Source organism: Triturus cristatus, chromosome 10 (assembly GCF_964204655.1).
Source record: "Triturus cristatus chromosome 10, aTriCri1.1, whole genome shotgun sequence".
In the NCBI taxonomy this organism is placed as follows: Eukaryota; Metazoa; Chordata; class Amphibia; order Caudata; family Salamandridae; genus Triturus; species Triturus cristatus.
In genome coordinates this window covers 874,421,918-874,710,275 of record NC_140593.1, presented here as the reverse complement: position 1 = coordinate 874,710,275, position 288,358 = coordinate 874,421,918, and the positions used below count along the sequence as shown (strand labels likewise).

The window sequence follows — 288,358 nt, the reverse complement described above, 5'->3', positions numbered from 1 at the left end:
CTAGATTGGCTGTGGGTGGGAATTGAACCCTCAATCAGGAGAAGCACCCTGACCGACACCGCCATTTTGTCTATACGGTGCGGTCTAGTTGTCAAATCTGGCGACTACAAAACGGGACGCTGCGCAAGCGCGCAGCGGTCGTGCCGCTGGCGTGCCGAAGGCGCCCCTAAGGCAAGTCCGTCTGCGCCCGTCAGCGTCCCGGAGGAGGCCGGAGCCGGAAATGCTGCCGGTTATTCTCGTTCACATAGGGATATTGTGTTTTACAGCAGGTCAGATCTCCAAGACATTGGGGAACGGGTGAGTTGCTTATAACAGCAAGCATAATGGAGGAAGTGTAATTAAGAATAGTAATGGTATAGCCTTGGACCTGGATTCCCGGGATAACGGCCTTTTGAAGGCCCTACTCCTGAACACCCGCTCTATTAAAAAGCATGAAGCTCAATTATATGACCTCCTACTCGAGTCCGACCCCAATTTAATGTTTGTGACTGAGACATGATTTAATGAGGGGTCACACCCCATGATTGTGGGTGCTATCCCGCCGGACTATCGGATTATAAGAAAGGACCGGCCAGTGGGTAGAGGGGGCGGAATTGGAATAATTAAAAAAAAAAACATTCTCATGCTCTATTCTATCCGCGCAGGACATTGAGGGTGCTGAAAGCCTGAGTTTCCTGTTCACCGCTTCTGACCACCAGTCAATTGTTGGTGTTCTTATGTACAGGCCACCTGGTCCTGGCTAGGCAAGTTTGCAGAGTCACTCAGTCAAGCCATCTCTCCAATTTTCACCAAATATAGGCATTACCTGTTATTAGGAGATTTTAATATTCATATGGACGATTCATCTGATTCGGAGGCAATAAGGTTCCTGGAATCTTTAGAGATTTTTTGTTTTTTTTGCAAATGTCTTTATTGGTTTTAATTACAGCCATACATACATAATTGGACGACATGTTAAATTTAGTCAACACAGTCTCTGAGCAAACATCAATTTAAATTGCATATCAAGCTCTCCTGTTCTGCATGTCTACGCATCTCGATTTCCACCGTAGGTGACATACAGGGATTTCCCCCGATACTTATTCCACAGCGACCATTTCCTATCCCATTTTTTGGGGCACCCCCGAGCAACAAAAACTTCGGTCTCTGCCAACATACATCTGTCCAGCTCTTTTGCCCACAGGGTGATGGACGGCGGGTTTGCTCCCCCCCCACCCTCTCTCCTCTTCCCGTTTAACTAACGTATACCCCAGTGTTGTGAATTGCTGTTCGACTTCCGTGAGATCAGTCGCCTCCCATATATTCAACAATCCCAATTGTGGCGACAACACTATCTCCTTTCTCAAGGCTACCTGCATGTGATCCGAAGCTCCCTCCCAAAGGGCACGTATCCTGGGGCAGCTCCTCAAAGTATAATAAAAGGTGGCCTGTTGTCCGCAACCCCTCATACAGAGGTTGTCAGGTCTAGACCCTATTCTCGCCAAAGTTTTCCCTGTCATGTATGAACGGTGAAGTATCCGCAGCTGTATCAGCCTGAATTTAAGTGTGATGGCCGCTTCCCGAGGGGACATAAGAGCCAGTTGCCAATCCTCGTCGCTTATTGGGCCTAAGTCATCTTGCCACCGCTCCCTTAACTTTGGAAAGGTGTCTGGCAGGTTATTACTTAACTTTTTATATGTGAGAGATATCGCCTTTGAACTTAGAGGTCCATCTAACAGCCTGTCCTCCAATGGTGACGACTCTGGTATATCATTAAGGGACGGAAAAGCCACCCGTATCACGTGTCTAATCTGTAAATATCTGTATATTTCTCCCTGAGCCAGATGATATTGACTCTGAGGGTCACCAAATGTAAGTATAGCTCCCTCCTTAACCAGGTCCTTCACTGCGGAGTCAGGGGGGTGATATAGCCAGTTATTAACAGTCACCAATTGCGCCGCCCAGTAGTAGAGTTGCAGGTCGGGCAGCGCTATGCCTCCATCATACCAGCCCTTTGTCAATTTCTTCAGTGCGACCCTGGGGGCCTTCCCATCCCACAGCAGCGTGCGGATTTCACCCTCGACTGCTCTAAAATACGAGTCTGGGACTCTGTGCGGACAATTATGGAGTATGTAGAGAAAACGAGGGAGGCCCAACATTTTAAAGAGTGCAGCACGCCCCAACAGCGTGAGAGGCAGGGATCTCCAGTGCTTCGCATCCGCGCGTAGTCTAGCCAGTGGGGAGGCCAGATTGGAGCTGTAAAAAAGAGCTGGATCTGATGTGATAAAGACCCCATAATATCGAAATCCCTCCTCCGCCACCGCTATGGTGCATTCAGCCTGAAGTCGGGGGCCCCTCAACATAAACAATACGGACTTGTGCCAATTGATCGCATACCCCGAATACTTGCCAAAATTCGTGAAGATGTCGAGCACCACCCTGATGGATTTGTGCGGGGAGGCTAGATATAACAGTATGTCATCCGCATACAAGGATATACGGTCTTCCACAGTGTCCGCCCAACTCAGCCCTCGTATCAACACATCTCGGCGCATCCATGCTGCAAGGAGCTCCAGCAGAAGGGAGAATATCAGCGGGTATAGCGGGCATGCCTGTCTAGTACCTCTTCTTAACCTGAATGTGCGGGACGTATAGCTGTTAACGCTCACCTGTCCCAACACGTCCGTATATAACAGCTTCCCCAAGCTATGAATTTAGGGCAAGGTATCACCCTTCCCAGGGCTTTGAACAAATACGGCCATTCTATGGAGTCGAATGCCATTGAGGCATCGAGAGATAACACCGCCACCTCCTCCTCAATATACTGCCTACGAGCCATCACATTGTGAAGGCGCCGTATATTAAGGGCCGTATTCCTCCCTGGCATAAATCCAGATTGGTCCGGATGGACCACTGATGCAATAACCGTCACTAGCCTATTTGGCAGGCGTTTCGCCAATACCTTTGCCTCCACATTAATCAGCGAGATTGGCCTATAGGAGCCACAACTGTCCGCTGGTTTACCTGGTGTGTGGATGACTACAATGGTGGCCAGCCGCTGATCCACTGGTAACCTACCCACCTCCAGGCTCTCTTCATACATGGCCCTTAAGTGTGGCACAGTCAGAGAGGCAGTGGCTTTTAAGAACTCAACCGGCATGCCGTTAGGCCCCATCGCTTTAACGGATTTAATCTGTCCTAGGGCCTTGCTAATTTCATCGTCCGAAAGATCTCCCTCCAGGGTGTCCCTCTCTACATCTGAGAGGCCCGGTACGTCACTATCCCGGAGGAGCTAACGCGAATCGTCAGCCGTGTAGTGGGTAGAGGGGGAGTATACCTTTTCCAGGTGGTCAGCGAATTCCTCCACTATTTCCCGTGGATGCGTCACTGTTACGCCCCCTGGTTTCGTCAGTTTGTGTACCCATCTCGTTCCCTGTTCTCGCCTCTCCAACCATGCTGGTGTCCTGCCAGCCCTATCACCCATTTCGTAGAGTCTGTGCTGGGTGGTGCGATACTTATCCATCATGTGTTCCCTGGTTTTTATTCTGTATTCGTCTTGCTTCAGTAGGAGCCTATGACTAGTGTCTGGTGAGGGATCTTGTGCATGATCCCGCTCCAATTCAAGGAGGTCCATCTCCACCTGGACCAAGAGCTCACGTTTCTTGACGATATATCCCTTCTTTAAAGATAAAGCTTGCCCTTTCAGAACCACCTTGTATGCTTCCCAAATTGTTTGAGCGGATTCAACTGAGCCGACATTCTCAGTAAAATAGTGCTCTGTTTGTGTGCGGAGTTCCTCCCAAATGTCTGGTATGTGTAGGAGCCATGAATTAAGAACAAGGGTGGTGCGTACCTGCCGTTCCCAGTGTGTATATTCTACCCAGACTGTAGAGTGGTCCGATATGTCTCTGGGCAGAACTCTAGACTGGGCGAAGTTACCTATCGAGGACAAATGCGTAAGGAAATAATCAATCCGCGATAGACTGTTGTGCACATTGGAGAAGTACGTGAATAATTTATCAGTTGGTTGGGATGCTCGACCTACATCTGTCAAACCCATTGACTTCGTAAAGTCGGCCATAAGGGCATTGGATTGCGCTATGGACTTCGGCGGGTGGCAATCAATTGTGTCATCCAAAGTCATATTAAAGTCCCCCCCCCCCATGATTAACGTGCCCTTTCGGAGGCCCTGCAGCTTACTTCCAAGGTCCTCCAATGCTGCCTTACCCAAAGCGGGCGGTAAATACACAGAGAGTATGTTTATATCTCTTCCATCCGATTGAGCCTCTGCCCCTGCAAATCGTCCCCTCGGGTCTGCCCATGTTTTATGAACTATAAGAGGAGTACTCTTCTTTACCAGGATTGCTGTCCCCCTCGATCCCATGGTATAATCTGCATGAACCAGGAGTTTATACCCCTACCTAGTGAGGGCCTTAGTCTTCTGTCCCACAAGGTGCGTTTCTTGCAACAAAACCACATCAGGTGAGTACCGCTTTAGATAATGCTGTACTATCCCTCTCTTAATCTTATCACCAACACCATTAACATTCCAAGTCATTATAGAAAGTATCCGATCTCTATCCCCCCCCATAGCTGTCCATTACACAATTCCCAAGTATACGGATCAATGCAGACGGAGAAAAAATTTGAACCAGCCCACTCCTCTTTGTTCGTCCAATCTTCAGCATGGCTACTTTGCGCATTAGGATCACAGAATCACTTTGCATACCAATAAAACAATGAACAATTAAACCCCCCTTCTTCCTGACCCCTCGGTTCCCTCCCCCCTCCCTGCCCCCCTGCCCGTGGATTTAGAACTACCCACTCCCAAACATGGCATAGTGCCTCTCTCCCCCCCTGAAATGCTGAAAATGCACGGTGTTAGTCAACTCCCATCCCCGCATGTACACATCACAGTTATTTTGAATTTAAGCCATCCACTAATTGTAATTAGTCTAACTTCGTTCAAATCACATCGTGTAAACCCATCAGTCTTGACCCGTTCACTAGGTCATACCCTCAATGTCTTGCACTGATAGATACCATTAATCTTGTCTCTCCCCCCCTATACTTGTGCTTTCAGCGAGGCGCCAGCTCTCCGCAACCGCCTCTGGAGGTTATCAGCCCCGCTCCGTCATCTGGCCGTCTTCCTCTGCTGGACCATTGTTCGTAGCTCCCGTACTGCTGCCTCGGTGTTTACCAGATCTGCCAGGGCGATCCCGTCTGTGGCCTCCCATACTGCTCCGACCTTCCAACGAGACCCAGACTGCCTCCGGTGACTCAAAACACCATGATTTACCGTCCGATTCCACTCTCAACTTTGCTGGGAAAAGCATTGCATATTTCACCTCACGGTCCCTCAGTTCTCTCTTCACTGCCTGAAAGCTGCGACGTTGGGCCTGGACCTTGGCTCTTTAGAGATTTTTGATTTGTCCCCTTATATACACCTACCCACCCATGAAAAGGGACATATCTTAGATCAGATATTCTCCAACGTTAGAGTTGAAACAGATACCCCACTTCCGTTGGTGTGGTCTGATCATTTTCTTCTGAGTTTTCATCATCATTTGATCTTTATTTCGACATTTTTTCAGTCATAAAAGATTACAGTTAAAAAAGTTAAAACATGTATAAAACCACGGGAAATAAATAAACATTTCATAAAATCAAATTATCAAGCAGGGTATGCAATCATGATATACAATCACCCCTGGATGCCGCTGTAATGAGAGAAAATCTCTTGGACCACATAGCTAGCAGGAACTTTGAGAGTGCGAAAACTATGTGCGGTGAAGTATCAGTTTTAAGGACTCTCATTGCAACAAGACATTTATCAAAGCCCATGTTCTTGCACAAGGGTACCAACCAGTACTTTCTGGCTTTACTGTAAGCAGGGGAAAAAAAGAGCATGTGTAGTTCATCCTCCTTGATCTCACCGTATCCAGGCCAACAGTTGCTCGTTGGTGTAGACCACTTGCTTGTGAATGCCCTTAGTGGTAGCGTTGCGAATCTCCATTGGATATATAACTTCCTAGCTCCAACTGGGTAAATGAAATTCAAAAACTCCTCAAAAACATATGAGTGTCTAAGTGTTAAAAAGGTTGTTGTCAAAGGGCCAGCTTTGGAGTCATGCAGCCATGTGTTTTGTTTGTAGTCCATGAAGGACTTTGCAAGCATTTTGCATGAAACCCCCCTGCATGCCTGTTCTGGCTCATACCAAAGGTCCGAAAATCCCATTTTCCCCAGTTCCTTTTTCACAAATGCAAGCCAGGGGATTTTCGCTGCACTACCATGATTCAGCACATCCTTTAATTCAAGCCTATAATTGGACAGTTCTGGAGTTATCCATAGCCTGCGCCAAAACCTAAGAGGTTTCAGAGCTAGCTCATCCTGGATAAAACTCAGTCCTAAATCCAATCTCAGCGGAAGGAGGGGTGTGCTTTGGGGGAGTACAAGTAGCTGCCTCATAAACTTATTTTCCACATTAAGAATTTCGGGCCTACAGGTATAACCCCAGAGTTCCCCACCATAAAGAGCCGATGCCCTCGCCTTCACTTTGTAAATCTCCAGTGCGGGGCTCACTGGCTTGATTGTAGATGTATTAGACATTTTGAGGATGCCGCCCACTAATTGGGAGAGTTTAAGTTGTGATTTCGCCTGTTGGGGGACCCAGGAAAGATTTTCATTGATCGTTACCCCTAGATATTGAAAAGTCTGTACCCTCTCCAGTCTAACCGAACCCATCGGTGATGGGCGGGTCGATGCCGGGGGGCTGAAAATCATAAATTTGGTCTTATCAGCATTGATTTCCAGTCCACGGCATCGGCAGAAGTCTGTAAAGCCGTCCAACACTCATTGGATCCCTAAGACTCTACCTTATCCTCAATCTCAGGGTAAACCGCGCCCTTACACCTTTAGACCCTTCAGCCAGATCATATCTGACACTATGAGGGCAGCTTTCGGTCAGTACCCGATTCCCTTCAGCGCCGATCCCGATATTGACGCTCTTAGTTTGGAGAATTGGCTTGGAGATCATGCCTCTGAGTTAGCTCCCCTCACTACTCGTAAAGCTAAATCCGTACACCCCTCTGCACCGTGGTTTACGGAAACCCTTAGGAAAAGCAGGAGTGCCTGCAGACGACTAGAGAGAGTATGGCGTAACAAGTTTAACTCTGAGGACAAAGCCATCTATAAACAAGCTCTGAAAGCCTATTACAATAATGTGCATACCGAAAAGAAAAACTTCACCTCCAAAATCAAGGGTGCGGCCCACCCTTTTCATCTCCAAGTGCAGTGAGCATGCCATTCATTCCCACTTCTGTTTGGGTTCATCAGATGGCTAGCTATTTCCATGATAAGATTTGTTTGATACAACAATCTTTTGTTTCTACGGACACACTTAAAATTGATGAGGCATGGGGTGCTGACCCCGCGCCGTCTGGGGTTGGTTAATCGATCATCCAATTTCCCCCCATTTCCTTAAAAAAATCCCTTGAGATCATGGCAACACTGAAGTCTGGCTCCCCTTCAGACCCATGTCCCGCAAAAATTCGGGGACGATAAATCATGCTGTTAATTTAGTTCTGAATACCTCGCTCCAAAAGGGGACGGTACCTAGCTGTTGGAAAAAGGCAAAAATTATTCCTCTGTTAAAGAAATCAACGGCTGATCCTGCAGTCTCTTCCAACTATAGGCCTATATCTCTGCTGCCTTTTTTCTCAAAAGTTCTTGAAAAGTATGTTAATTCAGTACTAGCGGAATATGTGGAAGTGAACCATGTTCTCCATGATAGTCAGTCGGGCTTCAGAGCCTCCCTCACTACTGAAACAGCGCGACTGGAAGTCCTAGAAATGATCCAAACACAGTTGGATAAAGGGGTAGCGCTGTGGTGATATTACTGGACTTATCTGCAGCCTTTGATACCATGCCCCATGACCGGCTCCAGCGAAGGTTAATGGAGTGTGGTATTGGGGACACGGTATACAAATGGTTTGCCTCCTTTCTAAGTGAGCGGCAGTAGGAAATCTGGTCCCCTCCCCTGTCAGCCGCAATTCCCTCTATGAAGGTGGGTGTCCCGCAGGGTGCAATTTTGAGCCCAACGCTCTTTAACATTTATATGGCCCCCCTTGCTCTTCTAGCAGAGTCACACGGCGCGAAGATTATTTCTTATGCCGATGATATGCAACGTCTGTTCACATGCGACAAAGGGACTAACTTCAGAGGGAGTGAGATTAACAGATGTTTGACGGAGGTCTTTTCTTGGATGTGACTTAACCAACTAAAGTGCAACACAGAAAAATCGGAAATTATCTTTTTTGGTTGCACCCCATGTGAGGACTGGAGCCAATGGTGGCCCCGTGACATGTCTCCTCCTTCTGCTCTAGTTAGTACGGTAAAAATTGGGAGTCAAATTGGATGCTAATTTAGCGATGAAGACTGAAATTCAAACCGTTGCTGGCACATGTGTTGGTAAAAAACTTTCTTCCTCTGCTACCGGTTGAATACCGTAAAACCATAGTGCAAGCCCTAATTTCATCCAGGTTGGACTGTGTTAATGTCCTATATCTGGGCTTACCAGAATATCTACTCAATCGGCTGCAGGTTGTTCAAAACGCCGCAGCCAGAGCTATTCTTATGGTGAATCCCAGAATGCATATGTCGCCCCACCTGAAGGCATTGCACTGGCTCCCGGTCAGAAAGAGGATCCAGTTTAAGGCTTTAGTGCTGGCCTATCGAGCATTCCATGGTACGGGTGCCGTTTATCTGAGAAGGAGGATCCAACACTATGAGCTCCAATGGGTTTTGAGGTCCTCAGGGCAGTCCCTCATGCTCATCCCCAAATTTGCCCGCTCTCGGGCAGGGGGCCGCTCCTTTCAGGTTTTAGCGGCCCGTCTGTGGAATGATCTGCTTTTGCATCTTAGACAGGTCCAGGACTTGCTGCTCTTTAGGAGACAACTAAAAACGTGGTTATTTCAGCAATAGTACTCTGGTTGGCAAGGTTGAGCTCATCTTGTTTGCGTTTTCTGGTGGTTTAGCGCCGGGACACTCTATGTGAGTAGCTGTGCGCTTTACAAATACCTATTTTAATTTTCATTTCATCTTGCTTGTGCAGGAAATAGTATTCCAGGCCATGTTTTAATTATAACACACTAATGCATAATGGGAATTGTAGTCAGCAAAACCACAAGGGAAGTCTGGTGGCTAGCAAACAAGATCAGTTCAAATCCATTGTGCCAGGGAAGTCAGTCTACACGAACAGTGTATTTCAAAATAACTTTATTGTACAAAACATTGTACAAAAACAAAAACATGTCCTAAATGCCAACTAATCATGCACTGTTCCACATCACAGATGCAGGTGACCAGGAGTCTGAGGACAGTGATGGACATGCACCACCAGAGAGTGAGCCTCAGTCAGAAGGGGACATAGCAGTCTCACCAGCACCTACAACACCAGCTCCTAAAAAACGCAGGACCACTGTGGCACCATTGCCAGCATTGGAAACAGGGGATGAGGGACAACCTGAGCCCACAATAGTACAACCAGTGAATACACCCACATCCAGACCACGTGGACAGCTGCAATGTGGAAACATGCGATTCAGGAGAAGCAGGCCAGCCGCACTGGTGAGATCTGGCAAAGGCGAGAGTTCCACATCGCATGATGGTCTGGAGAGTGCCATGTTAAGGGTGCAGCACCTGCAGGTGAAACACATGCGGTTAATGCAGGGAAACCTTTCCTCTCTTGTATGCAAATTGGGGGACATGAGTGACAGCATCAAGCATCTAACAGCAGCTGTGCAGGAAGGTCGCAGGGAAAGCAGAGAACAATTTGGAGAGATAACTGTAGCACTCAGGGACCTATGCAAAGTTCTGAAAGATGATCAGGTGTTCCATCGCAAAAGACACAACCAATTACTTTGACGCTTGGATGGGTACACTAGAGCCACCAACCGTCTTAGCAATGCAACTGTACAACTATCTCGACATGCAATAGCCATGCAGTTGGAAATGAGCCATTGCTGCGGAGATGTTGCCATGGGACTGATCCAAGTCACAAATGCTGTGGAGCAGATGCAGACCAATGCTATTGCTGGCAATAGTGTCATGGGTGGGGGGGAAAAGTGAGGATGCCTGCAGCCACAGTAGCAGCTTGGCGCCAGTGACGGAATGCAGGAGGCGCAGCACACGGAATACGGCAAGATCAGAGAGCTCACAAAGGGTTGTGTCTGACCACCCAGAACGGGCAATGGGAGTTAGAGCATGCAGAAATAGTGTGACCATGTCCACAGCAATTGTTTTTGGTGAAGCAACCAGAAACTACATTTGTCTGGACTGAATTAAAGTACCATGACATACCATTATGTGCAGACATTAATATTTTCAGGCTATGAAAGCATGTATTAACACTACAGTTTAGGTTGTTTTAAATATATCTCGTTGGCAAAGTAACAGTGTTGTGTTGGATTTGATTAATTTCTCACATCAAAAATAATTCTGTGTGATTTTTGCAGGCCACGTTCTCCCTTCAGCTGCACTCGCTGCACTTCCTGCTTGTTGTGGGTGTATGTTATCCTCGTCCTCATCGGGGTCACTATCTGATGTTTCTACTGGTACACCTTTGGCAGTTGCTATGTTGTGCAACGTGGCAAATATCTTACAACAGATGTCTGGCTTGTATTGCACAGTTTTATGGATGCAACAAAAGTGACTTTTCAGCAGCCCAAAGGTCCTCTCAACCACATTTCGCGTTGTCCTGTGTGCTGCATTGAACCAGTGTTCACTAGGTGTGCTTGGATGCAGATACGGTGTCAAGGCAAAAGGACACACAGCATATGCACTGCCACCTGTGGAGAAACAGCATATATATTGGTCACTGATATGTTTCACATTAAAATGTAGATATGCATGAAAAAGTGGAATGTGTTTACCAAGCAGGAATCCTTCTCCAAATTCACCCCCAAGAAGGGATCACTGACGAAATATCGAGAAGGAGAATATCGAATTGCCAAAATATCGAAGTAAAAATATAGAATGCCAAAATATCGAAGCCCTATCTCCAAACAGGTAAGTACAAAAATATAGAATCCAAAATATCGTTGTAAAAAATATAGTTAGTCAAAATATCGAATTTTTTAAATGTCTTAAAATTAATGTAAAATTAATGAAATAAAACATAGAATTAACTGAAACATACTTAAAAATACTTTAAAATTAATAAATAATTAATGTAAGTAAAAAAATAAAATATATACATATATATTAACGTAATATTAATTAAAAATATGCAATATCTTTTGCGTAGGATAGCGGGCGGGGGAAATTTACTATTACCACTCCAGTAAGTGCAATAGTAGGGAAAGCGTTGGATAGCGGGAGGGTAAAAATTAGTATTCCCACTCCAGACAGTGCAATAATAGGGAAATCATTGGATAGCGTAGGGATAAAAATTAATATTCACACTCCAGAGAGTGCAACAGTAGGGAAAGCGTTGGATAGCGGGAGGGTAAAATGTACTATTCCCACTCCAGTGAGTGCAACAGTAGGGAAAGCGTTGGATAACGTAGGGGTAAAAATTACTATTCCCACTCCAAAGAGTGCAACAGTAGGGAAAGCATTGGATAGAGTAGGGCTAAAAATTACTATTCCCACTCCAGAGAGTGCAACAGTAGGGAAAGCGTTGGATAGAGTAGGGGTAAAAATTACAATTCCCACTCCAGAGAGTGCAACAGTAGGGAAAGCGTTGGATAGCGTAGGGGTAAAAATTACTATTCCCACTCCAGAGAGTGCCACAGTAGGGAAAGCGTTGGATAGCGGGAGGGCAAAATTTACTATTCCCACTCCAGTGAGTGCAACAGTAGGGAAAATGTCAGATGGCGTAGGGGTAAAAATTACTATTCCCACTCCAAAGAGTGCAACAGTAGGGAAAGCGTTGAATAGCGTAGGGGTAAAACTACTATTCCCACTCCAGAGAGTGCAACAGTAGGGAAAGCGTTGGATAGCGGGAGGGTAACATTTACTATTCCCACTCCAGAGAGTGTAACTGTAGGGTAAGCATTGGATACCGTAGGGGTAAAAATTATTATTCCCACCCCAGTGAGTGCAATCGTAGGGAAAGCGTTGGATAGCGTAGGGGTAAAAATTACTATTCCCACTCCAGTGAGTGCAATAGTAGGGAAAATAATAATTTAATATTTTATTAAAAATAAATACATTATTAATACCCAAAAACGTATTAAAATCAATTACCAATCACACAATATTTAATAATTAATTAATTATAAATACCAATATTTTTTTATTAATTACCTATTAATAATTAATTAACAACCAATTAATACCAAAAAATAATAAATACAATTAATAGCAATTAATAATTAATTAAGAATAAATTAATTAGCAATATACAAAAATTATTTCAATAATTAATTATTTACAATTAAATTAATTCCCCCCATATTCCCCTATAAACCCACAACCCGCTACAAATAATAAATGAATACAATTAACATAATTATCAATTAAACAATTAATACAAATTAATTACCAATTAATACAAAATATTTACCAATTAATAATTAATCAACAACCAATTAATTTCCAATACCAATTAATAATTACCTAATAACAATTAAATTACTTCCCACCCTATTCCCCTATAAACCCACAACCCGCTACAGAAGTAAAACGCAAAATTAAATTAAAAATAATTAATAATTCCTAAAAATTTATATTTAATGTCCTATAATTAAATTACTTCCCACCCTAATCCCCTATAAACCCACAACCCGCTACGAAATTAAATTACACAAAAATTAAATAACATAAAATTCATTACTTTAAAAATATTCAAACATACATTCCAAAATTAATACATACTTTTAACACATATACTAACACTTAAAACACTATAAAAAAAATCGATATTTTTAACAACTATATTATGACTGTCGATATTACATGTATGTATGCCGCTATGCCTAAAGATATAGGAATCATGTGTACTACCTGGGTATCTTGCCACTATGTCCGTGATTATGTACTTCACATTGCATTTCACTTGTATGTTCAGTGAATGATATGACTTTCTATTCCTTAAGATATACTCATTCACTGCGGATGGACATATGGCTATATGTGTCCCATCTATGCAACCTATTACATCGGGGATGTTGGCTATCTGATGAAAGTCCATTTTAGTTTCAAACAATTCCTGTGGGGTAGTTGGGAATCTGATGTGTTGGCCCATCCGTAGCAACATAGCATCCAGGAACGGGTTGAAGAAACGCGAAAGTGAACTTTGTGACACTCCGCCAGCTGTAGCTATTACCCTCTGGAAGCTACCAGACGCTAGGAGTTGCAGGGAACACAGGACCTGCACATGGGTGGGGATTGCATGTGTCCTGCGAGATTGACGGTGTTGTAGTGGGTCTAATTCAGCCATTAGATCATATATCATTGCAACATTTATTCTATACTTCTCATACATTTCCTCCTCTGCCTGCCCCAACAGAGTAACGCACACTCTGAAAATGTGCTCCTGTATCCACCTTCTCCTCTGTGCTGCTGCTCTTAGCCTCATCCTCCTCGCCATAACGTAGAGCGCTGCCATTGTGAAACATTATGAGGCCTTCTGGCCCTGTTTAAATACTTTCCAATATCTTTCCCACCTGTTTTGAGTGTTTTCACCTAGTTACCACCTAGTTTGATTTGGTGGTATTTTGTGAATGCAAAATTGTGATCCCTTATGTTTTCACAATTTTCAATTTTTCATGCACTGTTTGCGATTGCAAAATAGCTTGATGCATCTTGCCCTAAGTGATGCGCCCAGAATCACAGGATGTTGACTATCATTGCAGAGACTCGAAACCCGGTTCCCCAGATTTGAGGTCCACCGCCCTAGCCGTTAGGTGCATCCTATCCCCATCCTCATGGTTTTTTACACTAAACACTATCTACTAACAGCAGAAGACAGGATTTAGCGCCAAAAATTAACGCTGCTGAAAAGCAGGCATTGAAAGGAGAAATGTTTTAATTTATCCTTGTTTTTATGATTTTGCATTTGTACTGTAGTGTACAGCACACATACAAAGTAGCAACAGGTTTTAAACTTGTCTAGGCAGAGTATTTTATACAGGAAGGGTATCCTTCCTGTACAAACCTATGGTATATTCAGGCACACACCCTAGCACTATGGCATTAAGGTATGTATCTGCCACACTGCAGCTGAAATCAGTGCAGGCACTAGGGAGAAAGGAGGAGAGAGCCATTTCTCTGTAGATATGGCGCTCTACAGCTCCCTCCCTGTCACGCAGCTCCGCACCTTTGCAGGTGCACCCGGTTAAGGTTCTTACCGGTGGAGTGGTGAGGGGGGAGCGGAAGTCGATGAAATAGGTCAAATAAAATAAAAAACATGAATAAACCCACTTACCTTACACTCGCCCCATCGCCGACTCTGCATTGTGGTGAGCGCAAGGTGAATGGTTTTATTTATTTTGTATTTTATTTTACCTAACAGGTAACGGTAACAGTTAACAGTCCACTACTGTTACCTGAACCAGCCGCGCCTACATTTTTGGCTGCTGCGTTGCTTTCCATTACTTGCTTGAGAATCTGGGCCCAAGGGATCAGTGGATTGCCCCACTGTGTCATCTCCTGGGGATGACAAATCATGTAAATACTCTCAGATTTTGTAAAAGCGATTCTACAAGTGTGATAGTGCCTGCAGTATTTAAACTTATCTTTGCTGCTTGCTCCATTAGACACAAAGTGACCATTAATAATTAGCTCTACTTAAGGGCTTGCATACGCACTGTTTGTAGACACATTGAACTAATTCACCAGTCTGTGAAAGTGGCGGGCAATGTGTGTTGTGGTGGGCGTTCCACCGCAACGCCCATTGATTTTGACGCTGCCCACTATTTACAAGAGCAGCGTAAATAGGAGGCAACACCAAAATTAAGACCAAGGGAAACCTGGCCTTAAACAGGCGAAATGAGGAGAAATACTTATTTCTCCTAGTTTTTCCTGTTTTCATGTATGCTACGTTGTGCAGCACACATAGAAACAGCAAAACGCTAATGATTGTTTATGTGCAGGAAGGTCCCCTTCTGCACATAAACAATCATTTAAAAAAAATACTGTTTTGCAACTTCTATGTGTGCTGCTTAATGCAGCACACATTGAGGTTACGAAACTCCATTTAAAGATTGTTTATGTGCAAGAAGGGGGACCTTCCTGCACATAAACGATTTTCTCCTCAACACAGGCACCCTTGCACTATTGTGCAAGGGTGCCCGCGTTGGCGCTAGGCAGCTAAATGTAGCGCCAGTGCAGGGGGAAATGCAGGGCTGCACCATATTCTTGTACATATGATGCAGCCCTGCATTTCTAAAGTGATGAAGCGTGTTGTTAGCGTTCTTGGCTTAACGACACGCTTCACCACCTTATTGTAAATATGCCCCTCGATCTGTTATTATTAAATTTGGATTTGGATGGTGCGCTGTTATATGTGACACTTTCCTGCCAGTGCCCAAATTCATTTACGAAGCTTTTTGATTTGACTTACTTTTGTATTTCTACTGGCTAACTCCTGAATTCCGGGAGTAAACCAGGAGTGCTCTTGGCTTACTCCTAAAGTTCAGTAGTAAGATAGCAGCACAACAACAGCAAGTCGCACATATTCATAGCAACATCTTTGTGACCTGGGCTAAAAAGTCAGCACGCCAGCAGACACAAGGGATGAGTCTGAAGTCCAGGAACAGAAATACATAGAGAGAAGTTTGCTTGGGGGGTACATACAGATTCATGGTGTTCTGCCAAACCGTTGAGATGGAGACAGAGTGATAAATAAAGCAAAAACCAGAGGCTACATTTTTCCAGAGCTATGCAAGATACTTTTGTGCAAAAAAACGAATTATATCACTTGTTATGTTATACTGCCCTTATTGACACTGGTTTGAACGCACTTTAAGATGTTGTTATGGTGCAGTTTGTGTGTTCTTAGCAGAGATTTGTTTCAATATTTTGTTTCAAAATGGTGTGGGCGAGTTACTGTCAAAGTAAAATGAGTTTCATCTCACAAGATATTTGCTGTTATTCTACATGGGTGTGTTTGCCATTGACATTTCCATATTTTCTTGATTGCAGTTGATTGCCCATTGCTCAGCAGGACAGTCTTTTCTATATAACTTTCACAATCCAAATTATTTTATGATGCGATGTTGCGAGCTTGAGGGTTTACATGCTTATACTGATTTTATCTGCATGTGTTTAGGGTGTATGTTGTTGTGCATTTCAATGGTGTTGATTTTGCCTCATTTTGCCAAAAGTGTTTGTTATGGTGGTATTGTTGGATTTAGAGTGCTATGCTATTGGCTGTACAATGAAAATCACAATATGGGTTAATGTAACTAGGTTGCTTGCGTGTTGTATGGGTTGTCTATAATGTAGTGAATGCAGGGTTGTGTAGTCAGTTATGGGCGCTGAGGATGGTGAGCAGAAATTAGTTATTCTTCAGTTCCAGAGTTGGGTTTGACGTTTGTATCATGTTGGGAAAGTCCTGCAGAGTGTGGTTAGGCAGTCCTATGTGAGAGAAGCAAGTTGTGTATGTTATTATGTTTGTATGTACTGGCACTTCTATAACACAAATCTACTTGGGAAGCAAAGCATCTCAGAACAGTAGTTGTGAGCCCAAGCTACGATTCAAGACTGTTTACAAAGAGGAGGGAAACATATAGCTGCTTATTGTGTAGGGTGCTACTGTCCTTTGAAGAGCTGGTGCTTAGCTAGAGTAGACAACCCTTTCAGAGAGAAGCATAGCAGATAGGCAGACAATACTCATAAAGGTCAGGCTGAATTGTGTTTCACAATGCATGAATACATGTCTGATTTATAGGCAATTCTGTATCCCTTTAGTATCAATATTTGGTGCAGACAAGCTAGTCAGGCGTGCATGCAGTATTCAATTAGTAATATTACCAATATAGTTACACAAAGAATGGTATGCAATTGTACTTTCTACTTTGCTATGTTCTGCCTGAGCCAGGTGAAGAAGAGAAGATGGAAACACTGTTTAGGGGCACCTGGAAAGACCCAGAAAAGATGATGTATGGGAATCTAGGTGAAAGAACCTAAACTATGGGCCATCTACTATGTTGACGTCCTACGCCGTCAATTTTACTGTTTCTAATGATATTGGACTTAGATTAGTAAAGGAGAAAGTGCTTTATGTGACCAATGATGACAACCTGAAGGACAATAATTGGTCTTGGCTCCCCACTGTGCTCACTAACAACCATTTTTCCTAGCTCTTCATGGAAATTATTTTGCTAGAATGTAGCAGGGCATCTGGCTTGTGGTCTGTGTCTAAATTTTGTTTTTACTTTGATGATGCATAAATTATCTGTCTTTGGGAAACATGGTTAACTAATTGTAGTATTTTCATCTTGTTCAAAATGTATTTATATATTTTGTGCATGTTACTTTAAGTATTACTTTGTAGTAGAACTGTAGTAGAACTGTTAGGGTGAATGCTTTTTTAGAATGTCTCTAGAATGTTATGCTTTGAAACAAGACTGTCTGCGGGTGAAGCTGTGGCTGGTGGAGGCAACGCCCTTCATGCGCTCCACAACCGTCGTAGCCTGAAGAATAAATGTTTCTTTAAAGACACTAAGCCTCTAGCGTCTTTGTAACAAATTTCTGGTGATGATCTGGCTACACGGTAGTATCTTCTGTGTGCAAGAGACAAGAGTAACTACAAATTTCTGGACATTGGTTATGGTCATCAGAAGCATCTCTACACTTCAGGACCGGGACCGTGTGCAGTCAAAAACTATTGGAGCCATGTGGTATATTATACACGTACTATTTGGATAAGTGTTAACCTGCCTACCTCACGGAATTGGGTGGCAGTTGTTGGTTGGCCCGACATTTGTGTCTGTGAGAGTTCAGAATGGGGAATCTCAACTATGCAGCGTCTCGTTGAGGACAGTCAGGAGCAAGGCAGTAGCAAGACTGCGCATGTGTGTCTTCAGCGTGGAAGTCATTCTACGTCCGGGAACTGGCGTCCGACGTCTAGAGGCAGGCTGTTCGTATGCATCAGGATCAAACCCATCATCCTCCAGAAATTCAAGCAAATGTGCGTTGGAGTGGCCATTTTGAGGCGTTGGGAGCATCTTTATTGCAGTATATTAATTTCACTGTATTCTCCATGGCGATAGGCATGTTCATGCCTGTCACGCTTATTGGATCGACAAGGCCAGTATTTGGTCCAGTGTTACCAGTGTGACCTGCGCAACCCCACATACCTTTTCACAGTCAGCTGTTTTGGGATCACTGTGGTGGTTTTAAGAACATTACACACTGTTCACATTGTAGGTGATCAGATCACAGTGAAACGCACACCTTGGCTGATTCTTTTCTTTTTTGCACCTGCATGAAGCTTCTGCAACACATCTTTATTAAAGAGGAAGCAGGTTGAAGCGGAGGATATTAGTGTTTATATCTCAGTTTTATGTAGATTGGCAGCTGATTGTCAATTCAAAGGTTTTGCTGATCAGTTGATCAGAGACCAGTTTGTATGCCATTGCAAGGATAAACAAATCAGACAAAAGTTATTGAGCATGGGAAATCCCACGCTAGAAGAAACCATCAAAGTGACTAAAAGTATTGAGATTTCTCAAGTTTCGTTATAGGAGTTGGATGACAAACCCCCTGAAAATTGGAGGCTTCAAACCCACCAAAGTAGAGAGTGTGTGTGCTAACAAAGGGAACATGTGTTTCATGGGGTAAATGACATGCAGCTAGCATAATCTGCAATTATTGCAAAAGAGTTGGGCATTTCGCCAAAGTGTGTTTGAAAAGCAAAGCTTACAAGAAACCTGTGGCATGTGAGTTAGATTCAGATGATGAGTCGGACACTGAGGTTATTTCGGCTGAAGGGGATGAATAAGTGTGTGCTCCCGCTGAGGGTAGTTCTTACTATGATCATGTGGTGGGTGATCCTTCGTGGTGTGTAAAACCCATAGTGGAGGTTGGTGTGGGAGGTAAAGTGTTCATACTTTTAGTTGACTGGTGCCAGGATCACCATGATAACTCAATGGTTATTTGAGAAGACATGGGGTAGGAGACAGCTATTCCCGCCTGACCGTCCTCCTGTATCTTATGAGGGTTGCAGGATAAAACAGTTTGGTTTTTTTAAAGAAGAAATGGTGTTTAAGGGAAGAAAAATCAAGGGGAGTATTTATGTAGCTGTCAAGGGCCTTAACATCCTGGGGTGTTTCAACAGGGGCTGTTTGACATAATTTTAAAGCCAGGTGCCAGAGAGCAAGTCTTGTTTGCTGACTGCGATGATGTAGGACAGAAGTGGAAGGCCAGTTTTCCTTCTGTTATTGGTGATGGACTGGGTAGGGTTTGTGGTTTCAAGCAAAAAATCATTGTTATGGAGGGGGCAGCCCCTATGAAGCATAAACTTAGAGGGGTGCCTTATAGTGTAAGAGAGCATTTAGAAAAAGAATTGAAGAGTCTATGAGTCAATGGCATCATAGAGCCTACTGAATCTTCTTGGTGTCTTTCTCCCTTGGTCGTGGCTACAAAAGGTGTGGGCAGCTGAGCATCTGTGTGGATCTGAGGGCACTCACAAGGAGATTTGGGTGGCCTCAAATCCATTGCCGAAAATAAATGATTTGTTTGCCTGCATTATGGGGCAAAGTTTTTTTCTAAACTTGACTTGGCTAGTGACTACCATCAGGTGGAACTGCATCCTGATTCATGACATTTCACTGCTTTCATTTCACCTCTTGGTGTAAACTGGAACTGTCCGCCATACATGCAGCGGTCCCGCACCACAAATCAGGATGCGACCATCACCATGGCGGTCGCATCTTGCATATTTAACATTGCGGCGGATACTGCTGACAGCAGCACCCGCCGCGATGTCAAAAATGCAGGATCTGCATTTCATTACACTACGTGGCAGGCACCATGTGGTGCACTGAAATGTAGGGGGAGAATGGGTAAATCGTGGGGTGACTACAATTGGAGAGTTTTATAGGGGAGAACAAATCGCTCAATTCTCTAGGCTCCAACACGATTTTGGAATATCAGCCAATCAGTATTTTACATTTGTACAGATCAGGAGTATCCTTACACTATACAGACCAGCTATTAAAATTGATAGTATACCTTTGATGGATCTCATTATTAAGAAATCATGCAGAATTAGAATCAATCAATCAATCAGTGACACTTATAGAGCGCGCTACATACCCGTAGGGTCTCAAGGCGCTGGGGGAGGGGGGGTGCCGCTACTGCTCGAACAGCCAGGTCTTCAGCTTCTTCCTGAAGGAGAGGTGGTCTTGGGTCAGGCGCAGGCCGGCCGGGAGGGAGTTCCAGGTCTTGGCGGCCAGGTAGGAGAAGGACCTTCCTCCTGTAGTCGCTCTTCGGATGCGGGGGACGGCGGCGAGGGCGTGGTTGGCTGATCGGAGGTGGCGTTTGGGAGTGTAGAAGTTGATCCGGCTGTTGAGGTAGCTCGGGCCTTGGTCGTGTAGGGCTTTGTGTGCGTGGGTGAGGAGGCGGAAGGTGATTCTTTTGTTGACGGGGAGCCAGTGAAGGTCTCTCAGATGTCCGGAGATGTGGCTGGTTCGTGGGATGTCGAGGATGAGTCTGGCTGAGGCGTTCTGGATCCGCTGGAGTCTCTTCTGGAGCTTGGCGGTGGTACCGGCGTAGAGGGCGTTGCCGTAGTCCAGTCGGCTGGTGACGAGGGCCTGGGTGACGGTCTTCCTGGTCTCGGTGGGGATCCACCAGAAGATCTTCCGTAGCATGCGTAGGATGTTGAAGCACGCCGAGGAGACGTTGTTGACTTGCCTGGTCATGGAGAGGGAGGAGTCCAGGATGAAGCCCAGGTTGCGTGCATGGTCTGTCGGTTTGGGTGCGGTGCCCAGGGCGGGAGGCCACCAGGAGTCGTCCCAGGCGGAGGGTGAAGAGCCCAGGATGAGGACCTCCGTCTTGTCAGAGTTCAGTTTCAGGCGGCTGGTCGTCATCCACTCGGCTACCTCTTTCATCCCTTCGTGTAGGTTGGCTCTGGCGGTGGCGGGGTCGTTGGTCAGGGAGAGGATCAGCTGGGTGTCGTCGGCGTAGGAGATTATGCTGAGGTTGTGTTGGCGTGCGAGGGCCGCGAGGGGGCTCATGTAGACGTTGAAGAGGGTGGGGCTCAGAGAGGATCCTTGAGGGACGCCGCAGATGACTTCGGAGGCCTCTGACTTGTACGGTGGTAGGCGGACTCTCTGAGTTCTTCCGTCAAGGAAGGAGATGATCCATTCCAACGCCTTGTCCTGGATTCCGATGTTCATATATAGTTTGTTATTAATAGAACTACCAGATGATATGGAAAGAATTGAGACATCCTGGGCAACGAAATTGGATAGTCCTGATGTAGACATTTATATGAGTTTATCTTTATCTGCTAAAAATTTTTTATCCTCAAATCTAAAAGCACAACTGTATAAAACTATATTTAATTTATATTTTACACCTTCTAAATTATTTAGCTGGGGAGAAAGGGCTGACGATAAATGTCCTAGATGTGGGACAGGTCCGGCCACATTGATTCATATGTTTTATGAGTGATAAATTGACTCTTCTAAAATCAGAGCTGCATGGTTTTTGGAAAGAATTGTTTGGCCTTAGATTTGAGCTGACCCCTACTTTACTGATCCTAGGATACGATAACTCTCTTGGCCTTAATGAAGAACAGGAATATTGCCTATTTATGGGCACAGCAATTTTTAGAATAATGCTAGCTGCCAGATGGAAAGATATAGAGCCCCGGACATTTCAGAGGTGGTTAGCCAGGCTCCTTGGAGTATGGAAACAAGAGGCGGCTCTGTATGCATGTAGGGGCAGGCAAGCCAGAACTCGGGGGCTAAAAATATGGGCACATCTCTGAATGGAGCAGAGATGCGAGGGGATTGGAATAGGTTGTCTTATACACTTTAAAAATTCTTTCTTTTTTGGTCGAAAGGCATTCCCTGTTGGCCCGGGGGCTATGTAGGGCTACCTGTATAAAGTAATGTATTATTTGCAAGTTTGCACAATTACTTTGGTTGGGGTTTTAACTCATAAAATGCTGCTAAAATTGTTATCTTATTGCTGTGGATTGTTTCAACTGCTTTATGAATTGATTAGGTGACATATCTGAGAGTTGTGTATTTTGATGGTCTATCCTCTGATAAGCTGCCATTTATCCTTGTGTACTGTATTTTAACTGCTAAATGTATAGAATATGTGATATCTATTTGTATGTATTCTAATAACTGCTTTTATGAACCGATTTGTTGATTTGTATTGCTGCAAATGGTCTTCTCTGGGTATGAATAAAAATAATAATAAAAAAAAAATGTAGGGGGGTACCATGGGTACCTCCTGTGCACATACACCCCCCAACACTGAGGGCCCCCAAATAGAACCTCCGCCAGCCTTTTCATGATGGCATCACTGTCATGGAAAGTCTGGCTCAAATGCTGCATCATGATATGGTGGACAGTGCCTGCTAGGCATTGTCACCATTTTATGCCTGTAGGCCCTTCCGCCAGGCAATCGGTCCGATTGCCTGTGCCGGGGCCGTGACGGACGGGCTTTCCATCTGCCACGGTCGCAGTGTGGATCCACCCTCCATCATAATCTGGCGGGTGGTCACTCCACGTTTGGTGATGTACGGATCGCCACCGCACGGCTGGCGGTGGTGCTCCATCCGTCATCATAATGACCCCCTTAGTGTTTCAGGATGATGTACTATTTTTTTGCCAAAGATGGCACATCTCATGATGAAATTCTCCAGAAAGTACTAAGTGTTTTTTAAAAGCAAGGTGTAGTCCTAAAATCTGAAAAATGCAAGTTCTTCTGCAGCAAGGTTGAGTACTTGGGTCACTTGATATCACAGGAAGGAATCAACCCCAGACCCGGTTTGGTGGAAAGCATTGCTAATGTGCCACCTCCCACGGACCAAATGAGTGTGGATGTCCGCATTTAAGAATGACTCTCTATTACAGAAAATATGTGAGCTGGTGAAGAAAGGATGGCCTAGAGGGGGTCTTGTCCCCTTTATTGCAACCTTACTGTAAGGTTGAGAGTGAGATCTCCATTGAAGATGTTATGCTTTTGCGTTCTGACAAGCTCATTCCACCCCATTCTGTCAGGATTAATATCATCAAGATGGTGCATGGTGGACACTTAGGGGCGACACTCACCAAACGTCATGTTTGGGAGACCCTTTAATGGCCAGGCATGGATGCAGAGATTGATGAGGAGGTGGCAAATTATTGTGTGTGTGGGGCAGGTAATAAAAGCCTCAAAGTGGTGGCACCTCCCCTCATGCCTATCAAATGCCCTGCGGGTCCATTGCTCAAACTCGGAAGAGATGTAAAGGGACCTTATGATTCTCTACCTGTGGTTCCAGGTCCAACTTGGTACTTATGGATTATACCTCTAAATGGCCGGAGATAAAGATGGTCAGAGAACCTAATGCTAAAGGGTGGTGGAGTTTCTAAGAGAGGTTTGCATGAGGTAAGGAGTGAGGTTTTTGTGTCAGATAATGGGACGCAATTTATAAGCAGTGAATTGCAAGTTTTCCTTGAACCTATGGTATACAACTCCTGAGAAGTTCTTTATACCACTCACAAACCAATGGACTTGTGGAGAGAATGCACTGTGTGGTGGGTGAGTGTGTCAAATAGGCTAAAATGAGGAAATATGATGTGGCTAAAGCTTTGAGCAGCATGATATGGTTCTTCAGGACGACACCCCATTCATCCACCTAGCTCCTGAAAGGCAAAAAAGGCAAACACCAGTTTCAGACCTGGGTGGATGTCCAAGTGGCTCAAATCAGACGCTGATGTCATACAATTGATGTTGATTGTAAAGGAGCACATGTCCCTGGCCCAAACTAAATAAAAAGTGTCGTTTGATACTAAAAGAGGTGCAAAAACGGTGTCGCTTGAGATTGGGAACATGATTAGAATGAAGGCTCTCTGTTCATGTCAAGAAGGGGAAGAGCAAGTTTGGGGAGCCGACCAGGGTGTTGAAGATTGTGGGCAATGCAGTGCAAGTTGAAGATAGGCATTGGTGGAATCTGCCTAAAATTGTCAAAGTTAGCCCTGGTCATGGGTATGATGGTGTGAAGGGCAAAGTAGGCAGAAAACCTGTGTCTACCATAAAGGGCGATTCGTTCATATTGCCCCAGCGCAAATGTCCAAGAAGAAGCTCTAAAGTAATTGTTACACTGAACAGGTTTAGAACATGATGTGTATTTTATTTACCCTTTGCGTTCTGGTAGCGATTTTTTTCGTTTCCTGTTTTTGTTTGTCTGGGAAGAAGGGAAGATTTGTAATATTTACATCTTGTTCAAATGTATTTATATATTTTGTGCCTGTTACTTTAAGTATTACTTTGTAGTAGAACTGTTAGGTTGAATGCTTTTTTTAGAATGTCTCTAGGTTGCTAGGTGTAAAAAGAATGTTATGCTTTGAAACAAGACTAACAGTGGTTGAAGCTGTGGCTGGTGGAGGCAACACTCCTTTTGGGCTCCACAACTAAGTAGTCTGAAGAATAAAGCTTTCTTTAAAGATGCTCGGCTTCTAGTGTCTTTACTACACACATGTTAGATGAGTACTTGGCTTTTTGTTGCCCTTCCATTCCTTCAATAGGAGGCCGTCCAAGTGGCAGATTAACTATATTGCTGCGATCATCTTCTGGCTGAAAATATTTTCATCTGCTAGCCACTTTCCGTTATGCTATGGCTGTCTATTGTTCTTATACCAGATCAGATGCTTTACTGCATGAAGCTCTAGTTGTCATTTTTATTTGGGGCCCCTCTATTAATTTTATTTTATCATTAGCCAGTCTTCAAAAGGCTCTGTTAGGTTCATTGGCATTGCACCCAAAATCAATCCTAATAATTTCTGGTGACTTTATTGAAAGATTAACAGCCTCCTTTGTCTCCATGTTTTCCAAACAAGAAGTGTTGTTTTTGCTCCTCTACTCTATTATCTTGGGCCCTGGAATTTAACCTGACTATGATAAAAGGTCGGTTTGACAGTTCACTTATTGATCATTTCACCTGGCAGAGAGATCTGCAAAATTTGTTGATTCAGTATATTTATGCTATCCTATTTTAGGTTTAAACCTATATTAACTGTTAGAATCCCACCAAAAGGGAAATAGCCCTCGCCAGTGTAAACATATAAACACTGAAAAAACACTGGCACAACCACAAACTAAATGCCATTGAAAGAAAGGAAAAGGAGAGTGAAAGTCATTTTTATTTCTTCCTGAAGGGGCCAAGACAATGTAACTTTGTTATACAAGGTAGCAGCAAGAAAGACTGAGCTAACCTTATTCTGCTTGAGTTTTGTTGTTTAGGAATCTCACTAGGATATTGTTTCTTCCTTTTGCTTTTTTCAGTTTTGTGGTCTTTAGTCTAAAGATGCAGTGTTTAGAAGCATGTTTTAGGTCTTATTTAATTATTTTATAAACTGTAGAGAAACAGGAAATATCAAAATCATATTTGATATTTTGGCAGGTTTGATTCTTTCACTGATAGGTAAAATGACTGGTTTCATAAGAATCTTTCCAAATACATGTACTATCACATTTACCCATAGAGAATGGGTGAAACCCTTTGATACATCAGCTCCCTTTTCTAGTGAGTCAGTATTGATAGTAGTTGAATTACCATACACCCCAGACTTTAAACATTCAAGGCAAGTTGTAGTGACAGGTATATGTGAAAACAGTGCTGTCAAGCAGCATCTGGGATAGTGGTGAAAACACAACACCATTTGTTTGAAAAACATGGAACGCAATATCACTTGGAATCATTCTGCAAAAACTTCATGCCAAGTTCAACAAAGATTGGAGTCATATTGTTTGTATTTTCAGTGCTTCAGCTATAAATATGAAAAAGTTGTGTGATGAACTGTCAAAAATCGATACCTGAGCTGAAGTGCCTCCATGTAAGAGATCATTGCCACTTACTAGATGGTATGCTGAAAGCATCTTGACAATCTTCAGAGGTAATGAAGAATGCTATTAACTTTGCAGTCCATTCTGGTCACCCCAATTGTGTCATTTAGCCGATGGTTGTCAGTCATAGAGGTCATGAATGCTATATTACCCATGTGGCGACCGTTTACAGACTTTTGCTTAGTGATGATGGCAAAGGCAGAAATGTAAGGATGTTCTAATGCATTTTGATAGTGATGTGGAAAAAAGTACACTCTACTGCATTCTTTGACTTTTACGGGAAACATGACTGCTGTAGTGGAAATAATAAAAATACTAGAGTCTGAAAACACTGCTGTCTACCAGGTGTTCAGTGTTCATTGGTCTAGAATTGAAACATCTCCTTGAGAGTAGGCTGGGCGGTACTTTAAGTGACTTTGGCACTGCAACATTTTCCATGTTACAATACCTGCCACTTAGTAAGCAAATAAATGTTGAGGAGCAATTCAGGAAATTTTATTTTACAATGCATGAGAAATGACTTGCAATGATGCATTGAAATGTCCCTTCACCAACAATGGCGTTTGAAGTCAATGAAGCCTCACTGTAGTACTCTGCACAAGTTCTAGATCCCTTCCGTAAAGGGGAATTTTTCACCGGACTTTGAAAAGTACTGCTTCATTTTTGACTGTTTCAATAACTCTGTGGGCATATGCGCCCAGTTCAACGCATATGTTGCTAAATCTGTCCCAGAGAATTGCAATATTCAGGTGCACCAGTATAGGCATGGAAAGCTATGTCGGTGGCCAGAGTTAGCAAATTGTGTACTGACTGTTTTGGTGTTGCCCATCTCAAGTGCCAATGCTGAGAGGGCCTTTTTGCAGATAAAAGTTTACATGGGAAGAAAAGAGAAAGTGTGCATGACCAAAGACTCACAGAAAAAGTATTGTATGGTATAGTACAATAAGGTTGAATTGTAAAAATGTATTTGGACCTCATATACACTGTATGTGCACTGTCTATATACCATGCACTACCAGTGCAGAAAGCACACAATAATAAAAGCAAAACGTTCCATACACTTCGGAAAAACACTGTTTTTGTTGTTTTTAATGGCACACAAATGTGTAAACAGTGTTTTTTCAAGGTATTGAAAACACTGAAAATAACCCACCAGAATTTACAAAGAATAGAAACTGAAAACAGGAAAGCTTAATTATATTTCTATAAAATATTGGGGCATCAATGTGGTTGCCAAGTTAGAAAAATGTCCTTAACCATGGACTGATCATTCCCAGCATTATGTTGCACTTCATTTTCATCCAACTACATGGTGGGTGGGGCTAAGGTTTCCAGTATAATATTTTGCTCAGATCGTATTTAGATTCGGAAGCATATGCTGAAACATACCCTTATAAACTAGTTGAAGGATGAATTAGAGGCTCTTCCTATGACACTGAATGGTACTGTTTTTGTAGTCATTTTACGCTCATTTTAGGACATCTTCACAACAACTCTAAAAGTCCCTAGAGTAGTTTTGATGCAGGTAGATAATTCCCATTTACCTCAAGTTTCTAAATACTCTTAGTTGGAACAGAAAATTATTAAAAATACTCAGTCTGCAGGTACCTCTCACATGCTGCATACATTTTACATTTTAGGTAGAGATAGCAACAAAACCCCTATTCCAGTAGACGAAGACACTTGACGTTCTTATTTTTGTGTGTTGCATGCATCTACTTCCTCTGACCTTCTTGATCTGAGACAAATACTTTCTAATAGAAGCTGTAGAACTCTTGAATTTATCGTGGATTAAATTAATTGTGTCAATTTGCAATTAAATAATAGTCGAGCGCCGGGAATGGATGGTATACGCCCTGTCTCATTAAGGCTGATCCTCATTTATGGGCAGGTATCCTGAAGCCGCTGTTTGATTATTGTTTAAAGGCAGACATAATCCTCAACTCATGGCAAGGTAGTAATATTATACCCTTTTATAAAGAAGGAGATCGCATTCTTCCAAAACATAATGGTTCAAATGTTTTCCAAATGTTTAAGAAATCTTTTTGTTTCTTAGGTGGAAACTGCTCAGCCTAGCTAACATTATACTTCTGGAAGACGTATTCCACAACTGGCAATATTGTGTGCCTACATATGATCAGTTAAAAGTATGAGAAGTCAGGTAAAATGAAGGTGTATGTGGCATTTGTTGATTTCTGCAGTACGTTCCATTACATTGAGCGTCCAACACTTGGCATAAACTTGTGAGATTGGGCATTCCGTATGATTTGTTAGTCCCTCGGATATTCCTTCATTCTGATAATTGGTTGAAAGTTCTCCTGGGCATTGGACATTAATCATCAGATGCAATTCTAATTGATAATGGCCTCAAACACAGATGTATTTGGCTCCTTTATCATTTTATCCTTATTTGTCTGATTTTCCTGTTGTTTTAAGTGAAAGTGTTACAGATCCTCCTAAATTAGGTTCAAGGGTGGTTTCCACCTTGCTGTATACAGAAGATTTAGTTGTAATGTCGATAATCTCTATTGGTTTGCAGAAGTTACTTGATATTCTGGCCTCTTCTGCACTTCCACGTAATCCTTCCGTAAATGAGAGGAAAACTAAAATTATGATAATGGAGGCCAGATGTTTAAGTCTCCCAGGTCTTGTTTTTTTGGGGGGGAAATAGAGGTGGTAAAAAAGTATATATACTTAGCAGTGAGAATTTCCAATAACTTGTCATAGGTACTTCAAGAGCCACTGCAGGTTTTTAAATCAAAGACTACAGGAATTGTCCTTTTGCAATACTTTAACACACAGGGGAGAAGAGATGTTCGGTTGCTTTTAAAGGTGTATATTGCTAGTGTTATGACTTTTGCATTGTATGGTCACAGGCAAATTTAAAACTATTTCCAACATTGAATCTGTCCTATGGAAATGATACCTTGGTGCAAGCTCCTTCAGTTCCATTGAAATGATTGGCCTCGAGCTGGGTTTGACTGCATAATATTTCAAGTTTATTGCCAGATTATTCATTATCTTTTTTCACTTGTTCCGTAGTCCTGAACATTGATTGAAAAAAGAGATTTGGCTGGAATTTTTGAGGGAAAACAAAAGGATTTATACATTTGGGACTGTGTACAATCATAGTTTACACCAGATGGCCTTAAATTCTAATGAGGTGCTTTCCTCCCTAACTAGCAGAGCTTTAAAGTGCATCTTAAAAGTAATGCTAAATTTAAAAGCTTTCCTCCTGCCTTGCAACATTGTTATTAAATAAAAATAGATTCACTTGAGCTGTGTAGTTGGACGATGTGGTGCGACGCAATGCTATTTAAAGGCCAATTTGTGAATCTCTTGTACAAAGATTTTTGAACGAAATTTAGGTTTAATCAGATTCCGTTTAGTGTCATCTGTGCTGTCAATATTGCAGAGCTGGGAAACTCTGTTTAAATCATGTTTTAATTTTTTGTCCAGGTCTCTTGTATCTGCAGCGTAAATGTATATATTCTGTGATTTCAAAGCACTTTATAGTAATGCATGAAGAAACACTTTATTTCTTGCTAAATCCCCCTACTGTTATCTTCTAATGAGTTTTTGGATCGTTTCATGTAGTAAATTGGCCTAATCTTATTGTACTAGAATGTATACTGAATGTTTTGTGCACCTTTTTTAAACAATATGTTTGCATTGTATTGTTATACTACTGTTTATCGTGGTTTTAAGTGTAATTTAAGGTGTGGCGGATGGTACTCTGACCATGAGGGTGGCAGAGAATATTACCTACGCCACCCTTACGGACTAACATCCACCAAATTTAGAAAACACACCAACCCATCATTCATGTCTGTACATTGAAAGGAACTGCTGTCATGGTGATTCCTTTCAATGTATCAACATTTTGGTGGATGGTCGACATCAGGTTTAATGGCTGTTCGCCAAACCTTTCAAACTTTTTTCTTTTGCATAACAAAGCTCACAAAGTAGAATCTTATTTTAAAACAAACCTCTAATGACCTCCACACCCTGGAAATTTTCTCACAGGGTTTGGGGGTCATTAGTGTTTTTTCTATGCCTCTCCGCCAGGATGACGGACAGAAAAAAACTGACATTACACTGACCACCCTTAATAGGGAAGGTGGTGTAAAGTCCTTCCTCTGATGGGCCTTACTCCATCAGGCCGACAGAGGAAGCTTTGCATTGAAGACGCCAACGGGGCTCAGTTGATGGAGCACTTAAGGTCTGCCCATCTCTAAATGAGGAGTGCAGAGGGAGGGTTTAGCAAGCAAGGTTCTCCGTCACATTTGCATTAAAGTATCTTGTTTGCCAAACTCTAAATCAGGCTCTAAGTCCTTGATTCTGAGTTTCAAGGAGAATTCCGACCCCAGCACAAAGAGATGTTTGCAGAGGGTTCATAATCCAAAATTTTGCAGTAAACACAGTATCTCTCTACTTTTCCTTTAGTAACTTTTATTACATCAGTTCTTGCGATAATAATTTGAGGGAAACGTCAGGAGAAATGGAAGAACATGGAGACTTCAATGTCTTTAAAAATCAATTCTACACGTCAGGTCTCACTTTCAAGTTGAAAACGCCAAATTGTTTTTTTTTTTTACTACACATGGTAAATACTTCACCCTAGGTTACAGGTATACACCAGGTGTGTTAAATGCCACAACTATTCTAACTCACAATTAGGGCCCAACTGAGAACTGGGCATAAATCATATCCTGTTTGAATGATTATATGAAAAACAAATCCTTAAGATTATTGAGATTGGAAATTCACTGATGCTCTTCTCCAAACTTTTGTGCGTGCAGTCTTAAGTCCAGATCCACACTTTATGCAAGGACCACCATAGACTTCAATGGAGTGTTTCTAATGCTTGGAATACAGGATGCTGAGGATGCTGAAAGATGCTCTGGGTGCTGTGCAGTTGACAGGGGTTTCCTTGGGTTTATTCTCCGGTCCACTGTTGAGGTGGGTTGACTCTAGCCACAGAGATCGATGTCCCTCATATTCCTCTTTGTCCAGCAGAAATATAGCTACAACTGTCTACTGGTCTATGCCCACAGGAGGTCCAACAGCTTCCTTTGGCGAGGGCTAATGTCCATCTTTGCAACCAATGTGCACTCTGATGACTCTCCCAGGTCCAACAGACTCAGATGCAACCTTTGAGTGCTGGGGAGTGTTCTGATTGGCTGCACATCGGCAGTCACCAGCGATTCAATGAAAGTGGCTACTGACTGGCCAGAGTGGGCTACTTTAGCTTTTATTGACCTTGTGCTGGAACAGGGAGTCAGCCAACTGACTCTTGGAGTTCACCTTTTCTGTGTTGTGTTCTGTAGCGATGAGCCAGGCACCACTGACACAGTCCTCTCTTTATTAGCTCAAGGAGCAGTAGGTGCAGTCCAGTGGTTGGTGCAGCCTCTTTTGCTAGATCCAGAGTTCAGCAGGGCAGACTTTCTTTGATCCTCTCTCGAGTTCAGATGTGATCTTAGGTTCTGGGTACCAGGCGTACCATACTTATGGCCAGGAAATTCCCTGGGGGCATGAAGCAGTCAGTAGCCAATGGTCTACCAGATGCCCTCCCGTCTTATGATGACTTCCTGCTATATGTGGCATCTACCTATCCCAGAGTGTACTATTCTGCGCACTCCCAAGATGTCTGAACCCTTCTCTCACGGTAGAGAACTTGGTAGCCCACCCTAGAGGTGTGGCTACCTGTGGGCTACGTGCCCACATAATAAACAGTACATGAATAAAGGAGTTGCCCCTCTCTAGTGTGGTTGCCATTTGCCCATCAAAGGCAGCTTTTCCCTTGAAGCTCATCTTTTGGGCTAACACCCTGTGTGGCTTCATATGTGGGGGTGGTAACATCTCTCTGTGTGGCAGGCCTCTATTGTTCCTGTACTTGAGAGTCATTTCGCTCCTCCCTAGGAAGGCAGAAGGCTTTCTGGTGGCCGGCATCTGTGAATGGGCAACAGAAAAATTGGGCAACAGAGTGACAACTTTCTTTAAATTCGGCTTGAGCATCAAGTCAGGTCTAATGCCATGACTAATTTCATAACTTGAAGTACCAACTTTAGCAGTCCCATTCAGACGTTGGCAGGGCTGAGATGCCAGCCTGTAACCTGCACTTGCCAATGGGGCTACTAGCCTTTCCAAGGTAAAAACAACAGTTTGCGGCTTTTACTGTTAGGGCATATTACAATACATGTCCTACTCAATGATATACAGCTTAGGGCTTGATAGACCTTCCTTAGAGGAGACTTATAGATATTATTGAGGGAAGTGTGGGCTTTGTCATTGGTTTAAACGGCAAAGGCAAACTAGCAATATAAACTGCTATTCCAGTCTGCAGTGGCAGGCCGGGAGCCACGTTTTAAATTGCTATACTCAATGTGGCACAACCAGTGCTGCAGCCCTGGGTAGTCACTTCAAAATACAGGCCCTAGGTACCTTTCTTACTATATAATGTGGATGTATGATTAATATAACTTATGCCACTTGGGGGTAGCCAACTCAACATACATTACATTTGTAAAGGGGTGGAGCACTGGCAATGAGGTTTGGTTAGAAGGCCTCATTGCACTATCAGATTCGGGGGGAAAACAGCAGCATCAGTCCAAAATTTTGGGTTAATCATGTAAAAAGAGACATTTCCTTACAATAGGTTAGTCTTCTGTAAAGCACATATTTATGACCATGGGCATCTCATTTTCACATTTGAATGTTGCAAAAGTGCGATATTTGATTTCTCCTTGCTGTGCCCTGGTGAAAATTTTTAGTTTGCAGCAAGCACAGTTTCTTCCGTTTCGCACTGCACAAATAGCTAAAAAAAAAGGCAAAATAATTGCTATTTGTACCAGTACAAAATAATTGTGATTATTCTCTCTGGGGCAGAGAGTAATTTATCCTCTGCTTCAAGAAATGCTTAACCTTTCCATACAAACTGGCATAGTGCCTAGTGCCATCTGTTTGGAAGCATGCAGTTGTAAAACCATTGTTCCAACAAAAAACAACTCTGGACTTCATATAAGGCATAATCTACAGGCCAATAACCCTTCTGTCTAACATGGAAAAGGTACTGGAAAAACATGTTATTTATTCAGCATCTTTCAGCATTTCTGGAACAAAAGAATATCCTTCATCCTATACAAATCAACTTTCGGTCTGGTCAAAGTACAGAGACGGCTCTGTTAGCAGTAGTGGAAGAACTTGAAATGAATCTGGATCAAGGAGGGGCAGCAGGAGAGATTTTGCTGGATCTAAGTACAGTCTTTGATACAGTCTCTCATGCACTGTTACGGAAATTATTACATAAGTCCGGAATAGCCGGGCTAGCGCTGAATTGGCTGACCTCATTAGTGGAGGATAGAACCTTTCAAGTGTATGACAATCCTTTCTATTTGGGGACCTTACCCGTGAAATGTGGAGTGCCCGAGGGATCTTTACAAGTCTCACTCTTTTTAATATGCGTGCAAGCCTTTTGGCTAAGATCGTTTGAAGGAAAGTGCCCTTTTTGTGCGGTCACTCCCACACTTTTTTCTTCAGTGCTGATGATTATGACTCTGAAAGGGCTTGTGGGGTCTGAATGAAAAGCAAAACAGCATGCTATGGCCAGATCTATAGCAGCTCTCCTTGGTTTTGCACAAAGGCTCGGGGAAAAGCCAATTGAAGCCATGCTTAATATTTACAGATCAAAATGTATTGCCATCGCTAAGTATGGTTCTGCTATTTGTTGCTATAAGCCGGTAGAGGATCTACAAATAGTGGCAAACAAATTTCTTAGGAATCTGTTGTCGGTTCCGCAATCCACTCCCTCGTACACTATTCACCAAGAAATAGGGTCCGGCTTTGTATCCGACCTGGTAGGTCTGGCTCCCCTTGTATGTTGGCTAACAATATGGACTAACCCTGAACTGTTGATGAACAGAGAGATCGCCTGGGATTGCCTATCCTTGGACAGAGCCAGTGCATCCCGTAGTTACAGTAGGTAAAGACGATCACAAAGAAATTAGGACATCTCGATCTCTTTGACTCTCCAGACAATGTCAGGAAAGAGGATCTATCATGGGTCAAAAAACACTTTTTAAACATGATGCATCTTAAGAGAGAGGTAAATGAGTTAATGAAACCCATGGTATGAGATTACCTTTTGTTAAAAACATCTCCATCGACAGAACCATACTTGAAAGATGTAACAAAGCTATACCATCGCTTTATTTTAACTAGATTCCGTTTTAATCTTTTGTATTGTAAATTGGCCGAACCGCAGGGTTGGAGCAAGGTGAAAGATTTAGGCCCTTGCACATGCAATTGCCCTTGCACATGCAATGATTTCTCCACACAAGACACCATGCACTTTATTATGTTTTGTGACCATTTCCATGAAATCCATAGAAAATTTTTATTGCCAATTTTAAAGGGAAAAGGTTTTACACAGGTACGGCCGGCATTGGTGTACCTTCAGACTTTGAAGGACACTTGGGAGATTTTTAATACTGCTAGTGTTTTAGTAGCCACCGTCAGGGAAAGGAAAAGAAGGCACATGATGCCCAGTAATGCTGTAGTTCTTTTAGAATCATGTTGAAAGATGTTTTAAATGTTTGCCCTCTTAACTGTGGTGTATCTTTTTAGGACATAAGTGAAGGAAAATTGCCATTTAGGTGTGATTGTTATTTTTGTTTTAGAGAATATATAAAGATACTTTTGCTTAGATTTTTACCAATCAATTTTAATTTTATGGTGCCTAAGACTATTTTTAATCATGATTCTTGTCTAATGGTGTTGTATATTGCTTATGTTGTGTACTTTTATTGTTTTTATTAACCGAATAAAGTGGATTTGACTGATTCTGAAAGTGCACTGGAGAGTGCTAACCAGGTCCCAGTGTCATTGCTCTCCCCCTAACATATGATGCATGTGAATTGGTAAGCCCAGTTGTCAAGGACTTTAACCACCTTATAAGTCCCAGGTATGTGGTACAGTGGTATCCAGGGCATGGGAGTTAAAGGGGCCACCAGGGCCTGAAGCATTGACTGTACCACCCACAACGACCACGGAACACAGATGCCTGCAGGCCTGCCATTGCAGACTGCATGAGCAGTGCAAACTGCTCGAACTCGACTTTGCCCCCTCCATGAGTGGCAAGGTCACAGCACTATTTTTAATGTATGTCAAACATGCCTAGGATAGGCCTCCTGAGCCTAGGAGCCAGGGTGTATTATATTAAAGGTTTTGGCATATAAGGGCAAGCTTATATATCCCTATAGTAGCCTCCTTTCATTAGGGACTACTATAAGTGTTCAAGTGGCCATAGAATAACATGGGCTGGCAACCGGACACACCCAGTTTGCCAGTTCCATTGTGGTCCCCCTGAAAAGTGTTATGTTTGGTATCAAACAACTTATCTCATCATACCCCACCTTTTCCCAAAGTCGGATTTAATGAGAAATGCACCCAGGTGGCTACCTTAGAGGTTGTCCACCTGGTTGCCCCAGCCTTTCCTGTGCCTGGCAGACAGCTTACAGCTGCGGCCACCAAGCGAGGACTCTGACTCCCCTGCCAGGAGTTGTGAACTCTCACGAGGCATAAATAAAGGTCTGCCTGGGTGTCACCTCCCTCACTTACAGGACGGGTAGTGAAGTGGCACATAAAGGAGGTGAGCTACAAAGCACCCACCGCCTCAGATAAACAAGCAGGATTCCTCTCGGAGGAGTAAAAAGTCAGTCCCCTGCCCCAGGCACATTTGTAACCCAGGAAGGTGGGAATATTATGTAGTGAAAAGGAATACACCTCAGAAGGCTAGCCACACCCCTAAGGTTGTCTACCTGATCTGTTTAGCCAAAGAAGGGTTCTGCATTTTTTAAACTGGCAGAATAGAGGCTTCTGAGTGGAAAAGGTGCCTCCCACCACGGAAGTGGTCATCTCAGGGGTGGATTAGCCGCTGGGGCTAATAGCCCCTTGACTACTAGCACCCAGGCCCCTAATGCCCCTAAATCAAGGATTTAAGGAGCTCACCTGACACCAGAAACTCAGATCTGATTGACTAGCAACAAAAGAGGTTCAAATCTGCGACTTCAGGACCTGCACAAAGTAAAGGCTCGAAAAAGTGCACCTGTGGCAACTACGACTCATCCTGGACCAGAGATTGGTTCTAAAGGAAAGTGGAACCCCTCTGAAAGCCAACGGCAACGCCAGAAGTCCCTTAGACTAGAGGTACTAGTCCCCTACAGCCTGCTGGCAAGAACCACTCATAGAACCATAGAATCATTGCCCATCAGGCCGTCCGAGGGAATTGCCCAAACGTAAATGGTCTAGTGCATTGGGAAACATAGTCCTGACCTCAAACAAGTTTCAGATGGCTACAGTTTTCCCCCGGACTCCGGAACATCTAAGTAGCTAAAGACTGAGCTTGCCACTGCCAAGGCTTATTGGTTGCCAGTCGGCTACCACTACCTCTGTTCGACACTGTGCCTCAAGGGAATCCCACAGCATCATCAACCCGATGCCTCTGTAGCCTCATTGTCAAGATTCTGCACCCCTTTCCTCACCAGTCTGTCTAAGGGTTCAAAGAAGCAAACCTGCGACTCACGCTTCAGCACCAGGGACATCCAGGACAACAGTGCACCCGGGCCTTATGAGCCATGTAAAATTCCACTAACTGTCGGAGCCTGGTCCTGGGACCTGCCTCACCTTACAACTGAGTGGTTTCCACTGAACTCGACCTGCAAGTGACCGATTGTCACTAGTGTGATTTCCCATTCCCCGCAACTTTATGGATCTGCTATAGTGAAATGCATAAATGTATTTTTCCTTTAAAAATTCAAAACTCCGGTAATACTCATCCAATTCTTTTCGTTTTATTGTCTGAATTTATATTAAAATCTGCTTTCTTTTTAAAAATTTGTGTCAGATTTCTTTTGAGTCGTGTCAATTACTTTCCATCCGTGTTGATACTCTGAAATGCTTAACACATGTTCCTCTAGTCAAGCCTGAGTGCCCTGTGCCAACCTACCAGCACTGAGCTAGGGATCTATTAGTGTGACTGCAAAGGACTTATTTGGGATATCGTTAGAGCATTGAATAGTGAAGCCTAACCAGTCTCACTGCATAATACTCCACTTTCCTACATCGTTCAAGCCTACGGTCTTTCAAATGTATCCTATGCAGATGACACACATCGTTACTTCCTCAACTCCCGTGAAAACTGAATGGCATCCTCCTGTCTGGAACTTAATGGAGACAAAACAGTGATGGTGGTCGGCAATAACATGAATTGCTGGTCCTCTACTGTCTGTCTGTTCTGTCTATTGCTGGCCTGAGTCCCTAGGCAGCCACCCTCAGCCAAAAGTCATGATTAGGAATCTTGGTATCTGGCTGGATCATAAACTAACTTTTGAGACCCAAGTTATGCTCTGCTACAGCATTTTGAGAATGCTTAGAAGGATGTTAGCCTTCTTACCTGCTCCAACACAGAGGATCGTGATTCAGGCATTGGTTCTCTGTCGCCGGGACTGCAGAAATTCTCTCTACTTAGGTTGTCCACAGTATGTCTTGAGAAGACTGCAGGGGGTTCTGAATGCGACAGTTCATTTGCTTTTGGAGATACCGAAATATCAAACCATTTCAAGGCCTTTGGCTTCTCTGAATTGGCTTCCAGTTAAACAAAGAATCCAATTTAAGATGCGTTGTTTTTTGAGATTATTACAAAAATGGCACTTGGCTGCTAGAACAAATGATACGACCGTACAGGCCTAATAGATTAGGCCTTTCTCCTATCTAGTGGCACAATTTGGAATGAATAGCCTGTTTAGTTAAGGAAGGTGAAAGATAAGAGTTGCTTTAGGAAGCAGATGAAAACCTGGTTCTTCGTGTAATTGGATTTAGTGGGCACTGAACTCAGTCTTAGTGCTGGGAGGCCCTCACGGTAGCCGTGAACTCTACAAGTTCCAGTAAATTTAATTGAATTTAATTGAACTGTCCTAATTATTTAAAGCTTTCTGACCCTTCATTACAGTTGATTTCCACCACTGTCGTCTCTCTCTCTCCTTATCGAATACTAGTCTAATTTTATAAACATGGGGGTCATAAAGAATTTGGCAGTGCTCCTGCCCTACCAAACTCATGGTTCTCCCACCCCTTGTAGAAGTGGGAGAACCGATGGGTATCCGACAACGGGCCTCAGCTAGCCACAGGACCATCAGCTCATAGCGATTGTTGCCCCGCCATATTTTGGCAACCAGATTTCCCTGCCCAGGACCATCATTCAAGGCATGGGTACCCTGGCAGGGAAACTGGCCTCTGGCCTTGTCACGCAGGGTAAAAAATCTCAATGATAGCCATGGCCCTTGATTTTTTGTTTTATCCAATTTATAACTGTTTGGGGTATCCTTTATATGTCAGATCAGATTAACCCATGTTTGAATATGATGCACAACGCCATGGGTGATTTGATTGGTCAGGTAAATGTCTCCTACTAACCATTCATTTCACTCATGTCCCAATTGGTAACAGACAAAAAGCAATGTATTTTGTACGAATTTGCTTACGTCATGTGACATGAGACTGTATCACAAATTGTCTCTATTGTCACAGTAGTACTCCCCCACACACACATTGAGGGGTTGAGTAAAATATGCCAAGTCTGAGTGTGTTCCTCCTCACAGCTTTGTTACCTCAGTGCCCCCTGATGACCACACTATGGCACACTAATTAGCCCACATCGTTGTTACAGAACGCGATGTCTTTGCATGCGTTGTAGCATGCTATATTCCATCCCATCAGAAGTTGTGCCGCCCACTCAGCCTTTCACCCTCCGAGGTCGTTAAAATGAGTACCATTAAGTTGGGTAGCAATAAACACCTGTTAAGCAGCGCCAGGATATACCTTGGGGGGGAAGGTGCGCTCACACATGTTATGTTTGGCATAGCAAGGTCAATACCATGTGTCCACCTTTCCTCCTTCTGCGGGAAGGACAGGAAACACACATGGAGGTTCTTTCTTTTCCGCTTCAGAGGGGACTTCGACTTGTAGTTTGGGCTGGACTAATCCAGATTTGAAATTTAAACGGATCTCCCCCCTTTCTGTCTTGAAATACGGGGACAGCTATTTTCAAGAAGGATTTAAGGGACTGTGGTTTAAACAGCTTCAGCAGCGAACAAACGCACGTCTCCGCCTACACACAGGAGAACTGGCATTACTGTCCTCTTTCACCAATGCTCCAAGCAAGTTAGAATGAAACTGTAACAAATCAAGCCATGTTCACATAGGCTAAGCACACAGAAGTAGCACATAGCCCCAAATGACAGTGGTCATGGCATTCCGACGACCAGTCTTGTTACACACGTTATGTTGCATTCTTGGACTTGCGGCTGCACTTAACAGGGTACGTATGGGCTCAAATTCCCGGCATGCATAGCATACACCCGGGGGCAGCGATCACATATGATTGTCTTCACAATATGAACAATGAGGGGCAAAGCCAATAGGTTTTTTATTTCGCACAGCTGCAGGACCTCATGTGGTTAGATGTTCTTTCAGAAGTAACTATAACTTGGCTTCAGGCCATCCTAAGGTTACTATAGGTTTTCTAGAGTCAGGTGCAACGTACTGGTATCCACACCAGGCAGCAGGACGTCAAGTGTTGCTAGGGTCTTTCATGAGTGACATACAACAAGTACGTTAAAGGGGATGATTAAGTACCTAGGGGGCATATTTACAACAACCGGCGATAATTATCGCAAAGCGCACTTAGCGCTAGGATAATTATCGCCGGCTAGCGCAGATTTTTATCGCTGAGATAGCGTGCTATTAGCAACGCTTATCTCCTCAGCGATAAAAATCCTGGCGCTAACTGGCTAACGTGAGATTATCGCTGGAAACCCAGCGATAATCTCACGTTAGCTTGTTGATAGGGACTCACAAACTTAGCCATGATATCCTCCTTCCATAGGATATCATGGCTAAGTCAGTCCTGAAGTAGGTGTTAGGAAAGTAGCGATAACAGGGGTTATCGTTACTTTTCCTGACGCTATGCTTCATAGCGTGGGGCTTGATAATAGGAGAAATGTCGCTTAGCGACATTTCTCCTATCATGTTAGGTCAAGAACGCCCACTTTGCATCTCATTAGAGATGCAAAGCTGGGCGTTAGAAATCCCCACGCTAAAGCAAGGTTTCACGCGTTAGCGTGACCTTGCTAATATAGCGATAAAATTATCGCCGCTTTTCGGCCAAAAACGGCCGCTAAAGCGGCGATACTTTATTATCGCCTCGTTGTAAATATGCCCCCATGTTACTTAAAGTGAGGCTGAGGGGTCCCCGCAGGACACACAATAAGGTGGGCTGCGTTAATACACAAACTGGGAATCTTCGATTCCGACGCTAATGTCATTGGACAACTCACATTGTTAACATTTTATAGCCTGGGAAGATTGTGAGCAGAACCGTCAGTAGTCACTGCTTGGGGAGTATTTTCTTGAGGGAACAAGGGTCACATGGAAACAAAACGTACACTCCCATTGCTCGAGGCCCCATGTTCCTAACCTCAGCGGAGCCTCTACAGGGTATAAAATGCTGAAAACAAGAACTTTGCTCGGAGCTATATAACAACACAGGCTTTACCAGCAGCTGTGCAGGACATATCGGCTGGGTCTGGTGGCTTAGTGGACGATTGCATCCACTGTGGTCCTGGGTTTGAATTGCTGGTTTAAGCAACAAGGGGACAGCTGGTTAGCACATAGTGTGGGGTCCCCCGCCCCAGGTGGGATCAAAGTGTGATGCAGGTGAATATTCTTACACAACCCAGCAAGGCCATGCTGTTGACAACATTGATTGACGACCAAGCACCAAGGATAGGGAGCATAGTAGTTATTGCAGATAGTAGAGGCGCATCACAAGATGGAACAGGATACACAGTTTTTGCAGAGGTCTTTGACGCTCGGTCATAGCAGTTCATACCACACAACAGAGGGTCGCTTCAGTTTAGCAATTGTGGTCGAAAAACATTTGTACATGGGGTTGCGCTCACTATTAGGAAGGGAATGTCTCTTCCTAATAGCGACTCGCAATTCCAAAATAGCATGTAGTAAAGAAATTGCGACTCGCTATTTTAGAATGGTACATACCCCTATTGGTTTTTGCATGCGCAAATGAATTTGCAAACCCGCTTGCGCATGCAAAAACCGTCGTACATCCGGCCCCAAGTTCTCCTCTTATTCTCACCCGCTTGATTGCTCCCTGTTATACATTAGCAGAAGTTTGGAACTGGACGACTACACCAGGGTAGGGACATCAGCATGGCGACACAGCACCTAAATATCGCAGTCAGAAGGTGAGGGGCTTGCTTGCAATAGGGACATGGAATAAGCGGAATACTGGGAGTGCAGGGTTCCCCTCCCTCACCTTATAGCATTAGATGGTAAGGCGGTGGGAGCCACTATGCTATAGGCGTAACATTTGTCCATATGTGGGCAGAAGGGTAAATTGGTAGGAACCTGCAATGGAGTGCGTTAAATAGGCATTCCTTTTGCCCATTTCCATAAAAGATGTGCACTCTGTAAACGTGAGAGTTTGAGTAACAGTATCCTGAAATTAAGCCTGGTGGGCTGCGTAGTTTGTAATTCAGCCTGGTGGGTTGGGTAAGTTGGTCATTCCAAAAAGTGCTTGCTGTGACTCCAATAGAGTGGCAAAATGAGGGTTTGGAGCACAAATGCTGACAAGTACCAGAACACTTTTGCATTCAAACTTAGACGGTGCAGATACATTTGCTCATAGGTGTACCTCATGTCCTCACAAATCCAAAAGCATTGGCAGTGGCATCTTTTCAGCACCCTGGTATAACTTTAGCAAATCTGGCAGGGGCTACATACACTAGGATGGGGACACCCGCATGGTGACACAGCATCTGAAGATCGCAGTCAGACTGATGGGTTCTGCAGGCAAGAAGGACTTGAAATGCAGCAGAATGTAGGAGCACCTTCAGGGGACCTCAGCTTCCCATCTTTAGATCTACCTTTGGCCTGGTTTAGAGGGGAGGCTCACCTGACATCCTCGATAGGACATGAATCAGCTTAAATTTGATACATGTCTTCTATGGGGAGAGGGCCATGCCTTAGATGCTAGCCCAGGCAAGGGGTGTGCCATTGGTCACAAGGCTCCGTCCTATGACACTCCCCAGGGGAGTCCATATTTCACTTGCTGGTGCGTCACACGGTTTCAGTTTTAACCCCCAATTTTGGGAATAACCTTTCAAGGGTGGTATATAGGGGCACAGTCAATCCCAAATGCAAATGCACATATTGCGTGCAGTGCACAAGTGAGTATAGCAGTAGTTTTTGCTTTCCCTACGGGATAAGAATTCTTGCTGGCGCGGTACTCCCATATAAGTGGAGGTCAGCATGTAGAGCTAAGGGTATGGTGTTGGCAACAAACAATAACTTGTTAACAAATATACTGATGGCTTTGGAGGTGAACTCCACTTGCTTAGCAGAGAATCCTGAGGTCAGGGACTGGGCGGGAGGGGTAAATACACGACCCAGAAACCCTAACCTGAAGGCTCTCATTGGCACAGAGGTCATCATACGGACATCACCCAGAACCGTGGTTTAAGTAGAGTACAGCGGTTCTCAAATTCCGGGGAGGCCAGTGAACATTCTTACGGATGGTTAAAGGAAGCTGTGGTAAACAGAGAACAGTTGTTCCGAACTTCAGTGGAGGCCATCGAAGTTTTACGGCAAGGTGAATAAGCCATGAACAAACCCCCCAAGCAAGAGGGCTTGGTTCTAGTCTAAGGTAAAAACAAATAGAACAAGAAGGGCTTGGTAATTGGGCATGGCATATTTGGTGCAAATACCACATGGTACCCTCAATAGGGTCGGGGCACACACACGTCAGAGGTAGAAATGAGTTGTCCAGTAGAAGGACTGGTAACCGCAGGTTGCAGGAGGTTAAGGAGCCTGGCATGGTGTGGGGGCCCCGGATAGGACGGTGGCCACATCCGATCCACCTTGTCAGGGTTAGGTGGGGAGGTCCACCTGGCGTCCTCCGAATGGTTATTATTTTCAACCCTCAAAGTTGGGACTCGCCAAGTTGGAGGGGGTCGAACAAGGGCTTAGTAAACCCCCAAATGCAAATGCATAACCTTGCACTCGGTGCACAATGGATTATATCACACAGAACTGTGGTTACGAAGAGAGCAGTAGTTTTAAACGCTCTTTGAGTCCTATTTGCTGTTGTTAGGGCACTCCCATACAATTGGAGGTCAGTGGGTAGAGATAAGGGTATTGGTTGGCCCCAAGCAATAACTGAAGGGTAAATAAAGCTGAGGTTAAAGAAGAGAACAGTAGTTCACACTTCCAGGGAGGTCATCGAACAGGTGCCATACAGAAGGGTAAATAAAGCCATGTACAAGCCCACTAAGGTTCAATTCAAATGCAAATCAAATAAGAAGGGCTTGGTATATGAGGCATGGCCTCTTCTGTGCAAACCTACTCGATACCCTGATGGGGACTGGGCACACCAATCAGAGGTGAATAGGGAAATGGTCCAACCAGAAGGACTGGTAACTGCAGGTTCAAAGAGGTAATGGAGCCTGCACTATCTTGAAGGATAAATTAAGCTGTGGTTAAAAAAGAGAACAGTAGATTCCCCTTCTGGGGAAGCCATCTCATTCCTAAAGAAAGGATATAAAGCCAAGCTGGAGGGCATGGTTAAACTCGAATTCAATATAAAATAAGAAGGGCTGGGTAAATTAGGCGTGGCCTCTTTAGTGGTTCTTTAGTGTAACACCACATGGTACCCCGAGGGACGGGACACACCTGTCAGAGGTAGATAAGGAAATTGTCTACCTAAAAGGACTAACGGCAAGTCGCGGGTGGTTATGGAGCATGCCATGGTGAGTGGGCCCCGGATATTATGGCAACCACATCCTGGGCATTGGCAGAGTTGCAGGGCGATCCAGAGGCTGATTGGTACAAAGGGGTACCCTTTCAGGATCACAGAGTGGTGCCTTATGCCAAACCCCAGGAGTCTTTACGGCAGGACCCTGGAGAAATATGTTGGCGCCCCGCTAGTCCTTCTGGTGGTTAAAAGGCTTAGCAACCGGGGTCTGGCCTTGTAATGGTCCGCCCTTAAAAGGTGTGAGTAAAGTTATGGGCTGGTGGTCCATGGTATGGAAAGGGGTATAATCCCCACATAAATGGTAGCACCAATTGGGTTGGCCACGGTGCAGTTTGGCTCATCAGGCAGGCAGGGAAGATTAGATTAGTCACCGCTGCCTGCCCTTGGATCGCCCAGAAGTTAACCCACCAAGTTGGCATACTTCTTGTATGAAATAAACCTGCAGCAAACTGTTTCCCAACAAAATTTGTGTGGACTGATTATTTTGTGCGGCATGTCCAATTACTGCTTTGCGGGGGTTGCTGATATCGGCACTATACGGCTGCCTGCGGCGCACTCAGTGGGCCCCTTCAAGAGGGCATTAGGCACATCCCCACGGACCAGCTACCGGGAGCCCTTCTCACGGGAGTCCCGCCTATGTTCGGCACCTCTGCGGTGTCATTTCCAGTGCGCAGTGGGCTGGGGACAGGTATTTATACCTGCACCCAGCCATTGCCCATCCTCTTTTCTCCCCGCTGGACACACTGTCGCCCTCCCAACCGCTTACCCTGAGTGCCGGCGGGCAAAGGAATTGAATGTATTAATGAATGACTTTGTGTTGTAGGCGGAGTTACAGGGCAATCCAGAGGCTGATTGGTACAAAGGGTACCCTTTCAGGAGCACAGAGTAGTGCCTTAACCAAAACCCCAGGAGTCTTTACGGCAGGACCCTGGAGGAAAACGTTGGCACCTCGCTAGTCCTTCTGGCGGTTGTAAGCCTGAGCAACCGTGGCTGGCCTAGCAACGCTCCGTCCCTAAAAGGCGTGAGTAAAGTTATGGACTGGTGGTCCATGGTATGGAAAGGGGGATAATCCCCACATAAATGGTAGCACTGATTGGGTTGGGCATGGTGCAGTTTGGCTCATTAGGCGGGCAGGGCAGATTAGGTCAGTCACTGATGCCTACCCATGGATCGCCCGTAAGTTAACCCACCACGTTGGCATACTTCTTGCATGAAATAAACCGGCAGCAATCTGATTTCCAACAAAATTTGTGTGGACTGAATATTTTGTGCAGCGTGACCAATTACTGCTAAGGGGGGGGAGGGGGGTTGCTGATATCGGCACTTTCAGCTGACTGCTCAAAATGCACAACCTTATCCAGATCCTACTGTAGCCCCGTTTTGCATAGCCATTTACTTGGAAAATCCTTCTATGAATGACCCCCATGAACAGTTCACAAACAATTCAGTTTTTACAGCACACAGCCCTTTTTGTATATTACACTATCCCAAAGAAGTAGACGCACTAACTGGCACATGCATCAACAAAGACTTTTGCGATTCCTTAATTGCGATTTTTAAGGAATCGCAATTAAGGAATTGCAAAAGCCTATGCATGTAGGAATCGCTATAAAAATAGCGATTCCTACAAATTCCTTAATTGCGACTCGCAAATTGCGAGTCGCAATTAAGGAATGCCGTCCCATTCATTCCTATGGGCCTCCAGGCCCATAGGAATGAATTGGAGATTGCATAAATGAATGAATTGGAGATTGCATGAGCAATTTGCGAGTACCAGTAGGTACTCGCAAATTGCTCATACAATTTCAAGGGTGCAAGGGTGTCAAAATGACACCCTATTGCACCCCTGAAATTGATCTGTGCACATATGTTGCACACACACATGCTCTAAGGGCATGTGTGTGCGCAACATGAAACTTTGAAAAATGCACAAAAAAATTCTTTAAACAAAGTTTTTGCAAATTACCATGAAGTTCAACTTCATGGTAATTTGCTCCCCCTATTAGCGAAATCGCTAATTTTTTCACTTTCATGCATTGCATTTAAGGAATCTCAATTTGGGATTCCTTAAATGCAATCGCAATTTAAGGAATCGCAATTTAGAGATTCATTAAATTGCGATTTTTGCATTTGGGATGATGCATCCCAAATGCAAAAATACCGGTCGCAAAGGGGCAGATTCTGAGAATCTGCCCGTTTGCGACCGGTTTTTGCTTTGATGCATGTGGGCCTTAATCTTTATTCCAATTGCTTTCACAAATAATGGTCTTTTACTTCTTGTTGATCGTCTTTTAATGAACAATAAGGAATGTGTGCTTTTATAGACTCGATATATCTGACACTTATGAAGTATGTACACTGTTTACGGTAGGGCCTTAATATTCAAACTTCCATTGACAGGTATAACCAAACAGGATGCACACAAAAAAAACTATACTAAAATAAAGGTGAAAATCTGATGAGGGGCAGTGAACCCATTTATTAAAGGGAAACATTAGGGACGTTAGGACCGGCTGAGCTGTCCACGGAGGAGGATAACCAACAAAAATACATCCAGAGTCCAGAAAGTTGGATTAAACTTGAACAGGGTAGTGGGAATCTGAAGAAGTACACTGCTAGAATGAAAGAAATTGGCACCATAGGGGTAGATCCATAAACAATGTACAAGGCCTACTAACGAAAATACCGGGTCCATAGTCCAAATGAAAGGTTCCACAGAAGTCCAAATGTGCCAAAGCAACTGAAACCACAAAAGTAAAACAGAAGAAAATAGTCACTCCGCCAAACAAGACATGACCTCCCCTAAGTTTGAGTTGATGGTCACCTCCATCCTCTCATCTAGCGTGGGCCAACTGTTTAATGGGCATGTCCATGCACCATCTGAGAAGGAGCACACACTGTTGAGATGCAGGATTATTGCAGTAATGGAGTGAATACAGCAGTGAGTAGGAGGAAGATTGTTGTATAGAGGTAGGCCAGGGCAGCAGCCCTGGAGTAAAATAGGCAGGTCAATGGCTGCTGATGGGCAGCTGGTGGGCGGGGGTTAGCTTTCAGGTTCTTAAGCACACTACAATTGTTACTCCTAACATGATGACCTGCTGTCCAGCCTCCACCCATTTGTTGGCCTCCTTTAATGCCTCGCAAGACACACGTCTGAGACAAGAGTGTGGAAACACCTGAGGGTTCGGGGTGTCTGGGGCAAGTTTCACTCTCATTCAAAGCTGGTCTACTGGACTGGTCCCATTGTGTGATGATTGGTGATGCGAGAGACAGCATCACACCCCAGTCTTGTCGTGGCCTTTTTGGTGGTGGTGAGAATACTCACAGGCCTCGATATTGGAGGGGCCTGATCTTCCATAACCACAGGTTGTCCTGGCCATATGGATACTCCTTCTAGCATCTGATGCGAGTTTTGACCACCCCCACTGGGGCTGCAATCTCTACATGGGTCTTTTTGTTTGAAACCTTGTTCTCCTCTGGATGGGCACATTCTCCCCATAAGTGGTGTTGTCTTCCTCTTCCTCCCTGCTGGTGGTGTCCCCAGCAGTAGAGTTACCATGTCCCCTCTGGTACAGATCCTGCGCCTGCCCACTGCTATCTAATTGGTATAGACAGGAAGACTCATGAGTACATTTGTTCACTATTTCATCTGTCTTGATGTTCACTATGACAACATTTCATTTGTTCCCGTGAGGTAGACTTCTACTGACACCTTATACACTCCCCCGCCCAGGCAACTCTGCTTTTCTCAGATTCCCCATTGTCCATTGGGTGTGTATGAGAAACAAAGGAGCAGATCTACTACATGTTGAACCCCTCTCACAAATATTCCCTTTTTACAAGACCTAATAAGTTGCACAAAAATTGGTGGCAAACGAGAAGTCTCCTCTTTCTAAAGCCATGTCAGATTATCGAACCTTTTTCATGGCTTACAGAAATGCGGGCCTTAATGCGAGAGACGCATGAAACAAAAGACCACTGTAAGAAATATTGTTCACGGTGAAACAGCGAGACTATTCCAATCAAGATGTACTCTGCTCAAACCAGTCTCCTCTGTGCCAGCATGTGTGGATTAGCATGCAACACTAAAGTTTTAAATACATCTGGCAACCTTGAATGTGTAGGTCACAGCACTGCCTCAGGCCCTTCTGGGAGATAGGCATATTTCCAAGTGTTGTTTCTTGGCCCTTATGTCCCTTTAATACAGAGGCTGACACCCGAGTGTGTCCCCTGGGCTTGTGATCTCTGAGTGCACCATCCCTCAAATCCACAAACCCAACACTACTCCCCTCCTTTGGGGTGCACCAGGGACACAAGGACCCAAATCCTGCTCCATCACTGCTAAGCGGATAGAAATCAATGGCACTGACAGACCAAGTGAAACTAAAATCAACAGGTGCACCAGTGAATGCAAACTACTTTCCCCTGTGGCCCATCATCTAGACATATATACTGAGAATGAACCACAACTGAGAGAAATCAGAATATGCCCATATTAGGGATTAAAAAAAAACATTCCACATGTAAAGATAATGAGGAACTTAATAAATGGGTAAAAGGCTTATTTTCTATAACATTATAACAGTGACTGGGCAGTGCAGTTAATGAGCGTTAATTACGTTTTACCTTGAATCTGAGTTTCCAGACTTGCATCTGCATCAAATAGTAAGGTATCCTTGACTATTGGACTTCACTGCCCGATGAAAGTCGAAGCCTAAAGAAATACATGGCAATTTCCCGAGTTTGGGATAGTATCTGGTTCTTGAGGTTCCAGAGACCATGGCCACTCCCTGGAAGCGCCTACATCTGCTGGCATGTGCTATAAAAGCAGGGTTGGGTGAGGACACTGGTGCCTTTCATGTGCGGTCGGCTGTTGGGCTGGAAGAGATTCTCAGAAGGTCCACGAGTTGGGTGGAGGTCAGTAACTGCCCATAGTGCTCAGAGTTGACCAGACTGGACCCTTAGCAGACGTATCAGCTTCAGACACCATTGACTATCACAGTCATTGCTGGACTCTGTGGGTTGCTACATTTTTCCTATGCATGGCTGGTGGCCACATGTGCTGATCGTCCTGGGCTGAGGAAGCCCCGGATGGCATCTGAAGGCTCGGGCCCTCACTGCAAGCTGGCTGGTGATTTTAAATCGGGTGCAAATGTGTTTTTTTAGCCTTATTTGACATTGCAAGTTGTGAGAAAAGTGCACACTTCTGAGAATTTTCCACATGCATATTTCGCTAGGAAAAACTTGGAAACATTTGCATGAGAAAAAGGTCTATAATTGGGAAAAGTGCAGGTTTTATGTTCATTAAAAAGGTGTCCTCCCGCCATTCCGCATTCTGACATCATTACCTCAGATGGCTCTGGTCATTTCGCAAAAGGGAATACATCAAGTGCAGTACTAGATGTTTCCCCAATGTAAAATTACAGCACTGTAATTCTCTGCTTCTCAAATAATACCCCCAGGTGGCCCGCGGTGCCAACAAGAACATCCTTATCCCAGGCGCGGTGCGTCCATTGGGGCGTGGGGGCGTAGCCCCCCCGCCCGCGCCGCGCCCGCAGCTGCAGCTCCCTCCTCTGTGACTGTCCGCAACCGCAGCTCCCGAGTCCTCCCTCTGTGAATGTCAGTCAGCATGACGTCGGACCGTGGGCGGTCCGGTGTCATGTTGACTGACATCATTGTCGGACGCCTTTGGGAAAGGCAGCACAAGTGCGCATGAGTGGGCATGGAGCTTAATTTTTTACTCCGTGCCCAGTCATGCGTACTTGTATTTTTGCTGCCTTGCGCATGCCCATTAGGAGCCCCTCGGTCTCCTAAATGGGCAGGCGGCGGGCGAGGAGTAGGCTGTGCCGTCAGCCAATCAGTGGCGCTGCTGCAGCGCCAGGATTGGCTGAGGGCCGGGTTGCGTCACGGGGACGTGGTGTTCTGGATCGTTTGAAGGGGCAGTTGCAGAGAGGCGCCAACGCGGGCCTGGACATGAAGAAAAGCGAGTAATGTAAGAATTGGCAGCACGAGCGGAGTGTGTTTAAGGAGCCCTCATAGGGAATGAATGATGGCCGAGAACCAGGGAGAGGACGGAGGCAGCCGACAGGTAAGTGAACTTTTTTTTAACCCCCTCCTTCCTCCCTCCCCGTCCCACTACCACCTCCTGACTAGGCAATGCACATTTTGCATTTAAACGGACAATGTATAAATACAAATGGACCAATAAACATCAGTAATTTTTAAAGTATACATATTGGCCCTTGATTTAGTCTTTTTGTTTTTGATCACCTTTAATATGTATATATGTCTTATGAACTACACATCAGAATCTCTAATCTCTGCCCTATGGCTCTCTTGATGTTTGATTTAGTTGTTACCTTTTTGTTTTTGTATCCTATTTAAAGCAAGTTGTGTCACTGTATGTCACACTCGATATTTGTGTGTGTGTGAGAGAGAAACAGTTTGTTTATAAAGTGTGGACAAATCTTCACAGGAGTAGATCATACATAGTGTGTGGATCGCTTTCTAAATTGCATTCATATGGCGCTCACTGGGGAGGTGTGCCTGAAAGAGAGTGTTTACTTTGTGTGTACTCGTCTTAGTTTTTGACTACTTTATAACTATATCTGCGTGTGCTCACCCGGGAGTCGGGGAGAGTTTTTTGACAGATACGTGTGGCTTCATGTGTTTCGCAACAGCCCCCCTTTCGTGCATTCATAAATGAATGCGTGTACAGTGACCGATACTATATGAATGAATGCCTTTTTGTCATACCCCGTCCGTAGAACAAGCCTAGAGGAGGGGCTAGAAGTGCGCAGATTTGCCCCACTGTTTTCGTACTTGCCCTGAAGTGTAAGTGGGCATTTAAATTCTGTCGCCGCACTTGTGACCACTAGTTCGGTGTCATTGCGTGCACTTTGAAATGCCTCGAGGCAGAAGCCTTGCTACGGTGTCTTGTTTACCTGGAGCCGTTGTCGTGTTTTGTCCTTTAAATGTCCGGTTCCTACGCTTTAATTGGCTACAACTCGAAGCAATTATAACGCTGGTTGGTTTCATGCAATGTTTGGAGAAGGACTGCAACGTCCTAAGAGGCGCTCACTTTTTTTTTATTTCTCGGCGTTGGCACCACGTTTGTGTGCTATTTTTATCACTTTATTATTCTATTTGGCTTCTTTGTGAGGCGAACAATACAAACATTATTCACTCATTGAACTGTATCGAGGAATGACTAATATTAAAGTAGGGCTTGCTAAATTCTAATTTTCATTGGCATTGTAAGGGCGGATTTGCTGTCTATGATTTAACCCTGTCCTCATCTCTCCCTCAAAATAGTGGTGAGAATTATAGGGCAAAACTGATGCTCAATCCGGAAATATAGTTGTTTTATTTTTTTCCAATCAGAGAGAGGAAGTTTTCCAAACAGGCCTAGCGCATGTGACATTTACTGACCAATAATGGAGAGGTCCTGGTGTTTACTGTAAACAAAATGGCTGCCAGGGGCAGTTTACAGCCAATGACATCCATGTTTGTATACAGAACCCAGCGGGAACTGCTACCACGCTGCTGGGAGCGTGGTGACACATCCTGCTCAGGAGAGCATTCACCAATAGAAACACGGGGCAGCCATTGATTGTCATTCTGAGAATGCTGCATTGCTTTCATAAACTTGATGGCTATTTTTAGAAATGTGGTATTTGGAATAAAAATGCATTTCCTCTTTTCCATTTCCATTTTCTTTGAATTTGTTAGATGTGATTAGCAGTACAGGTGCACTGTGATGCAGATACCTCATGCTGTACCATGTACCTGTTGGTTTGTAGTTTTTAACATACAAGCCAACATTAGGATAGAGGAAAGGGGGAATAACAGCCAGTGAAAGAATTAATGAGCAAAGGACAGGAGAGCGGGCAGCCAGTGACAGTATTAATAATTGCCCGGCGAAGTGGGCATAACGTTAGTCAGACTCTCTTTGTTAAGTGGGGAAACTGAGATTATAATGTTAATGCATTTTAGTTTCAGCAGGACTTCACCTAAGAACATACCCTCTGCAGTGGGCTCTATGTGTGTTTGCAGCTCTAGTCTCTGTGCTTCTGAAATTTGCTTGAAAATGCACCCTTTACCCACTTTTTTTTCAAAATTTTCTCGGGGGGAAAAACCCCCCCGAACCCCCTCTAAGGTGGTCGAGCTCGCTCGCTGCGCTCGCTCGCCACGGTGCACTCCGACAGAAAGTTTACGCCCCACCACTTTCAAATGTCACCATCCGCCACTGCCTTATCCACGTACAGACGTAAGACCATTTTTGCGGTTGCAAAAGGGTATTCAGCCCTTTTGCGACCGCAAAAAATGGTGGTGGTGTGTACCAACGCTATTTTGCGAGTCACAGACCCGCAAAATAGCGTTTGCGACTCGCTTTTAGGAAGGGGCGTGCCAGGGCGTCCCTTCCTATTAGCGAGTCCAAATGGTATGTACCATTGTTTTGCAACTGCATTTGCGGTCTCAAAACACTCGCAGTTTACCACCTACTTCAAATAGGTGATAAATCATTCTCAAACGGGAAGGGATCCCCAGGGCACCCCTACCTCTTGTGAATGGGTGCGCACATATATTTATTAAGAGCAGGCAGTGGACCCAGGGACCACTACCTGCCCTTAAAAATGAATCTGAAAAGTTTCATTTTTCTTTTTTAAATGCATCCCGTTTTCTTTTAAGGAAAACGGGCTGCATTTAAAAAAGAAAAACTGCTTTCTGTAAAAAGCAGCCCCAGATATGGTGGTCTGCTGACCCCAGCAGGCCACCATCCTTGAGAGTGCTAGCCATTCCCAATGAGGTCACAAATTGCGTTTGCCTCATGAATATTGATGAGGCATGCAATTTGAGACCCCAGTGGGAATCGCTAACAGTGTCTGTGACACTGTTGTACAATGCAAAGCGACGCAATTTGCGAGTCGCAAAATGCATGCATCGTACATCAGGCACTTTATGTTAACGGGGGGGTGGATGCCGTGCTAGGTCAGGATCAACAGCTAGGGGTGTGGGGAATATTTTGTGCTGCAGTGGCAGTCTGGTGCCATTTGCCCTTTGCCAGTGTGATGTTTAGACCAAGAGGTGAGTTGATGAGACATACTCAGGAGGAGACGGTCTACACTTACCTCAAGATTTGGGGGCACTGCTTTCCATTAACATCTCTGTGGCTCTGTACATGATCACCAGTCGGGCTAATCTCACTTTCTCTATATTAGTCACAGTGCTGCATATACCTAATTGTTGACAATGTTTGCATATATCATTCCAAAAATGCATATGTTCCACAGTCATGCATCAGCATCACCAAAACCTGCAGTAATGAAAATAGAGATGTCATTTTCGTGCAGAGAATGAAATCCATTCGGAAAGGGACAAAGAAATACAAAAAATAATCCTTCGCAAGATGTTTAGAAGCGCACAATTAACCTAAAATGGATTGTAATTAAAACATGTACAGTTACGTTAATTGTTTTTTTTTATTTTCACAGATTTGTTTTTTATTATTAACATTGTCTTTTTTTAAATCTTTTTTTGGAAAATGGCACCCTCATATAATCCACCACTGTTCACAATGCAAGTACAACCTAATTGTAAAATAATCCTTGTTGCCTTCTTTCTATGATATTCTTTCCTTTCGCAAGTGTGACAGCTCGGTGGGGTCACCTACAGAGCAAAATCAAAATTGACAAGTCGGGACAGGATGGGCAGTGCTGAGGTCTCTTCAGTTTACCCCAATGTTCTTCCCTCCTCATTCATCCCCTTTTCGCGGGGCTGGGTCTTGTGTCCTGTATATGGAGAAAGAAAAGTTATATGCATCTGTTGCGCCGTCATTCGTGGGGTACATTTTGATGGGATGGATGGGAAGGTTAAAAGGGAAAGGATGCGGTGTGATGGGTTGGAATGAGACAAGATAGGATGAAAAAAGTGAGCATGCATTAGGAGCAAAACAAGACAAATATATATTTGGGAATCTAGCATAATGCTTCCTCTTTTAGAAATAAAACCACATTTTGAAAATCTCCAACCATCCCATTAAAATAAAAATGTTGATTTTTGTATATTTTCTCGTTTGAGAATTATTAAAAAGAAATCATAATTTATGTATTTGTTTGATGCATATTTGTTTATTTATGTGTGTTGTTTTGAAGTTCAAATAATAAGCATTGCTTAGGCTGAGGTCCCCGCCTTCCCGTAATGGTTCTGTGGAGAGCCACATAAGTCAAAGGGTTAAGAGCAGCTGATCTAAGCAGTGCTTAAGCCATCTTCCAATCGGATGGCTCGGATTGGAATGGAGATTCTCAAGGGCACACCCTTCTTCCATAAAGGTCGTTCCAATTAGCCTTGACCTTTTCCTGATTTGGCCCACCATAGCAAAGCCCAAGATATGAACTTGGGTAGCACCATGGCCCTACAGGCTTATAAAAGCATAGGTAAGGACAAGTCCTGCTGCTTACTATTACAGGTACTAAGACCAGACATAAAGGCTTTAATGAACTGTACTTTAGTTTAATATTGTATAGGCATTTTAAGACATTTATTGTTCAATACTCACAGAAAGTGGTATTGTGACTCAATCAAATTGTAATTATACACATAAAATACATATTTTTGCAGCTGGAACTACCAAATACTAGCCCCCTTTTTAGGTCAGTCATCCGTCACAACCTTTTGATTTTACTAAAATTCTATGTATACTACACTTATAAGGGTTTCCAGCCAACCATTTTCATCCATTGGTCTGTTTATTGTGTCACTCAGATTTTTTATACGAAAAAGGCCAAAAGAAGGGTGATTTCATAGGATTCTGGCGCTCACTAAACAATCCCACAATATCTTTAACTTGCTTCTATCTCGGTTGCGGTGCTCTAAAAAGGTGGGGAGATTCACCCCACTCCCCCAAATTTTTGACCCAAAGACCAGAGTGCATAACATTCCAGCCTCAAGCACACGCCACAATATATATGTCAGAGTGCAAAAATGTATATTCATCCACAACATTGATATTCTGATGGTCTTTTTATTCTTCGTTTTTAGCCTTAGAACCAACACGTTTTTGTTGCGGAGGGGTGTATCCCACGACTTCCTGAGGGCTTTCCGGTCAATTTACTGTAAGTCCTGGCATTACTCCCCGTTGTTCCTCCATGCCAGATAAAATCAATAAATTGTCCACAGGCGTCACCACTTTTCTCTTATTTTTAATCCTTCGTATGAGTCTGGCAGAATCTGTACTTTTGAAATTATGAAAGGTGTCTCCTGTGTCCAGAGAAATCCTCCCTGCACTGGACTATGTTTCCTTCACCGTTCCGACCACGGCGTTCTCTTTGGTGAGGCTCATAAGGATTAAAAATAAGAGAAAAGTGTTGCTGATTTATTGATTTTATCCAGGACGGAAGTACAACCGAGACTAAGGAGTAATTCCAGAATATACACTATATTGGGATTGGAAAGCCCTGAGGAAGTCGTGGGGTGCCCCGCCCAGCAACGAAACACATGTTGGTTCTAAGGCTAAAAGAGTAGAAGGACCAGACTTTTCTTCTGCCCACTACAGCTCATGGGTCAGCAACTTCAGCCATTGGATAACTTCTCTGTGAGCGACTGCGTTCTACCCTTTCAAGAGGAGCACTTCCAAAGGCAACGTGATTTCCCTCAGTGCCAGCAAATGCCATGCCAATGAGTGCTTTTAGAGACCAAATAAATAGTATTGCTTTTAGCCACAGTTTTTTGTTTTTTTAGATTGAAGAGGGCCTGCCAGATTCCCCAACAATAACGTTTTGCAAAAACCAAGACAAAACAACAAAAGCATTGGCAAAGCCAAAAGACTGGCACCCAACACTAGACCTATTATACTTGTTTCCATGGTACATCACACACCATTTTTGCACACTCCCCTTTCAGGTGATGACCAGGAGGATGATGAACAGTTCTGGAGTAGTTCTGAGACAGAAGTGTTTTCCTTAAATAAGCGAAACTACAGTAAAACCAGAGAAAAAAACACTAAACTGCTCCTTTTCACGTCCGTGTTTCATTTAATAGGCTCAGTGCAGTATGTTCCTGCAACAGAGCATATGAAAAAGTCCTGAAGTGACATATTCCTATTTTTCGATAAGTGCTTAATTGTTACAGTTTTGCATGTTTATTTTTTACCCTAGTGCGGATGTGCACTGCACCCCAGCCTTCTTCACTTGAGCTCATGGAGGAGGAATCTGGCACAGATTTACAGCCATGACGCGGGCACGGGATCATCTTTTTCCTCTTCTGTGAAGGGTTATACTTGGGATTGGCCCTTTCTGCCACCTCAGTCCTGTCCGCCACTGGGGTTCCACCCTGCGAAAGGAGGGCCCCAGATGGTCAGTCAGGCACTTACACATACACTGTCTATATACTGATTATTTACAAAGCAGATACTACATTAGAATGTTTTTTGGTGCTTAAAACAAACGAGAGCCTGATTTGGGGATTGAAAATGTATGAATTAGTGCAGGAAATTTTAAATCCTCCCTTGGAGGACTCTCCGCCTGTACAGAATCTGTCGGTCGAGCGACCGCTGCTTCAGAGATGATTAGACGTGGATAAAGTTTAAATTACACCAGCGTAATTAGAATTATTTGGGGGATTTCACATTATGCTTGTTACATGAAGTTCCTAATACTATGCCATTGCACTCCTTCATGTAATTGCGTGTTATTCGCAGTAAAAAGTTACCAAAAACGCACAATTTGCAAAAAGAAATGTTAGCGAACGTACAGGAAAAGCAGAACACAAGCAGCTTTTGTTCGCATGTTTTTACTGAAATACATCCTTGCACCATAAATTGACACAAGGACACATTTAGCGCTAAAATATAGGACACAATGATGAATTGGAATTTCACATAGTTCCACATAGTTTTGCCATAATTTTGTGCAACTAAGCAAAAACAAAACAATTAAGCAAGTTTCACACCTCCCCTACAGATATTATGGAGGAGACATTCTACTGGAGGGTTCTCAATAGGTGGAAGAACCCCCAACAGAAAATGTGACACTTTGTGCATGCATTAAAGGATTTTCTATTACCACTCAACTCTAAATCAGGGCTTTGGTGCTATTAATAATCATCCCTAAGGCATCCATTCTTCTCAACATTGGGTTAAACACAGCTTTGTCCCTAACTTGTGATCTGCATCTTACACACACACGTCTTTTGAGGAAGCACTTAGCCCAATGAGCTATGATAGCAGATTATGAGCCTCTGAAACCTAACAGTGGCGGCTGGTGACATTTGAAACTGGTGAGAGTAAAACAATTGTTGTACTTGACTGGGGTGAGCGAGCGTAGCAAGCGAGCCTGAACCACCTACGGGGGCTTCGGCGGGGTTCTCCCCCCTAGATAATTTTGAAAAAAGAGTAGGCAAAGGGTGCATTTACAAGCAAATTTGAAAGTGTGACACTATCCTGGAAGTGCTGCGCGTTTTCAGCCTCTGGCCCTTCAATATATATAACAGCGCAGGTACTCCACATCAGCTGCAGCCTGGTTTCAGCCAGTGACCCCCAACATGCAGGCCTGTACCCAGAAATCATCCCACATGTGTCTGGAGCCAGTACACTCCTACCCCCTCTTTCCCTATCTGCATCCAGTGAGTTACTCCCTTGGCTTGTCTGCACCCACTGCCCTTTCAAACATGCCCGCAGCAAGTATTTCACCACTTGCATGTCTGGAGCCAATAAACCTTACTCAGGATATTTGTAGCCGATCACACTGGCCTGTCAACCGCCAGTCACTGCCCCCACAATTCTGCAACCATTGACAGAACAAACGACAGATGTGGTCGTGTCTTACACAGCATACCAGAGCTCCACGCCACCTTCCAACAAAACTCACGCATGAAAGCAGAGCCATCATCTTAACCACAAAAGTGCAAAACGGCGCCCACGCCCACCTCTTCAGCAAATACCAGGGCGCATGAGCCGCATGTATCAGAAAGAGATGAGACGAGTGTCCTACAACGACCATTAATTCATTCATTCATTGTACGGTGCTAGCACAGATAGCGTAAGACAATTGTTGGAAGTGCTGGTGTTCTTTTTACTTAAGTGAACTCATGCATGAACAATGTTAAGCACACCCTATTGGAGCAACTGAATCCGTTTGATATTTAAACACTGTAAAACTGTACTCCAACAATCGGGGGTCGAGCGGTGGTGGGGGCCGGAGGGGTAAAAATAAAGTAGCACGTCACCTTCTTTGTGTTGTTTTCTTTTAACGACTCACGCTGAAAACTGTGCGCTGTGTAAAGGGTAGGCGGGGTTCTCGAGCCTCAGCACCCCTGCTGCCGCATCTTAGTTTTCCAGCTTAGGGGGTCACTCTTAGCCAACGCACCTCAAGTTTGGCTTCCTGCAGGCAAACCTAGTTGTTTAACAGCGAGGGCTTTGCATGACGGGATTTTCAAACTGCTACTCATGGAATTAAAAGCAAGACTACAAGTCCTTGAACGGAAACTAAATATTGGCTAAAACACAAAGGACTGACTAAAGTTCTGCGCTTCATTTTGTCTACACATGCCCTTGCTGCACCAATGACAGGTGGCTCGGTATACCTGTGCAAATTACTTACTCAGTGGATGAGAGTTGTGTGTTCCTCTGTCAAACATGTGTACAATACAGTTATGGAGATGACTGCTGTTCTGCAATCCCCGTGCCAGTCTCCACAACCCACCTCCTATAGACAAAGGACTGGTATCTCTAGGTTAATCGTTTGCACACATTAGCCCAAGCAAGGAAAGGTTCTGTTTCCGTCTGCCAAGTAACAGAGGCATATAAGCCACGGCGAAAATATATCACTTGTTTCAAGTCCACGGGTAATACAACCCCAGAGGAGTAAAGTTCTGTGTCAGTCACTTTTCAAAACCCTCAAGGCCCAGAGCAGAGGTAAAACGGTACCAGTGAAAAAGAAAGAAGGGGGTACCTAGCAGATGAGTTCAAGACACTGGACCGAGCTATCCTAACATAGAAGTGAGAGACTACATTAATTAAAGCTTACACACTTTTAACAGGTACAAATCTGATTGTCCCAAAGTCACCCGTATCACACATTCACTACGACACAGTTAAGTATGCTTACTCTGCTGGTAACATGTGCTGGCTCGCACGTACAAATAATCAGGGATAAATACGGAATTCCTCTCGCATAGGTTCCCCTGACAGAAAGTTTTAAAAGTCTTGGCTCGCAATACTTGAAGGGAGTTTAAAAATAAAATATAATAAAAGAAAATTTACTGGTCCGCGCCACCTCTACGCGACTGCTCCTGGGCCGGGGTCCCGCGCTCTTCAAAAAACAGGAACAGCCATGACATCACTGCCAACCACTCTACTGACGCTGCCTGCTCCAGCAGCGCCAGGATTGGTTGAGGGCAGGGATACTCCCTGCCCATTAGGAGACCGGGGGTTGTGGCATGAAGCAACCCTCGGTCTCTTAAGGGGAAGGCTAGTGCGCATGTTCAGGCTGATCGTAAAAATGACCAGCCCAAAAATGAACATGCTCACAATTGCTGTGACTGTCTCGCTCCTGTCACTCAACTCCCTGAGTGCTGCTGCAGCCCGCCCCCTTCCATCTCCTTCAGCGTCCCTCGTTCTACTTCTCTAACGCTAATTCCAATCAGTAGTCCTGATTGGAATTAGCATCGGAGAATAAGAACGAAGAATTTGAATGGGGCTGTGGCATTAGTGGGGCAACGCCCCAGCGCCCCCAATGGACACACAGCTACTGAAAGCTAACCATGCACATATAGAAGAAGAGTGCACAAAGATGGTCTGTTCTCTTAGGCAGACTACTGCTTCGGAAAGACTGTTAGGGCTGGGGCATACTTTAGTGTTCATGCGCCTGCCATATAACTAACGCTATCCTAGACTTGCATCCTTCGGTAGGCCTCTCTGGCATTGTCTGGTATGTGATGTACTCTTTCCACTTCAAATACTGCAATGCTGACTGGTCAGCCTCACATCCACTTTCAACCCCTCCCCCACCTTTTCAGTCCTTATTCAAATCCAGTTTCAATATTATGTAGAATCTCTGTGTATGTACTATCTCTTTGTCTGTCAATACAATCACAATATGACTGAAAGTTTGATTGGATGAATAACTAAATGTATGCACAGATGAATAAGTAAATTCATGTGTACCTGGTATAGTGCTCAAAACAAAAAGAAGGGGGTGGGGAGGCTAGGAGCCAATAAATGTCCAGTACCCAGGCTTTGAAAATCAATCGTTATGTCAGAAGGTACTTTTCCTATCACGGTGTAGGAGGAAATTAAAGAGAAGGAAGGACAAATCTAAAAAATGAAAGAACAAAAGGGAATCCTACGGATTATTTCCTGTTGCCCTCACACACCCCTAAGGATGTCATGCTTCATCATTGGGCATTGCTCCTCATTGGGCCAGCACTGTAATGCCCTACAGGCCCCACGAAGGGTCGCTTTGGCGGAGATCTTTTGTTGTTTATGCTGTATGATGGAGGGTGTAAGTGCGAGGGTGTTATGAACGTGTGGGGTGGTGGTATGTAAGGGAGTGAGGATAAACTGTCTAGGAGATACCAAGTAGATATTTTAATGTAGAGGTTCTCCCTTCAGGATCAAAAATACCAAAAAACTGGTTAAGGCTACTGTAAGGGCGTAATGTGCCCAAGTAGATGTGAATAAAACAAAATAGTGTAATCAGGTCAACAAGTTTCGTGCCTGATGGTCCTGAGCCGATCCACAGGAGATTCATCAGGAACAATAGAAGGTGAGTGGTGAACCTACCCCACATCTCTTTTGTGATGTATTATGTAGGTTTTCCATAGTGGTAAAATACCTGGTGTAGATGTAGAGAAGTCATGATCGTCCAGCCCATGTAACAATCAATATCGTCTCAACTGGTCGAGTCAGAAGTCAGCGCACTGCTGCTAAATAGCTCCTGTGCATGAAGTACCTGGGACCTACCCTTTTCTCCTTGTCTGGATCGAGAGAATCCCCACCTCGTATTGGTCCTGACAAAGCACCGTGGATCCACTTGCGACCCTTTATGGGGCCCGTAGGGCACTGTAGTGCCAGCCCGACGAGGAGCAATGCCCAATGATGAACCATGACCTCCTAGGTGGGTGTCATGGCAACAAGAAATAATCCGTAGGATTCTCTTTTGTTCTTTCATTTTTTAGATTTGTCCTCTTTCTCTTTAATTCCCTCCTATGTCTTGATCGGAACAGTACCTTCTTAGTTGACAGTCATCGCATAGACTTCTCTAGTAACACTGATGTAAAGGGCTTCATTTATGCCATTGTTGCCGTTGTTCAGCATCAGCACTTATTTCTTAACGCTGGCCCATAATTATGACAGTCCATTGCATGGTGTCAGTGTCAGTTTTCATCAGTAGAGTGTCTCACAATTTATTACCCAATTAAAATAATAATTCCACTTTGTTCAAGCCATTCTTAAGGCTTGGTGACCAAGAACATTCCCAAATGTCACATAAGTGGGTCTGTGATGATAGTGCTGTTACAAGCATTTCACAGCACTGGACACAGCAGGGGCTGGTGCTAGCTGCAGTGGGTTCCTGAGAAATATTTTGGGCCCTGGAACTTATTTTATTTTTGGGAACATATTTTATTGGGTTTAAAAGTGAACCAGGCAAACCAGCCAACTTGGCCGTTTCAGGAAAATAATAATACAAGCAATGAAATAATATCAGAAGAATATGCCTGAATATACAATCCCCCTCACCAGCACCCCACATTGATTATCCTTGGTACAAATGTCATAGAAGCCACATAGGTCATCGAGCCCCGGCCACTTCCTCTCTCAGGAGGTTTGGATTTCATCTTCGATCTAGCAGCTCATGGAACAAACTGGCAGCAGGTCTACCCCCCCCCCGGAGACCACTCATCATATTATTTTTAGGGCAACCTGTTGCCATGTAGACTGCTATTTCTAGATCCATAGAGTGGTACATTCCCTGCTTTCACATAGCCAGCGTATGGGGCGTCTTGGCCTTCCACTCTTTGGTTATATCCCGTTCAGCAAGGGTCAACCCCAGATAGAACCCCAGATAGAACAATTTATATCTATTCCCACCTAGGTAAGAGAGCTATTCACGGGTCTTTCGGGATCTGACAAAAATAGAACCTTGCTCAAGCATACCAACACTCCCTGACCGAATCTATCCAAAGCAGAACAGCTCCACACTGTGTGGAGGAATATGCCCACCTCCACACCACACCGGACCCAGGCCAGGGAGGCAATCACTCCCATGCGCGGCAGCAGATGGAGTGGAAAATATACTCTTTGTAGATATTTAAAATTGAATCAACTGGAGCCTGGCAACAACAGCCGCCTCCTGCGGCGTGCCTAGGACGTCTATCTACCGATAAAAAACAGGGGAATGATTTTGTTTAGGAGTCAGAGGTGGGAATCCTAAACTGTATTCAAAGCACAATACCTCTGACACCATAGATAAGAGTATTCTTTTTTTGCACCAGATAGATTTTTTATTTATCCCTGGTTTGTAACTTAATACAGGTGACGTTTTTTATATTTTGAAACAAGACATGATGTCCCTGTGCAGGACTTACTAGAGAAATAGTCTATTACCTTATTTCACATGTAAAATATATACAGACATAATGAAAAACTTTAAACCATAATCACATTAGATTCACATCTCTACATTATACATTAGACATAAGACTGTGCAATTTACAAACATAAAACACAATGATGCTAACAAGCAAAAATAACTATACAGTGTACAGGCAGATACTAGTCCTACTCCTTTGTGTATTGATACAGGGACTCCTCTCATTAATGTCCTCACGTTACAATAATATCTTTATGCCAATGGGAGGTCGCTGTAGTATATGGAACCCGGTATAGAGTCGTACACCTTGAGCTCTATGAATGCCCAAGTTCTGGGCAAGGATTTGCACTGGGTTCTATCAGCTGGCCTCTCAGGAAAATGTATCCAACGCGTTTCGACCTTCTAATTGGTGTTTCTTAAAACGAAGGTCTTCATCAGGGGAGAATCTTGTTCAAGGAGGACTTATTGGTGCCAGATCCGATCTTAAGGAAACTTGAGTCTTGTTGGTTCTACGTTCTGCAATGTGCCTGAGCGTTCTGGCTTGGAGCACATACAGGTCTACTGATGTTCGTCCACTGTATGCGGCGTCTTCAGGACCTGTCCTTAGTCTGTTATGTGGTAATGCTGGGATGAACTGGGAACAAATCGCTAGTTGTCTCCCGCTTGGGTGCTATCTCCATTCACTGATTCAAACGATCCGCGGCGTTCGAAAAAAACCAAACTAGATAGGAGTTCTCTCTATTCACCATTCACCAACTCCCCAACGTCCGCCTCCAATGCCACAAAAAGGGCGTAAAATGGATCTAGTTGTAGATGAGTGTTTGATGGCTTTGTGCTACTTTATGGTCTGCCAGATGTCCCAGAAGAATTTTGCCCTCTAGTGGATTACTCAGGGAGTGTAGTCAGTGTGGCAATTTACCCAGACGATGCATGGCAAAGCTGAAAATATCTGTGGAATTGGCGGCGAGGGAGCTGATACTCCGTCTGCAAGGTTTGGTAGTATTTGAGGACTGTACCCTGCAGGGCATCTCCTAGGATAGATATTCCAATGAGATCCCATTTTCTGAACCCCACTAGGGTGGCTACCTGCGGAAGCATGCCCCCTGCCATAGTGGCATCTATTCTGTCAGCTTGCCCCTGACATTTCAATCATTTAAGTGAAGAATGCCAAAGGTTCAGTCCTAACTGTTCTGCAGGGGGAAGGCCGCTCCTCCGGCCCCCAACATACAAATACGCACCCAGTGAGGAGTCCCCCATTGCCCACCTATCCAGGGCATATGCGGTGTCGCTCTGTGTGTCATACCACCAATCCTTTATGATGGGGATGTGTGCTGCCATGTAATAGGCTTCAGTGTCTGCAACGGCGATACCGCCACAGTAAGAGGACCGAAAGCACTTGTTAAGCTCAATACGTGGGGTGCACCCTATCCATAGGAATGATGTGAGGATAGAATTCAGTTTAAGGAACCATCGTTGAAGGATGGAGTATGGGAAATTTTGCAATTGGTAGGGGAATCTGGGGAGAGCACCATTTCAAAGATGGCTAATTGCCCGGTAAAGGACAGGGGTAGCACCAACCAGATTTTAAATCTTCTCTAAGGGAGCCATCAGCGGCCCCATGTTAAGCACCCAAGCCACTTATTCATCTGGAATACAACGAGGCCCAAGTTTTTGATACAGTTGCTGGCAATTCTCAAGCCCGAAGTCCACTCAAGCCTTTAGGGGTCCATGCCCAGTACAAACACTGTGGATTTTGAGATATTAATGTAGAGGCCAGAGGTCTCACCGAATATCTGCATGATCTACAGTATCCGAGGTCCAGTCAAATTAATTGTAAAGGCATGTGTGGTAAAGATGCAGTCGTAGCAAAGATGGCGCTGTTAAAAAATTGTACTTCATAGCGCACTCACCCAGCAAGCACCTCAGCAGCGGGCTAGAGACACGCTTTCAGCGACCCTTTCGCTGCAACGAACGAAGCGAGAGAAGCCCTTCTCGCCGCCATTCACGACGAGGAAGTGAGGCCACGCCTACATTAGGCCACGCCCCCCTCACAGTATAAATACGCTGCTGACAGCGTGAAGCACTCAGAACCCTTGAAATTCTCCTGAGGCGGAAGCCGGGAGACCGCCGATCTTTTAAACATTTGTTATTATCTGTGTCACCTTTAAAAAATTGTACTTCATAGCGCACTCACCCAGCAAGCACCTCAGCAGCGGGCTAGAGACACGCTTTATCAGCGACCCCTTCGCTGCAACGAACGAAGCGAGAGAAGCCCTTCTCGCCGCCATTCACGATGAGGAAGTGAGGCCACGCCTACATTAGGCCACGCCCACACGCCCCTTTTTTCCTCTTTCAAAGATGTGCAATCACCGGACGCGCAGCGGACGGGCGCAGCGGGCGCGCCGTCAGCGCGCCGAAGGCGCGCCAAAGGCAAGCCCGTCTGGGCCCGTCCGGGCCCAGACGGCCCCAGGCCCCGTTACTCTGCCTGGTGGCCCTCAGGAGCGAGTGATGTATTCGGCAGATACATTACGCGCACTACGACCTAATAACATCCTTACCTGCTACCACACGTTCACCGCAGGCAATGCGTTCTCGACCTGCCCACGATGCAACCCGACTCCCTCCCTGAAATCTACCACACTCGCTCTGAAGATGGGACTTCTTAACTGCCGTTCCCTCCCCAAACATGCTACCGAAGTAAATCTTTTGGTCCAAAATCAGGATCTTGACCTATTGTTCCTAACGGAAACATGGCTATCCGACAACACCGATCCTGATGTCGTCGCGGCCCTCCCCACAGGGTATCATTGCCAAGCCCTAAATAGACCTAAAGGGAGAGGAGGCGGGATAGCTATAATTCACAGGGAACAATTCATTTGTAGGACAACTAACGCCTGTATCGAGGACTGCGAGAGTGGCCAATTTTTCGTCCAAATCTCCCCAGCTCTCACTCTGGCAGGGCTACTGATCTATCGCCCCCCAGGTGCCCCTGGCAACTTTATCAATTCAACATTTGAATTCGTATCACAACTAGCTTCCTCCACCTCCAATTTCCTTATGCTAGGTGATTTGAATTTACACTTCTTGGACCCCGCGGACCGAGGAGCCTCGGACATTAAACACGACCTAACATCTTTAAAGATCCATCTAGTGAACAACGAGCCTACCCATGAGAAGGGCCACCTATTGGACCCTATTCTCACCAATATAGCAACAGTTACTACCAAAGCACCCGTGACCCTCCCATGGACGGACCATTACCTGGTCCCTTTCTCCTGGGAAATCAACACACCTATCCTCCCTACTCTTAAAACCAAGGTCACCGACCGTCAATGGCGCAAATTGTCACCTGAGAAATGGGCTGCCTCCCTTGCAGATTCCATTCCCGAACTCTCTCCTGACCCCAATGCGGCTGACAAGCAATTCAGTGATTGGATTACTTCGTCTCTAGACACGATACTCCCGAAAACCACCACCTTCAAACAGCCCAAAAGACTATCCCCCGCCTTATGGTATACTCCAGAGCTTAAAGCTCTGCGCCAAGAGTGTAAGAAAACCGAACGCTCTTGGAGACGGGACAAGTCAGGAACCAACAAAAACAGCTACTCTACTTCTCTTCTAACCTATAAAAACGCTATTCGCAAAACCAAAAGCGTGTTTTATCAGGAGAGAATAGAGAAAGCGGGATGCTCCAGTAAGGAATCATACGTCATCCTGAAAGAGCTTTTAAAACCTTCAGAACAAGGACTGGGTCTTCCCCCCGACCCCAAAGCCGACCAGGAGAAATGCCAACAATTGGCTAATTTCTTCCACGACAAAATCCGTCTAATTTTGGACTCTATCCCGCCCTCGAGCCCGGGGGAAGAAACCGCTTTCTCACACACGACATCCGCCCCATGTCTGTCTACCTGGGGCCAGGTCACGATAGACGAAGTGAGAAATACGTTCAATTCGATGAAGAGCGGCTCCCCTAGCGACCCTGCGCCTCTGCGGATCCTTAGGGAGGTAGCCCCCACTATCATCCCCTCCCTTACTCATCTCATCAATACCTCATTCCAACAAGGAGTTGTGCCTTTGAGCTGGAAGAAGGCTGTTGTAAAAGCCCTACTGAAGAAGCCTTCTCTCGACCCTGAGAATCTGGCGAACTACAGGCCCATTTCCTTACTCCCAGGAGTCAGCAAGATCGCGGAAAAATTAGTTAATAGGAAACTCTCGCAGTTCCTAGAGGCCAATAACAAACTAAAAAATTCCCAGACGGGCTTCCGACCAGGGCAGGGCACCGACATCGCCCTCCTGGCAGCGGTAGAGGAGGCCAGAGCGCTATTGGATGGGGGAGGATCAGTGGCAGTGATCCTCCTCGACCTTAGCGCAGCGTTCAACACCGTTGACCACAAACTCCTTATTGAAAGACTCTCAGGAGTTGGGGTGGAAGGCACAGCCTTATCTTGGCTTGCATCTTTCCTGGCCCAACGGTCATATCAGATTTGGGAGAAGAACGCCCGCTCATCCGAAATGCCCCTCCAATGTGGTGTGCCTCAGGGCTCTTCCCTGAGCCCCACATTATTTAATATCTATATGTCCACATTGGAGGAGGTTATCACCCCATTCGGAGTGAGCGTCGTCAGCTATGCTGACGACACACAATTAGTGGTGTCTCTGTCCCATCCTAAACAACAGAAAGCTGATCTCTTCAACTGCCTTACGCAGGTCCATCGTTGGATGAATAGATCAGCCCTAAAGCTAAATGGGACAAAAACCGAGGTCCTTATACTTGGCCCGAAAGGAACCGCACTCCCCCTGGACAGCTGGCCAGCCTGTCTAGGTCCCCCCCCTGATCCAAAAACAGAGGTGAAAAGTCTGGGTGTTTGGATCGATTCTGATCTCTCATTCACCTCGCAAGCAAAGAAGGTAGCAGGGACCTGCTTTGGCCTTCTAAAATCTTTGAGGAAAGTCCTGCCCCTTCTTCCCCCTAAATCCCAGAAATTACTAATCCAAGGTCTCGTAATATCGAGACTAGACTACAGTAATGTGATTTATCTCGGCGCTCCCGAAGCGACTCTGAATAAACTTCAAAGAATTCAGAACACCGCTGCCCGGATTATCACAAACACCCCGGCCAGATCATCTGCTAAACCCGCTCTTAAACTTCTTCATTGGCTCCCCATAAGGGAGCGAGTCAAATTCAAAGCCTTGTGCCTCGTCCACAAAACGTTGCAGAATCAAGGCCCCCCAGTTCTTAGCAACTTCATCATCCCTTACAAAACCACCAGATCCCTCCGTTCTAACACAGAAAACCTCATCAATACCCCAAGATTCAGGAAAGCCCGATCAGGAGGACGACGCTTTTCGGTACAAGCTGCTCGTCTTTGGAATTCACTCCCCCGCGACCTACGTCTTGAACCTCAATATCTGCGCTTCAGGAAGTTGCTAAAGACGCATCTCTTTCCCTAGCTCTCATACTCCCCCGTGTCTGATTCCTTACCCCTCCCCTCCCTTGCTCTCAGCTCCCGTTCCTCAGGTCTGCTGAACTAGGGTTTCACCAGCGCTGGGATACTTCCGGGTGACCACGCGCTTTATAAAATAAATAATAATAATAATAATAATAATAAGTCATGTGATTTAATCGCATGCTTGGTTCTGTCATACAATCGCTGTATCAACCTATTCATGAAAGCTTTGGCCAATATTTTGACCTCTGACTTGAGTAGCGAGATGGGACAGTAGGAGGAAGGGTCATCCATCGGCTGACCTGGTTTAGGGCAAATCACTATTTCTGCATGATGCCAATGTGGTGGCAAAAGGGCGTTAGTTATTGCAGACAAGACTGCCTCTAGCATGTGATTACAGAGTTTAGACATGTATGCTGTGAAGAACTCGCAAGGGAAGCCGGGTCCACTGCAGCGAGCGAGAGATCCTCCCCGGTGAGTTTGGCATCCAACTGCCAACGGGCTGCAGGGGAGAGGGCCCAGAGTGGCAGGGCGCATACAAAGTCCTCTATCTGTATCTCAGTCAGGACCTTTCGCTCTCCATAGACCTTCCCAAGCTATGAGGCAAAACAATTGGCAATGTAGCTAGGGTCAGTGAGTAGTACCCCAGACCCGTCCATGATCAAGGAGACTGGAGAAGATCGGGAAATGCCTTGGCACAGTCTATAGAGCACTTGGCTCGATTTGTCATGCCATTGGTAGATGCGGCTCTGGGAGACCTGCCATGCCAGCCGCACTTCACTGGTCAGAGTTTGGTGGTATTGTTGCTATGTCAATGTAAGCTGTTATTGGCTTAGTACCTCTAGTTCTGTGATCCTACTCTTGAGGTCTGTCAGCTCCTGCCACCTGCGTTGCTGCTCTCCAGCACAGTAACTAATGTGTGCCCCCAACAACGTGGGTTTTAGGGCCTCCCATAGTGTCTGGAGGATGTCAGGGATTCAGTATTAGGCGTGAAGGGATCATCAATGGAGTGCTCCATATGTTGGCAATATTCAGGGCTCTGGACAAGCCAAGGCGACAGGCGCCAGTGGAATGTCAATCAATCAATCAATCAATCAATCAATCAATCAATCAAAGCATTTGTATAGCGCGCTACTCACCCGTAGGGTCTCAAGGCGCTGGGGGAGGGGGTCCGCTACTGCTCGAACAGCCAGGTCTTGAGTTGCTTCCTGAAGGAGAGGTGGTCTTGGGTCAGGCGGAGGTGGATGGGGAGGGAGTTCCACGTCTTGGCAGCCAGGTAGAAGAAGGATCTTCCTCCCGTTGTGGCCCTTCGGATGCGGGGAACGGCGGCGAGGGCGTGGCTGGTCGATCGTAGCTGCCGGGTGGGTGTGTAGAAGGTCAGACGGTCGTTGAGGTATCTTGGGCCTTGGTTGTGGAGCGCTTTGTGTGCGTGGGTGAGGAGTCGGAACGTGATTCTCTTGCTGACGGGGAGCCAGTGCAGGTTTCTCAGGTGTTCGGAGATGTGGCTGTGTCGGGGGATGTCCAGGATGAGGCGTGCTGAGGCGTTCTGGATGCGCTGGAGTCTCTTCTAGAGTTTGGCTGTCGTTCCGGCGTAGAGGGTGTTGCCGTAGTCCAGTTGGCTGGTGACGAGGGCTTGGGTGACCGTCTTCCTGGTTTCGGTGGGGATCCACCGGAAGATCTTATGTAGCATGCGGAGGATGTTGAAGCATGATGAGGAGACAGCATTGACTTGTCTGGTCATGGAAAGGGAGGAGTCCAGGATGAAGCCCAGGTTGCGTGCGTGGTCTGTGGGCTTGGGTGCGCTGCCCAGGGCAGGGGGCCACCAGGAGTCGTCCCAGGCGGAGGGTGAGGATCCCAGGATGAGGACTTCCGTCTTATCTGAGTTCAGTTTCAGGCGGCTGTTCATCATCCACTCGGCTACGTCTTTCGTCCCTTCGTGTAGGTTATTTCTGGCGGTGGCGGGGTTGTTGGTGAGGGAGAGGATCAGCTGGGTGTCGTCGGCGTAGGAGATGATGTTGAGGTTGTGTTGGCATGCGATGGCCACAAGGGGGCTCATGTAGATGTTGAACAGCGTGGGGCTGAGGGATGACCCTTGGGGTACGCCACAGATGACTTCGGTGGCCTCGGATCTGAACGTAGGGAGGCGGACTCTCTGGGTTCTTCTGGCGAGGAAGGAGATGATCCACTCCAGTGCCTTCTCTTGGATTCCGATGTTGCTGAGGCGTTGTACTAGGGTGCGGTGGCAGACCGCGGAGAGGTCCAGGAGGATGAGGGCCGCTGTTTCTCCGTTGTCGAGCAGGGATCTGATGTCGTCGGTGGCTGCGATGAGGGCGGTCTCGGTGCTGTGGTTGGCCCGGAAGCCAGACTGTGAGTGGTCGAGGGATCCATTCGTCTCGAGGAAGGCAGCCAGCTGTCTGTTGACGGTCTTCTCGATGACTTTGGCAGGAAAACGAAGGAGCGAGATGGGCCGGTAGTTTTTGAGTTCGGTGGGGTCCGCTGATGGTTTCTTCAGTAGGGCGCTGAGTTCGGCGTGCTTCCAGCTCTCGGGGAAGGTGGCGGTGTTGAAGGAGGCGTTGATGATGTCCCGCAGGTGAGGTGCGATGATGGCGTCGGCCTTGTTGAAGACGTGGTGAGGGCAGGGGTCGGTTGGTGATCCGGAGTGGATGGAGTTCATTGTGCGGATGGTGTCTTCGGTGTTGACTGGGGTCCAGGCTCGGATGGTGGTGGTAGGGGGTGTCGGTGCGGTTCTAGGGGGTGTTGGCTGTGTGCTGAAACTGTTGTGCATGTCTGCGATCTTGCTGTGGAAGAACGAGGCGAGTGAGTTGCAGAGGTCTTGCGAGGGGGTGATGTCGTTGTCTTCAGCGCTGGGGTTCGAGAGCTCTTTGACGATGTTGAAGAGTTCCTTGCAGTTGTGGGCGTTGTTGTCTAGTCGTTCCTTGAATGCGGTTTTCTTGGTGGTGCGGATCAGCTGGTGGTGTTTTCGAGTGGCGAGCTTGACGGTAGTCATGTTGTCTGTAGTAGGGTCTCTGCGCCAGGCTCTCTCGAGGGCTCGGCAGTTCTTCTTGGAGCTCTTGAGTTCGTCGGTAAACCAGGACGCTTTTTTGGTGCCGGGTCCGGCGGGGGGGGGGGTCTTCAGTGGGGCGAGGTCGTCTGCGCAGTTGCTGATCCACCTCGTGAGGTTGTTGGCGGCTTGGTCGGGGTTCGTTGAGCTGGCTGGAGGGTTCTGGTTCAGGGATGTGGCGGGCTGTTCGGCTGTGATCTTGTTCCAGCTTCTGCGGGGGACCTGTTGTGGGCGGTGGTGGATTGTGGTCCTTCTGAAGCTGAAGTGGACGCAGCTGTGATCCGTCCAGTGGAGTCCGGTAGCGTGGCTGAAGGAGACGTCCTTGCTGGAGGAGAAGACGGGTCAAGCGTGTGGCCGGCGTAGCGGGTGGGGGTGGTCACCAGTTGCTTGAGTCCGAGGTTGGCGAGGTTGTCCATCAGGGTGGTGGTGTTGCGGTCATTGTTGTTCTCCAGGTGGAAGTTGAGGTCCCCGAGGAGGATGTAGTCAGCGGAGGGGAGGGCGTGCGGGCTGATGAAATCGGCGATGTCTTCGCTGAATTGTGTGTGTGGTCCCGGGGGTCTGTAGATGAGGGTGCCTCTGAGGGTGGTCTTGTGGTCGGTGTGTATCTGGAAGTGCAGGTGTTCTGCTGCTGTGAGGGTGTCGTCGGAGTTGGTCGTGATGCGGATGGTGTTCTTGTGGACGATGGCGATGCCTTCTCCTGTCTGGTGGACGCGATCCTTCCGGGTGATCTTGTATCCGTCCGGGATAGCGATGGCGATGTCGGGCGCTGAGGAGGCGTTCATCCATGTTTCCGTGAGGAAGGCGACGTCTGGAGATGTGGTGTCGAGGAGGTTCCAGAGTTCCACGGCGTGTCGGTGGATGTAGCGGGTGTTGAGCAGGATGCACTTCAGGTGGTAGCTGCTGGTGCTCGTCTTGGCGGATGCGGTGCAGGTCCGGATGCAGGAGAACTTGCAGGATTGGCAGGTGAAGGGTCCGTGGGTGCGTCCTGGGGTGGCTCGGTGGCAGCCGGGGGTCCGGCCGGTGTTGAGTGTGTTGAGGATGGCTGCGTCGTAAGTCCGGCGGGTGGGATGGCATCTGCGGGGACCAGGGGTCCTGGCGCTGGGCGCGGTCCAGGCACGGACGGGCGCGGACGGGCGCAGACAGGCTTGCCTTTGGCGCGCCTTCGGCGCACAATCGGCGCGCCCGCTGCTCGTGAACGCTGCGCGTACGCGTGGACTCCGCCATAAATGGTGTAGGGGGGGCTGAGTGGGAGGGAGGAGCAGCTGGGAGGCGGGAGCGGGGTGGCGTGGGGAGGGGACGGGGTCAGGTAGAGAAGGCAAGAGGGGGGGCAGGGCCGCAGGGGAGCAGCGGCAGGGAGCGGGGAGGGCGGGAAGACGGCGAAAGGTGGCGAAGCGGCAAGCACAGGTAGCGGGCAGAGAAGGGCGAGAAGACGGCGAAGGTGAACAAGAGCAGGAACTAGGGAAGGGGCAGGCAAAGGTAGCGGGCAGAGAAGGGCGAGAAGACGGCGAAGGTGAACAAGAGCAGGAACTAGGGAAGCGGCAGGCACAGGTAGCGGGCAGAGAAGGGCGGGGAGACGGCGAAGGTGAACAGGAGCAGGAACCAGAGGAGCAGCAAGCACAGGTAGTGGACAGAAACGGCAGGCAGGGACACCGGGCACCCTCAAGGAGAGCTGCGCGGTGGGTGGAGCGACCGTCACCGACCAGAGTCAGGTCAGGTCACAGCTCCCCGTCGCGCTATCAATCCGTAAGTATCCGGGGGGGAGGGAGGAGCAGCTGGGAGGCGGGAGCGGGGTGGCGCGGGGAGGTAGAGAAGGCAAGAGGGGGGTGGGGCCGCAGGGGAGCAGCGGCAGGGAGCGGGGAGGGCGGGAAGACGGCGAAAGGTGGAGAAGCGGCTAGCACATGTAGCGGGCAGAGAAGGGCGAGAAGACGGCGAAGGTGAATAAGAGCAGGAACTAGGGAAGCGGCAGGCACAGGTAGCGGGCAGAGAAGGGCGAGAAGACGGCGAAGGTGAACAAGAGCAGGAACTAGGGAAGCGGCAGGCACAGGTAGCGGGCAGAGAAGGGCGAGGAGACGGCGAAGGTGAACAGGAGCAGGAACCAGAGGAGCAGCAAGCACAGGTAGCGGACAGAAACGGCAGGCAGGGACACCGGGCACCCTCAAGGAGAGCTGCGCGGCGGGTGGAGCGACCGTCACCGACCAGAGTCAGGTCAGGTCACAGCTCCCCGTCGCGCTATCAATCCTTAAGTATCCGGGGGGAGGGAGGAGCAGCTGGGAGGCGGGAGCGGGGTGGCGCGGGGAGGGGAGGGGATCAGGTAGAGAAGGCAAGAGGGGGGGCGGGGCCGCAGGGGAGCAGCGGCAGGGAGCAGGGAGGGCGGGAAGACGGCGAAAGGTGGTGAAGCGGCAAGCACAGGTAGCGGGCAGAGAAGGGCGAGAAGACGGCGAAGGTGCAGATGCAGATGGTATACCAGAAACTCCAGGACCAATGAAATGTGATCAGAGAGATCCCTGTGCAAAATTGTATTATCTGATACTCTATGGAGGAGAGAGCAGGAAATAATTGAGTCGAGAATATGAGCCATAGGCTACAGAAAAGAATGTGTAATCCGACGCTGAGTCGTTATGTGGTCCCCAGTCACCCATCAGGGCCAAAGCCAATATGTAGGAGGATAAGTGTGTTGCACCCATCTCCTGGGACTGCCCCTGAGTGCACCATTGTCAGGAATCAATGGCATTGCAACATAATTGATTCTACCAGCAAGGTAAAGAAAGCCAAATGCCGTCTGGTTCGCCATTACCCCTTGTGAAAACGAAGATATCCAGGCAACAAACTCTTGATCAGCATCTTATTAAAATATATTCATGGAATGCATTGCGAGAATTCCAAGATGGCCACCAAGAAATTTTGAAGCAGTTCCAGGTGGTCTAATGTTTCAAGGCAATTCAGATCGAGGTGCGTGTGTGTGCAGTACGCGGCGCACTTCAACAGAATTCCTGAGGAGAGCGGTAGTGTCTTGTCAGCACGCTTGTTCTGAGGAGAATTAGTGTCTCAGTGCACTGATTCTGTAAAGAAAAGGAGTAGAGCTGGAGTCCGACCCCCCCCCCGCATGTCATGTGAGAGTTAAGCTGAGAGCAGTGTCTACAGTACTAGTTAATGAACAGTAAGTCGTGAGTAGTGTCTCTGACACATCTTGAGGAGAAAGCAGAGTAATGTGTATTTTGACATGAGAATTAATCTAGCATATCAAAAAGGTTCCACGACTGAGAGAGAGAGAGTATGAGTATTTGGAGCCTTCAGAGTATTATAAAAAAAACATTTGCAAGAATAAGGAGTTATAGCAATATCAACTTGGACAGAGACTGTGAATAAAAATCATATTTTCTAGGAGGAGAATAAAGGAACAAGCTTTAAAAAATGAAAACAACTCACCAGACACTAACAAAAAAAACACACACACACACACACACACATATATATATATATATATATATAGCGCCGAATAGACAACAAGAATTCAAACTAACACAGTGATGTTTTTACTATAAGACTTGAATCCAATTCAATTAACCAAGAGATTTATTCACCATTCAACTGAAAGAGAGAAGCAATTCCTCATTAGCCAACAGGTAATGGTGCTGTAGGCATATTAAAAAGAAACAGGGGATTGAATTGTATAATATTTAAAACTGTAAGTAATCTGTCTGTAGTAGTAGTCTTCACTTGTCTGTTAGGCGCAGCTACAGAGGCCTGTTGAAATAGTAGAAGTCAAACCGATAGATAGATGAAGCCTTGTCCCATTCCTCTTTACCCCTCGCTGGTACTGGAGGTAGATTTACACGCAATCTGTCTCAGCTGGTAGTGGTGGGGAATTGAGGACATCTCTTCTACTTCTGTGGAATTAAACATCAGGCTCTGACAAATTGAAGTGCCACCCTTTAATAGGGATTATAATTCCACCTGAGCAGAATGGCTGAAGGAATAGTTTTAAAAATCTTGACCACCATTTTAGAAGGCATGCAAAAGCAATTAAATGAAACATTAGCAGAAAACAACACGTTAAGACATGAGTTGAAGAGGTCAAGTCAAGAGTCCATCCAGTTTAGACAAAATATGAAAGAATTGGTTTCGGGTCCAGGGTCTTTTGGAAAGGGTGGTCAAGATATTCCTACCACTTCACAAACATCAGGGCTATCCACTCAGGTCGTTCATGCAATCTCTTCCATAATTCCCTTGGCACAACCAGAATGATTTGCAGGAGACCCACATAAAGCCCAAATATTCTTAACTCAATGTTCATATTATGTCGCCCTGTTATCTTCTCTGAAGATCAATCCAAGGTGGCATTTATATTGTCTTATTTGACTGGAGATGCAGCTTTATGGTCAATGCCAAGTGTCACTAGAAACAATTCAATCCTCTATAATTTCCAAGAATTTAAGGCAGAATGTTTGCACATCTTTGATCGTCGCACTGCAACTCAAGCTACAGACAATGAATTGCTGGACCTGCGTCAAGGAAATCGAGATCTTGTGGCTTATATTGCTCACTTTAACAACCTTGTTGTAAAGACTAATTGGCCAGAAACAAAAAGAGCAGTGATATTCTACAGAGGACTCAAGGACGAGCTGAAGGATGCCCTAGCACAAGTTCCAAGAAGACCTGATGAAATCTCTGAATTAATAGACTTGGTATTGCACATCGATCATCACTTAAGTGAGCGAAGATCAGCGAAAAGACGGGATTTCCACCCCCTCCCACCTAGATTCGATAGAGTAAAAAATGAAAGTAATATGGTCTTGGAAGGTATTTCAACAGAAGTGCCAATGCAGATAGGTTCAATTCGGGGACCTCTTTCCAAGGAAGAAAAGGAGAAACAAAGGCAAAGCTAGCTATGTTTGTACGGCGGAAATTCCAGACACTTTGTCAGAGAGTGCCTAAAGAAGCCAAAAATTGGACAGTCGAGAAAAGGCAATCTCCATCAGTAGAGGGAGTTGCCCTGATGGAAGCGGATTCAAAGCCAACTCCCGCTATGCAGCACGTAGCCAACACTCTACAGTCAGCAGCACCACATTTAATCTTACCTTTCACAGTCAAGTTTCGGAGCACAAAAATTTCTAGGGCCCGATTCACAGAACTAACTTAAGACAACATCCTAAACTTACTACCATTTTGGTATTCACAGAAGGTACTTACTCATTTTGGTATTCACAGAAGGCACTTACTCATTTCGGTATTCACAGAAGTTAGGACTCCTAACTTTAGGACTCCTAAATGCCTTCTGAGAATACCGAAAGTCTTAAAATTAGGATTTTTCTCAGTTTAGTAGTAGTATAGTTAGGACTCCTAACTTTAGAACTCCTAAATGCCTTCTGTGAATACCGAAAGTCTTAAAATTAGGATTTTTCTCAATTTAGTAGTAGTAAAGTTAGGACTCCTAACTTTAGGACTCCTAAATGCCTTCTGTGAATACCGAAAGCCTTAAAATTAGGATTTTTCTCAGTTTAGAAGTAGTATAGTTAGGACTCCTAACTTTAGAACTCCTAAATGCCTTCTGTGAATACTGAAAGCCTTAAAATTAGGATTTTTCTCAGTTTAGTAGTAGTAAAGTTAGGAGTCCTAACTTTAGGACTCCTAAACTGAGAAAAATCCTAATTTTAAGACTTTCGGTATTCACAGAAGGCATTTAGGAGTCCTAAAGTTAGGACTCCTAACTTCTGTGAATAACTAAATGAGTAAGTGCCTTCTGTGAATACCAAAATGAGTAAGTGCCTTCTGTGAATACGAAAATGGTAGTAAGTTTAGGATTTTGTCTTAAGTTAGTTCTGTGAATCGGGCCCCTAGGGTTTCTGTTATGATCGATTCCGGAGCTACAGGAAACTCTCACTCCTATCTTCTGCGCATATCAGATATGCGCAAAGGATAGGGGTCAAATTTGTTTAAAAGACTGCCTTGGAGGCTGTAAGGGCAGTGGATGGCACCAACCTTTCCTCTGGTCCTATTACCCACAAAACTGAATCAATACGGCTGTAAGGACTAAATGATCATCGAGAACAAATAATATTTAACCTCATAGCTGCTCCACAATTTCAATTGATTTTAGGGTTGACTTGGCTGACCGAGCACAACCCTCGGATTGACTGGAGTCGAAGAACAGTTGTTATGGATTTGGTATACTGCAAAGAAAATTGTATTCATGAAAATGCAGAGAAATTCAAGAACTCTCCAGCAGCGTGTTTAGCGACAATGACTACCACCATCTGTGCAGTGGAAACCCAAGAAATCCCCATGGAATATCAAAACTTAACCAGAGTATTTGACAAAAAGGAAGCTGAGAAACTGCACCCTCACAGGCTCTATGATTGCAAGATAGATTTGGAGCCAGGGACAGTGTTACCATGCAGTCAGATATATGCCTTAACGGAGGCAGAAAATAGTTATTTTAAGGAATACCTGGATCAATATTTAGTCAATGGGTTCATTCGCCCCTCTTAGTCCCCAGTCTCGTCTCCTTTGTTTTACATCCCTAAGAAGAATGGTGAGCTTCGCCCATCTATCAACTATCGAGCCATCAATCAAGCAACCATAAAGAATCTGTACCCTCTACCTTTGGTGTCTGTGCTTTTAGATCAAGTCAAAACAACCTCAATTTATACCAAACTGGATTTGAGAGGCGCGTATCACTTAATTCGCATAGCTCAAGGAGATGAGTGGTAAACCGCCTTCAGAACTCGGTTTGGCTTGTTTGAATATCAAGTGATACCATATGGACTCTGCAATGCTCCCGTAGCCTTTCAACATTTTGTAAATGATGTTCTGTGGGAGTATTTGGATCGGATAGCTGTGTCTTTTATTGATGACATCCTGATTTATTCAAACAATGAACAAGAGCATGTGTCACACGTCAGGGCGATACTGAAAAGATTATTGGACAATAATCTTTATGTTAAGCTGGAGAAATGCGCTTTTCATGTCAAAAAGCTGGGAGTTCCTGGGATTCATTTTATCTCCAGCAGGAGTCAGTATGGACACAGCAAAGGTAAAAGCAGTGCAAAATTGGCCCCCTCTGCGAGGTGTCAAACAGATCCAAGGTTTTCTTGGATTTGCGAATTTCTATAAAAGATTCGGGTCAGCCCAATCACTCGATTACTGAAGATATGAGTCAAATTCGATTGGAGCCAAGAAGCAGACTCCGCCTTCCAATATTTAAAAGAATCCTTCATCACAGCTCCTATTTCATTACATCCGAATCCAGAGGAGCCTTTTTATGTCGAGGCAGATGCATCAGATTTAGCGATTGGAGGTATCCTCTTGGAACGCCACAAGATGACTAGTCAGCTGCACCCAGTGGCCTTTTATTCCAGAAAACTTACTTCACCAGAACAGAACTACTCAATTGTAAGGTCGGGCAGAGAACTCCGCTCCGCTAGCGGATTTTTGCCTACTCCACGTTCAGTGTAGACAAAACTCCTACTCCGCAGCAGAGCGGAGTTCTGAGCCCTGGTCCCCACCTTTAGCTCCCCGCCTCCAACCCCCCATAAATATTCAAAAAAATAAAAAAAGATAAGATTTTTAAAAAATACACTTACTTTTATATGCAGCATATCTGGGCTGCCCTCCTCCTCGCCGTAGTCTCTGCAAACCCCTACGTCATACGTACATCATGGTAGGACTGTGCTGCAGAGTTTGCATATAACAATACAGTTCAGAGCTCTACTGATTACACCCCATTTTATCTTAATGACAGCAGACATCCTAATATGCTCTTGGGAAAAGAAGAGAAATCAGTCCCAGCTGTTGAGGAAGTTGTGAATGATATTCAGGAATCCTATCAGAAGGCAAGAGAACACCTAGAATTAGATAAAAGATCATACAAAATGTCGGCTGACAAAAAAGAAAGGAAGGCCCAAACTTAAACAAAGGAGATAAGGTCTGGCTATCTACTCGGCATTTACATCTAAAAGGGAATCGCAAATTTCAACCAAGATTCATAGGCCCTTTTAAGGTAGACCGCATAATAAATCCAGTAGCAGTGAAGATACATTTACCTCCCTACTTAAAGGTACACCTTATTTTTCACATTTCATTATTAAAAAGTAGTCTTCCCGATTTGAGAGTAGTACTTCACTAGTACCTATTCAGGTGGATTCAGCAGAAGAGTTTGAGGTGCGCAGATTCTAGACTCTAAGATTCAAATAGGAAAACTGTTCTATCTCATTGATTGGAAAGGTTGTGGCCCTGAAGAAAGATTGTGGGAGCCTTCTTCAAATGTTCATGCTTCGAAATTGATCAAAGCCTTTCATAAAAGAAACCCCAAAAAACCTAGAGGGATCAGTCTTTAAGGGGGGTACTGTCAGGAACCTATGGCATTGCAAAATAATTGAGTCTACTAGCAAGAATGGAGTCAAGTAAGATCAAGAAAGACAAATACCTAGTGGTTCGCAATTACCCCTTGTGGAAACGAAGATATCCAGGCAACAAGCTGTTGATCAGCATCTTATTAAAATATATTCACGGAATGCATCAAGAGAATGCCAAGATGACCGCCAAAAAAATTGGAACGAGTTCCAGGCAGACTAGTGTTTCAAGCCAATTCAGGTCGACGTGCGCGCGTGTGCAGAATGCGGCGCACTTCAACTGAATTCCTGAGGAGTGTGGTAGTGTCTTGTCAGCGCTCTTGTTCTGAGGAGCATGCTGATTCTGTGAAGAAAAGGAGCTGAGCAGGAGTCCGACCACCGCGCATGTCATGTGAAAGTTAAGTGGAGCGCAGTGTCTACAGTACTAGTTAATGAGCAGGAAGTCGTGAGTAGTGTCTCTGACACGTCTTGAAGAGAAACCAGAAAAATTTGTATTTTGGCATGCAAATTAATCTAGCATATCGAAAATGTTCCAAGACTGAGAGAGAGAGAGTATGAGTATTGGGAGCCTTCAGAGTATTATAAAAAAAAACATTTGCGAGAATAAGGAGTTATAGCAATATCAACTTGGACAGAGACTGTGAATAAAAATCATATGAGCTTAAGAGCAGAATAAACGAACAAGCGCAATTTATATAAGGAATACAACTCACCAGACCCTAACAAAATCTATATAGTGATATTTTACAGAAAGACTTTAATCCAATTCAGTTAATCAAGAGATGTATTCACCATTCAACTGAAAGAGAGAATCAATTCCTCATTAGCAAACAGGCAATGGTGTTGTAGGCATATTAAAAAGAAACAGTGGATTCAATTATTTATATTTAAAACTGTAAGTAATCTGTCCATAGTAATAGTCTTCATTTGTCTTTTAGGCGCAGCTACAGAGGCCTGTTGAAATAGTAGAAGTCAAACCGAGAGGTAGACGAAGCCTTGAGGAGTTTCTCTTTGTCCGATTACCCTTTCCCCCTCGCTGGTACTGGAGATAGATTTATACGCAATCTGTCTCTGCTAGTAGTGGTGGGGAATTGAGGACATCTTTTCTACTTCTGTGGAATTAAACATCAGGCTCTGACAGCCATCTATCCTTGGCCGGGGCTACTTCTCTATTCCAGTTGCCGCCCAGGACGTGAGTCCGTCAGGTAGTTCAGCCCACAACCCCATCATGAGTTCTATGAAGGATTGCCCAAGGGGGCATAAACGCTTATCAGTGTGAGAGGTTCGCCATATAACGTACCCATAACAGCCATATAGTGATCATGACAATTGGACCATGTCGTAATGTGTTGAAAGGGAATTGTCTGTTTGATCGGCACGGCTGTGCACCTGGAACTCCTCATGAACCCTGAGTGATATATCTGGGTGTATCATCAATGAGCTAGGGTAAAGACTTTGATCCTGACCAGGTGAGGTTTTTGTAATAGAAGGATGTCTGCCCCACCCACTTAGTCTGTCGCAAAACTGCTCCTCTCTTGATCTTATCAAGGACGCCACTGACATTCCATGATACCACCCGGAGGCTGTCAATCCGGCCAGTCTGACTAGGGGTACTCATGTCTGGCACTTGTGGCCATGTATGTCAGTAGGATGTGTAAAGGAAGGCATGAGAACAAGAAACTAAACAAAAGCAACATAGTAAACTCAGTGTCCACAGTTTTGTGTCTGCAGCAATAGTGAAAATCAATTCCCCGACCTCACCATACTTTGAAAACAGGAAGTATCTGTCGCGGGGTAGACCGCAGCCAGATCCCAACAGAGGACCCCACTCAGTCTACCCCAATGGAGCCCCATAACCCAACATTAACTAGCAGTTTGGGAGCGCGAGCTCTGGCATGCACGGTTGCGCAGTCACATGTATTGAGACACCCCACTGGGTCCATGGGAAGCACCTCCAATATATGCCTGTTGGCCTTCATGAGTTCAGGTGTTCTGCTGGCTGTGCCCGAGGGCCCGCCCCCTGTGACCGGGTCCAGTAGCGGTCCATGGAGGGAGTTCGGTGGGGCAGTGAGGCGGGGCGGGGGAGGGGCAGGGTGGGGAAATGTAAACACCGGAATATGGATGAACGGAGGTAAGTACACATTTAAATGAATAAAACAAATTCCTTTGCGCACGCTGCATCGCAAAATGCGATGCAGTGCGCGCAACGAAATTCGTTTTATTTATTTAAATGTGTACTTACCTCCGTTCATCCATATTCCGGTGTTTACATTTCCCCACCCTGCCCCTCCCCCGCCCCGCCTCACTGCCCCACCGAACTCCCTCCACGGACCGCTACTGACCGGGTCAGTAATTTCTCCCCTGGAGTTTCCACATGTGGAGAGGCCCCTGTTGCGGCATTTGGCTAGGGTCCTACATGCCTGATCCGCTGACTGTTCTGGGAGGAGTCCAAGCCAGGACACAGATGGGTATGAGGTCTAACATGAACCCTCTCATCGGTCCACAGGAGGACCTCCTCAGGCGAATCAAAAAAATGTGCCTGAGATTGGTACAGTACATTAAGTTGTGAGGGATATAGTAGCATATATCTAATGTTTAGGTCATGGAGGCGTGTTTTGATGGCCTGGAAGGACTGGTGCTGCTGTTGAACCAACTGGCTGTTATCTGGGAAAATCATTATAGAATGTGATTGGGACAATAATTTGTCTTGGATGCGTGCAAATTTAAGGATATTGTCTCTGTCCATTTAATTCAAAAACTTTGCGATGACAGGTCGACGTTTGGCTCCGGGGAGGGCCCTGCACTAGGGATCAATGGGCTCTCTCGATAACAAAGCAGATATAGAGGGTCCCTGATTGCGGTAGGTCACAGAGCGACTGGTCAAGAAAGTTTTCCATGGAGGAGCCCTCACACCCACTGGGAACTTGACAATGCACAAGTTGTGGCATAATCTTCCTTCTGTATCTTCCACATGCATCCCTACTTCCCTGGACATGAAGGTGAGTTTGGTCACAGTTTGTTGAAGTGAGGTGACCAAATCTTCCACACTTGCCTCTGTTTCTGTAATCTGCTCCAATGCCCTCCTAAGGACTTGGTGGAGCAGTGCAACCACTGAGCCTACCTCTCCTATCTTGGTCTCAGGACATCACGGGATAGATTGATGGCTGCCAAGAGGGTGTCACTGTCCGGAATCACGGGTTTGTGGCCATCAGCCCCCGAATGCGTCAACTGTCCCCCAGGTTGAGCATATTTACCAAGGGTACTCTGTTTGGCGCCAGCTGGTGCTTTGTCTTTCGTCATGTTGTGCGGCTGGGATTAGGTGTCACCGTCTCAAGAATTTGTCTGGGGCTCTCACTGACCTGCCGGGCCCACTGCTCCAACCCTGCGGGAAAGCACCTGCAATCGGGAAATCAGTATTCAATTGGTGAGTGAGAGCAGAAGATGATATTTAGAGGGCCCCACACTGCCACAAATTGCACTGAATCTTGGTTCGGATGCCTTCGCAACAGGTGTGACCTCCCCCTTCGTTACACTTAACAGGATCACATGCAGACGGCAAAGGTCTCACTGTCCACCTGCCTGGATGGTTGAAGGTTAGGATATGCTCTCAGGAGATGAGGCACGCACCGAGCAGCTACCGCCCCCTGCAGCAACCCTACTACGAGGTGTGTGTTTACAGGTAGGGCCCCCTTTGTACAGCTTCGGGTCCACCGGGGCACAGGCAGCACCACAAGAGTGCAGGGACCAGCAACGAGCCCCAGCATCGCCACCTCGAATCACCCCCAGTGTTGCTTGGGCCCGCCTCCAGCAGGGCAGGTCTGCAGGATCTGCAATAGTGTGTAGGACCGTAGAGGTCGATGCATTTAGGCCCACACACATGCCCGGGTCAATGTCTTCAGCTGGGGGGCTGCGCCTGTCCCCAGTTCACAGGCAGGCGATCAGGGGTCTAACGCCCCTTCACGTAGGACCTGCCACAAGCTATGATGTCTCCCCTCAGCCAAGGGGCGGCAATCTCCTTTGCCCGGTCTGTCCTCCTCCACAGCTTTCACCCCCGGCAACATGTCGCTTGAAGACGAGTTCTCCAGTGGACCTTCCGCACCAGCACAGGCTGCGTATGGGTCCCATGGTCTCTCGTGTCTGCTAGGTGGCACGCTACAGGCCAACAGCCTCCACCAACAGGTGACCAGCACAACCATTGTATGCTGTTGTCAGCACTCTACGGTCGCCACAAGTCGGGCCCCAGACTGGAGCCCCTGGCACCGTGCACATCCCCATGGCCTTGATACCACTTGCGTTGGCATCCCCAATGGGGTGTATAAATCAGATTTTTAGTGGATGATGGGTGACCGCGTGAACCTATTCTAAAGCACTGCCACCATTTTTGGAGGTCAAGCCACACCTCCGGCACTTATGTTTTCTTTTTTTACAAATTAAGCACTGCTGCTGTAGTTATACTAGTTCAACTGCTTGATGAACCACTTAAAACTGAGCATCATTGCATTGCATTTTTTAGCACTGCTTTGTAACAATATCTTATGAGATAAAAAATAATACAAATATTTTTGCCCTACAGTGAGAAACACATTATTCTATTAGAGGTCCAAATGTTATCTGTCCATGTTACTGGTTTGCCATTACTTAAGGTTATGGTTTAGAGTTTTGATTTGTGGAAGAAGTTGTAAATCCTTCTCTGGGGAGGTCGCCACTAGTGGAGAATGCTTTAGCAGAATTATGTCTGCTGTTCTATCCCCAGTGCTTAAGATGAACCAGTGGTTTCCAGTGCTGGACTCTGGCACTTAATTGTCAACACAAGCGCTTGTGACTGTCTGCCACATGGTGGCGCTGTCTGCCTAATTTAGAGATGAAGATAACAGTTGTTCACTAATTCAATGTAGATTTAAAATAACTATTACCTGTCACCTAAGTTATTCTTACAGCTTTGGGAGCCTAGAATAGTCTGAATTGTCACACTTGTAGTAGTGTGATGGTTAGTAGTTGTGTTGGTACTATTATTGGCAGCACTGGCAGGGGCAATGTGTGGTGCAAGCTGCAGTGGTCTCTTGCCGAGAGCCCTGGCACTAGTTGTTTCACAAATTAAGCACTGTCTATTGTCTATCCCTACAGCACAAGTAATTAGCAAACCAATCCTTCACTGACTGATAATCATGCAATGTAGAATTCAGTACCTCCCCAAAAAATTTGAAGATTTTCTGTTACTGCGTAGTTCTGAATTAGGCAATTACTTTACAACCTAGGCCTTCGTTTAATTTTCCCCAGCGCATATCAGCAGGTTGTGGAGGCAGTGATGGTCAGGCAGGTTCAGGCTACTGACCCGTTCTGAGGGATGACAATGGCAAAGGAAACAGAAGAGAAGGAGCCAAACAAGACATGCTCAAATGTTTAGGTCTGCCAGAGACAGCTATCAGGGTCATGGAGCTCATGCCATCTATACAAAGAAGAGCCTTCAACTCAGGCCCCTCAGTATTTGCTGCTGTGTCATTCACCAAATTCTTTATTGATTGGTTTATTGAAAATGTATTTCTTGACGTATTTAGTTTTGCAGTTGCATCCAGGCATGCATTCATTTCAGTGGTGTGCCACTGTGTTGCAGCCACTTAGGGAGGGTTGAATTCCATTTTTAGGTTTTGGTGTTAGCCAAGAACATTTGATTTTAGTAAAATCATATATAGGACATACTTATAGGGGCTTTAAGTCAGCTCTCCTCTATTGGTCTGCTGTTTGTCATTCCAACTTTTTTCTGCCCACTACAACATACAACATGGGTTATGCCACTTCAGCCAACGGCTATCTTCACTGTGAGTGATTGCATTCTGCTCTTTTACAAGAAGCACACCTGCACACAAAGTAGTTCCCTTCAGTGCCAGGGACTACTCTGGCAACATGTGTTTTTTTTTAATTAGGCTACCGCAAAAGTGTATGGAGCAAGCACCACACTAAATGTTTGCACTAATTTATATTATAATCTAAAGCAGGTTTTTTATTGATTTTGTGAACACTCCAGTGCAAGACTGACTGCTGATGTGTACATGTGTGCTTGCCCAGCATCTGCAATATTTCTTTAATTTTCTTCTGGCCGCCTCTTATGGGCATAAACTGGCAAAGGTGGCATGCTGTAGCCTTCGTCATTTAAAAATTTGGTGCCATAAATGCTTTCATAAATTGCTCTCTGAATGAACTTGTTCGCTGATAATTTGGTTCTAGCCAGTGCAAAAAGCGGAATATGACTGGTCTTACAAGGAAGTATCTGTTTTTCAAAATGTGACCCTCTGTAAAGCTCTATTACTTATCCTGCATAACTGATGACCTGGCATTATGAAGGTGAAACTTATCCTGTATGGCATAATGATTTGGCACAGTGTGCTTACTATTTACAGTTTGTGAGTGCTACCCACTTAAAACAACTCAGCACGTTATATATTTAGGCTGAACTACTTTACATATGCCGATTTCATGCAACGCTATGATTTTCAGTATTGGTCAAATGTTTCAGTTAACACAATATCAGTGCTATTTATGCTTTTTATAGCATTAGCTCTACTCCTGATGTAGACCTAATCCTGTAACATTTCTTCAACCTGTCTGCTTAAACTATTTCATTCACTCAACCACCCATTCACCCAAACATCCATCCATGCACACAGTAATCAACCATTCACAAATGCATACAAAGGAGCAGTGTGTCCTTTACTCATTCATTCATCCACCCACTCTCTTATCCTTCCATCAACTGATTGACTCATTCTAAGATTCACCCACTCACTCACTCAGGTTACAAAAATACACAAACGCTGCAAATAATGAAGAAATACTTTAATTTACAAATTCGCCTGACCTATTTATTGGCTTTGCCCATGCTTGTTCACTTCTGTATTGTGCAGCTGTTTGCTCACTAGAGAAAGCATAACATTTTCTGCATACAAGGCCACAACTGTAAGTAATGGTAACATGTTTATTATGTTTTTTTCTCGATATGGATGCCATCTGAAACATGTTCTTCATTTCACTTATCCTTCATAACACTGCGATTGGTGCACTACTATGGGGCTGATTTCGATGCAGTCAGAAGACATTCCGACCTCTTCGAAATGTCCTGTTCGGATTCCTTTCCGACCGACCAATTATGATGTGTTTGGTCAGAAAGGAATCCGAAATGGGCTTTCCGAATGGCTTCCGATGGGCTCGGGGAGGCCATCTGTCATTGGGAAAGGGGCCTGTATTCCCAAGGGTGGCTCTTTCCGCCGGAGAGATTACGATGGCAGCTTCCCACAGCCTTTCTGTGCCGACCTTTCTGACTCAGAAAGGTTGTGGGGATCCGACTTTGGGGGCCCCCAGCAGGGCCCCCATGGGTGCAAGACATCCGGATGGCGGCCTAGGTGCCATCTATGGTGCCCCCCTTGTTGATTCCTGCACCCGGTGAGGTGCCTGTGTAGTGTCCTTGAAAGCATCAATAAACAGGAGGCAGGCCGTAAGTGTACGCAAGAGGGTTTATTAGCACCTCATCCACCAACAGCTCTCTCTCAACCACCACCTTCAGAATCCTCACGGTAGCGCCCTTCTGATTCCAAGTTAGAATCAGATTGGTCCACTGTACATTGCCACACATCTTCCCCCTCAATAACAAAATAGCAAAATTGCAAGAAATTACATAGCAAGAAAACTCATAATACAAAATCAAGCAGAAGAACATAACAGCAAGTGCTGCCATGCAACACATGACTAAAATGAACAGTAAACCATCACTGTAAGAATAACCATGCGAAATATAATTAAAATGAGCACCTCCCACTCTATCATGACCGACCTATGACCTAACATAGTCCTTCATGTATACAGGAAGTCTGCGTACCCTTTGACTTCTTCCCCGGACACCCCCTGAGACACCAGGCAGATTAGAAACAGAGGACGAGAGATCAGAGGACCCGGAACCAGAGATTAACCTGTGGCTACCCGTCTGACCAAACGAAGCCACAGGATTAACCACTACAACGCGACTCTTGTTCCAAATCCTCCCATCACTCGTTTTTACAGCATTATTGAATACCTTAATCACAGGTCTTACATTGGTATATTTTGACCAAGGTTGGCACCCCACCGGAGCTCTTATCTTAACCAAATCCCCAACCTTCACCACCTGAAATTGGGCACATTTCTTATCATCAACATAAGATTTCCTCAAAAACTGTTTCTCTATCTCTCTATCCCTCCACCTTCCTACCTGATTATCAACAAAACCTTTGTTCAACTTCATCCACCCAGGACACAACAAAGTATTAGGTATCCTCCCTTTAAACAGTTCAAAGGGAGATCTCCCTGTAGTTGAATGAGGAGACACCCGGTAAGCCAAAATCCTGTCTTGAAGTGATTCCTTCCAATTCAATCCACTAGCTCTTGCCAGCTGTATACTCTCCTTAAGAGTTTTGTTGACCCTTTCAATTGCCCCATTTGTTTCAGGATGGTATATGGCACACCTTTTATGTTGTATACCACACTTCACCATAAAATCCTTAAACTCATTAGAGGTGAACTGTGGTCCATTGTCTGAAAGAATACTGTTAGGAAAAATCTCTCTCTTGAAAATTTCTTGCAAGAACCTAATGACACATACTGTGGACACATCCCTAACAGCACCTACTTCTATCCACCTGGAGTACAAATCCAAAACCACTATTAAATATGGAGTATCACATACCCCATGCAAAGGACCGACAATGTCAATCGAAACCTCATCCCAAGGATGATCTGGTAACTTCCTGCACACCATTGGGGTTTGTTTAGTCTTCAAAATCTTGTCACTAGCACAGCATTCAGGACACTCTCGAACCAATCTCTCTATCTCCATATCCATGCCAGGCCACCAAAACTGCAACCTCAACAGTTCCTTGGTCCTGACAATTCCAAGATGACCAACATGGGCAAAATTGAGCAACTTTTCCCTAATACCCAACGGCGGAACCAACCTCGTGCCCCTAGAAAGCATGCCATCAACCACAGAAATCTCATCATAAACCAAACTCCACGGTTTCTCCAACCGTTTACCTTCTCTCAACATCACAATGACTCTTGTAATTTCATCGTCCTTATTGATCTCTGTATTCCAATCATCCTGAGTAACAGTACCATCCGTGATCTCACATACATTAACCACCTCGTTATCCTTAAACTCATTAGATCAAGTTCGTGCCACAAACCCTCGCATCATTCGTGAAAATCTTCTTCCATTTTTGCCATTTAACATTCGGCTCACCTGGACTAGTTAGAAAAAACTGAGGTTGTGTTACATTCTGCATGATGAAACACTCTGTTGTTCAAAGAAAAGTAAGTCCTAAACACTCCCAAGCTATAAATAAAATCAATAAAATCACAAATAAGATGTTCTTTCCCAAAAAACTAACTCAAGCATAAACAGCTCTTTCAATTCCACCCTTCACTCCAAGGATCAGTCTGTTATCCCCTTCGGAAAACTATGATAGTGCCAACACATCCAAATGAAAGGAAATGTTAATGTACTTATCACCAGCTTCCTCACACCAAAGAAACAAAGTTCTTAGCAACGTCCTCTTTCTTCCTCCAATAACACTTTTCCCTTATGGAGGTTGGTCGCAGTGCACATTCCATCAGACACCTCCCCCAGAAGCTAAGGAGAATTGCCACAGGTTATCCACAACCAAAATTCAGATCCTTTCTGAACGACGTATTTCTTCAACGTTGAGTGGAAATCTCCCCAACCACTCAAAATGGCCTCCAACGATGACGTTGCCACTCCTCATTGGCTGTCTCCAAGCCTCCGTCTGGGAATCCTCTGCACACGCGCAGAAACCTCGCGCCTCTTCTTTAACAATTCCCTGCACACGCGCAGACGCTCCTCATTGGCTATATCCAAGCCTCCGTCTGGAACTCTCTGCACACGCGCAGAAGCCTCGCGCCGCCTCTCCAACAATTGCTCGCACACGCGCAGAAGCCTCGCACTCCTCGTCTCGCTCTGCAATCCGTTTCACGGAGACGTCTCGCGCTCCCGATGCCTCCACTTATTTTCCTCAAAAAATAACTTCACCACCACATGGGGATCTGCAGCGCCTCACCCGGAGTGATACAAGTCTCGAAGGCCTCCAACATCGCCTCCTTGATTCCACACCGGATGAACAACCGCCCCAGGATCCACGTAGAACTCCTCCAGAGGTTAGTGCTAGTTCGATGTTGAGGTGCCCTTACTCCCGATCGTCGCCAAATAAATGTAGTGTCCTTGAAAGCATTAATAAACAGGAGGCAGGCCGTAAGTGTACGCAAGAGGGTATATTAGCACCTCATCCACCAACAGCTCTCTCTCAACCACCACCTTCAGAATCCTCACGGTAGCGCCCTTCTGATTCCAAGTTAGAATCAGATTGATCCACTGTACATTGCCACAGCCTGCAACTGGGTGCAGGGATGAACTGCACCTCTGCTCTTTACAATGAGAGCATGCATTCAGTTCGGAATGCATGCTCCCATTGTAAAGAATAGGATTGCGACTAAACAGTGTTCGGTCGCATCCTACTTGCTGCTTTGGGACCGCCGACAGGAGGTCGGTCGGTTCCACTTCCAGATCGACGTCAGACGGACTCAGGTCCGTCCAATATCGAAATCGGCCCCTTAGTAGTAGCATTCTCAGTGAGTTATTTACTAAGGTTATGTTGGAGGTGCTCATGTGGTGCAAATTAACATAAAGCATTGTGTCCACAATATAAAAATGATCTCCTAATTTCAGTTTATCGACAAATAGTTTAGAAACTAAACTACCTTTTTACTTGCTGTGATCCCTGCGACAGAATTTGCTCTTCATAGCACAATATATAACAATACGTTAGTATAACTAACAGTGTGCAAAGTCATTTCACGTTTTTTTAAACTATGCAAGTTTCACAAAGTGCTAAGCTTGCAAACATTTTAAAGCCAGGAGGGCTAGCCTGTGAAGCCCTCTGCAACATTCGATTTAGGGGAAGGAATGCTGCCTCTTGCAGCAGTCACATATATCACAGCACCTCACTGTTTAATATCTGCTGGACATCACCTAATTTCCTGAAGGCGTGGCCCACTCTGCACAGAGCAAGATTATTTTCCATTTCCCTCTACACTGTCCTAGGACTTCAACTGCCACTCTCTTAAACCCTAGATGCCAAACCAGTCTTCTTGCCCATCTCTTGCAGTTCCTGAATTTGCATATTTGAGTGCTATAAGGTTAGTCATCATCTCCCCCTAGATGATCAGACCAAAGCAAGGCTGAGCTGAGAAGATATACACCCTCAGAGACACATCATTAGGACTGGTCTTCAGAGCAACATGGGGGAGACTGTAAAAGAGAGCTAAATAGCTAACATACTGAGCTGATATACTTTTTTCTACTCTCTCGCTTGTTTTCTCTCTCTCCTCAGCACACATAGCTAAAGAGTCAAGATTTAAAGGAGTATTCAGGATTGTGTGAAAAGCACTCCTTGCTATTAAAGCTTTCAGGATATGACTTTCAGTTTTCGGAAAACAACAATTGGAAAACCCCCACATTATCTAAATTGAATATTACACCACAGCTAGAGCACAGAGATGAACGGAGAATCAGTGCATGCCCTATTGATGTTGCGAACAAAATGGGATGGCACACATAAACCAAAAGAGGATGCACAAACTTGGACCAACACTTGGGCCCAATCACACAGTAAAAAGCGCTGATGCTTGCCTGTGTGCCACCCAGCAACATTGAAATAATTTCCAAGTCCATCAAGATGCCAAAGATTGCAACACTGATATTGGAAATCTTGGAACCACTGGAACTGAAACTATACTGAGCCCATAAAAGCAAATCCCACCCATCATTTTGAGGAACATGACAACTCACAAAGTTCTTGTGAAACTATAGAGCAACATTGCTCTTCCACTTTCATCATCAAGCCCTGGCAGGACCACACCAAAATCACGCTCACAACACCTGAGGACTATAACAGCATGGCAAACATCCTTACGGAGGAGGAACTAGAATACCACACTTTCTCGTTGTCACTACTGAAATCCCAATATTTTGTTGTATGACAACTACCAGTAAATGAACCCCTTGGACACATCTCCAGTGAATTATCCAAACTAAGACTTCCAGTGAAGAACATCCTACAGATTACTTCATTGACAGACAAGAATAAAAAGTTTCCATTGTTCACAGCAACCCTCAGCAAACCAAGACAGAAAGCTTGCAGATCTTTTGGTGGCAGCAAGACTGTGCAGCTGTGAGGGGCGTGGCTTGAACACTGGCGCGAATGGCCACTCAACTGTGAAGCTCCGAGGCAGCACAAGAGGATTGAGCTTCCACCTACGGAAGGACTTTGTCATCCCTCCTGATTTGCAGCTGCGTACAGCATTTTTTTTTACCAATGACACAGCTTTGCAGTAAGAAGGAAACCACAGTTTATCTTTAATCGGGCCGACGCGTCTCCCTCAGAACTTGCACCCTCCATTTTATTTTACTGCAAAAATGTTTTTTCCTCATTTGTAATCGGTAAGGAGCTTTTTTTCAGCATGGGGCATTAATCTACTGGTGTTATCCATCGAGAGTACCTGACAAGCTGTTTTGCAGATAGTACTTTTTTTTTCACTGGAATTTTCTATACATAGTGTCTCCTCAGTGGCATTATCATGAATTGCTCTCTACTATTTTTGGGTCCTCTGCCATTTGGATACACTGTTTCATTCAATTATACTTTTGACTTGTGTTACTCCGACTTTGAGTGCGGTCTACTTGAAAAGAAAGAGAGAAATATCATTTGCTCTGTAATGTGCATTTCCTCCAAGTTTCCTTCTTTTAATAAACTGCATTTTGCCTACACTAAACATTCAACGAGCTCATTGATTAGGTCATGGTTCACAGACTTCATCTTCATCAAGCAAGTCAAGAGGTGTTATTTGTACACAGATTTGTTAAAAGTTCTACAGACAGTTAAAGTAAAAGCTAAAATCTTATGGCAAGGATCTACTCTTTTCTCAAGACTATGCTAAGGCAATGACGGATAGCAGAAAGAAATATTTGGATATGTGACCAGCGCTATGATGCATTAATGCCAGATTTGGTCTAATACATACCTGCCGTTTTAAAGTCACTTATAAAAATAAAAGCATGACCTATGAAGATCCTTGTCTATTACAACATTTTCTGAACAGTTGTAGACTGGAGGATATGGAAATTACTAGATCTACTGTTTGATTTATATTATCAATTTCGGTTATTATTTTCAGTATATTTCTTATTATTTGTTTTATGTATTGTTTGAGGTTAACATTGGTATAATATGTTTTTTCTTTTGTCAGGTGCTGCCTTTTTTATAAATCCTTCATGTGACTCTTCGTCCCTATGGATGATGTACTACCTCCCTCCTGTTTCCGCCCTGAGAGCTCCAGTTGGTGTGTCATTCCCTTAAGTGGTTTCACCACCCTCAACTTATGTGTATGTTTTTTGATAAAATTCCCTTGACTTTTGTTAATCTTTATGTACCTACTAATCTGTAAAAATCCTTTTGGCCATGGGTATTGTCTAAATTGTTGACTTATAATGATGATTATTTTATAGTCTGTGGTGATTGTAACATGGTTTTTGATCCCATTATACATAAACGTTCTAAAAATAGATTTATACCTTCATACATACATTCTCAGTTTAAATCTACAATATTCCAATGATCTCTTGTTGATGCTTGGAGATTATGCAATCCAACGCTTCAAGTGTATACTTTCTTTCCCTTGTTCATTTTTCTCAATATCAGATATATTATATGTTCATTTCTAATGCTCTCACTCAACATATTATCAACTCTGATGTATAGTCCATATTAATTTCAGATCATGCATCAGTCACTGTAGATTTGGATCTCCTTCCACTTATTCAGGGAACTAGACGATGGAAATTTAACAATTCTCTTCTTTTAGATCTGCAGTTTACACATGCTTTTGAACAATTTGCTAATACATTTTTTAGGAAAAATGAATCTCCTGACGTTTCTTCTCAGACTACTTAGGATACATTTAAAGCTGCCTCTAGAGATTTCATTATTAATTTGGGATCCCAGAAACAGAAATCTCCCTCGAACAATTTAAAATTACTCAATTCACGTAAGTTTACAACTAGAACACTCTCCTTATAATCCTAAATATAAACCCATTCTTGATTTAGTTAATGCAAAATTTAAATTTAATAAACTTTCTACAGAAATTGCTAACTCTTATCTACTCAAATCAAGTGCGAACTACTATGGGGTCAGAATAAAGCTGTAAAACGTCTTGTCAATTGTCTTAAAATCAAAAAAAGAACACTAAAATTGATGATCGTACTATACATAGAAATGAAGATATACTTTTTGGAATTTACTCAATTTTTCCAGACTTTATTCCCCGGAATCTCATTCTGATCCCCAAGATCCTCTTCAATATTTACCGTCCATGCCTCCTCCTTCACAACATAACAGTGATTTTCTAAACTGGATGTGGATATTTAAATTCAAGATATTTCTAATGCTATCCGCTTCATGAAACGCAGTAAGGCTCCGGGACCTGATGGTTTTACATTGACTTTTATTAAAATTTTCCAACATTTCTTATACCTATATTACACCAATGTATTCTTTATTTTATATCCTCTCATGTATCTGGGGTTTCTTTTCAAAAGGCTTTAAATGTCTTCTTCCCAAAGAAAACAAAGATCATACATTGTGTGAAAATGATCACCCCATCTCTCTAATAAATTTGGACTATACGATTTTTGCAAAAATACTTGCTCTTCGTTTGGATATTTTATTACCTCAATTGATTGGGAGGGAACAATGTGAGTTCATTAAAGGTAGGCATCTCTCAGATAATACTAGACTATTTTTTTATGTTCTTAGTAAATCTAAATTTATTAACTATGATTCTCTGTTGTATTCTTTCCCCAAGTCCTCTATTTGAGTTAATGGCCTTATGTCTCCATTTTTCTCCCTTTATAGAGGTGTTCGACAAAGCTGTCCACTTTCACTCTTACTGTTTATCCTTGTTTTAGAACCCTTTTTAATACAAATCCGCTCCAGTCAGCAGATTAAAGGCTTTGCCTATAGAGATAAATATCTAAAATTCTCTGTTTATGGCGATGATGTTTTACTTTCTATTTCTTATCCACAGACATCTTTACTAGCTTTTCTATTGGAAGTAGACAACTTCTCGTCTGTTTCAGACTATAAACTGAATGCAGATAAGTGTGAAATTCTTCCCCTATATAGATTATGTTTTCATGCAGATTTCACTTCATCCTCTTGTCATTGGAATCCAGATTAGATTCAATATATTGTGTTGTGGTTCACTGAAAGATACCAAAGCTTTAAATTTGAGAACATTGCACACAGTCTTACTTTCATTTACATCTCGTTGGAATCCTTTATTTTTTAACTTGGTGGGGTTGCCTAGATACTATATAAAATTATGATAGTTCCTATAATATTATTTTATCTTTCAAACATGCCTGTTAATATTCCTCATTCTCAATATAAAAAGATATAACCCATTTTATCTAGTTTCTTACGGAATAATAAAAAAACCTAGGATGTCTCTTCACAAACTTAAATCAAAACATATGGGGAGGGGGGTAATTTTCCAGATCTCCATACCTATTATTTAACCTTTTGCCTTAAACATACTTCTTTTATATTACAGGACAATTATCCTTTACTCTATCCCATAAGGACTGATCTTGAGAAATCCTTTTTCCATCCTTTTTCTCTAATGGACTGTTTATCTTTTACTTCTAGGCCCTCATCTCTGTCTCTTCCGATTTCTGAGAATACATGTTTGGTAATTTATCGTATTTTTATCTCGTATAGAAATCCTAAAGATCAATTTTTGCAGTCATGAATTTGGTATAATACTTCTATTAAATACATAATAAATTAATTTTTAGAAAGATTGCTATACTAAAGGTTTCAAGTGGATTCCTCAGTTCTTTCAAAATGGTATTTGCCTTCCATTTTCGGTAGTCCAGTCACATTTCTCCTTCCTTGATTCATATGAAGTCAAATATTTATCATTAATTTCTGTAGCTCAATCCTCTTATAACAAATTTTTGGTTGATCATACACTTTTTACCCACTACCTCATATACATAAATGTATTGCATTCTGCATTTCAACTATGTAAACATTTGACAATCATTTCTGATACTAGGGATAAAACATAGGTAGAAGGTTTTTGGGAAATCAATTTGAAAGCTACATTTTCAATTCCACTTTGGAATAAAATTTGGACCAAAATAAGGAAGTCTTCTAGAGCGGCTAATGCAATTCAAACTTAGGGAATATTTAAAAGGATCTATCGCCGAGTTAAAAGGCACATTATCGCAGTCAAAGTTGCGATAAATTCATCGCCCCATTCACAAGCTGGTGTTAACAGCCCACAGCACCAGTTTACCCGTGATAGCAGCCGCAAAAACATCGCCACAGAAGATCCCCACAACTATCGCTAATGAGATGCAGAGTAGGCGTTCCCGTGCCAAAAGCCGTGACAACACCACTCCACAACATTCACAACAACCAGCCAGAACTACGATAAGAACACAACAAAACCGGCGATAAGGCGCGTTAGCAGCAGGAAAATAACACTTGCTCTGACCTGGTGCAAAGTCGGACCACAGCCTGCACCACAAAAGGGAGCACAGCCCACAGCCACATCAGAAGGGCAACAGATGCCATGGAGCCACTGTTCTTGCTGCCCGGACACCCAAGAGGGCCACAACACCCACCGCCACCACCCCAGGACCCTAACCCCCACCCGGAACACCCCCACCCCGGACCACCACAGAGGCAGTGCATACAAAGACAGCTGACCCCCAGGAAATGCACCAGCCACACAGACCCAACACCAGACAATGTCATTGCCCACCACAGGTTCAAAAGGACAACCATCGTACGCATCCTGACCAACAACGCCCAACAGGCCGACGGCACTAACACAGCGGACAACCAACATCCCACCCCACACAAAGCTGCTGGCTGTGCTGCAACTGTTGGCCCCTGGTACCCCCCAACCAACACCCGCCAGAGTCGGAGGAGTCACACAGCTAGCCACATCCAAGTCCCTCACACCTGTCCTGGACATCACCATCAGCCTGGTACCCCAGTCCCTATACGTCCAACACAATGCGCAGGACCATACGCCATAGCTGGATGCATGCACGTGTTGGGAGCAATCCACAGCACACATGTCATACCTGTGCCCCCTGGTGACTCAGCACACAATCACCGCAACAGAAATCACACATCTCACATCAATGTGCAGGCAACAACCGAACACCGTGGAACCTTCACCAATGTTGCCTCCAAATACCCAGCCAGTGTGCATGGTCCCTACATCCTCCGACAGTCCACCAGCAACCAGCGTTCCCAGGATGGCACCAAGGGAAATGCACAGCCCCTTGGCAAGTTCGAAATGAACACCCCACTCACCTCAACTCCACAACCATGCAACTCACAACTCTGGCAATGCATACGTCATAAAATCACAACCAACATGCAAAACAACATGCACATACACCAGACATGACAGAACAACACACAATGGTAACTTGGGCAAGCCTTGAACATGAGCCATCAATGGCATGGCACCTCAGCCACACACTGGCCCAATGTGGGGAGAGGTGGCAACCAGGCATGTGTGAAGGAGGCAGGAGAACCACGACTGGGAAAGCACACAATGCCAGGAGTGGCAGAGATGTGTTGGACAGACCGCAATATGCCGAACACACCCATATCCATGGCGACATACACCGCTGGTGCATGGAGTGTAGTGGACTGTGGACGCAACCATGTCATCCCAGCCAGCGGGGAAGTTTGCGGAAATGTTGCCTGTTATGCCCCCCACCGTAAACGTGAGCAGAGTGGGATGGTCCAGCGTACGCCAGGCCAGCGTAGGGGTGTGAATAAAAAGCACATAGCCCTGGGCGTCGTCCTCTTCCGGAAAGCCCAGCGTCTCTGCCAGGGCGGCGCCTCTCACCACGCCACAAGGCTGACGCCGTCCTCGTGAGCGGAGTTGCCTGCGATCTTGTGTGCCTGCCATACCCTGGCCTGCTGGACCCCGAACCCGTCAGGCCCGCCCCTGCGCAGCCAGGCCACACTGATCACCTTCTGACACCGGCGTGTGTCAAGAAGGGCCCCCCACGTGCCTGCGCAAGCTCCAAGCAGGAGGCCCGCGACCTTGGCAGCCTCTCAGACGATCACAGCCTCCACGACACAGGCCCGCTTTAGACCTTTCTCGTTAACGTACTATACTGCCGCCTCCGGCCTACACTATGGTTAAGTAGGTCACACATTTGGAACTGAGTCTTGATTACACCATGGCAGTGAACATTATTGAAGGCAGAGTTCATGTCACTATACTCCCTTCAATGTGCTGCCACCAAGTCTGTGCATAGCATTATAACCACACGTGTCTGTGGGCCTACGCAGACTACTGCCCTCGGCCAACGCTACGCAAGAGTAGGTCACAGAATTGGAACTGAACATCGATTATTCAAAGGCAGAATACATATCATCGCACGCAAGGCGAGGCGGAAGAGGATGACGCGTTGCAGTCCAGAGGGAATAGGATCACCGACAACTGCCCTGGTATCTCTGGTCGTACATTTGTGGTGTCTGAGTCTATGGACTAGGGGCTAGTTTTCATCCTCATGTAGCTGATACCGAATTGGTGGGGAAAACGAGGCTGTCGCTTTCCACTCCACCATTTGCTGCTTCCGGATAACATCAGACCTTCCGCATCATGCCCTGGAGGACACCTTCCTCTGTCCCCCGCAAGCCTCCACCACATTCACCTTCGACATCGATGAGGACGCGCTCACTGCGCGTGGACCAACCTCAGTGCACCGGAAGTCACCGTCCCGTGCCAGGGTGCCTGTGCCGGCCGCTGTGCATCCGGGGCCACTAACTCTGTGCTGGGACAGTGTACATTTGGACTACTTGATAGATGTGAGGTCGTACGCGTACATTTCCGTTTCACGGTTTCCTGCTCTGTCAGATGTAGTAGGCATGTTTCTGTGCATGTGCAGAGCCTGTTGTGTCCTCTGTTCTGCAGTGTCGGCTTTGTGCATTGTACCACGTTGTCGTCAATGTGGGTGTGCTGTTCTTGCTATGTGTGTGTGCTGCAGTGTGCCAAGGGAATGAGGGACATGATCCAGGGTAATTGTGGGTGTGCAGTGTGCTATACTTGATTGTGCATGTGTGCCATTGTGTCCATCTCCCCTGTCCCCCCGTCCCTGGTCGTTACTCACCCTGTTGATGTTGTGTCAGGTCCTCTCAAGCTGTGTCCATACTCCCTACTCCTTGCACCGTCTCCACACTGATGACTGTGGCCTTGGTTTCCTCCAGATCCTCCTGTGGTGCAGGACTGCCACCTCCTGTCGCCGTTGCAGCCTTCCTGTTGGCAGCGGGTTTGTGCCTGGTTTAGGTTGTCACATCATGCCAGCGCCTCTTGGCCTCCTCGATTGGCCTCCTCGGCACTTCGACTGCATTCCAGGTGGTCTACTTGTGGGTCAGTTGCTGGTAGTGTTCTGTCACCTCCGTGGCGCTGATCTGGGTTTGCTGAGGACTGCACCCCGTCTTCCTCTCCCTCTTCTCCTCGGTCGTCCCCGTCCCCGTTGTTCCTTGCTGGTGGTCTGTGGGGGTTGTGGGGTTCACGTTGGGCTCTGCACTGGGTCAGGGTGCATCCATGTTGCTACGTGCTTTGGCTTGTTTCTGGAGTGTTGTTTCTGTGGTTTATATGGTGCATTTTCCCACCAGACGCATGGGATTTGCAAGCCTGTGGCTGGTTTTCGCTACTTTTTGTACCGCAATTTGCCTCATCGCATGATTTTTTGCGTTTGCGTTTCGCATTTTTGTGGCGTGGCGTTGGTTTTTGCGCGGCCATTTGACACGTTATCTGGTGACTATCGCATGCTACCACCGCATTGTGAATTCTTGGTTGGCACAGCGTAATTTTCCCGCGATAGGTTGCGATGTTGAGACTTGCGTTAAGCTACTCTTGCGGTAGTTATCATGCGTTTTTGTGAATATACCCCTTAGTATTTTATCTATAATCGGCTTTTGATCGCTCCTGCTACATTACACAGAATAGATTGTGATGCCCCTTTGAAGTGCTAGACTTGTTCCACAGTCTCAGCAGATCTTAAACATGTTATTTGAATGCCCTTTTATTTATGATTTTTGGTTGAAAGTTTGGCAACAGATAAAGTCTATTTTTAGCACACATGTTCCATTTACTCTTAATAATATTTTTCTGGGCAGTGTTTCCAAAGATTGGTCATCTCAATCCAAGGATTTTAATATAATAGATCTACTTTTTGGTGTTGCTTTTCAACAGATTACAACATCTTGGAAAGATGCATTTCAGGTATGTTTTCAAGCACGGTGGTATGGAGTTTGTTATAATCACAGACTTGATAGAGCATATGTTTATCTAGTTACACTTGCTATCAAAAGGGTTCGCTTATGGCTACCCATAGCTAATTTTTGTAATAATTCTGCTCGTACATCATATTTGCGCAATACTCGAATTGAAGAAGTACCTAAACCTCCTTGAATTGTTCCTTATTATTACAGTTCGGTTTATATGTTTTATGCCTTCAGGTATTTTTGTAGAATTTTCTGATATTGTTATATAGCTGTTATTTTCATGACGGTGTATGATTATTATTGCACTTTTTCTATTTTTCCTTTTTGTCTCCTATATTTTATGCATTTAATATTTTTGGTCATATGGTCAATTAATATTTTTGTATTTGTTCTCACTATAATTGCATATATATTGCAATAAAAATGTACTTTCAAACTTAAAAAAAAAGACTGTGCAGCTGTACTGTCACCGAAAAAAGGCACCTATGGGAAGACTGGGCCCAGTCATGTGCCTCAACTGCCAGTACTTAGAGCTCTCCTGTGCATTCTGCTACCAGAAACCATGGTGTGTACGCTGTGGAGGGGAACATACCTCCAATCAATGCACCAGAAATAGAGATACAGAACCAGGAAAGTGTGCAACCTGCATAGGGAATGCAAACTGCTGTTAGATCTTTATTCTTAATTTTGTGTTGAGCGGGGCCTAGAGCTTAACAGCGCTAAGACCAAATGTATGTTATTCTCTAAAAACAGGGTGAGTCTTTGTAACAGGCAGATACTGATGGGTAATACATTCATTGATTGGGTGTCTGCATTTGACCATCTAGGTATCAGAATGGCACCCAACATGAGCTTCCCCCCCCAGATGTAAAAGGTTCTTTTGATGCTCATCCAGCAGACTGCAAACATAGCAATGGTCCATCGTAAGACCATCTCCTGAAGGGTTGCCCGATCCTTGAGATCTACAATATCAAGGCTATTGGGTCTGTGTTGTATGGACCCGAATTATGGGGCTCCTCTAATACAAATAGTCTTGATATGGTGGAACACAGGTTTCTGAGGGCCTTATTATTGATTCCCATGAAATCTCCCCTTACACCCCTATATTTGAATCTTGCCCAGCGGACGATTTCACATAAAATCGAATGTAGATTGTAAATTTTTCGGTACCGGCTGTGGACCACTGCTGAATTGGAATCCTATTGTAATGGTGCAAGAGATCTTATAGCCCTACTGGGCGTAGAGAAGAGCCCAATGCTTTTCACCATAAAACCACTTTTACAGAAGTTGGGTTTCAACATTTATTGGTCCTCTCCCGAGTTGCTGTGTATGCTTTTCTGAGACAAGATTAAAAACATGTATTGGGACGTTATAGTTGTGGATACTATGATTAAGAGCAAAGGCACCCTCACAATGTCTTTTATTGATTTTAAACCATGCATGGGTTTTGAGGCAACCATTGACGAAATTGTACCAACTTTATCTCGTAAACTATACCTGCAGTTTAGATATGGCACCCTCTCCGTTAAAGCCTTTAGCATATAATGACATGATGAGAGGGAGGGAGGCATCCAGTTCCCGGCATGCACAGGGGATAATGAAACGCTGAAGCACATATTGTTTTTCTGCCCTCAGTACAGCAGGCTTTGGGCCAAGCAGATTGTGCCCCTCTGCAAGAACCTAGGCACCAGAAGTCATGTGGTTGCCTTTAGAATTCTGAGAACAAGTGCAAGTAGACTCCATGTATTTGGTGAGGCAAAATTTCTAATGAACTTCTGGAATACACGTACCAAGTGCAAATGAAAGGATGAGGACTCCATTCTGCATATGGTACCTACTGATGGGGATGCTGGCTTTGTATTTGCAACCCCAAAGGCACCTTGGACCTATTGCTTTTATATGCCATGTTAAGATCATTTTTGTAAGTCATTAATTCGTAGATTGCTGCTTTTAGTCTGTAGGAAGAGTTGCTTCTTTTAATCTTTAATATTAATATTTTATCTATTGGTATGTTTTAACTTCTGTATTTCCCTCTCTGTCAACAGCTGGTTTGTTTTTACGTATTTTGCAGCTTGTTTTTAATTTTTTCTGTGCTTTGATGATTTCTGTGATCAAAATAAAGTATTTGTATGCTATGGGTTAGGGAATCACCCTGCAAGCTATCAAGGCTATCCCTAACTGCAAAAAGCAAAGAAGAATGAACTTCGGAAACAAATAACACAGCAACACCAAGAGTTATCTCACCATTCACCTACAACTGACCCGGGGCAGCAAAGACATGCATGCACAAATCAGGCACCACACACAGGGTCCAGGGCCATGTCTCAAGCCATAATTCAGCAAGCGACCATAGCAATGCATTCGTGAGGGGAGTACTTATGCAGGCTTTGCAAATCCCAAGCAAGGTAATCCACCATCACTAACCACCCCAGTTTTGTATTGGAAAATAAACAATGCTGTAAACTGTCAGGAACTCATTGTGAAGATCGCAAATGTAGTTCCAGAGATGAACATCCACCCTTTAGAGATAACGGTAGGGAACCTCATCACCAGACATTTCCACGGTGAGGCAATCAACCATCAAAGCAGCCAAGACAAAGCAAACCTCTGTTTCTTGATGTGGAATGCCAACAGCATTCAAAGATTACTGATGAACTCATGCACCAGATGGAATCTAAGGATGTGAGTGCAACACTTATCTGTGAAACTCATCTCCAAGGAGGCCAGAAGCTTAACCTTGCAAATTACCAAGTTTACTGCACAGACTGCTTGACTGGAGCCAAGGGAGGAAGAACAGCTGTGACCATCAACACAAAAGTAAAGTATCAAAAGATTGCTCTTTCACCAATAGGGAGCATTTAAGCAGCTGGTATACAGGTCTAAACATCTGCAGCCCACTTTATTTGATTGCAGCCAACTCCCTGCCCCCGAAAACAAAGCTATGCCCAAGAGACGTTGATACTTTATTGGACTCCAGCATCTCAACTCTCAGGCTACAAATGGCAATGGACATGCTCTTCTTGCCCACTCAAGGAAGCTGCTGGCTCAACTCTTTCAACACACTATGCTGGCGGAGCTAGTCTGAAAACAGATGTTTTGGATATCATTGTGAAGAAGAACCTTTCCCAGTCTATTTAGTTGGACAATTAAACAACACTAACGTCCGACCACAACCCTGTACTGGTCACCATTGAGGATGAAATTCAAAACCACGAACAGAGCATCACATACATCTTCAAGAAGGCACAGTGAGGTTTCTGCAAGAGAAACCTGGGCAAAACACTGCACCTTGGTCCTTTACACTCCATCGAGGGCATTAAGGTGTAAACCACATTACAGCTGAAGTCCACAATGCTATTGAATGCAGTGTTCCCCAACAAAAACTCCAATGCTGTTCCATCTACAACCTACCGAAAGGCATCACACAGTCAATAGTTGACAAAAATAAAGCACAAAGACAGTAGAAAAAGTACTGCAATGTTCATCTGCCGAAGAAGTACAACATGCTCACTACTCTGCTGAAAATGCACATAAACCAGCACCAAAGAGAAGAATGGAAAGCTGCAACAGCTTACCCGAATGACTCGGACACCTCTCTCTGGTGTGTGACCCACCATCTGGAAAAAAGGAACCAAACCCACCAATATAAGGCAAGACCCACGTGGCATGCTGCAATAGAGATGAGGCTGAAGTCCTTGCTGATACACTAGAGGCATCCTTCAAGCCTTGCTAGGCCAGCAAATTAATATCAGAAGTAGAATGAGAAGTAGAATTGGAACACCTACCAGATATAAAAAGCTGAAAAAACTGAGGAACCCTCAGGGGATGAAGTGCTCAGTCTTGTAAAGAAACTGAAAACGGGCAAGACATCAAGAAGAGAAGGATAAACTAATCAGGTCATCTTGCTCCCAAATACAGCAATGGATTGTCTTGCTGAGATCTTTAATGAATATGTATCCAGCACCAGTACTTCCCTAAAGCCTGGAAAGAGGCAAGAGTCATTGTATTTACCAAGGATGGGAAACTATTAAGCGATCCTGCAAGTTACTGTCATGTAAGTCTACTATCTGGCTTATTGAAGCTCTTTCAAAAGGCCACTTTTCCCCATCTCACCGAAAACCTTCTCTCTAAAAATAGTTTGGGTTCTAGAAAAAGCATTCACCAAATCATCCACTTCTCAGAGTGGTGGACATTATAAGCTTTGGATTTCAAATCAACAAATCAACTGGAGTAGTCTTTCTGGATGCAGCCAAAGTATCTTTCTGAGTAAGGCACACAGAACTGAACTACAAACTTGATAAGCTCAAGTTTCCAAGCTACATGGTAAACCTGCAGAACACAGCTTTCATGTGACAGTACAAGAGGAAGGCTCAACAGTGTGCCCTTTTCTTGCTGGAGTGCCTCAAGGATCGATTCTTGGACCATTTCTCTTTAATCTATTTACAAACAATATCAACACAGACTTAAAGAAGACAGACCTTGCACTTTAGGCCGATGATGTTCCCATCATCTCTTAGTCTTTCAGCATAAAGGACGTGGCTAAGAACCTTGAAACATCCCTCAGCAGAACCTCTGGTTGGTACAGTGACTAGCAGATAAACCTCAACACAAGAAAAACCACAGAAATATTATTCACCAGAAAGATCATAGAGCATCCAGAAGACCACCTCAAGGGAGAGGAAATAAAGCAGGAAAATGCCATCTCTTACTTAGAGGTGACACTTGACTCCAAACTCAGTTAGAGAAACCACATTGAGAATACTTACCAATTTTTAAAAAGGGTCAGCGTGGAGACCCCTCTTGCTATAGACCCATCTCCCTGTTAGATTCGGCAGTGAAGATCTTGGGTAGGGTCTTACTCCTCAAACTTAGGGATGCCTTAGACAGTCCGGGTATCTTGTCCAATCTGCAATATGGGTTTAGAGCAAAAAGGGGAACTTTGGATCAATGTTTAAATCTCCAGCTTTTAATTAGTAAATATACGGTGGCAAAGGACGGGTCCCTTTTTATGGCTTTTATGGACCTGTCGTCTGCTTTTGATTTAGTTAATCGGTCGAAGTTATGGCTTATTTTTCTGGAATTAGGTATTGACCCCCCCCCCAGTGAGTTTTTTAGCTACACTCCACCAGGATCTTTCTGCCTCAGTAAGGGTCACTCAGGACGGGAAATGCACTAAGCACTTTAGGTCAGAGAGAGGGGTGAGGCAAGGGTGTATCCTGGCCCCACTCCTCTTTACTATTTATATTAACGGCCTGGAAAAGTCCCTGGGGATCCCGAGGGCGGACGCGCCGCGTGTAGGGGATTTAGTTATACCGGTTCTCCTATACGCGGACGACGCTGTCCTGCTGGCTCGCACTGGTGTGGGGCTTCAGAGACTCCTGGATGCCTTTGGCGCCTTTATGGCTGCCTTAGACCTTAAGGTGAATATAAAGAAATCTCATTTTATGGTAGTGGGGAAACAGGGCAAAAAGCTTAAATCTAGGTCTTTTTTCCGTAATGGGGAAGAGATTTCGAGAGTAAAGGTTTTCTGTTATTTGGGGGTCCTTTTTGATGAGAGAGGCACTTGGGGCCCGCAAATCAAGCTTAAAAGTAACTCGGTAGCCAGGTCTACCTCAGCGCTGTTGAGCTTTGCCAATAGACTGGGGGCAAGGCCGATGGAGGCCCTGCTGAAAGTCTACATCTCGAAATGCATGGCTATCGCCACTTATGGTGCCGCATTGTGGGGTTATGTTGCCCAGGACCTGATTCAAGTGGTAGAAAATAGATTTTTGAGACATTTGCTCTCAGTTCCCCAATCTACCCCCATTTTTTCTATTCACTCGGAGGTTGGCCTGGGTTATGTTACGGATAAACTGAAGATGGCCCCATTATTGTGTTGGGCAAAAACATGGTTAAATCAGGAAATCACTCTCAACCATATGATTCTTAATGATATTTTAGCTATGGACAATGTCAAAAGAAAACCCTGGCTGGAGTACGTTAGAGCGGCGTTCTCCCGTCTTGGGCGTCCTGAGCTTTTCTCATCCCCATTCCATACTGTTAAGGCAGATGTAGTATGGATTAAGCAGTCTTTTATAGACAGGGCAAAATTGGACCGCGAAGAAAGGGAACTTACAAAACCACGTGTTAGAGCGCATTTTATGCTTCTCTTATCTCCCTCGCTGGAACCCTACTTAAGCATTGTTTCTAATCCACACCATAGATTTTTACTGCTGAGATTTAGATTTAACCTGACTCATTATTCACTTGGTTTTTATCCGTCCTGGGGCAAACCTGAATGTAGCAGGCCGTGCCAATGTGATAATTTTTCATCCCAAGACACACTGCACTTTATCATGTTTTGTGAGTTTTATTCTGCTAGCCGGAAAAAATACTTGCTCCCAATTCTGAAGGAGGCCGGCTTTTTACAAGTTAGACCTGCTTTGTTATTCCTTCAGCAGCTGAGCAGCACCCGTACTGTTTTTAGTGTGGCAAATTTCTTGGTGGCAGCCGTTCGTTCCAAACCAAAAAGTCCTCCCAGCTTGTGTAATCCTGACTGACCTTTTAGTGATTGTTTCTAGGTATGGCATTTTTTAACTTTGTGGATATGTTGTAAATATTGTCGGTATACATCATGTTCTTTGATTGTTTTTATCTATTGTATGTAATTTGTACTTTTATGATTTTAATTTAATCGAATAAAGTGTTTTGACTGACTGACTGAGAATACTTACCAAAAAACATTAATAAAACTGGCTAGGTTGTACATACTTCTGAAGACTAAGTCAATGCCTATGCAGAGCAAGGTGCGTGCAATCAATGCAATTATTCAACCCACAATGTCATGTCTCCCCAGTGCTGAGCGGTTGCCAAGAGAAGAATTAAATATCTTTGCAAAAACTACTGAACAAGTGCTCTACGGATTGCAGCTGGTGCTCATTGCTTCACAAGAACAGCAGACCTACACAGAGATATACGCATTGAGATGCTGGGCAACCATCTCCTCAACCTCAACAAGAAATTCTACAAAGGACTTGATCAATAGGAAAACTCACTGAACAAGAGGCTTGTTGACATTTCTGCAAACCCTTTTGACTGCTACCCACAACCCATCACAACATTGACCCTGTGAACCAATTCACCTATGTCACAGATCAACAAGGAAACAAGAAGGTGACTTAAAAATTCAAAGTGAATATGGAGTAACGAGGCTCAAGACTCAGTATCCCAAAATGCCATGGTGCTATTGAATCTGACTTCCAGAGGAGAGCAAACTCCTGAATTGACCTGAAACCCTTTTCCAGTCCATAGCGCCCGCTCTTAACAGGCTTGAATTGCCACAGCTTTGAAAGAATACAGTTGTGTGAGCCAGAGGGCGGAGGACATTTAAATAGCACAAACTCGAGCCAAGGGCATTTGAGAGCTTTGCGTGAGCTCGAGATTACTCGTAGTCCAAATTATTTTTTTATATTAAGAGATTTGCCAAGAATCAGAAGAAGTTGAGCTCATGTCGGAACTCAAACCTGGTTTCCCAGCTTCAAAGTCATCAGATCTGGACATTAGGCCACATCTCCTCCGAATGGATACATTTGAATCTGCAAAATTGGGAGTAGACGCACAACTTTACCTGGCTTTGCCTATACACCATTTTTTATTTCACCTGGCTTCATGGGCGAACCTTTCCCACCTCAAGGCATTACCAGCTTGGTGAGTTTACCCTGCTGAAATTCACACCTGTGGTATGCAGGCCGCACCTATATTTTGATAGTTTTTACATCAGCCCATTGAGTTAATTTAGAAATTCAGAAAATTCAAATGTCACAGATATATAATGCACAAAGTTCTGCAGTAAGGACATTAACCCACTGAGCCTTTATACTGGAATCAGAATCTCTTGCAGGCAGGTTACACACAACTCTCAGGATTAACCAATGGAGTTTTCTGGCCGGGATTAGAATATGGGATTTGCTTGTTAACATTGCTCTCTGCTGTCAGTCTCTTAACCCCCTGAACTCTCTCAACGATTGGAGCCATTGATCTACAGATTACCCAAGGAAATAAAAGATACGGTACCTCTTCTGTAGTTTTATTTCAATTTCATTCTTTTCCCTTCTTTTTTCATCTTCCTCTCCTTGACTTTTTTGGTTAATTTTTGTGTTTATATTCCTTTTCATCTTGTTCTATTAATTCCTGGTATACTTCACTAACTCTGTTCCCTTCATTCATTATTCTGTATCTCCTTTCAGCTCTCAATTAGTGTGTCTTAAAAAACAATTTTCTCTTTTCTGTTTATCCATGTATCTATCTTTGTAGCTTGGTCCATTTGCAGTTGCTTTTAATCACTGGTTTTCCACTTTTCTGTGTTTTCTGTGTTTCTCTGTATGCTATAGTCATGTTCTGGATATTATTTCACTTCTCTTCTTCTCATTCCATTTCTAGCTCTGTTCCTGTTAGACCTGTCATCATTCTTTTGGCCTTCCCCCAAACAATTCACAAGGATGTAGAACAACTTGGAGTGAGACGCTCAAGCTGAGACTTGGAAATGTAAATATGAGAACATGGAAAACAGAGTTCGAGAGCAAAACATTAGAATTAGAAACAGATAAGAGGACGCAGAGGGTACAGACATTCACAACTTCATACGATCCCTGTTTGATCATGTGCTGTGCCTCAAAGTATAAGAGATAGTTAGAGTTGAGAGATCACACAGGATAGGTCTTAGGAAAAATTTAGGACTTGTCCGCCCAAGAGACATTGTTGGTAAATTTATCTTTTTACGACTGAAGCAATATAAAGGGAACAAAGGAAAGGCTCCCTTCTGTTGTTTCAAGAGGAATGCATATTACTACTCCAATATCTACCTTGGCAAAACTGAAACTCCTTAAAACACTCAGACAACAAGCAGGAGCTATGGTTCTGTACCATTAGACTTATCTTTGTGGAGTGAACAGTAAAGTGGGGGAAAAGAACTACATGATCAACGCTGTCTTGAAAAGCTAAAAGCTTTCAAACTGCCACATGACAATAAAACAAAAGATGCATCTGAAAGTCAGAGATCCTGGGAGGTCTTCCTTGAAAGACCAAAAAAGAGGCAAAGATCCATCAGGTAAGGATGCTCCAGAGATAGAGGAGAATGAAACACAGAAGTGCTAAACCAAAGGCACCCCGACCCGAAGTTACTACTCCATTCATTAAAGCCGGAGATGCTATGCGAACTCCTAAATGTAAAGTCAAGTGAAACATAGAAAGAGAAACAATGGGAACTGCACCTAGTCATGATATGAAAGACCAAATGAGCTATTACATGTGTAATTGAACATTATCTGAGGCTAAAAAGCACCCACTGAGGCAACTTGTCTCTATTCCTTCCTTCATCTTCTATTGGAGTGCAACAAGCCCTCAGTCAGGCTGGTACAGGAGAAATGGACTGCCCCACCACAAGATCACTGGAAGTCGAGCCACAGAACAGAATGGTTTACTGTCTTTCTCAATCTTAATTCATCTACTTAGATAGATTCTTTGAGCGATATTGTTCCTAGTATTACTTTAGGTTGGATTTGGGCAGTCAAGGAGGGAGGGTGGGGCACAAGACGCGAGATTGACAGACAAGGGGAAGGTCCATTTTCAACAATATAGTTAAATATTTTACACATATGAATACTTTCATTCAGGGTCCTAATGCTAAATGTGATAGGGCTTAATTACCTTTCAAAATGAACAAGAATATGCAACTTTCTGACATCTGAGAATGCGGACAAAGTAATCTTACAGGGGGCCATCTATGACCAGGAGAATGCTAGCACTTCAGGTAATAATACAATAGGATACAAGTGTATGCAACAGCACCCTCTGATACATGTGGGGGCTATATTGGTTACAGAGAATCTGGGCTTTGTGATGTTAGAAACAATATTAGACAATTAGGGAGGAGATACGTCATGGTAATATGGAACATAAGGGAGAAAAGCATCCCAATCATAGTTGTATATGCTCCCAATCAGGGCCAAATCCATTTTTAGGGAACATTTTGCACAAAATTATGGAATTTACTGAGGGCACATTGATAATGGCAGGAGGTTTGAACCTAGAACCGGACTGATGAGTGTACAGGTCCACTGTACTGAGAGGTCTCAGCAGAGGTGAAGGAATCTTTACAGGAATTAGGACTGATGAGCATTTGTATGGTGAGACACCAACAAGATAGGGTTATTTCCATTTATTCACTAGTCCATTGAATGTATTCCAGAATAGATATGATGTTCATATCTAGCCACTCAGAAGACCACACCAAAGAAGCAAAGATAAAGACAATTACGGTCTCACATCACCCACTGGTGTGGGTGAAGGTGGACAGGTGGCATTCCCTCAACAGGAGATAGTGCCTAGGTAGATATTTGCTACAAGATGCAGTTAACAGGCTGGAAATATCTAAGGCCATAGATGACTATAGGCAGACTGACAATTTAGTTGATACTCTTAAAGAAACCCCTTTAACCCCTTAAAAGCTATCATCAAACAAAGACTCATTACCATGGTGATGGCTGTCTAGAAAGAAATAGACTTGATACTGTCTCATGTGGAGACGGACTTGAAAGAAGCGGAGCGGAAACATAAAACAACTGGATTTAGGCCTGACCTTTATGTAGTATCCACCGTAAGAGGACAAATAAAAGCACTTTTGGTCAACCAGTCAGTGAAAGACTGGCTTCCTCTTAGGAAGAGGATCTATGAAACAAGGGACAGAACCCATGAATGTTTGGCAGCTAAAGTGAAAGCTAAACAAGTTGCAGAGTGTCTCTATGGACTAAAACTGAAAGTGGACCTGATTTAAGTTGGGAAGTTGAAGGCAGATATGATTTGCTCCTTCTATGTGCAATTGTATTCCAGAGGAATTTAACCAGAAAACCAGGCAATAGCTTTTTTTGAACAGTCTACCTTTCTCTAGGATAATGAGGAAGCAAGTTGAAAACTTTGAAGAAAATTGTGTCCACTGCTGCAGAGTGTGTCTGTTTTAATGATGGGGTGGAGAAATTTGTGATCGTTGGAGTGTGCATCCTCCTATAAGATGTAAGTGGGGCAGGAACAACAATCACTGGGGACATGGGTCCATGGAGACAGGCACCATCCTAAGCAGTCTTCCACTTCATAGTGCACATAATGGTTGCTTTTATTCTATCCTTGGCTAAGGATAGTTCCCATTGTGCATACCTGATGCCATAATGCAAAATGTCCCGCTCCCACCTGAAGATGATACTGGAACTGAAGCTGGACTTCCTAACCCCGCAGGGCCTGACCCATTCAAGGAATAATTTTTCCCTAAACAAGGTGCGGCTCTTGGGGGTATGGAGGTTGAGACAAAATAGGAGAAAAGAAACTTGCGATACTGGTTCCGGTCAGCAACTGTACGACACAGCATTAACTGGAGGCCCTCTTAGTCTGCTAGGTGGATGTACAAAGGAGAGTGACCGCTGGTTTAGCGAAGACGCAAGCACTCAAAAAACAAGAAGAGGTAATTACCAACAATACACTAAGCTTCTTAAACAACAGATTTGTAAATACATCAGTAACATACACTTACAATCTCTTTCAGAAACACAGCAAGGAACAGAATAACTGGAACCACATAGTGAAGTTATACACGCCCAATAAATAACCCGAAATACAGATTGGAGTTATTGGCACTCCCAAGGAAACACTTGGAAGATAGAGTGGAGTTAATGAGACTTCCATGGAAACTCAAAACATGACTTTCAGCAGAGGTTAATACATGACTTAAGCACTTGGAAGAAAGTTTTCAAGGTACTACTGTTCATCAGGGTAGCACAGAATCAAGTCTCTAGTCCTTAGCAATATTCCAGTTCAATGGCCAGGGTTGCAGGAAGAATCCATAGCAAGGACAATCAAAGTATACTGGAGGTAAAGTCAACGAGAGCGTACTTGAAGACAAGTATATCGTGTTGAGGAGGCCGATACACCGGCATGCTTACTACTATAAAAGGATAGTGTGCACTAACCTGAAATCAAGTACTTGCCTAGTACTTCAACTTGTCCTAAGTCTGAAGAAGGACTCGAGGTCTTGACTCAGGACGTCACCATGAATTGGAGTAGCTGAGCAGGAAGCAGAGATGAAGGATGCGCAGAGGGAACTGGAGCCAAGGCAATCACAGAGGAACTTGAACAGCAGCCGTGAACAGTGTTGCCCAGGACCGGTCGATTCTTCAGGTGAGTGGGTAGGGAGGAAGCTTGTACCAAAGGGAGCATAGGCCAAGAAAGGAACTCGGGTTAGGACATGGGTTATATACAGGGTCTGCTGGATACAATGGCATCATGTGTGGCACATGGTGTATTTAGCAATCTGGAATGTTCTCCAAGACTCCTGAAGAAAACTTGTGTTAGTGCACAGGCTTAACCTTTCAGAAAGAGCAGGTGCAAACTAACAGGTGGAACCACTTAACAGGAAATGAATATGTAATTGTGTTTAAATGTGCACAAGAGAAAAACACTCTAAGACCCCAGCAACAGAGTGAGCAAGGAAAGCTCGAGCATAAACTTGGGCTTGGAATCATAGCGTGCCATGAGGCACCACAGGGGTAAACACTCTAAGGAAGGGTTTTTAGTGGTCAGGGAAATTACTAGGCGCTCTACTTAATAGACAGAAAAAGTCTGAAGGGATACAAAGTCAGTATGGTGCAACTAGGAGAGGGGATAAGCCCTATAACCCCCCGATTTAGTGTGGGTAAGACCCTCACAGTGCAACATAAAACAATGACCTAGGCACACATAATAGTAGGTTAAACAGTATGTAAATAAATACAAGCACTACAGTATAATAGCCATCAAATGAGAGAAATATCTTCGGATATGTTGAAGAATGTTCAGTCTTTTAATTTTTCTTAAAAGCCAATGACCAGAAGAAAACCAGCCGACACGTGTTTCGTCGCATGTGGAAAATAGTTCTGCAACTTCCTCAGGGCTGTATATAGAAGATGAATGCCTTGATCGCCGCTCAGCCAGTGATAATTCCAACCCGGCTGGCCTTAGAACAATCGGGTTGACTCGGGTCGTTCTAAAGTGTCAGACGTGCGGTAAAAACGAACATCCAGCATGTAATGAATCAATTCTCGATCCGTTGACTATAGTAATTAGGTCATGAATATATAAAGGTCAATGTAGACAAGCAGGGTAAATGTAGCCTGTGTAGTGGGGCGCCGTGAGGGAGTTTTGCTTGTGAAACGGATAATTCCAAGGACGCGGGTGATCTTGAGGCGAGTGTGCCAAGGAACCCTCACGATGGATCACTGTGTTCCGGGTTATGGACCTCAAGATCACCCGCGTCCTTGGAATTATCCGTTCCACAAGCAAAACTCCCTTGATCCGTTGACTATAGTCAACGGATCGAGAATTGATTCATTACGTGCCGAATGTTCGTTTTTACCGCATGTCTGACACTTCAGAACCACCCGAGTCAACCTGATTGTTCTGTCAAGCCCAGCCGGGTTGGAATTAGCACCACAGGGGTAACATAACATGAGCTCCGCACACCAGGCACACGGCACATGAAGGGTTTGTGACAGAAAACAATACTCATCATATAGTGTGATACCAAATGGCTACTACTTTTGATTTCTGCTTAATATGTATTGTGCCTGGAATGGTACTTAATGCTCATAAAAGAAACTTCTGAAAAGCACTCAGTGAAGTGTTATAAAAGGTAATGAGTACCCCTTCAGAACTGCCTTTTATACCTACACATTTTGGCAATTTATTTGAGAAAATATCCTTGGAAAAAAATTCACAATTTTGCTCTCTGTTTTTCTTTGTGGGAAACCCCTAAAAGATCTCTCTGTGTAGAGGTGGACTCACTCGCTTGGTTCAATGTTTGTGCCCTACCACTTAAAAATGTCACTACTCGCCACTGATTAGTATTTCTCTTTCACGGTCATGCTAATTGGGTCTGTTATTCCCCTTTAAAGGGAATGCTTCCATACAACACATGAGCTGCATTGTTTTCAACATGTGCAGGGGCTATTTGGTGAACATGGAAGCAAGCTTGGAACGAACACTTCTCTTCTAAAGGCAACTAATTGCAAATATTAAGCTATTATTTACTTGAAATGAAATGTAGGTAAGAATGTAAATGCATCACAATATCTGCAATGTGTTTTTTCCAACAGATTTTTGTTATGCAAAGTAGGGTTGCATCAAAATAAAAAATATATGATTTTATTGAAAAATACTGCTTGCAAGTACAATGGTGCATTTATATATCTTGCAAGAAGACTTCTATGCTTCTGTTTTTTTATCTTTGCATCTCGTTCCCTGGCCTTTGTGCTTGGCAGGAGAACTCATTGCATATATGCAGAAAGCTAATAGCTAGTTGATGAGAGAACAGCCAAATGACCCTCCTTTTCCTCTTTCTTTTCCTTTAGAGAGCACGTCGGAAGCAGGATCTCTCGTGCTTTGATGTCAGTGGTGAGTGGATCATAAACTCTCTGCAACTGTTCTGGAGCCTATGCAAGGTGTGAGTGTGAGCACAGTCCCTGCTGCTCTGCAGTCAATGGGTGCATCACCAGGCAGAGGCATGTGGAGACCAAGGGGCATATCAGCAACAACCGGCGATAATGATCGCTAAGCGCACTTAGCGCTAGGATAATTATCGCCGGCTAGTGTGGATTTTTATCGCTGAGATAGCGTGCTATTAGCCACGCTTATCTCAAAAGCGATAAAAAATCCTAGCGCTAACTGCCTAACGTGAGATTATCGCTTCGAAAACCAGCAATAATCCCACGAAGTTTAGCGATAGCTTGCTGATAGGGCCTCAAACCTTCCATAGGATATCATGGGCTAATTCAGTTTCAAAGCAGGCATAAGGAAAGTAGCGATAACAGAGGTTATCGCTACTTTTCTTGTCGCTATGCTGCTTTGCGTGAGGCTTGATAATAGGAGAAATATCGCTTAGCGACATTTCTCCCGTTATCCTGGGGAGGAACGCCCACTTTGCATCTCATTAGAGATGCAAAGATGGGCGTTCGGAATTCAGGCACTAAGGCAAGGTTTCACGCGATAGCGTGACCTTGCTGATATAGCGATAAAATTATCGCCGCTTTTCGGCCGAAAACGGCCGCAAAAGCGGCGATAATTTTTTATCGCCGCATTGTAGATATGCCCCCAAGAGGGTAAATGCCCACACCTACAGCAACACATCTTAAAATGTGTTCCCATGCCAGTCAGGAAATGCACAGTTGGAAATTACGAGGGGAGGCGAAATTTCAATGATATACAATGTCAAGTTAATTCTAATAAATTACTCCCCAGGCCTGTCTGTAATACACAAGTTGTTTGATGCTGCTTTGATCATTGATTAGTATCCATGATTAGTATCCTTCTGTGCTGTATGAGTATTTGCCTAATAAGGGCTCTTTCTGAGGTTTCAGAATATGCGGTCCATGTAGCTGCATTGATTGTGCAGGTGGCGGGTGGCAATAGACACCGCGCTCGGTCGCCATGTTTCATTCGTCATCATGCTGAGGCTTTTTTTTACAGCATCAAATGAAACACATGCCTTCTTCCCATCTCCCAACTCTTCACTGATAGCTGTGACACTCCCACACAGCAGCACCCTGGTGACTGCAGCACTGGTATTGTTTGAATACTCTGCTCTTCTATCATCAAAACCTGTAGTTAGTTGTAGTTTTGTCTGCTTTCTGGGACAGGACTTAAAATCCATACAGCCCACTTGGTTAAATGCTTACAATGAAATGGGGGCATGTTTCATCATGAATAGGATTTTGAGGGTATGAAGTTTTGCATTGTACGTTCCTTTGACTATAACAACAGCAACAGGGCTTTTGTGTGAGGTTGGGCAGCAGAGGGAACAGGGCCACCCACAACACAAGTGAACTCCTCATTTTTGTTGGAGTTCTGAGAAAACCATGCGCCCCAGGCCAATGGACCAAGTGTCATGGTTACCTCTCCACTTGTTCCCACGCAGTCTACACTACAAAATCACCACTTAAAATCAGAACATTACACATACAACACACAAGGCACCCCCACAAACCTCGAAGAGATAATCCAAAATGGACAGGTGGTGAGAAGATCATATCGAAGGGAAGATTTGGCATAACTCCAAAGACAGTAGAGCTATTGCTTTGTTTCCCACTGATCGGCATGTAAGGGTGGCTGATTCCCATGTGACCTACCAAATGAATTAGCAAGGTTAAACCCCCAGAGAATGGTTGTCCATAGTATCATGCGCTACTTAATTGTGCCCACAATTAAGGCACATGTTAGCGTTTTTCTTTTTCTTTTCTAAGTGCAATTAATGGTAACACACTCGTTGGTTTTATTTTTGGATGCATGAAAGTGGAGGTGAGATTACACTCATGGGTTACTAATTAAACTGGAAAAAATTTAAAGTAATAATAATGAGAAAAATGAGGGAACTGTCTTGTTCGTAAATTCATTTTTCGCTGTGCATCCTGGGGTGGGACCTGACAAGGCTCCTCCATTGACACAATTATGTCATGCGGACCGACGGATCACGCTTCAGGGTCGCACGCTGCAACACATAGCCTTTGAGCATCTCAAAAACGTGGTAAAACTTGGTATGCATCTGGCACTTTTGTCGAATACATACGTATTTTACCATGACAGAGGTTATTGTCACTCATTTCAAGAGTGCACATTTTGTTGATGTGGAAAGGATGACATGCTGAGTCATCTGTGCCACATGTCCAACCTGTGATGAACATGATACACCAAGATAATTGTGCCACATATTAGACCTCACAGAAGTATCTCACCAAGTAAGATCACCGAGCTGAAATAGGCCCAGTCTCGGGTCAGTCAATTTAAGGCAGCCAGGAGAAACAGAGATATTCAGTCCTTACAAAGTACTACAAACTTAGTGAAATAGCAAAATAATAGCTTCAGTAAAATGTACTTTTCGAATTTTTAGATACGTAAAAACTTTTTCATTCAGGGGGTAGCACCATGTGAAGACTAAGGGCCTGATGGACAGATTCCTCAGTCAAAACAGTGTTGGATATCCCGTCCACTGAAATATAAATCCCATTATATCCTCTGGGATTTATATTTTGGCAGATGGGATATCTGTCATCGATGTGACGGAGTAACCCGTCGACCGAGTTATAAATCAGGCCCTAAGTCCAGATCTGGCTAATGTTCTTCTAGGAAGATTTTTTTGTACAGATGGACACACAAAAAAAGCTGCTGCACAAGACCCAGGAGCCTCACACTAACTGACCAAAACTTAAATGCAAACAGTGTGCAATGTATTGCAGAACACTAAATTAACCAATGAGAGAAATAATATATATTATATTTACATACATATACTAAGGTAAGATGCCACACATCTTCCTCTCACACAAAACAAAGACAAACGAAAGCATACAGATGGGACAACACAACAAAATATAATATGAAACACACAACACAAATGCATTCCTAAAAAAGAACAAATGAGAACAATTTGAAAGCAATGTAAATTCAAGATACCCGTTCCAACTAGAACTAAAGTCTAATCCAGAAGTCTGCAACGGACCTTCGTTGTATGGGCTCTCCTGCGAATCTTTGGATCCTGATTGTGACATAATGTTGCTTTGCATCTAGAGCCTACGTCAACTCCATCTTCGTCAGAGTGTTCTATAGTGAATGATCAGTTTATTGTCCAATATATATAAACCAGTCTTGGTCACAACAAAACACGTAGTACCACTGACCATAGGATGTATGTACAGCATTGCCTTGCACCGCAATGAATTGTAAAAGCTCTCTGAATCTGGATAATCCTTTTAATCCACTTATAAGAAACAAACAATCTTTTACATGCACCCAATTCCCCACAAGCAACTTGGAATGCTCCTTTCTGCTCGACACATACTCGCGCACTTGGAGCGTGATATTTTTATTAGCACTATAGCCCTTCTCTCTGCCACTAAAAACTTGAACATCAACACCATGGCCCCTGACATTAAGGATCCAGAAAGTTGAAAGAGCAGAAACCACTCTTTTACCCCTCATCATCTCAAACAGAATTTCTCCAGTAACAGAGTTACTCCCACTAGGTGCCAGAAGTAGAATCACGCAGGTCCTAATCACAAGCAGACTGGACTACGGCAACAGACTCTATGCCGGCATCCCAAGCCATCCTCCTCACAGACTTCAAGCCATCCAAAACACCACTTCCAGATTCGCACTTGACATCCCACATCGATCTTGTACCACACACATTTAAGTCACTATACAACACCTACATACTTCAATCACAACTTCACTTCCACCAATCCACCATACAACTTCCCTCAGCATCACTCTCACTCACGCACACGTCCTTGCATCTACAGAAGCAGAATGGGGGAAGTGATCATTCTCCTACCACGCTGCCAAATCATGGATCTACCTTCCCCAAACGGCCTCCTCCTCACTTCTTAAATTTCGAAAGAAGCTGAAGACCTGGCTTTCTAGTTAGTTGTCTTGTGGGACCATTGAGACTGCCTGTACTCTGGCCCAGCCTCACCACACACCTACTCTCATCTAGTCTGTGCCTTAATACCTTCACAGGTGACAAGCAGCACTCTACAAACTAACCATACAATTAGGTGTATTAGGTTAAGCCCACAACAATTACCTAATGGATTCTGAACAATCTTTTACCTACCTTGTTGAATCTTTCCACCTTGCCATCGAATTAAGGGTAAAACAAAGGTGACTGGGAATGTTTAATACCACACTTGTCAAGGAAATCCTTCATGACCACAGAAGTAAACTTAACTCCTTTATCAGTAAGAATCTCTCCAGAAACCACTTCCTTCACAAACACTTCCTTGAAAAAACTAAACTACTAGTTGTGGGTTCAGACCCACCCATCACCTGTACCCAACTGGAAAGATGGTCATGTAATACAATAAAATATCTCAGTTGCTTGGGCAAAGCATGAAAAGGTCGAATAAAATCAACAGCTACCTTCTGCCACACCTTAGTGGGACACAGAGAAAATGAGCGTTCAGGTATAACAGTGATCAGATGTTTGCCACTAGCAGAACATTTTACACAATTCCTAACTAACTCTTCCAACTCCCCATCGATACAAGACCACCAAACATTGTAACATACTCTGTGTTTAGTTTCACTCATAACAAAATGACCAGAATGAGCTGGTTCTAAAATACGCTGCCTAAAACATTGTGGCGGAATAAGTTTGTAACCTCGCACCTAACACCATTTTCCAAAGAAAGTTCATTTGCTACTTTGCAGAAAGACTGGAGATATACCATTAGCATTTTTTATCTTTCGTCCATCCTGCAATAACATACAAACCCACCTCCTTCAATTCATCATCCAATTCTAACTCTTTGCAGCTGTCCTCGATACTAGCACACACAACTCACTCTTCAACCTTAGCAATTATGCACTCTTCAACTTCTTCCTCCGAATATGTTTGTTGACATCTTGCTGAGGGTCCATGAAAGTTCCCCTCTGAAGCTCAGGAGAACATTGCATAGTGTATGCTTAATAGGTACACAGTCCTCTTTCAATTTAATCTATTGTAAAAATTGTTGATCAAACAAATTCCTTCTTTGAAAACTTCGTTAAATTTTGATACCCACTGTTGTCTAATACAAGAAGCAACCTCTAATGTTTTACTACTTTTTTACCAATGACACCGGGCATTTCCTTCTAGGTCTGATCACCATGCTAAAATCTGCCTTATGCCACCATCCTAAAAAATCAATCCCTTTCTCAACATTTGAAAAATGGCCATGTGACCCGCCTCTAAAACACAAGATTTTCTACCCACAGGTTGGACTATTGCAAGTTAAAAGTCTTTGCTACTTTTTTAGAATTACACCTGGAAGCTACCTGATCCGGAATTAACTTGAAGTTAAATTTTCAAATTCATAATATGAAGCCAAGACTTTTAATGCTGTCACATAAGTGTCTACAGATTGAGTAGGGCCTTGCACCCTGGTTAAACATTTGTGTCTATGTACTATATTTGCTATGCTTTTAAATTGCATTTCAAATTGTTTGGCAGCAACTTAAAATGTATCCTGAACTTCCTCATCATAAGGCAAAAAGTCTGGTAAATGATCAAAAAATGTTTGACCCGCTACTCCTAGATAGTAATACAATAAACTTCCTTTGGTATCGGGTCTACACTTGACACTATCAATAACATTTAAATAACCATTAAAGGACCTGAACCAAATTCACTTTTTCAAGGGATGCTCACCTGGTTCTTGAAAGCAAGGACCAGGAGGTGTCACAATGTTCATCATATTCAATCAGAAAACAGTGCAATACTGAATTAAATTAGAAAAAGTAATACAACCACACAAAACAGTAGTGAAGAATAACTCTGAATACTAAAATAAATATAGAAATAAAATATAATACTTCTACAGTGTAGATACAGCAACCAATGCCTGCACAAGTGTGCAAGTCACAGCAGAAGAAACTTGAAAAAGAACATGTAATATGATTACTCCAAGTCACAGACACATATTTTGACATCTGAACAGGTGTATAAATTGTTGTGGTAGAAATGCGATGATGATGAAATCCCTCCTCCATTATGATTCTTACAGAGAGGGGAGCGTGGCCAGAGCCCCGAGCAAGATGGGGGCTTAACCCGACTGCTCCTGCAATTCTAGTGCTTCGGAGGATGCAATCTTCCCAGTAGACGCCCGTTGCAAACCCATAGAGGCAAACTAAGCACTGGGGATTGAGATGTGACAAAAATCAAGGCATTAGACTGGCGGATTAGACCAGATTGGACTCCTTGCTGCTCTTGTGCAAGGAAAACTAATTTGGCGGCTCCCAGGGACTCCACGCCTCGTGGATCGCACCAGGTCACACACACAAAAGTGATTGTAAAGTAGGAGGCTCAATGCTCTGACCCCAATGGGGGACTCTCTTGGAGAGCATTTACTAGCCTTTCACAACTGTGCAGAGAAGTACTTGTGCTCATGATCCAAAGGCACTGCTTGATCTATGGCCTCAAAACTGATATCATCCACGGTCGCTCCCTACGGTCTACAACTCATGTCATTGCAATAGTGCAGAGGGTTTAGTGATAGAATATCGATGAACATCGATGTTCTAAATATCCTCAAAAAAATATGGACTGGAAAAATATCGACTCCAATACCTTAACAGGTAAGTACAAAAATATCAATGAAAAAATATAGATGTAAAATAAAGATTAAAAAATATATATAAAATTAAATAATATAGAGTAAACATATTACATATTAATAATATTTTTAACAAAATGAATTACATTTAATATGCGTTTTAACTAAATATAACAAATAAATGTAATAAAAAAAATATAATCCCACAAAGATAAAAATGTATACATATACATATATTTACCTAAAAATATTTTATTAACTATTATCTTTATTTAATTTTAAAACTGTAAAATTATATAAAAATAATATATATATATATATTTATCGAAAATTTAATAAAAAAAATATTCTAAAATAAATAAAAAAATTAAACCATTTAAAAAAATGCAACTTACAGTTTCCACTCCAGTGATAGCAACAGTAGGGAAAGTGTTGGATAGCAGAGGGGAAAAATTACTATTCTCACTCCAAAGAGTGCAACAGTAGGGTGTTGGATAGCGGAGGAGTAAAAATTACTATTCCCACTGCACTGAGAGCAAAAGTAGGGTAATTGTTAGATAGCGGAGAAATTAAATGTACCATTCCAACCCCAGTAAATACAACAGTAGGGAAAATGTTGGATAGCAGAGGGGTAAAAATTAGTATTCCCACTCCAGTGAGTGCAACAGTAGGGAAAATGTTGGATAGCGGAGGAGCACAAATTACTATTCCCACTCCAAAGAGTGCAACAGTAGGGTGTTGGATAGCGGAGGAGTAAAAATTACTATTCCCACTGCACTGAGAGCAAAAGTAGGGTAATTGTTAGATAGCGGAGGAATTAAATGTACCATTCCAACCCCAGTAAATACAACAGTAGGGAAAATGTTGGATAGCAGAGGGGTAAAAACTAGTATTCCCACTCCAGTGAGTGCAACAGTAGGGAAAATGTTGGATAGCGGAGGGGCACAAATTACTATTCCCACTCCAAAGAGTGCAACAGTAGGGAAAGTGTTGGCTAGCGGAGGGGTAAAAATTACTATTCCCACTGCAGTGAGTGCAAAAATAGGGTAAGTGTTGGATAGCGGAGTAATTACATTTACTATTCCAACTCCAGTGAGTGCAACAGTAGGGAAAATGTTGGATAGCGGAGGGGCAAAAACTACTATTCCCACTACAGTGAGTGCAACAGTAGGGAAAGTGTTGGATAGCGGAGGGGTAACAATTACTATTCCCACTCTAGTGAGTGCAACAGTAGGGAAAGTGCTGGATAGCAGAGGGGCACAAATTACTATTCCCACTCCAAAGGGTGCAACAGTAGGGAAATTGTTGGATAGCGGAGGGGTGAAAATTACTATTCCCACTCTAGTGAGTGCAACAGTAGGGAAAGTGTTGGATAGCGGAGGGGCAAAAACTACCCACTACAGTGAGTGCAACAGTAGGGAAAGTGTTGGATAGCGGAGGGGTAACAATTACTATTCCCACTCTACTGAGTGCAACAGTAGGGAAAGCGCTGGAAAGCAATGGGGCACAAATTACTTTTCCCACTCCAAAGGGTGCAACAGTAGGGAAAGTGTTGAATAGCGGAGGGGTGAAAATTACTATTCCCACTCTAGTGAGTGCAACAGTAGGGAAAGTGTTGGATAGCGGAGGGGCACAAATTACTATTCCCACTGCAGTGATTGCAAAAATAGGGAAAGTGTTGGATAGCGGAGTAATTAAATTTACTATTCCAACTCCAGTGAGTACAACAGTAGGGAAAGTGTTGGATAGCGGAGGGGGAAAAACTACTATTCCCACTACAGTGAGTGCAACAGTATGGAAAGTGTTGGATAGCGGAGGGGTAACAATTACTACTCCCACTCTAGTGAGTGCAACAGTAGGGAAAGTGCTGGATAGCAGAGGAGCACAAATTACTATTCCCACTCCAAAGGGTGCAACAGTAGGGAAAGTGTTGGATAGCGGAGGGGTAAAACTTACTATTCCTACTGCAGTGAGTGCAAAAATAGGGTTCGTGTTGGATAGCGGTGTAATTAAATTTACTATTCCCACTCCAGTGAGTGCAACAGTAGGGAAAATGTTGGATAGCGGAGGGGTAAAAATTACTATTCCCACTCCAGTGAGTGCAACAGTAGGGAAAGTGTTGGATAGCGGAGGGGCAAAAATTACTATTCCCACTCCAGTGAGTGCAACAGTAGGGAAAGTGTTGGATAGCGGAGGGGCAAAAATTACTATTCCCACTCCAGTGAGTGCAACAGTAGAGAAAGTGTTGGATAGCGGAGGGGTAAAACATACTATTCCTACTGCAGGGAGTGCAAAAATAGGGTTAGTGTTGGATAGCGGAGTAATTAAATTTACTATTCCAACTCCAGTGAGTGCAACAGTAGGGAAAATGTTGGATAGCGGAGGGGTAAAAATTACTATTCCCACTCCAGTGAGTGCAACAGTAGGGAAAGTGTTGGATAGCCGAGGGGCAAAAATTACTATTCCCACTCCAGTGAGTGCAACAGTAGGGAAAGTGTTGGAAAGCAGAGGGGTAAAAATTACTATTCCCACTCCAGTGAGTGCAACAGTAGAGAAAGTGTTGGATAGCAGAGAGGTAAAAATTACTATTCCTACTGCAGTGAGTGCAAAAATAGGGTTAGTGTTGGATAGCGGAGTGATTAAATTTACTATTCCAACTCCAGTGAGTGCAACAGTAGGGAAAATATTGGATAGCGGAGGGGTAAAAATTACTATTTCCACTCCAGTGAGTGCAACAGTAGGGAAAGTGTTGGATAGCGGAGGGGCAAAAATTACTATTCCCACTCCAGTGAGTGCAACAGTAGGGAAAGTGTTGGATAGCAGAGGGGTAAAAATTACTATTCCCACTCCAGTGAGTGCAACAGTAGGGAAAGTGCTGGATAGCGAAGTGGTAAAAATTACTATTTCCTCTCCAGTGAATGCAACAGAAGGGAAAGTGCTGGATAGCGAAGAGGTAAAAATTACTATTCCCAATACAGTGATTGCAACATTAGGGAAGGTGTTGGATAGCAGAGAATCAAAAATAACTAATAACACTTAAACAATTGAAAAAACCCCAAAACATATAACCAAATATTTTAAATCATAAAAATAAATAAACAATATTTTAAAAATATAAAATTAAATGCGCTAAACATATTTTTTTTAAAAATTATAATATTTATTACATATGACAAAAACATACAAATAATATATAAAATAAATTCATAAATACATTTATAAACAATAATTATTATTTAAAAGTAGCAAATATTAACAAACAAACAAATTATTCAAAACATAAATGTATTTATTTTATTTCCTACTCTATAACACCACACCAATAACAAAACACTTCAACATTTTCATTACATTTATTTCCATAATTAACATAATTGATAATCAATTAAATCATATTAACAAAAAAATAATAAACCTTCATTGAGTACACATGCTCTAACACTATAACATCCACAACTCAAACCTAAATAACGTATATTATAACAAAACACAAAACACAATTAAATATTATTTTTAAAGGGACAAACTATTACTATTAACAACTATTAATTAAATAATTAAAAATGTATTTAATACCCACGTTTTACCCCTTTAAAAGTAAAAACAACACACACAAAACAAACAATTACACAAAATAAATATCAAATAATTAACATTAATTAACAACCATATGATAAATAATTAAACACCAAATACTTACCACCCTTTACTCCTATAAACACCACAACACACACCTAAAAGTAATTACACAATTCCCATAATTATTACTAATGAATTAATTTAAATTAATTAACAACTCATTATTAATTCATCAATTAAAAATAAATTACTTCCCACCCTTTACACCTATAAACACCACAACACACGCCTAAAATTAATTACACAATTACCTTTAATAATTACCAATTAACTAATAAAAATGTATTAACATCCAATTAATAATTAATTAATGATAAATTAATTTACCCATTTAACATTATAACATCTCAATTAAACAAATAATAATAAATAGAAAATATCCAATAAATTTAATATAATTAAATTACTTTCCACCCTATTCCCCTATAAACCCACAACCTGCTGCAGAACTAAAAACGCAGAATTCTAATAGAAAAATATTAATAACTACTAAAAATAATCAATTGTTTTTATATAATTAAATTAGTTCCCACCCTATTCCACTATAAACCCACAACCCAGTATGGAACTAAAGACGCAAAAATCCCCCCAAAAATAATAATAACTACTAAAAATTCAACACTTGTATTAAAAATACAAACAAATCTTATACAAAAAGCCATACATCACATACATAGAAAATATATACCAAAATACAAAACATTAATAAAAAGAAATTGATATTTTTAACAACTATATTTTTGTAAACGATATATTTTTGACATCGATATTAATTACTTAAATTCGATATTCTTTACCACGAGAATTTGTCTGTCGATATTTCTGACCCACGATATGTTTAACTCGATATTTGTGTAAATCAATATTTTTGATTCGATACTCTGTCCCTGCACCAGTTCAGAGAGCCATCGCTTACCCTGTGCCCCGTCACTGCTTGCCACAAGCTTGCAACCAGTGGACAGGTCGCTCGGCACATGTGAAACTTTTCCGATACATGGACAGGCCAATCTCAGGAATACAAAATGGCGGCTCCCATTTCCTCCGTACTCCATGAAGTGCCCTACTATTGCACACAGCAGTGATAGACGGAGAGAATGCAAAACGCACTGTACTCAATATAAAATCTCAATTGCCCATATCACTGCCTGGTGGAGTACACATGCCAGCGTCCCAGAGGCGCCGACCACCCTTAGCCGCACAATTGCTTTTAACCCAACCCCTGTCTTTGACCTATGGAAAGTTTTGCCACAAGAGCACAAAGTAACCTCCTACTGCGGTCCTGGTACAGGTGCCCCTCAGCCACTTATCGCACTTCACCTAGTGATCTGGTCACCAAGTGCAGGTGAGGTGCTTCTGATCTGCTGAAAATGCACAGCTATGCGCGACAGCCCACCTCAGCATCACCAATTTTAAACGGCCTCATGGTGAATTGTGCCGCACATGAAGAGATCTGATTAACTGCTATATTCACCATCACGCACTGTGTACAACTCTGAATCATAGTGCCACATGCAGTATTAACAACATCCCCATGAGGGAATACCAAAATGACAAACGTGCTCATCCCTGCACCCTGAGGCCTACCCTATGTCCAGGATTAATGAAGCCAGGCAATCGTTTGCTTACCAACCCTTTGCCTACCAAGATTGTGAGGGCTGTGAATGATCGCAATAAATACAGTTCTATATAATTTCAACTCAACTTTTGCAACCACAACTTAAATGGACCTTGGGGACTGGTACAGCTACGCTCAACATACCCTGCCACATCAATTGTCCAACTAAATGGTTCCTGGCTCCATGAGAACTGAAGACCTCACATTCCCACACTGCTAAGTGACCAACACTGATCTTGTAAATGGCTTATGTTTATACACAACTACATAACACCCTTTGAGTCCGTCGCAGCTGCCACGATGGCAGATCACAGAGGCAAAGACACCAGAAACAAAATATACACTAAAATGGACAAGGGCGGAGCCTCCATTGCCAGACTCCCCCATCAAACCAAAATAGACTCCGGGGCTACCCTGGATATGATACTACAGCGCCTCAGAGCCTTACATGACCTGGTCCAAAAAATAAAAGCAAATACAGATGCCATGCTTCACAACCTTCAAGCCATAAGGAACGACTTTCAAAATACGGCAGGCAGACTTACAGAAACAGAGACAAGGATTGGCACACTGGAAGAATCTGCATCTTCTGAGAAGACAAGAGTGGATGCAGCCACCAACAGGGTCAAATCCCTGAAGAAAGACATCTCTGAGTTGAAGGATCAGAACCACAGAGGGAATCTGCACATATTCGGGTTACCAGAAAAGGTGAAAGATGACGCTAACTTCTGTGTCAAATTTTTGGGGGCCTGGACACCCTGCACCCTAGAAATCAAATCAGACAGATACTTTTACATAGAACAGGCTCATAGAATCCCAATGGGCAAGCCCCGCTCTAACCCTCCTAACTCGTGCCCTAGAGCCATGATATTTAGACCGCTACAATATACGCACGTAGAAGCCATACTTGAACATGTGAGGAAAGTGTAATACAACTTCTGGAATGCAGCCTGAATCAATATTGCACAGGACTTTTCAAAGGACACAATGACATCAGGAAATGTTTTTTGGCTCTTCGTCAGTCACTCAAAGACCACAACATTCCATACAGCTTCACAGGGCCATCAAAATTCTGGATCGTCATCCATGGTAAAACTCTGCTTTTCTCAGAACCTATGGAACTACAAACGTTCTTGGACCCCTCTGTTCCCAATTCAATGAGCATCTAATATCCCTCTTGATTGCTAACATCTTCTGATTTTCCTGTGTTTCTGATTATCTTCATGTTGATCTGCCAAGACCCCTTTGGGAATGATCACAGTTCCTAACCAATACTTCCTGGTCCATCAAAGTGACTTCCTAATCTAGTGGGCTACAATCAAGCTACACTTAGCTACCCTATAAGCCAGCGCCCACCCCCCACTGATGACGCTCTAAATTCTACAGATTATGGATTGCAGAGATTGGCCTCTCCCTAACCCCACAAAAAAATGGGGTAGCAACACTAATATCCAAAAAGGCTGACATTTCAGTCATATCACACACTCACAACCTATTGGGTAGATGGCTCATCTCTCAGGTGACGGAAAGAGATCTAGAGTTCTTCATTGTAAATATCTACATGCCGAATGACAATACTAATGGTCTCTGGAGGGACCCAGAACAACAGGTCTCTGACCTTCCAGACAACCTAGGCGTTATCTTAGGTGGAGATTTTAACTTGCCTATGAACGGTAACCTAGACAGAATATCTACTCACAAATATATAGGCAATAAAGCACACAAACAAATGAAAATGTGTTGCAAAAATAATAGCCTAGTAGATGTCTGGCAGTTACATAACCCTACTAGGAGTGATTACACTCATTTTCATGAATAGATTACAATATGGTGAGCAACTCCCTAATCCACCTCTCTCAATCCCTGAAAATCAAACTGATAGTGATCTCTGATCATGCATGTGTCCATCCAATTAATCCTCAATGACCCTACCCCACCACCTCGACAGTGGCACTTGAATTATGATCTCCTAAATGACCCCAACAATAGGATAGAGATCAAGACAGCCATTGAAAACTCCCTTATAGAAAACCTCCCAAACAAACCTACAACCCAGTGGGATACCCTCAAAGCCACGATAAGAGGAAAACTGATTCACAACTCGTCCCTAAAAAACAAAGCTATATCCAACAGCCTCAAAGAACTAGGCTTGAATATCCAAAGGCTTTATACCAAACTTAGACATTCTAAAGGTTCATCTGGCCTAGCTAAATTACATATAGCACGATACGAATACAACCAAATCCTTATCCAGAGTGCCCAGAAATGAATCAAAGTGGTCAATGCTTCTGGGCTTTGCAATAACAACAAAGCTGGGAAATCGCTAGCCAACTACTTAAAATACACAAAAAACAAGGTCCCCTTTATGCAGTTTTCCAACAGTATGCCTCATCAGGATACATCACTGGCTCAGCCACTGAAGCTATTATCATGATATTACCAAAGGAGGGGAATATCCCTTAAACATAAAAAATTACAGACCGATCTCCCTTATCAATATTGACTGTAAGATCTACGCAAAGATTGCAGCCTGCAGACTGGAGTCGGTCATCAAAACCCTGATACCAAACTCACAAATGGGATTCCTCAAAGACAGACTTACAGCGGACAATATCAGAACATTCTGCCATGTCTTAAAAAGAGCCAAACTATCACATTCACTAACAGCGGCCCTAGCACTCGATGTAGAAAAGGCATTTGAAAAGGTTTCTTGGGCTTTTTCACATGTCACATTACACAGATACCACCTAGGGAATTAATTTATCTGAATGATTATGGCGCTTTACTCGGGCCCCACTGCAAAGGTTGGGGTCAATGGCCATCTATCCCATCCCTTCACTTTCTCACATGGTACTCATCAAGGGTGCCTGCTCTCACCCCTTCTCTTCCTACTGGTCATTGAACTGTTAATCTCCGCCTTTCAGGAAAACTCAGAGATCACAGGTATTAACTTCTCCTCAGCTAAACAAGTTGTAGCTGCTTATGCAGATGACATATTGTTATTCACTGAGGATGCCCCACAACCATACCATTCATGATGGAAGAAATAATAAAATATTCATGAGTAGTGAGCTATTCTCTAAATAAAGATAAAACTAAGGTAGTTCCCCTAAACGTTCACTGTACATCTGCTGTAATCGGTGACCTTGGTCTAAAGTGGCAACTGACGGCCATCAAATACCTGGGCATATCATTTAGCTCTGATCTTAAACACTCTGTTCCACTCAATTAACAAAAACAGCTGACCAAAATGAAGGAACTTCTTAACACCTGGTCCCCCAAAAATATCACGTGGTGAGGGCGAGTGGGAATGGTGAAGATGATGATAGCCCCACTGATTAACTTCACGTCTAGCATGCTTCCAGTAGTCCTCTCCCTTTCCTTCATAAAGTCAATGGATAACGCCATCTCTGAAATCATATGGAAAGGTAACAAAATGAGAATTTCTATGAAAATGTTGAACAGGAACAAATCTTCCGGGGGATAAACATCCCAGACTAACCCTGCTACCAAATAGCATTCCGAATATATCAAGGTGCGTGGTGGCTGCGATCACAGGAATCCAGCACCCTTCTCCCAAATGGCTCATCATTGAATCCACCCTAACCGCACCGCTACCCATTAGTTTCATCCTCACAATACACAATATCTTGGAACACTCCAGACAAAGAATAATGGACACGGTTGCGTCACTCCTACTCCTCGACAAACACCTAGCACACAGATTACACAGCTTGTCCCTAACCTCCCTATGGTTCAACTGCACAATTAAACTTGAGGGGAACAGGGGCTCAACCACGCCTAAGCTTCATAAAGAATCTGGGTCCATGTACCAACCCTAACCCAATATCGACTATCACACATTTCTAAGACTCAAAGGTGTGTTGAGTAAACTGAGACCCTCACAAGACCAGACTTACCCAGACTATTAGGCACCCTTAATAGGAGAGGCCATACCACCTCACACCTGTAAAAATTCTCGATACATCGAATGGTCAGGCTCTGAGATTATTTAACTGAAAATGGGAAACCCATTCACGATCAGCAGGCTCCTCAAACCTCAACAAAATGACATGGAAAATTATCTGGAAATCTCCCTTCGAAACCGAAATCACCTGCCCTAGCACAATCTAGATTCTGGTCCATCCACAAACATACTAGACCCCAGCTAGACTGCACAAGCTGGGTCTGAGTGACACACACACATGCTAGTGGTGAGGGGAGGGCCCAGGGGGCCTACAACATGAGTTTCTTCAACACAAAAGGGTCCCCCCCATTATGGACAAAAAACCCAAGACCTGCTATATCAGATCACTGGGGCTACCATAGAGATTGACTTCCTAACAACAGTCTTGGCCCTACATGCCAACCCCGTTCCTTGGAACCCGGCTCCCACACTTCTTTGTTAGTGGAACTCCTCTTCTCCTTAGGCAGCAAAACATTTCTCTCAGACTGGATGTTAACATCACCATGTGACTTTGGCAAATAATGGAATTTACTATGTTCTGTTAGAGGCACTAACAACACTCTACACACTAAACTCCATGGAACTGCCGGCCCCAGACACCTTTGGGATGCCTTAAATAAATACTTAAGGGAGAACAAACCTCCATAAACTCCCCTCTTAGATCACCTTACAGCCTAGGGTAAAGCCCAGACTTTACACCAACAGACTGTTCACTCCTGCCCGACCCTCCTGACAGCTGTTGTGTTCCCTGACCAGTGTAGCCGATCTTCCTTGCCTTTTCCTCTACTATAGTCTTTCTTCTCTCTCTCCCTCATCTCTCACCTGTACTCCTACCTAAGGGTTCCCCCCCTCCTTCGAACCCTCTCTCTCCCCCCTTATGAGACAGCAGTCCTCTTCTGATGTACACTCCTGGCAGACAAGCTCTACTCGCATTAGCTAGGCCTGTCGGTCACTCAATATAACTACTCCAATGTTTGTTTTGTTACAGGAGATATTTAGTAGGCACTTGTCATGCTATGTTAAACCTCTGACATATTGGCATATTGTCACCAGAAATAACATACAATTGATGACTTTGTCTTTCTCCTCGTTCCCAAAACTGGAGTTTCTTTGCCATTTTATATAAAATAAAAATATCTGAACAAAAAAAATGTATTCTTACAGAGAATGTCATATGGAAAACAATCAGTAGATGGCAGGATAGCACCACTCATGAACCGGAACTAAAGTCACAAGAACAGGAAGACACCAGGGTCAACGGGCATGTTTGCCCACTTTGCGGGGCCCCTGGGAAACGTTGGTATTACAGAAGGGGCCGCAGACGCTTCTGCTGCCCTTTCTGTAATACTGAAAACGCTGGCGCACATATATAGTGCCAGCGCTTTCTCAAGAGGGCATGCCCTCATTTGCATGGGGGCTTGGCTCCATGCAAATGAGTGAATATTCAGGAAAAATAAAGATGCATCATTAAAAATTGTGACTAAGGTGACAGCCTGTCTGGTAATTAGATGACATCCTGCATGGGAATGCATTTTTCGTCTTACAGGTGGTATTTGATGGACCGACATGCCAAGACAACATGCTAGCCTACGTTCCGTCCGGGATGTTACTGTACATATTTCAACTGGTGACATTGTAAGTTCTTCAAGTAGGATTGAATAGAGACAGATGAAAATAAAACTACATTATTAATACTTGTGAATTTATGTGAAATCCTTTCTGGGAATAGGTGACACCCTGTGTTGTAATTCATATTTCGACTGATTTCTACAGGTGGTATTTGATTGACAGACATCATAATGCATGTGAAATTGGTGACATCCGGTCTGGGAATCACTTCATGACATAATTTGTGACTTGCGTGACATTCTATCCGAACTAACAATATGACATGAGAACTCGGCTACACGGTCTTCCTTTGACCAAGTATTTACAATCTAACATTATTCCCAAGGGACTGCAAGTAAAAAACGAGCCAGCTATTTTTGTAGACATCCCCAAATTCAGAGAGGGATTCAGTATTGTGGCCAACAATTGACCCAAGACATAGCAGATTTAAAAAAAGAAATTCTTGAAGACAAAGCATTAAGTAATGCCAAAGAAGCACTTGACCGCTTAGAGAAATCCGTAGTTGAATTTAACAGCACAATATTGAATAAAAAACTGGACAAACTGACAAAGGACATAAGGGCATAAGATGAAAAGGTCACATATCCCTATGTATCTGAAGAATGTTACCAACAAGAAAGTCAGGGCTTTTTCACAAACAGAAGCAGACAAGGACCATGAAGGTTCATCACCTTCTCTGACTCCTCCATCGGGAGTGGTTCAGACAGTGAATTAGACAGACCTGGGCCAAGTAACAGCACTCGCACATACAATTAGGGCACCTCCAATCAAAACAGTGGGTCTTCTTTTTTAGGGGACAATACATGGGGGGCCAACAGAGGTCGAGGTCAGGAACAGAACTGGGGCAGGCCAAGAGGCTGGAATAGAGGTCAGAATATGCAGCGAGGGAACACGAGAGTCTGATTCTACCCACAGGAGAATCACAGGGAAATCCAAACCTGGAGACAAACTTACAGATGGTAGCGAGGGAACCCACACACATCCAACAGATGATAGAATTTGAATCAGCCCCACAACTAGATCCAGTGAGGGAATCCACACACATTAAATTGCGTACCAGAACCAGATTAACAAAAATCAGACACTGTCTCAAACACCACCACTCGAAGACATGCAGATCCGATAATAAATCTATCTCAGTACAAACTCATCCAGTCTGAACAAAACATTCTAGAAAAGAGTCTTTCGTTCATCCTAACGGCCCCCCCAATACCTTCAACACAAGAATCCACGTATACACACACTCCCCAAAATACACAAGGATCTTGAAATCCCACCAGGGAGACCTATTGTCTCTGGCTCCTTTTTGGAACCACTCAACAAGTATATAGACACTTTTTTAAAACCATGGGTTGTGAAAATCAGGTCCTATCTTAGGGAAACAATGGAAGTCATACAGCTGGTGGAAAACCAACCGTTTGACAAAAACAAACTATTTCTAGCAACATTAGACGTTGCCTCGCTTTACACAAGTATACCACAGGACCAGGCCCTAGAGGTAATCCGTGAGGTTCTCAACAAAAGGGAACATCTATGCTGGGTGCCCACAGAATTCATAGTCAATTTATTAGAAATAGCCATGAATAAAAACGATTTCATTTTCCAAAGGGATTTCTTTTTCCAACAGAAAGGAGTAGCCATGGAAGCCAGCTTTGCACCAAACTTAACGAATCTATTCATGGATAAGGATGAACATATTTACAATTTGGCCAAACCCTTCCTGGACAACATCTCAATGTGGAAACACTACATTGTTGATGTGTTAATGATTTGGACCGAGGAGGCTGTGAGTCTAGCAGACTTTACATTTTAGCTAAATAGCAGGTCCCCTGACATAAAATTTATCATGGCACATGACAGAGAGACCATAAGCTTCTTGGATCTTTCAATCAAAATAGACGAAGACTAGATATTCACCACTCTGTTTAGAAAACCCACTTAAAGAAATACACTTTTGCTATACAACTCACCCCACTCATGAAACCTTTGTGACAATCTACCTTATGGCCAATTCCTCAGGCTGCGAAGAAATTTTACACACAGATCAGATTTCTTTCATGAAACTGATATATTACTGACAAAATTACAAGACAGAGGATACCCTAGGGTACTACTCAGAAGGGCCAGGAAAAGAGCATGGTACTTCCCCCGCGATACCCTCCTATAAGTAAAAGAAAAAAACGGGGTGACAGAAAGATTAGTATGTGTCACTACTTTCAATCCCAGAAGCAATGACATTGGGAAGATCATTAATAAATATTGGAACCTAGTAGGGTCTGACATCAACATGCCGGAGAAAATGTTGTTTGCCTTCAAAAGAGGAAGAAACGTCAGGGACTCTGTAGTGAATGCATTTCTGGACAGCACACCTACACCAGACCTCAGATCCCAATTGAATTTACCACCACTTGTAGGCCATTTTGAATATGACGCTGGAAAGCTTGTGATTTCACAGTCGAGAGAAAGGATTTCCGGATAAAGACCACACTTACATATTAAGACACCACACTAACTGCAACTCATCAGAGGTGATATATGCGATTGAATGCCCGTGTGACATGATATATGTGGGTCAAACAACACAAAAAGCCAAAGCCAGGATCCTGCAACACTGCAGTAGGATCCATTGCAAGACGTTGGGTACCCCCCTGGTAGACCATTTCCAGTCTAAAGGCCACAATGAAAAGGATGTCAAATGGTGGAATCTAGAGAAAATCATACAGAGTGCAAGAGGAGGTGACTTACAAACCAGGCTCGATACAAACGAGTGTAGATGGATACATGTCTTAGACACAGCTGCAAATGGTCTGAATGAGTCTGAGGAAATCAATAGACAGATAGCACTGTTAGGCCGCTGATTTCTAGCCCCCTGTTAACCGCCATCTATGTGCACCCTCTCTGAATCCATAGCCTGTGCCAACCATTCAGGCTAACTCCTAATTTTCATGTTTAATTCAAGTAGACAACTATGGTGCTGATGGCACTCATGTTGTAGTGTTAGTTCTGATGCGATGTCACGCAAGTCACAAATAATGTAATGACGTGATTCCCAGACAGGATGTCACCAATTTGACAAGCATTAATGATGTCTGTCCATCAAATACCACCTGTAGAAACCAGTCAAAATATGAATTACAACACTGGATGCCACCTATTCCCAGACAGGATGTCTCGGCACGAGTCCCCGCCCCCTCCTCACACAATGAGATTGTTCTTCAAGCTGGCAGATATGTAACACGCTCCAGGAGAGTCGCCTCTTGGGTGTCACCACTCCTCCGACCCTCCCGCTCCACTTGTTGAGCCCGCAGTCAGAATGCCTCATTGTGCACTGCAGCATAGGGTGCATCAGCAGCACCGGGAGACCTACCTCACTCTGCGGAAGCAGACAGCAGACTGGCAACCAGGGCTTTGAGTGGGCCGGGACCTGCCGGTGCTCAGCACTGGCAGTTCTCAAAAGCAGGTGTCGAGACAGGTCCCTATCGGGCTCTCCATTTTCGCCCTCACTCTTAACTCTGCAGCAGTTTACTGTTTTTGATGTAACGGTTTTTTTTTAAGTTCTATATTGCAATACTCGAAGTGCTTTATATGAGAACAAACAAGGACATATTAATTTATTTTTTGGTAGGCACATGCGATTAAGTGATTTGCCCAGAAACACAGGATGTTGAGCTGACGCTGAGACTCAAACCTGCTTCCTCAGCTCCAAAGTTGGCAGCTTTAGCCATTACGCCACAACCTCTTGAGCAAGAACTAAAGCATTTTCGATATTGATAGAAATGGGATTTCTGGTTGGCTAGGGCTTGCGCCAAAGCCAGGCAGAAACCACCACTCTAAGTCAGGGCTGGGGAGTTACACGCCAAAGATAACCCCTGCTCACCCCCTTGGTAGCTTGGCACGAGCAGTCAGGCTTATCCCGGAGGCAATGTGTAAAGCGTCTGCGCACGTACCCAGCAACAACACCCAAGGCCCACCACAAAGGAAACTCCACACAAGGTTATATATAAAAATAGCCTTTGTATTATACCAAAACACATTAGATAATATTCACACAATTTACACTGTGCCAACTGGCACTGGGCGGAATTTACAGGGGACTATTTACACAAGACAGGGCCACCTGGACCAACTGTTCTAACTGTAGAAATGTAGAACAAATAATAAATGTAGCGCACAACCAGTAACCACTGGTAAAAGGTAAGTACACCCTACGCGATCCTAAACACCTTAGGCATATATAACGCAGGGAACCTTGAACTCACTAGCATAATTTCTACTAGAAAAACAATCTCCTATGCATAGGCACACCTAGGAATAAAAATAACATAAAGGCAATGCACATTGTGCAAAAGTGCACACGTAGAAATAACCATGTACCCTAGGTGAGGGCACAACACAGGAAAACTGTCCCCAGGCCAACTTGGCCTCTAAGAGGCTCGAACCCCCTTTGTCTAAAATGTCAGGGCTGGGCTGTGCAGGCAGCCAAGGCAGAAGGCGCAAAGGATCAGGCCTAAACGTTGCAGCTGCCCACTACTTGCTGGGCAGCTGTGCAGGCTGGAATGTCAAAAAGGAGGCCTGGGCTCTCAATGGCCCTTTCAACAAATATGTCCAGCGTTGGAGCCACACGGGGCTCTGAAACAATTACTACGCAGCACTGGAGCCACCTAGGCTCTGGAAATAAACTATGCCCCAAAGAAGAAATTAGCGTGGGCACCACGAAGGGGCTGGGGAGCCTCTTCTCCCGGGGGCTCCCCTTTTTGGAACAATGCCCCCAACAATGCCAGATTGGAGCCCCACTCACCGGGACTCCTACGGTGGCGTCTCGCTCCTTGGTTGCTGACTGCACGGGGCTGGTATGCGGCGGGGGCAGGCACCGTCAATGTGCCGCAGGTCCCCTCCGCCTAGCTCCCAGATGGCTGCAACACACGGCTTCTTTAACCGCGGCGGGGGCAGGCACTGGCACTGTGCCTCGAGCCCCCTCCACTCTAATCTTGAAACTCAGGCAATTCCCGGCACCGGTCCTCGGAGCAGGACCGGGCAGGTGGGGCGTACTTCCGCACTCGCGAGGCTCTCCCCAGCCTTCGGGAGCCACGAGTGCCTTCCGCCATACTGTCTCTCTCCCTTCCGGCCGGACACGACTTCCGTCCGGCGGCCCGCCCCCAGAAGAGTGCCTGGCTTCCGGTATTCACCGTAGCGGCTCACAACAGGCAGGACACGGACCGGCGGGCGGGGCCCCCGCTCCGGTCCGGAAAAGCACAAACCCGCGGGGTGGGCACCCGATCCACTTCTGGGCAAAATGCGGGGTAGGCTCCCGCTCCTCAAAGGCACGCAAATGCGGGGTGGGCTCCCGCTGCGGAAGTGGACAGTCACCATAGAATGCGGGGTAGGCACCCGCTAGAGAGCCGAACGCGGGGTGGGCTCCCGTTCGATTTTCACGCAGCCAAGTAGGGGAATCGCACGTGATGCAGCTTTGCGCTGCAGGCCAGCATCAGTCCTCCTGAGGCAGAACACCGCGCTCACAAGCCCCATAGTCAAGCGTATTTAGAAATGAAAAATAAAGCGCACACCGGCGCTGCAGTCCCAAGTCCAGGGAATTCTGTTAGGATGCAGGGGAGCAAAGGCTGGGCCCAGGGGCCAGCTCACAGGGCCCTCCAGCAGGGAGGCAGTCCCCAGTGGCGGTCTCTCCTGGCGCCCAGCAGCAGGCCCCCCTCAAGTTAGGATCAGAGAAAGAACATTTTACATGGGGTCACAGCCCCTTTTTATACACAGGTTTCCTTTGTCTCAAGGTGCAGGGAAGGGGTGAACCAGATGCAACTGGTTCCTGAGCACTTTGTTCTGCTCAGCCCCTCTCCCTATTCACAGGCCAGGGACATCGGTCGCACCACAGGGGGCGGAGCCAGCATTGTGTGGGGAAAGCCCAGCCCTATTCAGGTCCCAGGTGTACTCCTCCCACCCATCTGGATGTAAATCTCCCTATTCACCACTGGGGCAGACCCATCCTGACTCCTGGAGCCAGGCACACCAGCCAATCACAAGCCAGACAGTCACTTCACATTTATGCCAGCGTCTAGAAGTGGCACTTCTACACTAGACACAGTAACGCCGCACACATCATCGCGCAGCATTCACTCTCACGAGTTCGCACATACCAAACTCGACCCTGCACTCCCCACGCATCAGGAACTACCATGGACACACACATTCCCCATGTATTCCTATGGGAGGGCAGGTCAGTCTCATTCAATGTAACACAGAGCGCACGCACTTTACACTGGGACACAGTGTTAAAGCGCCTAGAGGCCTAAAACCACTTACACGACATAGGGAAAAGCTAGGATAATTGCAAAAAGTTTAGGAGTGAACCTGCCAGAAGGGCCAAGTCCAACAGATATTATATTCAATAAAGCCATAGTTGTATGTATGCATTGAGTATATTTATCTTATGCAACTAACAACCCTTGACAAAGTCAATAGTCCTGGCTGGTTGTAGGTGTAATGTTACTTGTTGTATTATATATGTGAAGGCAATAACTGAAGCAGAAAATACCAGTCGGGCGGCACAGTATGCTGAGCACATATTTTCAGCATAAATGCTTCAAGCCACGCCCTTAATTATATTGACCACGCCCCTCCAAGAGACCCGCCCAGATTTTTCATCCCACTTAAAGCTCTGCCGGCAACCTGGGAGGGGGCTAAAGGTCGGCTAAGGAGGAGGGAGGTAGATGACCCTGTATATAAAAACTCAATTGCTCTCATTAAACAGATTTATGAACATGGAAAAATGAATCAATTCAGAGCGTGAGTCCAAAGAAAATGTAGCAGTGTAGCCTTTTCAATGCATGTAATCGCGAGGGAACTCGGAGCTCGTAGTGATGCAGTCTACATACAATGCGTGAAAGCGCGGGTGGACTTACAGCTCATAGCGATGCAGCCTCCAGCACATGAAAGCGTGAGTCAGAAAAGCATAAGCAACAAATACGCTTCAGCATGGCTCTTAGGACGGTCACGAGCCAGAACAGCACAGGCTTTGCTCTTTCCCTCAGGTGCTGCTTTGAAGCTCCCAGCCCCACGCGCTCCGTCCTCCTCCCACCTTATCCATTGCTCACTCCTGCATGGCTTTACTTTAATAAATTCTTTAATACCACCTGTCTTTGCTCTTTCTGCTAGCTCTCAGTTGTTTCTTTCCCAACCACTTCTATGTTGCTCACATACCCCTTGTGGTAATAAGAAAAAATGTGTTGAAGGGCTTAACAGCTACCATTTGTTTTCCCGGTGCGTTGCTCTTAAAAACGGGCTATTGCCCTGGTAACTTTTTTTTGGTGCACTGACAGAATATCAGAAACACAAATATGGTGTGGACAGAATATCGTGTATGTGGAGTTATATATAGTTAAACTTTTCTTACCCATAGAAAATAACCTTCACAGTATTCTTGTCCTCGATATTTTTGATGCTGTCTAAACACCTTTTTTAAATTTACTAATCCAAAATTCATCTATTTACATGGATCATTAAACAAACAAAAAAAAGAAAATGGCGCCCACACCAATCAGTAGGTGAACACATGCATGGTGATGCATGTGTACACCTACTGAATGTTGCAGCGCAAGTACCTTCATGATGCATACTTGCATACTTGCTATGCACTTGTCACATCATGGCACATTTTAACTTTTTTTTGCTGATGCTGCACAGCATCTGAAAAAAGCATTGCCAAAGACATAGGGTAAGGAAGGCGAGACCTATTGCATTTGCCAAATCCAGTTTTATTTGTGGCCCTTTCCTTCCTGTTTTTTCTTTTTAGCTGGCCCGTGTTACAGCTTCACTGCTACATCATCAAAGAGTTGTCCATGCTGTTTCCTGACAACAAATATACAAACACATTTTTAAAAAGAATCAAAATAAAAACTTTGCTTTTAGGTCTTGCATACATGTCTTGACATATATTTTGAATGTCCCAGAGTCACTCCTAATGACGCACGTCTTTGTATCCTGATTAAATCCATGGCACCCCTTATATGCTGCACTTCCTGAGCTCCAGGACGGTGCATTGGCCAAAATCCTCTTTAGTGCATGTTTAAAGACATACCTCTCTCCTGAGGATGAACTTGCCCATTCCTCCTTCTTCACTTGAACTGACTGCTGAGGATCCCCAGCGTGTCGTCTTCTCCCTTGGCCGGTGTAGAGGCTGATTCTGAGTGGTCTTCCCTGATGCCCGTGTCCCAGTGCCCTTGGGTGCTGTGCCCTACACATGGAGACAATAGAGCAGAAGACTTCATTACTTGGTGCCTTGTTGTTATTTAAAATAATAGATATTGTGGGCCTGAATTACAGTTCGATGGTAGTGTTCTCCCTCTGTGGAGGAAGTGGTAAACCCTCAGTTGGAGTATCCTCCGGCAGTGGAGGATTCTCACCGTAGAGATCATTTGGCAGAGGTAGTTCGGCAGGAGGATTTGTCAATCCCTTCACGAAATAGATACTTTTCTGTTACTGCCCAACTCTTGATTAAGATCCAGCACAGATGACATCTAACTGTTGCCAGTTCTCTCTACACTAGCCATTATATACCGCTCTTGAAATTGCTAATTTTGTCACTACTACTTTGAGTGCAATTAAGATCTTGACTGCCTCACTGATCCCAACGGCATTACCTTCATGGTTCTATGCTAGCTGCAATGAGGCCAGTGATCTGAACCTACTTATGATGCTAGCTGCAGTGAGGCCTGTGATCTGAACCTACTGATGAGGCTAGCTGCATTGAGGCCTGTGATCTGAACCTAGTGATGATGCTAGCTGCAGTGAGGCCTGTGATCTGAACCTGCTGCTGATGCTAGCTGCAATGAGGCCTGTGATCTGAACCTGCTGATGATGCTAGCTGCAATGAGGCCTGTGATCTGAACCTGCTGATGATGCTAGCTGCAATGAGGCCTGTGATCTGAACCTACTGATGATGCTAGCTGCATTGAGGCCTGTGATCTGAACCTACTGATGATGCTAGCTGCAATGAGGCCTGTGATCTGAACCTACTGTTGATGCTAGCTGCATTGAGGCCTGTGATCTGAACCTACTGATGATGCTAGCTGCATTGAGGCCTGTGATCTGAACCTACTGATGATGCTAGCTGCAATGAGGCCTGTGATCTGAACCTACTGATGATGCTAGCTGCATTGAGGCCTGTGATCTGAACCTACTGATGATGCTAGCTGCAATGAGGCCTGTGATCTGAACCTACTGTTGATGCTAGCTGCATTGAGGCCTGTGATCTGAACCTACTGATGATGCTAGCTGCATTGAGGCCTGTGATCTGAACCTACTGATGATGCTAGCTGCAATGAGGCCTGTGATCTGAACCTACTGATGATGCTAGCTGCAGTGAGGCCTGTGATCTGAACCTACTGATGATGCTAGCTGCATTGAGGCCTGTGATCTGAACCTACTGATGATGCTAGCTGCAGTGAGGCCTGTGATCTGAACCTACTGATGATGTTAGCTGCAATGAGGCCTGTGATCTGAACCTACTGATGATGCTAGCTGCATTGAGGCCTGTGATCTGAACCTACTGATGATGCTAGCTGCAATGAGGCCTGTGATCCGAACCTACTGATGATGCTAGCTGCATTGAGGCCTGTGATCTGAACCTACTGATGATGCTAGCTGCAATGAGGCCTGTGATCTGAACCTACTGATGATGCTAGCTGCATTGAGGCCTGTGATCTGAACCTACTGATGATGCTAGCTGCACTGAGGCCTGTGATCTGAACCTACTGATGATGCTAGCTGCATTGAGGCCTGTGATCTGAACCTACTGATGATGCTAGCTGCACTGAGGCCTGTGATCTGAACCTACTGATGATGCTAGCTGCATTGAGGCCTGTGATCTGAACCTACTGATGCTCAAAACAAGTTTAAGTTGCTGGTTATCCCATGTCATAAGCTTTGCCCTCGCAAGCAACATATCTAAGAGAACTTGCCACTTGAAATGAGTCATGTGAGAACATTGTAGATTCTATTCTTCCACTGCATTTCATTTTATTTTCTTGTATAACATTTTATTCTAGTCTATTCCATGAAACTGTTTTTTGTCCTTTTCTATGGATATGATATACATAGCCAGGAATAACACTCAACATAACAAGCCACACAGTGAAATATAAGACCAATCAGAGAGAACCTTAACTGAAAGGATTATAAACAGCACTCAATTAAATGATGCCATACGCCTTTATCTGACATATGACTCTCAACGAACTGCATCAAATGTATTCCAACATGAATACAACAAACACAGAAACAAACTTTCCACAATTAGAAACGAGTATGACTCGTTGAAAGGAAAATGGAACAGGTTGAACTGAATGACAGGTTAAAACATATGACACACTTTTAAATGAAAGACATGCATTTAAGTGAAAGAAACATATTAAAAGTAAATGACATTTAAATATTTATAATACAGTAAAATTACAAAGACGTGCTACAATGTGCACAACAGTTACTGAAATCAATAAGACATGGATTGAAATTAATATTGCATGAAATAAAAAACATCATATGCTGAAATCAGAATGACACTAATTAGAATAATGTGACACCATGGGGCATATTTATGAGAAAATGTCGGAGCGCAGAGCGGTGCCACATTTGGCAGCGCTGCGCTCTGACATTTTCTAAAAGTATGGATGCACCGTATTCACAAGAATGCGGCGCAACTCTGTAGTTTCCCTAGCGCTAAATTTAGATGCCTACTGCCAAGGCAGGCACCCTTGCACCATAGTGCAAGGGTGTCGGCATTGCAGGGAATAATTGTTTATGTGCAGGAAGATGTCCCTTCCTGTACATAAACAATCAATATTGGCGATTTGTTACCTCTATCACATAGAAGTAGCAAATCGTCATTATTTAATGGTAGTTTATGTGCAGGAAGGAACACATTTCTGCACATAAACATTCATTAATGGCATTTTGTTCTGCAGCACACATAGAAAAAAGAAAAATGAGAAGAAATATAAGTATTTACCCTCATTTCACCATTCTAATGCCTGCTTTTGCATGACGTTAGTTTTTGGCGCTGCCTCAGATTTACATCTCCTTGTAAATCTGGCCAGCGCCGAAAACAATGGGTGTTGCTGTGAAACACCCGCAGCAACACCCACTGCACACCTCTTTCACGCTAAGTGATGCTTGTAAAGGGGCCTTATTTACAAGGTGGCGTAAATACACAAAAAGTGGATTAACGCTGCTTTGAAAATATGGAGAATGGAATAACGCCACCAAAACATCGCTAAAAGTGACGTTCTGGTGGCGATATCCCCTTGTAAATATGCCCCTGAGTGTAATGAGTGCACGATTGAAATGAAAATGGAACACATTCAATGACATCGTTAAAATAAATGTTTGTGATATATGTTATTATTGTTGATATGAAGCTGACAGCTGGAGTGGAAGTGAGAGGAAAAGCAAAAGTGGTCGAGGATGCAAAACGTTGAATGTGAGCCACGAGACGTCATGCAGAGTAGAGAATCAACTGCCCAGAAGCAGGAAAGGAAGCGCGATGTGCCACGCCCACGATGCATAAGGCACCGGCACCAGCAACCTGGCACTCTCCTAGTCCCCCCAGCCAGCCCTGTGGCAGCCCCGCAAGCTCCAAAGTCTTCATTTGGTGGCCCAGTAATTAGGAATCCGAATGCGGTGGCTAGCCACAAATCGCGGGTAGACAGCAGGCCAAAAGCTATTGCACAGCGGGGTGCCAGCATCCTGTTTCCAGCAGTCCTCTGCAATAGGATAACGCATAAGGAAAGGAAGACGCCATGGTTGCCCTGAGAAGCCAACAGGAAAGCAGGTGCCGGAATAAGGCAAGAGACGTTTACTGCGGCTTCAGGAGAGGTGAGCAGCACTTCCCGGAGTTCCCCTGAGCGGCCTGGAGTGCGGTGCCCTGCCATGCTTTCACTAACTCTCCGGCCTGCTGGCCAGGTAAAGCACGTGCGCAGTCCAGCCCACCACATTCGCAGGCATACACGCAGCAGAAGCTGCGGCAGCGTGAGGTGATTGATCCCAGTCCTTCAGTGCCCCAAGTGATGGCAGCAGGTGCAACTTGTGTAGATAATAGCCACAAGAACTCCGGGAATGGCAGCATGTGGAGTCTGCTCCTCTCCTCTACTCTGCACCCCCAAACTTGACCCTGATCTGCAAGTCCACAATTTGCAAGTAGAGTGAGCTTACAAAATAGATTAGAAGAGTGGGGTAAACCAACCCAAAGGAGAGAAGACAGTTTGGAGGCAATTGGGCAATTGGGTCTAAGGAGCGAGTCAACCGAAATACTACAGATGACACGTGGTCGGACATTGATGGTGCAGAAGTTGCTGGCCTAGTGGTCGGAGCGGTTTGGTTCCCAATTGTCTCCCCACTCGGGCTTTATCGGCAAGTGTCCGAAGGGGACTGTAGCCAAAATCATCTATAAACCCAAGCAATACAGTGCCATACACCTCAGAGGGCAAAAATCAAGGAGAACAAATATCAAGGAAGCCTGGAAAGTCACGAAAGAAGTGGTAGTTAGCCGTGCTTGTGCCAAAATAATCCTGACCAGATGAATCTCCAGCCAGGCCATCCAGGGTCACCCAGTGTACATCCTGATGTACGTCCATAGGCTGAGATAAGTCGGCTGCACAAGCCACACCAAGCTACACCAAGTAGCACAGCATCAAGGCAAAACCTTAAATCATAAATCTTAATGCATTCCAGAAAGGTCCAAAAAAGGAGAATGAGGCCAGGAAAAACCCAGCAACTTTTGCCGTATAAAACCCGAAAACCTCCAAGTCAGATGGATTCAACTTTGGGTAACAAAACCTCAAGGAATAAAACAATCAAATCTTCCAATACAGGAGTTTCCTCTGGCACATTCTCTTAACATCGCCAATGGTGACATTCTTCGAGAAAGCCAACCCAAATGACAAATCTGCAAGACTCCATCTCAGCTTTATGCAGCATCCAAAGAAAAACCAGGTCTGCGGCACCCCGTAACTCCACAAAAAATGGATAATGAACCTGTGGATCACGGACTAGAAATGGGAGCACCCGGCTCACTAAGGGAATCAGGCCAAACAGTGATTTTTCATCCAACTCCAATACAAAAGTCCATCCAAAAGTCTTTGGGTACCATAGGGAGGTGCACCACACAGATGCCTGATTCCACTCCCAATGACATACTAGTTGAAGATAAGGTTCCAAACCACTGGCACTAGACCAACTAAGGCACCAGACAAACTGCACTCCACCCCATGTACAGCCGGCAGAAAAACTCTAGAGCAACATAACCAATGGAACACTAACCACAAACCACAAAGACATGTTCAATGAGTAGGCTGAAGAAGTAACAAATTATTAGCTCTTGGTCATGTTCAAACCCTATTTCGAACAGCATGGACTTAGTTCACTAATTGGAAATCAGAACAATAATCTCAGACAATTTCCAGGACCCCATAACTATAATCTCAGTAATGAATAGCAGAACCCAAGTATGGTTGGAAAACAAATCAGTGGTGTCAGCCCAGAACAAGCAAAAAAAGTAATAAATAAAGCAAACACAAATACAAACATGGCTAAAAAAAAAATACCAGCCAAGGAGCTCCAAAGGAAATGCAGCAAATTACAAACCCAGAGAATTATAAGCCTCAAGAACAGCCAGAGGCCGTAGCGGACAATGGAAAAACATTTCCCAATAGAATGCCAAACAACAGGTCAGCTACTAACAACTTCCAGGGAACAGGTCCCTTATCTTCAACTACCAGGGCATACAATCAGACAAAACTACTAGTATTCTGCCCAAGCCCAGGGAGTTTCACCTGGTCATTGACTCACATGAAATTGGTGCCACACCTTAGCAGGGCCCTCCTTTAAACAAGACCCTCTCCGCCATGGACGATGCCAGGCAGGTCCCATCCCAAACAAGAGGACATACGAATCCCCAAATAACAGATCAGGAGGAGCCATAAATCATGATTATTAGCGATAGCGGACACGATCTGAGAATCATGTTAGAACACACCAAGTGGTCAAAAATAACTTCAGCCACACCTATTAAACAAAAGCATGCAAAGAGCACTGATCAGCCTCCTCTAAATCACAGAAAATGCCATCCAACCTGATAATAGAACATCACAAATCTGCCCCCTCTAAACTCCCTTACAATATAAACGCCTGCTCACATCATGAGACTTGCAGTAACCAACTTTTACTAGAACCTGAAAATACTTCCCAAGGTCCACAATATATCCTCACCAGAGTAAATATTCTAAGGTTACTAGCAGAGATCCCTGAAAAGATATAATTTACCCAGATTTACAATTGGTGGAATTTCCGGCAAATAATAATACATTGTTACCTGAACTTACATTAACAACATGGAGCACAAGGGAAATATCGACATTAGCCTTAGCCTTTGAAGAATGGGGAATAATAAAAGAGGCACAGCGCCCCTAGGTACCCATTCCCCATGGCTCATATAAAGAGAGCCAAGGCCTTGGTAGACATCGCCCCTGTTCACTCAGTCTTGCGGGGCATAAGAAGCAACTCGATACACAGAACAGAAGGGCAGAGACATGAGAGGCTGCCAAGTACTGCATCTATGGCACAGTGGAACTGGATCCATACAGCGTTAAATGCAACAAGAAGCCCATGAATCAGCAATCAAGGCAAAACGGGATCACAGTGCGCAACTTTGCACTTAATGTCGTGGAATATAGCCGGGGAAAAGACCTTACTTCAAGATGGCATCCTGCGATATAACTAGTAAAACTTCTATATCATAGCACTTCAAGAGTCCTTGTCAATGATAGCCCTCCCAGTAGTAGGCTACACACACTCCGAAATCTTGGCTACCAAATCTCAACACTACGTAAGGCCTAAAGGGGGCCTCACAGTATACATATATCTCAGTCTAGAAATCTCCACCAAAGAATTATCCTCCGCACATCCAAATCTCCTAATACTTAAGCTCAACAAATGGACCAAAGAAAATAGACCACCATTACTATTATTCAATGTTTATGTTCACCCTAATTCAGCAAAAAGAAAAAGCTTCAGGAAACAACCTCAAGGATAGCTGACTACCAGCAAGCAAACCCAACATGGGACATAATTTTAATGGGGGAATGGGTGACTTCAACACAAATGTAATCTACTCTCCTGAAGACAACTTGCTGACTGCGGAAAACTCTTTCTGGGACGTTCCAACACAGACTCCCGTGTTCTCTACCAAACCTTGAGACTCTTATCGGTGGTGCCTTTGCTTGTTTTATTGAAAGTTAGGGCTGGGTCACACACCCATCAACAACGTTTTAAACATATTTTAGCTGTTTCTTGCTCACTTTAAAAAAAAAAATGTTGTATCACTATCTTTTTAATACTTTTAACTTTTTCCTGTTGTATTTAAGATGAATTGTGTTTTCTTGCTTGTTTTTTATTCTAATTGCCATGATTTTAAGTAATCAAACAATAAACAATACTACCAGACAAAGCATGTAGTCAAATGGCGGACCAAACTGGGGAAAGATTTGTGACAACCCTGCAATTCCCAGGTATGATGGTGATGAACGAAGGGTCCTCAGACGACAACCCCCAAATTACACTTATTTTGGCCCAAACTCAAGAACTATCATGAACTATACAATTGTCTTACTACCACTAATCCCACTGTGCAATAAAAATGAAGTTCTAAGCTCAACAGAAAGCAATAATTTCCCCGCGGCCACCACTACCCTGGGCTGCTCCTGTCCTATGAGCCTGCCCATTGCCAGCAGGGGCCAACAGACCTGGTACCAGCAGTCCTCTGGTAGCAGGCCTCGGTGACTGCTACCAGCAAACCTCCCCCCAGGTTATCTGCCCCCTGGCCCTTCTCCCTGTGCCCTCCTCTTCCTACCTCCAGCACTGTCCTTTTCACGCTCTGTCCCTCTCCTGCCTCCCCAGCACCCCTCCCTGAGGCCTACTTAATGAAGGCTGCAGAGGGGTCGCACCACCGGTGTGCCAGTCTGCGCCCGTCCACACCTGGACTGCAACCAGCTCAAGGATCACTGGTCCGCCCACCATCTGCCACTACTCCACAGACAAGCTTGTGGACCTCAAAACCGGAAGCCAGGACTCCCACTGCTACACGTCCTCCCCACGCTCTACCGAATGACCTTTCGCCTGTCAACACTGCTAGTTCTCCTGCCTCACAGGACCACCTAACCACACAGGACCCAACACCAATAGCTCTCAGAAGGCGATCAACAACCTGGAATTGCTACGCTCCGTCAGCAAAAACGCCACTGCAATCTGGGAAACCATCACCACCCTCACTCCAGAGGTCGTTTTCATCACCAAAACATGGCTCAACCCCGCCGTTAACTCCGACATCGGCTCCGCCACTCCCAACGGATATAAGAAGATACACCGGGACCGCCCTGAAAAGCATGGTGGAGGAATCACCATAATATTCTAGGAAACCATCCAATGCTCCACCACAAATGATGACCCAACAACATTGTCATGAAGCACCTCAACTTCCTACTATACATCAATACCAAAACAACCATAAGAGGCACCCTCGCATACAGACCACCAGAACCCGGCCAGCATTCTGCGACACCATCAGCTACATCACCACCCCCCTTGCCATTGACTCCCTCCACTACATCCTACTAGGCGACCTCAACTTTCACATTGAGGACCCAAGGACGCCAACTCCACATCCCTACTGGAGAACCTCAACAACATTGGACTGACTCAACTAGTCTCCGAACCCACTCCCAGGGCCAGACACACCCTCAACACCATCTGCTCCTCCAGCCACAGAATCATATTCAACCACACCACTGAACTCTCCTGGATCAATCACACAATCGTCCATTTTACTATCTAAAAGGCCCCAGCACACCACCACCAAGCACCAAAGTGCCATCCACTGCAGCTGGTGTAAAGTAACTGAGAGCCAATGGACGCAGATGCTCAGCACCACACCACCTGACACATCAGCCAACTTTGACCAGGCCGCCCACAACTTCTACGACTGGTCAGCAAATGCGCCAACAAAGTCGCCCCCCTGAAACCCGCAAAAACCAACAGATTGACAATACAAGCCAGCTGGCATACTCCAGACTTCAGAACGTCTACTCGAGAAGCAATGGCGCATCATCAAGGACCTCTCACAAAGCCGTACACAAAACAGCACTCAACAACTACCACCGGTGCATCAAGGAGGCCAAAAGAGCAGCCATCAGCGGACGCATCAACGCTGCAGTCAACCATACCAAGGAACTTTTCAAAATCATCAAAGAATTGTCCAATCCAACTGCCACAGAAAACACAGTACGTCCCTCCCAACAACTCTGCGACTCACTAACCGACTACTTCCGCAGCAAGATTGCCAACATCTACAACAACTTTAAACCCCAACCCACCTCGCTCATCCTCAACAACCTCATCCAACCAGCGAACCCCAGCCCAGACATAACTACCTGGTCCCCACTAGATGTCCAGACCACCATGATCATCATGTCCTCCACTCACTCCAGGGCACCCACCATCACTTCAAATTCTGATCCAACATAATCATCCCTGAACTCACCAGCCTCCACACTGCTTCCATCTCCACAGCATCCTTTACAGACGGATGGAAGCATGCAGACATCAGTCCCTTCCTAAAGAAGCCTTCAGCTGATCCCAGCAACCTCAAAAACCACCATTACATCCATCTGCTTCCATACCCAGCAAAAGTACTCGAGGAGGCCATCAACCGACAGCTCACCGAATACCTACACCAAAACCAACTAGTCGACGCATCACAATCAGGTTTCCAGACTAACCATAGCACCGAGACAGCATTTATCATCGCAACTGACAACATTAGAACCCTCCTCAACCAAGGAGAAACAGTGGCTTTGATTTTCCTCAACCTGTCTGCAGCATTCAACACCACCACCCACCACATCCTCATAAACAGACTCCACAACATAGGCATTTAACAATATGCCCTCAAGTGGATCATCTAATTCATCTCAGGATGCACCCAGAGCATCCATCTACCTACTTTCACCTCAGCTCCCAAGGACATCATATGCAGCATGCCCCAAGGATCATCCCTCAGCCCCACTCTGTACAACATATACATGCCCCCCTCACGGACTTTGTTAGATCCTACGGACTCAATATCATCTCCTACGCTGACATCACTCAACACGTCCTCTCATTCACCAATGACCCCTCTAACATCAAAACCAACCTCAGCAACACCATGACCAACATAGCAGACTGGATGAGAAACAGCTGCCTCAAACTGAACTCCAACAAAACTGGGGTACTGATCTTCAGAGAGAACACCTCCAGCCGGGAACGACAGCTGGTGGCCAGAAGAACTCGGACGCACACCGACTTACCATGCTCACAACCTTGGCAGAATCCTGGACAGCCAACTGGCCATAAAAAAGAAAGTAAATGCAGTTGCCACTTCCTACTTCCACACCCTTCGCATGCTCAACAAAATTTTCAGATGGATCCCAGTAAAAACCAAAAACATTGTCGTACAAGCCCTCGTCACCAGCCGCCTCGACTATGGCAACGTGCTCTACACTGATATCTCCACCCAACTCCTCAGAAGACTCCAGACAATACAGAACACAGCTGCCATACTCATCCAGGATCTCCCCAAGCATACCCATATCTCTCCTAACCTCAGAAACCTCCACTGGCTTCCTGTCCAGAAAAGATGCCAGTTCAAGATGCTCAAACATGCCTACAAAGCCCTCCACAAACAAAGGCCTTCCTACTTCAATCACCAGCTACATTTCCATCTTCCCTCAAGACACCTGCGCTTCACTTCATTCGCCCTTGCACATGTACCCCAAACTCATCACGCCCGCAGCAGGGTGGTGCATTTTCCTATATTGCCACCGAGGCCTGGAATGACTTCCCCCTACACCTCCAAACGGCACCCTCCCTGGCAGTTTACAGAAAGCAACTCAAGACATGGCTTTTCAATGCAGCAACCTTATCACCCAGATACCCCAAGGAGTGATAGTGCTGCGCTTTAAAAATTATTGATTGATTTATTTATATCAGAAGCTATCACCAGGGCTGAAGCCCCAAAGTTATCCACTGGCTCCAGTAGAACAGGCTTTCTACACTCGACCAACCTAAAGCATCTGAAATACAACAGCTAATCAATAGCAGATCTTGCCATTCAGGTGAAAAGCCTCATGATCAACAGTATAATTACCAGTAGCAGTCAAACAGATGTATGGTCAAAGTTTAGCGTTGAACTGCTAATACAAACTGCATCCAGGAAACCTGATCCATCCATAGCGCGACGTCTGCTAAAGACTCTCTCGACCACATTTATCACCCTAAGAAAAGAGCTAAAAGCCATTAGACGACTGAGAACAGGAACTGAGCAGTCTTCACTTTGGGAAAGAGCAAAAGACCTAATGGAACATTACAAAAAACAACTTTGGGAGGTCAGGAGAGCCAGCACAGATGCATTCTGGTCAAAACTATTATATAATGGCAGGCAGACAAATTCCAGGAAATTTGAGGAAACAATAAATGGCCTTCATAGCCCAGTAAAAGTGATAAGCAACTTAAGTATGTATACCAGTGCCACAATGGATCTCTTACCTGGTTAATGTTTTCGCCATCAACAAACATTTTACCTATCAAGATAAAATTAATCAGTTTGATATCAGGTCGGTTTCAAGCGAGCCTGATCCAGTGTCACTTTATCACCAAAGAAGGCACCCAACACTCACCTTCTAAAGTTTAAAAGGTTATACTTGCCGGTTGCCGTGAAAGAGGACCAGGACCAAATGGCATACCACAGGCCATCTTTAAAAAAGAAGTTGTGTATTGGTCAGTGGAGTTATCTATAATATACAAGGAGGTTCAAGCAAAGGACATCGTACCAGAGAGCTGGCAAGGCTCTATCATAATTCCGATACTTAAAGCGGGAGACAAGGCCAACTCTGCCAACTACAGGCTTATTGAACTCCAGGATTCCGGAGCAAATTATCAAAGTCTGAATCCTCATTTGATGGGGCATGAAGTCGTTATCATAAACACTATATTTTGTCTGAGAATGCACCAGTCTTTTTTAATATTTACCCTTCTTTTGCTTACCTCAAAGTTTATGTGAATATCTGCCTTGTGTTATTTAAGCTTCTGATGCATTACCACCTCATCTGTCTTCCTCAGCCCAGTCCTTACTACTGAGTCTCCTGCCTCAAGGCATAGACCATTTTGACTCCCTAAAAACAAAAAGTATCCTGAGCTAGTCTATGGTTCAAGAACCCTGCCCCCAATGCATTGATATAAATGAGAGACTAACCGTATTCCACAGCCTATAATTTATTTATGTATTTTATTTATTTATTTAATTTATATGGCGCAACAGCTACCCAACAAGGGTTGAATAAAGAGCAGGAGGGAGAAAGGGCAGTCAGGACTATGGAGCCACGGATTTTCATGCTCATCCATGTGCTAAAATAATAACCTGTGTGCTAATACGTGGCAGAAATATATTCATATAAAGAAGCCACATTTACATATTTCTTTTATAATCATTATTTTATTGTGCATTTACATTAAGTGAAATGTTTTCCTGGCATGGGCCCACCTGTGAGTAGGCCTCAGTTGTCCAATGTTTTACTGCAAGCCTTGGGCCCATTTCACAAAGCACCTTCGCACTTGTGGTGGAGGTCTGTAGTTGTGGCTGGGGTACCAGCACTCGTGGCGTGACATCCGCACTGCAGTTACCTTTTGCGAAGCTACCACCCCGAGTGCGGGGCCCCCGCCACGGCTGCAGGACCCCGGGCCTCCGCATGAATGCGGAGGCCCTTTGTGAATCGGCCCCCTAATTTTTAATTAAATGTGTTTTCACATTTTCTCATTTCATTGCAGGTGTCCAATAATGTACACTGTTAGGCGAATAGTTCATTGTTTTTCTTTAGAAATGTTAGCTTAGAAATAAACTGGATACTTTTTATGATTTGCCAAGTGAGTTGGGATGGAAGGGATCCTTCTGTACCAGGCGGAGCAGGTACTAATACTTTCAAGGGCTTGCAGCTGCCCGCTTCTTTGTCTAATGGTGGGGACAAAGTGAGTCTATCTGCTACATGAACATGGCATACCCGATTGACCCCATCTGATGGGGCTATAGGTGGGAAGAAGCTCTGGAAATTTCAATGTTCCTTTAATTGTGTGTCGTTGAATCGGTTAAGCAGTTCCGAGCTGACTTTGCTGAGGGAACACCTTTCCCTAGCCCTGCTGGTTTCCATACTCTGGGGAACTTGAATCCCTACAATGGTGGCGGTGCTGGGCAGGCACCGCCGTAGGGATTATGATGCCAACCCCCCCCCCCCCACCGCTGGCCATTTTATAGTGGTTTACCCAACATAAATAGGCTGGCGGAAAGGGACATTGGGGGCCCGTAGCGGGTCCCCCTTCCCCCTGGCCCTCAATTTGGGGTTTCATATCCCAACACCATGTGGCGGGCACAGCATGGCGCCTTCCACGTAGTGTAGATATATGAATATTTTTAGTACTGCATCATGTGCTGCAGCCTGCAGCACCTGCCGCAATACAAAACATAGACATTACGACCGCCGTGGTGGCGGTTGCATCCTAATTTGGTTTTTTGAGACTTACACCTTCCCCATTGAATTTCCTCTTGCCATTCTTTCTTGCTTTATTTAAATTAGGGAAATTCCTTTATGGAACCAATACTGCCTTTATTTAGCATTTTGCAATTTGTAAAGATATGCAATGCCATCCTTATAATACATAACTTTAGACTGAATAATCACTTTGATATTCATGCTAATTTGATAAACTAATTTACTAAATTACTGAAGTCTGTAACTTTGTCTAATCTGTTGATAAACCTTCATAGTCTGGACAACATCCTCTCTGTTATTCTTGTAGCCCCATAAAGGCTTTTCATTCTTAAGTAATTGCAGATCATTCATACAAAACGATAACCTTTTGTAAGTTAATCATTTTGGAAGGTTTTAAAATTAATCCACAATTTAACGGGTTAAAGCTACATAAACTATCTGTTGCCAGCAGAGACCCCCACTCCCAAACAGCATCGCCGCGCCAGCAGCACTAGCTAGCAGAAGTAATGAGTTGGAACACTTACCTACCGCCAACACCCTCACTGTCCACACCATAGGGCATAGCCCAAGAACTCGACAGAGGAATTAGCCGTAGCCCCCCCTTTTTTTTCCTCTCCCCCCGCATTGACTGCCGCCAGCCACCAGAGTGGCCCCACACACCGGCACAGAGGACCTACCTACCGTCTGCACACACACCCTTTCTCCCCCGCTGACCCCAAACCAGAACCCCAGTTCAGCGTACAGATTTCCAGTTCAGAGTACAAACCAGTTGCTCCGATAATACAGACAGGGGACAGGGAATCATGGGTAGGCGTAGCCCCATAACCCAGCTATTGACTGGTAGACATCTCCCGGGACACATTAGTCTATTACAGATAACTTCACCATATGTACAATACTGGGATGATGCTGATATGTTATGGCAGCTAAGAGAGAAAGCAATTACGAATGTACACTTGAATGCCTAAATTGGCTCTGTCTACGTACGCATGAAACTTGAGATTGGAACGATCTTCTATGGTTCATTTTATCTAAAGTGTTAAAATTCAATAAAAAAATTTAAACAAAAAAAAAACTTACATAAACTATCTGTTGCTATAGAAGGGCAAATGCTAAAACAATTACTCTCTGTGCCAATGGGAATTCTGTTATGATTGGAACTGGTGCTTCATTCACTTAACAACATTGCTGAAATTTTAGGAATACATTTGACTAGAGGAATAGAACATTATGAATCTCCTAGAACAAACCAACATCATCTTGGGGATTTAGTAAAATCTGATGAATCCTGAAATTTATAAATGAAGGTGTATTTAAGTAACATTTAGAATATGTTTGCATTGGTGAATAAATTTAAGGTGGGACATGCAGCATGCAGTGCATAGGGAGGGGACTTAGAAGTCAATTTTAGTGGCAATGCCACTTGATGATGATACATTGGATATTTCTGGGAATAAAACTTTGGAGAATCTTCATGAGGTGAAATGCAAACTGGAATTTTCTAATAACCTATTGCACACTCCTTGCCCTAAGCTGTATAGAAGAATAATGTTAATGCATATGGAACACATATGCCTGTATTACACATAGCCCCCTCTGGGCACAAGCATGTGTGGCTGCTTTGTGTGCCTCTGGAACACTATGTTATTACTGATGCTGCTGATGCTTGTGCGGCCCCTTCTGTACTACTGATAGAACTTGTGCACATGTAACACCAGCGCTCTGCTGAGAGGGCACTCCCTCATTTGTTTAAGGACATGGCACAATGCAAATGAGGGAATCACTTTTCTTCTGCACCTGTGCCCCATTACAGACGCAGGTACAGAGGGTACAGTGTCAAATAAATCCTTAGAAGGCGCACTAAAAGTGTCCCAAACAAGTGCCACATTGTCAGTGCACCCCCTGAGGGCATCCCTCCCGGGGGTGACAGGGGGTCCCATGAAAATCCCTCAGACATTCCCCTGCAGGCTGGTTCAGTCACTCACTGCACTTACCTGCAGGAGCATCTCTAACCCCATGGATAATCTGCCCTATAAGTCATATGGGTCCTTTTGCTCCATCCAAAGTTGATCAATTATCCTTGTCTTTAGTTAGAAGATAAACAAGTGATTGCAGTTGTACAGTGCCTAGTGAACTAACCCTCTTTATACTCTGATGTCCAATTTTTCCAACTAGATGGAGGAAACATGTATATACCTATAGAGCTAGAGAATGCTGCATTCAGTGTTTGAGGAATGTTTGTTTTCATATCTGTGCAATAATTTGCAACTCACTGCGGGTGTGTGGAATTATGTTAAATTGTGTTTAAAAATGCATTTTTACAAACATTGTGCTATATATTTTTATTTTATATCATGTTAGATGGACAAATTGTCTTAATAGACTTAAATGTTACTACTCTTACAGACTAAAACATCCTAAAACACCTAAATCCCTACAAAAGCAACAACATCAAGCCAACCTTGAAAAATCACTAGATTTCTGGAGAATTTTGTGAAAATTAATTCTTCTCTAAACTGTCCATTGAGCCTACTGGGGCAAAGGCTCAGAATAGCAACAGAAACTGACAGAACACTACCTACAGCTAGGAAACTTCAAACGTCTACCCGCCTGATCCACCAACCACCATTAATGAATCATGAGGACATTTCATTGGGAGTTGAAGGAACCAAATAACGAAATGCCCTCAGCCCTCCTTTAAGATCTGAGCCGAATTACATGTGATTCAGCAAACTCTTGGAAACTGGACTGTTCAGACTTGGTCCCCAAATGACCTCTGCATAGGTTAGTGGTAATGAATGACCAAAGAACATTTGATACAGGCATTGGCTCATCCAATTGGACTCACACTTCATAAAACTGCATTGTGTTACACCCTTTAGCCCTCAGAAGTAATCACAAGGTAATATGTAGCACATTATACAACTTAGAAACAAAAAAAACTATTTTTTTCTTGGAGTGTTATTTATTTTAATGTGTGTCATATTTCACCCAACAGTGTTATATTATTTTCAGTGTCATGCTCATTTCAATGGGTCATTTTTATTTTACAGTTTATACGATTCATATCAATGTGAGTTTTCATTTCAAAGCAAGCCATTATTATATATATTTCTGAAATCATCATATTCATTTCTAGTATATATTGTTATTTTAACATGCCATATTTCAATATGTGTGATGCATTTATTCCAATGTAACTCATTTACACTTTAATATGTGTAATGCACATTTCAGCATGTGTTATTTTAGTGCAGAAGCTTGCCATATAAATTTGGGATATCATTCACCTCAATGCATGCCATACTAATTTTAGTGTACGCTTCATTCCGTGGTTGGATAAAATATCGAGAAAACAAATCGTGATACAAAAATATTGTCATGACTGTTGGAATGTCAAAAATATCTTTGACAGGAATATTGAAGGTGAAAATATAGTTTTTAGTGTTGTGTTTTATATCATTGTAAAAAATATTGATGTACAAAATATCGTTGATTGTAATATTATTTGTAAATGATAACTAGTATCTAATTTATTGTAGTGTGTTTGAATGTATATGTGTCTTATTTTGTTATTTATGTTTTTAGTTAGATCATTTTTTAGTTCTGAAATTGTTAAAATTTGTTATTTTTAGTTGTATTAATGTATATAAATAATTGTTGAATACTTTTTTAGAAGCTGGAGTTTGGGTATTTAGGGGATAAGGGTGGGGAGATTTTGTAAAACAAAATATTTAAATGTAAATATTTTTTAATTAGAATAATTTTAAAGAAATGCAAATTATTAATTTAGAATTCATAATTTTATTCTGTTACATTGATATGTTTTGATATATTTTATTTCATTCTAGATAAAATATATATGAATGTTATTAAGTACTTTTTAATAAAAAAGAAGATATAAAATGTAAACTCTGCGAGTAATGTATAAAAACAAAATGCAGACTTTCAGGAGAGTGGAGAACATGGAAGAATTTATTAAGTCCATTTCTAGTGCAGACGCTACGTAAAACAACAGAAGTGCAGAGGTGTGCCTGTATGATTTCGCCCCCCCCACCCCAAATAAGCCGTACAAAAACGGTAAAAAAGCTTTCTCAGCGAGTGGCTTAAATTTAGAATATATTGGCTTTTTGGTTTCATTTTTTAAGGTTAGGCGGTGGGATTGAATTTTATAGACCCCAATTTTCACTACAGTTAAAATGATGCAGTGGTCCACAGGCAGAGGCCATGAAGAAGATAGGTGGGTTCTCCGGGGTAAGGGGTGGGACGAGGGGCAGTTTTTCGGGTAAGGGCACTGGGTGGGGAGCATATAAGAGGAAAAAAACTAAAAGAATGTGTCCTCATTTACTAGAGAAAGTGTTAGGAAGCCTTAGTTTACAGGCAGTGTTTGAATTAGAGAAATGGTAGATGATGTGGGAGTCAGAGTGGAGCTGTTGTCATGGAATGTTAATGGCTTAAGAGTAAAGGGTAGGAGAGAAAAAAATTATGCAGTATTTCAAGGATGTCCCGGCACAAATTATTATTATACAAGAAACACACCTAACACAGGAAGAAATAAAAGAGGTTTTTAAAGCTAGAGGTTGGGAACAGATGGTGGTGTGTACCACGCAGCAGTTGATGATAAGGGGAGTTGCAATTTTGGTGAAGAATACTCCACATATTCTGGTATAGCATAGCATAGTAGACAGTGCAGGCAGATAGGTCATTGCAAGGATTAAAATGTATAATTGAAGGTATACAGTGGCAGGATACTATGGACCCAATATTGATGATATGAGGTCACTGGGAGGATTGCTGACAGAAATATTGAATTTTACTGATCCCGTTATCTTGGCTATTGACTTTAATGTGTTTTTAGACAATTCACTAGATTTCTCGGTCAAAACCCAGTCAGACATAAACAAAAAAATGCGATCCTTTATTAAAATTAATATCGTACAATTGGGACTGTGCGATATCTGGAAGGAAAGGATGGGAGCTAAGAAGGGCTTCACATATAACAACAAACAATATAGACATCAGTCTAGAATACACTTCGTCTTAGTAGATCAAGGGTTAAGGGATCGGGTAAGAAAAGTCACACATGTGGGATCCCGTTTCTCAAACTATTCATCAGTGTCATTGGTACTATTAGCCGCGGCAGGGCCATCTCTGAGAAAGTGGACTATGGATCGTACCCTGTTACTAGATGACGAAGTGGAATATACATTGAAAGTGGAAACAGAAGAATTTTTCACTGTGATTATGGGGAGTGCGCCCCCAGGCGTAGTATGGGATACGCTTTTTTGAGGGGAAGAATAACTAGTTTTCAAATAAGGAAATGAAAGGAATTTATAACAGAAGTCAGCTTGATAGAAAGTCTTTTACAACAACAGGAACAGAAGCTTTTAGGGACAACAGAAGAACAGGAGAAAGTGGCTTTGCAGAGTTCCTTATTAGTGGAAAAACCAGCCCTGTCCAGTTTAGTGGAGGAACCAGCACCATCCTCACTGAAAGTAAAGAAACTGAGCAAACATTTCAAAACTACTTTGGGGAGCTATATAGAGAAGGCTTGGTAGTCACCGAGGGAGATGTAAAAATATGGCTGGGGGCATTCCCCCCAACGAATCTCGGAGACAAGCAGTTCAGTAATAAACAGCAGGATAGTGGCAATAGAGATAAAATATGCATTAAGGGCAGGGAAATCTGGTAGGGCAGCAGGCCCGGATGGGCTGTCTTTGGAACTATATAAAAGGTTAGAAGAGGTCCTTGTGTCATACTTGACCGAGTTGTTTGCTGAATTTTTTTTAAAGGGTGCCGACTTGCCAGCCTCTTGGGATGAGGCCACTGTCATATTAATCCCAAAGCCAGGGAAAGCCTTAAACTTATGTGGTTCGTATAGGTCTAGCTTTTAAATCAATAGCGACTACAAGATCTTTGCAAAGCTCCTGGCCGAGAGACTCAACAGGGTGGTAGGGGGTCTTTCACATCTAGATCAGAAAGGCTTTGTCAGGGGGAGAGGGATTAAGGAATTGACCTTTAATCTAATAGGAGCTGCTGATATAGCTACCACTTATAAACCTCTGTTAGCGGTGATCGCATTAGACGCTACTAAGGTGATCGACCAGGTTAACTGGGCAAACCTGCAGTTGATATTAAAACTCTGTAACCTGGGTGAATGTTTTTGTAGAACTTTAGCTATGATATACAGGAAACCAAGGGCGAGAGTCCTGATAAGGAATATGCTACTTACCAGTATGCATCTGTTCTTGGCATGTAGAGCTGCAGATCTACACACTTGTGCATAGATCGCCATCTGGTGTTGGGCCCGGATGTTTGCAGTTTGTTTTTCCTCTTGGAAAGTCTTTGGAAGTCACGAGGTCGGTGACTCCTCCTTTGGATCGTATTGCGCATGGGCTTCGGCTCCATCCTCAGATTGTTTTTCGCCAGCAGGGAAAGATGGAGCGTAGTAGTAACAGTGAAGATGCCCATGTGTGTTCTATCTAAATAAGATAAACTGGAACAGATAAAGGTAGCTGGGGAGGCGGGTGGGCGTGTGTAGATCTGCAGCTCTACATGCCAAGAACAGATGCATACTGGTAAGTAGCATATTCCGTTCGAGGCATATGAGCTGCAGATTACACACTTGTGCATAGATTATATAGCAGTACCCACCGTTAGCGGCGACCACCCGTATCTGTTGCAGTGGTTTGAAATAACGTTTTGAGTACAGCCTGGCCCACACTAGCTTGTTGCTTAGTTTGCTTATCTACACAATAGTGTTTGGTGAAAGTGTGCGGTGTTGACCATGTAGCTGCTTTGCAGATATCATCTAATGGGATGTTCCCTAAGAATGCCATGGAAGCCCCTATTTTTCGTGTAGACTGGGCTTTCGGGGGAATGGATAGCGTTCGCTTTGCTTTATGGTAGCAGATTTGAATGCATTTTACAATCCACCTAGCTATCCCCGATTTTGAGATGGGGTTACCTTTGTGTGGTGGAGAGAAAGAAACAAACAGTTGTTTGGTTTTACGGAAAGGTTGTGTTCTCTGGATGTAGTAGAGTAAGGCTCGTTTGACATCCAGTGTGTGAAGAGCCCTTTCTGCAACGGTCTGTGGTTACGAGAAAAATACTGGTAGTTCTACTGTTTGGTTTGGGTGAAATGGAGAAATGACTTTAGGGAGGAATTTTGGGTTGGTACGGAGAACAACCTTGTTATGGTGCATTTGGAGAAAGGGTTCTTGAATGGTAAGTGCTTGTATCTCACTGACCCTTCTAAGGGAGGTGATGGCTACAAGAAAAGCGGTTTTCCATGTTAGGAATTGTAGTTCGCATTTATGCAGAGGTTCGAAGGGAGGCCCCATTAGTCTTGTGAGAACGATATTTAAGTTCCACACAGGTGAGGGTGGCACTCTGGGGGGAATTATTCATTTAAGGCCTTCCATGAAGGCTTTAATGGCAGGTACTCTAAAGAGTGAGAGATGTTGCCTGTTTTGTAGGTAAGCTGCAATAGCTGCGAGGTGTAGTCGAATGGACATATAGGCTAGATTGCACCTTTGTAGGTGGAGTAAGCAGCCTATTATATGTTGAATGGACATGTCCAGTGGATTGATGGTGTTGTTATGGCAATATACAACAAAACGTTTCCACTTGGCGGCGTAGCACGCTCTAGTGGTAGGTCTTCTAGCTTCTCTGATGACGTTCATACAGTCAGGGGGAAGATTTAGGTACCCGAATTCTAGGACTTCAGGAGCCAGATCGCAAGGTTGAGCTGCGCTGGGTCCGGGTGTTTGATCTCTCCATGGTTCTGGGTTAAGAGTTGTGGAGAGAGGTGTAGTTTTTGGTGCGGCACTACAGATAGTTCCAGCAGTGTGGTATACCACGGTTGTCTGGCCCACGTTGGAGCTACTAGGATTAGTGTGAGGGAGTGTTGTTGTAGTTTGCGCACCACTAGTGGAATGAGTGGGAGAGGCGGAAAAGCGTACGCAAATCTGCCTGACCAGTTCATCCATATCGCATTTCCTTTGGACAATGGGTGTGGGTATCTGGCGGCGAAGCTTGAGCATTTGGCGTTTTCGTGGGTGGCGAAGAGGTCTATCTGTGGATGCCCCCACATTTGAAAGTACGGGTGAAGAACTTGCGGGTGAAGTTCCCACTCGTGGATCTGTTGTGTCTGCCTGCTGAGCAGATCTGCCACTGTGTTTTGGACTCCTAGGACATGCTGAGCTAGGAGAAAGATTTTCTGGGGTATTGCCCATCTCCATATGCTCTGTCCTAGGTGAGAGAGCTGTGGAGAGTGTGTGCCGCCTTGTTTTTGAATATAATTAGGCTATCTGGTTTTAGGTTTAAACCTATAATAACTGATAAAAACTCACCTAAAGGAAAATAGCCATCACCGGTGTAAACATATAAACACTGAAAAAACACCTTCACAACCACAAACTAAGTGCCATTCAAAGAAAGGAAGAGATGAGTAAAAGAGTCATTTTTATTTCTTCCTGAAGGGGCCAATGCAATGCAACTTTGTTATACAAGGTAGCAGCAAGGAAAACTGGGCTAACATTAAGCTGCTTGAGTTTTGTTGTTTAGGGATGTCACTAAAATATTGTCTCTTCTTCCTTCTGCTTTTATCAGTTTTGTGGTCTTTGGTCTAAAGATGCAGTGTTTCGAAGCATGTTTTATTTAGTTATTTTAAAAACTGTAGAGAATCAAGAAATATCAAAATCATATTTGATATTTTGGCTACATTTGATTTCACTGATCGGTAAAATGGCGGGTTTCATAAGAATCTTTCCCAATATGTACCATCACATTTACCCACAGACAGAGAATGGGTGAAATCCTTATATATATCAGCCCCCTGTTCTAGCGAGTCAGTATTGATAGTAGGTGAATTGCCAAACACCCCAGGCCTAAAACATTCAATGCAAGGTATAGTGACAGGTATATGTGAAAAGAATATTGTCACCAAGCATCTGAGATAGGGGTAAAAACATGACACCAGATGCTGGTAAACATGGAACGCAGTGTCACTTGGAATGCTGATGGAAAAGGTTCCTACCAAGTTCAATAAAGATTGGAGTGATAATTTTTGTATTTGCAGTAATTCAGCTACATATATGAAAAAGTTGTATGATGACCTGTCAAAATCCATACCTGAGCTGAAGTGCTTCTCTGTAAGAGATCCTTGCCACTTGCTAGATGGTATGCTGAAATCATCTTTACAATCTTCAGAGGTAATGAAGAATGCTATTGACTTTGTAGTCTATTCTGGTGCACTGTTTCGTTATGCCCGGGAACTAAAATGCAAATATTTCTCATTTTGTGCTTTGTGTGGCATCAAAGAAAGAGTCATCCCAACTGTGTCATTTAGCCGGTGGTTCTCAGTCCTAGAGGCTGTAAATACCATATTATCCATATGGCGACTGTTTACGCGATTGTTTCTTAGTGATGATGCCAAAGGCAAAAAATGTGATGATCTTTTGTCACATACTGATAGTGATGTGAAAAAAGTACAGTCTACTTCATGTTTAGGTATTTACAGGAAATCATGACTGCTGTAGTGGACTTAATCAAGATACTAGGGTCTGAAAATACCCTTGTCTACCAAGTTTTCAGCATAATTGGTGTAGATGTGAAACATCTCCTTAAGAAGAGGCTGGGCAAAATTTTTAGTGACTTTAGGCACTGCAACATGTTCCATGTTAGAAATCTTGGCACTTGGTAAGCAAAGAAATGTTGAGGAGCAATTCATGAAATTTAATTTTACAGTCTATGGGAAATGGCTTGCAATGATGCATAGAAATGTCCCTTCACCAACCATGGCATTTGAAGTTAATGAAGCCTCCTTGAGGGACTCTGCACAAGTTCTAGATCCCGTCTGAATTTTCTCCAGACGTTGAAAAGTACTGCTTCATTTTTGACCACTTCAATAACTGAGGTCATATGTGCCCAATTAAACGCATATGTTGCAGAACATGTCGTAGACAATCACAATCTTCAGGGGCACCAGTATTGGCATGGAAAGCTATGTCATTGGCCAGAGTTAGCAAATTGTGTACTGGCTGTTTTGGTATTGCCTGTCTCACGTGGGAGAGGGCCTTTTCACAGGTAAATGTTTACATAGGAAGGAAAGAGCGAGCGAGCATGACCAAAGACTCACTAAAGAAGTATTGTATAGTGTACTAAAATGAGTTTGATTTGTAAAAATGTATTTGGACCTCATATACCCAGTACACACACTATCCATACACATGCACTATTTTAATAATTAAAAGCAAAACATTCCATAAACACCGGAAAAACACTGTTTCTTTTTTTTTTTAATGGCGCGAAAATGTGTATCCACTGAGAACAACTGTTTTTTAAGGTATTGAAAAAACTGAAAAAACCCCACCAGAATTGACCAAAAATGGAAACTGAAAACAGGAAAGCCTAAATATAATACATGGCTGTCATGTTGTCTGTTCGGATCAGGACTGCCTTGCCTGAAATTTGAGTTTGAAAAGATTTTAGGGCTAAGAAGATTGCTAGTAACTCCAGATGGTTGATATGGAGTAACTTTTGTTGAGGTGTCCACTTGCCCTGTGTGGTGAGATGTAGTAGATGAGCTCCCCAGCCGGAGAGCGATGCGTTCGTTGTCAGTACTATTTGAGGAACCGGGTCCAGGAACGGTCGACCTTTGGAAAGGTTTGTGGTGTTCCACCACTGCAGAGAGCGATGGGTGCGACCGTCTACCAACACCAGATCTGTTAATTGACCCTGGGCCTGGTTCCATTGGCGCGCTAAGCACTCTTGGAGAGGACGCATCTGGAGTCTTGCGTGAGGCACTATGAAAATGCAAGAGGCCATCATCCCTATTAGTTGCATAAACACTCGAGCTGGAAGGGAGTGTTGTACTATGAATTTTGCGCGTAGAGCTTGAATGCTTGCAATCCTGGCAGGATTGGGGTAGGCTAGTGCTCTTGAGGTGTCTATGGTGGCACAAAGGTATTGTTTTATGTGGGATGGTTGGAGATGGGACTTCTGGTGGTTTACTGTGAAGCCCAGCTGGTGGAGTAATTGAATGGTGGTAGACGTGTGTTGTACACACTGATTGTATGACCTGGCTTTTATCAGCCAGTCGTCTAAGTATGGAAGGACGTGGATGTGTTGTCTTCACAAATGTGCTGCTACCACTGCTAGGCATTTGGTGAATACCCTTGGCGCTGTTGTGACTCCGAACGGGAGCACTTTGAATTGGAAGTGTTGTCCGTCCAATACAAATCTGAGGTACTTGCGGTGAGCTTTGTGCACTGGAATGTGAAAATAAGCGTCTTTTAGGTCTAAGGTGGTCAAAAAGTCGTTTTGGGAGAGGAGCGGAAGTACCTGCTGAAGCGTTAACATATGAAAATGGTCGGAGTGTATGTATGTGTTTAGGGGCCGGAGATCAAGGATGGGCCACAGAGTCTCGTCCCTTTTTGGTATGAGAAAATATATGGAGTAGACTCCCATGTTTTGTTGGTTGGTAGGAATGGGTTCTATTGCCTGTTTCTGTAGGAGGGAGGTTATCTCCTGCTTTAGGAGTATTAAATGTTCTTGTGACATTGGGCGCTGAGTGGGTGGAATGTTTGGGGGTAGATATTAATTCTAGGCAGTATGGGTATGGGTCCCCGTGATCATCATCGTGTGGAGAAGGGGTGGGAGAACGATGAGGTTGGGGTGGAGAAGGCGGAGGGGGTGGAGGTGGAGAAGGTGGAGGAGGTGGGAGAGGTGAGGAAGGTATTCTGAACTGAGAGGTAGCAGAGTCCTTCCTCTTTGGAGGCGGAGGTGGAGCAGGCTTCTCCAAATGTCTCTTTTTGGAAGAAAGTGTCAAATGTCCAGTTTTTGGATCCTTGGTGAGTGTTTTTTGCAAGTGATCCGGTGTAAATAAGTCCGGTGAGGCTGGTCTGTCCGTCGGCGCCAAAGGCGTCGGGCCGTTGGCGTTTTAGGCTTTTCCGTGCCGGTTCGTTGTTTGGAACCTGGTTTTGGAACCACCGGACGCTTGGCCGGCGCCAAGATGGATTTCGGCCTCGAAGTGTCGGTGCCGGTGGCCTTGTGTGCTTTGGTCGGCACCAAAGGTGGTGTCGGTGCCGAAGAGCTGGGTTTCGACCCCGAATGCTTCGGTGCAGAGCTCGGTGTCGATATGGAGGACGGCTTCTTTTTCGGTGCCGAAGCGTGTTTATCGGCACCGAGGATAGGCTGGCTTGAGCCCGAACCGTCGGAAGGCTTGCTTGGCTTCTTCACCGGCCCCGAAGGTGCGGTGTTGGAAGCAGTGTCCTTGGTCTTGCCTAGGCCCGGAGGCGAAGGTGTGACCGGAGCCTTTTTCGGTGCCGGCAGGGGTGTGGGGGGGGGATCAGTACTCACGACCCTCTGCGCCGGGGTGATGTCCTCCACATCTGAGTCGTCGGCCTCAGAAGCGCTGACGAGGCCCTCTTCGGTGTAGCGCTCTGGACAGTCTCAAGCCTCGTGTTCAGGGGAGAGGCAGAGATTGCATACCTCGTAGAGATCGGTGTGGGGGAATTTGGACCCACATCAAGGGCACTTTTTAAATGGAGTCCTTTCCATTAGCCAGGACCGAAGCTTGGAGAGGCCCGAAGGCCGCCGTGCCGATGAGAAGGCGTGTCGAGTGGGGGAGATCGCGATCGAAACAATACCGCGGTTTGGGGTGAGGATTGCGCGTCGACCGTCGAACTGAAAGCTGTTCGGAACCGGAGCGCGAAGATCACATCCGAGCCCGATGGCGGAAAAAAACAATCTGAGGATGGAGCCGAAGCCCATGCGCAATACGATCCAAAGGAGGAGTCACCGACCTCGTGACTTCCAAAGACTTTCCAAGAGGAAAAACAAACTGCAAACATCCGGGCCCAACACCAGATGGCGATCTATGCACAAGTGTGTAATCTGCAGCTCATATGCCTCGAACATGGTAATCTCTCCATGCCTTTTAATATTACAAGAGGGACAAGACAGGGATGGCCTTTATCCCCTCTCCTTTTCAACTTGTATATCGAGCCTTTCGAAACTAAGATTAGGAAAGAGAGTCGTTTAATCCCTATCAGATACAAAGAGTGGGAAAGTAAGCTAGCGTTATATGCTGACGATCTACTAGTATATACATCAGAATTGGAGACCACGATCCCTTTATTAAATGACTTAACTTCTCAATTTGGGCAGATATTGGGATATTCAGTCAGTAGGGCAAAAACTGATGTTATGGCTTGGAATCTGGAGACAACCCTTAACATTAGCAAAAGGGAGATGACATATTTAGGTATAAAGATCACTCAAAAAATGTAAGACCTTCCGGAAACAAACCTCCTAAATGTAATGAAAGATGTTAGAAAGTTGTTGTTAAGCTAGTCTCATCTCCCTCTGACGATCATAGGAAGAATCAATCTGGTGAAGATGATAATCCTTCCAAAGCTCACATTTCTTTTCCAGATGATCCTGCTGTTATTTAAACAGAATGGCTGCAGAAAATGTAGGGTAAAATCAACAGTTTTATCTGGAACTCAAAGTGAGTGTGTATCGCCTGGAAAAAATTGTGCATGAAGAAAGAAAAAGGGGGGTTTTGTCTGCCGGACCTGACCTATTATGCTTGGGCATTTCTTAAAAAAAATGGAATGATGTTACTAACCCTTCCAGATATTTCAGGTATTGGTAAAATGTTTAGCTGTATGCTGTCAGATACTGAAGGAGGGATGCAAGGTTTTATGTATACATTTAGAGACCCCAAATACTTTAAGAGAGTGCGTCTTAAGATTTTACGGGGAATGGCGGAACTCTGGGTCAAGATCAGAAAGGAGGTTAAAATCACATACTTCAGTAAGTGGGCGCCAATGTGGAATGCCCCAGGATCACCTGAATGGACAAGGATTCGTTGGATATACCACTCAAGAAGGCAGGGATCCAAAGATGGGGTGATGTGGTGGAAGAGGGAGAGTTCATAGCCTGGGATAAACTGGTTAATACTGCCAAGAATAACATCTCTAAATTTAAATACCTGCAAATGAAAGGCTGGTTTTAGTCATCGAAAGAGGAAATAGATGCGTCTAACGACTTGGAAGATGAGTTAGTGAAAGACGCACCAAAGAAGAAGGAAGTGGCGAGATGGTATTGGCTATTGGTGGAGTTGTCAGATGGTGTCTTCAATCTGCCGACTGACCTGTGGGGGATGAGCTTGCCGGGGAGACAGCTGGAAGACTTATGGCAAGTATCTATTAACTTGTTATATGCTACAGTATATCCTGCCAAATTAAGAAGGAACCACCTCTTCTCTCTACATAGAGTATATTGGACCCCATATAGATTATCGAAATTGGTGAAGGGAAGAACGGCAAGATGCATAAAATGTACCCATGAAAAAGCTGATGACATCCACATGTTCCTGGAGTGTCCTGTGATCCAGAACTTTTGGGAGGATGTAAGTAGAGATATTTCAGCTCTATTGGACACAGAACTCCAGGAACATTTACAAATAAAAAATATGCTAAATGTATCTATATACATTTGTATGTTGTGCATTTTCAACTTTTATTTTCCATTGTTTACCACATTTTTTATATTTTGTAAAATTGATATAAACAATTTTAAACATTGTTTTTACCTATGTTTTATGGGTATATATTAAATACATGTGTATATTTTATATCATTATTTAAGTTATACTTTAAAAATAATCATATTTTTTATAAAATTGTTTGATATGTTTTACATGTTTAATACTTGATTACTTTAAAAAAAAAATTATCAACATTGTTGCAATATTTCCCATTAATTTCTATGGCGAGATAGTCTTTTTCTTAGTTTCCTTTAGTGGGCATTTTTTGTTTTTAGTGCTGCCTTCTATTTTGTAATCTATTTGTGTTATTTTTAGTCTATTTTCCCAGAACCAGGTTGTGGTATGGTGCTGTTGTTCGTCGGAACACGTAGGTCCTTTTTTAAGGGTTTTGAGGATAGGAGAGATATAAGAAGGAGGTCTAGAAGTTAGTTATAGTTTTGTGTGTCTGTGTTTTGTATATTTAGATGTATTACTGTTAATATTTTTTATTAGTTTAGGGTTTTGCATTTTTGTACATTATTTTAGTAATGTGTCACAATGTTATGTTAAACTGTGTGATGTTAGTTATATTTTGATGAGTACCTGTTATGTCCATGTATTTTAGGGAATGTAGTGTGCTTTGCGTGAGGGTTTATTTATTAACTTTCCAGGTTTCTGTGTAAGAGTGTGTCCCATGAGCATTTGAAATATGGGTCTCCTACCTGAAGCTGTGGTGTCCACGGGAGGATCCTGCGTGCTGCCCTGCGGTCTCTGGAGCTTTCCGCCTGCTTGCCTGTTTGTGTTCGTGCGTGTGTCTCCCTCCCGCCGCCGCGCTTGGAACTATAGCGGTTGTGGCTAGGAGGGGGACTACACTTCCCAGCAGCACCTGGGTCGGGGCGGAAGTTTACGCCCACTGGACGCGCCTGGAGGCGCTTTAAAATCGAGCCCACCCTCGGTGGAGCAGGGTCTCCTACCTGAGGCTGTGGTGTCCACGGGAGGATCCTGCGTGCTGCCCTGCGGTCTCTGGAGCTTTCCGCCTGCTTGCCTGTTTGTGTTTGTGCGTGTGTCTCCCTCCCGCTGCCGCGCTTGGAACTATAGCGGTTGCGGCTAGGAGGGGGACTACACTTCCCAGCAGCACCTGGGGCGGAGCGGAAGTTTACGCCCACTGGACGCGCCTGGAGGCGCTTTAAAATCGAGCCCACCCTCCGCGTCGCGGGACCGCGTGTGGGCAGCGCCGGGCTGAGCCCGGGCAGAGGGCGGGCCGTCTGTGGCCGGAGGAGGCTGGGCTGGGCCAGCCCTCTTACTTTCAGCTCAAACGGTGAGTATAGACAATACCACCTCACAATCATAATATCTTTGTACAATGGCCGCCAGAAGTGGTGCTAAAACGACACCAATAGGGTTGGTAGCAGGAACTCTTGATCAATTTATAACAAGAGCATCATCGGTCCTTGAACGTGAAATTGAACTGACGCAACGCCGTTTGTCCCAAGATCCGATCTTTCAAAGGAGATCTTCTCTGGGCCCTGCTGCACACGTATGTTCACCAGTCTCTACTCAGCCAAATAGAGCTATCTTGGACCCCCCTACTAACCCAGACGATATTGGGATCAACTTAGGTGCCCAGGCAGACGGCCCAAATCAATCATCACTTGGCCAGCCCATAAATACAACTCCAGTCCTAATTGAAGTGAGCCCAAACAAACAGAAGGATACAAGATCTAAGGAGGGTGCAATTTCAAAAAAGAAGAAGGCTGATACTTCATCCCGGGGCAGAAAACCCAAACAGCCTAAATCTAACAGTACTCTGGCACCTCGGCCTATAGAGCCCTGCCCCTCTGTGTCCTTAACAGATAGTCCCGTTAAGGCCGGCGGAGACCTTGCAATTACATACCCCCTTGATTTAGATTTATTGGTGGGGAAATTGAGCCTGGTTTTATCCTCTTTTATTCAGCCTGTGGGGCAAAAATTGAAACTCCTAGACGATAGACTGGGAAACATGGAGGCTTTGCTCGTGGAAAATATGGGTCTTAGAAAGGACCTTCTTGCTATCCAAACCCAAGTTGAAGCCCTAACAATAACAGATATTGCCCCACAGCCACAACATAAGTTAATGCCTACTATTGCAAATGATCAACCTACCTTGCTTACTACACAGGGGCCGACCTCGAGCTCTAATTTAATTGGCTCAAAAAATAATCCTTCCCTTGTGGAAAAAGCGTATCCCCACTGTTGGCAAATTTACCAAATATCGCTACCCCAGGGAAGGAGTCATTAAATCACCATGGAGGAAAAATTACCTCCCGAGTCTTACCATGTATTAATTTACCCCCGGATTGTGCCCCATTTGTAGTCATTCTTACGGAGGTCCCTGAGCTGATGAGCTCCAAACAGGAATCATACGAGGAACTCAAAAATAAGACAATCCATTGGCTGAACACCCATAGACCTTTGCCTAGATCCATCCAAAGCAAGATTTTGTTTGTTAGAAGGGTGGGGTCGGTAGGCTGTAAACCAAAAAATGTGGATGGGGACTGTTTAATAATCAACTTTGAGGATCATAGGGCAGTTGATCATGTATGCAGTTGGCAACAGACAAGTTTTAACACAAGGATTAAATCTCTGAGGTTAGACTATTTTTATTCAACAGATCATGTTTATCTCCCGTCTGATTATGGGAGGAATGTTTTGAGGCCACAGCAGGAGGACTCATGGCATTATGTTCATAGAAGTAGAGGTGGTCAACTTAGGGGAGAAGTGACGGGAATCCCATTGAGTAATAGATATAGTGTGCTTGACCAAGTGGATTGACTCCCTGTGCCCCTCAGCTCCACCTCGGCCTATCAAATAGATGTTATCAACACGGAAGGAGCTTTGAAGACCGTCAGGAGGGACCTCATGGAGGTGGCAAAAGTCGTAATCAACCCCTTGCCCCTTATAGTAGGCAGAATGGCGCCCAAGGAAAAGCCTTATGTAACTATCGGGGAGCCAGGGGTTGACCTACTTTTTTCCACGATTGATAATCGTACCCTGGACACACAACTGCAGACTGCCAACGCACACTTAGTTTCCCATTTAGTTGGCCCTGGGACATTTGACCATGACGGGTTATCCCATAAGGAAAGCCTGAGAAACAAGTAGGCACTGCCAAATGGGTCCCTAAAAATTTTATCTTGGAATATAGCGGGTCTTATATCCAACTTAGATATCCCGGATTGGTGCACTTTTGTGGACTCCCATGGGATTTGTCTATTCCAGGAAACGTGGGCGGTAGGCTCTACCCATAGAGTGGGGTTTGTAACCTTTGCGGAACCTGCAATAAAAGGCACAAGAGGAAGACCGTCAGGGGGGTTGTGTATTTGGGTGGGTATTCATCTTGGATTTACGCTGAAAAAGCTAGAGACAAATAGTCCAGATCTCTTATGCATCCTGATGTCCCACAACAAAACACCAAAAATGGCTTTGATCAACATCTATTCCCGGCCAGTACAATCTGGTAGAACTTCTACAACTTTGGATAATTTAACCGCTTTATTACATACGCTTGGGGGCGATGTTGTCTTGTTGATCGGAGGGGACTTCAATTGCCATTTTGAACCATTACAAGGGGTCCCTCCAATCACATTGGCTGAGGATGAAACTTGGTCAGTTCCGCCATCTAATGCTTACCCTGTAAAAAACTGGTCTGCCCTAGCCCTCCAGTTGACCTCTCTCACCTACACGTTCTCCGTTAGAGCCTGTAACGGACGTTTTAAGAGCGATACCCCAGCCCAGCCCACCTATAATGGTTTGGGGCACACATCCGTAATAGATTACTTCCTGGTGAGTTTGGCATCTTGGCCAAAAATTTTAGATTTTAGTGTATCCCCTCGTATAGAAAGTGACCATAATCCCCTGACAACCGAGATGGATTATCAATTAATCAGCGGGGATAGTGCCCTAGTTAGCTCCCCAAGTAGCAACCTAAGATTAGTGCAAGGTGGGAGAAGAATTCGATGGGCGGCCGCGAATTCATCCACTGAAACAATGGCAAAACTATATCAAGATGTTATCCCCCTGCTCGAAAGGGCAAATTCTACCCTTACCAATCCCTCGAATATGGATATCGACTTAATGGCCGATATTCATAGTGGAATGGTTGCTATACTAAAGGACACCTTTTACAAGAAAGGCACTGTTAAACCTAAACAACGTTATGACAATAACTTATGGTTTAACAGATGCTGTAGGGACGCAAAAAAAGCGTTATTGCTGGCCCTAAGGCAAGGAAATAGGCCTAATGTCATTGTAGCCAGAAAAGAATATAAAAAATTGCTAAAAAATGCAAAATCAGAATGGGAGGCTGACCGTTGGGTTGCTATCACATCTGCACTTGCGGCAAAGGATTCAAGGACCTTTTGGAACCTTGTTCACACTGGGAAACCAGAAGGTAGGACTACGATTGCCCCTAACATATCTGAAGAAGCTTGGTCTACTTATTTTAAAGATCTCTATTCTCTTTCTCCCCTATGTACATTCAAAGCTCCTTTGAGCCTTCTGACCCCGAACCCTATGTGGCCAGCGCAACCTTTTTCATTAGAGGAAGTAAAATTGGCCATTTTAAGCATTCAGTCTAATAAAGCACCAGGACTCGACAAGATCCCTGGTGATCTATTTAGAGAAGAACCTGTAGTTTGGGGCCCATACCTTTTGGTATTATTTAATGCGATACTGCAGGGATCACCACTGCCAAGTACATGGCTAGGGGCGGAGATTATTCCAATCCACAAGAAGGGCTCTCCGCTCCAACCTTCTAACTATAGGCCGATTAGCCTTATTGATGTTACACAAAAAATCTACGCCAGGTTACTGTTACAACGTCTACAGATTTGGATTAGTGACAATAACATTCTGACGCCGCTACAGGCGGGGTTCCGGGCCAAAACATCAACAATTGATCAACTATTCCGGTTGCAAGTGCTCTATTGGAAGCATGTGACCTTGGAAGGGGGTAGCCTTTACCTCACATTTGTCGACCTAAAGTCCGCATTTGATATGGTGGATCAGAACCAGTTATGGTCCATTTTACTAACAATGGGGGTTCCACCATATCTATGCCACCAGTTTAAGATCTTACATGAAGGTACTTACGCGAGAATACGCTTCGGTAAACAAGGCTAGTTAACTGGTCCTTTCCCGATCGAGAAAGGTGTCAGGCAGGGCTGTGTCCTGGCCCCGACTCTATTTTCTCTTTTTCTCAACGGGCTTATCGAAGATCTCCTAGCCATAATCGACCTTGACTCCCCCAAATTGGGTGCCCGGAGATTCCCCGCCTTAATGTTTGCGGACGACATGCTTCTGCTTTCAAAATCCCCGATGGGGATGCAGCGCGTGTTAAATCAATTCTCCAAATTCTGCACTAAAAGAAATCTGGTGGTTAACATAAATAAGACTACGTACATGGTTTTTAATGCTAACACTGTAAATTGCCCACATCCAATAATGGAAGGCAGACCCCTCGAAAGGGTCCCAACCTTCGAATATTTGGGTTTGACTTTAAACGACAAAATGGGATGGGGTCCACAAGTGGCCAAAGCAAACTTAAGATTAACCCAAGCAGCTGGGGGAATCTTGAAAGTACATAAGAATTGCACTCACAAAATAATAAGTGCCCCCCTTGAAATTTTTAAAGTCCAAGCTAGGGCATCTTCCCTGTACGGGGCGGAACTTTGGGGACACATATCAGCTAGCAACCTATCACTAACTGAAAACAATTTCATAAGACAATTAATGGATTTGCCAAAAAGCACTCCTTTGGTCCCGTTAAGACTAGATTTAAATATCTGCCCAATCGCAGAAGTTATTGCTGTCCGGCCCTTACTATATTGGAAGCGCCTGTGGAGCACTCCTGAGTTGGTGCACTATAAGGAGGAGCTTAAAGTTGTGACGGCTTCATTAGGATCTGGTAAGATTCCTTGGTTGGGATTCGTAAAACAGTCACTTATATCGACTGGGTTTGAGGAACTCTGGTTTAATCCTGAGGCCTCCTGCCCAGCCATCTCTAAGAAAATTATGATAAGTACTGTCAAAGAAATTAATCTAAGGAATCTCTTTAGCTCTGTAAAAACGTCAAGCTTAACCGACATTTTTTTGGACGTTAAGCCCTTTTACAGCTTTGAGCCCGAGATTGATATAATCCAACCTACTTTAGCAAAGAAGCTGTATTTACAGTTTAGATATGGTACTTTGCCCCTTTTCCACAAAATTGATAGGTGGAAAGGGGGTCCGGCACGTCCTTGTCCAGGTTGCTCCTCAGAGGAAGAAACTCCTGTACACGTTACCCTTTTTTGTCCAGCTTATGCCTATATTAGGAAGAAATGGATAATTCAGCTGTGTAAAAATTTGGGTATAAAGCAATATTTGTTTTTTTTTTAGGATATTTAAAACAGATACAGATGCAGTGATTGTCTCTGCAGTAGCTAAATACCTATATTCTATGTGGATAACTCGAAGGAACTTGATAAACAATGTTGTTGTACTTTAGTATTAAGTTAATGACTATTAAGTGAACAGTTAATATTTTATCATTTTTAGATTGATCTGTGTTTTATCAATTTTAGAATTCTGGGAATTATTTAAATTAAAAAAAATAATAATAATGTCCAACAATCAACTAAAAATCTGAGATTATTTTCATTGAAATGGATTGCTCGATTTGTCGCTTTGTTGTGTTTTTTTTGTTTTTTTCTTCTTTTCTGTGCTTTTATGGTAAATTCAACCGCAATAAAGTTTGACTTGAACTTGAATATGTTTCTTTTTTTAAGGAAATCAGTTATGGTTGATCATAAATCAATGGTTTTTACTTTGATTTCCTTTTTTTCAGGTTTCCTGGAGCATTTCTTTTCTTCAAATACCTTTTCGTTTTTTTATGGCTGCTAGATACTTTGGATTGCTTCAATGGATTTCTATTGGATTCGTTATATTTGGGGGGGGGGTGTTCTGCAGCTACAGAACAGTACGTATTTTTCTTTCTTTTCTTTTGGGTGGGAAATGTGATATTATATTGTTTATGTCAAGATTATGAGATTGTTATGTGGAATTGTTTGGTTTATGTGTTATAATTATTATATATGATAGATTGAGTTTGTTTTTAACTATCATTGTTGGTGATCGTTTTTTTAATTATAATTTAAATATAATATCATTATATCAGTCTTTAATTACATTGGAGTTTTAAATAACTGATTGATCTAAACAGTGATGTTTTATGAATCTTAGGTGGATATTTAATGGATTTTATCTATATTGATTGCTGTGCCTTTTATCTTTGTATTGATTGTCTTTTATTTTTTAAAATCTCACTGAGACAACCCGAGGGACATAGCGGACGATCAATGAGTCCACTCCTAAGGACTTTTTTTTTAGGTTTTTGTTTTTTTAGGTTTTGTCTGTGCACTATGGTTGCTTCCTTGACAATTGATGCTGTACCATTGTTTTACATATTGTCATGAGCTTAGATTTGTATTTATAATGTTTTTAAGTATATACTGTCTTACACTGTGTACTTTTATGGTTCATTGAGACGAAATAAAGTTGATTGATTGATTGACTGATCTAATCAAATATTATATTTATTATTTTTCATAATAAAAAAGGTTTGGTGTGTTGATTTATAGAGTTTCATAGTTTTTGAGGACTTTGGTAGGTCGCTATTTATTTTATGATATGTTTTTGGCTACGATTTCTAAGTAATCTAGTACTTTGTTATTAATGAAGAGTTAGATTTTAAATTGTAACATGTCATACATTCTATTGGTATGTTTGCTAAGTTTAGGGGCAATTTGGCTAACAGATTACTCCATTCGTAGTTCTTGGTAGCTTTGCTCTTTTCGTAATGCTTCAAACAATTTGTAGAGTGCAGATTGAGTTCTACCTAGTGTGGATTGGATGGTATCATGGCATCCTTCCGCTGCGTTGTTAGTTTTGGCTTCCTGTGCCAAGGTGCTGTCATAGACATTCCATTGTGGAATTTGGAATTTGGTTTGGCGTCTGTTTCTCATGTGATGCAGTCTGCCAACCCAAGTGTATTCAAAATAGTCCATTAGGATTGTCTTCATTCTGTTGTAAGAAAGGGATTTCTATTAGTAAATTGTAGTGGTTGGCTACTTTTGTGACTGGAACATAGGCTAGTGCTATAATTTTTTTAATTTCAAAGGCAAAATAACTGTTTGTAGCATATTCTACACTTAGGGCCTTATTGCGAGTATGGTAGTCCCAAGACAACTGTACCTGTGGTGGTGGTCCAACCGCCCGATTCCAACCCTGGTAGTCGGAACAAAAGAAGACCGCTCCCACTGGCAGGATCCTGGATCCCGCAGCGATGTGGAAAGTGGCGGGAATGGAGGCGGTGCCAATGCCGTCAATGCTGTGCCTATTCCAACCTGCCTTTCCGCCAACCTTTTTATGGTGGGGATACCGCAATGAAAAGGTCGGTGAAAACGCAGGGAGGGGGCCCCAAACAGGACCCCGGCCATTTTTTCCCATTGGGCATTGTGACTGGGGGCAAATGTTGTGCCCTTCTATGCCTGCACTGTTGTGCATGCACTGTGTGCCATGCGTGACATGATGCATGGTAACAGTGCACGCACAACAGTGCAGGTGCTGCAGTGCAGTGGCAATGCCTTAAGGCTCACTCTGTGAGCCGATGCATGCTGCTACCGCTAGACCACTGTCAGCACACCACCAACGCAGCGCTCAACTCAGAATGCAGCAGTTGGGTTGCCACTGGCTTGGCGGCTTTCTTTCAACCACCGATGCTGCGGCCTGGTGGTCTGACCACAAAGGTAGGGATCAGTCCCTTAGTGCAGATTTTTGGAGGTGTCTCCATAAACTTTAATTGAAATGTTAGTAACAGCCTTGTAAATCTGTGTGGGGGTAAATCTTTAGAATGGATTGAGTCATGGCTTGCTCAAAGTCTATGATTATCTTCTGGGGGAAGTAGTTATTTGTTTTATGTTTTTCATGGTTTAAGAGGTCGTAGTAAGTGCTGCTTAGTAAGGCATGTATAAAAGGGATATTGGTGTTTTGATATTCACCATGTATGGCGTATATTTAAGTGAATGGCGTAGGACACATTTTGAAGGTTCCATCAAACATCCACTGATTGTAGCTTTTCTGTTGGGAGTGTCCTAATGTGGAGCAGGTGCTTTCGTTTCTGTTCATTTTATATGTTAATTTGTTGGTAGAGGTTAGAGTTTGTTAGGTTTATTTTTGTTGGTTAATTGGGTGAGTTTATAATTTTTTATTGAACTATGTATACTTAATTTTTATATCGTTTTGCTGGTTTGGTATAGTTGTTATTTTCTGGCACCGTATTGTTTTTGAATTTTTCTTTTAGGAAGTCTATGTAAAGAGATAGAAGTTGGAGAGTGTGTTAATATTTATTTGCTATTTTACATTTCCAGGTTTAATAACAGTTACATTTTAGTTTAAATATAAGTTTTACTTACTTGGTTAGGTAGCTGTTGAGATCCATATATTTTTTCTTTCATGATCTGGTAGGAAAATCCGGCAGAGTTTCCTTGTCTTACAGCATTTGTGAAGCATTTAGCTGTTTAAGTTAGTATGCTTTTTATGGTGTTGATTTAATTGTGGGGTCGATTTTACTGGTTAAAGTTGTTTTTAGTTTTATTTTATTGTATTGTTTAGTTTATTTTGATTATTTTTTAATCAGGTGAGTCTTTCTATGGAAAACACTAATTTAGGTTTTATATCTCGGGCCGATTACGATGCAGCCGTAAAAGGCTATGACCCTAGGTTGGAGCCTTTATGGCCACATCGTAATGGGCCAGTCAGTTTACTTTATGACTGCCTCATTACGATGGAGGCGGTCGTAAACTAAACCTACCAGTCATTCCGGCTGACTTCCGACGGCCTCGGAGAGCCCATCAGCCAGTCAGAATCCAGCCTGTAGTCTCAAGGGTGGGCATTTCCACCCTTGAGATTACAATGTCAGGTTTTGGCAGCCTTTCCATGACGGCCTTTCCAACACGGAAAGACTGTCGGAACTCAACTGCAGGGCCCTCTTGGGTGTACGACCTCCGGTTGCTCCCTGCACCCCTTGGCAGGCACCTTGAGGTGCTTGTCATAGGGTGCAGGGATAAACTGCACCTCCCTTTTCTCAATTGGAGATTGTGTTAAGGCCAGTTTCTGGCCGCAACAAGAGCTCCCATTAAGAAAAGTGCAATGCCACCGAACAGTGTTCGGTCACATTGTAATGGGCTGGTCGGGCCGCCAACCGGGTGTCGGTTACGGGCAGAAGCAATTTTGCCCGACATCGAAATGAGGTCTCTAATGTATGATATATATTCAGATTTTTGGGGATTTAAATGTATTTATATACATTTATTAATATTTAAGGTGGTGTTTAAATTTTTGTAGTTTATTCTAATTTGCTTCGGGGTTGTTTTGTTAATATTTTAATTATTTAATTTGTGGGGGTGAATAGTATATATTTTATTGATGTCATATAATTTTATTTAATTTTAATTTAAACATGTGCATAACAAAGTTTGGGTTTATTCGACCTAATTGTTTAATGTAAAAAATGTTTAATCTATTTATTAATGATTATTTAATCATTCTGGTATTAATGTTGTAGTTGATATTGTTTGAATCGATATTTTTAATATCTGATATTTTTGTGTTTCGATAATATATACATCAATATTATGTCGGTGAACCCATCATTCATGTGATGCTGCATGATATATATTAGTTTGTATGTCATAATATTTTTTCGATGATGTATGTGTTTTTTGTATGATATATATTAGTCTGTATGTCTCAATATCTTTTCGAAGATATTTTTTCTTATAGTTTATTTCATACAAACTTTACAATAACTGCCAATAAAATAGCACAAGCAGTAACAATTCTTCAAAATAATCAAACAGTTTTAAAAATCGACAGAAATTTTAAACCATGATTTGATTGAGCCCAGAAAGCAAATGGCACCTCATTTCATCGTCTAAATGGTTCTTAACTTGATCTAAATTGTGATGTACATACCAACTGCTGATCTTCCTGAATAAAGGTTAAAAAAAGATCAATTATTTCCTATTCTACTCAATCATTTTCTGTGCTGGTATTTGCTATTCTTTTGTTACATTCTATTCTGCTTTCTTCCATTTGATGGGATTTTGGTCTCTGTTATTCTATTTGATTGTATTTTGTTTTGTTATCCCTGTGTTTGTTCTGTTCTCTTCTATTCTGCTCTATTCTACTCTATTCCATTCTATTCTGTTCTTTTTTCTATCTTGTTCTATTCTATTTTATTCTACTTTATTGTATCAATCATATTCATTCCTTTTCTACTTCTCTATTTCGTTCCACTCAGTCCTAACCATTCCTGTTCTGGGCTGACTGTTAAATTCAACAGAATTATATTTCTTATTCTTTAAAAACATAGACTTGATAGACACGAGCCAGAATGGAAGTCAGGTCACACTATATCTAAGTACTTAATGTGGGAGTCCACTGCAGATTGTCCCAGAGCCATCTCCTAGTGTAACTGAGACAGGGCTTTAAAAGGTGCCGATTCATATAAATACAAATATTGGCCAAGTGGGTCTTCTAACATTGGAAACAGTGTAACTAGCAGAGACCTAATACTCTGTTAAGCGGAGCACTCTTACATGCCTTAGTGAAATTATGGTAGCATATTTGCACTTCCTTGTTACTCACAGTGAGCACGTCACCAGCCCCTCCTCCCCTTGTCACTGGAGGCATAGGTGGGGTTGAGATCTCAATAGCAGAATCACAGCAGCCCAGGCAGTGATCAGTGGTGTAGTTGGTACTGCTTTCCAAGTCTTTCATGTCTATCGCTCCAAGTCCAGGTTCTAGCGTCAGGGAATTGTGGCTGGGATCCATTACCTATGATGAAAGACAGAAAGCGCAAGGGTTTAAAAAGTGAGGCCAGCCTTTGGACTAATGTAAGCCACCACACCCCATCAATTCCTATATAAATAGGTAGTAAGGAAGACCGTGTAAATGCTATTCAGATATAACTCAGATTAGTGCCCTAGCCCCAGAAGGTTGACTATGGTAGGGGATTGAACAGAAATGGCCCACACACTTTATGCTTATGTTTTCTAATTGATATAGGAAGCTGTTGCTATATGGTATTAGAAAATTATTACACCACACAATATTCAACTGCAAAATATCACATGATGAAATAAACATTTCCATTGCACCTTTTTTGCAGTTGAAACATCGCCCCACATCACCCATTGTGCTAGGATGAAATTAATAATATGTTGCACCACACTGGAATTCTGCGAGAAGCCCATTGATCTGGATGGATGAGATCAACCATAAGTATAGCTTTTCTGAGTCTTGCATCTTATTAATCCTCGCAGCCAAATGAATGCTAACAACATCTGGTAAGCACTAAATTCATCTAGAAAGGGTGTCTAGTGTCTTCCTTTGATCAATCTGTAGGGCATTGGGAGGTGTGACTGAGAAGCCAAAGATGGCAGACCCTCTCTTCTGAGTTACATCGCCATGCCTGCTTAAGTCTGACATAATCCATCGCATATCTGTTTCATCCTGCTCAATTGAGACCCCCGCGAGACACATCCGAGTGACCCTAGTGTGCAGTGATGGGAGTATGTGGTGTGGCATGGGCTGCTGCTCGTCAGAGCCTTGTGACCCATGTTGACGTCGCACTGAAGAGACCGGGCCCATCTGGAGCAACACAGCCCTCAAGGATAGGGGTGGTGATTTGTGTCCCACAGCGGCACCATTTGGGATTGACATGTGCCAGCAAGGCCCCCTGAAAAGCGGGGCCAGCTGAGTGTGGCTTGCATGGACGAAGGGGAGGCCACAACACAGGAAAAGAGGCCAGGGCCCGGCCCCAAACATCTTGTTTTGGAACCCTGCAGCCCCTGTAAGAGCCACTGGAACAGCGATTTCAGGCTCAGCTTGCTCTAGTGGTCTCCTATAAGAGACAGTGAGGTGGGCCAGGTTGAGGTGGCGAGACAATGTGTGGGCTGCTCTACCAAAAAGTGATGGATGGAATACTTAAATTAATACTTAAATTAATCTCATTCTACACTAATTACTCGGGCTGCATCCCAATCCATCGTTATTTTGCACACCATGCAACCTCAGTTTTGACCCAACCATATGTAAATCACTCTTGACCTTGATCCAACAGGAACAATCCAGCCCGAACTGCCAGGCCAGGTCCTCCCTGAACCCGTCCACAAGCAACCCAGGACTGGTTTCACCCTTGTTAGCCAGGTATAGTGTTTTTCCAGTGACAGTGTGCACAGGGGCCCGGGCTTTCTGTTTGGTAGCTGCTGGCTGGTGTTGTTCCACCACTCCATGCTGGAACCCTTCAGGAGAGACATGGCACATCTACAGGACTGGAAGGTAGGACTCAGGATGGTGAGGACGGTGGGTGTTTACATTTAGCTTACTCTAGATTTGGGCTTTGATGTGCGTGTGAGTTTTGCCAATACCTTTGGTACTTTGGTTTGTGTTTTGATATGATTCTGAGCAGTTACAAATGTAAGAAATGTATTTGAAATGACTAAAAGCGAGCCACTATGACTCCCAAAGCAAGAGCATTTAAAACTTTAACAACAATTCTTATCACTTCACAGTCCTAGTTGTCTTTGTGCAAAGCTGGAAGTGCCATTGGTGCGAGAGAACCTTTGTGGATGTTTTTACACATTTGTGGCAATGTTGAATTATTTCTTACCATTATCCACTTAAGGTCTCCTTTGGGGCTTTGTTTCGAAAGCCATCAGTAGTCACAGGTCACAGGGGCAGAGGCAGAAGACCACCCCACATGTAGGGTCACATGGATGCTATTGCACAGTTCACGGAGTCCTGAAGGCGGGGATACATACTGTTTGGACAGGATGTTAATGCCCATGAGACAGATGCGGATATGGACTACATCTTTTCCTTTATTCTCAAAAACAAGTACAACTACCTGAGAAACAACTGGAGAGTGGTATAAACTCTGGGGAAACTTGTGCTGAGAGCAATAAACAGGTTCAGTTTGTGCTTTACATGTACACATGGAGTGACTAGACGTGGGACATACCACTTGTTAGAAGATCGAGAGGCGCACAGGGAGTAGGAAGAACCTGTCAACGGGTCAGTAGGTGATGGATGGGGTCGATTTAAGGATGTGATTAAGGATTGTTTTTAATACATAGAACAGCCAATTTAGTGCAAGAAGTTCATAGGTACAGACAATGAAATCGTGAATTACCTTTGCTAAAATTTGCTGAAACCTCACAGAGAAGAAAAAAACACAACTTCCATAATATGATAAATCATTAATTTATAACTATTGTGATCAGACAACTCTGAAAAAAGTCAAAAACAGCGATAGTAATCACAATACTCCACTGTCCATGGTGCTGAAAAATCTAATAGCACCAGCAAGGTGAAGGCTTTAATTTGTCACACCGTCCTCGGGTCCTTCATCAGCAGTTTGTTAAATGATCCAACGAACTTGAAGTTGTCCTTTGGCATCTCACGCATACATTAATAATCCTCTTCACTGAATAAGTAGAGTTTTCGGCCAAAGACAGACAGATTTACGGCTTCCCCTGTTTAGTCAAATAACTGACAACAGATACCCAACTCTCTACTCACTGGGAACAGAACAAACAACCCTTTGTATTCGAAAATGGCCTCCCTAATAGACATCCAGGAAAAGCTTGCCATGATATTAGACAATTCAGGCTTGCGCGTTGATTCTTCTTCTTGATTTCGTGTGTGTGTTTTTCACAATTGATCACAAAATTGTCCTTGAACAATTCTCAGCAGTCAGTGGTGTCTGAGGTATAATATGCTAATGACTCACCTCGAGTTCTCGTGAATTAAAACTGACCTCCATCAATACTGCCTGGGTATCCCATAATACTTGCCATCATCACTAATCCACCTCAGTATCTATATGTTATCCCTCTCAATGTATTTGATATTTTAACCATGGCCAAATTCAAGTGCCTCTGAGTTACTTAAGGTTATTCAATGGACCCAGGGAAGACGGAGTACCTAACTCGTTAAAAACTTGTCACACCAGAATTGTCTCTTACTTAACGTCTGTAAAAAGGAGGTGCCGCTACTACGATGCGGGAAACCACTTTGCATTAATTTAACTGGCAGCCTATGAGGGACCCTCCAACTTTATCTTCTAAAAAATTACGCAATGCAGGATTCCTTCTAGATGCAAAGTTGTTCCTGATACCACAGGTGACTAATGTCTCAAATAATGAGTCCTATCGACTATGAATCCTTCAATGAATCGTCTCTCTATTGCTCCTGCTTCAAAGGCATGCTTTTTTCTGGAATGGTCATTGCCAGAACTGACAATTCTACAATAATCTATGGTGGCCTTGCTGCCAATATTATGGTCAACTGAACGGTCCCGGATCATGCAGCCTGCCTTATCTTGGCCTTAAACACATCTTATCTTGGCCTTAAACACATAGGCTAGGAGTTTTATGTATAAACTGACAGGTGACCTGCCTCCCTCTTCCCTGCATAGGACAGCCCACTGAATGTAGAGATCCGCCAAGGCAGCGAGAATAGTTTTTGCAAAATTGCCTTAGTTGGGGAGGCAGAAACGCTTTCACCAAAACTGCGTTGCCATTTGGTCACCATGTTTTGGTGGCATAAAACACTTAACTGTGTTTCAGAAACCAACCCCCAAAAAGGGTTTGTTTCTGAGAAACAAAGAAGAAAGGTACTAGAGTTTTTTGTCTTTTCCTGCCTGGGCCCACTATAATTCATATGGTGGTGCCAGGCAGGAAATATAAACATTGAAAGGACCACCTATGTAGGGCGTGTCTTCCGGTGTTCATTGACCAGCAGTCTTGTGTGCTTTTGTTCAGCCAGTTGAGGCCCCACCATGGAAAAACAACCATTCTCCCATCTCTGAATAAGGCTGGATAGCTGAGGTTTGACAGAGAAGGAACCTAATAAATCTACGCTGAGGTTCCAGCTCTCCCACACTCTAAATAACTCTCTGCATCTTGCCTGTACTGATGTCCCTCCTCTGGCTCTAGACCAAAGCGTCAAATTTAGGACCTCAAGTCTTATGATTAAGGTCCTTCATGGTTCAGTGTCCTACCACATTCCAATTCTATAATTATAGGTGAATAAGTCAGTTAGGAAATACAATAATTATCCTAATAGGAGAGTGTCGCTGACCGGTCAGTGGAGTTTGAAAACTCAATTTGCATGGCTCACCTGATTTGTGACTGACTCTTCAACTGTCCCACTGCCCTTTCAGCAACCACTGTTTGTTTGTCAAACTTTTCTATTGGCTGGTGGATCCTATTTCGAACCCTAGAAACCGGGATGAGATTGGATGTAACAAATAAGCCAGGGACACCAAGTCCATGTGTTCAACTGACTGAGAACTGCTTGTCTGCAAAATACCAAATGTGATCTCTGTTAAGCCAGGACACTGCCTTGTGCAATATGGCTCAATTTAACTGGAGGTGTTAGTAACATTGGGAGGAGACTTAATTGAGAGGGAATTTAATATACAAGCTGGCATGGTTCATGTAATGCATTCCCACATACACAACATACATATCAGATTAGAAGAAGCACTAATATAATAGATCCTATTGTTATCCGTGCTTTTTGTGAACTGCCCATTCGTGTAACAATTTTGTTCTGACTTCAGAGCACTAAAATGTACTTCAGATATTTAAGAATTAATATAAGTGTTTATTTAACCGTTATTACAATATTTTAATTATTTTATATTTGGTTCGGATTTCAGTAAATAACAAAGGTAAATTCTTACTGGACTCACAGGTGGTTCAGGGTCACTTCCTGTTGCTGGGATATGATTTTCAATATCAATGCAGCAGCCAAGACAGGGATCCATCGGAGAGCCTGTTCCAAGGTCCTCCGGGAAGCGCTGAATTACATCAATCTCTCCCATTGTCTTTAATAACGCAGAGAGAGTGAGATGCATTAATGTCATAATGGTGAGGTACAAATACCACAACAAAACTGAAAAGAGTGAATAGGAAAAGTCAGCAAGCCCAACTGCCCTTGGAAAAAACTGCGAACAGAGCAATGTCTCAAAGGAATTGGTTAAAAAGCCTGGGGTGTTTCAGGAAATTCAAATATTCTAGATATGCAAATTGGCTCCATCATTATATAAAAGCGATAACGTCCCTTTCTTCAGTTCTACATTCCACTTCCATTCATGTTCCCATCCTGCCCAGCCAAGGGGATTCACTGTCATATAATACAAATGAGAATCTACGTTGAAGTGAGACACCTGTAATGATTCCAGGCCTTGAATGTATCCCTCAGGTTAAACACAGCTTAAGTTTCGGGCAGCGGACCTTTGTTGAAATCCTACTTCGGGATCACTCTTCAAACGTTTAGCAATATTAAGGTAGGAAAATCTATATAGATAATAAAGTCCATCCATCAGAGATTTTAACATAATTGCCACACCATCCAGATATTGCACTCTGTGGGCAGGCAAATGAAAGTATGCCAAAGATCATCAACATGGGTCCATATATCATCAGCCATATATCAGCTTGAAATATTTTGTGACTGTAAAATTCTGTCCCGAAATATAACCTTATTGTTTTAGTAAATAAGCATATTTTGCCTTTAAACATTAGCTTTTCATGTTCTCAAAACAGTTTTTATCACCAAATATTTTATTGCATATTTTACTGAATATCATTTACTCTTCCAAACCCCATTTTGTAATTTTCTGAAGTAGATATATTTTGTCCATAAATATCAGCTTTTCATTTATAATGAACACTTTTGTCCACAAAAAACAGTGTTTACTTTGTTAACACACCACTGACAGTCATGGGTATCACATTCTCTGGTATCTTTGTCGTATGTATGCCATTGCCAAAACATCTCTGGCTCCTCCATTAGAGTGTAGTTGTTGCCATCATGTACCAAATTTACAAATTATATGCCACTAGTCAATCGCTGCATGCACCTATGTATTCTGTAATATTTGCAAGACAATTAGAGTAATTTGTTAGTCAATGTAATCATGTTTCTTATGCTAGTCAATTATATGATATGATCCCAGGGGTTTCCCTAGCTCTGGCGCTAAAAATAGCTGCCTAGCCCCAATGCAGCCACCCTGCGTCATAGTGCAAGGGTGCCTGCATTGTAGGGAATCATTGTTTATGTGCAGGAAGGTGACCCCTCCTGCACAAAAATAATCAATGATGGCAATTTTTTACTTCTACTTTTGCTGCATTCTCCATTATGCAGATGACGCATAGCTTCTGCTGAAGATGATGTCGCTGTAGGGGAAGCGTCATCTTTTGATATATCACTTTGTCTCAAGCTTTAGCTTTACATTGCATGACAATAGTAGAACATTTGCTACATTCACCTAACTACATCGCAAGGTAAGTCTAGGTAAGTACATGAGGAGGTAAGGATAGTAATTATATGCCTACTAGTTGTAGTCGATGTAGTGGCTGCAAGATTTTTTTAAGTTGATATTTTCCTCCTCAATATCATGTCATAAAACCTATTTTATTATCCTGCCTTTGTGTTATTGAATACTGGCTGGGTGTAAAAAATGTTAAAATGAGGCCAAGTAAAATTAAGTTTTTGCAGTTTTGACCTCACGAATCAGAAACATCTCCAACATTGATTGTTAGGGTTAAAAACTAGATGCATTGATAGACCTTCAGCTGTCAGTTACGACACAAATCTCATGGTTTGACACAGTAGGCTTGTGTCATCGTCAAATCCTTAACAAAATGGTTAAGCATCTGGGATTTCCACACTGGGTTCAAGAAGTGTGGGGAATGGTCCTTTCAAGGTTGGATTACTCAAACGGTGCAATTGTGGGTATACCCAAATCCTTGTCCATAAAACTCAATGACTGCCCAACACTGCAGGTCGAACTCTAATGGGCCCGAGACCATGTGTTGGAGGGTCTCTGAAATGGTTGTGAGTTTCAGGGAGGGGGCATTGATATTACTATGCATGGCACACAAGTATAACTGGGCTAACTTTTCACAGGTGAAATCCCTCAATTTCACATTATCTAAAAATTGCACAATTTCCCAAAATTTTGCATACATTTTTGCCCACAGGAGTCTGATATGCACTGCAAATGTCTCACTTTAAGACATATTCTGCTCAAACCAGTCTCCTGCCGTTATCTTTTGTGACTTATTTACACAATGTATGCCCTGGTGTAAAAAAGTAATGTGGGCTACTGCCAAATTGGTTTTTGCTCTAAAAGTATAATTTTGTGAACTTCTCATGAAAGTTTGTGAAATATCATAGGGAAAAGGTTGATCAGCACTCTGATATATATACAAATTATTTTACCAAAAAGACAGACGCTGTCTTTAATGCAGATTTACAATCTATTATGCAAGAAGGGCCCTATCTTCATCTAGTATTCACAATTTGAGCATCCATTTTTTGTAAGTCAAACAGCGGTAAAGAATTTCCACTGTAACTGCCCAGCTATGGAATTCACTTCCAAATTCTCTCATGTTTATTGAAGATCGCCTGGCCTTCAGACACACACTTAAAACAAATCTCTCCCCTGTTACTGAATAATTCACTGGTAGGGCTTATTCTGTGGTGGAATATGCCTTCAGAACTCAAAGGATTCTTCTTGTATGTGGCTATACTTTACAAATATTCATAGCTAGCAAAACCAAAGTCTAAGGTTCTGCTTCAGAGCGCCAATTGGCAAGTTCAACCATCTCATTTTTTGGTACATGGTTTATATCAGTAGGCTGGTAGTCAGGATACTTACTGGGATCAACTGGTCTCAAATTAATGTAGAGAGGCTATTGAAGCTACAATCCACAGCATCAGAGTCTGTCCACAAAAGGACAGGGGACAATTTTCTGACAGAAGATTCTTGTAGTACATTTTTACATTTTGCAGTGAAACCCAGAGGACTTTGGGCACTATCCAGATCAACAGGCTTATCATTTGAGATGCAGGAACGTCATAACTATCAAATAACCGCATGTTTTAACATGGAGCTTTCAACGCATTGAGCCATCATACCAGTTTACAAGAATCACTTGAGCACCTAAATGGGTAATTCTACACTTTGCAGGAGTGTAATCTTTTTTTATCAAATTACTGTTCACTGTGATCCCTGAATTCTTGACCAGAACTTAATGAACCCACGGTAGAGCCATCTTACCTAGAAGCTCACATAGATGCGGTGGAATGGTAGGCTGACTTTTTTTGTTTTTGAGTTTTATATAGCGTGAACTATGCCCGAAGATTTCAGGTATCAGAGCGCTTTACATGAGCACCAGTTTTGTTACAGATGGACGCATTCATTTTTTGGTGGGCACGGGGAGATTAAATTATATGCCCAGAATCACAGGATGTTGAGAGTCGTTGCAGAGACTCAAACCCGCTTCCCCAGCTTTGAGGTCAACCGCTCTAGCCATAAGGCTTCATCCTCTCCCCTTAAAGACTTTGGGGGATATTCTCAAGAACGTGTGATAATTATCGCAAAATTAGCTTAACGCAACTTTGCATATCACAGTCTATCGCGGGAAAATAACACCGTGTTAACGTTGTATTCACAACCCGGTGGCACCATGCGATAGTCCCACAATAACGCGTCAAATGACCGCGCTAAAATCAACGCAACTCGGCAAAAATGCGAAAAAAATTGCAATGCCCCAAAACGCGATACAAAAATCAGCGACAACCAGCGACAGGCCTGCAATTCCCACGCGTCATGCGGGAAAATGCACTATAAAAGCAAAAAAAAACACACCAAAACCAAATCAAACTGCGTAGCACCATGGATGCACCCAGATCGAGTGCAGAGGACAACCCGAACCCCACAAGCCCCACGGAGGACCAGTTCGGGGAAGGGCAAGGAGAAGAGGAAGAGGAAGACGGGGTTCAGTCCACAAGAAGACCGGATCATCGTCACGGAGGTGATAGAACACTACCAACTGTTCGTTACCTCCACTGCGTCATTGGCAACACAAACGGAAAAATGTCAGTCCATCGTCACCAATGTGAATGCAGTTGGAGTGTCGAGGAGGTCAATGGAGGAGGTCAAGAGGCGCTGGCATGAAGTGCACAGCCAAACCAAGGAGAAACTCGTTGCCAACAGGAAGGCAGCAAAGGCGATTGGAGGTGGGAGTCCTGCGCCACAGGAGGAGCTGGATGAGCTGGAGGAAATGGTGGTCACAGTCATCAGTGTGGAGACAGTGCAAGGAGTTGGGTGTATGAACACAGCTCGATATGACCTGACCCAATAGCAACAGGGTGAGTAACGACCAGGGACTGGGGGGAGGGTGGGAGATGGGCACAATGGCACACATGCACAATCATGTGCAGCACACTGCACACCCACAATGAGTGTGGAACATATCCCTGATACTCTTGGCACAATGCAGCACACATAGAAACACCAAGTAGGCCCCTGTCCACAATGTGCACAAATGGGCCCCCCTCCATATCACCAGTGCCACAACCTACCCATGCACATGTGCTGAATCCGGAAAAGCAGCGGCTCTGTGAGCCACACTGACAATGCAAGTGACACTGCATGACAGATAGCATGGCTGCAGTCACAATACATGACATGCTGCACGAGACGACATTGAGGTGGCTGAGTGTGGACCACATCCGTAAAGGAGCAGGCAGGTCACACTCTGACACATCCACGTGCTTCTACAACCCATGACGTCAAAAACACATCTGCAGACAAACAATGCACAAGAGTACAAAATGTGTCCAAGAGCACAAATGACCCAAGTTGCAAACATCCCAGCACCCGAAAAGCACACAAAAGTCAAAGGCACACCGACTCAAAGGGATAAGGGGCCGCAAAATCAGAGCTGCAGGGGCAACTCACCAACAATGCAGTACACACACATAGCAATCACAGTACATCAACATTGACGACAATGTGGTACAAAGTGCAACCCTTACACCACAGGAGAGAGAACACAACTGGTGCCGCTCGTGCGTAGAAACTGGCCAATCACATCTGGCATTGCATGACACTGTGAGATGATAATGTACAAGTACAACCACGTATCCATCATGTACTCGAAATGTCCACTGTCTCCCATCAAATAGCCAGCTTCACCAAAACAGCCACAATGTACATTGTCATGCAGTCTGAATGGAAACATCTACAATGCGTCAACATACATGGAACACACTGTTAACCTGCATCTCCCCATTACATTGCAGAGGGACAATCAACATCTCCTGCAGAGCAGACCATACATCTCTACAGTGATGATGAAGAGGACACCCTGCACATTCGCTCAGACAATGTCCAATGGCTATTGGACAACCAACGCACCCCATCCCCAGGAGCAGGGCAGCCCACCTGCATCGCGGTAATCCCACACCCTGCACAGACCACACAGCAGGAAGCGCACACCACCACGGCTGGCTCACAGAACCCCAACGACCAACACATGGAATACCAACGCCGTGTGTTAGGGTGCCAGGAGAAGATGGCTGATCAGCTGCGGGTGGGGTTCGACCTCATGGCATCCAAACTCAATGCCCACTGTCCGCACCATGCTCACCAACAATCCTTGGCTGACCTCGCTGGGGCCATTACTCATATACAAGAACAGTCTTGTCAGACAGGCTCCAGCGATGACAGCACAGACTTTGCACAGATGCGGAGGACAATGGAGACCATGGAGCCGATGCAGCCTGGAAGTATGGCTGCCACAGCTGAACACCAGCGAGACATAGCTGGGATCTTCCACGCCTTGCAGATCCTCATCTTGCCATTGCTGCCACTGAGCCTGTACCAGATGATTGCTGCAGGAACCTCGATACACACATCTCCGCCCCCTGACATGTCACTGGCACACAGTGATGCAGCCCTATCACCTTTGCACCCTGATGTGTCAGTGACACACAGTGATGCAGCCATAACACCTCCACACACACCTGACACACCTGACACACCTGACACACCGGACACAGAAGACATCTCAGACGAGTAAGATGTGTGGGGTAATGAATGTGTGAAGAAGGAGGTAGTAGCATCCGTCCCCGCCATATGGCCAGTCCCTGCCTGGTTCAGCCCTATGCATCATGCCCTGGAACAACACCCCCCACTGTCCCCCGAAACACTCTGTGACATTCACCTAGACCCCGACATGGCCTGCCATATCTGCTCTGGTACCAATGACATAGCAATCCGGCTGCGGACTGAACTCTTTCTCTTCAGATTAACTTTGCATTCCCCCAAGGACTCTGGTTGGCCCCCCACTTGGGCTTGAACTGGCCATGTACTGCTCCAGCTCCGACACTCCCCAGAATGTGAATAAAACATTCCAAATCACACAGATGTGTCATGTCTATGTTCACTCACGTATAAAAGTATGGATTAATGTAGGGACATTGATTGCACAAAAGGGTACACCCTGACCCACATGGCCAATTAGATGATTGTGAAGGTGTGAACTAGCTGTGGCCTCATTGCACATGAACAACAATCTCGCAACCCCCAACGTAGCCCCACATCCATGTATTAATTAGGGCTATGTGTAGAAATGTCAAAATTGGTAGCACGCCTGAAGTAGTGTCTCCCATCGCATGTGGCTACAGAACATGTCTTCACATGACCTACTCACACACATCAGTGTGGACACAGCCTGTTTTGATGGATCACATTGATCCACATGGCAAGAAGTTGGACACCATACTCACATTGCTGAATACACGTAAGAGAACAGGTCTACCAACAACTATCCCAAACACAATGTCTGGCTCACAAAGGTGGAGCTGCCAATAGGGACTCACCACCAATGTACATGTGGCAATCTGTCCCTCCCTGTGTACGGATAATGCTCATTGAGGCACACGATTTGTTATACTAATCAACACTCATCACAGTTGTACACTGGTGAAACTGCGTACACTTTATTAGCATGTGCGTGTCAGTACGGGCAAGGAATGGGCCACAACATGCAGACAAATGCTTAAGACACATACAGGCAGCATGGGAACATGTCGAGGTGCAAGAAATGGGGAGGCAAAAATTAACACAAATCATTATGGGTGGCAACGGTCTCAGCCCACCTTGCCTTGCTGGACGAGTCATGTCATGTTTGGCGTCTGCTCATTGCCCCGTGCCAGGGGACACGACTCACAGCCCATGGGATCTGCATGGAGCAGTACCACCGGACTGCGCCGACTGTGTGCTCTGCTGACAGTGAACAGGTGAAAGGGACCAACAAGGTCACATGTCGTGCTACATTGCCATGTGTGTAGTCTCCCTCCATCATTATGTCAGATTTAGAAACGTTGTCAAATGACGCTGTGCAGCTCCGCCCATGGGACTGCATCACCTTGCACAGGTGTGTAACAACACATGTAGGTGCACGCACATGCATTCTGAGTCCGGGCGAATGCAGACATGTCCACTGTTGTTCTGGGATATGGGACCATTCCTCCACGATGCAACTCGGTTTTGGGACCTGTGCTCTGAGTGTCAATCAGTTGTGGCTGCAGGAAGGTAGTTACTCATCCATGAATGCGAGCGCAGCTTCATCGGCAATCAGTTCCAGAAGTACGTCATTTTCGAGTTCAAGGAACACGAGGGAGAGCCAATCCATTAACTGATCCAGACAGATGTGCTCCGTCCACGCAGTTTCACCAATCGACAACATAGCCCAATTGGGTAGCGCCTCGATGTGGTCACTGCACATGATGACTTAAGCAATCTCCCATCTACTACTGCCAGCACATACGCCACAGATCAAGGCATCCCATGCACGGGTATCCCGGTTGCACTCCTGTTCGTGGGCCAACAGGGGATGCACACACAAGTCATAATCCAGTTCAGCTACCGTTGTGTTGGATAGGCAGACATCCATGGGCCACTCGAATGTGCATGATCAACAGTGGAACCAGGGCTGGACGCATGTGACATACGCAAGACAGAAACTCAGACGGTAACTGATTCGCAAAACTGCCAGTGGCAGTGATCCCAACAGATGCAGCATTCGTGCACAGTACAGTTCCACGTGATAGCGGTTGTGCATGTGCCCGGGATTGCCTGCCATTGAGTTTGTTGGTCTCGTACCACCGGCACTCCTCAGACTGGTGGCAGTTCTGTGGACGATATGCCACAGCTCGGACCAATGAGTCGTATGTGTGTTCTACGTTTGGACACATGGGTTGTTTTTTAACAATGTGTCAGGGGCATCCCATGCAGGTGTTCCTCGAGCCGGGACAAGTGTGTGTGGGGTGTGGACACATTGGTCTTTCATTAGCGCAGTTCGTGGTGTGGGAGTCGTCAGAGTCTGGTATGGTATCTCACTCAGGGGGTGCCGGGCGCATGCAAGACCAAGGTTGGAGGTTCAGATGTCCTTCTGCCTTATGTATTGAGACAAAGGAGCTTTCATGCCTAATTTTAGTCTGACTACTGCTTGCATTTCTGAAATGTGATATGGCCTTCGCGCTGAAATTGATGCCAGGCCTTAGATTTAGGGTGCACCAATTGCGAAACACACGCAACAGTTGGCATGTATGAGCCAAGGGCCCGATTGGCCTTGCGCTCCTTCTTCAGTCTCTCTCTATCTCTCTCTTTCTTTCTCTCTCTCTCTGTCCTTTGATGAGTGCCTGACACACCTTCTTATCTTGGATATTGTCTTGCAGGCTGTCACTTACAGATTGTCCAGGGATGAGCTGCCATGACTCTTCCAAATAGTTGTTTGGAGACAAATTTGATTGGGATTTTTTGTCTGGACTTTCAATGGTGAATGATTGATTCTGCTTTTTCTTTACTCACATGACTGTTATTTGTTGAAATTCTGCGGCATCAGGCGAATGATTTTGTTCATGATTTAGTGACGTTGATGTGCAATCTCTTGGTCCGGGAGAGGTGGGGGGTGCCCGGGGTAGGGTCCCGGGAGTTGGTGGGGGGTGGTCAGGGGAGGGGGGTTGGGTGGCGGTGGGTGTTGTGGCCCTCTTGGGGGTCCGAGCTGCATGATCGTTGACTCCATGGCATCTGTTGTTCTTCAGGTGTGGCTCTGAGCTGGGCTCCCTTTTCTGGTGCAGGTTGTAGTCCGACTTTACACCAGGTGAGAGCAGGTGGTAAATTCCTGCTGCTAAAGCGCCCTATTGCCTGTTTTGTGATCTTATCGCATATCTGGCTGGTCGTTGAGGATGTTGTGACGTGGTGTTGTCGTGGATTTTTGCACGGGAACGCCTACTCTGCATCTCATTAGCGTTAGTTGCCGGGGTCATCTGCGGCGATGTTTTTTGCAGCTGCTATCATGGGTAAACTGGTGATATGGGATGTTAGCACCAGCTTGTGAATGGGGCGATATATTTATCGTGACTTTGGCTGTGATAAAGAGCCGATAACTCGGCGATAGATCCTTGAGAATATGCCCCTTAAAGCCTACAAGGTTCCCACATCCATGCTTGAGTAACTCATCCACTCCAGTTTTCTCTTTGCATTCTGGTTTTAGAATGGGATAACGAGGAACATCAATTATTAGAATATGCAGAAATAATGTGGGCAATGTTAGTTCCGGGGTGTCTCTAGTTGGCAGAGATAGGTACCTTTAACCAAATAGGGACCCTTGCTTCTGGTCGGGGTAAGGGGGATACACACTTTCGATAACCCCTGCTCAGCCCCTTGGTAGCTTGGCACGAGCAGACAGGCTTATCCCAAAGGCAATGTGTAAAGTATTTGTACCAAGACTCACAGTAACACAGTGAAAACACCACAAGAGGACACCACACCAGATTAGAAAAATAAAATATCTTTATCTAAACTAAACAAGACCAAAACGATAAAAATCCAACATACAAAAATTCAGTAGAATGTCTTTAGAAAGGTTGTTGCAAAAATAAACTTGTAGATGATCAAATGCGACACTCAGTCTCAAAGTACCTGGGATGCGTCACGAAAAACAACCAAAAGGGGCAGAGAGAAGGCGATGCGTCGGTTCTTTCTGCACTCCGGTTCCGATGTGACAAGATGGCGCCTTGATGCGTTGCGACGATCCGGTGCGATGCGACAAAATGGCAACTTTGTTGTAATGCGACAACGTGGAGGCGATGCGTGCACGCTGGAGAGTCATGCCCCGAACTCGGTGATTTTCTGAGCCGCGTCAGGCCCTGCGACACGCTTCTCCGGTGATGCGACGACACCCTCAGTGACAGTGACACGCTTCACCGGTGTAGCGGCAGCGATCAGCGGCGGCGTACTTCCTCAGCGATGCGGCGGCCCTGCGACACACTTCTCCGGTGGTGCGACGGCACCCTCTGTGTGGCGGCATGCTTCTCTGGTGATGCAACAGCGAACAGCGGCAGCGGCGACACACTTCCTCTATGATGCGACAGCGGCTGCTGCAGCGGCGTCACGCTTTTCCCTCGTTGCGGCGCACTTCCAGCTCCCAATAGGAAAAAGGCCTCACACACAGTTACAGGCCCTCCTGGCAGACTGGATCTCCCAGCAAGGAAGTTCAGGGAGTTGGGGTTAAAGTCCTTTTGTGCCTGGGACTTCAGAAACAGGAGGCCAGCTCTTCTCAGGCCCTTGGAGACTTTTCGTCAGAGGGACACAGCACACAGCTATGTCCTTCTTCAAGCAGGGGACACAGCACACAGCAAAGTCCTTTAGATCTCTCCTTAGTAGAAACAGCAAACTGCAGGCCAACCCCAGACACACAGCAAGGGCAGTACTTCTCCTCAGTATTTTAGCTGATCTTCTTTGGCAGGTCTCTTCAGCTGATCTTTTTTGGCAGGGATTCCTCTTGATCACAAAGTAGTCTAACTTTCAGGGGTTTCACCTCTAGTATTTATACCCCAAACGTCTTTGTTCTTCATGAGTGAGGGGTCCTGGACCCAGTTCAAACCAGTTCTGAGGGCACTCTGCCAGTGTACATCTTCTTCCTTTGTGAGTGTGGGCCTGGGTCATCAGACACACCACAGGAGGTGGAGCCAGCATTGTGGAAGGCAGGAACAGCCCTATTCAGGCCCAGGTACTACTCCTCCCACCACTCCAAATGCAGATAGGTCTATTCAGCCTAGTGCTGACTCACCCAGACTCCTGGAGTCACTCCAGCCAGTGTCACTCTCAAACCCGACAGTCAATCCACAACCAGGCAGAGGCACACAGAAAGGGTGAACAAGAAAATAGCCACTTTCTAAAAGTGCTATTTTCAAACACTGAATTGAAAAACCATCCATCCTAAAATATGTGTTATTAAATTCTGAGTTCAGGGATACCAGATTACAAATTTCTATCTTGCTCCTATGGGAAGATATGCATGTTATACAGCATTCCCCATTCTGTCCTATGGGCAAGATTGCCTTTCAATAGTGAAAAAACGAAATTGGCAGTATTTCACTATCAGGACACGTTACCCACACTAGTACATGTCCTACCTTTCACATACACTGCACCCTACCCAGGAGGGTACCTTGGGCCTACCATAGGGGTGTCCAATGTGTAAGAAAAGGGAAGGGTCAGGACTGGCAAGTGTGTACACTGGCCAGGTCAACATGGCAGTTTAACAAACTGTGCACAGGCACTGCAGTGGCAGGCCTGAGACACCATTTTAGGGCTACTCCAGTGGGTGGCACAATCAATGCTGCAAGCCCACTAGTAGCATTTGAATTACCAGTTCTGCACACTCAGTGCAATACTAGGGACCTACTGGTAAAACAAATCTGCCAATCATGGATAACCAATCACAATACCAATTTAACCAGGGAGCACTTGCACTTTGGCACTGATCAGCAGTGGCAAAGTGCCCAAAACATCTAAACCAGCAAAAACGAATTCCAGCACAGTGTCAAAAATACAGGAGGTAGAGGCAAAAAGTCAGGGGAAACCATGCCAAGGATGCCAGGTCTAACAGACCACGTGAGCTGTTTATGCATGGACCTCACAATCTTGAGAACTGTGCTGCATTATTAGTGAGGTTTGATACCTGTGAAGGTTCCACTTTCTGCAGGATCCCTGCATGATTACTCCTAATAGTGGGCCCCAAAATGAGCATTCAACACATCAGATGAGTAACCTAGTCTCAACTCAACCACAAGTGTTTCCTATAGCAAGAGTTTTCTAAAAGAAACTAGCTCTCTTGTCTTTCTTTGAGGAATCTGTTAATTGGCCAGCAACAATCCGCCAAGACTTGGAACTCCCTCCCGACCCACCTCGGCCTGACCCAGGACCACCTTGCCTTCAGGAAGCAGCTCAAGACCTGGCTGTTCGAGCAGTAGCGGACCCCCCCTCCCCTAGCGCCTTGAGACCCTCCGGGTGAGTAGTGCGCTATATAAATGCTTGATTGATTGTCTAGGGGTTATTTTTGATGATTACTTTACAGTGTCATAGCAGATTAGTTTAGTAGGCATTGTCTACTACTTTGAATGTCTGATCCTGAGAAGAATTATTCCGCAATTTTCTAAAGAGAATTGTTCACTTCCCAGACGAGAAGTAATTTACTCTTGGTGTAGTCACTTCAATCCATTTTATGTGGCTTTCAAAGTAGAAAATATCAAAGCTCTGAAGAGCACTGCATACATCAATGTTTGACTGGCCTGGTGGAAAACATATGACTAAGGACATTATAGGGCTTAACTGGTTTCCAAGGTGCTGACAGATTAATCTTAAGGATCAGAGGAGTAGTCAGATCAAATAAAAAAAAAACACTTGGACCCATATCCAGAACGCCTGTTAGCGAGCAAACCTGTTACTCCCTATACGAGATATCCTTTAATCTCTACTATCTTTCCTTTTTCTCTCTCTTTTACCCCCTCTCTTTAATCTCCCTTGTTTCCATTTTCTTCTCATTTTCTGTGTATTCCTTCTCCTTTTATCTATTTTGTTGTGGGGTAGGAGAACCTTAAAAAATAAAGAAAGACACAGACTTCTCTTGGCAGTGCAAAGACAGCTATTTACTGACGCAAAAAGGAGAAAGACCTTCAACACACATAACACCGTCTGCAATTAAGTCTTTCTAATCCTTTCTCAGTCTTTCTCAAATTGTTGCTTGCAGGCAGCACTTTTTATACATGATTCTACAATGGTTTACTACAAACTCAAATTACTTTCATGTTTTGCCTTACTAATTCAACAGTAATCCTTATGGGTTCCAGAGTAGCGTGCTACTCGCCAATAAAGCGCTTCAAAGCCCCATCAAGGGGTAGCAAGTGCTATATAAATACAAACCTCTTTCCCTCTTCTATCCCGCAACCTACCCTTCTCTATCCAAATAACTGAATAATATATCCACCACTCAAATTACTTCAGATTTCACTATACTAATTTTCAACACTAATCCTTTGTGGGTTTTGGAGTAGCTTCCTACTCACGAGAAAAACACTTCAACACCCATCAGGGATAACAGGTGCTACATGAATGCAAACCTTTCTTCCCTTTTATCCCTCCGCTACCCTTCTAACTCCAAATAACTGACTAATATCCACCACTCAAATTACTCTTATATTTCACCGTACTAATTCAGCACTAATCCTTTATGGGTTTCCGGAGTAGGGTGCTTCAACACCCTATCGGGGTAACAAGTGCTATATACATACAAAACTTTTTTTTTCCCCCTCTTCTATCCTTCTGCTATCCTTCTGAATCCAAATAACTGATTAACCTATCCACCACTTAAAATTTACTTGCATGTTTCACTATACTAATTCAACACTAATCCTCTATGGGTCCCGGAGTAGCGTACTACTCGCCGAAAAAACGCTTTGACGCCTCGTCTGGGGTAGTAAGCGCTATATGAATGCAATTTCAATACAATACAATACAAACAGTAACTAATAAGTGAATTGTAAGTTACAGATTTTAGACGGAAAAAACATTCAAAGACATGTGACCCCATGAACCCACATTCTGACCAAATCCATTACACATTATTTATTGCACTCCAAAAAATGCTTGCTAAACTAAGCATTCTTCTGCATGTATATGTGTTCATGGTAAATGTAATTTAAGTTAAATGTTTGTTTTCAGCATGGGCTCCTAAAACCTGTGCTCAGGGCAAATTTGATTTCATGCACCCATTGTCTAATCAGGCCATGATCTGTTTGGAGGAACGAAGTGAATGCCGTTGGACTTGTGGGTCACAATCATAAATGCTTTCAACCTTACTAAACACGAGTCAACCTTTAATTGAAACCCTTTCAAGTTTCCTAGTCCATTATGCACACGTGAACTTTTCACCTTACTTATGTCAGTACAAAATTTGGTCATAAACTGGTTTTTAACCACGAATTGCATATTTTCTGCTTCCGTTTGTTGTTGCATCATATTCTTGTGTTTTATTTTGAACGGTTTTCTACGGGTGTTTGTGTTTTTTTATTTCCTACAACGATTTCCTCCCCATGTACACCTTTCCCTCCTCATTTTGTCTTTTTACCCTTTCTCTCTCTCTTCTCACTTTGCCTCTTTTCTTACTTCGTTCCCTCTTCTCTCTTCTCCTTTGCTCCTTTTAACTCACTCACCTCCACCCTCCTTTTTTCCCTTCTAAGGGGCATATCAACAAGGGCTTTATCTCTGCTTTTTTGGCTTTAAAAGCCAAAAAAGCAGAGATAAAACTAGCGCCCTATCAACAACAGGGTGCTAACACGCAAATTTGCATGTTAGCACCCTTTTACTCTACGCTTCCCCTTGCATCTCTAATGAGATGCAAAAGGGGCGTTCCAGAGTAAAATAATAGGAGAAATGTCGCTAAGCGACATTTCTCCTATTATAAAGAATGTCGCTAACCCTGTTAGAGACAAAAAAAGCAGCGCTAACCGCGGTTAACGCTGCTTTTTTACGTCTGCTAATTTTCAGACTTAGCCATGATATCCTATGGAAGGAGGATATCATGGCTAAGTTTGCCTGTCCCTATCAACAAGGTAACGTGTGATTATCGCTGGGTTTCCAGCGATAATCTCACGTTAGCCTGTTAGCGTGTAGATTTTTATCACTATTGAGATAAGTGTTGCTAATAGCACGCTATCTCAGCGATAAAAATTCACGCTAGCCGGCGATAATTATCCAAGCGCTAAGTGCGCTTTGCGAATATTATCGCCGGTTGTTGTTGATATGCCCCCTAGTCTCTCATACCTCTCTCAATTTCATTTGTCTCTCCCTCTTCCCCCCTCTAACGCCTCCGCCCACTTGTACTTTAAATCTCTCACTCCTCCTTTTGCCCCCGTCTCTCCTTGCATCCAGTTTCTTCTGAACAGTTGATATAACAAGGAAAATCTTGTCTTGGCCAGGGTGGTTTGGACCAAGACAATCCTTAATTCCGATTAACAAAATATCTTCATATGTGTCGTTTGTTTTTTTTACAAAATGATCTAATAAGTAATGCTGTTATAAAAAACGTTACAATTCAGACCAAAAAAAACTGCATGTTTGCTGCTCTTAATAAGTAAGAGCAAAGACGTGGCACCACTTTCTACATTGGGCCATATGCATTTCTGTTATACAAAAAGAAGTGATTGCCATAGTTTTGCCATGTGAAGGTCTGGTAGGGAAAGCAGTTTTACTTTTAACACCTTTAAAGAACAGAAATGAGCATACAGAAATTGTAGGTTTGAAACACCAGCCAGCCTTCTCACATGGATAAAACACCCAAGCAGACGTACATGATTAGAAGAGAAGAGAGAAAGGCAGTTACCGCTTTGCTCTCCAATTACACACAGCTTTAATCAAAATAGAACAATGTTCACCTCTTCAGGCTGGACCTGGGATTTAGAGCTTTGTAATGCATCTTACTTCCTCTCTTGGGATATTAAGCAGCCCATGGAGGCCCCTGGGAGATGCAGTCCTAAACAGGCAGGCCTCCATAAAGATGAGCTGGCCGATGAACTACAACCACTATGTGAAGTGGGGCATCATCTTGCCCCAACCAATCGCACTGCTCTAATGCGCCTTTATTCGGCTATCATTCAAGTGTTTAAAACCACCAGCCCTCATCTCCTTTCCAAGCAGTACTGCTTGGAAAGGAGATGAGGACTGGTGGTTTTAAACACTTGCGGCAGTGACCCATGACAAAAGGCACATGTAGCCCGAAATGCATTGGGATTATTGAATAAACACTGCCTTTTTATGAACTCTGCATCATTCGTGTTCTTACTATGAGGTCCGGATGGGCACTGTTTGAGCATTAGAAACTTGGAAAATGGCACAGAAATTGGCATGTGGATTATAACATAAAATAGAAAATGCAAAAGATGAGTGAAAGCGGTAGAATAAGTGGATTACAGCAATTATTTTGGAGGAAAAGAATGATAGCCGAATAAAGGTGCATAAGAGCAGTGCGATTGGTTGGGGCGAGATGACGCCCCACTTCACATAGTGGTATATATCTCGGTGTCGTTTGGGCATGGCACTACACCGGTCTGCACGCATTCTGGGAAAAACTGATGGATAAACGTGGTGAAACAAGGATAAAAAGGTGTGTATCCTATCTTCATGACAGAACATTCGATGAACTACAACCCCCATAAAGCTCAGTCACTGCAACAAGTGAACCAAGCTTGAGTTGACTGTCATACTGACAAGCACCACTTGGTGCGGTGCCCTGTGCTCTGAGGGGCCCCTCTCAAGCTGCTAAAGCGGTGGCCTGACGACACCGCTGTTAAGTATCCTCTATAAAGTGTATCCTTGAAGAGCTCTAGGCTATTCTTTCATAGTATAGTGAATCGTATGTGTTGAGACATGGCTTTTGGCACAATGTTCCTCATGCACTCTTATAAGTATCTCCTCAGTTGCTCTTTTTAAAAAATTACTCATTAAATAGGAACAATTAGAGATGTTTGGGTCAATTTAGACTTAATTCATGTGCCTAATTGACAATTTGGATTGAAAAAGTGTTATACACTTGTTCACACTGCCATTTGTTCACCTATACTGACTATGTACTTGAATTAAAGAAGTGGCAGACCTTTGCAAGAAAAGTTTCAAAAATTGTGTAACTTTCTCGGCATACGCAGATCTTTCAATCTATATGCATAGACTATGTGAGAATATTCCCAAATATTTTCTTAAGCTTTTTTTCCCTGAACCCGCAAAGGTTTTTCCATGTTTCTGCATTGATCTTGTCTATTTATATTTAGCCCATTCAGGGTTAAGTTTTGGAAATATAGAGTAAATATTACTAAAAATGTAAGGCTTTGTGGGTTTTCTCCTGATTTTATTGAGCACTGCCCAGGGAACTCTCGCTCCTCCTTCCCTACAAAAGTTGGAACAACTCATAACTGGGTCTGCATTGCTTGTCAGATTTGCTTGCGAATTTTCAAACTTTCTTTTGCAAGTCTGGCTCACACACTCAAGTCTTTAGTGGTCTGGCACATGTTTATTGATCCCCTATTTTGTGTACCTGAGCAATTTTATTGTGCTTTGTATGGTTGTGAACATAAATAGCGATATTATCACATTAATGGCTTTTTATTAGAATAAAAATGTGCTTTAGGGCAGTAGGTTCCATTGACGTACGATAGCTACATAAGTATAAAATGTGGGATTGGTAATACTGTTGTAGCTGCACCACTTTGTTTATTTTACGACTCATACTTGCCATTTCCAAAGAGTTCACACGTTTGACAGCTTTTGTTTGTAGTAACATTGTGTGTCAGTCAAAGGAGTGTTGCCTAAATGTAGTATGCATGCCGATAATTTTGCACAGATCAGGTGGGGTAATCAGGGACAAAAAACAGCTCGAATACCTGTGAATAGAGGGGTACGCCAGGGATGTGTCCTAGCCCCCACTCTGTTTTCATTGTATGTAAATGGAGTGGTGGAGCATCTGCTGAAAGTTCCAGCGGACGCACCATCCCTGGCTGGTAGTAGAATACCTACCCTTCTATTTGCAGATGATACCCTCCTGATCTCCAAAACCCCGGTCGGCCTGCAGAGCTTGTTAACTAATTTCAAATCCTTCTGTGATACAAGGGGGTTAGTTATTAACACAGAGAAAACCAAGTACCTGGTTCTTAACCAACCGAAAAAGATAGCCAATCCACCGACCCTAGACTCTGTTTCCCTCGAGAGGGTTACTGAGTTCGATTACCTCGGCATTCGCCTCTGTGATTCGATGAGCTGGAAATGCCACCTCCAAAAGATGTTGCTGACTCACAAGAGGGTGGTGGGCGTCCTCCTTAAGGAACAACGTGCATCAACCCTGAAACCTATTGCACCCATATTAGATATCTACAGGGCAAGTGGTGTTAATGCAACACTATACGGGGCCGAACTCTGGGGGGTACACAAGGCTGATCAGATATCCCGCTCAGAAAGCAAATTTCTCAAAGATTTAATGGGGCTCCCCTATAGTACCCCAACCCTCCCACTGCTTTTAGATATGGGTACTCGATCAATTAGTGATCAGGCTAGGCTTCGCCCTCTTCTTTTATGGGCGAGAATTTGGAGAGTCCCAGAAATGTCTAGCTACGCAGATGGCTTAACCGATGTGTTGGGGTCACCCGGCTGGTCCAAGATCCATTGGTTGAGGGAAGTCAAGCGTCTTCTCGTCAACTTAGGCCTTGGCGATGCCTGGGACAATAGAACTGCCCCCCCAAAGTCTGTCCTGAAGAAAATATACTGGAGTTGGGTAGCTGATGGCAGAACTAGCAATGCCAACTTATGCAGGACCACCTTGGACTTCCTTTTGGTAAAAGACATGCCTTTTGGTGAACCATATCTGGATATCATTACAAAGCGTAGGGATAGGGCTCTGTACTTCCAATTTAGGATAGGCCTACTCCCCGTCGAGGAATTAACCTCTAGGTGGAAGGCCCCGGCCCAAACAATTTCTTCCTGCCCATTCTGTGAGAATAGGATAGAGTCAGTTCCGCATTTGTTCTTTGTATGTCCGGCCTACGTAGCTCCCCGCAACAGATGGTTAAAACCATTATGTAGAGAACTTGGAACAAGATATTACAAGGAGGCCCTACGAATACTGAAAACCGACCCTCGGCCCCTTTTTGCTTGCGGTTTAGCCAAGTTCCTAGGATGGGCTTGGCGCATTAGATCAGCTAGGCTTTTGTATCTTGTTTAATCTCCATTTTAAAATAATTTTATTTAATTTATTGGGGCCATTTGTAGTATGAATTGTATGGCTATTTTCTATGTACTGGCTCCTTTTACTGTTTTATTGTTCTTATGTCTATGTACCGCTTTTTAAGATATTTTTCATATCGAAATAAAGGCTAATGTATTATTATTATTACTAAATGTAGTAGTGGTAATTTCTGTGCTACCTTTTAGGTCTGGCTTGACAGTATAGCTGGCTGCAACCATTTCTTACCAATTCTTTAAAAAAATATTCAAAGTGGGCTTTAGCTCCACACAGAGGAGTAGTTTTCTCTCACCTCATGCTATTGGCAATTTGTTATAGGACTCGTACCCCCCAGGATGGCTCCCAGCCCTGCCCCCCTCCAAACCCACAATCAATGCTTGACGACCAGAGCTGTGGGTTAAAAAAGGCCATGTTTATTACAAATCATCACACAAACATGACAATATATAATTCATACAATTTGATACGATATGGATTTATCAAATTCAATCGTTAAACAATATTTATATTCAAGTTGCCCCTAGCTTCGTGCTCCATCCGCCAGTCGGGCAGAACTCAATTTATTCACCAGAAAACGTTGTCTATTGCTCCAGCACTATGGGGCCTTCTGGCTCGCTTCGCCCAACCAACTGAGAACCACGCAAGGTGCAACCCACCTCCGTCCTTGAGGGGTGAGCCCCTGTCATCTGGTCTAGGTCCGCCACCTGAGAGGCCCACCCCTCCACCACCAGGCTGCTCATCGGGGCTCGTAGGGAATACTCAGGGGCGGATGCCCCATGCCCTATTTTTAAACTGGCGCCCTTGCCCCCAGCCGGTGTCCCATTCTCTCTGGGGTGAGCTTACCGTCTCTCCACCTCAGTGCTGGCCTAAGGAGTATGCCGGAGGACTCCCCTTATCATTCATTTCACTTTATTCGGTTATAAAATACAATAACCATCAAAGTACAATGTTAAAAGACACATATAATTTGCAACAGTAAAATCCCAATCAAAACTTAGGTGTTTTAAAAATCACATAATCATTGTTTTCCGGCATCTAAAAACATTTTTAAGAAATACAGTTACAGTAGCAATGATGAATTTGTTCTCTAGAAATTGCAAGGCTAAGAGGGCAGGGCGACAACGTCTCAAACCAAGGGTCCTCAAGATTGGTACAATTTAGATCTTTCTTGGCACTTCATAAAATTTGCAAAATAGAATAACATGAATAGTGGATTGCATGGATGTACCATCACAAGGACAATTGCACAAATGTTTGGACCAGTCGTTCTCATTTCATTCTCATTTAAATCTTTATTTCGACGCATTAACATCATAAAAGATACAATAAAAACATTTATTATTCTAACAATCTAACATTAGCTAGCTCAAAAAGGAGTAAAGGGGTCAAATAAGCTAACCTATTTCATATATATCCCTTGCATCCGAGTAAACATTTCTAATGACAAAATTCTTTATCAGACACATTTTGCCCGGGCGAAAATTTTGTTATAATAAAAACAATTAGTAATAAATACAATCTAAAAACTATTAAAATAGTATTAAATCACTAACCGCTAGGACATTTTTATAAAAAATTCATAAAAACAGCAACAGCACCCTCCTGGTTGGGTAAATGAACATACGGTTTAAATATTTAATTATCATGTTCATTATGGAGATATCTTTTAAAAATGTAGACCCAACTTTACTCTAATAAAGTAGGCAGCAAGAAGAAATCTACTAACTCCAAAAACTATCACCTGGCTGGTGTCAGTTTTTAAGATTCTGCCAGCCTCCTTATAAGATCTTGAACCAATATTACGACAGAGCGGCGCTATCCACTTTTTCCTTGGTGTTACGTAGCTGGAGCAAAATAGAAGTATATGTAAATCATCTTCCTTAGTACCATGGGTACATGAAATACAGAGGTCACTTCCTGATTTTGCCCAGCTTTTTTCAAGCGCCTTTGTTCTAAGCGTACCATATCTAAATTTTAGGTACAGAGTTTTTGATAGTGGGGGATGAATCTCGTCTAGAAAGGGTTCAAAGGATGCTACATCCTTGAACGATAGAAAATTTTCAGTTAGGGGTCCATGAATTCTTGTATACACTGACTCGTAGCTCACATATGACCAAAAGGATAATTTAACAATTTTCCTAGAGCACGAGTTCATAGCCTCAGGGTCATTCCAAAAATGGGCTAATCCGATCATGCCTAACCAATTTCTAACATGTTTGAACCAATAAACTTTGTTACAACTATCGAGATCCATGACTTCTTTCAGGCCTTTCTTGTAGTCAAGTAATTCTGGAGTCGTCCACAATCTAACCCACAGCAATAACGGTCTTAATATTGCATGTTGATCTGTACGTTTCAAATTTAGGTCCAGAAGAAGGGGTGTCAATGGGGTATTAATAGGTATTTTTAATAACCCCCTAAGAAACTTGTTCTCAAGGCTTTCAAATGTATTTCTGCATGCGGGTCCCCATAATTCTGCCCCGTATAATACTGCCAGTTGAGCTTTATACTTAAAAATCTCTAGGGCAGGGGTCACTGCCTTGTTCAAGCATTTTTTATGTCTCTTAAGGATTGGGAGACAGTTTTGTTTGAAGATTATCTTATTCTTTTCTAGCTGTGATCTCCACGCTAAAGAAGAATCTATTGAGACACCTAGATAAATAAAATTCTTCACATAATCAAGCTTCTGTCCATTTAACATTAGATTTTTCTTAAAATTTCTATGTGGGCTTAATGCCATATATTTCGTTTTTTTAGTATTAATTTCTAAGCCCTTCAAGGAACAATACAATTGAAACCTATCTAATAAATTTTGCAGGCCCCGTGGCGCTTGGGAAATAAGAATGGTATCGTCTGCGAACAGGAGGGACGAAACCCGTTCGCCCCCTAGTCTTGGTGAATCATTGTCACTACACTCCATATAAGACGGAATATCGTTAACAAACAGGGAGAATAGAGTCGGTGCCAATACACACCCCTGACGTACTCCCCTTTTAATTGGAATGGCTTTTGTAAGTTCCCCAGTAGGACCCTACCTGACCTTGGCATAGTTATGCATATGCAATCCAATAACCAATTTTAATAAATCTGGTGGGAGTCCCTGAGATTTCAATGATTCCCACAAAAGGTCTCGCAGAATAAGGTCAAATGCGGCTCGTAAATCAACAAATGCCACATACAAATAGCCTTTACGGAGGGTGACATATTTCCAATACAAACAACAGAGCCTTAGGACTTGATCAATGGTTCCTGTTTTTTTCCTGAAGCCAGCTTGATATTTCGTTAAAATTAATTCTTCCTCCAACCATGTATTAATACGGTTTAATATATGCCTAGCATACATTTTTTGGGTAATGTCTAAAAGGCTTATAGGGCGATAGTTAGCAGGATTGCTTCTATCGCCCTTTTTAAAAACAGTAATAATTTCCGCTCCGTTCCATGTGTCCGGAATTGCTTCCCCGGCTGCAACAGTGTTGCACAAATGATTAAGGTATGGTACCCAAACATCTAATTCATGCTTGAATAGATCACCTGGTACTTTGTCCAGCCCAGGAGCTTTCGTGTTTAACAGAATTAATAGCTAGCTCTGTTTCCTCTAGATCAAAAACTATATGAGCGAGTTCAGCCTCTACGGGCGGCAAAGCTTACTCTTCCTGTATTGCACTATCAGCCCCTTGAGCGGCATACAAATTCGTAAAATGATCTATCCAGGTTGCTTCATCTAGAAAAACCTCTCTTGAGCCTTTCTCCCTTTGGTTACCCTTTGCCACTGTTTCCCAAAATAACTTTTGGTCCTTGATTTTGGCTGCCATCAGCATACAGGACCATAATTCCTCGTCCCATGAGCGCTTTGCGTTAATCAGCACCTTATTGTATAATTTCCTACTTACTTTAACTGCCAGCGAGTTTTTGGTTTTTACCGAATCAATCAAAGCTGATTTTGCTATTCGGCATTCTTTATTAAACCATGGTTTACCTATAGGCTGTAAATTCACAGCACCCGTTCCTTTTTTTGGTCTTTTAGTCATGAGTTCTAGTAATTCTTTAAAGAACTCATTATGTAGTTTAAGAAATTGACCAGGTTCGCTTTTAGAGGGATTATAGGTATCAAATATATTAATAAGGCAGTTATAGATATTTGCCACTAGATCTTCTTGTTCCAGGATATATGCCCATTTAACAGCCCGACGATTATTACTTAATATGACATTATCTAGGGCTGGTTGATGTCCTCCTTCATTAACTTCCGTCCCCATTACTAAGCTCTTTACAAAACTAATTTCGAGGGGATGGTGGTCACTGTCAGATCTTGTTTTGACCATCAGATCTTTAGTATATGGCCACAGATCCACGGAAACAATAGCATAGTCAATTATACTTTGACAATTGCGTCTCGAAAAAGTAGGTGCATTGGGGCTATCAGACGGGAAACGCCCATTACATGCCCTCAGTCCATGACTTACCAATACCCTTGTGATTTGGAAAGCTAGGGTAGTACCAACAACTGCCCCATTACTAGATAAGGATGGTATACCATTAGCATTATCCTCATCCTCATACAAGTTATTCATTCCAACAATGGGCTCAAAATTACAGTTCATGTCCCCACATATAATCGTACTTGTTTCCGGGTCCAGAGTATCCAGTATTGACTCTAATTTGTCAATACATGGTGACTCCTTGTATGATGGGCGCGGTCGATTATACACATTAAAAAGATGGATCACCCGTTTATCAACGGTAACCATTTCCAGGCCAAGTATATCTAGGGAGTCAATTCTTAGTTGCTGGATGGCTATATTAATAGACACGCTAACCCATATTATTAACCCTCCTGATGGACGGCCTCTTACTGATGGAACTGCGTCCAACTGATAAGTTCCATATCCAACTCTATGCATGGATTTCGTAGCCCATGTTTCTTGTAAAACACAAATATAGTCGTTCATCATTGGGAAGCTAAGAAGTCTAAATATCAGGTTAAATCTAAAACGAGTCAACAAAAAACGATCAAAATCATTATCAGTTAGGGATAGGTATAGCTGGATGGTGGGTGAGGACAGGGTCAGATAATGAGCTTGGGCAGTAGGTTTTTTTTAATTCAATAGCTATTCTTTTATCATCTAGATGCTCCATGCAGCAAGCCTTAAGATCTTTCCTGGAAATAGTACGCATGGTAGTTGGATCTATATAGTATTCTGGATGGCCTATGTCTAGCATGAGTTTTTTCACGTATTCCAGCCACCTGATGGATTTAACACCGTCTGATTTCAGTACATCGGTGAGTAGGTAGCGGTTAAATCCTGTTTCCTCTGACATCCAGATACTATGCCATAGAAGGACGGGTTGGATTTTAATGATATCTTCCAGGTATGGGATACCCAATTCCATATGTATTGCATATGTTGTGGTACTTTGGGGTACTGCTAAGAGGAACTTCAGGAACCTGTTTTCCGCAGTCTGCATAGTGTGTATATCAGCATATCCCCAAACGCCTGCTCCATAGATGGCAATAGGAACACATTTTGCCTTGTAGATGTATATAAGTTCAGCCGGTGAGCGCTTGCCTAATTTTCGACTGAAGTTCGACAAGGCCGCTAATGCCCTGACGTACAGTAAATGTCTATTCTTAATCGACTCAATCCAGCTTCCTGTCCTCTCAAATAAAATCCCCAAATAGGAAAATGTTTTAGTTTGCTCAATAGGGCTGGTATTAATAAATATAGTCTTAGCCCTCCTGTTTGTCCCAGTCCCGCAATTCATAGTGTAAGTCTTTGTACAGTTTATAGACAACCCCAAATTTGACATAAAACTAGTGTAAGAATTAACTACCCTCTGTAGAGCAAGTGGGGTACGGGCCATTAGAACAGCATCATCTGCATACAGAAGTGCCGGGATGGAACGTTTTGCTGCCTTGGGTAGATCCCTACACTCCTTGGTTAAGATAGTTTCCAGACCATTTATATAGAGTGTGAAAAGAAATGGAGCAAGGACGCAGCCTTGCCTCACCCCTTTCTCGATACCAAAGTGCCTCGTGCATTCTCCATTTCTTCCATATCTTACCTTAGCCCTGGCCCCCGAATAAAGTTCCCTTAAAAACGAAATGATTAAAAGATCTACGCCGAGCCCTTCTAGAATCAACCACAGCTTGTCATGCAGGACACAGTCGAAAGCTGCCGTAAGGTCGACAAAGGTCATGAATAATCTACCCTTTTTTGCCTTTGTATATTTTTCCATCAAAATATGGAGGTTCAACCCCTGTTCGACTGTGCCCAATCCCTCGCGAAACCCGTATTGGAGGTCACTAATGATAGCTTGTTCGTCAGCCCAGGTCTGTAGTCTATTAAGTAGTACCCGGCCTATGATTTTGGTGGTAGAATCCAGCAACGATATCGGGCGATAACAAGCTGGATTTGATCTATCACCCTTTTTAAAAATTGGCACGATCAAAGATTCGTACCAAGTTGGTAAAAAGGTAGAATTGCATGCATTAGAAACCTGGGTTAAAAGAGGACCCCATAATGCTGTACTAGATTTAAAAGGGTCCGCAGGAATGCCGTCTGGGCCTGGAGCTTTACCAGAAGGGCTAGAATCAATAGCTGCAATAATTTCATTTAAGGTAAAATTCATTTTAAAATCATTTACTATATCCAATGTATTAAAAGTGGGACCTTGTTCTTCAGAGTTTGAATTCTTGTACAGATTGGAGTAGTGTTGGACCCATTCAGATTCCGAGATGGCAACCTCCATTACTGCCATATCTTTATCTGCCATGAAAGGTAAGTTCACCACTTTCCAAAAGGCAGAGAAATCACGACTATCTGCAGCGTCGCGTAATGCCCGCCAAGTATTGAGTTTTAGAATAGACTTAGCATTTTTAAGGACATTTTTGTAATTTCGCCTTGCCTCCCTTATGTGTTCAGAGTTCTTAGGTGATGCATGAATACAGTTTTTAAGGTAAGAATATGCTTCTGAACACTCGATATTAAACCAGCCTGATTTGCTTCTCGAGGTCTTGTTCTTTTTAACAGATAATGACTCTTTTATGTATTTCGAGATTGCCAGAAAATTCTCCCTAATCTCAATACTGGATGTGGTCTCGTCGAGGCACTTCAGAAACATGTTTTTACAATTGGTAACTATATTTGAGATAAGTTCATTGGTATTTACGTTGGACCATTTTAGTGCAAACCCATTTTGTCTAATACCAACAATGTGGTCAACATTGTCAGCAGTTATTGATCTAGTGGTACAGCTCTGTTTGGACGTAGTTACGTCAACACTAAGAGGAAAATGGTCACTAAGGACTATCTCATGTGTCTTAAAGTTATTAATACAAGAGGAATATCTGGATGAGAACAAGATAAAATCAATAGTAGATAATCGACCATGTGCATAAAATGTAGGGGAAAAGGGAATCATAGGGGAGCACGGAGGAGTAGTTTTCTCTCACCTCATGCTATTGGCAATTTGTTATAGGACTCGTACCCCCCAGGATGGCTCCCACCTGCGTCCTTGAGGGGTGAGCCCCTGTCATCTGGTCTAGGTCCGCCACCTGAGAGGCCCACCCCTCCACCACCAGGCTGCTCATCGGGGCTCGTAGGGAATACTCAGGGGCGGATGCCCCATGCCCTATTTTTAAACTGGCGCCCTTGCCCCCAGCCGGTGTCCCATTCTCTCTGGGGTGAGCTTACCGTCTCTCCACCTCAGTGCTGGCCTAAGGAGTATGCCGGAGGACTCCCCTTATCAATGTAAAGGCAACTTATGTGGCCTCTTTACCGCCACACTCAATTCCATATCCAACACCTCCCCAATCTCTATCTTTAGGGACGGGTGGGTGGGAGATTAAAAGGAGACCCCTGCATACCGGGGCCGGCGCAGTAAGAAAAGAGAGGGCGAGGACACGGGCAAGTTGCCCTAAATAGGCCCCCGCCCTCTCCCCCTCCTCGGGGTGCCGGCTCCGGCCGGAAATGACGTCACGACGTTGACCCGGAAGTTATTCGTGTTGCCGTCCTGTTAGTCCACCTATGAAGATCACCAAAGGGAGGGGGGGGGCGTGCCCAGGTGCCCGGGGGGCCGAGTCCTAAGTGCGCGCCTCATTATATTTCGCGCTTGTCATAGGACTCGTACCCCCCAGGATGGCTCCCAGCCCTGCCCCCCTCCAAACCCACAATCAATGCTTGACGACCAGAGCTGTGGGTTAAAAAAGGCCATGTTTATTACAAATCATCACACAAACATGACAATATATAATTCATACAATTTGATACGATATGGATTTATCAAATTCAATCGTTAAACAATATATATATATTCAAGTTGCCCCTAGTTTCGTGCTCCATCCGCCAGTCGGGCAGAACTCAATTTATTCACCAGAAAACGTTGTCTATTGCTCCAGCACTAAGGGGCCTTCTGGCTCGCTTCGCCCAACCAACTGAGAACCACGCAAGGTGCAACCCATCTGCGTCATTGAGGGGTGAGCCCCTGTCATCTGGTCTAGGTCCGCCACCTGAGGGGCCCACCCCTCCACCACCAGGCTGCTCATCGGGGCTCATAGGGAATACCCAGGGGCGGATGCCCCATGCCCTATTTTTAAACTGGCGCCCTTGCCCCCAGCCGGTGTCCCATTCTCTCTGGGGTGACCTTAACGTCTCTCCACCTCAGTGCTGGCCTACGGAGTATGCCGGAGGACTCCCCTTATCAATGTAAAGGCAACTTATGTGGCCTCTTTATCGCCACAAGGGGGACCAGGGCAGACCGCCCTTCGCCCTCCCCACCCCAAGCGACCTGTGAACCCCTAGGTTCTCAACAATCTTCAGGCTTGGAGCATGTCTGATTCAAATGGCCTGATTCGTCGGTCTTGTTACCTCTGCAATGCAAGATAACCCACCCTGGGGACAGGACTCCCACACGACGTCTTGCGCCCGCTGCCACTGTGTGTGCAGAACGAGCCCTACCGGCCCTGCTCACAGGCAGGCCACCCAGGGTCTACACCGCTAATCCCACCCTACCTAACTCTTGTCCCGAGCCATATCTATCCTGCTGCGCATGTCGTGGCTCTACTTCTGAATCTTGTGACCAACTAACGTGCACCGTCAGCTGCGGGAAATAGCCCTGCAAGCGAAATGTCCTAACTAAGCGTGAGTCTGTCATGATACTCGATGAGCATGCATACTCCTGTGAACATCCACCCGCCGCTACATGCTCCTGTTATAAAATTCCGTCGGGAGAGGGCCTGTCTACCCTAGATAACCCAGTATCCGGGCACTCCCGCGCTCCCACCGCCCTGAGTCGCGATGCCCGCACAACTCTGTTCCCCCTGGAGGAGCCCTCACAAGCGCCCCACCACCCTGCCTCTGATGCGGGAAATCGTGTAAATCGGTCGGATGACTGCTGTTGCAGTGAGGGATACGTCACCAGACACATACTAATATTGGGGAATTACCCCAAATGTAGCCATGACAGTAACCACCATCTGTTGCGTCCTCGCGCCAGATACGGGCCCACTTTATGCCCTCCGTCCCTACCAGCTGCCTCCACTGGGCATCACTACCCAAGTCCTGCAAGGCCTAAACAATCTCAGGAGGGACTGAGCCTGACAAATCAATGGTGCATAGATGAAGTGTGTTGTACGACCCCCCGGAGTGTACCACTAGGCCCTACCGCCCCATTCACCACTCCCCGAGCTGTGTCCCACGTCCCCCTAGGGAAGCTCAGTGAAAAGGCCACACTCACTAAGCATCCTCCTTTCCTGCTACATGCTAATGAACCCGCCTCTACATCCCCAGATACACATTGTCATACGCTGCGTGCGTAAGCAGGGGCAGGTCCGGGCCCAGGGTCCCACACGTAAAAGAAAAAGGTGAGTGCCAGCTCCAGGCCACCCCCGGACCCAAGGACACAAATGTACAGGAACAGGAGGCGCCAAACCACACGCCGCCTGCCCAGGGGAAAAAGGGGGGGGGGGACCTTGTGGAAACGCAGGATCCCCCCTAAAATTGCACAGAGGGAACCGCGAGCCCACGTCAATCGGGCGAATACGCCCCTCTGGGCCCCATTGCGGCGATGTCATACACATCCTGCGCGTATACCCTCTCCAAAGCAGACAGACGTATATGTCACAGGCGATGAGGAAGGGGCAGCTCCAATGTTGTGGCATAGCCAAGGCACAGACCGGGCCTAAGAGGACACCCATCCTTACGCAAAGGCCAATTTACCATGAACACCGCAAGCGCATGATGCGAGAAAGTCGCCATGGATCAATAGACTGTTTCCATCAACAGCAGCGGCAAGAAAAAGACCCTCCCCGAGTAAAACTGTCTCCAACTTTGCTCGAGTAAAACCAAGCTCGCAACCCCCACACATTCCTGCCAGCACCGAAAGTCAACGACAACTTCCGTACTGCCGTCAGCCACCTTTGGTGCCAAACAGAATTTATTTTAAAATACCTTAGGAGACCAAGGCGACTGCTGCGGTTAATTAGCTGTGTCCGCCCATTCTAGGGCTAATAACTGACCTGCTGGCACAGGAAGGAATGCTCATACTGACAATCTGGGTGGGTAATCTCTTGTTACAGACTCCAAATACCAGAAATTATTAACGTGCCTGCTGCAGTTTTTCGAATGAAAATGCCAGATCAGACGTCTACTCTATGTAACCCCGCTTATCCGGGTAATAAGTAACTAGTGAACTGCGGATTACTTTGCTCTGTCCTGCCACACACCCACATGATAGAATATTTTGTAATATTTATATTTCTGCAGTTTTAGATGGTGCTGCACGACCATAAGTTAATGGGTGTTTGAGCACTTTAATTGCGCAGCAGTTACGTTTACACAAGGCCACACTCATTTCTTTTTAAGCACGGGCAGATTAAGTGCGTTGCCCAGAATCCCTGCCCTTTGAGAAGGCGCTGAGACTCGAACCTGGTTCTCCAGACTAGTTTAATGGGCTATGCACTAGCTCGTTGTGCATGGAAAGCATAAGTTTCAGTCTACGTATCTTTCATATATCCAAAGCTTGCGAAAGTAATCATCCATGAAGCCAGGTATTTACAGATGAAGAGAAGGAGTCTTCTAGGCTCGTGCCCTGCATGTGTGCCAATCCTACTCATGACCCCAGAGAAGGCACAATGCGCCGTGAAGCCGCTGGGTGGATCGCAAGGCACTGGCTCAGAACCCACTTTGTTTTTTCCCTTTTTTGGCCCCCCACTAGTCAGAATGTGCTCATGTCCCAATACTGAACCCTTGCTCCCACTCCATGACTATCAGTGTAACTCGAAACCGAATCATTTGGACTTCAATCGGAAGCCAGGAAAAAACCACAATCTTGCGCACACCACGCAGGCTCACCACGTTCCCGCGGAAAAAACACCCCCACTAACTCAACCACGTCAAAGTCATCTTCTGCAATGTGCTCATTAAGCGTTGGACGGGGAAATATTCGTGCAGATCTGATGACACCACAACGTTACACTTCCCAGTTATTGTTCCCACGTAACGTGCACCGCCATCCTTCCCCCGACCGCCCATACAACCATGGTGTTCCTTCCAATTTAAGAATAGATGTTAAAGTTGTTTGGTAACCATGTTCAAAGTACTTAATACACTTTCAGCCCCCGACTGAACACAGCATTCCTTAAACTAGAGGTTCGGATCAGGAAGCCAGAATACGCTTTCAGCCACCGACTGAACACAGCATACCTTAAACTAAAGGTTCGGATCAGGTAGCCTGAGCGCACGAATGAGGTTCTGACACTCTTTTGCACGACCTGGTTAAAACAAATGACAAAACACGCTCCCAAAGTCGGGAGCTCTATCATCGAGTATGGTTGAATCACGTTCTTTTTGTGCCCCCGGTGTTCTACTCGGTGCAAAGTACAAACGTCAAAACACGCTACCAAAGTCGGGAGCTCTATCATCGAGAATGGTTGAATCACGTTCTTTTTGTCCCACCGGTGTTCTTCTCGGTGCAAAGTGCAGCTGCTCTCACTTCTCTTCGGAAAGACAACTCATAGAAGTGCTGTTTGCCCATATGCATTGCACCACTCTGTCCCCACTGTTTCTTTTACCGAGTTGCTCTAATTTCTGTGTCCGAGTATGTTTGGCGCCTTCACTGCACAGTAAATCTGGGAGCCCCCCAACCAGTGACTGCCTGCCTGCATGCTGTTATCCCCTCAGCCTGTTATAACCCTCAGCCCCGCCGAGGCCCGAACCCGGGCCCCTCAACATCGAACAACCGGGCTGGCTCACCCAATCATAACAGAAAAAAGGGAATATCGAACAGGACAAATGAAAGGGAATTAAACATTTCACCCTGAGAGACAGCGTCTCGAACCTTAACAATTATGCCACATTAGCTCCGGATCCCGGTGCCCCTCAGCCCCGCCGAGGCCCAACCCTGGGCCCCTCGGCATCGGACACTTGGGCTGACCCTCCCAATCCTAACGGAAAAGGATATCGAAACGGACAAAATCAAGGGAATTAAACATGTCACTTTGAGAGACAGCGTCTCAAACCTTAACCGTTAGGCTACAGTCGCAACGGATCCCGGTGCCCATCAACCCGCCGAGGCCCCACAGCATCGGACAACTGGGCTGACCCTCACCCCCGCCGGGGCCCGAACCTGGGCCCCTCGGCATCGAACAAATGGGCTAGCCCTCCCAATCGTAACAGAAAAGGATATCGAAATGGACAAAATCAAAGGGAAATAAACATGTCACTTTGCGAGACAACGTCTCATACCTTACCCCCTAGGCTACAGTAGCAACGGATCCCGGTGCCTCTCAGCCCGCCGAGGCCCGAACCTGGGCCCCTCACCATCAGACAACTGGGCTGCCCCTCGCAATCGCAACGAACACGGATATCGAACCGGACATAGTCAATGGGACTTCAACATGTCACCTTGAAGAGTCAGCGACTCATACTTTAACCATTAGGCCACAGTAGCAACGGATCCCGGTGCTCTCTATCCCGTGATTCAACCGTGCTCCCTCAAAACCGCCACGACATGCTGCACTCGACCCAACACCCGTGTTTTTGACTATTCACTTATGCTCCGAGCTCAGTACACACCGCTTTATTACCTTACGTGGACTGCAGCTCCGATAATTACACGTTTAACAACGTAGCAGACCCGTGTACCCGCCACTACTTTACTACGTTCTCAGAGCTCCCGCGCCCCTACAAGTGTAGATATCTGCGTGCCCATAAAGATGATGATGCCCAATCCCTTCCACCACTGGATTATCGTAATTAGACACAGACCGCTGGTGACCGGCGACCAAAGCCAACGCTCCATTCCCACGCGTTTTTTTAAATTACTGCACACTTCTAACGCTAAACAATCAAAGGCTTCCTTCCCTTTACCTCATTGCTCCACCAAACACACTATGGCTCAATCCCCTCTTCCTAGGCCGCGCCGCACTTCTGGCCATACGGGCACTCCACTGTTCTCCAGCGTCCGGACCTGCAGCCATGCTCTCCCACAGCTGCTGTCCATTAAACTCCACAAGCGCCGGTCCTCTAACGACGCATAATTCGACGACCTGCACAAATGAGATTAAAAGGAGACCCCTGCATACCGGGGCCGGCGCAGTAAGAAAAGAGAGGGCGAGGACACGGGCAAGTTGCCCTAAATAGGTCCCCGCCCTCTCCCCCCCTCGGGGTGCCGGCTCCGGATGGAAATGACGTCACGACATTGACCCGGAAGTTATTCGTGTTGCCGTCCTGTTAGTCCACCTATGAAGATCACCAAAGGGGAGGGGGGGGGCGTGCCCGGGTGCCCGGTGGGCCGAGTCCTAAGTGCGCGCTTCATTATATTTCGCGCTTGTCATATTAGTCCGCCTCCTGTGGAATTCTTGCAATAAATGGGCAACAATTTTACATATCTAAATATACACAAAGGCATCACATCACCCGGTTCAGATTCACGGATTGCATGTTATTGCTAAAAAAATCTCCACCTGGTGTATTCACAAAACCCTGCATGAAAAACCGACCTTGAGTTACATTTTCAAATGTTACCTTATTTTGAAAGACCCTCTCCTTCCCTTTTACCTTCTACATGCCTCTTGTGTCAATTGACTACTCCAAATCACACGCCTGTCATAATCTCTCTTTTTTTTAAACCATATCCCTGCAACCTAACAATATCTCTTCATTCAATCCTTTGTTTCCCATAGAACCCCCTTTAATGATCACACCAAAGTCTCTAATGTACCACAAAGAAACTGGAGTCAATGCATGGAATGGTTTCCTTGAAGCACAATACTAATTCTAATAACCAGTGGATTACCCACTAACTTTGGGCTCCCAAATATAGTGCTGTAAAGCGCTTCAAAGTCTCGTCAGGGGTAGTAAACACTACATAAATGCAATTTTAATTCAGTTCAATTGAGTGTCAAGCTGCCATCCATGAATTCAGTAGGGATTTCAGGAGGAACCTGAAATGAAATTCAACAATGCCATACTAGGTTGGGATCAAAGTTTGCCACCTCCTTTAATGGGAAAAATCAATTGTGATCATAGTATAATGAATCACAATTGTACACAGTTACGTCCTATGCTGGCACAAGGACCTGCTACTGTCCAATGTACTCCACTTGGAGCTAAAATGAACACTAAACACTTGTGTCACCCAAGAGTTGTTCATCTGCAGGAGTTCCACTTGGAAGTTCTAGTGTTATAGATCTTTGCTTTGCTGGATACCATTGCTGCAAGATTTTTATGCAGAGTTTTCTCTGGAAGGTCCTTATCGAATAATACAGCAAACTCAAGTTGTGCTGCATTTTTACTTTGAAGACTGTCCCTCAAATGAAGATCAAGTGTATTTGGACACAGACTCTAGTTTGTATCGAAAACTGGATAACATTGTGGGCACAAATCACATGAGACAAGTGCATCAAGTACTCTGTGTGCACCTCGAAAATCAAAATTTATCAGTACTTTTGTCGCTGTTTCCCCCAGTCTCCAGGTGTCACGCTTGGAACCAGGGACAGTTTCTGGGATCCTAACCCTCAAACACCTGGTCTCTGGTGGTGCACTCAAATCCTTTATGGTGCTTTGGGATACATTTGCACTGCCAAATACCAAACAATGGCGATACATGCAACTGCATCACTGTCTGCTGAGCAGGCTGGTCCCTCTGCCCTGGACCATTCCTCGTTCTCTGGTACTTTCTTACTGTAATACCTGGGGCCAATTTAAAGGCGTGATGTCTTGATTCTGTAACCTCCTGATCCACCACCTGTGCTCTCAACAGCAACTGGCCAGCCTTAAGATGACCTGACAGGCTGGTCTGCAAGTGGAGTATGATGAGGAGGACTGGGCAGAGCTCCTGGAAGACCTGGACCGGGAAGCACAGGCGGCCCGAATGAAGCTCAGCCTTTTTAAGGTCCTTCAGGGTTGGTACTGGACTCCGGCACGGCTTCAGGCCACGGGGCTGCTTCCTCACTCTGCCCGTTGTCGGTGCGATCATGTGCCCTGTGATATTGTTCAAATCTTACTGGACTGTCCTGCAATCTATCCCTTCTGGACAACAGTGGGGCCTACACTCTGGGAGTCTATGGACTTGCCGTTGCTGGTTCCGAGCACTCCAATTCTCCTCCATGACCTGGCGGACCTCCCACAATTGCCCCGCCATGCCCGCCGTTTACTCACCACTGCACTTGCTGCAGCCAAGATCTGTATACTACGGCATTGGCACTCCCGCAGGTACCCTTCCCTGAGGAGTGGCTCGAGGCTCTGTACAAGACAGCGTCCCATGAAAAAGTAATTCACAACTTAATGGAAAAAGCAGATATCTTTCTTCTCACATACAACCATCCCCCAACACGCCCTGATACTTATTTATTCTTGGTTACTCTTGTTCTTTATCGCCGCAGCCCAGCACTCATCCCCCAGTCTGTCGATGTGTTTATCCCTTCCCCTGACCCCCACCCCCACCACTAGCTCCCGTACCCGGGCTCTGTCAGACCGGCCCACCCTCCTTTTTTCTTCTTCTCACTTTCTTTCCTTCTTCTCTTTTCCGCTCTCTTTCTGTACATCCCTTCCTCCTACCCCCTCCCTTTTTTCGCTTATTGCATTTTTTTTATTTTTTTTTGTCCTCATTTTGCCCTTGGAAGATCACGTAGAAGCTCTAGGAGAGAAAAGATGAGATACACTGTCACAGATAAACTGGTAGTGCCCTGACCGGCAGAGATAGCACTCAGTGTCACTCAAAACTCTCCAAAAAGTGCACCACGAGAATATAATCCATATAGGAGCAATATTGCTGCTATTGAATACCCATGACAGATCAGGGAAACCATGCTGTGGGTATATCTATATCTAGGAGGGAGAGCAGACCAAGCAGCGTTAATCATCGGACAGTGGGGGAAAAAAAAAACAAACACACATCTAGGACCAGTTCAAAAGGTGCCAAAAGTCTCGTTTTTCAGGGTTACCGGATCTTACTAGGTCGATTTTTGACGTTCGCAGTACTGATGAACGCCAATCTAACAAGGTGGGAGGCAGTGGTTTCTTCCATTTCCTGCAAATCTCTCTTCTTGCAAGTAGGATATAATAAAACAAGAGTTTTTTAACAGGACCTTGAACATCCAGTGATGTTCCAAAAATTACAAGCAGTGCATCGATTGAAATTTGATGCCCCACAGATGTTGTCAACAAAGTGCTGATAGCGTCCCAAAAAGGTAACACCAATGGGCATTCATAAAACATATGTAGGTCCGAGGCTGCTGGCAACCCGCATTTAGGGCATGCCACAGTGGATTCAGTAGAAAATTTTGATAGCCGCTGTGGGGAATAATAAGCCCTATGTAGCGTAAAGAAATGGTTCCTACACAACCACGCCGGCTTCACTGTATCCCACAGGATCTTAAAGGAGGAATACCAGATGTTCTCAAGATCTTTTCCAGGGAAAGAGGAACTCCACAATGTTTCAGGTAAGACAAACTCCCCGTCGACCTCATCTAGTAACAAATTATACCAGAACGAAATTTCCTTAGGTACAGGAGGTTTGTCCGTCATCAGGGTCACTATACTGCTCTCAACACCTATTTGGAATCTACCCCTAATAGAGCTCTGAGTATGGTCGCTTATTGCATTGTTTGATATCAGTGCGTGCACCGCAATCATAATTTGTACCTCCCTTGGGGTCCGAGCAGGACTTATATATCACTGTGTGTACTGCTGTTTTTTGACCCATCATTTATGTCAATAAAAAAATTGCTACCAAAAAAAAGAATATGTGCCAAAATATAGTGTACACATGACATATAGCGTAGAAATATAGTGTACACTTGTCTCCTAGTTTACGTTAGCGTGTTGGTTAAGAAGACGAAGGAAGTGGACAGTTCAGGTTTGCTCGTTACGCTTATGCATCATAGTCTGTTCCCAGATGTGTGCCTCACCACTTTTAAAATCCACAAGCTGCCACTGTCCTCTTGAAATTGATTCTGAAGTTCCATTGTGCCGCCGTTTGCTGATTTTAAGCTCTAACGACTGCCTATATCTAGTAAAAGGCTCGATAATAGAAACATTACATTGATTGAGTTGGGGAGCCCCCTTGCGGCTAATTGACGTAATGTCAACAGTTAAGAGGTCCGTAAATAGGTGCTTCATTCCTCTCAAGTGCTTAACGATCGCGCCCTGCTGGTCCTTCTGTCACTTCAGGGCACACCTCCCCGCACAGATGGCAACATGGTGCTAACTGTTTGGTCTTTGTAAGATTTCAAATTGCAACTACAAATTATTTCGTAGAATTTCTCCCCTTACTCTGGATCTTTCATCCTATGACGTTTTCACTCCAAAGACTAAAAATGTGCAGATAGGGCCAAAGAGATCTGGGTTTGTTGTACGAAGTGGCAGGTTCTTTCTCAGTCTTGTCCCCTGGATGGTAGATTGATTTTCTTTCACACGTTCTCAATGCTATTTTCTTTTTGTCCCTCTGTTGGGTGCTGCACACAAAGATATGTGTGGATACCTTGCTTTAGGGCTGGCCTTATCCTTCTGCTTAAGTACATCTAGAGTTCATTGATTTAGTATTGTACGAGGTAATTACATTTGTAACAAAAAAACATAAGAGCAGGGCCCCCAAGATTTCTTTAGAGACTTCTCTCTAGTTAGTATTCGGAGTTTCGGGATACTAAGGCTGTTAGTATTGATTCCTCCTCGTGCTTCTTTATTCCAATACCCCATGCTGCCTGTCTTTGCAGCACTCTTCCAAGTTATTTTTCAGTCCTGCTTTCTTCCTTTATCACTTGTTTTCTATATTTCTTTTCTTCCTTCTTTCTGCCTATTTTGCCTTTCTTGCTCTTGTTCTAGGTCAAATTCTGACGATCCTTGTCCCCAAATGCACCCTAGAACATAAATCAAGCACTCACTGTGCTCTACATAAGACACCTGGACATAAATAAGCATAAAACCTTCATTCGATGGGACCGCTTGCATCATGTACACAATGTGCAACTCATAGACCAGGAACATTTATTCTTTCACATCACTTTAGAATTTTGGTAGTACTCACCAACACCCCACCACAACCACCGTCACTTTAGACTATATTATTTTTATCACCCTAATAATTGGACTGCTATCATTTAACAAGTTCAAATAACTAGAACTGGATCAAGCATGCTAAGGTCTATTTGATAAATACGATTATGTAAACTCTACTTTCCCCAGCTCGCAACTGTAACAGATTTTCAAAAATAAAATATCTTTGTAGAAATAGAAAAAAGACAAATCAGACGCAGTACTCAAATCAATTCCACACCCACCTTGCTAAGTTCTTACCAGGAATGCCACTGATCGGTGGCCTGTATAGTAAGGCGAGCTCGTCCTCTTCTTTGCTGGGCGGAAGTCGCGTGAGGGCTGGCCTGTGCCTTTCCTGTTGGGCACCGGCTTCTTCAGAACCACGGCCTGTAGAGAAAGAGAGCACGTGTGACGTCAGACTCGCCGATAACGGGATAGTCCGCCAGCTGGCATCGGCACCCTTGCAGGGTTGTCAGTTACACATGGCATCGCTCGGATACCATTCTCAAGCGGCGCTTTAAAGTTGTCCCCTTGACAATCAAACTTCTCTAGAGGGTGGTTCTGTGAGTCGGAGTCATAGAGCACACATAAAAATAAGCTCCAAGAAGCATGAAAGGATGAGTGTTCTCCACCAGGATTCCATCCTCTAGCCCACTTTGCAAACAGAAAAGAACGGCAAAGAAGGACAGGAAGAACACAGGTGCGAGAGTTAAAGATGGCCTCCTTTCATCTCACAGCCCCCCACCTCCTCTACTTCAATGTGCACTTTGCATTAAGTACTGATATATGCAGCCTTTGGGATGGTAAAACATTGGACACTTCTGCTGTCTCCATCAAAGCCTTGCACAGCTGGCTAGGTAGGCTACTGTCAACTAGGCCTCAAATGCCCCAGGTACATGACAAGGGACCCCTGGATCGTGTGCCAATCAACCAGCGAATCTCAGCCAAATTCGGAACAGAGGTAAATATACAGGATACCTTATTGGCCTCCCAATCTTATGGCGTATATTTTTTAGCTACTTCAGTCTGTAACTCAACATTTTTACATTTCTGCTCTTTTATCTATATTCATCAGTACTTATTTTGTGTTTTGTGAGAATAATGAACCTGTATCTAGTATATTTCCACATTTATTTAAATGACAAAGCTGCACTTGTGGTTCCATGCCTGATGGGGTTTACTGCTACAAGAAGCCATAGCGAATGCATCACCATACACAATACACTCTTATGACATTAGCGTTTTATTACAAACAGACTAACCATCTGTAGGTGTTCAATGCTCCATCAAAGCCCTGCAATCCGAGGTGCGCCGGCTCCGTGACACAACCCATAAGCTGCATCTCGGGCAAAAGACGCAGAAGAGAGATCACGCAGGAACAATATTCGCGTGGTGGGTGTAGCTAAGAGAGCCGAAGGGAAAAACGTGGAACGATTCGTGGAGGACATTATCCTTCACTCCATGAAGCTCAACAACCTCTCAGCGCAATTTTTAGTCTAACAAGCACATCGCACGTGGGGGTCCCGCCACCTGATGCCAGACAGTCAGCCCTGCTGGATCATAGCACACAACTTCTTCATTTCAGAGACAGAGTTGCTATCCTGAGAGTGGCACGGCAGCAAGGCTCCTTGGGCTACAAGAACCACATTATAATGGTTTTCCTGGATTTCACCCAAGAAATGCAGTCACAACGCAACCAGGAGCTACTATTTGCCATGCTGTTCCTGACTAAGCTGCATGTGCTGGTGGAGGGGAAAGCTTGGTTCTTCACTAACCCCAATGAAGTATGGGAGTGGCTAGAAGGCTGGCAGACCACAGCTGCATGAAGGCAGAATCAACATTGGAACCAACATACAAGTGGTGACTAGAGAGTAGCGCAATCATGGAGGAGATGACAGGACAGAGGCGGCACATGGCGTGATGTGAAAGGTGAATGAGGTGAGAGTCCTTCAATGTATGATACTGGCTGAAGCCTGAATGTGCACCTCTGGGTCTGTGGCATCAACCTACATCTGATAGAGGTAAGCACTTAGCACACACACACATCCTCGTGTCAATTTCCCCCGCAAGAGTTTTCCTGTCAAGCTTACCCGCAGTCTGCTGCTCTCTGCTGCCAGTCTACCTGCTGCCCTCTATTTGTACATTCTCTGCTCGTTTCTTACTCTGTTTTGCCTTTTCTGCCAGTTTTTCTGCCCTCTGTTTTGCCTTTTTCTGCTGGTGTTTTTGCCCTGTTTTGCCTTTCCTGCTAATCTTTCTGCCCTGTTTTGCCTTTTCTGATCAATTTTCTGCCTTACGTTTTGGCTTTTCTGCTTGTTTTTTTGCCGCCTTCTGCTCTGTATTGATTTTTCTGATCATTTTCTGCTCTATGTTTTGCCTTTTCTGCTTGTTTCTCTGCCCTCTTCTGCTCTGTTTTTTCTTTCCTATTCATTTGCCCTCTGTCTTGTTTTCTGTTCGTTTTTGTGCCCACTGTTTTGCCTTTTCTGCTCATTTTTCTGCCCTCAGTTTTGCCTTTCCTGCTTGTTTTTCTGCTGTATCTTGCCTTTTGTTCTCGTTTTTCTGCAATCCATTTAGAATATTCTACTTGTTTTCTGCCTTCTGTTTTGGCTTCTTCTGCTCTGTTTTGCATTTACTGCTCATTTTTCTGCCCTATGTTTCTCTTTTACTGCTTGTTTTTCTGCCCTCTGTTTTGCCTTTTTTCTGCTCACTCATTTTTCTGCTCTCTGTTTTGCCTTTTTATGCTTGTTTCATCCCTCTTCCGGCCGTTTCATGAAGACCTGGCTTTTTGTCAGAGACCTCGCACCCCAGCGCCCAGATACCCCCAAGTGTGACTCTGGCACGCTCTACAAATGCTGATTGATTGATTGATTGATTGATTGACACAAGTTGGAGTTTCAGATGTGAGGGGGGCGACAGACACCTCAGAAGTTGTTCTTCACTTGCTGTTGGAGGATGTGGGGAGAAGGGGTGTGCTGTGTTGGGGCAAGTTAGGTATACAACACCAACTTATACATCCCCAACATATCAGAGAGGACAAAAGTGGCTCTCCTGGTTCTCTAATAAGGCACAAATGACACAGGATGGAGGGAAGATGTGATGTACAGAGACTATATCTCTCAATCCTGGAATGTTAATAGTCTGAGCAACAGGGTGAAATGAGAGGTAGTGAACACATTCTTGACACAGCAAAACCCCAATACAGCAATGCTACAGTAGACACATTTAGTGGGCAACAACTGTGGCTTCCTGGGCAGGGGGAAATATAGGGTCTTAGTCCACACAGTTTTCACGGCGGGATCCTAGGGGTGGGGATACTGGACCGAAAGATGATTCCCCAAAGCGTTACCAGGGCCTGGTCTGATTGCCTGGGTGCTGTGCAGCATTAAAGGGGGACTTGAAAGGTCAGACCTTCACATGGACATCCTGGTATTTTCCGCTGGGTTATAGTCCACAATGCTAAATGAGATTAGGAAATGGATCACCACCTGTCCTAACTCCATATTGATCATCGGGGTGGGCTTAAACCTGACAATGGATGCTACACTCAATAGAATTTCAGGGAGTAACGGGTACATCCAAGAGGGTTGCCAACTGGCTAATTTTACGGCGGCGATCGGACTGTTAGACCTGTGGAGAAGGGAAGGTACACAACTCAGGCAATATTCATATGTGATCAGATCCATAAACATAATATCCTGATTAGATTACCTACTGATCCCAAGTACACAAGGGGGAATGTTCTCACACATGTGCTACCTAGCACAGGGGATCTCAGACCACTCCCCAATGATGACGAGATATGATACAGGTAGGGCTAGGGTTCCTGGAAGCAGGAAACTAGACCCATGGAAACTCACGGACTGGGGGGTGGGGAGACAAATTATGTCCTCCACTGAGACATATTTCCCCCCTCGCAACCATCGTCAGGAACCACGGGCTCAACATCGTCTCACACGCCAACGACACCCAGCTGATCCTCTCCCTCACCAACAAACCCAAAATCACCAGACACAACTTATAAGAAGGGATGAAAGCCATTACCACCTGGATGAAAGAACAGCTGCCTGAAACTCAACTCAGAAAAGACAGAAGTTCTTATCCTTGGCTCCAGCCCCTCTGCATGGAACGACTCCTGGTGGCCCTCTGCCCTCGGAAAACTCCACGCCCGACGGACCATGCATCATGCTAGACTCATTGGTCACAATGAACTGCCAGATCAACGCTGTCTTCTCGACCTGCTTCAACACCCTCTGCATGCTTCAAAAGATCTTCAGATGGATCCCAACCAAATCCAGAAAAACTGTCACGCACACATTCATCAGCAGCAGACTGGCCTATGGCAATGCTCTCTATGATGGAATCAACAATAATTTCCTTTGCAAACTCTAGACTGTCCAGAATGCCGCAGCCAGACTGATCCTCGACATCCCCATCGCAGTCACATAACCCAACACCTCTGCAATCTCCACTGGCTTCCAGTCAAAAGAAGAATACCCTTCAAACTCCTCACCCATGCATACATGCACCTTCACAACTCCGGACCCGCCTGCCTGAATAGTCGCCTCTCCTTCCACACACCCAAAAGACACCTCCGATCAGCCCAGCTCTCACTGGCCACCGTCCCACGTACCAGCCAGACTAGAACAGGAGGAGACCTTCTCCTACCTCAAAGCCAAAGCCTGGAACACCCTTCCCCTCCACCTCCGGCTATCTCCCACATTGCCCCACTTCAGAAAGGACCTCAAGACCTGGCTAATCAGGTGACCCCAGCACTAAACAGAGCTGCCCAGCACCTTCAGACCCTCACAGGTGAGTAGTTGCGCTTTACCAACCCTGATTGATTGATTGATATTTTCAGGAAAGTGTATATTCAGTGCAGTCTCAAGTCACTGTCCAGGAGACCTTCAAGCCGACTGTTGGAGGGCCCCTAATCCCACACATCATGGGGGGAAAAAAAGCTAGGGCTTGAGGAGTGACAGAACTTGAGATCTCCTCCTGTACTTGGCAGACCCCAAAGGCTCTATCCCTGAGTACTAGACATTTTATCAATATTTGCGAGGTTTACTGGCCTTCAGATCAATTGGCACAAATTGATCCTTTTCCCAATTGCATACTGGGAACCATGGGGTAACTGGGAGGGCTCTTTGCAGTGGTTCCCAGACGGGTTCAATTATTTAGGAATTTATATCACCAAGGACCAGACTGAATTCCACAGTGCTAACCTGGGAAAGGATCCTGGAAGAGTACAAAGGAAACGCAAACCGTTGGTGACATCTCCACTTGTCACTGTTTTGTAGGGCTGCATTATTTAAATTATTTCCTTGCCTAAATTCCTCTACATGCAACAAAACGCGCCATATGCACAGCCCGATGCATTCTTCCACGCAGTTGACAGGTCTAGCCTTACCCAACTTGTTGTTCTTTTTTTTGTGTAAATCTGTATACTCATTTTAGATAGCATAAAGAGAAAATTAACATACCATAACAATAGTCTAAACTCACAATACTCAGGTAATCAAAATGGCAACAGAATGCATTGGAGAGACAAGGATGTGAAATTCCTAAAGCCGACGCCCGGGACATATTGTTTGGGGTCAATGAGAACAGGTTTTCATGTGTATTTTGTCCTTGGGACAAGTAGGGCGGATGTATGACGTTACAACGCATGCTTTTACACCGCATGCCGTTACAACGCATTTTTTACACCGCAAGATCTGTTACAACGCAAGCCTTTACAACGCATGCTTTTACAACGACGTACACTAGATGGAGTGCTGACATTAGAAATGTATAATTTACTATTCTAACTCCAGTCCACGTTGCAGTAGGGAAGGTGTTTGGATAGTAAAACTACACTATTTCTAATGTTAGCACGCCATCTAGTGCATTTCGTTGTAATGGCATGCGTTGTAATGGCATGCGTTGTAACAGATTTCGCGTTGTTACAGTTTCGTTGTAATGGTAGTGCGGTGTAAAAGTTGCGTTGTAAACGTTGTATACCAGTAGGGCCAACCCCCTACAGCACAAACCCTTTGTCTGCCAGTTTGCAGTACCACATTATGGATTGCGAAAGGCATTGCCTGCAGTTAAAGTAATATTTGTGTCTATGTGCTAATGCTGTTCAAACTTGTATTTATGGTTCATTAATGCAAAGCCTTTATTATTAGGGTGAGCTCTCTAAGTAAATGTTGTAAGCTCAGATTGCACTACTGACTGTGGTTAAGCATAAAAATGTGCACACACGTTTGCAAAGTTAAACAATATGAGGCTATGTATACTGCTCCTAGAATGCTCTCTCATTAGGTGCAAATATTTGCAAAAGCCTGAAAGCAAGATTGATGATTCTTTGCTTCCAAAATAAAATGTTCACAAAAAAAATGCAAACATTTCCCTAAACTACTGAAAAAATATAGGTACCATTTCTTTGCAGCATCATTTAGTAAAATGTGTTGTTGCATGCTAGTATTTCCCAAAAATATTCACAATGGAAAATGAGTGTAACCAGTTTTAATAAGATTATGGAAAACATAAAAATAAACAAGCATTGGTAAAGCCTGTAGGTCAAATTGTTGGTTAGCCTTTTCGTTTTGTCAATGCGTGACTTATCTTGGCATGGTTTTTATAAAACCTGAATAATGTGGGAGCTGCCGGGCCCTCACCATTATAACAAACATTGGCAAAAGCAAAAATTGATTTTCTCTCAAAAAGCACACATTGCACAGTAGTTCGTGGAACTGCACAAAATGACTGTGTCCATATGATCCTTGTGAAAGAACAGAATGCTGTAACTCCCAGTGAAGGTACCCGATAGACAGAAAGAGAGAGAGAACATTTTAATAAAAACCAAAGGTCTTTGTTACCACCAGACCTAAATAGGGGCCCAATTATTAAATAAAGTGCACCCATGTCCTTGGATTAAGTGCAGATATACGACTTTTGTAAATTCACAAGAATTCACAGAAGTAGGCCAAGAAATAGTACTGCTAGAAAATATTTGTGAACTGCATTTTAGCATTAGCAAATATGCAGGCGTACATTTGCTCATGCAAAAATTTGAGTGTTTACAATTTCACTTTCCCTCCAACCACTTTTATCTCCAATCCTGGAAGGAGTTTTATGTCTGCCATTGTCAGGAGTAAATATCCAACCTTTCTCAGTATGGAAAAAGATTACAGAAGAGTTGGTGAAAACACTTAAAACATGCAAGTTAGTAGGTTTGTACAGACTCAAAAGGGCATTCCAACCCTGGAACTGCTGCTCACCATTACCTTCAGCCCCAGTATGTAGATCTGCAGAAATGTGGCAACATATGGGAATTGCTAATATTCAAACCCTACTGTGCAAGGAGCCCTGGCAGATTCAGAGAGGCTATTTCAGAGCTCTTATATAATGAGATTGCGGTCATAATGTGTCGCCGCATTACATTGCACAAAAGGGACAACTGGATTTTGTTACAGGACAAGAAGATTTATGAAGCAACCTGTCCCATGGACAAGTAGATATTTTATTAAATGCCACACCCCTGGAGAGATCACCCCATAGAAGAGATTTAAAGTAAGACATCCATTCACCCCATATCTTGTGGTGTTTCTCCAGGCATCCCTGGATTGATAAACATGTTTTTCTGCGATAGCGACAAAGTCCATCCTCCTTGTCCCCAGAATGTGGTTCTATTGCTGGCTGGCCCAAATACTTACAATAAATGAATGGGCATTTTTGACTCAACAGGAGCCAGCACTGCTCTCAGACCAATGGGGAACAGGGGTTATGTGGTCTGTCTCCATGACGGACAGAAGAGAGTAGCCTTTCCAACACCCATGGAGATTGTACTGGCGTTATGGAAGACAACAAACAAAAAACTAGGTTGGTGAACGACACTAACACTGGAGACCCCCCCATGGCACTTGGCTGCCACCAGCAGTGGCATTTCCAAATTGAGAGACATATGGGGGTAGACAGCATGATATCCTTCAACATACGCCAGGCAGAATATGACTTACAGGTAAGCCACGCACTTGCCATGTATAAAACAAAACTGGAGGACATCAAGGATGAAACCCTGTTAGATTTCTGGATACTCACATCCCCGTTGCATGCACATGCGATCTCGCAAATCTATGGAACGCTCATAATACATGTGGTGCCCCCCCTCTCACGGAAATGTGAGACCAATGAGAGCAAGAGCTGGGAGTCCTCGACGACACAGACTGGGGAGAGATGTGTAGATACCCTGGAGAGGTGGCAATACAGGCGGGATTCAGATTGGTGCAACTTAAGATCCTGCACAGGGCATACTACACCAGAACACGACTGTGGTATAAGAGTAAAATAAACACGGCTATGTGTTTGAGAGGCTGTGGCCAACCAGGAATACTGCTGTATATGGTGTTGATTTGTCTGCATATTAACTCTTCTGGTCTGGGATACGACGGGCAAATGAAGAGGCCTCTGGGGAGGAAAGAAGCTTTACGCCAGTGTTGGTGGCCCTGGGCATTGGGTTGGACAGACATTACCCAAATACACTCAATTGTGGTGGCAAGTGAGACATAATTTGTCTTTGGGGTGCCTTTAATCCGCCAAAAGTGACAGACTGGGCCAGAAGTATGGACTGGTGCCAGCAAGCGGAGGAGACTGTCTACAAAGCAAGTGGATGTCTGAAGAATTTTGATTAAGTATGGGATATATGGGGAAACTACTGAGTGGACACCAGTTAAATAACAGGGGGTGGTGGGCTGCTAGGAGGCCAGGGGGACCGGACAGTGTCAGGACTTGCTATGGAAACAGACATAATACACCGTGAAGTCGAGGTGTGTGGGGGGCTGGTATTAAGTTATAGTATTGACTGTATTTTTCCCCTTTGGGGGACCCGTTAAAGAAAATAAAAATGTGTAAAACAAAAAATACCTTCTTGAATAAGATTGTGAATAACGTAATTTGTCTTAAAACTCTTTAAGAACATCACCAAGAAACTGCAAAACATTAATGAGAGCATCTAAAGAACCTACTGCCAAGAAAAACATAATAATTATCAATGAAATCTACATTAAAGCACCAAAATGTCAGTTTGGCCTAGTCCATTTATGTCTTTTCAAAATAACCAACAATGTCATATCCATGGTATTTGAGGTACCTTCTGAACTAAGGAAATATGTAATGAGTTGGAGCATGGAAGATATGAGCCCATCTCAAGCTTCTGCCGCTTAAAGGAACTCCAGAAGATCCTGCCCCTTGCTGTCCACCTCTTCACCTCCTCTGCTCCTCAGTCTGCAGTCAATCCATTGGGTGTTCACCGGAGTGCTGGCACAAGGGGAGGAATACCTGCCAGGGTTTGCAGGACTTGAAGAGAATAGTCTGATGCCAAGCTGCCCACTCCTCAAAGCGAAGCCCTGCCCGTATGTGAGTGAGCATGAATAGCAGAACCAAACTATGAAGAACAGTACGAATGGCAATGAGAGAGAAAGGAGACAGCCAGAACATCACTTCCTGCTCTGGGGTACCTCCCCCAAAGTTCAGGGCACTCACAGCAGTGTTCTTATATACCAGTGCTAAAGGTTTACTATAAATGCGAGAAACAAACACTTACTAGTTAGAAGCAATGCAATACTAAAGGTGGTTTTTGCTGTAATGCTTGTCAGGTTCAGAATGGGTGGTAGCAATGAACCTAAGCCAACGTGGAGGAAGCCTGTATCAGAAATGGTGGACTCCATGTCAAAAGCAATCGAGTAAAAACAAATAACAGGAAGCAAGGGACAAAACACACTAACCCGAGCCAAATCGCAACCAAGATACAAGTCAAAGTTCAGGCAAAAGATCAGTAAACCTAGGGAACAAACTAAGGGGCAAATCAACAAACATGATGGTCGGGTAATATGGTGAACAAACTATAGCAACAGTGAAGGAGCAAATAAAACAAGAGATGCTGCCAGGCACCTTCCAAATGGCAGTGAACAGTATATAAAGCACTTCGACCACCAAAATGTTGGAAGCCACATTGCTGGCTAGCATCCCTATTTCCCTAACCACCACAGGCCTGTCTGCTGGTCTCAAAGGCAGCTTCTGTTACATCTTCTTCCCACAGCAAGTTCCTGTCTCAGCACCCTGTTGTTTCCTGTCTGTGCCCCTTCCCCTTAGAGCCCTCCATTTGTGTGCTGGCTTGTTAGGGAACATTTGATTAAATTAAGCTACCAATCTAGGAGGATGAACAAATGTGGCAGGTTACCAAAAGGGTAATGATGACCCATTACACTTCCCAGACATAAGATATTGCAACTGCCCTTCCAGTCTCCTAAAACCGATTACAGCTTCTCCTTCAAATGCTACACATACATATTTAATAACTGGACGAAGGGAAGTAGAACTTTTACATGTAGGCAGGTTTAACCCTAGATAGCTGTAAGATATGATGTATGAAGCCCCATAGGAAAGCTAAACACACTGCACTTTGTCCCACATACATGAAACACCAGAAAAGTCCCCATAAATTAAGGTCCAAACTTGGGATGCAAACTACGTAATGTTAGGAAGCAGGCAGACAACCAAATCAAATCGTCTTTCTTGAAACTGGGACTTTTTACTGAAGATGGTCAATGAACCCCTCATAATCGGCTTTACCTTGCTGTAAATGCAATAGGGTGCTGGCCTGTATGGAAGCCAACAAGGATAGTAGGGCTGTAACTGATGGAAATGAGGTAGACCGTGTCATTTCAGGGATTAATTGAGAGTGAAAACAAAAGCAACCAAAAAAAGTAGAATTTCCTAAAGAGGAATGTTGGGAACTAATTAGGAAATTACTAGCACTAAGGTGTTTTTCTTTGGAGTAGGAAGATTAGTGTTGAAATCCAAAGAGATTTTATTCCAGGATGGTTAAAGAAAATAAGGTGCCATGATGGTTTTTGATGGGATGGCATCTGGATACAAATAGAACAGTGTTTCACATATTGCCTACATCTCTTCTAACCATGGGCCACCTAAAAAGAAAAAGCACCAAATGATAAAATGTATTTTCCCTAAAATCCTGCAAGGGCAGCGTCATGTGACCAGAACAGTACTATACCCTCTGATTCTGAAGAAGGAACAGTTTAATTTTAGGAAAGAACAATTTTTTTTTTACATTTATTTATTTGTATATCGCCTGAATCGACCCCCGAAGGGGTATCTCTGCGCTATGGACAGGGCTGCAGGAAAAGCTACTAAATGGGATCAGAATAGGGTGGTCTTAAGGAGCTAACTGACTTGGAGATAATCAGAACATTGTCTCAGATGAATAGGGAGCTGATTCCAGTAGAGTGGGCCTTTCATTATGGTGCAATCATATGGTTCCTCCTTAGTTCATTTTTGCTGATCCCAGGGGGACAGCTCAGATTTAAACATGACAAAACACCCTCTATGTCAAAATACACCAAAATATGAGGTACCTTAATTTGGGGTGTTTTAGGTTCCAATTGTTGAGACAAAACGTCAACTTTTCTGTGGCTTTTCCTTGGTCTATTAGAGATTAGACACTGAAACATTTAGAAGAAAAGCAACTACCTTGCACGTACATTTAATGGATTTTTAAAAAATTCCAATTTTATGATCCGCCCCTATGGATACTACGTGCAAGGCCCCCTCCAGTTGATAATGCCTGTGAGAAAAGGTTCTTTAATTGCAAGTAGCTCTTGTCATATAAGGTGTAGTTCTGCTTCGTGATGGTTAGCATATGTGAGAAGAAAGCTACAGGGTGCACTATTTCCATCAACGGATGCCTCTGAAAGAATATAGGTCCCATGGCAAAAGAAGAAGCATCTGTTTCTACAACAAAAGGCAACTTTTGATCTTCATGTCTAAGCATAGGTGCTGGAGTGAATGTAATCTTTACACATTCATACGCTCCCTGTAAAGCTGAACCTCATTCAAAAGGAACACCCTTCTGAGTCAACTAAATGATGGGTATCACAAAAGTGGAGAAGGAGCTGATGAAGTGTTGTAAATTGGTAAATCCTAAAAATCTCTGTATATCCTTTTCTTTGAGGGTTATATGCCAATCTTTTACTGCAGGCACCTTTTGTGGATGCAGTCTAGTTTCTTGATCAGATAAGATGAACCATAAGAATGATACACACTGCACTTCAAATATGCACTTATCCAAAGTAGCATTTAAGGAGTGAGTTTTCAATCACCATAGTACCTTTTGCACATGTTGTTGGATGGGTTTTCAAACCTTCTGAAAAAATCAAAAAGTCCTCAAGATAAATAATGACCACCTGTGCAAAAGTACTCTAAATATATAATTCACCAAGTGTTGAAAAGAGTCAGGCAAGTTGCATGGGCCAAAAGGCATGACCAAATATTCACAGTGACCATACCTCATGTTAAAGCAGTTTTCCATTTGTCACCTGCTTTTATTTGGACTTAATTGTAAACTCCAACTAAGTCAAGCTCGGTGAAGATTTTACTGAAATACCTCGCAAAGGAGATCAAGTCTTTACTGGGATGTCATTCAATTCTCAATAATCCACACAGGGTCTCAGGTCACCATTTGATAAGGGATAAAGAAAATGTAAGCACCTGCTCGTTAAGTGGATTGTCTACTGAAGTCGTTCCTCTTCTTCCACAGTCAATGCATATATCCAACCACATGAGATCTAGGCATTCAGAACTATTGCACAATTGTATTCCCCAGGGGGAGGCAAGGAATTGATTGGTACTCTTTTCACTGAAATCATCCTGGAATTCCATATAATCTTCCTGAAAAGGACTATCCAGTTTTAAGTATGAAAAATGGAGCAGCCTGATAAGGAATGTATTTGTGGGCACAAATTTGTTGGGTAGCAATTTTCCTTCCAGTATGATGAGTTGGTCTTCACATCAGATGATTTCCAATCCATCGCAGGGTTATATTGGTGTAATCAAGAAGATCCAAAGACAAGGTGAAAATTTGGAGTGTCAATTAAATTGAAATTAATGATTTCAATGTGCCCTAAATTGATGCCAATACCAACTCTAATGTCTCTTTACACACCTCATCAGAGGTCAAAGAAGTGCCATCCGTACGTTTACTGGGTTTGGAGTTAATCTTTGGTATTGTATGAATAGCATGTAATTCTGTGACTTGAATATCCAAAGGCAGTCTGCAGCCACAAGTCTAGTAACTCCAAACATTTAAGAAGGCCAGAAAGAGCGGTTAGCATAAATTTAATAAAAAGTGAGTTCTACCCTTAGCATACACTTGTAAACTGGAATCCCCTGACCTTGGTCTGCTATTTAAGGATGGCCTTTCTCGTACCCCAACAGCTTTTCTGACAAAGTGTCCTGCTTCTCTGCAGTAAATAAATAGCTATTTTTCCTTCTCCAATATAATTATTTTCGGAACTTAGATTTGCGCATATTCTCAATTTGCATTATCGCTTCAGAAGATGTAGCTTGCACAAAGCCTTTTGGGTTAGTCTATTGACATGAGTTCAAGCATCTTTCTGTACACCTCTCTTTTTGCTGATGATCTATCTTAAGTACTAAATTGATTAATTTATTAGACTTAGTGAGTCAAATAGCTACCAGTGAAAGAGCATCTTTAAGCTCCTCTTGTCATCAGTGGTAAAATGCATCAACCAAACCCTCATCAGTTAATTCTGCTTCTGGCTTTAATTGTGCCAATTGACTACAGCAAACAATAATACCTTTACCACCTTGCTGGTTAAAAAGCAGGAAGGTGCTGTTTGCAAAATATCTTGTCAAACACATGCTTCTTTAAACCTGTGTAAGAAGGTTGCATATTGTTGAAGCTAAGGGCTTTTATTTAAGGTTAAGGGTATAGTCCAAATGAAAGCTTCCTTGAAGTCAACCTTAAGGGTATCAGAAAAAGACTGTAATAGTTGTGCTAAAGATGAATATTGTACCGAGCCAGTAAGGGCAGAAAAGACTGCAGGTTTCCTCTGTATTTATCAGGTGGTGCCATGTCAGGAGGCTGGGCTAATGGCTACTGCATCTGGTGTAGATTCACATATAATATGGGAGCTGGATGTACTGGCTGCAGGATTACTTAAGTCTTCTGGAGTAGGAGATACTTGGTTTATACAAGAAAGTATATACACTCTTCACTACTAGCAATCTTTAAGTCCTCCTGAATGTCAGTAATGGTCTGCACTGTAACCTACAGTTGATTGGGATCAGGATTCATGCCAGAGAATATTGGGGTCTGGCAAACTGTCAGGATTTTTGGCACTTGAACGGCAGAATTTATGTCAATCCACCCCACTCTCGTGGGCATAGCACTGCCCATAAGAAAGTAAGCAAAACCAAACTGTGGAGGAAAGAGGTAATGGGAATGAGAGAGCAAAGAGACATCAGGAGTGTCATGCTCTCATCTAGTGTATATCTCTCAAAGTTCAGAGGCCCACAACAGTGTCCTTATAGGCAAAAGTCACACCGTTTTCATAAATGTGAAGGGCTCTCTCCACCACCTCCCCTATTCTAGAACCCATTAATGTCCCCAAGTGTAAAGAGGAGTCCATGCCATCCAATGAGCCTATCCTAAGTTGTGACGGGTACTTAAAGCATGATGTGAATATCCTTCTTTGGAATATTGCGGGGCGAGCCAGCAAATTGGACTGTCAAGAATGGGGGATTTATATACTCAAGTATGACATTGCTATGTTTCAGGAGACTTGGGCAACCAAGGTAATTCTTTTGGATGGTTATTATTCATACTTGGTCCCCGCAGTTTGCTCTGCTGCAGGCAGGGCCAAGGCAGGTCTAATATCTTGGTTCAAAGTCATCCTGTTTTGTACCGTCATTCCAATCCCCTCTGATAGCCTCCTAATTCAAGCCTTCCTAACTGAATGATCAAATGGCATGAGTATTGTCCTAATTATTTTTTATAATTGATACTTTGACTCAGACTATATTGCGGATCTTAAAGAGCTGTCAAATTTCATATCAGGTCTTGAGGAACACTTAGCATCCTTGCACAATGGTTTCAACATCATTATGGGGGGTGATATTAATGTAAACTAGGGCCTACCCAAGTGGAGAATGTGCAAACTATGTTTGATAGCCCTAGTATTGGGAGTTACAGATAACCCAGGGAAATGGGGGGAGGTGTCAGGTCCTTTATCAATTTATTAATTTGTTTAATCTCCAGAATGTCACTGAATTACAATGAATGTATGAAAGTGCTCCTTTTGACATGATTAGCCCCCACATTTTGCCTGGAACATGATGTGATTATGACTGAAAGTGCACTGGGTCCCTGTCAACCAGGTTCCAAGTGCCAGAGCGCTTTCCCAAAACTGTACCACACTTGACACAACCTCAGCAACTCCTCGAAGTCCCTAGTAAATGGTACCCCTGGTATCTAGGGCATTTGGACTAGGGAGGGTTCACTAGGGCAGCAGCACAAATTGTGCCACCCTAAGGACCCCTCACCAATACCATGAAAACTGTCACTGCAGGCTGCGTGTCTTGGTGCAGAGAAAACTGAAGAGTCAACATGGCGTACATTCCTGTGTGTCCTGCCCACAGACACTGCATGGGGTGTCTAAACCCCTACTACTGGCCTTACAGTCCTAAGAAAGGGCGCACTATTTCCCATGTGTGGAGATATCTACATCAGCAGATATGACCATACAATATCTAAGTCCATTCTTGGATAGCGTATGTGCACAGAGAAGCCATAGAGAATACATGGGCTGGACACCCATCATTATGAGTTCTCCAGCACTGTGATGGCTTTGGTACGAAACATCTCGTCTTAATGAATCCACACTGATGTCAGTGTTGGATTTATTAATAAATGCACACAGGGGAAACCTTAGAGAGTACCCCGAAAACCTACCAAACCCTGGTGTGGTCTCTGACTAGTCTTAGCCAGCCTGCCACCACCAGACATGTTTCTGACCTCATGGGGTGAGAGCATGCACTCTCAGAGGCCAGGAACAAAGGCTGCTTTGATCTGAGGTGCTTCACACCTCCTCCAGACTAGAATGGCATTCCAAGGCAGGAAGCTTCAAAGGTGATGCCGACTTTGAAATGCAACCTCCTGATAGTGGAGGATGACAACCCCCCTGTCCTGCTCCACATTTGGTGGGAGGACAGGTGAAAAAATTTGTTAAATTAGGAGGTGGGTCCACAATAAGCCAGCACCACCCGTAAGGTGGGGCAGGTGATGTGGAGCCCACTTTTCAGTTTCCTCCATCTTGTTTTGAGAGGGAATTAGCCAATTATGGTCAGGGTTGTGTCCAATCCCCAAAGGGAGTGGTCACATAGATGGTGTAGACACGCTAAAGGTAGATAGACCATTGGCTACAACAAACTAAGAAACCCAGCCTGCTGCCTCAAAGATTCGACCATCATGGTGTGCTGTCTCATCCTGCTGCTGTGAGGACTCCAAAAACCCGGGAGCACATCCAGCCCTTCGCCAATTGCCAGAGAACTCCTTTGGAGTAAAGGAACTACTCCCCTGCAGTGTGCAGGCACCGAACCCACACAGTCCAGTTTACCGACTTGCTGCTCCCCGGCGACTCCGACGCAGCACCCACGCAAGAAAAGGTACACCAGCTCCGGAGGGTCAGATTTGTCCACCCACCCAGTGAGAGGACACCAGGACCTGCTGGAGACATGCAGTAGCTCTATCTGAGGCACCAGCAATCGACACAGAGACAAAGAGATCAATCCGTACTCGACTGCCCAGGAAGCAAGCACCCGTCGAGGGACATTGAGACACCTGAAACCCACTTCGTGAGGGGCACAGCTGTCTGGAAATCGCCCATGCAACCTGCCTGCCCCTGACCGTGAAGACCATCTTGACGCACGGGGCACAGCTGACCTATCTGCCCTGAACCCAGCCCTAAAGGCGGACAAGCTGTGCTTCCATGGTCTTGAGGCCCTTGTGACCCAATCCATCGTTTGGGGTCCCATGGATTTACTTGCAAGTCCGCTTGTGCAGCTTGGTTTGGGGTGGCCCCCTTCTTCGTAGTGCACCAGCTACCAACGACCTGAGCACCCTGCTCCCGGCCGATTCGGGATGCTCCCGATGATCCGCTGGTGGAATAGTGGACCTTGACCTGCTGCTCCCCTATACCTTGAAGGTGAAACCCTAGAACCGACTGTATGATTTTATGTGCATGTTTGTGTTTTTCTCCATAGACTTTCGGTGTGCGTAATAGCGCACAACAGTAAGCTATTTTCTGACTTTGAAAATTTAAAAACTAAAAAAGTACTTACTTGTGAACAAAGTTCTTAGTCTTGAAAATTATATAAAAATCTGTGTTATTTTTCAAATTGGTCTCAGATTTATTCTTGAGTGGGTGTCTCATTTTTTGCCTCTGTGAGTATAACAAATGCTTAGCACTACCCTCTGATAAAACTAACTGGTCTCCCACACTACCACAAATACAGAATTAATACTATGTACTTTTTGGCTCAGTATACTAACTGGGGACTCACTTGACTCTCTGCACAGTGTACTTTGTTTTAGTGCACTATATAGAGAGCCAGCTTACGAAAATGATCCATTCTACTCTACAAAGGTCATTTTCGAGAGGCATAAGTGTCCCTCTGTGATAAATTATATTTTTGTAAACCAGGAGCTCTGTGCTTGAGTCGCCGGGGCCATAATTGATGAAAGACCTCATAGTGACCATGACCCCATGAGCTTTGAATTCCGCATCCCCAGGAGGGGGAGACCTGAGGATCCTGACCTCTCAGTACCTGGAAACTAAGATGCAAGGGCTGCATTTGGTATAGAGAAATGTGGATATGGTCACCTTCCTAGAAAAATATGTTCTAACCACTTCCTTGTGGTACTTACCTGTCTTAAGTCTCCCAAGTGCTTTCACGCAGTGTCTGCCCACTTTGCTGAATTTGGTCTAGTGGTGAGTAGTCTGCTGATGAATTCCAGAAGATCAAGGTCAGATGGGTATAAATGGATTGACCAGGCGTGTAGAAAGGCCTCAAAGCGTCTGCATGAGTCCTTAAAGGTAAAACCAAGGGACATGCACAGAGTGCGTCAATGCAGACAGGAGTATAGGATTGCACAAAGGGTTAGACGGAAAGAACTGCAAGGCGAGTTCTGGGGAGAGCTGGTGAAGGCTTGCAGACTGAAAGATACTAGAGCCTTTTGGGCTGCCATAGGAAATCTCAAATCAGTGGGGGTTAAATTGAATACTGTTATCACCACCATTAGTCAGGAGGGCTAAGTTGAACATTTTAAAAAAATGTGTGGCTCCTCAAGCGATTCTGAGGTTGTTGAGTAGGAGGTGGCATTTCCCTTTTGTGGAATTCTCTGTAGAGGAAGTAAGAGAGGTAATTAATAAAAGCCCATGCAAGAAGGCACCTGCATCTGATGGGGTGCCAATGGACTTATGTAAATATGCTCCGGATCTGATGGGGTGCCAATGGACTTATGTAAATCTGATCCGGATCTGGGCCCCTTCACTATGCAATTGTTTGAATGCCATCTGCAAGACAGGTCTACCTCAGTCTTGGCGTTCAGCCATAATTGTCCTTGTTTCTAAAAAGGGAAACCCCCAATTTCCAGAATGCTACTGCCACATGACATCATTACTGGACTACGCTGTCAAGCTGGTGGACAGAATGGTGTCAGCCCTCCTAGTGGACTGGGTCGGGGTAATCGGTACTGTGTCGAGGACAGTACAGATTCTGTGAGGGGCTTGGCACAATGAAGCAATGACTTAATTTGTGCCTGCTGATTAGTAAATACACCATTGTTAAACAGGGCTCCATTTGCCTGGCCTTCATGGATCTGTCCTGCGCCTTTGACAGTGTGGTGAGGTCCAAACTCTGGGAGATATTGATTGATAGGGGGATCCAAGTTGACCTGGTCCAGTTTTGAGAGCCCTCCACTATGACCTATCTGTTCCAGTCCTGGTTGGCCCCTAAGGAGAGAGGACAGATGGTTTTAAGATAGGGCGTGGGGTACGCCAGGGGTGTGCTTTAGCCCCCTGCTGTTTTTGCTGTACATAAGTGGTCTAGATACCGCCCTGTCTGCTAAGAACTTCAAGGCTCCTTTCATTGGTGGCAAGAAGGTTCCCGTGTTATAATACGCATATGATGCTGTTTCATTATCAAGATCCCCAAACGGCCTAAAGATACTATTTCAAGAGTTTGTTACCTTCATGGGCTCCATGGCTTTGGCCACTAACCGCTCAAAAACTTTTATAAAGAGGTGTAACTTAAAGCAAACTTTTATGGCTAAGCTTGTCGCCGAAATAAAGGTTTTAAACTAAACTAAAACCATGTGAGAAACAAACTAACAATTACAAGAGTTCATAGTCAGAAGCAATAACAAAGGTGTTGTTTGTTGATATGCTTACCAGCTTCGGAATGTGGGCCACAATGAACCTTAAGCCAATATAAAGAAAACCTATATTGGAACCGATGAACTCCGGGTTGGAAGCAATCTTGGAAATAGGTAAGAAGAAGCAAGGAATAAAACACAGCAAACCAAGCTAAATTGTTATTCAGATGCAACTAAAACTAAGAGAATGGACCAATGAGCAAAACTACAAACTTGAAGAATGGGTAATTTGGTGAACAAACTACAGAGACAGAGAAGGAATCAAAATATCACAAGATGTTGCCAGGCATCTTCCAAACGTTAGTGGACAATTTATAAAGCGGTGCTTTCACTTATGATCTGAAAGCCCCACCCTTGTGACAATCTAGGCTAGCAGTCCTTAAGCCCCAACTTCCATAGGTCGGTCTGCCACAGTCTCACAGGGATTCCAGTGCAGTCTATGTTATGTCTTCTTCCCACAGCAAGTCCCCGTTTATGCACTTCATGTTGATTCCTGACAATATTTTCATTTTTAGATGAGTAGTTGGTATGTGGAGTCTCTTTTCAGTTCAAACATAAAGTTTATTTAGACCATTAAGTCTTTGAACTACAAATCATACAATAGTATTTAAAAGAGTACACGCATTAAAAATTCTTATTCCCAACAATAAAAACATCATATAACCCTTAAAACTTCATACCTAAAATGTTAAAAACAGTAACATTTAATTTTATATAGTGGTACGCTTCTCTTTGCTTAAGCCTCTAATGAGTTTGGAAACTTATTTACACCCTGCATATATTTCCCAATGGCTATCGCAGTATCTAAATTTTCCATATCCGCAAGAAGCTCCCATGCTTGCAAGCGCACCTTCACATCATACTTTAAAAAGAGCGGGCGAAGAAATAATTTACGTAAATGTAAACATTTTTGACAATACAATCAGATGTGTAAAATGTTACATTTCATCCCCATCTTACACATACATTTACCATCGGGTTGCATTAGGCCTGATTTTATTGCACTATTTGTAACAGCCGGATTTATTCCAATTCATATCTTTAAGACTTCCCTTTTTAACCATTGATTTGGTAATATATCTAAATAGGGATAGCTTATATCTTTCTCCCAACTTTTGCTCATAAATTTTACAGACTCTTTCTTACTCAAATACTCCCGGTCTATTTCTCTTGACAGTTCTTTTCGCTGCAATTTGAGTACACTCTTTGTAATGTCTTCGGATCTATTTTCACCTTCAGGTGGTCACAGATAGTTTGAAGTTTGCTTTTTGTGGTTTTAGCCCATTTTAACTCACTAACTTGGATCTCTTTCGTACACCATTGAGATAACTTTGTGACCTCCTCATGACCCAAACGATTCCAAAATCTGAGTAGACCTTGTTGCACCTGAATATTCCATGCTATCAGCCCTGCTTCCAGTCTAATAGCTTGAATCATTGCTGCACTTGGCAGGGACAATAAAGATTTTAGGCATTTCCCTTCCTCTTTGTCCCAGGAGCTTTTACCATTGATACAGAAGATTTCTGAACCATATTGGAGTCGTGGGGGAATCATTGCTTTATAGGCTGTCAATAGAGATTTATGGGACATATCACCATAACTTTGATTGAATCTTTTCAACCCGTATACCGCCAGCTGTGCTTTTATTTTCTGTGCCTCAAGGTGCAAACCCCACTTCATAGAATTTGTAAACCATATTTCAGAATATTTATATTCATTTACAATATCTATTTTGGTTTGACCCAAATACCAATTACACTTCGTATTCCTCTTCCCGAAGCATCTTTGTTTTGTCCATGTTTACTGTTAGTCGTTTTGCCGTACAATATGCGCCAAAATTATTCAGCTTTCTTTGTAGACCCACCTCAGTGTGGTCCAATATTACTAGATCGTCGGCATACAGTAAACAGGACAGGTGCCTTCCGTTTACTTTCGGGCTTGCGCCTCTAGCAGACCCCACAGTAGCGGGCAGATCTGCTAGGAATATGGCAAACAGAAACGGAGCCAAAACACAACCTTGCCTAAGTCCATTATTTATTGCTTTTTCTGGTGTTAGGCCACCAGATGTATCTTTAATTACTTGTGCCCAATTATGGCTGTGTAGCTCCTGAATCACCATCAAGAGATCTGGTGGAACCTCATAATTATTCATGGTCTTCCACAAACACTCCCTATCCACTAAATCAAATGCTGCGCGAAAGTCCATGAAACAGCAATACAGCTTGCCCTGCTGCTCCATGGACTTCCGCGCCACAGCCCACAAGGCAAAGCAGTGGTCAATAGTCGAATGTCCTTCCTTAAAACCTCCCTGTTCTATTGGGACTATCGACCGCTGCTCTACCCATTCCTTTAATCTACCAAGGATTATTTTTGAAAATACCTTTTCTCCAATGTCCAATAAGTTAATTAACCTGTAGTTCATTGGATCCTTCCTATCGCCCTTTTTGTGTAGTGGTCTAGTTATTGACCCTCTCCAGGTTTTTGGAATATAACCTGAATCTAAAATGGCCATAAACCAATGGGATAGGAATCCTGCCCACCAATCTATTTGAGTTTTAAGGGTCAAGGGGTCCCTGGATATGGTGTGTCTGGACATGGTCATATTGCCTTTCCCAATCAACAGCATATATTCAAGACTAACCACCTGTCAGAATCTTTAGTTCCACAGGCCTAATTCCAGGACTGACCTGGGGATTGTGTCCTCATCAGTTGTGAAAAGTCTATGTTACAGATTTGCATTCTATGTTGCTAAGGAGCGGATTACTTTGTAGCTAGTCCTTCAAACCTGGAACAAAGGGCTCCCCAGTCTCCTCCAGTTCCAGTGGACCTGAGCAGCGGCGGTGTATGCAGCAGGTAAGTGTGGAGGGGCAGTGAGGTATTGACGGGGCTGTGTCGGGAGGGGGAGGGTCGACAGGCGATGGAATAGGAATAAATAAATAAATAAATAATTCATATTCCTCTGTCCGTCGAAATCCCCCCGCCCCACCTTGCTTAGCTGCACGGATCGCTGCTGGAATTGACAATAGATGAATCACACTGTAGGCAACCTTCATGGAACCTGTATGCTCATTGATCTTCAGGTGATGGCATAGCGCATCCACTGTGCTCGTCACTGTGCATAGGGCTGTTCTTGTTTTCAAAAAGTTGTCAGTTTAAGATAGTACAGTTTTCCTCTCTTGATAAGGTGTTCTATCTATACCAGGAGATGTTAAATGGTCTTTTCTGGAAGGGGGTGCTAGCAGAACAAAAGCTTTGTGCCGCTTTTGGTGCTGGGGCCTGATACTGCAGCAATGCTGAAAAACCGGCCCCCGGTAACAAAAACGGCCCCCATGGGTCTAAAACCGGCCCCCACCCCGGCGGCCATCGGGGTAACGCCCGGTGCCCGCTTCAGCGAGTCAGGCCCTGGAGTCAAGACTTCAAGCCCTGACATCTCTTGAGTCAGTAAATTAGAAGCGTAATTTGTTTTTTCCCTGCTAGCAATCTGACAGGGAATCTAATTCAGGGCTGTACATCCATCTTGGCAAATGAAGAATCCAAAGTCGGGAGCTCAGGATTCAGTATGGCAGTGGGCTTCTTCTATTACAGGTTGAACGTGATTAACTTTGAAGATATTGCTTGTGGGACCTATTATTAGCTCCTGTCTCACATGCATATTTAAATTTTGGCAGCAACATTTCAATCCTGCTGTTTTGGGTGTGGTTGATGACTAACCCCGGGCAGGTAACTACGCTCCGCCAGCAGAGTTTACATACTTTTGCCTACTCCGCGTTCCATTGCGAACGCAGAGTTCAGGCAAAACTACGACTCCGTGGCGGAGCGCAGTTAGATGGCTCCTCTACCCACCCCAAATAATTAAAAGTTAGTAAAAGGCATTTACCTGCCCCGTGGCTGCCTCCTGCTGGACATCGCGGCTCTCCTGCCTCCTCCTCGCCGTCCTGCTTCAATGATAACCCATACGTTGTACAAGACGTACAACGTAGGGTTATTAGTGAAGCAGGATGGCGAGGAGGCAGGAGAGCAGCGATGTCCCGGAGGAGGCAGCCACGGGGCAGATAAGTGCCTTTTACTAACTTTTAATTATTTGGGGAGGGCGCAGAGTGGAGCGAAGTTCCACGGAGTTGCTTTCCAACTCCGTGGAACTTCACGTAGAGGCACTCTGCCTGCTCCGTCCAGGGTTAATTGTGACAGTGATGAAGCAGGCACCTAGAACTCAATGCATCCTCGTTATTGGCCCGAGGCAGTAGAAGAAGAGGTAATGCTCGGATTAGCTAGGGGTGATCTCATTACTTCCGTCCTGTTTCTCTCTTCCTTGTTTTAGTACTTACAACTCATGTTCCTACCCAGAGGTTGTTAGGTCAACTGCGTCTCATAGTTTTGGTAGTCAACACAGGAGGTACTAAGGGCCTTATCTAGAGTTTGGTGGATGGTATACTCTGTCAAAATGCAGTGGATATCATATGCCATCGGCTGCACTTGTAATATAGTGATATAGTGGACACATGCGCCACGTTTATGGTGGACTATCCTGTCTGCCAAACTCTAGATAAAGCCCTAACACTTAGATTCCTATTTTAGGGAAATTCTTTCAAGAAACATTGGTAGCATTAGATTGTTTGACTGCCAGGGGCACGTCTCAATATTGTAACTATTTGGACTTGGCAAAAAAACGGGCTAATGTTATCACTTTTTTGTGTCAATAAACTCATGCCTCAATTATAAGATTGGCACTCCGCCAGCCAGGGCAGGACTGGCCGTAGTGGGCATTGGGAGTTTACCCAGGAGGTTGGAAGGGTGGGGGCCGTTTTTGTTACTGGGGGCAGATTTTGCAGCGATGCGGCAATATTGGCCCCCAGTAACAAAAGCAGCAGTGCTGGGGGCCAGTTTTGTTAGGCAGCAGTTCCTCACGCTTGCCCCCACAACCGGGGGTTGGGGGCCGGTCTGACAAAATTGCCAGGGATGCTCTGGATTCCCAGTCTGGCCTTGCCTCCAGCAGTTTTTATGGCCACATTTATCGGCACAGCAAGCAAAGATTCCAGTTCCTTACCCAAGCAGGCCTTCATTAAGCAATACATTTTTTTTGTAGTTTAATGGTATACCGTTTTAACTAAATAATTTACATCCCCAGCCCATGGAGGGATATTTCATGTAATTGTAAGGTGGTTTCAGTGTGCTCTGGTGAACTTTTATCAGTTTCAAAGAGAGGGTTTGTGCTTCTCAACTACCTGGGAACATCTGGGGTTGATGTCACATTTAGGAGGATTGACAGTCACTCCAGGAGACTTTACCTTGCCCTTTGCAGGCGTGTGGCAAGTATTCTCTTATTTGGGAGACCCTCATGTATCTTAGCCCAGGCTGCAATAGCTTCCAGAACACACTTTACTCTTCAGGTGATCTACACTGGCGATAGGGTCTCATGACAGCCTTAAACAAAGGATTTCCTAGATCATCCAGTGGTTGAAGTGCATAAAAAATATGAACTCTGATCCTGAGTGCAATGTAGGCGACGTGGCTGAAAAAAGAAATAAAATATTCTACAACGTTTTGTTGCCTTTCACCTTCAGGTAATTATATATAAAATAAAGTGCACACACCTTAGATGAAGGAAGTACAAATAATCGGTGGGAAATGCAAATGGATACCGTAGTACCCGAGTTACCTATCCCAGAGGAGCCGGGTGCATAGGTCTGGAGTGGTGTCGGAAACCGCCGTCGTTCTCAATGGAGGGCTGCGAAGAAGTACTGCTGCTGCGAAGGTGAAAAGGGTCCAGTGGAATCCAAGCCTGGATTCTGGAAGGAAGGAACCTGAAAGCAGAGGGGACAGAGTCTGGGACACTTAAGAGTGACCAGGGGCTCAGTAGACGAATGCCCACCGATGTCGGGTGCTTAAGGTGCGAAAAAGGGATGCTTGACTCTGCAGCCAAGAGGACCTGGAGACGTTGACGATGACCAGGAGCCGGAATCCGAGCTGTCCCATGAAGGATGTCGAGTGCTGAGGGGTCGGGAAGGTCAAGCAGGTTACGGTGTGGACCAGCAAGGTCCAGGGGACTCACCAAGCAATGGGGTATCAGGGCACGTTTGGAGCAACCAAGAAAGCCCAACAGAAATCAACATGGCCCTCAGGAGGACCCACAGGCCGAATGACCAGGAGTCGTGAGGGGACCTCAAGCAAGATTGCAAAGTACCAGCCAACACAGAGCACTCGGTGCGAGGAGGCCAGAGTTCTTTGGTACAAATACTGCTCAGGGTCAGGACTACACGGAGTCCAAAGCACAAGCTCAGGAATTGCCAACAAGCATACGCAACTGCAAATGGACACAGTGCACAGGGGTTCGGGTTATGCAGTCCCCACAAGGGATACTGTTCTCAAACTTGCTGAGAGGGCAGATCAACCTCAGCGACCTTTGTAACCCACCTCTAGTGTTGGTGAAATCTTCAGAGTCCGCAGGAGCTCAGTAGCAGCAGACCGGTCAGTTGCATTTAGGTGCCTGCAAATGCATGGGAGTGACTCCATCACCCCAAGGGAGATTCTTCAGTTGTCCTTAGTGAACCACAGGTCCTGCATGGAGCCTTACTGCTCAGGGTCAGGACTACACGGAGTCCAAAGCACAAGCTCAGGAATTGCCAACAAGCATATGCAACTGCAAATGGACACAGTGCACAGGGGTTCGGGTTATGCAGTCCCCACAAGGGATACTGTTCTCAAACTTGCTGAGAGGGCAGATCAACCTCAGAGACCTTTGTAACCCACCTCTAGTGTTGGTGAAATCTTCAGAGTCCGCAGGAGTTCAGTAGCAGCAGACCGGTCAGTTGCATTTAGGTGCCTGCAAATGCATGGGAGTGACTCCATCACCCCAAGGGAGATTCTTCAGTTGTCCTTAGTGAACCACTGGTCCTGCACGGAGCCTGAATGGAGCAAGGGCACAGACAAAGCTTTGGACAGAGAGGGAGATGAAGTCAGGCCCAGTCGAATTCCAGCGAAGTCCAGAGTGTCCAGACGGTCGAAGGTCAGTGGTTTCTTCTTGTATAATCGTGTCTACATAAAATCTAAAGTCTTAAAGCCAGGTAAGCCCTTTTGTACCCACTGGAGAGGGTTGGACAGATGATTCAGGGGAGCCTCCTTGGGGAGGGGCAGGACAGAGGGGAGGTTACTACCATGTCCTTTGTCCAGTTTCTCGCCAGAGCAGGAGCTAAGGGCTCCCAGAATTGGCTTGAGCTGGACTATGCACAGGGACACAAAATGTGCCCCAGGTGCAGACTTTCAGGCACTCTCAGAGTGCACCCACCCAGCCCCAAAACACTAAATCCTGTTTGGGAGGTGGTCACACCTCCCTGTGATAGGATGCCTATGTTGCTGTCTTCCTTTGCTCAAGCTTGGCTCAGCAGCAGGAGGGCAGAAATGTGTCTCTGGTCGGCAGCATCCATTTTGTGCTGACCGGGTTGAGAAGGCTGGCACTGGATAGTCCAGTGACCCCACGAAGCTCACTTCAGAAGGGTGGAATCATACCTCCCACACCGGTTACCGTTGTGGAGGTATGGTTCCAAGGTGTTTGATACCAAACACGATATGTTTCTAAGGAGCCATTTTCGAGATAGCATTTACCGCGAGGTTATAATGCATCTCTACCTATATGTCCGGCTGAGTCACAGGCAACCCGGGAGAATGGGCTACGAAGGCTGCAGAGGGGTCCTGCTCATGCAGGGGCACCCTCTCACATAACACCCAGCACCCTGCCTTCAAGATTGATAAAGCCTGCTATAGGGGTGACTTATATGTTTTAAGTGCAGTGACCTATAGATATAGTAAACCTATATCTAAAGTAAGTGGTGCAAGCACCAGCTTACACAGGCTGCAGTAGCAGACCTGTAGTTCCATTCTGCATGGCCTCTCATGGGTCGCATAATACATGATTCAGCCCACGGGAGGCCTCTAGGGTACATATGCCCTGGGTACATGTGTACCATATACTAGGGACTTGTAAGGGTACCCCAGTATCCAATCTGGAGTCTACCAAAGTACATGCATGACAATTTAAAGGAGAAAGCAGATAGACTGGGGTCCTGATTAGCAGGATCCCATTCAGACTAGTCAAAAACAACGCAACATCAAGCAAAAAGTGGGGGTAACCCTAAGAAGCAGATCCTACTTTCCTACACCAAGTCACTACTAGCTTTAGAACAGTTGCCTTACAATAGACTTGTTGTGGATCAGCCATGCGAAAGCCAAAAATTTGGAAACACAAATATCAATTTTCTTGACAGTGTTTTTCCTCATTATTCTCATTGCGTTGTCAATTTTTCATACAGATAGCAAAAGACACATATGTTTAATCCATTTCTTACGGGCAAAAACAGAGGCTCGGCAAAAGAACAAGTGGTGTAGTGTTTCCTCTTATTGGTTACATGACGGGAATTGAGTACCCCATCTTATTTATTTTTTCTCAAACATTTTTATTGGGTTTTTCACTAGTACAATATCAATGCCGAACACCCATATACATCGGAGTGTACTTACATAGACAATGCCATTTTAGGCCAAAAGCGGAGCATGTTATTCAGGTCTATGCATTAAACAATGGTCAGTTATAAGAAGCAAGTCTAGGAGCTTTGAAGTATCCCTTGTGATAAATGATGCATTGTGTTATCTCACCCAAGCATGACTCGAAACTGTTAACTGGGAACCAACGTCAGGAGGGGCGGGTGTTATTCTAGTGTTATGATGGCAATAAAATGTGTGGGGCTCTCCCGGGGGCGGTCCAAAAATCTATTGGTGCAGTTTCCCTGGTTAGTTTTTCTCTTCCCAAAGCAAGAGTTTCAGTTTTTCTTTTAACGTAAACCTAGCAACGGGGGATGCAAATTCTGGTGTATCCCAGAGAGTGGTCAGGTTTAGATTAGAGAGCATTTCCTTAATGTGTCTAAGCCAGGGGATCTTTCTAGAAATATTAGGGCACATAAGGTCTGTCAAAGAGGTTCTGTAAGGTGCAAATTCTTCCTTTGACCACAATCTGAGCCAGTACAGCAAAGGCCGCATTTTACAAATCAAGGCAATTGGAAGTACGCCTACATCTATTAGCTGTGGGAGGCAAGGGCTACTCTGGGGAAGACTCAGCAAAGCTCTTACAAATTTATTTTCCACCAAAGAAAGACTTTTTATGTTTTTTGGCCTCAGACATAAGCTACAAGAAGATTCAAAACAAGGCATTTATTAAATCAGTTTTTTTTCAAAAGTACCATCAAGTTACCTGCCATTGCAAAAAAATTACATGTAATAAAGAAATCCTCGGCCATATTATCAAGGAACAGCGATAACATAATCGCCGGTTTAGCTGCAGGAAACTGCCGCTAAAGCGGCGATAATGGGTTGGATAATATGCCCTTGTGAATTCCCATAGAAGCCCAGGTTCACACCAGAACCTGGGCTTCTATGGGAATTCACAAGGGCATATTATCAAGCCCATTATCGCCCCTTTAGTGGCAGTTTCCTGCCTCTAAAGCAGCGATAATGTTATTGCCGTTCCTTGATAATATGGCCCCCTGTGTTTAAAAAATCAATTGCTGCATAGATCTAGTGTACTCTGCTAGCTGTGTTTGGATGAGGTGAATGGTTGATGACACAAATGTTAAGACATATGTTGGACATGATTGTTGTTATTTAAGTCAAATGAATAAGCATTGCATATGTACATCAATATAGTAATGACATTGGACAGAATTATATGTTTTAGAACCATTTTTTAGCTTTGTTGATCATTAATAAAAATATGTTTTGTATTCACCCTAGACGAATGTTTTTACAAGCCCTTTATCTAGAGAGAAGACTCGAGTTGCCACGGGTTATTGTACATTCATATCCCATAGAGTAGCCAGGTTCAGTTTAGAGAGCAATTCCTTAATGTGCCTAAGCCATTGTGTCTTTTTAGAAATATTAGGACACATAAGGTCTGTCAAAGAGTTTCTGTAAGGTTCTAATTCTTCTTTTAATACAATCTGTGCCAGCACAGCAATGACCACATTTCACAAATCATGGCAATTGGAAGTACGCCTACTTCTATTAGCTGTGGGAGGCAAGGGGTACTCAGGGGAAAGCATAGCTCCTACACATTTATCTTCCACCAAAGAAAGGCTTTTTACTGTGTCTTGGCCCCAGCGCTACACACCAGATAAGGCTGAACTCTCGGCTATATATTAATATAGGCATTTGGTAGTAGCCATTGGAGAGAACATGGTAATTCTTCTCAAGGGAATTTTAGAGACATTGGTAAGGAATGTTACATTTTATAATACACATTGCCCCTGCAGGATTTAAAAACAACATTCATATTTTAGTGTATTTCACACGTTCTGTGCTGGTGCTTCAGTACAAACTTGAAATGGCTATACTACCATGTCCTATTAAGGGGCTCTGTTTCTGTTGGAGTGGCTTCTTTGCAGGACATTGTACATTAACCACACATTCCATGTGCTCTGGAGCTTGAAGGTATTCTTGCATCCTTTAAATGCTAGAACTCCATTTCTTGCAAAATGATGTCAAGGCAACTAACTTATTGCCAGATCTTTAGACCTGACGACTTCTTGCACGGATGTATCTCATCTGAGAACTGCTCAATGTGGTGTGCTAACAACAATGTTATGTTGATTTAGAATACAGGAGATTACTGGTAAAATAATAAACAGAATGTAGAATTACCAATTGATTGGGGTGGTGACCCACTTAGCTCTATATTCTGAGACTTATACAAGTGTGTGGCCTACAACAAGCATGTACCGTGAGCAAACTGAAAAGGCATCTTTGGTCAACAGTCAGGAAGCAGCGTCTTTCTGAAGATGGAATTAAAAAGATTTAATGAGCTCATCATTTAACAGAAGGGATTTTTTGAAGAACTCCCAACAAAGGGTCGTCAGCTTGAAATTATTGTGCAAAAACTGGTTCCAAAGTGCTTTGGAATTAAATCTGTAGAAGCTGCTTCTTGGTTGTCAAATCATTAATTCCCCTTTTTTAGGTCTCGCTGAGACAGCGAAAGCTGTCTCTTTGAGACATTTTGTAAGTGGGCTTTCAAAAGTGCTACCCACATGGTTTTGCTGGCCTAGGGCTTGAGTGCACGATGGCATGCACGTGCACAGCTGCTCCTCTGCTCCTTGCATTCCCCCCTCCCTTCTCACCCAGCCCTTTGATGCTCTGCTCGATTACTTTCACTTTAGCCACTTTGACCCTTGCATTCCCCCCTCCCTTCTCACCCAGCCCTTTGATGCTCTGCTCGATTACTTTCACTTTCGCCGCTTTGATGTTTGATCGCAAACGCGATCACTTCCGCTTGGCATAGCCTGTACTTGTTCTCTTTGTCTTCACATATGCTCTTCCCTCTATGTTTTTCTCTCTGGTCTCACATGTGCTATTCCCTCTGTATTTTCACTCTGCCCTCACATGTGCTTTTCCCTCTCCATTTTTCTCTCTTTCCTCACACATGCTATTCCCTCTGTATTTGTCTCTCTTCCCTCACATGTACTCTTCCCTCTGCATTTTTTCTCTATGCTCTCACATGTGCTCTTCGCTCTGTATTTTTTTTCTCTGCCCTCGCATGTGTTCTTCTATCTATATTTTTCTCTCTGCTCTCACATGCTCTCTTCCCTCTATGTTTTTATCTCCAGTCTAACATGCGCCCTACCCTCTGTATTTTTCACTTTGCTCTCACATGAGCTCTTCCCTCTCTATTTTTCTCTCCTCCCTCACATGGACTCTTCCCTCTGTATTTGTAGGTCTCGACCTTGCTATCGCGTAAGCGATCGCAAAGCGAGACTATAGAAAGCGGGTTTGAAAAGTGCTCCCAAAAAGCGGATTGCATGGCTAGCACGCGCACAATCACGCGCATCGTGCCGCCATGCAATCCGCCTTTTGGGAGCACTTCAAAGGGTCCGCTCCCCCGCCCCCAAGTGCGCGCGCACCTCGCTCCGCCGGGCTTGTTTTTCTCCAAGGCTTAACAGCCCCAGTCAGATCCCGGCACATGGGCTCATAAATCTTGTTGTTAATGCCACAGAACAATATCAAGCCACTCACAATGATGGGTAGTGGCAACTGATCGAAAGCTCAGCAACCACTGCAGATACTTTCATAATGACATAATTTTTTTATCTGTGCCACGATTTCACTTTAATTGACTATGTTATCAATAGCTGCCTTAGTGATCATTGCAGTTTACCAGTTTACTTTTGTATTTATCTTATTAGCTCAATATTTTGATCACTGCTTTATATCATTGGCCACTTCGAGGCATCTTTTGTAGGTATATTCCTTTTTGTGTCTTTATGTTTCTTTATTGTTTAGGTGTTACAGCGATATTGGTCCTGTTTTTTGTTATAATGGTTATTCTTTCGCTGCAGTGCCATTTTTCATGTATTTGGTTTTTTCTCCTTTCTTCTTTTTTCTTTTTTCTTTTTATCAGGTTTTTGCTTATTATTGGGTTCCTTTTCCCCATTTTTTTCTTTCAATATTTGTTATGCTCTGGCCCCTTTAATTTAATTTACTATGGCTTGATCTCTGGCCATGTCGTGTTTCTAACACGCCCCGAATTGGTTCTCGCGGGATTGGAGGGTTTAAATAGCCTGACTCCGGCAGGGCTTCCCTCACCTGCGATCACTTACCACGAATGCTTCTGCCCTGACGTCGGTTGATCGTTTCCGACGCGTTTCCGATTTTTCAAGGTATTTTGCCCTTTAGCTCTTCTTGGCTCTTAATTTCTTTTAGGTATAAATATCTTTTTATTTTGGCCTACTTTTGAGAGTAATTTTCCCTCTAAACGCGGTACTCGCTGCTTATATTTCTGTTAGTCTCTCTATTGCTTCCTTAAGCGCTATGTTATATTCAATATTCTGTTGTTTCCGTTTTTTCAGCATATGTAATCTTTACTGCTGATCCGGCCTGAATCTATACTCGCAAGCTGATGATTTTGCTGCACGCTGTGTCTTGCCTTGATACTAGGTGAGCCGCGTACTTTTTTTGTCTCTGTTTATTTTTTGATCTTTGCTCGATACTTATGTTGCAATTCTGCACGTATTTGGGAACTGTGGTGCTACGTCCTTTTAGATAGCTTGTAACGGCCCTCCTCTATTTTCTTTTTTGTTCGTTCCTTTTTGCAATCGAGTCGGACCCGCTGGAAGGGTCTTTCTTCAAAAAGATTGAATCCTGGCCTAAAGGCCCCTTGCTGCTCATTTGCCTCGATGTTTTTAACTCTTCATTGTATTTAGGTAATCCTTTTTCTCTTCTTTTTCCTTCATATAGTTTTAGGGCCCTTACTAGTAGCATTTGGACATTTAGTTTGGTTCAATGCTTGTTTATAATTTTTCTTTTCTGATGTATATTTATTTAGTCTTCTTATCTTTGATGAGAGTGATCTCTTTGTTTCTTCGTGAAATTTCGGTTTGGAAGTAATTGCGCTGAACAGTCCCTCTTTATCGATGCAGGTAAGCGCTTTTTTGAGATGTAATCTATGATAGAGGGCGACATTCTTGATATTTTGCGATTATTGTTATGGTCCTTTTGTTTGTCTATTGTTGAAAACATGCCTAATGTTCATCTTTTTTTTCTTCTTTTTTCTTTAAAGTATCTGTTTTGGCCTTTGGTGCTTATGAATAATAATTTTATATAAAATAATTTTCTTTATCATTGTTGGTTATGCTTGTGACACTCTGTATGAACAATCTCCTATAAATTTGTTCCCTTTGTTATATATATATATATATATATGCACATATATACATATTTTATCTTTTTCTTTTTTTCAGGTCCCGTTCTTATTTATGCTGTTCGTTACGCCCTGAAGAAGGTGGTACTCCTTATTAGGAGTTGTCTCACCGAAACGCGCGTCGGCGTTTTGAACAGGGCCCCACCCTTTTCTTTATTTGATTGAACCTTGAAATTGAGCCTCTCAGAAACCCTGGATACCATCTTTATATATATCTATATATATATCTGTTTGAGGAATCTCATTTTGAGGTTGTTTTCCCTGGGTGGGACCCATGAGTGCTGTCGGTTCGCACTAGTATGAACAGTGCGTGCGTGTGATTTTGTATGAATGTTTTTTTGATATGAATGAGTGTATGTCTGATTAGCTCCTCTTTTTTTCATATTGGGAACCTGTCACCTTTTTTCCTTTTTGTATTATTATTGTGTTTCTGTGACTTTCTTAATTCTTTTTGGCTGTACATTAATTACATTTGTCCGAAATATTTTTTGATGCAAATTGTGTTTTTCGAATTTATTAAATGTATAAAATGTGATTTGTATATTTTGAAACAACAAAATAAGTAAAATAAAATAAAAAAAGAAGATATAAATGTGCATATATAATTTGTGTCCGTTTCAGTCAGATTGTCTTTAGCTTGTATTTAAATGTATGATACATTGTACTTTTTCAAATATAAAGGGTAGAGTATGGTTTTTGTGTTCAATATTTTGATCACACCACCACAGCACGCTGGCATACTTTTTTTTTAGCTTTAATTGAACTTGCCAGTTTGGGTCTTGGCGATGTATGTAGTTACGCGCAGTCGTCCAACATAAAAAGATCTGTAGTTTTTTACAAACTGAAGGGGGAAAAAATGTGTCCGATGAGCATTTGTAGAAAAATGTGCGTATAGATTGAACATTCCATTTCCTTGTGTTGGAGATGGGGGCGCGCGGATTGTTGTGCGTTGCCATTGTTTGCACTCGGGATGTCCTGGTGAAAGAGCGTGTGTGTTTTAAGTTCAGAACATTATCACTCCAGGAACTGAGCTCGAGGGAGACACCAGACTGTATCCAGCAGTATTTACATATCGTTCATAATGCACTTTTGGAAGTAGACGGGACTTTTTTGCCTTAATGTTTTTACGGAAATTCTGAAAGCGTCGTGGTCATATTTGTGCAAATCCTTCCTTGCGTGTAATTTCTTGAAGGGCTCGGGCATTCCATAGCCGAGTAACGCCTTCGCGCCACAGTAAAGCCTTCGTCCAGGCAGCTGCTTGGTTTTAGGGCGAGGTCATCTTTTTAGAATTCGAAGGACTCCGTACCCGTGAATCGAAGGGTAAGTTATTGAAACTTTGGGTTGGAATATTTGCCCCAATCTGTAGTTTTCCTATCTATAACCCAGTTCTACATTGTTTATTCTTTTTGCACATCTTATATACAACTATACCTTCCCATATTGAGTACATGTTGAGTAGGTCTTTTCCCCTATCATTTGAAGAAATGTTTTTTTTTAATGCTTTTGTTAACAAACATGGGGGCATATTAACAAGCCAGGCGATAAAATTATCGCCGCTTTAGCGGCAGAAAACTGCCGCTAAAACGGCGATAATGGGCTTGATAATATGCTGTATGGAATTCCAATTGAAGCCCATGTTAGATGTCCTTCACATCTAACATGGGTTTCAATTGGAATTCCATAGAGCATATTATCAAGCCCATTATCGCCGTTTTAGCGGCAGTTTTCTGCCGCTAAAGCGGCGATAATTTTATCACCTGGCTTGTTAATATGCCCCATAGGGGCATATCAACAAGGGCTTTATCTCTGCTTTTTTGGCTTTAAAAGCCAAAAAAGCAGAGATAAAACTAGCACCCTATCAACAACAGGGTGCTAACATGCAATTTCGCATGTTAGCACCCTTTTACTCTACGCTTCCCCTTGCATCTCTAATGAGATGCAAAGGGGGCGTTCCAGACTAAAATAATAGGAGAAATGTCGCTAAGCGACATTTCTCCTATTATCAAGAATATCGCTAACCCTGTTAGAGACAAAAAAATCAGCGCTAACCGCGGTTAACGCTGCTTTTTTACGTCTGGTATTTTTCTGACTTAGCCATGATATCCTATGGAAGGTGGATATCATGGCTAAGTTTGTCTGTCCCTATCAACAAGGTAACGTGAGATTATCGCTGGGTTTCCAGCGATAATCTCACGTTAGCCACTTAGCGTGAGGATTTTTATCGCTATTGAGATAAGCGTTGCTAATAGCACGCTATCTCAGCGATAAAAATCAACGCTAGCCGGCGCTAATTATCCTAGCGCTAAGTGCGCTTAGCGATAATTATCGCCGGTTGTTGTTGATATGCCCCATTGAACTTTCCTCTCTGTTAAGTGCGGTTTTTTTTCTTTATTTCAAATTGCAAAGTCTTGCTTGGTGTTTTGTTGTTTCACGGTTTCATTTGCAAGGTCAAGTCGCATAATTTTTGTTTACACGTCTTTAATAAAGTCTGTCTTGTACAGTAATATAAAGAAACTACATTGATCTGTTGACTTTCACCCTGAAAGTATATTTTATAATGTAGACATTAAACAAGAGACATTTTATGATTTTGTTTTGGACGTGTGTGTTACATTTTTGTTCCAAACTATTTTGTTTCAATTACAATGCGCTAATACATTGGTAAACATCTCGCAGGTTATTCCCTTCTGCACGTTTGGAACAGTATAATGAGACTAACAAAGAAGCTGGGAGAAACGGATTGTGAAACCCCGGCTCCAAAGGCTCCCCGTTTCTCTTTAGGGTTCACAGAACGGGCGTCTGTGATTTTGCTCTTCAAACCTTTCCATCGTCAGCGGAAGCCTTAAAAGGCACCCGATTAGTGCGCTCCGCTTCGGGTTTTTTTTGTTGCCAATTAGTGTTTTGTGGCCAGCGGGAAGTCGATGCTGACGGAGATTACATGACTCCCAGGCTTTTTAGGTCGAGGGACCATCCGGTCTGCCAAAGGCAGAACCGGAAGTCCGGAGATTTAATGTTTCTTAGAGTGGCTATTTAGCCCGCCTCTCTTTTTGGCTCTCCTCCATTGGCTGGCTTCCTAAACGGAGGCCAGCCATTGGAGGAGAGAGCCGTCCCTCCAAATAGGCTCCGTCTTTTTCAGATTCGGGGGCGTGTTCCGTGCTGTTCTTTCCACTTTTTAGCCACGCCCTTTTTAGAACAGCTGGAACACGCCCCCGAATCCGAAAATACCGCTGCCTTTCTCCGAGGCATTTCTGCTTTACCTCGGAGAAAGGCAGTTGTCTCTCTCTGATTCTGTCGTGTTTCTTGTTTCTCGTTTCCCCTTCCTGATCTCTTTCTCTGCTCTCTTTTTCCGCTTAGCTTCAACGTAAAGAGTGAAGCACATTTCAGACGATCCCTAAAGCACGGGAAGGCGAACCCTTGGTCTGTTCTATTGTTCCCGGCTTGGCCGCTTACCGCTGGGGTGGCTGCTGTCATGCCAAAGATGGAGAAAGCGGACTGCAAACGGCGAGGAGTCCCACGCCGGCCATTTTAGAGCTTCTTTCGGGCATCCTGTCCTCACACCCTGGAGAGGGCGTCCTGTCCTCACACCTTGCTTCTTTCGGGCGACCTGTCCTCACACCTTGCCTCTTGCAGGGGTTACTTCTGTGTGGGCTTCCTGTCCTTACACCTTGCAGTTTGCTGACGCGCGCAGTCCTGCCGCCCAAGGATGCGCCCCTGCAGCTGGCATCGGCGGCCGCCTCGGCTGGGCGTGCGCTGGGTACACACACGCGCCAGCAGGGCCGGTGTTAATGCACAGAGCCAAGTGTTTCTGCCCTGCCCGCGCCCCCTCCGCTCACAACAAACAGCGGCAGCCTGCTGCCGTGTAACCCAAGCCCGGCCATTGTTCGCCGCGGCCAGGGGCTGGCTATATTTGACTCACGGTGAGTGCTTGAGTGTGTGCCCCCCCCACCCCCCCCGGCGCCATTCCGCACGTGCCCAGAATTGCTGGCACCGAGGCCAGGGTAGTCCTGCACCTTGGCTCCCAAAGCCTCCAACCCCCGAATGCGGACAGTAAATACCTGGCATGCACCTCTCGCGGGCTCTACGTAAAACCCCTTGGTATCTTTTGTAGAAAGTATTGTGTTTGTTTATAGCAAAATAGTTACGTCACCAGTAGGGGCAAATTCATGACCGACCTAAGATATGCACTGTTAACGAGAAAAAGAGGAAAAGTGGGTTTGCGAATACAACTGAAAGGCGTGCGAGGACTTGAATAAAAATCATCTCTGTATAAGTAGCGGCCCAAACCATCCTTCTGTCGCTTGTAAGCGCCGTGAATAAGTATTTCTTTTACCCAATTCAAAAACCAATTACTTTACAAAATGAGAAGGTAGCTGGCATCGAAGGGGAGGGGCGATAACTATGATGTGTTTCATTGTACATGTGTGGTTCTGCGGTGATTGTTTGGAGTTATGCCTTAGTGTTTTTTAGGTCGAGGGACCATCCGGTCTGCCAAAGGCAGAACCGGAAGTCCGGAGATTTAATGTTTCTTAGAGTGGCTATTTAGCCCGCCTCTCTTTTTGGCTCGCCACCATTGGCTGGCTTCCTAAACAGAGGCCAGCCATTGGAGGAGAGAGCCGTCCCTCCAAATAGGCTCCGTCTTTTTAAGATTCGGGGACGTGTTCCGTGCTGTTCTTACCACTTTTTAGCCACGCCCTTTTTTGGGGTGTTATTCTCTCCTCCAGCCAATGGCAAGAGGAGAGAAAAGAAAAACACGCCCCCGAATCCGAAACCGCCGCTGCCTTTCTCCGAGGCATTTCTTCTTCGCCTCGGAGAAAGGCGGCGGTGTTCATGGCGTCCTCTCCCCCTGCTCTTGGCTCCCGTGTTGGCTGTTACAAACACGCATTCGTAGGAGACTGGCATGCGTGGATGTTTGAAGGTGGGGTGTAATCCACCAGTCACCCACTAAGGCAGACTTTTATGAGCAGGAACGTAACATGTAATTGAGTGTACCCAGACCTACCAGCCTTTTACGGATAGCAATACATATTTTATTGAAGTGTGTGTATTTTTGCTCCAAATGCGGTCGCTTTCCCTTTCGCGTGCTGTGCTTGTTTACATTTCTGTTGCTTTGCTCCCACCCCCACCCACTGTCCGGGTTCACAAAGCTCCCACCCCCCCTCCCGTTGGATGGAAGCTGCAGGCTAGTTGGGGGCTAAATGAGGGATTGGTGCACACGCGGGGGCAGGGGATCGTCTGTCGAGCTTGGAGCAGAAAGGCTGAGGCATTTGTAAAAGGCATTTCAATGTGATACATGTGCTTCGGTAAGGTAGATGGTTTAAGAGTGTGGTTATGGCGTTGGGGGTGGGGCGAGTTGCACTTGAGTTCATTAAAGTATATTATATTGGAATCGTTGAGCCACACACTCTCTCTCTATCTCACTACCTCACTCTTTCTATCTCACTAACTTACTTTCACTCTCTCTTTCACTACCTCTCTCTCTATCTCACTACATCACAACATCACTCTATGCTTATATATCACTACCTCACAACATCCCTCTCCCTCACTACCTCACTCTTTCCCTACCTCACTCTCTCTATCTCACTACCTCACTCTCTATCTACCTCACTCTCTATCTCACTACCTCACTCTCTATCTACCTCACTCTCTCTCACTACCTCACTCTCTATTTCAATACCTCACTCTCTCTCTCTATCTCACTACCTCACTCTCTCTCTGCTAATGCAATAGGTATCACATATGCAAAAAAAAAGCTAATGCCAATAGAAATGACAATGCCATTTATTTAGGGATACAAAAATAATAAAAAAAATAATGAGCAATACCAATAGCTCTACCTATAATATTGCCAAGACCATTGCATTTTAAATGCTTGTTGCAAGCTTTGCCTTGAAAGAGGTTCTCTGTTGCAGGATAGTTGGTTGCGCAGTAGGGTTCTGTACTTCAGCTTTGAGTTAGTAAAAATAGGAAGCAAGGAGTAATGTAAATATTGTAAGTGATGAAGTGAAGGAATAAAAGACTGTACTGGGGTGTGTTGAATTTGAGAACATGGTCAGGGTTAGGTAATTAATTATTTTGGGTGCGGTTTAAGCTCGTGTCTTAATTAGAAGGCCTTGGCGGTGCTTCCTTCGATGTATGTGCACACTTGTGTTTTGTTTACACGTAATCCTGCGAACAAGCATTCAAAAAATGCTGTTTGCATGTGTTGTATGCACAAATGTTTGTTACCTGATAGCCAAACCTACTGGCATTGCCAATTCTGGCGAAAAATGCGAGGTAAAACACTTTGTTATTTACTACGCCATAGCTAGAACTCTCAAAATGCGAGACCTATTGCATTGCAAATGCTTGTTTAAAGTGGCCTCTAAACAATGTAAAATCCACTAGAACATGTTTGTTATACATGTTTGGGGTTGACCAACATGTTCCATATGCACAATTTATCACTCTATTTTCTTCTATTGGCTCTAAGGATAGCTTCGCTCCATTTTTGGAGGTGTTAGCCCCGTCTCCAAAGGTGGACCTATTGACCTATTGACCTGTTAACCTCCCAACCCAAAGTTCGGGTTTGGTTTCGACCCTGTACCGAGCTGAGAATTCAACACACCTCTGCAAGCTGTCAGCTTTGGACACAGCACCAGGGGCCATATGGAGCAATGTCGGTCATTGTGCTGAGGAATATTGACCTTCTTGTCATTTTGTCTGTCTTGCCTCTGGGCTTGTAAGTGAGGCACAATGTGGCATTAATGATGTCCACGCACATTGAAGCGAGTGTTAAAATGTTATAATACACACACTTCCCGAAGGAACTCTTGTTATGTTGTGTTATTTTAATTTGCTCTTGTATAGCGCATGTACACCGACAGGTCTCTTAGCGCTTTGGAAGAGGAGAAACACAGTCAAAAACGGGCAGGTCTCCAGGTACTAAAGGGCTTTAAGCCGTATCTAGTGCTTCCCTAGTGCGTGTCTATTCACCTAATATCACAGTACCTGTAACAATTATTATAACACCATTCCAACGTCAAGTTTTAATTTCAAAACCTTATGGTGGGAGGAAATCCAAGACACCACCATTATTGTCTGTCAGGTGTGTGCCTCCTCCACACCAGTCCTCTGATTGGTTTCCCACTGCAGTGGGGGCTTTAAAGCTTTATACTTCATTGACAATCAGTCAGTTACATGATACCTGCAGGTTTCCGTAGCTCGAATTCTCATGCTCTGATCTAATGCATCATGGTCATTGTGGTAATTCGTTGTAGAAGACATCTTCACTTCCTCCAGATGCACCTTACAGAACATATTTCTCTCTGGACGGTCTCGTTAGAGGAGTATGAATATAACTGGATCGTAAATGTTAGGCCTGGGTACAGTTCACAATTTCCTTCACCCCAGAGGCAAACAACCTCTGGTAGGTCAGTAGAACTCTGACAGGGGTAATCATTCCCGCCACACTCAGTCATGATTTGTTTGGGCTCCCCTCCGAAGAGCTGGGGCAGAGAAAGCCCCTTTAGGTTTGCAGCTCAGTTCTAAAAGGCTGACAGTTCCAAGTCACAAGAACAGGGCGCACTGGCAGGGTAGCAGCTACCAGGCGCGTGCCCAGTCCCACGGATGTAAGGGCCCACGAGACGTTATAGACTCCAACTGTAACTGCATGACTATGAAATCAATGAACCCTATTGTCCTTTCTTGTATAAGGGCAAGGGCACTTTCGGGAAAACCCTGCACAGGCACCCGGGATTCCCCGACTTTAGCGGTTCCAGCCTGTCACAAATGTACTATTTTCCCCTTAAGCCTACGTAGATGCCACAAACCTGCATGTTTTCCGACGGTGGCACCTGTGGTGTGGGCCCAGGAGGAGGCGCGGAGGCGGTGGTCGCCATCAGTACCACCGCCGTCAGCAAACCCAAGAGCGCGGAGGGCTTCATCTCGATGAACGCTGTCTCCAGTGGAGGGAGCGCGCGCAGCCAGACCGGACGAGGGGGTGAACGACGATTGGACCGGCGGGTCCGGAGTTCAGATCCCAGCTCCGACCTGCCTCTCTCCGGAGGTGAACAGCACAGGGGCCCTGCAAGGGGCATTGTGTAACCACGAGGAGGGTTTGTTTTCCACAGAGCTCTGCCGCATGCTTCCAGGTTTGGGTCGATAATAATTTTAACTCTTGCGTGCCACACAAAAAAGACGACCTGATAACCTTAACCTGTGCGTCACCAACCGAATTGTTTTTGAATAGTACATTGGGAATATACATCTCTATGTACATTCCATAGATTTCAGAGGCCTGAAAACCCGAGCCAGTCCGGCATGGATTCGAACCTGTGACCTTCACTTCTTCACAGAGCTGTTCATCGAACGCTGAATCCTCGGAGCTACCTTCCTGTTAGCATAGATCTCAACTGCCTGTTTTTGGGACTGCAGATTTGTTTATTTTAATATTTAATAAAAACAACAACCATTTCAGAGTCGGTACTAAAATAAAATAGCCTGGGCCCAGTTTGGTGGAATTGTAGAAACAATAGTTGATGGACAGAATGCAGAACAATGTCATACATTCACCCCAGTACAGAGATCTGGGCCTAAATCCATCATTTTTTTGCTCACCATGCCATTCCAGTTTGAACCCAGCCATCAGTCTTGACCTCATGAGAACAGTCCAGCCCGAACTGCTAAACCAGGTCCTCCCGGGACTGAAACCAAGCATCCTAGGACCGGTTTCAGGGTTTCACCCCTCTTCAGCCAGGATAGCTTAATTCCAGTGGCATGGAAAGCACGGGACTCACGTCTGAGCATACCCGACCCACTCAGGGTGACAAATGCAAAAACAATAGTTGATGGACAGAATGCAGAACAATGTCATACATTCACCCCAGTACAGAGATCTGGGCCTAAATCCATCATTTTTTTGCTCACCATGCCATTCCAGTTTGAACCCAGCCATATGCAAATCAGTCTTGACCCTGTGCCTCATGGGAACAGTCCAGCCCGAACTGCCAAGCCAGGTCCTCCCTGGACTGAAACCAAGCATCCTAGGACCGGTTTCTGGGTTTCACCCCTCTTCAGCCAGGATAGCTTAATTCCAGTGGCGTGGAAAGCACGGCACTCGCGTCTGACCATTCCCGACCCACTCAGGGTGACAAATGCAAAAACAATAGTTGGGAAAACACAGCACCAAATGCACCACTCAATTTGTATAATACAAATAAGTCCAAGTCTTCAAAGTAGTACGTATTCCAAAAGGTTCTTCTTTATTGTTCAATTTAAAATGTGAATTTTTTTGACAACAGCAAAAGCAGCCGACGCGTTTCGTCCAACTTTGGACTTCTTCAGGGCTAAACCCGTAGGTTGAATAATAAGCACATATGGTTCTGATTAGCTCAATTAAAGAGTCTATCACGATCCAATCGGATATGGTATATCCTTAGTATAAGATCACTGTCCTGTATAGAAAAGGAAATGAAAAGTATTAATTAGAAGTGGAATGTACAAAAACGATGTTCCTTAGCCATCAGTGACAAGCCATAGTCGAATGGTGGGTTTGAGCGTAAATTCCTCCAATGATAAGAGCGAATTTGTCTTATCGTGGGATACCCGATTCAGTATCCAAAGACGAAGTCAAAGGGAGGCGTCCGCCCCGTCCGGTAACAGCGAGGTAGTGGATATCGCTGTTACCGGACGGGGCGGACGCCTCCCTTTGACTTCGTCTTTGGATACTGAATCGGGTATCCCACGATAAGACAAATTCGCTCTTATCATTGGAGGAATTTACGCTCAAACCCACCATTCGACTATGGCTTGTCACTGATGGCTAAGGAACATCGTTTTTGTACATTCCACTTCTAATTAATACTTTTCATTTCCTTTTCTATACAGGACAGTGATCTTATACTAAGGATATACCATATCCGATTGGATCGTGATAGACTCTTTAATTGAGCTAATCAGAACCATATGTGCTTATTATTCAACCTACGGGTTTAGCCCTGAAGAAGTCCAAAGTTGGACGAAACGCGTCGGCTGCTTTTGCTGTTGTCAAAAAAATTCACATTTTAAATTGAACAATAAAGAAGAACCTTTTGGAATACGTACTACTTTGAAGACTTGGACTTATTTGTATTATACAAATTGAGTGGTGCATTTGGTGCTGTGTTTTCCCATATGTATATTCCAAGTATTGGAACAGCATTGCGCTGGCGGGTGCTAACCAACAGTGCACACTCCTGGTGAATAAATAATTCCTTTCACCATATTATTATATTGAGTTACTCTTAAATCCGGTGCTGTCTCAGTGGGATTCCGCTAGCCTTGTGGTTTTTGCAAAAACAATAGTTGATGGACAGAATGCAGAACAATGTCATAAATTCACCCCAGTACAGAGATCTGGGCCTAAATCCATCATTTTTTTGCTCACCATGCCATTCCAGTTTGAACTCAGCCATATGTTCAACACTCCGTCCATCATTTCCTTTGGTGTTGCTTTGTTCGCCATAAGTTGGCAGGGTATGCTCAGACGTGAGTCCCTTGCTCACTTTGCCACTGGATTCAGGCAAGCCTGGCTGAAGACGGCTGAAATGCCAGAAACCAGTCCTAGGAAGCTTGTTTCCGGTCCAGGGAAGACATGGCTTGGCAGTTCGGGCTGGACTGTTCCCATGAGGCACAGGGACAGACTGCTTTGCATATTGCCATGTCTGAACTGGGGTGGCAGAGTGGGCTAAAGAACGGTGATGGATTAAACCCAGATCATTTGACTGGGGGTGAGTGCTTGCAATGTTCAACACTCCGTCCATCATTTCCTTTGGTGTTGCTTTGTTCGCCATAAGTTGGCAGGGTATGCTCAGACGTGAGTCCCTTGCTCACTTTGCCACTGGATTCAAGCAAGCCTGGCTGAAGACGGCTGAAATGCCAGAAACCGGTCCTAGGAAGCTTGTTTCCGGTCCAGGGAAGACATGGCATGGCAGTTCGGGCTGGACTGTTCCCATGAGACACAGGGTCAGACTGATTTGCATATGGCCATGTCTGAACTGGGGTGGCAGAGTGGGCTAAAGAACGGTGATGGATCAAACCCAGATCAGTTGACTGGGGGTGAGTGCTTGCAATGTTCAACACTCCGTCCATCATTTCCTTTGTTGTTGCTTTGTTCGCCATAAGTTGGCAGAGTATGCTCAGACGTGAGTCCCTTGCTCACTTTGCCACTGGATTCAAGCAAGCCTGGCTGAAGACGGTTGAAATGCCAGAAACCGGTCCTAGGAAGCTTGTTTCCGGTCCAGGGAAGACATGGCTTGGTAGTTTGGGCTGAACTGTTCCCATGACGCACAGGGTCAGACTGATTTGCATATGGCCATGTCTGAACTGGGGTGGCAGAGTGAGCTAAAGAACGGTGATGGATCAAACCCAGATCAGTTGACTGGGGGTGAGTGCTTGCAATGTTCAACACTCCGTCCATCATTTCCTTTGGTGTTGCTTTGTTCGCCATAAGTTGGCAGGGTATGCTCAGACGCGAGTCCCTTGCTCACTTTGCCACTGGATTCAAGCAAGCCTGGCTGAAGACGGCTGAAATGCCAGAAACCGGTCCTAGGAAGCTTGTTTCCGGTCCAGGGAAGACATGGCTTGGCAGTTCGGGCTGGACTGTTCCCATGAGGCACAGGGTCAGACTGATTTGCATATGGCCATGTCTGAACTGGGGTGGCAGAGTAGGCTAAAGAACGGTGATGGATTAAACCTAGATCAGGTGACTAGGGGTGAGTGCTTGCAATGTTCAACATTCCGTCCATCATTTCCTTTGGTGTTGCTTTGTTCACCATAAGTTGGCAGGGTATGCTCAGACGTGAGTCCCTTGCTCACTTTGCCACTGGATTCAAGCAAGCCTGGCTGAAGACGGCTGAAATGCCAGAAACCGGTCCTAGGAAGCTTGTTTCCGGTCCAGGGAAGACATGGCTTGGCAGTTCGGGCTGGACTGTTCCCATGAGGCACAGGGTCAGACTGATTTGCATATGGCCATGTCTGAACTGGGGTGGCAGAGTGGGCTAAAGAACGGTGATGGATTAAACCCAGATCAGTTGACTCGGGGTGAGTGCTTGCAATGTTCAACACTCCGTCCATCATTTCCTTTGGTGTTGCTTTGGTGGAATTGTAGGCCATCACACCACGGCAGTTCTCTTAACAGGACCTCACACTTAGAAGTCACAGGAAGTCAAGTGTGGCCTGCTGTCTTTACAAAGGGTATCTTCTGACACATGGCCACACTTCGGTGGTGCAGCAGGTGCAGTGCCACCCGGGCCCAGGAGTCTGAGAAGTGCTCTACTTATGAGAAATGTATATTGTCATAAGAAATTGTTATAAGAAATCAATATTCTCAGAAGCCTTTATATTGTATCTTTATTTTTGATTTCTAAAAATAAAAATAAAAGCAAACTACCTGTATTCTTATGTCTAGCTCTATCTCTTCCCGAGGCAACTCTCCATTTTGGACATTAGGTGCCATCTGCCCTTTTGTTCCTCCTCTTCAAGCAGCACACCGTTCAGGACCCTCTTCAATGTCGTGGGGTGCAGCGCACCGTTCAGGACCCTCTTCAAGGTCGTGGGGTGCAGCGCACCGTTCAGGAGCATTAAAGTAACAGTAGCAAAAATATATACGGGTCGGGTCACAAAAGCATTTATAAGCACAAGAAGTAATACTACCTGAGTACCCTTTTCGTACTCTTACATGCCTTTGTGAATCTTCCCCAAAATGCCTAACTCCCTATTAGTAAAAGTGCCAAGATTTCACAGTCCTTTCTATTTGTACTATTTGTCGTGAATATTCTCTGAATATACCCATTTTATTACCATTTTAGTTGTTTTGGGGCTTGTTCATTAAGGCATGCAAGAGTACATAAGAGTTTAGTGCAGGAGTCCTGCTTTACGTACTTATAATTGTAATTGTGTTTACATAGCGCCAGTGCTTAATTTTAGCCGGTGGTTTCCGGTGCTCGGCACCAGCACCCAATTGTCAACACTGGTACTTATGGCAGTGCGTCACATGGTGTCACTATTTGTCCAGTTCAGATCAGTACAGCAACAGTTGTTTATTATTTCAGTGCACGTTAAAAATGACTAAAAAAAGCCGTTCTTATAGCATTGGGGGGCTGGAATAGTCAGAAGTAGTGTAATTGGCAGTGGTGTCAGGGGCAATAGGTGGTGCAAGCTGCAGTTGCCTCCTGATGAGGGCCCTGGCACTTATTAATTTACAAATTAAGCACTGCAAAGCGCTTACTACCAATGACTAGGCGTTGAATCACTTTTTGTCAAGCAGCACACTACTCCGGAACCTCAAGATGGGTTAGTGGAGGGAAATATAAATTGTTGTTGGGAGTGGTGGGCATGTGAACCTGTTAGTTAGAGAAATAGGATAAAGGATGGATAGAGGGAGGAATTTAGAAAGGGTTATTTGGGCGTGCATATTAGTAAAAGAGGTTTGAGATGTGTCAGAGAGTGGAGGTAGGGGATATTTTGAAACCGGAATAAGATGTGTCATAGACTAGAGGTTTGGGGAGAATTTCTTTTCTGCAGTGGGAGAAAAATATATAAACATTTAGATACATAAGCACACATAATATATATATATATATATATATATATATATATTCACTGAAAAAACCATAGGTTTCAGGGGTGTTATAGTTAGCTGGACTTTTCACTTGTACAAAACCATTGAAATTCCCCCGTTATAGTTAGTTCAGCTAACTATAACTCGCGCGCCCGCAATGCACTGCTGATGACGTCACATATTACATCACTCATGACATGGTCAGTGACATCACTCATGACATCACTGATGACATCTCAAATGACATCACTGATGACATCACTGATGACATCATCCAGTGAATGTGTGTTTTTCTGAAAATTAAATATGTTTTATATATGTGTATCTCAAGGTCGATGGAAGAATAAATGGGTATATAAGTGTCTAAATGGATGATTTGTGTTTGAAAAATTGATTGTGTAACTGACTGATTAAGTGTATCATAGTGAATACATGGCTTAGTGAGTATTGTTTAAATATGTAAATATCTGTATCAGTCTCTCACTTTGTGTATAAGTGGCTGCATGGGTTGGTGAGTAGCTACATGGGTGTCTATATAGGTTATTAGTTGGTTTTTTGAGTATCAGTCTGAGTGTCTGCATGGTTCGGTGGGGGGTATTACGTAGTGCATAGGTGCATGAATGAGTGACTCACTGTTTGTATGTGTTGAAGACAGCATGTGTGCAGGACTGTATGGGTGGATGAGTGTGTGCATGGGTGTGTTAGTGAGTGAATGACTGTCTCAATAGTGTCTTTATGAGTAACTACGTATGTTTTAAACTAGTATATGTGACTATTGGTGTATATATGTGAGTATATGTGAGAGTGAGAGATTGAAAGAGTTCCTGTATGAATAAGTATGTGTTTCTATAAGTGATTGTTTAAAAGACTAAGTATGTGTAAGTTTCCGTAGAAGTAAGTGTGGTGGTGTGTGTATAACTGTATATGCAAGTAAATGTATGTTTGATTCTTTATTAGCATGAGTGACTATGTGTGTGAGTAACTCTATGGATGAGTGGCATTGTGTAACAGGATGTATAGGTGTATGAGTACATATGATGAGTGAGTACATGTATGAGTCACTGTATAGGACTGTTGGTGAATGAGTGGATGTGTATGTGGATCTTAGAATTACTGAAGAGGTTGTTGTAACTGGTATTGGTATGTCCATTGTTTTGAAAATTTTAGTCTCTATTTTTGAATGTGTGTATCAAAGGTTATATTAGGGTGAGAGGAGGTCTGCCACTCTATCACAAGGATGATGTCATCAGTGATGTCAACAGTGATGTCATTTGAGATATCATCAGTGATGTCATGAGTGATGTCACTGACCATGTCATGAGTGATGTAATATGTGACGTCATCAGCAGTGCATTGCGGGCGCGCGAGTTATAGTTAGCTGAACTAACTATAACGGGGGAATTTCAATGGTTTTGTACAAGTGAAAAGTCCAGCTAACTATAACACCCCTGAAACCTATGGTTTTTTCAGTGAATTTCTGAGGTTTTTTAAATGCTAATTCCTAACTATAACGTGCCTCAAACCAATGGTTTTTTCTGTGAATTTCAAAGGTTTTTTAAATGCTAATTTCTAACTATGCCTACAGAGATAGGACATGTGAAGAAAGAAGAAAAAATGCACAGAAAGAAACAAAAGAAGTGCAGAAAGAAGCAACAGAAGTCCTCAAATACGAAGATAAGTGCAGGAAGAAGGATAACGTGCAGAAAGAACAAAAAGAAGAGCAGAAAGAAGCCTTGTTGCAAAATCATCCTGTACCCTCAACTTTTTCAGACGGATACTGGTGGTAACTGAGTCTGACTAACCAGTCCTAGAGCCAGTGCTATGTTAAAAGACACTTAGAATACAGTGAAAACACCTACATAGGGAACATTATGCATTGGGGTCCCCCTGTGATTAGCCTGACCTCCTCTGTAAGCCCCTAGTATATAATAGGGCATGGGGATTAAAACTACCTCTTAAAACAGGCCACAGGGCGTTTTTGCACACGTTAACTCAGGCCCCGTCCCTTCCCTTCACCACTGTCTAAACACGCCCTGTGTCCGTTTTTAGTTGGGAGATTAAGTTCATTTGAATCCTGAGGGTCCCTAGGGTCCAACTAGCCCACTAGGTACCTCCAGTAAGTGCCACAGAGCTGCGTTGCAGAGAGGTGTAAAAAGTGGCACGGCCTGGACCACCTCTCTGCAATGCAGCTCAGTGGCGCTTACTGGAAGCACTTGGTGGGCTAGTTAGCCCCCAGGGGCCCTCAGTATTGAAGGGAAATTATATCCCCAATTTAAAACGTGCCATAGTGCATGTTTGCACACGTCACCTCAGGCCCCGTCCCCTCCCTTCACCACTGTGTAAACGCGCCCTGTGGCTGTTCTAAGTTGAGAGATTAAGTCCCCTTGAATCCTAAGGGTCCCTAGGGTCACACTAGACCACTAGGTACCTCCAGTAAGCGCCACAGAGCTGCGTTGCAGAGAGGTGTAAAACGGGGCTTGGCCTCAGAACACCTATCTGCAGCGCAGCTCCCTGGCGCATACTGGAGATGCCTGTTGGGGGCGCGTTTGCAGAGTGCTGCACGGAGGGGGCATGGCCTCCGGCACGATGCCAGTCTTTTATTTATTTTAATTTTTTAAGAAGGGGGGCTGTGTGGTTCCCCTTCTTATTCTAATTTATTGGCCCTGATGACCCCATCCCCCAGGGCCTGTCTCCTAATTATATTTTTTTAACCCCAATCCCCAGGGCCGGCCACTGTTTTTTATTATTTTTAAAAAATATATATTTATAGACACACCTAGGACATGCTGGACAAACCGTACGTACCTATCACCATGACGATTTGCGTGATATTCATTAAAAGGCTACTATGCATGCAATGAATCCACGTGGAATGTATTTACACCACTAGTGAAGCTCTGACATGTCTGATGCCCTACCGTGCCTAATCCCGGTAGACACCCTCGTCGTTTATTTATACAAACATGGGTAGCTATTGACGGGCACATTTAATACACATGCACACCAAGCCATTCAAAGGGGATTCGACAAAAATTCGACAAACTATGCAAGAAACCCCCCTCACGGTTAATAAAACACACATCCACTGCCGGATGTGTAATACTTTTTATTTTACTCTCTGGAAAGGGGACGAACATCACTTGAGAGTCACAGCGCGCTCCTGACAGAGCCCAATGCTGTGTTACACCCACCATTGCCTGCCGAGTGCCACACACCTCTGTGTTGTATTCCACTAGCTAGTGCATATGCTATGACACTCTCTAGCCCATGTGCACTGTAACACCACCCCGTGAATATGTCATGCCACACTTGTCTTCGCACGGGTTATATTGCCCCATCTAACGTGCCTTCCTCGATGCCTATGTTATAACGCACAGTGCTATGCCATACATATTACAATCTGGGATCCATATCTTTGTCACAGTGCATATGCAACGTTACACTCCCCAGCACATATTTTATATTACAACTTTAGAGACTAGTTAGGTTACACAACACTGCCCTGTGCATATTACACTCCAAGGCGCATGTCGCATAGCACGCGCTAGTGCCTGCGCTATCTCGCGCTCTCCAATGAATCTGTCATTGCGCACAATGTATTGCATATTATATTTCACGCCTGGTTCATCTTATATCACACTTTTTGGTGCATAGTTTATACCATACACTATATCTAGTTTTCATTTTCAATCGTGCTCTCAGGACTATGTTCTATATAACACTGTGTTTACCTACCCTTTTCACGGGCATTATATTTTGCGATAGGGGGTGGAGGGTCAGGGGGTGTTTCTGCCAAGTGAGCCCGGAGTCACAGTCACAAACGTCCTCTTCTTCCTGAATAAAAGTGAGATTATGCTGCATACTTGTTCATATTTTAAGTAGTTCGCACAGACACAATGTTTTAAAAACAATAAAGTTCCTAATACCCGCCTTCTCTGAACAGTTAGCTTGCTGCCCCATCCCCCTCCTCCCTATCCTCTGTTGTGTGAATCCATGGACTAGCCTCCTCCCTCCTGCCATGCATGGTCTGATGTGCTGCCACTGCCCTCAATTTAGTATGATGTACCAGTCCACTCCTCCTGCCCTCCATTGCCCAATTCTATGCCCCATCATTGACCTCCTGCTTAAACTCTGTGCTTAGCTTGCTGACCCTATTCTCCTTCCCCCTGCCCTGCGATGACTTTGTGCATGCCCCTGCTCCATCCTTTTTGCCCACCATGTCCCATGGACCTGCCACTCCTATCTACTCTGAGTGTTCTGTTGAGCTGCCACTCCCCTCCCACCTGCCTAGCATTGTCAGATGACTGTAACCTGTCCATGCCACCTCCACCCTGCCTGTCCACATGCCATGCCCCTATCCTCTTGCTCCTGTCCTACATGGTCCATTGTACTGCCACATTCTTCTGCCCTCCCTGGTCTGTTGTGCTGCAACTGCTCCTCCTGCCTGCCCCGTGCGGTCTGTTGTGAGGCCCCTTCCCCTGAACTTTCTTGTCTGTGCACAGGTCCTGACCCTCCCTTCTATCCTCCATCGTCCTTTGTGCATGCCCCTGCACCCTCCTTCTTGCCCATCATAGCCATTGTGCTGCCACTAACCCTCCCACTTGCCATGCATGGTCTTCTGTGCTGCCATGGCCCCTCCCACCTTCCCTGTGTGGTCAGTTAGCTGCCCCTGACCCCCTCCCACCTTCCCTCCATGGTCTGTGTGTATGCCATCACAGTCTCACTGTTGCTCTTCATGGTGTGTCTTGCTTCTAGTGCCCATCCTGCCTGACTTCCATGGCTATCTTGCTGCTCCTGCCCTGCCCCCTTGCCCCCAGCCCTCTGTTTACATGTGGGGACCCCTACTCCCTCCCTCCTGGCTTGTCTGTTCCATTGTAATGCCCCTGATCCGTCCCTCCTGCCCTTTATGGTCTGTTATGCTGCAGCTTTCTCTCCTGTCTGTCCATTATGGTCAGCTAGCTACCATTGCCTCTTGCCCCTCTGTTCCCTGTTGTCCATGTGCATGGTCCTGTCCCCTCCCTCTTGCTTTCTATGGATTGTTGTGCGGAACTCCCGTCCTGCATGCCCTGTGTGGTGTATTGTGCTGCTGCAAACCCTGATGCCTGCCCTGCAGGGTCAGTTTGGTGCACCTCTCCATGTCCCTCCTGTCCCCTGTTATCCAAGTCCATGTCCCTATCCCATTTCCTTCCATGATCCATTGTACCATACTTGCGAACATTTTGAACTTGGTAAGAGGGAGATTTTGAAAAAAAACTGGGGTATTGATTTTCCCCTTTGAGTTACACTGAAAAAGTGGATATTGTAGACAGGAGACAGATCAAATAAAGCCCATTTGAGCTTAAAAACATTGGACGTTTCCTGGCTGAATCGGGTCTGTTGGCATGTATGGTTGTACTACCATTGCCTCTTCCTTCTGCCCACAATGGTCTATTACATTGCCACAGCCTTGAAGGAGGGTAGATTTTGTATCACAGGGGGCCCCTGGCCCGTTCTGTCCACACCTGAAGTATGAGACCCTTGTCCTTGCCCTGCCAGCCGCATTTGTAGGCCGTATTAAATTGACCAGCGGGTCCTGTGTTGCTATATAATTATCCTGAGACATCCTTACCACTCAGCCAGCATAAAACCCCTGTGTAGGCCCTTCTGTTCAATATGTAGGCCTCTTTGTTAAATTGACCATAGCTCTGCAATTTTAGTGTATAGCAGTCTGAAGGCAGGTCTGCGAGGCCTTCTGCTCCAAACTAGTAGCCCCCACCCTACCCGAGTGCTCGGTATCAAAGTTCAACATCCCCCTGAAGCTGTCGACATACAGTAGGCTGCATCCTGGACTGGTACTTGCTTCCTGGGCAGGTTTCCCGCTTTTAAGGAAGTGGCAACCGCAGAGCGTCAAGTTAGGAGAACTGAGGAGATTTAATACATGAATATATTGAATTCCCGTACAATACCCATTATTTTCTGCTTGCTCTATGGAACTTATGATAAGCGATTGGCCTGAGAGACTGACCTTTTCACCCAGTCCATTGTCAGCATTAAGTGGGTAAATGACGAAATGTCTGGTAAAATCTGCAGACGAAGCTTTTGGGTAGCATACGTAGGTAGATGTAGCGTGCAAAGGAGCCCACAAAATGATATAAAAAGGGAGCACCCACAGATATCGACGGACTACCTCGCCGTCTGTATGTAGGTTAACAGGCTGTGCAGGTTTTCCCCAAGAGCTGGGAGCTCTTGTATTCCTTTGCTTAAAATGTCTTGCTCTGCTTTGCTTGAAGTATCTTATTCTATTTTACCTATATGAAATGTCATGTTATGTTTAACCATTGTTCTCTTTACTTTTGCATTTAAAAGATTTTGTATTGTAATTGCAGGAATGCTTGCTCTAAGAGTAAACGTGAGTGTTCTTAGGTAACATTTTCCTTGTTGTAACTTGTTTCTCATGATGCATTTATAGATGTGTTTTCTCTCTCTCTCTGTCAGTACATTAATTGAGATACAGAGAATATCATGACAGCTGTATGATTATCTGGATTCTGTATTTTGTACTTTATGTCTCTATTCTGCGGTTTCTTTGAAGTTGCATCTTCTCATTAAACTGCCATTGTATTCTGCCTCCAATTCCATGTCTCATATGTCTGTTTTCTTCATTTTTGGAGCAAGCATTCCTAGGCACCCCTGCTCAAATTAAGGTGCCCCTTTTGTCCCTGACTCACTCTCCTGCTCAGTTCTGTGGTGGCTCCCGGGGCTCTGGGGACCGCCCCTAGCTTCCTTGACCCGTAATAGATCTTCCCTCCAACAGCCTCTCTTGCAAGTCCTGTATTGTTGGTTTGTTGCCCCTGCCCCCCTTTCCACTGCCCTCCATAGTCTGTTGTGCTTCCACGGCCCTTCCTGCCTGCTCAGTGTGGTTAAATTGTTGCCTTTGCACCCTCCTACCTGCCTTCAATTTTCAGAGTCCGTGCCCCTGGCCTCTGCCTCTCAACAGTATCCTAATGAACAACTAGATTGCTAACATTCTATATTTATTACAAAAGTGTGGAACGCCTGACATCATCTTGATGTTATCAAAACTGTAATACCTAGAGCATTTCCTTTAGAAATTACATATATGAGAGGGTCTTATTGGCAATAACATTTTGGTTAGTGCTCTAAAAGACTAAAATAAGGACATATTTTCTGAGTTTTCAAATAGCGACAAAGCACTTTTAAATTATTTGTTATCTTTATGTTTTTTTATCCAGTTGATCACTTGATTAAATGTTGCACTTAGGGGAGAGGATGTGGTGTTACTTCCAGAACTGCAGACTTTGCAACTGGGGAACCAGGTTGAAGTTTCTGCTTCAGCTCGACATTCTGTGATTCTGGTCAAATCACTTAGTTTTCCCATGTCTACAACCAAAATGAATTTGTTCTTGTGTGATGTAACCAATGCTCATGTAAAGCACTCCAATACCTGACAAGTCTGCACTATATAACACTGCAAAAACACAAAATAATAAGTGTTTTGCACACTTCTGTCATTGGGCTATATTTGGGCTATATCTGGGTGATTTTGGGCTACATTTGGGCTCTTTTGTCTCCGGTGGCCATCTTGGGAGATTTATTTGTTATGAAGTTTCCTAATTTCCTCATGTACTGCAGTCTCCTCAGTAGGAAATGCTTTCAGTTTTTTACTTTGATTCCATCATGAAGGTATTCAGATATGTCACACATTTGCCATAAATTCTGAATGTTAGCACTCTAGTTGCTCATTAGATCACTGTAGTAAAACTACTGTTCACCATGGAAGTCTGCTCCTGGTATTAAAAGTGCATGTTTCAGTCTGCATGTCAGAACTTTTTAATGAAATAGAAGAGGATTTGAGAAGTCACTCAAAATGTGCCCTAATTTTTCTTTCTGCAGCACTAATCATACTTTTTATGGAAAAATGAACCCCCTCATTTTGTTCCTTTTTAAATTAAATGTTTTAAGAGTTACCACTTTAATCCAAGCAAGATGGCTTCAGGTGTGCCATATGTTTATCATAAGTAGGACGGTTAGCGCTCTAGTAGTTCTTTGGAACACTCTGGGAAGCTGCAGTAGAACACAAAGGAATCAACTGACAGTCTCTGCCCTTGTTGGATGTACATGTTTTACTGAGAATGTCAGACTTCATTCTCACATGACTGAGAAAGATAATGTGAATTTACAGAAAATAAGCTCTCAGTTTAGCTTATAGATCACCTTCCAAACCTCTGTGGTAAAAGCATGAGAAAATATTTTTCTCTCAATCATGATATCCCAGCAGAAGGCTTTTTCACATAGTGAAATCACCTTAGAACATACCACAATTCCTAAAATGAGTATGGTACCGTCAACAAATGATTTATAATGTAACTAAAGTCTTAAAACCTTCTATTAACTGCAATGCTTTTTAATGAGGTGCTATCATGTATATTTGTCCCAAGATGGCTGCCAACACTTCTTGGATGAAGTGCTGACAGCCAATCAGATCTCAGGATGAGATGTGTGGTTAGGCTCCGCCCACATATATATATGCTTTTAAATGCTATTTTCTCAGGAAATACTGAACAGATTTACACCAGACCTGCAAAAGGCACTTCCTTGATCTTATGGCTACCTCTCTGCCAAATTTCTAGTAATTCTGTTCAGCCGTTCGGGCTGTAGCCCTGTCTAAAGGTCCTATAGAAAAATGCATGGGAAAAACGCGTTTTGGGACCCCCCTTTTATCTCAGCCCCCGCTTGACGAATCCCCCCGAGACTTTCAGGGTAGGAGCGGAGCGTAGCGCCCCACCTATTTTGAAAAATTCGCGAGGATTCGTCGACCGGCGCCAAAGTTATTCAAAATAGAATGTTGAGGTTTTCCTATGGAAACGTGGTCCTAACTATAACTACCTACTGGCGACCGCCAGTAGGTAATATATATATATATATATATATATATATATATATATATATATATATATATATATATATATATATATATATATATTACCTACTGGCGGTCGCCAGTAGGTAGTTATAGTTAGGACCCCTTTTCCATAGGAAATCCGCAACATTCTATTTTGAATAACTTTGGCGCCGGTCGACGAATCCTCGCGAATTTCTCAAAATAGGTGGGGCGCTACGCTCCGCTCCTACCCTGAAAGTCTCGGGGGGATTCGTCAAGCGGGGGCTGAGATAAAAGGGGGGTCCCAAAACGCGTTTTTCCCATGCATTTTTCCATAGGACCTTTAGACAGGGCTACAGCCCGAACGGCTGAACAGAATTTAATGAAATTTGGCAGAGAGGTAGTCCCTAGGTCAAGGAAGTGCCTTTTGTAGGTTTGGTGTAAATCTGTTCAGTAGATTCTGAGAAAATAGCCTTTAAATCAATATATATATCTGAGCCAGCTTACGGTACGCGTACCGTAAGCTTACCGTACGCGTACGGTGGCGTGCGCGAGGGCGATTCTGATTGGCTGTTAGATCTTAGTAAACATTCGAATCAGCCGAAACCAGGAAGCGGCGGCCGCCATTTCGTGTGTTTCACTCAGAAAAAAAAGAGTGATATCTTGAAAAGGGGGCAAGGAGGAGAGTTACAGACCCCCTTACATTTGTGAGGGGGTCAAAGAAGGACTGTAAAGTACAAAGAAAACATTTATTGATTTTAAAAAAAATCACGGGGTACGCGTACGGTAAGCTTACGGTAAGCGTACGGAAGAAAAAATAAATAAAAAAAGAAATGAAATGCAGATTTAAGAGTTTAGATATTAGGGAGCTCTAAAAAGAGCCGTTGTGTTTATGAAGTCATTTTTTAAGTGATACCTACAAGTAAGTACCGATGCAGAGTCTAAGGTTCAAGAGGAAGACTCTGTTCCCTTCATCATTGAAGTGCACACCATCTCCTCTATAAATGTCTTGCATGTCATAACGCAAGTTGTTGTGGTAAATGGCACTCATACCATAGTCACGGAGGAAAGCAGAAACAGATTTGTTGACGTGCTTTCTTGCTTTGTCAATTTGCGGACAGAAATGATTGGACCAGTTCCATTTTTGCCTTTGGCATATGTTGGAAAACACAAAGGCAGTTTTAGGGAAAAGTGAAAACAGTTGTGCAAAGGTGTCCTTCATAAGCATTTCCAGACCTACCCCAGTCAAAGTGCCTAGGTCATTGCCACCACAGTGCACTATTATGAGGTCAGGGTGTTGGATTTGCATGAAGGATTTCACCAATGGCATCAATTGGTGCCACTTTAACCCTCTCTGACCAATCCATTTAATGTCTACATTTGGCAAAGCAAGGTCTCTCACCATACCTGTTTTCTCTGCAAACTTTTCACTCCAGAAGACATAGCTGTGCCCTACAATCCACACTGTGAACATCTTCAAAGGAGAACTGGATGCACTCAGGAGGTGTCTTTCAGTAGAATGGCAATATGAAAAGAAAGACAGTTTGGAAATGGAGGCATACATATTTTTTTCAAAACAAAAAGAACTGATTGGCTGTTTCATACCATTCTAGAATAAAAACTAGGCTGTATGTGTAAATTAATAGAAGCATGTTTTGTATTGGTACAAAAAAATGTGTTACCAAAGAACAGTACTATGGATTTGCTGTTAGGTTTGAAAAGTCAAGCACTCTTGCTCTGTGGAATTGAAACATTGTGTGGCGAACTTCTGACCTAACTCCACACAGCAATGTTCCATGAGCTGTTGCTATGGTAGCAGGCAGAAGTCAAGTTGGGGGAAGGGTACTAGGCAGAAGTCAAGTTGGGGGAAGGGTACTTTTGGAAAAGGGTTGGTTTACAACCAATAGAAATGTGTGATTACATTTGAAAAAAAGGGGGAAGCACTGAGATTTGAAACTTACATGTATATGTGTGGAAAAATAGAGGGAAAGTTTGCCATTATCTGGTTCTGCTGAGAGGAGAGAGGTGTAGAGAACAGAGATCCTGGCTCTGATAATCTGCTGTTTGAGTGCCACATTTCTTTCACAGCTAACTAATTTTAAAGGTGAGTTTAGAGTTAGAGAGGGGATGTATATGGTAAATTAAGAAATGAATAATACAATTGGAATTCCTTTTGTAGAAGTTGTGTTTATTATTTTCTGTTTTGGGAGAAATTTAATTGTGAGGAACATGTAAAATAATATGGACTATTTTTTCATGATAAATGAAGGTGTACTGGTAAAAATAAGGAATACTTTAAGGGTTTGAGGTTGCAGTCAGTAATGCAAATACATTCAGCATCACTAAGGCTGGTTGCCCTTGCTGGAGTGTAGGCAGTCACCGAGGATACAAAAATCAAAAAAGTGGATTCATAATGTGTCAGTCTGTAAAAGTGATTTTCACTTGCCAAAAAAAAAGAGCAGTAAGTGTGCATTTAAATTGGAAAAGAAATTTCGTTTTGGGACTAATGTGAAAACATGACTCTGTGTGCAAATACGAATTACAGGCCGAGATTTATTGCGTTTTGCTCTGGTGATTTCACAGTAGCATTAGTAGGAAAAAGGGGGAGCGATTTTTTGGTGCAGAAGCAGACTCTTAGCACACACCCAGCTGCTTGCCATGTATAATCATGCACAGTATTTAGAAGCGAGTGGGGTTTTCAGGTTTCAGTCTGTAATGCAAATACATTCAGCATCACTAAGGCTGGTTGCCCTTGCTGGAGTGTAGGCAGTCACCCAGGATACACATGGTGGTGGTCTGAAAAAGCAGTCTGGACATGTGCAATTAAAAAAATATAAAAAGTGGATTCATAATGTGTCAGTCTGTAAAAGTGATTTTCACTTGCCAAAAAAAAGAGCAGTAAGTGTGCATTTAAATTGGCAAAGAAATTTCGTTTTGGGACTAATGTGAAAACATGACTCTGTGTGCAAATAGGAATTACAGGCAGAGATTTCTTGCGTTTTGCTCTGGTGATTTCACAGTTGCATTAGTAGGAAAAAGGGGGAGCTATTTTTTTGGTGCAGAAGCAGACTCTTAGCACACACCCAGCTCCTTTCTATGTATAATCATGCACAGTATTTAGAAGCGAGTGGGGTTTTCAGGTTTCAGTCTGTAATGCAAATACATTCAGCATCACTAAGGCTGGTTGCCCTTGCTGGAGTGTAGGCAGTCACCCAGGATACACATGGTGGTGGTCTGAAAAAGCAGTCTGGACATGTGCAATTAAAAAAATATAAAAAGTGGATTCATAATGTGTCAGTCTGTAAAAGTGATTTTCACTTGCCAAAAAAAAAGAGCAGTAAGTGTGCATTTAAATTGGCAAAGAAATTTCGTTTTGGGACTAATGTGAAAACATGACTCTGTGTGCAAATAGGAATTACAGGCAGAGATTTATTGCGTTTTGCTCTGGTGATTTCACAGTTGCATTAGTAGGAAAAAGGGGGAGCGATTTTTGGGGGGAAGAAGCAGACTCTTAGCACACACCCAGCTCCTTTCTATGTATAATCATGCACAGTATTTAGAAGCGAGTGGGGTTTTGAGGTTTCAGTCTGTAATGCAAATACATTCAGCATCACTAAGGCTGGTTGCCCTTGTTGGAGTGTAGGCAGTCACCGAGGATACACATGGTGCTGGTCTGAAAAAGCAGTCTGGACATGGGCTTTTTTAAAAAAATCTGAAAAGTGGTTTCATAATGTGTCAGTCTGTAAAAGTGATTTTCACTTGCCCAAAAAAAAGAGCAGTAAGTGTGCATTCAAATTGGCAAAGAAATTTCGTTTTGGGACTAATGTGAAAACATAACTCTGTGTGCAAATGAAATGCAATATATTCTGAAAACAGCAAAAATAAGGCAAAAATATTTTTAGGTAAATATGTAAATACGTGTACTGTTTTTTTTTAAATGTTTAAAAAATATTAATACTTTTTTCTTTTTTTCAGATTGATATAGAAAATTTACGAAAACTAGAACCATTTTTAAAGCAATTTTTTTATAAAAAACAAATGAATAAATATTTTTTGGAGTGGGTATGGTAAGTCAATAATAATAATTGTAGTGTTTCAAAGTCATTGAAATGTGATTATTGATTTTTAGTGTTTTTTTAAAAATAAAAAAAAAAATACGCGCACCGTACGCGTACGGTAAAAAAAAAAAAAAGTTTTTAAAAACATCTATAAAAAAAAGATGAAAGATAAGGTTGGCTCTTACAAGAGCCGTTGTGTTCATGCAGGGAGAGAGGAAAGAAAGAATGGGAAAATTAGTCTCTGTGACAAGTGTGCTGATCTATTTTGTTGTCCACTAGGGAAACACTGGTCTCCCTATGACAAATTAGATCATGACACGAGGCACATCGAATATCAACCCTCCGAAATCGAGGGTTAATTTCCAGAGGGCCAGCAAAAGGAGATGCTCCCCCCACAGATGAAGGGCTCACCTGACCAGCAGAAGAAGGAGTCAGCCCTGCAGATGATGGTCCAGGCTGAGCTGCTGTGGATGTGCTTGGTTGACTTTCTGAAGAGTTACCTCCAAAAAGTCGAGCATGTGTCCTTTTGTGTACATCCTTGAGGTGCCTCATCATGGTATGATTCCCAAAGGAATACTTCCTGTCAGGATTACCTCTAGAAAGTACACGCTCACACAGCTTGCAAGTCACTAAGGGTGCATTTACCTTTAGCTGGCCTTCAGGAAAAGTAAAATAATCCCATACATAAGAGGTCTTTTGTTTCCTCGCTCTCTGCCTCAAGGTAGTGCTGCTAGTGCTAGCCTCACTCTCAGAAGGGCTCTGCTGTTCTGCCATCGTATCACAAAGACAACCCAGCTCCTTCTCCTAAGGGATCACAAGCAGAAATGAGGGGAATGGGTGTGGTGTAGGAGAGTTCTAGAACTGAAAGTAGTTTCAACCAATCAAAAGTTGTGTTTCATGATCACATGACCTACCGTACGCTTACGGTACGCTTACGGTACACTTACGGCAAAAGTACGCATGCGCGTAAAAAAGACACGCGCTTGCGCGCATGCGCATAACAGTCACTACCCGACACTTCCGCGTAACGTGCGCGTGTAGCGTACACGCGTACGCGCCCCACGCGGAGTACGCGCGGCTACGCAAATTGCGTAACTACACGCAAACAGCGTAGATAGATTACGGGCGTTGCGTAAACCGTACGCTTACCGTAAGCTTACGGTACGCGTACTAAAAAAAAGGAAAAAATGTACTGCAAAAAATTATAACATGTTTATTTTATGAAATATATTTAAAAAACAAAAAAAAGAATTTTAAAAATTTAACCATAGTCTTTATAAAAGGTTAGAAAATTAAATTAAAAATATGTTTAAAAAAATAGAAGAAAAAAAAAAAATTAGCATTTAAAAAACCTTGCAAATTCACTGAAAAAACCATGGGTTTCACACACGTTATAGTTAGGAATTAGCATTTAAAAAACCTTGCTAATTCAATGAAAAAACTATAGGTTTCACACACGTTATAGTTAGGAATTAGCATTTAAAAAACCTTAGAAATTCAATGAAAAAACCAAAGGTTTCACACACGTTATAGTTAGCTGGACATTTTACTCGTAAAAAACCATTGAAATTCCCCCGTTATAGTTAGTTAAGCTAACTATAACTCGCGCGCCCGCAATGCACTGCTGATGACGTCACATATTACATCACTCATGACATGGTCAGTGACATCACTCATGACATCACTGATGACATCTCAAATGACATCACTGATGACATCACTGATGACATCATCCTTGTGATAGAGTGGCAGACCTCCTCTCACCCTAATATAACCTTTGATACACACATTTATAAATAGAGACTAAACTTTTCAAAACAATGGACATACCAATACCAGTTACAACAACCTCTTCAGTAATTCTAAGATCCACATACACATCCACTCATTCACCAACAGTCCTATACAGTCACTCATACATGTACTCACTCATCATATGTACTCATACACCTATACATCCTGTTACACAATGCTACTCATCCGTAGAGTTACTCACGCACATAGTCACTCATGCTAATAAAGAATCAAACATCCATTTACTTGCATATACAGTTATACACACACCACCACACTCACTTCTACGGAAACTTGCACATACTTAGTCTTTTAAACAATCACTTATAGAAACACATACTTATTCACACAGGAACTCTTTCAATCTCTCACTCTCACATATACTCACTTATATACACCAATAGTCACATATACTAGTTTAAAACATATGTAGTTACTCATAAAGACACTGTAGAGACAGTCATTCACTCACTAACACACCCATACACACACTCATCCACCCATGCAGTCCTGCATACATACTATCTTCAACACATACAAACAGTGAGTCACTCATTCATGCACCTATGCACTACGTAATACCCCCCACCGAACCATGCAGATACTCAGACTCATACTCAAAAAAACAACTAATAACCTAAATAGACACCCATGTAGCTGCTCACCAACCCATGCAGCCACTTATACACAAACTGAGAGACTGATACAGATATATACATATTTAAACATTACTCACTAAGCCATGTATTCACTATGATACACCTAATCAGTCAGTTACACAATCAATTTTTCAAAAACATATCATCCATTTAGACACTTATATACCCATTTATTCTTCCATCGACCTTGAGATATACATATATAAAACATATTTAATTTTCAGAAAAACACACATTCACGGGATGATGTCATCAGTGATGTCATCAGTGATGTCATTTGAGATGTCATCAGTGATGTCATGAGTGATGTCACTGACCATGTCATGAGTGATGTAATATGTGACGTCATCAGCAGTGCATTGCGGGCGCGCGAGTTATAGTTAGCTTAACTAACTATAACGGGGGAATTTCAATGGTTTTTTACGAGTAAAATGTCCAGCTAACTATAACGTGTGTGAAACCTTTGGTTTTTTCATTGAATTTCTAAGGTTTTTTAAATGCTAATTCCTAACTATAACGTGTGTGAAACCTATGGTTTTTTCATTGAATTAGCAAGGTTTTTTAAATGCTAATTCCTAACTATAACGTGTGTGAAACCCATGGTTTTTTCAGTGAATATATATATATATATATTTCAAATAGATGCCCTTCCACTTCCTTGGGGCGAATTGAAGAGCACAAGCTCCTCTTGTCTTGCAGTGCGATTAATTTATTTCTCACATCCCATAGTCATAACGCGTTTCGGTCAACGAATGACCTTGATCACATCGGAAACACTATGCGATAATAACATTTAAACAAACCCAGTTGTGTCACCTGACAACATTGAAAAAGGACATGGTAAACAGACTATACTATTAGCATGGTTACACTGTTGCTCAGATTTACTACCAACATGTGTTGAAAGATTTCTATTCAATATTTGAATATAACATCAATTCTTTTTTTTTAGTTTAGAAAGCTTTATTGAACAGGAAAAGAAAACAGGGTACAAAATTATACTGAAGAGCATAAAATACAAATACAGAGGATAGCAAAAGAATATCAATATATAACAAAGGATGAAGGACCTGATACATCATACATTGCCAGGATCAAATACCAAAGTTAAGAATGAAATAAAATCAAAGAGTACCATAATAAAATTAGCATTTATGCTTCTGAATTTTGCAGATTAAAGAAGGGGAGAGAGAAGGAAAAAGAGGAGAAAAGAGAAAAGAAGAAAAAATAAGAAAGAAAAAGAAAAGGAAGGAGGAAAGAAAATAAAAGGTATCAGCAAACCTTATCATATGACTAGGGGTGGGCGGAATTTGCGTAACCGCGTTACGCAAATCTCCGCGAAACGGTAAAAAATCTCCGCGAACACGCAGAAATTCCGCGAACACGCGGAATTGCTTGTTCGCGATACTTTTTTCCTGTTCTCGATCGCTGTTTGCGTGCTCGGGGTGAAATATCTCGCGAACACGCATATTGAGAACGCGAACAAGCAAAAAATTTCGCGAAGTTGCGGAACGCAGATTTTTGGCAATTTCGCGTTCTCCGCGGAACGTGAAATTACCCAAATTCCGCAAATTCCGCGAACGGAGCGGAATTTACCGCCCAGGCCTACATAAGACTAGTACAACTTTCTGGTGACAGAAAATACAGAATCACAAATGGCAATATACTATCTATAAAACATGAACATTATAAAAAAGGAATAAATAAACGCAGCACTCACGGCGGCTGAAAAACATAGTTACTGTCCTTGGCATGCAATGCAGAGGAAGAAATATAATCAGTGAGAGGGGACCAGAAGGATTCCTTTCGAATAAGTTGCTGCGAGGTGGATACAGAAGCTCTATCGAGCCGGTGATGATGACATAAAAGATTCCACCAAGCAGAGAAGGAGACCTTGGAGGCATCTTTCCAATTAGATGTTAAAACATGAAAAGTAATAGCACTGCACAGATCTACCAATGAGCCTAGTTTATGAACACCCAACCAACGTAAGGAATTGCTAACCAAAAATATGGAGTGGATCTCAAAGAGAAAATTAGTGGAGCAAATAGATGTAATTGACTTGCATACTTTTGTCCAAAAAAATTGAAATATTGGGACAGAGAAAAAAGGAATAGATATATGTGCCAGGAGTGTTCTTACAAGACCAACAGTTAGGAGATAAGTCAGAACTGAATTTGGAAACAGCTAATGAGGTTAAAAATAGTCTCTGATAAAAATAATAGAGAGTTTGAGTGGTACTAGCGTTTCATGGAGTGTTGTGTATCCTAGCCCAAATGGAATTCCATGTGTGTATAGAAAGAGTGTGTTGTAGGTCCATTTCCCATAGAAGTTAAATTTTGGTTTTTGGACGAATGGGGAGAGAAAAAAAGAGAAATTTGTATATATGTGAGGCCTGAGCAGAAAGGGAGGGAGGTAATGCTAGTGGAAAAGGGGGACCAGAAGAAGAGGAGGAAGTCTCGGAGAAAAGAGAAAGCTGTTGAGCTAAAGTCAGTCTCAAAGAATCAAACTTAGAGAGGGAAGAAACAGGTAAATCGTATTTAGATTGGGTTTCCTGGAAAGATAAAAGTTGCTGGTTATGCATTAGGTGTTTAACCGGCATAATTCCTTCGACAATCCAATCTTTCCAGAAGATAGTTCGATTAGACATTTTTTATAGATTTATTATGCCAAATAGAGGAATCTATGAATACCTGGAGTGGTGAACGCGATTTATAAAAAATTGGATGAAGGGTCGATCTATGATGTGGAATGGTGGGAGATTTGAACGAGTGAGGAGGGTGAGAAAAGCTAGCTAACGAGGAAAAAGAGAGCGGATGAATAACTGACTCCTACAATTTATACCATACTGAATCAGGATAATCATCTGAAGAAGAGAGATAGGGCAGAGCTTGACGAATTAAAAAGGAGGAGTGATATTGACGGAAATTGGGAAAGTTGACTCCTCCCCTATCTTTGGGGGTAGACAAAGCAGACATAGAAATGCGGGCTTTCCGGTTATTCCAAGGAAATTTACTCAAGATACTGTTAAGATTTAAATTTGTTTTAAAGTGAGTCATACTGGTAGCATAGAAAGGTAGAAGTTAATGACTGGAAGCATCATCATCTTAGAAGTGTCCAGCCTACCCCACCAAGACAGAAATAGAGGAGACCATCTCTCTGCCATGCCAGAAATCTTTAATAAAATATCATTCATGTTGAGTTGAACTGTTTTGGCAATTGAGGAAGAATATTTTATCCCTAAACAAGTGATACAATTAGTACTCCATTTGAAGTCTGTCCCTTCAAACATACTTCTAAGACAAGATTTATTTAGGGGAAGAATTTCAGACTTAGAAAAATTTAACTCGTATCCAGACAAGGCAGCATAAGAAGAAGGGAGGTCGATAAAAGCAGGTAAAGAGGTAGAAGGATCAGACATATATAACAAAATATCGTCTGCATAGGCAGTGAACTTGACTTCAATAGATTTATGAGTAAATCCCCGAAAAGCAGGAGAGTTCCTAAGGGAGTGAAGAAAAAGTTCGAGAGACAAAATAAAAAGCAAAGGAGACAGAGGGCAACCTTGGTGAGTGCCTCCTTGGAGAGTAAAATAAGGGGATTGAAAACCGTTAACGAAAACCAAAGTGGTAGGGGAGGAATAAATTAAACCCAAAAGAGATAAGATAACAGGACCAAAGCCATGCCACTTAAGAGCACGCATCATAAAAAGCCAGTGGATGCGGTCAAAAGCTTTCTCCGCATCTAGGGTGATAGCTGCAACTGGGGAGGAGCATTTGGAAGCAAGATGTATAATGTTTAAAAAAGTTCTGGAG

The 288,358-nt window shown here is 44.0% G+C and overlaps 1 protein-coding gene across 4 annotated transcripts; it reads right to left on the bottom strand.

Annotated features, from left to right (window-relative positions):
- Positions 1-53,348: 53,348 nt before the first annotated feature.
- LOC146796150 (uncharacterized) lies at positions 53,349-263,649 on the bottom strand. Of its 4 annotated transcripts, none has more exons than XM_085628546.1 (7): positions 263,384-263,626; positions 222,811-222,936; positions 184,768-184,911; positions 179,661-179,849; positions 139,849-140,004; positions 56,036-56,215; positions 53,349-53,676 (listed from the first exon to the last, which is right to left on the bottom strand). In XM_085628546.1, the coding sequence occupies exons 1-7, from the start codon at positions 263,495-263,497 to the stop codon at positions 53,644-53,646; spliced, it is 942 nt and encodes a 313-aa protein (XP_085484672.1). In that variant the 5' UTR covers positions 263,498-263,626; the 3' UTR covers positions 53,349-53,643. The 4 variants fall into 4 exon arrangements, with proteins under 4 accessions (XP_085484672.1, XP_085484673.1, XP_085484674.1 ...); XM_085628547.1 differs by having other exon boundaries at positions 184,777-184,911; XM_085628548.1 differs by lacking the exon at positions 56,036-56,215 and having other exon boundaries at positions 263,384-263,649.
- Between the last annotated feature and the right edge of the window lie 24,709 nt (positions 263,650-288,358).

What these genes read in the sequence shown, in the direction of transcription:
- LOC146796150 (XM_085628546.1), bottom strand. Translation starts at nt 263,497, where the DNA reads ATGAAGCCCTCCGCGCTCTTGGGTTTGCTGACGGCGGTGGTACTGATG. An exon ending in ACCGATCAGTGGCATTCCTG is followed by an intron (nt 184,912 to 222,810) that starts GTAAGAACTTAG and finishes GCGTTATTAAAG; the next exon opens with ACAATGGGAGAGATTGATGT. An exon ending in AGTTCATCCTCAGGAGAGAG is followed by an intron (nt 56,216 to 139,848) that starts GTATGTCTTTAA and finishes CTCCTTTCGCAG; the next exon opens with GGTGGAACCCCAGTGGCGGA.